The sequence below is a fragment of the Taudactylus pleione genome, unplaced genomic scaffold (genome assembly GCF_031769625.1).
Source record: "Taudactylus pleione unplaced genomic scaffold, aTauple2 ptg000062l, whole genome shotgun sequence".
Classification (NCBI taxonomy): Eukaryota; Metazoa; Chordata; class Amphibia; order Anura; family Myobatrachidae; genus Taudactylus; species Taudactylus pleione.
The window spans coordinates 3,767,303-4,055,660 of NW_028284464.1; the positions used below are offsets into that span (position 1 = coordinate 3,767,303).

The window sequence follows — 288,358 nt, forward strand, 5'->3', positions numbered from 1 at the left end:
GCTGAGCTCTCCGGTGCATTCTTTCTTTTTAAGAATGTTCCAAACAGTTGATTTGGCCACACCTAATGTTTTTGCTATCTCTCTGATGGGTTTGTTTTGATTTTTCAGCCTAATGATGGCTTGCTTCACTGATAGTGACAGCTCTTTGGATCTCATATTGAGAGTCGACAGCAACTGATTCCAAATGCAAGTGTCACACCTAGAATCAACTCCAGACCTTTTACCTGCTTAATTGATAATGAAATAATGAGGGAATAGCCCACACCTGTCCATGAAATAGCTTTTGAGTTGATAGTCCCATTACTTTTGGCCCCTTAAAAAGTGGGATGCACATATTGAAACCGTTGTAATTCCTACACCGTTCACCTGATTTGGATGTAATTACCCTCAAATTAAATCTGAAAGTCTGCAGTTAAAGCACATCTTGTTTGTTTCATTTCAAAACCATTGTGGTGGTAAATAGAGGCCAAAATATGAAAATTCTGTCAGTGTCCCAATATTTATGGACCTGACTGTATATCCTCCTCTCAGGACAACTAGGCTGAACTGCTTCCTTGGGCAGAATTTTGTCACAACAATCAGTACCATTCTTCTTCTAGTTGCACGCCATTTTATACCACCTATGGCCTCCACCCTTAAGTTCCTGAATATCAGCCTCTTCCTGCCTCATAGGTTCCTGCTGCTGACCGCACCTTGGAGCACTTTTCTAAGATTTGGAAAGAGATCTGCTCCTCCCTGTTGAATGCTTCTGAGCAGTACAAGAAGTTCGCTGATACGAAGAGGAGAGCGGTCCCCAGTCTCAAGCAAGGAGATCAAGTATGGATCTCTACACAAAACTGCAGTTACGAGTTCCATCCATGAAATTTGCACCCAGATACATTGGGACATTCATAATTAAGCAGGTTATCAACCCAGTTTCATTCAAACTCAAGCTACCTCCATTCCTGAGGATACCAAATTCCTACTATATTCTTTATTGAAACCACTCATACTCAACTGGTTTCATTCAGCACTTCTAAAGGCACCCAAAGTCCACACTCATCGTGGTGTCGAATATGAAGTGGTAAAGATTCTGGATTCTAGAATCCATTATGGACATCTTCAATACCTGATCGACTGAAAGGGCTATGGCCCAGAAAAACATTCTTGGACTTTTGCTTCTGATGTCTGTGCTCCTCAGTTGATACAAGCATTCCATGCCAAGTTTCCACTTAAGCCTAAGAGGTGTCATGAGGCCACCCATGAAGGGGGTGGTGCTGTCACACTCCAGCCCTTAAAAACCACTTTCTTACCTCTCTGGTGCCTATCTAGGCTAGCGCTGAGGTTCCACTAATGCTGTGCATCACTCCCAGATAGCACAGAGGTTTGCTCATGCTACACATCGCTCCCGGCTGGTACTGAGGCTTGTCTGTGCTGCTCCTGCTCCGTATGCTCAGTTTCCTGTCACTGAGCATGGAAATGGCTCTCCACAGTTCCTTGCTAACAGTGTGTCTTCCCAGCACGATGGCACACAAGCTTGGGTGCAGCCATGTTGGACTCTGTCTTCCTCCTCTCAGAGTGCTGCTCCCAGAACAAACAAACATGTTTGTTTTTTGTTTATGTTACATTTTCACACACTTATTTTTCATTTTTTTCTAATACTTTCAACACCAAGCAGTCACTTTCACTCACCTAACACTACAACACTTCACTGCTATTTTTTTTTTATTTTGTGTGGTGCTCTCTGGTGGTTTGGCTGGGGTGATTTGGGGGTGCCCCACACCCCAGACATGAACCCCCATAGTGTTAGGGACCTGATGAGGTTACCATGACGATGGTGGGTAAGCTCATTACTTTGGCCAAATTTATGCCAAAAACCTTGCATATTATGCATAATTATTAATGGTAGTATGGTGCATCTGGTTTCTCTTTTTTCTATGTTGTAATAAGTCTCAGCTAGGTAACACATCCCATTAGAAAGAGCTAGGGTGTGCAGTCCAGGCCCCCTTTTCCCAAAATATTCAGTAGATTAGCATAAGCAGAGTAGAATGGAAGAGCCGACACAAGCTGATCCTGTCTCTCTCTTGTACCGGTTCTAGATTGCACATTTGTCCATCGCCTTGTCATGAGAAGATAGAAGATCCATTTTCTCCTTAACTGTCCCATAGTGCTGATTATAGAAGCTTGTTGAATATATACCAGTATGTAGTTCTATACTTTGACTATTTTTAGATGTCGCTGTTCTCAGATATTTCAGATGTTCTTCAGAAATAAAGGGGCTGAAGCAGAATTGGATGTTTATGCATAACAAAAAAATTTTTTAAAAAGATACATGAAAAAGTAATGTATAGACTCCAAAATGCTGAGTGAATATGCTAAAAAGGTGTCAAGTTCTATATCAGTAGCCTATGTGCCATGTTTATGTCAGGCATATGTCAAATATGTTTAAACTCAATTGAAAAAATATTAACATTAATATTTGCTAGTGGAATATGCATTTGCTACTAGGTTTCTTTAAAATGAAAATACACCTATAGCAAAAGCAGGTATAATATTCCTTTATTCTCAAATACTCGCTAACTAGCTAAATACTCGCTAACGAACTCACTTGCAACTGTCAACAATACCATTTTGTATTTGCACCAGCCCTCAGGACCCACAATCGCTACACCTACTGATAGGCATACCTATGTCGAAAATAAGCGAATATGCCCTTATGGTATGTGGACTATATCTGTCCCTTCTCTCCCCTTGTAAGATTTGTAGACGTTCATTTTTTTTTTGTTATTGGCATGTGATGTACAAATTTGCTTACAGCTAGTTCAGCACCAGCCTCTAAGAATTAATTTTATAGTTAAACAAATACATTAACTTATAAATATATTTACATTGCAAAATCATTCCAGTTTTAAGAACCATTTTAGGTAATTAATGACTTCAGTTTATTAGACACAGCAGACCCTTCAACATACCCCCTTCAGGATACAATATACTTTGTCCTCAAGCATCTCACTTAAAGTACTACTGCAGTCACCTGCATGCTGAAGTCATTAATTTGTGTTGAATAAAACATAATTTGCATCAGATAATTAATTTAGCACAAGTTACTTCAATAGTTAATTAAGTGGGAAGCTCAGGAGGAAAGGATCATGTTCTGGATGCAAACTCTTTTTGTTCTATGTAACTACATCTAATTAAATAACTTTCTATGGTTTCCCAGAAAAAAACATTTCTACCAACAGCATCCAAATGCTCAACTCAAAGAGCTGGGACGCAGGCTGTGGTTAGTCAATTACTACGGTATCTGTGTTTTAGAATGTAATTCTTACTTTTGATATTTAATTGCTTAAAATTAAGACACTAATGCTGCCTTACCTAGTCACTCAAAACTCATGTAATGCTTTCTTATATTGTAAACCAAAGATTCATTAAAATATGCCATTTTTAGAACTACTAGATTACATTAAGATTATTCATTTACCATTACTAGAGATGAGCGCCTGACCATTTTTGTTGGATTTGGCTCCGATTCGTTATTTGCCAAACCGCCGTGACTGGTTTGAGCCTTTATTTGTTCCTAGAGCTAGTAATAACCTCAATAACATTAATGTCCAGTCATTTCCAGTCAATTTGGACCACCTCACAGCTCATAATATTGTTTTCACCAATATTGGCCAAAGGCTGCAGTGAGCTGGCTGGTGACTAAGCGACAGAGCAGCGGCACAAACACAGCAGTTTATAGCACATCTATGAAACATTACCACACAACAGAAAAGAAAAGTGGTGCAAGATAGATTGTCCTTGGGTCCTCCCGCCCACCCTTATGTTGAATATTAAAAAGGACATGCACAGTTTAACAAATCAAGCACTTCAGCGATAGGGACTGCCACTTTGTGGCTGAAGTGCTTAGTCTGTTTTGGCCCCCACAAAATAAGCTACCAATGGGCTTAAGGCAGCTAAGCTGTTAGCTCTACTGTGGCAAAATTTCATCATTATTGCCATCCTCACCCTCATCAGTATGTACATCATACTCACACAATATTTCCCCACTGGAATCCACAGTTACAGATACCTTTGTGTTTTGTTTACATAATTACCAGTAAAGGTCTTCCTAGTGGACTTTCCAGTTAATTTTGATGAATATCATCTTTTCCACATTTTGAGGAAGTAGCCTCCTATGCTGATCGCTGATAAGGTTCCTGAATGTGCTGAAAACTCTCTCTCTTTTCTACACATTGGAGGGTGGGCAGCTTAGGTAATGCAAAGCCAGTCTGTACAAGAGCCTCCAAATTGCCTTTTTGTCTTTCCAGTAATCCAAGGGACTCTATGACATGTGTATGGTGTCATTAAATTAATCCTACATCATTCTTTGGATGGTGACCCTATCAGATAGAGTTGCAGTAGCAGTGTTATTAATTTTCTGCAATTATTTTAGACTCAACCAGGTGTCACAAATTGAGTCCTCTGTATCACCACTGGGTCTTTTGGGAAAGCTGATTTTTTTTCTGGCAGCTGCCGGAGAAACTGAAGGAAGAGATGTTGTTGTACCATGTACCACTTGAACTGCCAACTTGCTCACAGGAGCTCTTTGCATCTCTTAAGATCCAGGTCAGTCGGAAAGAAAGACACAATGTATGACCTAAACCTAGGATCAAGCATGGTTGCCAAAGTGTAGTGATCCAATTTCAAGATATCGGCAACCCTTGGACTCTGGAGAAGCGAACAAAGGACTTGATCTACAAGTCCAACATATTTAGTTTAATCTCCTCTTCAATTTCTAGAGCTGATATTCTAAAATCCTAATTAGGGGAATCACCTGACTCAAGTTAGCTGGGTCTGAACTCACTTCATAGGTGTCTACTTTGAAGGGTTTGAACACCTTGCACAAGACAGAAAGCATTCTTCACTGTGCTGGACTAAGGAATACTCCCCGCCTCTCCCAATGTCATGGCTTGTTGTATAGCTGTGGATGGCTTTTGCTGTTCATCCATCTGCTGAAGCACATAAAGAGTGAAATTCCACCTTGTTGCCACCTCTTGCTTTAGTTGGTGGCAGGGCATATTCAACTGTTCTTGTAGCTGCTGCAATCCTACATACTGTGGCTGAATGGCGAAAATGCCCTGAAATGGTTTTGATGAACCCGGAAGGTCTACATCAGTCAGAGTAGCAAAACTGTTGGACAGTATGTTGTTGAATTCCAGACTTTAGCATCTGAATTACAATGGAAGGAAGAAGCACTTGTGGCAACATTTTGGCATGGAATCAAAGACTGTCATGGCCAGGGTTTATCGGCATGGTGGTCACCGGGTATTACCTGTGAGGTCATTGTGGCAAGGGGTCTCTGGCAGTGGGGCTGGTGTTTGGCGAGGGGCATTGGCTGTGCATGGTTCTGTGTGGGCACATTGCCACTGAGGTCTGGTGGTGTTTCCGTTCCAGTTGGCATGGGTGCAGCCATCTTGCCTCAGGTCATGTGATTCAAGCTGTCCAATCCTGGTGGGTGATGTGCTCTTTCCAGCCAGTCACAGCATGGCACCTGGTATTTAGGAAGGTCCAAAGCCTTCAGTCATTGCCAGTGCAACGTGTTTCTCAGCTGCGGCTGAGAGAGAGTACCTGTGCCTTACCTGTCTGCCTGGAAGTGCTGCTAGCTTGTTACCTTGCCTGCTCCAAACCTGCTGGACTCACCCTGCACTCTCCATTTACCCTTCCCCTGCCTGAGTACCTGAACCTGCTGTTTCCCTGCACCTTGCCTCACACTCTAACTCCCAGCTGGACTTCATTACCTCTGCCTGCACTACGTTACAGCTCACCAAACCTGCATATTGGACATTTCCTGCCTGTCACTATCTGGACATTCTTTGCTTCACCACAGTTATCAAATACACTTTAGTGCTAAACCTGGACTTTTTCTTTTGCCATTCCCATGTCTGCTAAATCACTTATTAAAAACTCCACCTTTTTATTTAAATCTGCTTCTGTGTCTGCTCCTGTCACCACCCCGGATCCACAATAAACCCAGACCTTCACAAAGACGAATTGGTGACTCGTGACCATCCCTCCAAGTTGGTAGTTCTCAGCTCTCTTTGTAATAGGAATTACGCCTCCAAGAGCATTCTTGTGAAAAAAATAAATTCAGAGTTGCTTCATCTCCACCTGTTTGAAGAACCTATGCAAATTGGAAGATCACGCCTTTCTCCAGAAGAACGATAGAGGCAATGTTGAGCCAATTTCTGTTTGTATTCTGGTGAAGCTGGGCATATGATTACTTTCTGTACAAAACAACCAGGAAATGGTCGTTCTTAATCTCTGAGAGGGAAAAGATTAGGAGTAATGACTCCCTCTCCAAAGCATAAATGATAAACCTTTACTGTGCTCCTAGACTCTGGGTCTGCTGAGAATTTCATTAAAAAAAGCTATGTTACCAAACACCATATACCCACTGACACTTTATCCCATCCAGTCTCTCTGTCAGCTGTGGAAGGCAGTTTGATCCCACATGGCTCCATTACCCTGTTTACCTCAGAGGAAATATCCTTCCCGATCATTCCAATGGCAACCCACTCCGTCGTACTCGGACATCCCTAGCTGTGGAAATATAACCTCCAGTTTGATTGGTCATTTATGCACATTCTATCCTGGGAAAGAACTGTTCTGATACCTGTTTGAAGTAAGTGGTTCCAATTCGGTCATCTGACTCTGCTATTGCCGAGAAACTACCATCTCAGTATCACTCATTTATTGATGTTTTCAGCAAACAAGGAGCAGATACTCTGCCTTCTCGCAGAGAATGGGATTGTCCCTATCGAAGCCGGATGATTGGCTGAGACCAGATTTTAAATCAATATCAGGCGACGCTATCTTGTGTTGCCCCTGATGACACCATCTTGTGTCATCAGTACGAAACCATTGAGTACGATGCTTTATTAGATTATTAGCATCGTGCGACTGCTTTGCTCCCGCATATTGTTAAAAGTCCTACCATAACCTATACGCACAGTTGCGCTGTACATCGAAGCACAGATAAGCATAAAACACATAAACGCACAACGCATACTAGCGACTTTACACAATAATCTCACTCTCACACATGCAATCTCTCATAAAAAGGTTCCCAAGCATTAAGCTTAATAGTAAGAGGTTTTATTCGTAATCAATTATGTTGTGAGATGAATGTATTGGATATCTAAGGTTTAGTACATGGTAGAAAATCATGTTTGGTACCATTAGGAATCACTGTTTATTTGCAGATCTCCGGTTCTATCAGCAAGGAGATTACATCATACGTCGGCAAGTTATGAATTGTATGAAATTAGTGGTTAGAATGTAAAATCTGTATGTAGTGTTCTCTACTAGTTTAAACCAGTTCTTCGGCAGGAAAGATACACAAAGAGCCATTGGAGGGCTGAACTATCATTGTACAAACTGACCTATGACTTGCATCGTACCAGAAGAACCAAGAACAAGAACCAATGGAATTATGCCATATCATTTCTATTGTATTGTCTACTCTTTGAATGATATATATGCTAGCGCTCTTGGTCCCATAGTCAGTCATCTTCTTCTTTCTTTGTATGATGGAGGCTTCACATTTGATGCTGGGAAATCTGGATCCAGAGCGCCAGCGTATGTATTGGCTGTACCTTTGTATTTGTCTTTAGCGCTAATTGTGTTACATCAAAGCGTGTAACTTTCTTTTTTTTATTGCAATAAGAACTTTTGTGCTTTGGAACCACAATATAAGTCTGGAAAGCAATTATTTCTGTTTAGCGATTTAGGGGTGTCAATATCCCATAGATTTAGTCCCTGGCAAATCACCTCCCAGAGGACGCACCTATCCATTAACTGAGCCTGAAACTAAGTATATGACAGAGTATATTCAGGAAAATGTGGAGAAAGGATTGATCCATCCATCATCCTCTCCTGCTGGTGCAGGATTCTTCTTTGTAAGATAAAAAGATGGCAGACTCCACCCCTGTCTTGATTACAGGGGGCTCAATGAGATCACAGTAAAGAATTTATATCCTTTGTCTCTGTCAGAATTAGTGTTTGGTTTTGTCTTGGATTCGTCAGTGACCAAGGTGTTGTACAGCTGGGTGAAGCTTGCAGCACAGAGAACAGCTGTAGACTATATATGTGGATTGTCCATGCTGGAAACAGGAACAAAAGATACTGGACCTCATTCAGAGTCGGTCGTAGCAGCCGCACGGTCGTACAGGCTATGGCCTCAAAATACGATTGTACGGCTGGTCGTTCGTAAACAAAGTGACGCCCATTCGTTAGCACTGTACCTCCTCTAGCTACCGACTGATCTGATCGAATGAACGAGACAGTCGTAGTCAGGCACTGTCAGTCGCTGTATGCTAATTACGTTGTGATGGTTGCACTCTTATGTTTGCAATTGCACACTGCGTGTTTTATCCAATCAAATCTGACCTTATTTTTCGGGTCACATGATTAAAGGATTGGCCAATAGTGGTTTTTTTTAGGAAACTGAGTAAATATTTTAGCCAATCATCTTTCTTTTACCCCATGTATATTTCATGTTTTCTGTAAAATCGGCCATTGCCATCGTGAGAGCTGCGGCCTTTACCCGTTGGGAATTGCTGATCCTTGTTAATATTATGGACAGGCGGCTTACAAACGTCCAGCCTCCAATTTCCAACCGCATAAAGCGTGCGGCCTATGCGGAGGTGAGGAGAGCCCTTCGCAGTGCGGGATTTAGGCGCAATATAGCGCAACTAGAGAGGCGGTGGTCAGATTTGCGCCGCCGGTCACCAGTCCTTTTGGGCAATTTGCGGGCGCAATTACGCAGACGTAAGTATGCGTTTGTATAAATGTTATAATTATTGGACGGTTAAAAATGTCTGTTCCTTTTCCAATTCAATTATTAAATGTAAACAAACCCTCCTGTATGTTGTCCCTATTGTCCTGAATGTGTAAAGTGTACTTGTATTGTGTAGGCGAAAGTGCAAACTAAAATTTGATTATTTTAATCTCTTTAAATTTTAGAAACACAGCGGAGACAGAGAAGGGCCCGCAGATTTGAACGCAATGCAAGTCACAACCTGCAGCCCTCCCCCTCACCTTCCCCATCTGCTCAACCCAGCCATCCCTCCCCACCACCATACTCCCCCAGTAACCCTCCCTCCCTCTTCAAAAACTCCCCTAGTATTCCTCCCTCCCCTGCCCACTCATCCCAAATTACCACTCCCGTGCCCGAGTCCTCATCCCAAATATCCCCTCCTTTTGATGTTTTCCACTCCATTTCCCCTCCCACCATTCCACCAACTCCAAATTGCTCCCCATCTCCATCTCCAGCACGTCGTTGCCACGCTCTGATGGTATGTGTTTTTTAATATTTTTTTTTTTCTTTTAAATTTATTATTGTGCAGTGTTGTTGTTATCCATGTTTTTTTTTAAATATTTTGGCTGTGTGTTTGTTTTCATTTTTACAGTATGGGTGTCATAATCATTGCGCAGTAATCCTGTTATTCAATATTTTGTGCTTATGTTATGTGCCTGGGCCCTTTTTTGGGGGGCTGCCCAAAAATGTATGCCTTTTGGGGTTTACAAAATGCTTTTTATTTGGTGTAAAAATTGATTACATTTGTATTTGTATTTTAGATTTAAAAAAAAAATGTCACAGAACTTGGTAAGGGGATAGGAACCAGACTAACCTTGTTAATGCTGTGTACACTGTGTTTAAAATGTACTAAGATGTAACTTCATTAGGAAAAGTGATGTTAGCCATAGCAAACAAACACATTGTAGTTTTGAATTATCAAGAACATTCTAGAAGTGAATACGTGCAGTGTGTTTTAAGGATATGGTCATCATGACTTAAGAATACTCCTCCCAGTTGTTTATAAATCATCCTAGGTTTTTTTTGGTTATGCCACATAGTTAGGGTTTGAAAGTGTTTTTACACCATAAAAGTTTCTACACAATAATAATGTTGTGTGGAGGAAACTTTAGAACACACCCTAACATCATTGTGTCTACCCACTGTTTGGGACATTGAATAATGTTTAATGTTAAAATGTAGGTCATTTTTTATATGTTTTTAACCTACAAATACATTTTTCTGTCCACAAATCTAATCAACATACTTGTGGGCATTCGTGAGGAGCTCACTAGAACAAGTGGCCATCTGTTGGAGGCCTACTGCTGTCTACAGCGGATTGTGGGGATTTTTTCTCTTTGTACATTTATAATTTTTGTTATTTCCAGTAAAGTTTTTGTTTGAAAAACATTTGTCCTCTTTTTTCTTTCAAATTAAATGGTGTAATTCTGCATTTCAAATACTTTGTGAACAAAGCTGGGTGCCTTTCCATAGTGTAACTAATACAAAAATGTTTATGTAAACCTTAAGAACATTTGCATTAATGTTTTTTGTTTTTGTTTGGGGTTGCCCTACATTATCCACCTCAAAATGGCTTTCAAAATACATTTACACCAAACCTTTTTTTTTGTTAAAACATTTATTAAATAACAAACATGTTGCCAACATGCTTTTAATTGTAAAAACCATTTCATCACAGAATCACACAAAAAAAAATGGCCTCAGGGTTTTCAAAAATAAAATATCTGGCTTAGTCAGACATAAACAACAAAAGCAAAAATCAAACATAATATTTCTTTTTTAACAGACAATTTTTAACCAAAAAAAGAAAATGAACTAAACATGTGGTGGTATATCCGGAAACATTATGTTAGTTGTCCAAATACAGTACAGGGTATTGCCAATGGGTTCCATTAGTTTTTCAGTTTTGGAAAGTGTTGTGATTTTGGAGCAAAAAAACAAAACAAAAAAAAATTAGGTTCACCTTAAAATACATTTGCTCTAACTGTAAAATTAAAAAAGTTTTAAAAAAATTATTACTTAAAAAATCGGGAAACAACAAAATCGTGTCTGGCCCCCTCCCGACAGCATCACAACACCTTCCTCCAGGGGGTCATCCTCTGGCAAGGTATCCTCTGGCTGCATGGGTACTCGACTCCTTATTGCAATGTTATGTACAATCCCACACAGGACCACAATGTGAGAAACCATATCAGGCAAGTACATGAGTGCACCACCAGAGAGACGGAGACACCAGAACCGGCCCTTCAAAAGGCCGATACAGTGCTCCACCACCTGCCTGGTGGTAGTAAATGCGGCATTATATTGAGTTTGTGGCCCTGGTGTGGGATTCAAATAAGGAGTCACCTGATGGAAATGGGACACCAAAAGATGCATAAATTGTCAATGAAAACATGTTTACCCTATTACTATAGCTACATACTGGATTTCTACTTACCAAGAAGCCATGCATCACCAGCTTGCAGTGTGCTTAATTTTGGCCAAATCCCTGAATGCTGGATCACGTATGCATCATGGCTGCAGCCTGGAAATTTGGCATTCAGGGAGAGGATCTGGAGGGAGGCATCACATAACACTATTACATTTAGGGAATGGAAATGTTTACGGTTCCTATAGATTTGTTCCCTGAATGCAGGGGGCTGAAGTGCTATGTGAGTGCCATCCACTACCCCTATGATGTGTGGAAAGCCTGCAATCTCAAAAAACTTCTGCTTTACCACATCAAGGGCTTCCGTATCCAAAGGCATACTAATAAAATGTGCTACATGATTGAAGAATGCATCTAGCACACGCCTCAGGATCCGTGAAAATGAGGGCTGGGAGAGGCCACCCACCAGCCCCACAGTGGTTTGGAAGGACCCTGAGGTGCAGAAATGTAACACGGCCAACAACTGTGTTTGTGTATGGGTTTTTATTTTATGGAAGAAAAAGAAAATAAAATTTTATTAATAAAAACACAACTATTACTACTATTATTGTGAAAACAATCCTTAACTTTGAAATTGGGCAATATTAAAAATTTAAAGCATAATTATTGTTTTATCAATAAAAACCACAAATGCATTATTAAATGTAAACAAAACAGCATAAAACACTTCATTATTAAAGACAACAAACTTTGAGGTTTGTAAAAATAGACACTTACCTGAATCAAGTACAAACTGGACTGTTAAACACCTAAAACAATATAATAGAACATGACAATAATTGTTTAAATAATGTCCTTTTTTTGTTTTAAAATACCAAAAAAAAAAAAACGTTGTTATTTGGATCCTCAAAAAACACGGCCACCCAAACACACAAAGCAACCGGGTTTTGGAAATGTATGGGCAAACAAAAATTCAAAAATAACCCACCACCCAAAAAAAAAACCCACCACCCAAAAACATAAAAAAAAAAAAACACCAAAAAAAACCCCACCACCCAAATACAAAAAAAAATCCCACCACCCAAAAACAACCACACAAACAACACACACAAGCACCACTCAAACAACACACACAAGCACCACTCCAAAAACACACACAAGCACCACTCCAAAAACACACACAAGCACCACTCAAACAACTCCAAACACTATAAATACTAGCAATCCCTTCCTGCACCACAAATCACTCCAACTACAACCCACAAGTAAGGGAACATTTGGCTTTGCCTTAAATAAGGCCAATAAAAAACACAATGATTGAATAATGCAGGCAAGGTGTGCATTGTACGCATGCAAATAGGGTTGCACGGGTAACCAATCCAGGGATGCGCCCACATCTAGCCCAACCCACGCAGTGATTATGGAATGCAGGCAAGGTGTGCATTGTACATGGCAAATAGGGATGCACAGGTAACCAATCCAGGGATGCGCTCACATCTAGCCCAACCCACGCAGTGATTACGGAATGCAGGCAAGGTGTGCATTGTACGTAGGCAAATAGGGATGCATGGGTAACCAATCCAGGGATGCGCTCACATCTAGCCCAACCCACACAGTGATTACAGAATGCAGGCAAGGTGTGCATTGTACGTAGGCAAAAAGGGATGCACTGGTAACCAATCCAGGGATGCGCTCACATCTATAAAATAGTCTTCACAAGCACTATTCTTCATGCTCTCTCACAAGTTTGGAAAATGGCAAGCGAGGAGCATGGTGGGCAGAGGCCAAATGAGGCAGGTAAGTGTTAAACACATTTTGATAAAAACACAAGAACAGTTGATATTTTCCAAAAATGCATTTTTTATTTAATCTAAATGTAAAATTATTGTAGGTGCTGGGAATCCAATACCACCACTAGAGGAGGAGGAGGCGGGGCCAAGCAGGCCAAGGCCAAGAAATCCTCCGTTTTCAAGGATAGAGCTTGAGACATTGGTGACCATGACAATGGATAACCTTGTCTATGCCCCAAGAAATATGGGGGCTGGAGCCAAAGACAGGATTTGGGAGGAGATATCCAGGGCTGTTAATGCTGTGGGGACAACCCACAGAACCGTGAAAGTCGTGAAAAAACGGTAAGAAAATGATAGTGAGTGTACTGAAGTCAAAAGCGAGATCTTAATTAAATAAACTAAACCTTAAAAAAATGCAAAATCACATTGTCAGATGGACTGATTTCAAGTACCAGTTGAAGAGGAAGCTACGGAGTAGGGTGGACCATGCTGCGGGGACAGGTGGTGGTCCCATCCCTGAGGAGCTGACCTTGACGAGGTTGGAGACGTTGGCTCAGGGATGTGTGATGGAAGAGGAGATAGTCGGCGTGTCCACTATGGACACTGACATGGCCGACTTCAACGCTCCACATGTGCAAGAATGTAAATATTGTTTGGAAGCAAAAAAGTATAAAGCTCAAACGTGTATGCGTTTTTTTATTTGAAAAAAATACTGTTTTTTTTATTTTATTTCCAGACTCAGAGGAGATAGTGCCTGCTCCTGAGGTCAGATTTGGGTCCAGCACAGATGGAGACTCTGCAGGGGCGGATCCAAGCACTCCATCTGGGGACCCTGTGGAGTCTACTCCAGGGCAACCATCGGACCGAGCAGTGCCTCTCCTCACCAGGTTGGTCTCCCAAACTCAGGAGAACAGATGTGTTCACTCTGGTGAGGGTGGCGGTGGCCCTTGAGACCATTGCTGGGGCAATAGATCGTTGGGCCTATACCCAGGAGCAGGCAAACCCACCTGCCATGATGGAGCAAGACTCCCTTCCTCCCAGGACTACCACCTCTGGCAGCCCAACAGCCACCCCCGCAAGTATGGAGAGCCCTATGCCTAGGCCTGAGGAAATCCCATCTACCTCTGGCCAGGCCAGCCGGTGTGTTACACGCCAGTCGGCTGTCTGTAGCTTACCTCTTCCTCCGAGCCGGCCCAAACGACACAAGTAGCCCTTGATATCTCCTCCCACACCTCTTGTCCAGTCCCCATATTTCTTGTCACCAATGTCTCAAGCACTTTTTTTTTTTTTTTTTATTAATTTATTTTTAGAATTGTGTTTTTTATTTTATATTTTTATTTATATGCAAATGTTGCCCTAACAATTGTAAGTAAAATTGTGATTAAAGGCGAATTTCCTAAAAATAAAAACATTTTCTTACAAAATGTCTAAATTTAACTATATCAGTGTATACATGGTTTAAAAAGTATGGTATCTGAAAAGGCTGCTACGCAAAACACAATGCTAGATGTTTTAAAAAATGTCAGAACAAAATAAGTTTAAAAAGCACAAATTAACATTTGTGTTACGAATTCCCTAATGCACACGCAAGTGAAATCATTTACAAGGTAATTAGCAGTGTTATTAGTTACAATGCACGAATCTTAGCTGCTTGGTTTGTGTGGTTCCAATTAGAAACATCACAAGTAACATCAGATTAACGATTGTACTGTTGTGGCTTACGGACGCTTCTTGCCTACCTTAGCCTGGACAATCATCCTGTTCGTAGAGTGACTTTGTCATGCATCCGCAATTCATGGTCGTACGAAGCAGATATTTTATGCACTCCCCTAAAATGCCTGGAAACGCTGAAGAACGCCTCCGTTTGCAGACCACCAACCCCATATACACCCACAAACGGACTTTCCTGTCAATCAACTTTCGCAATCCACTTCCGTTTCGGAAGCCCTACGACCAACAGTATTTTGCATCGGTACAGCTCGTACGCACATGCGCACAGCTAGCCATGCGCAGGTGCAGAAAGCAAAACATCGGATGCGTACGACCGTGCGACCGTTACTACCGACTCTGAATGAGGTCCACTGTACTCTTGCAAAGTGGCTTATAAATCCTCACAGGTATTGCAGATGACAGGGAATGCAGAGTAACTTGTAGTTTTCACAGGAATTGCAGAGTAGCTTGTAATTTATACAGGGATTGCAGGTGACAGTAAATGCAGAGTAACTTGTAGTTTTACACTGGTATTGCAGATGACAGTAAATGCAGAGTAACTTGTAGTTTTACACTGGTATTGCAGATGACCAGACAGACAGCAATGGAGGTTTTCCAGCAGCAGGTGAGAACAATGGAAGCACCTGAAGCTTATCAGGCACACAGGCTTTTGCAGGGAACAGCTCAGCTTGCTAAACAGAGGCACAGTAGCAGGAGCATACTGTGGAGCCAGAGTACTGAGATGCATAATCTAAGTAGACTACAGGAATCACAGAAGTTGAACTGGCACTGATGGATGGTCCTGGAAGTGATTTATAGAACAGCTTGGATGAGGATTGGCTGAAACAGTCATGTGCAGCCAAACTGATCCCGGACTGGCTGACTTGCAATCACATGAAAAAACACAAGATGGCGGCACCCATGTCCCGAGGATGCTGGCTAAAATGTTGAGAATTTATGGAAAACCTGACCTGCAGGAACAGGTGAGCAGGACCGGCTCCAGGCATGTTCCACCTGAGCGGCCACACGAGGGCGCCACCAACAGAGGGAGCACCGATTTTCTCCTGGCATTTTGCCTGGCTGGCCTGGCCCTCGTTGTCACTGTCATGCCGGGCTCACAGCTAGCGTGGATGGACAGATGGACAGCCACTGGACCAGACGACGAGTGACCGGATGACGAGTCACGAGTGGGGCTCACTCAGCACCATAAGCAACCCTGAAGCTGAGCAGCACTGGGCGGTCGTGGAGGCCTGGATGAGGCGACAAGGGTGGCCATGAGGAGGAGATATGGTAAGTGAATGCATCACCAAGGCTGGCTGCTGGCACTGGCAGGGCAAACTGTGTGTGTGACTATGTACCGGCGTGCCGCACCCCACCACATACAGCCTGCCTGTCAGTGCCAGCAGCCAGCCCATGAGTTAAAAATGGTGCCAGAGTCTTAATGGATGCTGCGCGCATGCACGCGGCATCCATTCAGTGACGTTATTTGGAGGCATGCCATGCGGACACGCCCCCCTCCCCAAATTACGGCACATAAGGGGTGTGGCCTATGGTAATTAGGCCACGCCCCCATTTTCGGCCCCGTGCGATGTAAGGGCATCCTTTAAGGTAACGGCACAGGGTGCTCCAACCCCTGGAGCCGGCCCTGCAGGTGAGTGATGAATCGCTAGAAAGCGGCAGCATTTTGTGTCTCTTATCACAGAACTCTTTGACAGGGTGAAAGGGTCAACCATATTCACAAAATTAGACTTGACGGGTGCTTACAACTGAATTCACATTCGCCAGGGCGACAAATGAAAACCAGCGTTAAATATGAGAGATGGGCACTATGAATATCTTGTCATGCCCTTTGGACTAAGCAATGCCCCTGCCGTATTTCAGCACTTCGTGAATGATATATTCCACGACCTCCTGTACCACTCTGTTGTTGTTTATTTAAATGATATCCTTAAATTTTCAAATGATCTTGTATCTCACCATGACTAAGTCAAAGAGGTTCTCCGAAGACTTCATGTTAATCATTTTTTTTTTTTTAAGTTCCAGACATTCCCTTTCTAGGGTACATCATTTCAGGTGCTGGTCTCAAGATGGATCCTGAGAAAGTTCAAGCTGTACTCTCTTGGAAAGAACCCTTTTCCCTTAAAGCAGTTCAGAGATTCTTGGGCTTTAACAACTACTACTGCAACTTCATTAAAGACTTTTCAACCCTGGCAGCTCCTCTCTCTGCCTTAACCTGAAAAGGTGCCAACCTAACGCAGTGGTCTCCAGAGGTAAAATCAGCATTCCAGCTGCTTAAACAGTCATTTATTTTAGCTTCTGTACTCTGTCAACCAGATGTCACTCAGCCCTTCATGTTCGAGGTGGATACATCCTCAGAAGGGGTGGGAGCAGTTCTTTCCCAAAGACTCAAGGATAAATTACATCCCTGTGAATTATTTTCTAAAATTCCTGCCTGCCGAGAGGAACTACCCCATTGGTGAAATATAACTTTTGGCCATTAAGTTAGCCTTTGTCAATCTCACTACAACCCTGGACACATATATCAATGGACTTCATCACTGATCTCCCAGCCTCCAAAGGCTTTACCACCATTTGGGTTGTAGTCGATCAGTTCTCAAAAAATGGCACACTTCGTACCCCTGACTGTTCTGCCGTCTGCACCACGTCCCCTCTCAATTGTTAATTTCCAAGATCTTTCGCCACCATGGATTACCCACAGAAATTGTGTGAGACAGGGTGTCAGTTTGTCGCTCGATTTTGGAGAACCCTCTGTTCCATATTACAGATCCAGTTAAAGTTTTCCACAGCTTACCACCCGCAATCCAATGGAGAGTCAACCAGGATTTAGAGACTTTCCTCCACTTGAAAATCTCGTCCTCCCAGGATGACTGAACTGATTTCCTGCCATGGGACGAATTCTCCCACAACAACTCCTATCATACTTCCTCCAGGACCACTCCTTTTTACACTGTTTATGGGCGTCATCCCTGAATTCCTGAGTTTCAGTCTTTCCCAGTCTTTGATGTACCTGCTGCCAAAGCATCTCTCCAATATTTTGCAAGCATCTGGAAGGAAGTTCATGCCACGGTCAAAAAGCCTTCAGCATGTTACAAGACCTTTGCTGACAGAAAGAGGAGGCTATTACCTACCTCAAGGTGGGTGATCGTGTGTGGTTATCCAAATGCAACATCAGACTCTGGTTACACACAATGAAGTCTCCTCCAGTTAAGACTCAGTGAGGAGTAGAATTCAAAATGGAAAACATCGTCGACTCCCAATGCCGTTATGGGAAACTCCAGTATCTGGTACATTGGAAGGGATACGGTCCTGAGAAGAGATCCTGGGAAAATTCAGAAGATGTTAATGCTCATCGTCTCATTTCCAGCTTTCACATTAAGTACTCACAAAAACCTAAGAGATGTCCTGAGGCCACTTCTAAAGTGGGAAGTACTGTCACAAATAGGTGATTGCCATTACAATGTCTAGCCCAGCCACAACTAGGTGAAGCTAAGCTGTGCTCCTGCTGCTTTACCTTTTTATTCTGACAGTGTAGTTTTGCTGTTAACTGCTGTATAGACTCCTGTATCGGTCTATCTCCTGTGCAAACCATACCATTATTATTATTATTGTTTATTTATATGGCACCACAAGTGTTCCACAGCATCTTACAAAGTACATAAACAAATAGGTTGATTTACAGTGACTTACAGTATAGTACGATACAGAACATGGATAATATACATAGCTACATTTGCGACCATAACACCCAGATAAGCAACATGGCAAAGCAACCAAGTGTTAGGTGCCCTGGTAGAGAGCAAGAAGTAGATGAAGGTAGAGTAAGGAGAAGCATAAGAGGGTAGAGGGCCCTGCTCATAGGAGCTTACATTCTAAAGGGGAGGGACAGACAAACAGGGGTAACACAGATGGCGTAGGCAGGGAAGAAGGAGTATGTAGCAGCAAGTTAAGATGAGAGCTGGAAGGCTTTGATGAAATAGTGGGTCTCGAGAGCCCGTTTGAAGGATTGAAGAGAGGTGGAGGGTCTGATGGGAAGCAGGAGAGAGTTCCAAAGGTGGGGAGCAGCACGGGCAAACTCTTGGAGGTGGGACTGGGAGGAAGTAATCAATTGGCATGAGAGGCGGCGTGCATTTGTTGAATGAAGAGGGTGGACAGGAGAGTGAAGGGAGATGAGATCAGAGATGTAAATGGGAGAGGAATGGCTGAGGGCTTTGTAAGTGAGTGTGATAACCTTAAATTGGGTTCTAAAAAGGAAGGGGAGCCAGTGGAGAGCTTGTAGGAGAGGGGAGGCAGATGCAGAGCACCAAGCATCAGCATTGAGGACAGACCGGAGAGGGGAGAGAAGGGAGCTCGGGATATGAGGAAGTTACAGTAATCCATTCTGGAGATGACCAATGAGTGCATGAGGGTTTTAGTGGCATCCTGGGTGAGAAAGGGTCTAATCTTGGAAATATTTTTAAGATGAAAATGACAGGACTGTGAGAGATTCTGGATATGTGGTTTGAAGGAGAGGAAGGAGTCCAGGATAACTCCAAGACAGCGCACTTTGGGGCAAGAGGAGATAGTCATGCCATCAATTGATAAAGAAATGGTGGGAAGTGTGGTTATGTAGGGGGGTGGGAAGATGATTAGCTCAATCTTAGACATATTAAGTTAAAGAAATCGCTGGGACATCCAGGAAGATATGGCAGAGAGACATATTAGGTTTAAGAAATCGCTGGAACATCCAGGAAGAGATGGCAGAGAGACAGTTGGAGACACGAGTGAGGAGAGAGGGAGAAAAGGTAGAACTGAGTATCATCAGCATAGAGATGATATTGGAGGTCAAAAGAGCTGATGAGTTCACCTAGTGAGGATGTATAGAGTGAGAAAAGGAGAGGTCCAAGAACAGAACCTTGGGGAACACCTACTGCAAGAGGCTGTGGGGGAGAAGAGGAGTCATGAGAGGAGATAGAGAAGGATCGGTCAGAGAGGTAGGAGGATAGCCAGGAGAGGGCAGTGTCATGTAGACCAAGGGAGTAAAGGATTTGCAGAAGGAAAGGGTGGTCCACAGTGTTGAAAGCAGCAAAAAGGTCAAGGAGAATGAGTAGAGAGTAGTGGCCCTTGGATTTAACAGAAAGGAGGTCATTGCTGACTTTTGTGAGGGCAGTTTCAGTGGAGTGAAGAGAACGGAAGCCAGACTGAAAAGGGTCAAGGAGGGAGTGGGAAGAAAGAAAGGTGGTAAGCCGGTTGTAAACAACACGCTCAAGGAGCTTGGAGGCAAAAGGGAGGAGAGAGATGGGACGGTAGTTGGAGAGAGTGTTAGAATCAAGAGTAGGTTTTTTTAGTATGGGGGAGACAAGGGCATGTTTGAATGCAGACGGGACAGTGCCTGTTGATAGGGAGAGATTAAGGAGGTGGGCAAGATGGGATCAGGCAGAAGGAGAGAGGTAGTGGAGGAGACGTGAAGGGATAGGGTAAAAGGGGGAGGTGGAAGGGGGGAGGACTGGATGAGGGACATTACTTCCTCTCCAGATACAGGGGAGAAGAAAGTTAGAGTTGGTAAAATGGAAGGAGAGGGGTGATCTGGGAAAGGAGGAAGTGGATAGCAGAGGGACTGGTGGGATATGATGTCCTGACATATGGAGTCAATTTTAGATGTAAAGTAGGTAGCAAAGTCAAGGGCAGAGAGTGAGGAGGGGAGGCGAGGAGGGGGTGGGTGGAGGAGGGAGTTGAAGGTGGTGGAGATGTTGGGGATTTGAGGACTGAGAAGAGATGAGGTTCTTGAAATATGACCTGAGACCTGAGTGGAGGTCCTAGCCTGTGTGGCAGGACCCAGGCTGGGCAAAGGAGTCGGGAGATCCTGCCAGGCTGCTATCCATGGAGCCCAAGTGTACTTACCGTGGTGTGGGACTGGTGTGCTAGTTTGAGCAAGGTGACTGGTCTGCATGTCCTGTTCTTGCCTAGCAGAGGAAGATCAGGCCAAGTGGCCGGGAACCGCAAGTCAGGGACAGAGAAGCCATTTCCCGGAGAATCGTAGAGCCACACAGCAGCCTCGCAAAAGTGTGGTGTCCCCAGCCCAGGCGGGTAAGCCGGACAGAGTAGCTGTCCACCTTTCTAACACTAATGGGGCCTCTGTTATAGGGACGTGTGTCTGGGTTCCCCAAGGTTTAGCTAATACTACTGGCATTTCTGTATATATTTGTAGAATAGTGTGTAGTTGCTGATTTTACATGTAGAAGTAGTGTATGTGTAAAATAAAAGTATCGTTATACCTTTGCTATTGTGTTGTTTCCTGTGTTATCTAAAGGGACTCATAAAGGACCCGGGGTACTGTGCGAGAGAGAGCTATAACCTTTCTGCCTTTCTCAAGGCGGTATATTGCGAAAGGGTGAAAATAACGCACGCATAAACCCGGGATCCTCACCCAGGATACCATAGGCTGCACAGCTAGTTCCCGTCCATTTCTGCTTCCTGGACCCTTTCCAGACTGCTAATTGGTACCATCCATTCCGGTGTTCAGTCCATTCCATTCTTGCTGTCCATCTGAGTGCTTCCAGTTCCTGTATTACAGTGACAACCCAGTACAAGCCTGGTTAATACACTGCCAAGTTCTGCCACTCCAATATTACGGATCTCAGACATCTATAAGGAGTATTCCATTCATCATCTGCAGTATAACCCAGTATTGAGCATTGAAAATCTACTGACATTATCTCCTCTGTCTGTTTATTCCATTCTGTTACCAACACCGTGTCCTTGGTGGTCTAGTGGTCAGGAGTTGGCACTCTCACCACCACGACCCGAGTTCCTTCCCGGTCAGGGAAGCACATCGAGCACTACCTATTCTCAGGGGCACAGAGAGGGGGGGCAGCGGGTACAGATTACCCAGGCCCGGGCTTCCTAAGGGGCCCGGCGGGGGCCCGGGTCCGGCGCCCCCCCTTACAGCAGCCCAGCACACAGCTTGTGCTGAGCTGCAGTTGGAGACTGCTCGTGGCTGCTGAGCAGCAGCCACAGCAGTCTCCTATGCCTGTGCGGGGGAGCGATCTCACTGATCGCGCCCCCTCTGGCTTTGCGCTGGGCTGAGGGGGCTCAGAGCACCCCCCCTCCCCAGTACGCAACGTTGCTTCGCGGCGCTGCAAATCTTTTTTTTTCTGTCACCAAGGGGGCGTGGCCACGCCTCATGCAATTAGGCCATGCCCCCTATTACCGGGGCCCACCACGGCTCTTGGCAGGCCTGCCTATTCTCATGTCATGTGGCCACCTTAGGCCAGCCTTCTTCACATATGTACATTTCTCCAGACACCTATACTGACTTATCCCAGACCCCAGTTCCACAGACAAAAACAAGTGTGACACAAATATCCCCCTCATCCTCTTGCATCCTCAATTTCTATGTCATCAGCTATACTTCTGCTGCTCATCCCCACATTTGCAGAGGAAGAGGAAATGGTGGAAGGCGTCATCTCTGCGAATACAATAGTATTAGAAAGGTAAGGCCCACACATAGCACTCATGGACACACTTAGGGCCGGATTCAATTAGCCTCGATAAATCGATAAAATTGGTGCGAGACTTTCTCCTATTCCGGCCATTTTTCGCCAAATCCTATTGCAAAACAGACGAAAACGCATATGTGCGATGATTATTATGGAGAAACCAGCAAAAATTTCTCCACATTTTGGGAAATCAGTCTGTACCCCAAATAAAGCCTAACTGACATAGGAAATCAATATAGAAGTATATTAATATATTTTGGGTTCTTAAATTGTGTCAATTGGCGGTTATATGCGTATTTGCATAAGTGTTGAAAAATTATAAAAAGCAATATTTTTGGGAGAAACTAACTGCTGGACGTAAATTGGGGGTGCATTAAAATGGGTTCAAGTCAGTGTCGGAATTTGTGAGTGGTGGGCCCAGGTGCAAAAATTTGCTTTGGGCCTCCCTCCTCTGCCCTACTCAAAGTTCAAAGTGCATTGTGTGACAGAGAGAGGTAGAGGGTGAAAGGGAGAGGCAAGATGTAGACAAAGAAAGGCAAGAAAGTGACAATTAGAGGGTGCAGGGAGAAGCAGTGGGTGACAGGGAGAGATAACAGGCAGTAGGTTGACAAGGAGAATGAAAAGGCTGTGGGTGATAGGGAGAGGTGACAGGCAGTAGTGACAGGGAAAAGCAGTGGGTGAGAGGGAGAGGGTGACAGGCAGTGGGTGACAAGGAGCGGGTGATAGGAAGAGGTGACAGGAAGTGGGTGACAGGGAGATGCAGTAGGTGCCTGACACATTATAGCACACTGTAGTACCCCCACATTATGTCACACTGTAGTGCCCCACACATTATGCCACCTGTAGTGCCCACACAATGCTACACTGTAGTGCCCACACATTATGCCACCTGTAGTCCCTACACATTATGCCACCTGTAGTGCCCACACATAATGCCATCTCTAGTGCTCACACATTATGCTACACTGTAGTCCCCACACATTATGCCACCTGTAATCCCCCACATTATGCCACTGCTAGTGCCCACACATTATGCTAAATTAGTGCCCACACATTATGCTACCTGTAGTCCCCCCACATTATGCCACCTCTAGTGCCCACACATTATGCTACACTGTAGTCCCCACACATTATGCCACCTGTAGTGCCAACATTATGCCACCTGTAGTGCCCACACATTTTGCTACACTAGTCCCCACACATTATGCAACCTATAGTGTCCACACAGTGTACTCACCACCAGCATGCATACAGACAGCCTGCAGAGCAGCAATCACAGCCTCACAATGAGTCACACCATGAGGCTGCGCTGCTGTTGGGTCAAAGGAGCATGTGATGGGCTTCTCCAATCAGAGCTCAGTACATGCTCCTCTGACCCCACTGCAGAGACTACTGGGATTTATTACCCAGTAGTACACTGCAGTGCTAAGCCTGACTGCACTGTGCTCCCATCCCCTGCGTGTAGCTGTTGACCGGGTCAGTCACAGCCTTGATGACAGCCCGGCAAGCAGCTGCACTGCACCTGCCATACAGGCAGTGTGGACCCCTATATTGCGGCGGGCCCCGGTGCAGTGCACCGGCTGCACCGCCGATAGTTCCGCCCCTGGTTCAAGTATATTTTTCTATAAACTGCACTTTTAAATAATGTTAGAAATACACCTGCTGCAGCCACCTGAATGTTTAAAATGGAATCGTTATGTAATGCCGGTGGCTATTTAGCCGCCGGATCAAATACAGACAGCGGCAGCCCGGTGGCTCGAAATCCCGACAAGTAAAGGTAAGTAACCTAACCTTACCCTCTCACCCCCTAACCCTCCTTTAGGGGTGCCTAACCCTAACCTCCCCCCAGGGGTGCCTAAACCTAAGCTCCCCGCACCCTAAACCTAACCCTCCTGGGGGGGTGCCTATCCCTAACCTCCCCTCTAGTGCCTAACCCAAACCCCCTTCCCCTAGCCTAACCCTAACCTTCCCCGGGGGGCCTAACCCTCAGTCCCCCCAGGGGTCCCTAAACCTAAGCCACCCCTTCCCCGGGCTAAGTGTTATACTTACCCGTCAGCAGACGATCGGGATGGCGGGGGTCGGCACGTCGGGATTAAGATAGGCATCGGCATTTAGATGCCTATCTTAAGTTCCTTGTCAGGCAGGAGGAGTCGGGATGTAGACCAGTGGCATCATGTCTGCCAGTCTATTAACTACATCCCGTTTAAAACACCTGTCCCATCCATACAGCCCCCCAAAATACCAGGTCCACTACTTTTATTTTTTTGACCCAAAATTTTATGTCATTTTTGACCAAATTAGGCTAATTTAATAAAAACTTTTTGGCTAATTTATCATTAGGGTGGTGTCCAAAAGGTTATGAAACAAATCCCCATATTTTAGCCAAAAATATGGATTTTGCATATTTTTCACCTGCTCTGAGATATTAAAAACTTAATGCTAGTTTCTGTCTATGCAATTATCGCACATGCAATAATTGAATTGTGTGAATTCGAAATGATCGTGACAGCGATAATATACTACGAAAACGGGGCTCATCATGTCTAATTGAATCAGACCATTAGACCCTCCTCAGGAATTTGTGACCATTCTGTTTCTGAATGCACAGTTAGTTCTACTGCCTTAGTGGTTTTCCTTTTTTACACCACTTCTAGACTCTGCATGAAAAGGTCTTGCATCATCATGAGAGGCAAAAGAAGATGCCTCACTGACAGTTGCTGAACCACCACTCAGAAATAAAGGCCAAGGCCTGAGCCTTTCCTTGCCGCTGTGTGTGGTGTATGGCAAGTTGCCAATTTTATGTTGTTCTGCAGCAAACTTTCCCTTTGTTATAGGTGTTTTTTTTCTTTATCACTGTATATTATTTGTATTTTATTTTAAATGCCCTGACTTAGACACTCTATGCCCTTGAGCATCAGCTTTAGTAGATGACGTTGAAGGACTAGTATTATCATCATGAGTGGTGGTAGCAGCTGGAGCACTAGTATTTGTTTGCTATTCTCTAAAATGATCGTTATTCATTTTTCAATACACAGATCACTTTGGTGAGTCAGACCGCTTTACGCATATGCTCTGGGGTAAAATAGTGTACTGGGATGCAGCACACAGTACAAATACAGCCATTTTATTTTTAAAAACTGGCAGCTTGGCTCACACTGCGTAGAGTCAGACTGCTATTACGCACACACTCTGGGGTATTTCAGTGTACTGGGGTGCAGTGCACAGTACAAATACAACAATTTTTATTTCTTAAAGCTGGCAGCTTGGCTCACACTGCGTAGAGTCAGACCACTTTTACGTACACGCTCTGGGGTAATACAGTGCACTGGGGTGTACTGCACAGTACAAATACAATTTTATTTTATTTGTTTTCAATTCTCAGCTTGGATCACACTGCATAGAATAAGACCACTTTTATGCACATGCTCTGGGGTAATATAGCCCCTTAGACATGGACACAGCCCCAGCAGCACAGCCCCTTAGAGATGGACACAGCCCCAGCAGCACTGCCCCTTAGAGATGGACACAGCCCAAGCAGCACAGCCCCTTAGAGATGGACACAGCCCCAGCAGCACAGCCCCTTAGAGATGGACACAGCCCCAGCAGCACAGCCCCTTAGAGATGGACACAGCCCCAGCAGCACAGCCCCTTAGAGATGGACACAGCCCCAGCAGCACAGCCCCTTAGAGATGGACACAGCCCCAGCAGCACAGCCCCTTAGAGATGGACACAGCCCCAGCAACACAGCCCCTTAGAGATGGACACAGCCCCAGCAGCACAGCCCCTTAGAGATGGACACAGTCCCAGCAGCACAGCCCCTTAGAGATGGGCACAGTCCAAGCAGCACAGCCCCTTAGAGATGGACACAGCCCCAGCAGCACAGCCCCTTAGAGATGGAAACAGCCCCAGCAGCACAGCCCCTTAGAGATGGACGCAGCCCCAGCAGCACAGTACCATAGAGATGGACACAGCCCCAGCAGCACAGTACCATAGAGATGGGCACTGCCCCAGTAGCACAGCCCCTTAAAGTGGACACACAGCAGCACAGCCCATTAAAGATGGACACAGCCCATTAGAGATGGACACAGCCCATTAGAGATGGACACACAGCAGCACAGCCCGTTAAAGATGTACACAGCAACTTAGAGATGGAAACAGCCCATTAGAGATGGACATAGTCCCACTTGGACACCGCAGAGCAGAGCGCAGCATGCATAAGCGTGAGTCCTGGCCGCTGCTCCTTATATGGAATACAAACCCCATGAAACTCCGACACTGGGAAGATATGTTTGGCCTCGATCTGACATCCGAGCCTGGCAGGAATCCCCAAGCCAGGACTCGGATGCTGCTCGGATTAGGAAGTCTGGAGCGGTCCGGATTCATGGTAATCTGGATCGCTCATCTCTAACCATTACTTATCTTGTTTTACATACATGTGAATAAAAAGAAGTGGGATACAACTAAACAGGTGTAATATGTAAAATTACCTTCAAAACATAGGACCCAGGTATAGTATTTTGGTGCTTGATCATCCCCTAAATTCTGTGTTCCTGTATTCACTGATAAGATCGATTTCAATCTTATGGGTACGGAGGAATCATTAGCAACAATAAACATTTTCCAGAACTAGTTACTGTATAAGGACTATAAAATACGGTAAAAATAGTTACAGGTACTGAATACTAAAATTTCCAAAGATAGATGGCACTCCTGAACTGATTTAAATTTAAACTTTACTAATATTGCATTGCAATGATGGCAACACAATTCTTCTTCTGTTGCATGTTTCAGTATAACAATGTATACTTTCATCCAGGAGGCTTCACAATGTGAGTAGTAACAAGAAGAGTACAAACTATAAAAAGTATACACACAGGGCCTGATTCTGCAAGGATCCTAATTGCAAAGCTGCACGCAGGTAGCTTGCAACTGCGATCCTTGCAGATATGGTAATGTAGCAGGAGGCATCACGGCTCCTGTGCATTACTTATCCGAGCTGCATTGCCCAACGCAGCATCGGATAATCTGCGTACCATCGGCCGGCTGAAGAAAATGCCTGGCTACTGGCTTATCACTCTTGCCTGTCTGAATAGCAGCCCGAATCGAGGCTCTATGGTTTGCCATTCTGTCTGTGAATCTTCTGGCCCTGAGGCCTACCTAATAAAGCCCACATGGGCAAATTAAGATATATATATATATCAAGTGCGCAATATAACCTGTACTTAATTTTAATCTTTTGACCGGAGTGTGGGTGTGGGAACGTAGGTCCAACAATCATTGAGGTACAAGTAATGCAGCTGCCACAAGAGTAGCTTCCTGGTCTCTTCAACATTATCTCGGATACATCGCTCTCCTTGCCGGAGTAGACGGGGGGGTCTCATTAACATCTGCTTCAGATTGGGTCCTCTCCTATATGCCATCATTTTTTCATAATATTTGTACCGACATTGTCGGATTCAGTTGCAAAAATATGTTTCGCTTTCCTCAGACACCTTAGTAGGGTTAACTGATGGTAACCTGATAGACATGTCACTGTTTTCTTTCTTTCACAGATCATGTTATATTATTGCAATTCATTGGTTTATGACTACTTTTGTATGATGTCTTGAGAAAGGTTCATACTGGAACTGAAACGTCGACCAGATTTAAATTCATCTATGCAAGTGTGATGCTTAATCATGAATAAAGTTGACTGATAACTTCAATTGGCAAGTGCCTCCTTCCTCCAGTGGGAGATATATTTTATACACACACACAGCAAAACAGCAACACTCCAGTATATAACAGGACTCATAGGCAGGATAAGTGATCGACGTTTCAATGCTTTATTGAATCGTTTTCAAGATAAGGTTTCTTGAAAACGGTGCAATAAAGCATCGAAACGTCGATCACTTATCCTGCCTATGAGTCCTGTTTTATACTGGAATGCCGCCGTTTTGCTGTGCATATTGGGGATGCTTGCTGTCTTCCCACGGGCACCCGGGACGATTTGATATACTACTGGGAGTGCCATCCACAAGGATTGTGTGTATATATATATATATATATATATATATATAAAGACAGATATTTTGGATGATGGCATGTACTTATATAGGTTACAAATTACAGATTGGTCATATTAAATTGTATGAGATCTGATTGTATTAGATCTGATTGTATGTTATTGTGATTCATAATATTACACCATTCCTTGGGCTTGTTCTGTATTCCAATAGGATAACTTTGGTGACCCTGCAGAAACCACCACACCGTGCGGTTATGGAATATCATTAATAAAGTTCTTATTTTAAATATACTTTAAGTATATTTATAATGTTACATAACTGTATATTGATATTTAGTCTTATTTTAATCAGCATTTAATTTGTAGCATATTATAGGTAAATACTGCATCCCTGTTGTAAACATAAATGTAATATTATTGGTATAATGTTATAGATTCTGTTTATGTATAGTTAAACAATGCAATGTGCTTAACCTGAAACTGAAATTTCCCCCTCTCCAATGATACTGTGAGACAAAGGAATTCCAGAATGGGATAGTTTTGGCGTGACCCTCAGGCTAATGAAGATCCGACTGCTCACACACAAAGAAGAAAGAACTGACCTATCCGACATCGAGTATATACAGATCCCTGCCTGTATCCAATGATCTTATTCCCTAAGGACTATTTGAAAGTGAACTTATAAACTGTACTGCAGTGACTGTTGGAAGTCAGTGCATTCAGAATTGAAGCCTTGTATTGGTGCCAATCGCGCTTGCGCATTGTAAGGGTTGATACGCTATTTATTTCTGTTTGCAAATAAATCCTTTGGACTTTGGAACTGCAAGTGAGCTTTAGTAGACTTCAAAATTATTTAGCTTTGATATATATATATATATATATATATATATATACACACACACACAATTACCAGAATAATCCGGCACTCCCCTGTAGTAAACGCAGCTCACTGCGTGCCCGTGCTATATAGAAATAGAGATCTTGTGAGGTGTATGTAAAAGAATACACTATGCACATCACTGCAGACAGTATATATAAAGTGTATTAGTAAATGAGCATGTCAATGGCTCAGCAGCAACGTTTCTGGACCACGCAGGAGAACAGGACCCTGCACGGTCCAGAAACATTGCTGCTGAGCCAGGGGCGGAACTAGCGGCAGTGCAGCCGGTGCCTTGCACTGGGACCCGCTGTGGTGCAGGGGCACATGGCCGCCTGCATCCAACAGCGCCGCTGCCCGCCGACCTGGTCCCCATTACCTAAATGTTTGGAGCTGGAGCGGGCCTGCTTCGGCCGCTCCGGCTCCAACATGAGAGATACCCACCGCGGCCCCGCCCCTTGATCCAGCAGCCCGGCCCCTTGTTATGACACGGCGCGCGTGACGTCATGACATCACGTGCGCCGTGTTATAATAAGGGGCCGGGCTGCTGGAGTAAGAAGATGGAGAGGAGCCGCGGATCAAGAGGAGCAGAAGAGGAAGACATAAGGTAAGTGGCGGTGGTATGGAGGGGGTGAGGGTGAAAGAGGCCGACACACGCTGGCACTGGGGGGAGGACAGGCTGACACACGCTGGCTCTGGGGGAGGGATGAAGAGGCTGACACACGCTGGTGCTGGGGGGGGATGAAGAGGCTGACACACGCTGGCGCTGGGGGGGACAGGCTCACGCTGGGGGGGATGAAGAGGCTGACACATGCTGGGGGGGGACAGGCTGACACACGCTGGCGGTGGGGGGGGGATGAAGAGGCTGACACACGCTGGCGCAGGGGGAAAGAGGCTGACATGGTGGGGCTGGGGGGGAAAGAGGCTGACAAGCTGGGGTTGGAAGGAACACACGCTGGGGGGAAAGAGGCTGACACACACACTGGGGCTGGGGGGAAAGAGGCTGACACGGCGTTGGAAGGAACACACGCTGGGGGGAAGAACGAGGCAGAGACATGCTGGGGATGGAGGGAGAATGAGGCTGACACACTCGGGCTGGACAGACTGAATTTACTGACTGGGGGGGCAGTGAGGGGTGGTGAGAAAACAAGGCTAGGCAGCAGGACAGACACTGTATTTAATTACTGGGGAGGGGTGAGGGGTGGTGAAAAAATGTTGGGGTGCCAGGAATGGGTGGGGTGGGGTTGGGATGGGGGGCCCAAAGCATATTCTTGCACCTGGGCCCACCACTCTCTAGTTCCGCCACTGTGCTGAGCCATTGACAGGCTCATTTACTAATACACTTTGTATATACTGCAGTGCCGTGCATGGTGTATTCTTTTACATACACCTCACAGGATCTATCTCTCTCTCTCTAAGAAAAGCATTTGAGGAGTTAACTGGTTATTTCTGGTTATGTCTTCCTTTAATCCCTGTCACCTTTTCTATAATTAACATATTAGCTAAGTAATAAACAATAAGTGCAGTGACGTTTGTTACTGAGTAACGTAATTTGTATACTGTATGTGTGAGAGAACGTGGTCCTGTGTAGCTTCAGCTGCTGCTATAACATGATCTCCCGCGTTCGCAGCTACATGACGTAGGAAAGAAGATGTGTATAGCAGCGTGTGTATGTTACATTGCTGCTATTTGTGTTACATAAACCGGCCGCAGCCAATCAGGTTACGGGGGTGTGTGGCGGAGGAAGGAAGAGCTGCTCTCTGGGCATTAATGCTGGGGAGTTCCCTATCACGCCTTTATGTATCATCTGGTCGCAACTTTCACGTGTACTGGACTACAGGAGGCATCGTAGATGGCGTGGAGCAAGATGTCCGCAGCAACCAGGCTGGCCCTGAGCATCAGGAGCCATACAGTGCTAGCCATTCGGGAGAGATCCACTACAGCAGCCACTAAGGTGAAGGGAGCTGCTGAGAGCAAGGCGCAGGATGAGCCAGTACAGCAGTGGCTGCCGGGCTCAGAGGTACATCACGTAGGAAGAAGTGACAATCTGGGGCTGAAGTCTTGTCCTTCTGTTACTATGAATTTTGACAACACACAGGAAGCCTATAAGAGCAAACCCACGTGGGAGTTGCTGAGGAGTCTGTTAGTTTTCCAGCTTTGCTCTGTGGATGCCCTAGTTGACCGGAATGAGCAGGTAAGATGCTAAGTGATTAAACAAGGCTTCTACTCTTGCTTAGGGGTGGCTGTTATCCACCATCAATGGTCTGATGGCGATGGTGAGTGGTTTCAAAATCGCAGCGATGCTACCAACGGTAAAACATCAGTATATACCCTGATGATGAGCGCTGGCCCCACTGTGCACAGATACCATCTGCACATGTGCATAGCCAAACAATCAATAATCAATTACTGATGGTCATCCTTGTTGACTTATCAGCTGGATGGGGCATGGCAAAGTGGGCGGGGTGGTGTGCCTGATGATGCGATTGTGTCATCGTGGCACCGTTCCATTACACAATGTGGTGATAACTGGCATTGTAAAGTGGTGCTGTTACCATGATGAAGCAATTCAGCATGAATTGGGTTATCTGCTGCCCATACTGCTCACTTTACTGAAGAAGTGGGACCAGCTGCTGGCAGGTGGAGGCTGATTCTTGCAGACTTGACCACTCTTCTGTGCATCCGGGAGTGCCAACTACTTTTCAGGAGCTTCCCGGATGTTCTGCCAGAGTAGACAAGTATGCTCTTGCTTTGTAGCCAAAGTAAAAATGTGTTGTAAAAGATATTTCTTTGCCTTCTTAGAATAGAAACTGCCTAAACCTAACCTGCACCCTAAACCTAACCCTCCCTGGGGGATACCTAACCCCAACTTCTCCCCCCCCTTCCTCTAGCCTAACCCTCCGGGGGGGTGTCTAACCCTAAGTTACCCCGGGGTGCCCTAAACCTAACCACCTAACCCCTACCGCGGGCGCCCCGTAATCACCTCATTTGGGCCCGCATCATCCTGGATTTCAGGCGTCGGGATTATGACAGGCGTCGGTATCTCGACGCATGTCATAAATCTCTAGCCGGCATTCTGCCATCGGGATTGTGACCGGCGGCCGCACATAACTACATACCACTATGCCACCCTCAGTTTCTGATCAATTCTTTACTATATAGAATACATAAATAGGAATAATGGGATGTAGTCAGGATGCCAGCGGTCGAAATGCCGACCGCCGAAGTCACGACATTGACAGCCAGGCATGGGACTAAAGATAGGCGTCTAAATACCAACGCCTATCAGGCCCACTCCGAAATCCCAAAGCCGGGCATACCTAATGTTGGTAAGCCGGGCGTCGGGAGCTCTTAGCCATAGGGGGGTGTGGGGGTTAGGTTTAATGATGCCCGACCTGCTAAAATAGATAATACATGTAATGTTAAATCATTTAAGTTTCTAAGCTTAATTACCACAGTAAGTCTCCCATATGTTTTGTAAAGTAAACTAGAGCACACGTGATAGAAAGTTTGCACAGTAAATAAAACTGAATCTGTGCTTTCTTTTGTGTGACAGATGCTGTAAAAATGTGAAAGAATGCTGTTCTGGTAGTGAAAATAATGTTGAAATTGTGCTAAAACAGTGATGGTACACTGTTATCTGGTAACTTCCTTTAGTCACTGGCTACATCTGACACTTAGGGGGAATTTATCAAATATTAGACAGAGATAAAGGGGGACGTGTGAGAAGAGTTGATAAGTGCCAAATGCGCTATAACCAGCACTATTTTATACTTTAGTTGAAGTTTTGATATGAATGAAAGTCAATAACATACAGAAAAATGACTCTTTCCTACGTTATCTGCAAACATCTAATGATTTCGCCATCACCACATTATTGAAAATAATTCACTTGTTATAAAAACCGCTGAATACACGTCTGTGGCTTATCATTTTTTCACATATTGGCAGGATTAGCCGGCAGTATTTGTGCTAGCCTGCGGCATCCCCAGGGGTCTGAGGCTGCGCACAAGATCTCACTATGTTTGCGAGATCTTTCATCCGCAGCAGGACCAGCCAGTAGGTAAGACAGCGTGTCAGCACTAGCACTCTGCCCACCCCGGCTGTGAGATGTTCATACATCTTGACATTATTGCTTCCTGCTTTACCTCGATACGAGGCGACGCAGCAAGAGCTATAGTGGCACGAGAATTGCTGCTATAGTACATCTGCCACAAAGTATCAACTTCTACTGTAACGGCCATTTTCTAGCACAGCCTGTTGAATTACAGTTTAAAGCTGATTGGTTTTTCCCACCAAGTTCATATTTTTTCCCGCCAAATTTTGGGTCTCAAACGTATTCTTTCATGGAAAAACGTTTCATAGACAATTTTATAAAGGGAAATAGTTTAAAAAAATAAATAAATCCATGGGATTCCCACACTGCACTTTTTAGCCATCAATGGTGCTTCCATTGCAGTGCTGGTTACCCCAAAATCATAAAAAACTGACATGGAGTCTCTCAGATTTCAGGATAACCATTTGTTATAATGCCATTGGTATGTCCTTTGTGGAGAACTATTGTTTAATTGTTTGGCAGAGGTCATCGTGACCTCTCCCAGTTAACAGTGCTTATCAGTGCCCTATTAACTACAGGGCAGCCACGGAGGTCACTAATGGGCCCCCACACACAGCTACATTATACCCCCCAAAATGACCCGTTCCAGGTCATTTTGGGAGGTAGTCCAGGAACAGACAAAATGCTCTGTTCCCGGACTTCCATTCTAATTTATGATTGCTGTCATCTGTGGTGATAAAGCTTTTCTTATCAATTAACTAGTTCAACGCAGGTCACGGCAATCATAAATTAAAAGGAAGTCCAGGAACAGAGCATTTTGTCACTCCTGGAATGGGTCATGTTGAGAGGTATGGCTACATCACCAACATTGGGGGCACTGTGACTTATGTGAATTGGGATTTGTGTGTGGCACAATTTTAATTGGGCACACTACAGTGTTTTTGTATTTTTATTTTATTTTGTGGTGCTTGGAGTATTTGTACGTTTATACATTTTAGAGGCTGGGCCATAATGATGTGAATCCCGTATTAAGAGCAATATTGTGTTGTGCTGTGAGGGGTGGTCCACATTTGTCTTGGGACAAGCTCTCCCAGAGTAAAGGTCCAAAGAGTAGGGAAGTCTGTAATACGCCTGATATATTGCAGTCTCAGTTTTCGCGGTTTGTGGGCTACCCATGGTAAGGTTTCTTAAACTGCCATACATTAGACAATGTTGCCCATTTATCCTGATATCACTGCATGTGTAACCAAAAACAAGCATAATACCTAATAACCATTCCATGAGGCAAATTATATTAACAATATAGATTTATGATTTCCCTACCAAATCTATTGGAAAGTGAGTAGCTTTCCAGTTTGATCATAACTGTATAGAAGATGACTGTGGTCTGACTGCACTACTAGGCACTATTGTGGGCAGGATGTGATTTGGCCAGGTTGGGTATGGGATCCCGGCGGTCAGAATACCAACAGCGGCATCCCGACAGTCAGAATTCCGACACTAGAAGGTAAGCTCCCTAACACTAACCCTTACCCCTACTATTAACACTCCCTCCCCGATGCCTAAACCTAAACTCCCCCCCCTCAGTGCCTAAACCTAACCTCCCCTAATCCCCGATACTTACCGTCGGGATACTGGAGTCAGGATCTCGATGCTGTTTTTAGACCGTCTGTATCCCGCACACTGGGATTCTGACTCCATCCCTATTTGGCCCCTCGGTACAAACACTGGATAACACATGAAACAAAAAACAAAAAAATTTAATCCCCCAGCACTCAGAATGAAATCAGCAATAAGATTTGAAAAACTACATGGTGGTAGAAATTTCAGAGATCTCAATTGTATATATTTGCAAAGATATGGCTAAGCCTCCAGGCCTCGTCACGGCATCTCTGATACCGGAGGTCCCTATCACTTGGTCAGAGTCCGGGGTGCAGAACCCCCAAAAAGCCGGCGAAGGCCAGCAACCCCAGTGAAGCACACCAGTGAGAGACTAAAGTGTTAGTATGGGTTAATAAGAATAAACAGTGTTCTCCCCAGGCTGTTTTCTGCGGGCGCATCGCTCGGCAGAAGCAGCCTGCCGCCCGGTACTTTTCCCCGGCGACCCCCGCTGTCCCCTGCTGTGGAACGCTGGCCTCTGAAGTGACCGGAGGCTAAAGAAGCCTCCGATCACTTCAGAGGCCAGCGTTCCAAGTGATGCACTGCGCGGGTGACGTCATGACGTCACCCGCGACGTGAGGAGCCTGCCCTGCGCGCTTGCTGGATTTAGTTAGATCCAGTCAGTGTGAGGCAGCAGCGAGTGGGAGAGCGGGCGAGCGGCCAGCAAGTAATGGTAAGTGCTGGGGCCGGGGCCAGGACCAGCCTGGGGGCACTGCATAAAGGGGCCAGCCTGGGGGCACTGCATAACAGAAATGTTCTTGATAAAAGTCTATTCTGACTGAAACGTCGAACAGGAATTGACACAGGTGTCAGTGTATTTTCTTTGCAAGACCCGTGAGTGCCGCCATTTATCTTTATTTGTGTGTGTGTGTGTGTGTGTATATATGTATTATATAATAATACACACACACACACTATAAGAGAAAGGAAAATATAGATAAAAATAAAATAATAATTTGAAAGTGTGAAAGTGCTAAATACAGTGTTATAGTGTGTCACCCCAGAGCAGCCCAGCCACACCAACCCCAAGGGGCACTGCACCCCAAACTCACCCCCAAAACTATATCGAATTTGGGTCATATAATTGCCCAATATAAGGCCACATGATACTGGCACATACAAATATGTGGTAAAGTGAAGGAGAGAGAACACCTAGCGCATATAACACCCTAGTTAATCAGATAATAGATAAATGAGTGGTGCTTGTTAATTATTCAATCAGTCAATATACATATGTATTGCAGCCCCACAAAGGGTGTCTTCTGCAATATAATCAAATAGATATCATAAAAATAATTAAGGATATTCCCAAAGAAATAAATACATACAAGATAAATATATAAAATTAGATTTATTAAATTTAAGATATTGAAAGTTAATGTAGACTGAAATTTTAAACAGTACTAATAGAATGAATAATAAAATATAAATACTGTCTATTGTCACAAATTGAGGCACCTTGTGTGCCTATATATATGATAATCACTGTATAAAAACGGGCAGCATGTCATATGTAATGGTGGTTACACAATTATGGGAACTAATACCGGTATACAACAAATAACATAGGACTTTACAAACAACATGTATAGTGTGTTTGCCTTAAGCAATACGCTAAATGGCGTTTTACTTTCTCTGCAATGTAGAGCTAGTCCTGGTTACACTCAGCACAGTATGACTGTACTTCTTAAAGTCAATACTGCGTTCTAGTATCTAGGAGGGATAATGATGTCACCCCAGACCAGTGCGGGCTGTGGCCGCCTCTTGTTCCCTTATCGCGGGGTATATGATTACCTTCCTCTTCTTGATGATCGGAAACGGTTTCTCAGAGTCCTCTGAAGTAGGTTCATCTGCCGGCAGACTTTCCGAGCACTGTGCGGCTCGTGCGGCTCCTGTCAGGATCAGTGAATCTGCGATCTACGCGTTTCGCCTTCAGGCTTCCTCAGGATAGCAGATGATCTCCTGCCCAACTGGGACTCTATTTATAGGCAGTGGTGGCCATTTTAGGTGTGGTATATCTGCCCATTCTTCTAGTATACTCCTTATTCGTGACCTGACAGCCATTTTGATGATGGGAAACTTTGCCAGGATTATATTTTTAGCTGTACATAGTCCATATTGATTATAAGACGTACTCACATAGACACAAAAACATACAACGTTAAATAACAATATTACATAATCGTCCCAATTAGGGTAATATTCTTGGAAAATTATAAATAATTAAATAATAAATAAAAAGTAATAATAAGTGATGATAAAAACTGGATTGGAAATAGCACCACACTAATAAGTATGTGTATAAAAAATTTCATATTTAATTAAAATCGAATGTAAACTTCCCTAGAAAAACCTAAATTTATTTATATTCAAAGGATGCCCTTTATCTATACCTCATAATCATAGGTATATTAGGGGTAAAAAGGTGCATTAGGGGTACATAAACATGGGCAAGTACACTATTTTAGTAAAAATTATCGGAGACAGTTCTTAGAGAAATGGCGCAATCTCTATATCTATATTTAGACCCTTAGGGTTCCCATTCTATATATTATTTTAGTCTCTTCCTTGCTCAACAGATCGTCGATATTTCCTCCTCTCCATGGTGGTTTTATCTTCTTAAGGCCAATAAACTGTAAATCTTTAGTATTGCTATTGTGTTTTTCTGTGAAATGAATTGGAATACTGTGATTTTCTTTCTTATTCCGTATATTACAGAGATGTTCTTGTATGCGGACATGTAATTTCCTCTTTGTTTTTCCTACATACTGTAGCCCGCAAGGGCATGTAAGCATGTAAATCACCCCTATCGTTTGACAATTAATGCGGTCTCTGATGGTAAATTCTTTATTGTTACTGAACGAAGTAACCTGTTTAACGATTTGTGTGCAATTCCCCTTAGTTTTTCTGCAAGCTGTACATATCCCACATCTGTAGAAGCCAGTGGTTTTTGATGTTTTTTCACTTTGTTCTTCCTTTAGATGGCTACTCACTAGTGTGGTTCTGATAGTGGGGGCTCTTCTGTATACCATCCTCGGGTGTTCCGGTAGGAATGCTCTAAGGTCTTCGTCCGCTGAAGAATATGCCAGTGTTTCTTAATACTATTTTCCAATATCGTGCTCTGCGCTGAGTAATTGGAAATAAATAGAAGTTTTTCTGGTTTGTCTTCAGATATCTCTTTGTACTTCAAGAGATCTTCTCTATTTATATTATAAATCTTCTGTTCTTCTTTCTTTAGGAGTTATGGATTGTACATTTTATCTCTAAAATTGGTAGGCATTTCTTGTGATTGTGTTCCGAAATATTTTACCTTCGAACAATTGCGTCGTAATCTTCTCAATTGCCCCCCTGGGATATTAGATAACCATTTTTTGTGGTGGTTACTAGTGGCTTCCAAATAGCTATTGCAATCTGTAGCTTTGATAAAGGTCTTAGTGTGAATAAGTCCTTCTTCAATGTATATGGTAAGATCCAGATAATTCACCGTATGAGCACTAATTGTGCTGGTAAACTCCAGATTGGCTTTATTGTCATTAAGGGTTTGTATAAAGTGTTCCAGTTTTTCTCTTGGTCCTTTCCATATAATGATAACGTCGTCTATGTATCTTGCCCACAATTTCAATTCTGCTCCGTAATACTCATTGTTCCATATATTCTCTTCCTCCCACTGAGACAGGAACAAGTTGGCATATGATGGCGCAAATTTGGTCCTCATTGCTGTTCCTCTACGTTGGACATAAAACGTGTCACCGTACCAGAAGAAGTTGTGATGCAATACAAAGTCGATAGCTTCTATAATAAAATTGATTTGTAGTTGTTGTAAACCCGAATCCTTCTCTAACCTCTTCTTTACATTGGTGCAGCCCATCTTGTGTTCAATAGACGTATATAGGGCCTTGATGTCACATGTGGCTAGGATCAAATCTTCTTCCCAGGTGATGTCCTTTAATATGTTGAGAACATGCGTTGTATCTCTGATATATCCGGGTTGGCATCTCACCACTGGTTGTAGAAATCTGTCTACATATCCGGACAAATTGGAAGTAAGTGACCCCACTCCTGCTATTATTGGTCTCCCAGGTGGTTTTTTAGTGTGTTTGTGCACTTTCGGCAGGTGGTATACTGGGATGATGGGATCTTCATTTTTAATATATTGAAATTCTTGTGAAGTCAAGATCCCTGCGTCAAGACCTTTCTTCAATAATATGCCTAGTTCTTTTTTATATTCTGTAGTCGGATTTTTCTTCAATGGCTCATAGGTAAATTTATCCTGAAGTTGGTGTAAGGCCTCTTCGTTGTATGACTCCCGGTCCATAAGTACAATCCCCCCACCCTTGTCAGCTGGTTTAATAACCAGATTCTTATCTTCTTTTAGTGCGTCCATCGCTTCCTTTTCTTTTTTAGTGATGATATTTCTTTTTTTCTTGCTGATTTGTTTCGGTCATCTTTTCTATATCCTTTTCCTCCAGTTTTTGAAATGTTCTTATGAACGGTCCCTTTAAATGCTGGGGGTAGAAGGTAGATTTAGGTCGTAGTTTGGTATGTTGGAATTCATTCATTTTTTCCTCCTCTGTACTTTCCCCGTTCTTATTTTTTGGAGGTTTCTGAATGAAGAATTTTTTAAGGGTTAACTTGCGTACAAACGTATGAATTGAGAGCCAGCTTACCTTGGAGTCACCCCTAAGTCCTCCTAATGCCACTACAAGAACCAGCATGCCCTCCAAACGCTGGTCCCATCTATGCCTCTCAGTACAGAAATACATGTTGGTAGCTGCTCAATCACTTCAGTAATATCAAGAAACAACATACAGTAAGTAATCCCCCAGCAGACATTCAGTGTGCTGGGGGATTACTTACTGTATGTTGTTTCTTGTATAGAATAACCCCTCCCTTACATGCACCTGAGTGATATTACTGAAGTGATTGAGCAGCTACCAACATGTATTACTGGATAACACACAATGGGCCTGATTTAATAACAAGTGATATGCTTTTTATCCCTCATTACTAATCTTAAACGGTGCTGCAACCAGCTAACTATCATTTTTCAAACACATGGGTAGATGTATGATAGCGGCACTTTACCGAGGCAAAGCAGGAAGCACTACCGATGAAATGTAAGAATATCTCATTGGCCGGAGAGGGGGAGCCTTAACTCCCCCCTCCGGCGCTACCCGCTAGAGAACACAACGCGTCAGCCTAGTGCTGATGCCCTGTGTCTCTGTCCCGGCCCGCTCCACTGAGCATGCGCGGGATCTCGCAAGTATTGCGAGATCCCCACGTGCAACCTGAAGCCAGCAGCCACCGCAGCAGGGACAGCGCTGTCCATGCTGTGGGGATAGGCTAGCGCCAGCCTGTAGCTGTGGAAACGCCGACCTTCCACCATCTATGTTCTGCGATCCGTCGCCGGATCGCAGACATTTTCCATGTTAAATGTCGGCAATTTGACGGACGCGATTATTTTTTTATCGCGATCGTCAAATCGGGAAAATCCAACATGTTGGATTTCTGCGAACCCGTGATGCCGGGTTGCAGCATCGCGGGATCGCGGCAATCCATCGCTGATGGATGGGCCCCATAAGGCTGGCATGTCAAACTCAAAACACCAACCGGGCCGAATATTCAGGGTCTAAAGGGGCCTATCCATTAGCAGATCTTTTCAAAAGATGAAAGACAAAAGATTTATCTTTTGAAAATTCCTTGGGCTGCTGTGACAGATATCTGTAATGTACATGACAGATTTTTTTCAAACGAACGATATTGCATGACATCATTCAGGGAGTGGATTTTTTTTATGTTTCTATTCATTTGCATTAAAAAATCGTTCATCGTTCATCATTTACCGCGACAGATATTTCTAGTATCTGTCAATGTAAAACGATAATTGACCAACATGTTGGAGAGACAAAAGACCAAATTTGTCGGCCCACATGAGTGCGCATTTTGATCATTCAGAGCCTATCCATTAGCTGATAAATTGAACGAGAAATCGTTCATCGTTCAAATTTATCTGCTAATGGATAGGCCCCTTTAGTGTGTGTGGGCCCCAAGAAAAAAAAAGTCTTATATGCAGATCACCCTGCACCATCACACCAATACACCACCTCTGCCCCATCACACCAGTACCCCCCCTCACAGATCCCACTGCATCATCTCACCAATACACCCCCTCACAGATCCCACTGCACCATCACATCAGAACGCCCCACCCCCACACACAGATCCCACTGCATCATCACACTAGTATACCACCTCACAGATACCACTGCATCATCACACCAGTACCCCCCCACACAGATCCCACTGCATCATCACACCAGTACTCCCCCCTCACATATCCCACTGCATCATCACATCAGTACCCCCCCCACACAGATCCCACTGCATCATCACACCAGTACTCCCCCCTCACAGATCCCACTGCATTATCACACCAGTAGCCCCCCTCAGATCCCACTGCATCATCACACTAGTACTCCCCCCTCACAGATCCCACTGCATTATCACACCAGTAGCCCCCCTCAGATCCCACTGCATCATCACACTAGTACTCCCCCCTCACAGATCCCACTGTATCATCACACCAGTACTCCCAACCCCCCCCCTCTCAGATCCCACTGCCTCCCCTCACACTGCACCATCACACCAGTACACCCCCTCACAGATCCCACTGCTTCTCACACTGCACCATCACACCAGTACAAATCCCACTGCCTCCCCTTCACCTGCACCATGACACCACCACCCCCCACAAATCACACTGTCTCCCGTTACACTGCACCATCACACCCCCTCACAGATCCCACTGCAACATCACACCAGTATTCCCCCCCTCACAGATTCCACTGCACCATCACACCAGTACCCCCCCTTCACAGATCCTACTGCATCATCACACCAGTACTTCCCCCCCCCCCCCACAGATCCCACTGCACCATCACACCAGTACTCCCCCCTCACAGATCCCACTGCACTATCATACCAGTACTCCCCCCTCACAGATCCCACTGCACCATCACACCAGTACTCCCCCCTCACAGATCCCACTGCACCATCACACCAGTACTCCCCCCTCACAGATCCCACTGCACTATCATACCAGTACTCCCCCCTCACAGATCCCACTGCACCATCACACCAGTACTCCCCCCTCACAGATCCCACTGCACCATCACACCAGTACTCCCCCCTCACAGATCCCACTGCATCATCACACCAGTACTCCCCCCTCACAGATCCCACTGCACCATCACACCAGTACTCCCCCCCCCCTCACAGATCCCACTGCATCATCACACCTGTACTCCCCCCTCACAGATCCCACTGCCTCCCCTCACACTGCACCCTCACAGATCCCACTGTGACTGCCTGCCTGCACACTTACCTGTTTTCCTTTGGTTCGGTCACGTCCCCTCTCCTGCCGGTGTCATCCTCTCCTCCTCACAGTGGTGCACAGCACGACGTCTGCACAGGGTGGAAGCGGGCTGCGGACGGGACAGTCAGTGGTGACTGACTGCTCTGCAAAGGCTTGTGGGAGGAGCTGCTGCAGGTGGGCATGCACAGCAGCTCCCCTGTTGGCCATGTTTTTGGGAATGCAGTAACACTGGCCGATCGGAGCTGAGCTCCGATCGCAGCAGGGGATGAATGAAGGGCGGCCCTGCTGACCCCTACTGGACCCATATTGTCGGGCCGCATAAAAGTTTAATTTGGGCTGGATGTTTGACATACCTGCTCTAAGGTTTGAGATCTCTCCCCTTCAATGAAGGGAATTCCAGTCTGCACAACTGATGCAATTTGTAACTCTAAAATGGCAAATCTTGTGCATTTACATAACAAGTTTTGCTTCACACCCCATAGAGGTGCACAGGAAAACTTGCGATGTTGGAGCTACTGTAACTGGCTGATATGTGCGCAGCTTGGCATCACTTTAATGCTTGGCGTCACATTGTCAGTAATTAAATGCTTAATTATTACACATGTTTTTTATCTTGACTGTTTGGCAGAGCTAAGCAACAAAATAATTGGCTACACACTTTTAGGTTGCAAAATTGAAAATCATCTGTCTGTGTTGCACTATGGCTGAGCATCCGGATCACTTCTAGTTAAGACAGTTGGAAGCTGATGGCACCCATAGTCCTTTTTAAATAGTAAATCAGGGATCACACATTGTCATATCTGGCCTATTGCCCTGATATTGACTGCAACATCAGTGTGTTGTAGGCACTATTTTTTAAAACTCTCTGCTGTTGTAAGTGCCAAGAAAAGTGATCTGTTACAGTACAGTGAAACTCATTCTTACGTACTTCAGCATTGCTATCTGGAGATGCTACCTCTTGCTCTGTATATATTTTTACCATCACTGTCCTAACAGAGGTAGATAATTGAAGCATTACAGCACTGGCGTCGCAAGGCGGGTGCGGGCCGCACCGGGTGACACCATCCAAGGGGTGACACCAAAACAGCAGAGCTGCTCTGCAATTTTGGTGTCACCCCCTCAGATGGTGTCACCGAGCAGCCAGCCACACTGCAGTGAGAGGCAGGGGCTGTTGGCTGTCCAGCAGTTGCTGCTGCGCTGACCCGGGATTACTCAACGGAGCAGCACAGCAGCTATTGGGCAGCCTAGCCTCTCCCCTGCCCATTGAATGGTGAGGACGGGGGAGGCGTGATATGCGGCTACGCCCCTCATTGGAAATTTTGATGCAATGGTAACTAACCATCGCATTAAAAGAATTTGTTGGGAAAAAGTATTAATATGATTTGTGCATGCGTGAAAACCCCTGCAGCATGGCCGGTTATGGGATGATCTGTAAATATGCAGGAATACAAGTGCAAGATGTCCTCTCCAGATGGGACAGAAAACGTAAGGTGTATACCTAAGTAGCAATTCTGTTTGTCCACCAATACATCAAGTTATGGGGGGAGTAGATATGTGCGATAGGATGATCGCTCACTACCCTCATGCAATAAAAAATTTTTTATTTTACCATAGGATTGCGTTCAAATATGGCGAGAAATCAAATATGAGTTTACTAGAATTCAAAGCGGAAAATGCAGCAACATTAATTCAAATGAGCAAAAACACCCAAAAAAAGGGGAAGACCTTCTAACTAATGTGGAAACACCACCAAAAAAAGCAAAAAGTTGGAAAAAGGTTGTACTGTACCTGAAATAATATTGGATGGAGCTGGACATTATCCCCCCAAAAATGGATCTGAAACATCCTTCACGATGCCATGGTAAAAACTGTGCCATATGCACTCGCTACATTTGTGGAAATTGCAAAGATTTAGGGGGCCATTCAGACCCGGATCAACGCAGAGCACTAACGCAGCCGTCAGGGGCCTGGGTCTGCAAATTCCGCGATCGCTAGGCCAGGCATAAGGACGCCCCCTATGTCTTAGAGAGCGACGGCAGAGTGAATGCATGCCGGTGTAAAGACGCCCACTTTTCTTTCTTAGCACACGTCATCTCCAGGAAGTGTATGATTAGTCAGTAACATCGAGAGCCATCAGAGCAGCACGCAGCCCTTGAGGTAGACCCTACCTCGCCGCAAGCACTGCGATCACTGCAGGCTGAAATCCAACCAGGTGACGTGTACAATGACGCTTCCATGCTAATTATGTATGCCCATTAAACGCCATTTTGGCGCCCAGACACGCCTGCATTCGCAGCACCACTCCCCCATTCACAAGCACCTTCCCCTGTTACCACCACAAACTGCACTATCTGTCACTCAAAGTAGCATCTATTCTGTGTACTACGAGCGCATGATTCCCGATCGCAGTGAGTGGCTCGCACATGCACATATTGCCGCATGCGCAGACGGGCGACAACCGTCCATAGCGTGCGATCGCGGCTTAGCGAGCGGGTCTGAATCAGGTCCTCAGTGTGTCCAAAATGTATGGAGTAATTTAATACTTAACCACCACCAAAGATCAATGTACACATATGTGGCCAGTTCATTTTTCCAGCTTTTTGCCGCTTATATAAAAGTTTTTCTCTTAACTTGAAATGTATTATCTTTTTAATAAAATATGTAAAAAAATTTGTGTTCTATCTTTTAAAATTAAAAATTTGTCACTGAAGAGGTTAAAATTTTAAAAAAGGAAATGGGTGGTTTCCCCCCCCCCCCCCCCCCCCAAAAGCATAACCAGCATCGGGCACTTTGAGCCTGCCCTGGTTAAAAAAACATGGGGGGAAAAAATGCTTAGGGCTCCCCCGTATTTAATGAATCCGCACTAGGCTCTTTGAATCAGCGCTGGTTAATAAAAATATGGGGGACAAAATGCATAGATTTCCCCCGTATTTAATGAAAGCATCTGGCTCTTGTAGCTAGTTCTACTTCTTTTTTTTTTTTCTTAATTCATAATATATTTACTAAAGTGCAGGTTTTTAGAAGGGGATTTGATGCCCACAGTAACCAATCAGGTTCTTCCTTTTTATCACCTTCTAGAAGATAATGCTAGAGTCTCGTTACTATGGGCAACAACTCCACTTCTAAAAATCCACGTTATTAAATATACCCCTGAAACAGGGGCGTATCTATAATAGGCGCAGGGTGTGCGGCCCATACTTTTTTATACTTACCTCTCCGAATCCCACAACGGCTGGAGTAGCGCTACACAAAAATGGCCACTGCTGCCATTTTCCCGGCATTTGCGCATGTGCAGTAGGGAAATCGCCGGGAAAATGCACCATTTTCATGATGTCCTGCGCGTGACTAGTGCCCGGAGTCTACTGCTGCTGTCAGTTTGCTGGCGGCCGCCGGGGAGAGGGGAGGGGAACTTGGGAGGACAATGCACATGGGCACTCTCCTGTCTTAATATGCCCCTGCCCTGAGAAACATGCACAGATCACACTGATCTATATATGCTTCTGCTAAACACACTGCTGGGATTTGTGAATTCATGTGCGATTTTGGGTCAGTACGAGTGAACTCGCACATGCCAGTACACAGTAAGTAACACCATCGAATGCCAATGGTCAGCCAAACACTCTTCTTAGTAAATTTGCGATTTGCTGCAGAAAAAGAACAGTAATAATGTTTGAAGCATTTTATAAACAATGGAAGAATGGGCATCTCCTTTGATGCAAACTGGATTGTGCAGATTATGACTACAGCTAGGATGACGAGTATGAATGTTGTGTTATGTTCACACTTTTGATGTTCTTCATTCCTGTAGAAAAAAATTACTGTTTTGTAGCACACTGACAGAAGATGAGTGTCCTAGAAAATGCATAATATTTATATCTTGGATAAGTCCTAATTGTAGATAGATCAAAATATATATAACTAAATGTTGCTCTAAATCTAATTTGAAGAATGAATGTATTAAAAAAATTAAAAATAAAAATAAAAAAATAATAACTTTCGTTTGGCCTATTTCTGTTTTCTCGTAGCTGCTCCAGTTTTCAAGAAAAGTTCTTGGACAGAGGCTTTTTGAAATGCTAATGAAGATGACCTTCTATGGCCAGTTTGTTGCTGGAGAAGACCAGGAGTCCATTAAACCATTGATAAGGCGTAATCATGCATTTGGAGTTGGGTCTGTCTTGGATTATAGTGTGGAAGAAGATCTTACCCATGAAGAGGCAGAAAAGAATGAGATTGAGTCAGTATGCTTATTATAATTAATATTTTAGTTTATTTTCAAGGCATCACGGTGAGCCACAACATCAGACAGTGGGGAAAATTTGACGTACAAGGTTGACAAAGCCCTTTGCTGATAAGAGAGCTTACATTTGGAAGATGGGATAGCTGAAATAAGTGAGTATGGTGTAGAGTGGAGATGGGTATAGTTGTATTAGTGTAGGTATTACAAGCTTTAATAAAGAGCAGTTTTCAGAGAGCATTTAAAGATTTGAAGTTTGTGGAAAAGGGTGGTCAGGCATACTGTAGTAGGGAATTGCATAAGTGGGTAGGGTAAAGAGGACTTGTAGACGGGAATGAGAGGGGTTCCAGGAGGCGAGGCACAGGTCAGAACTCCATCTAACATGATAGGAGGAATAGTGTTTGAGTTGAATGCAGGGGTTGTATTTTGGACTTTATAGGTAAGGGGGAATAATTTTAATTGCTTTCTGGAAGACACTGTGGTTTGCAGAGTGATAGGGCATATGTGGTGGCAAGAGGGAAGATTAAATTATTAATCTTTAAATAATATGGTGCCACAAGGGTTCTCTTGCACCGTACATAGTCATAGAAAATATTGGATTATAGGTACCAAGTAGTTACAAATTTCACTGCGCTCTAATATTTATGCTGGGACCAAGTGCAGATTAAAATATGTCAGGAAAATGGGGGGGGGGGTTGGGTAAGCTACAGTGAAAATGAGTTTTTAGGACCTCTTTAAAGGTTGGGAGGCTAGGTGAAAGTCTGAATCTGTGTGGGCATTATAAAGTATGGGAAGAGCACATAAGTCCTAAATGTTAGTATTGGGAAGATCTGTGAGAACGGAGGTGGAGTGAATATGTTCATTGGAAGAGTAAAGCGGTTGAGAGGGAGTGTGTGGAGATGTAGGCGAGGGTGGAGTGGTTGCAGGGGGTTGTAGGTGAAAGAGAAGAGTTTGATTACATACAGGGAGCCAGTGTAGTGACTGACAGAAGGGACAGCAGAGGTGGAGCTACGAGAAAAGAAAATAAGGGGAGGCAGCGGAATTGAGAAGATTTAAGAGGGCTCAGGCCAAAGAGCAGTATGTTACAGTAATCAAGACCATTTGATGGTTTTAGTGGCTTTCCAGGTGGATCCTGGAAATGTTGTGGAGAACACATCCGCAATATTGGGATAGGGATTTAGAATAATGTAGAGGGTGGAGGCATGTATGACACACAAAATGCAGAGATGGAGGAGGAGCAAGGGAAAGACAATGGTTTTAATTATATGGATGCAGCTGTGAGGATTTAATTAGATACATTCATTTAAAGCTGATTTTGGAGATTTTTGATACTAACATTGCTATTGTTACAGTTTAATTGTATTTAAGTACTGTTACATATTACATTGTATTGACATGCTTTTTAAATTTTTGTGATGTCTTTCAAGCATTGAACATCTATTACTTGAGTATTAACTCGTACTTTATTCAAACACATTTTTTATTAATTTGTGATGCACCTGTTTTTTCATATTCACAGCGCTGTTTTTTTACATTAGTTGTTTTTCCTTTTTACTTGCCACCATATAAACAGCTGCGTGAAGTGAAATATTGTTTAAGAGTTTTTTTTTTTTTTCCTTTGAGCACCTGGGCTACTATATATTTTGGTTTCTGTGAATTATAGAGATGTTAAATTTCAGTAAGTGCTGGGGCATTTAGCAGGAGATGGGTGATAGACACTTCGAAATATGAGAGAAGATAGTGGAGGAGGTGTTGGGTCTCATCAAAGTTCAGGTGGTATTGGAGGCAAAAGGAGTTGATGAGCTCTCCATGGGTAGAGGTATAGAGAGAAAAGGGGACCAAGGACGGATCCTTTGTGAATGACTTCAGGAATGGGCGAGGTTGGTTGACAGTGATTTTGGCAGATAAAAGGTGAACCAGAGAGTACAGTGTTACGGAGGCTGTTGGAATGGAGGATAGCAAGGAGGAAAGGTACTGTAGGTTGACTCTGCCAATCAACTGTGAAGGTGAGGAGGATTATAGTGTAGTGGACCTTGGATTTAACAGTGATGAGGTTGACCTTGGTGCTGGCAGTTTCCGAGGTAAGATCAGAAATTGTATTGAAGTGAGTCAAAAAGGGAATGGGATAAAGGGATTTAGGTGAGGCAGTTATAGGTGATCCGCTCAAGGAATTTAGAAGAATAAGGAGAGAGATGGGGCGGTAATTAGAGAGTGGCAGGGTCAAGGAGGGTTTCTTGAGCTGTATGAATGGAGAGGGGAAGTAACCAGAGGATAGGCATGGGTTAACAGGTTAGACCTGGTGGGAGCAGCTGTTAGGATGGAGAGAAGGTTTGGGGTCAAGAGGGCAAGTGTAGGAAGAAGGGAGGTCATGGACAGTAAGCCCTGTAAAGGAAGGAAGGAAGACCTGGTCTGTGGGCCAGGTAGAGGGAATTGAAATCGGGGAGAAGGCTTGGAGGAGATTTAGTATTGGAGATCGGATGCTGTCACTTGCATGGCTTCCTACATTGAGACACACAGATTCTCACATTAGCTGTATGGAATCTAGCATTGACATAAGGTAGTAAAGCTGGTTTCCGCAGCTTAACAAAAGGAAAGTCCATTTGCATCTGACTTGAAATCTTACTTGACTTGAAATTTTACATTCCATGCTTTCCTGACATAGCATATGGTTTAACAGAATACAGTATAGATTTTACAGATTACACGTCTAGATCCCAAAAGCTATATACCCATGACATATAACCATTTACCATTAAAGCCTTAGGCTGGTTTCACACTAAAAGATCAAATAAGATGGGCTAATGACCAAAGTGCGCAAACTTTGTGTTAAATGTCGTGATGACCCAACAACTGTGTGTTCCATTTGACCCTCTACTTGTGTGTGGGTACAGATTATTTTATTCAGGAAATGGGCTGAACCCTTTATAAAACATAAAAGCTCAGAGGAACCTTGAGTAGTGTCTGTCATGTCATGTTGTATGTATTGGTACTCAGTAAAAATCTGATTGCAAAAGTAAAAGCTCAGAGGAAGCAGCCACAATGCACACCTTGATTTTGATACCCACTGACCTTAAGACTGTCACTAATGACAAACATCATGTATTTACAAGCATTCAACACTTTTAATACCATGCAAGCTGGAATGGAACTTCCTTGTGCTCTGGAAGTGGCTGATGCGTTGTTTGGGACGCTGCCTGCTTAATTTACTCACTTATGAATAATAAATACCAGTTATTCATATAGTGCACACATTCTGCAGTGCTTTACAGAGTATATTTGGCCATTCATATCAGTTCTTGCCCTAGTGGAGCTTACAATCTAAATATAGATTTCCATTATTAAATGTATGGTAAAAGTGCTTTGTTGACAGATAAGGTATTTATTCAGGTGAACTCCCTTAATTGAACAAAATGTTCTGTGCTGTGTGGCTGCATTTACGACATGTCTCATTCTTGATGCATATACCGAAGTATGCGTATATTAGTGTAGCCAAACACAAGAAGTTCTTGTACTTTTATCCCCACTCCAAGCAAATTTATAAAATCACAACAAATCTCCTGGAGCACAATGTTGCACTGCACTAAGCAGAATAACATGAGATAACATTTGCCTTAAATTTCAATAAATACCTTCACAAATTTATTGATTCTTGGCAGCCAGCTATCTGTTCCAAACAGTGTTTTTTTTTTTTTTCAATTAAAAGGTACTTATACTTGCCTAAAGTTACAAGAGTAAAGCTAAGTACATACCTATGCAATATTTTGATCAACTTCCTTCCTGTTTGGAAGTCCCAATACTAGCTTACACACCTACTGTATACAATCATAGTTGTGACCTTCTATCCCTGCCTGCCCTAAATATTGAAAGAAAAGATTGTACCACCGTACACACACTCCTCCTGTTTTCAGGCTACACTCACGGCAGACTTAAACAGAATTTCCATAATGGGCTGGAAAACTGCGTTATTACAGATCTTAAACACGCATACAGGAAGTGTACTGGAAGCATTGAGCTGCCATATTATACAGGTCGAATCATTTCAACAACACTGATGTATTTCATGTAGTGATGGAGGAACGTTTACACAAGACTATGCAGTAAGCTCTTGAGGCTTAATTGTGCCCGTCCACATAGGTGGTGCATCACAAGAACGTGCAAAAGTGCGTACTGTCTGCAATTTTGGTTTGATGTGGCCCCGTAGAATCTGATGAATATAAAGCAGAGCACATAACATGCGATCCTTTGATTTGATCAATTGTCTTGTGACAAAACATGATCAAAGGTGCATACGCAGTCTTACATTATCAAAAGAAGGGTCGAAATCGAAAGAATGACCCGATGATTGTATAGGTGTGTACCCAGATGCTTCCTGCTTCTGGAAACGGAAGAATACAAAAATTGTAGCAAAAACAAAAGGTGCCCGTGAACATGCCATCCAAAAAAGCAATGGTTCCAAATAATGCAGGCCTATGCATTTTGAGTCGTGTGCTTTACAGTTGATATCAAAACCTTTTTAAAGCTTGTCCATATTTAAACAAATGTCTTCGATTAATTCTGTTGGGCCCAAATATACATCTGTTCAATGCAACCAGGCACATCTGAGTTTAGATTAACAGATGCAGCACCCTCTGGTTTACTGCAGAGTAATTGGTTGAACACAACTCAGTGATGTTGCCGCAGACTGCATTTTGAAATGAACATGTCCAGAGTCAGAAAGTGGTTACTGGAATGCAGTTTCCTGCTAAATGTATGTCTTGGGTCAGAATTACAAAAAGAAAACCATAACTTTCACTGCTAGTTGAAGGTCTGTCACATCAATAAACTTAACTGGTTTCAGTAAAAATGTAGTAAAATGCTCAAGTGCATAGAGGACAGTAAATATCCTGACATTTTTCTGTTTCTACTGCATATGTATAAATGTTCTACCTTTTTTAAAGATTTGGCTTATAAAAGCCTCTACTCATGCTACTTCTTTTTAATTTTTCCCGACATTTCTATGCAACCTAAATTTTTGATAAACTGCTGTCCATAACATTTCATAAAGCAGTATGTAAAAAGTGTAAGTGCAATCTTGACCAACATAACTTTTCTTCTACAATCCATTGAGTTATCCTCAAACGATGTATCCTGATTCAGCATACCTGGCAGCATTCCCACTTTGAAACTTGAAGCACTTTGGGTGGTGAACTTGATCCAACCTGTCATGGCCCTCTTTGTGGTTGGCCAGTGTCTAAATCTAGTTTGCAGAAAATTTGGGGGTCATCAGTCAATAAATTTGTAATTACTGGTGGCCTAGTACTCAGCCATCAATGGTGGTGGCTTCTTACCAATGTATTAAACGATCGATGGTACAGCCTTTGATGGCCATCACCACTGCATGCTAAAGGCAGCAAGTTCAGAATGATCCCTAAGACCTGCTTAAAGCGAAGGCCTACTCGCCCTGTTCTTAACAAGGGCTTATATTTCTAGTGAATGCACTTGGTCTATTATTTGCACAGTTAAAAAAATATAATATATAAAATCCACAACTTTTGGATTGATCGCTTTACTAAATGTACAAATTTACACTAGCCATAGCAGTTAATCGGCAATTAACTTTAATATATTGGTTGCTATGGTTTTATTGTGGACAGTCTTATCTGAGCGGTGTTCCTGAGTAACCTTATAAGACCTACTTCAGGTATTTGAAGATTGTTTCTTATCCATTTCAGATGCTAGGATAGGGTTAGTGTTCCATATTTTTGTCCATTTCAAATCCTTTATCAAGTAACACTTCAATTGTACACAGGGCATGATTCAGACCCACTCGCGAGCGCGCAGTGCTCGTAAACGGGTCGATTGTCCCCGACTGCGCATGCGCCGCCTCCGATGTGCGCGACCCGTACTGCGATGGCGGCACCTTCACAACGGGTCTCTCTACAAGACGGGGCGGCTGTCAGTAAAAATCTGATTGTAAAAGCTCAGAGGAAGCAGCCACAATGCACACCTTGATTTTGATACCCACTGACCTTAAGACTGTCACTAATGACAAAAATGATGTATTTACTAGCATTCAACACTTTTAATACCATGCAAGCTGGAATGGAACTTCCTTGTGCTCTGCAAGTGGCTGATGCATTGTTTTGGATGCTTCATTTACTCACTTATTAATAATAAATACCAGTTATTCATATAGTGCACACATTCTGCAGCGCTATACAGAGTATATTTGGCCATTCATATCAGTCCTTGCCCCAGTGGAGCTTACAATCTAATGTGGCAGTATCACCAGAGGTGGCACTGGTGAGCAGCAGATTCTATGTGGAGCAGGACAGATCCGCCCACACAGAGTAGAAAAGCATTGTGGGAAGATGTATAATGCCTGCCGCATGACCACAGTCCAGGTGGGGCTGCAGTGTGAGTGAAGCCGACCAGGTGGTTAGGATCATACCTGCAAGGAGGCAGGTATGACACTATCTGACACTATCCCTCTGACACTATCCTTGTGAGAGGCGGCAGCAAGCTGAGAAAGCTATACCAGGCCAGGAGGCCAGTGTCCAGTCCTGCATGTGGCAGGAAGGACCACAAATCTCAGAGACTGTGAGAGACTTTCATGCAGATTAGCTGCTTCTATAGAGAAGGCTCAAGAAGTGAGCTAGTGCCCTAAGAAAAGGGCTAGGTTGTTTATTATTTTATTTATGTTTCCTGATGTCCATGCTGAAGTAAAAGCACAATTTTTCATTTGTTTTACTGGACTGCAAAGTGTGGACTCTAATTCTGCATCTTATAACTGCACCACTAACACCAGTCTACCAAGCTAATAACCCCAAGTATTACACTAAATATAGATTTCCATTATTAAATCTATATTAAATATATGGTGAAAGTGCTTTGTTGACAGATAAGGTATTTATTCAGGTGAACTCCCTTAATTGAACAAAATGTTCTGTGCTGTGTGGCTGCATTTACGACATGTCTCATTCTTGATGCATATACCGAAGTATGCGTATATTAGTGTAGCCAAACAAGAAGTTCTTGTACTTTTATCCCCACTCAATGCAAATTTATAAAATCACAACAAATATCCTGGAGCACAATGTTGCACTGCACTAAGCAGAATAACATGTGATAACATTTGCCTTTAAATTTCAATAAATACCTTCACAAATTTATTGATTCTTGGCAGCCAGCTATCTGGCTATCAAACAGTGTTTTTTTTTTTGTTTGTTTTTTTTCAATTAAAAGGTACTTATACTTGCCTAAAGTTACAAGAGTAAAGCTAAGTACATACCTATGCAATATTTTGATCAACTTCCATCCTGTTTGGAAGTCCCAATACTAGCTTACACACCTACTGTATACAATCATAGTTGTGACCTTCTATCCCTGCCGGCCCTAAATATTGAAAGAAAAGATTGTACCACCGTACACACACTCCTCCTGTTTTCAGGCTACACTCACGACAGACTTAAACAGAATTTCCATAATGGGCTGGAAAACTGCGTTATTACAGATCTTAAACACGCATACAGGAAGTGTACTGGAAGCATTGAGCTGCCATATTATACAGGTCGAATCATTTCAACAACACTGATGTATTTCATGTAGTGATGGAGGAACGTTTACACAAGACTATGCAGCAAGCTCTTGAGGCTTAATTGTGCCCGTCCACATAGGTGGTGCATCACAAGAACGTGCAAAAGTGCGTACTGTCTGCAATTTTGGTTTGATGTGGCCCCGTAGAATCTGATGAATATAAAGCAGAGCACATAACATGCGATCCTTTGATTTGATCAATTGTCTTGTGACAAAACATGATCAAAGGTGCATACGCAGTCTTACATTATCAAAAGAAGGGTCGAAATCGAAAGAATGACCCGATGATTGTATAGGTGTGTACCCAGATGCTTCCTGCTTCTGGAAACGGAAGAATACAAAAATTGTAGCAAAAACAAAAGGTGCCCGTGAACATGCCATCCAAAAAAGCAATGGTTCCAAATAATGCAGGCCTATGCATTTTGAGTCGTGTGCTTTACAGTTGATATCAAAACCTTTTTAAAGCCTGTCCTTATTTAAACAAATGTCTTCGATTAATTCTGTTGTGCCCAAATATACATCTATTCAATGCAACCTGGCACATCTGAGTTTAGATTAGCAGATGCAGCACCCTCTGGTTTACTGCAGAGTAATTGGTTGAACACAACTACAGCCTTTGATGGCCATCACCACTGCATGCTAAAGGCAGCAAGTTCAGAATGATCCCTAAGACCTGCTTAAAGTGAAGGCCTACTCGCCCTGTTCTTAACAAGGGCTTATATTTCTAGTGAATGCACTTGGTCTATTATTTGCACAGTTAAAAAAAATATAATAAATAAAATCCACAACTTTTGGATTGATCTGTTAACTAAATGTACAAATCTACACTATAGCCATAGCAGCAAATCGGCAATTAACTTTAATATATTGGTTGCTATGGTTTTATTGTGGACAGTCTTATCTGAGTGGTGTTCCTGAGTAACCCTATAAAGCTGCATACACACACAACGATTTAGTTAATGAACGATTTTAGTAAACGATTTTCTCTCTTGAAAAAATGAACTAAAATCGTTTACTAAAGTTGTTCATTTACTATGTTCATTTAAATGTAATGAACGATTTTTTAGAACTACAAACAATTTTTGCATATTCCCTTACTGAAAATCGTTGAGTTGACAAGTCTGACTGAACTACAAACGTGAACGCGCATGAACGAAAATCGTTCATCATTTGACTCAGAAAGTGAACGATTTTTTCAAACGATTATCGTTAAACGATATCGTTTAACGATAATCGTTCAAAAAATCGTGTGTGTATGCACCTTAAGACCTACTTCAGGTATTTGTAGATTGTTTCTTATCCATTTCAGATGCTAGGATAGGGTTAGTGTTCCATTTTGTTTTCCATTTCAAATCCTTTATCAAGTAATACTTCAATTGTACACAGGGCCTGATTCAGACCCGCTCGAGAGCGCACAGTGCTCGCAAGCGGGTCAATGGTCCCCGCATGCACTGCCTCTGGAGTGCGCATGTGCGAGACCCGTACTGCGATGGCAGCTCCTTCGCAACGGGTCTCGCTACAAGACAGTGTGGCTGTCAATGTTGATTGACAGCTCTCCCCGTTTTGTAGGGGGGGTGGCTGCACAAACGCAGGTGTTCCCTTAGGAACGTCTGTCGTTTGTGGGCGGCCCTACTGCCATCACTCGTGATATCAGTAGTGGACTTCCTGCTCTATTAGAGCAGGAAGTCCACTGGGGCTTGCGAGAGCTGAGACCCTACCACAAGGGTCTCCTCGCAAGCCCGATGGTCGCGATTGTCACCCACAGCTTAGCGAGCGGCCTGGAGGCTGAAAAAAAAAAAACCCACCCTGATTCAGAGCGAGCGCCTCTGATTCAGGCCCACAGTGTAATGCAGTTAAACAAAAACATCTTGTAAGAGTTAATTAAACAAGGATCTAATTAAGAAAGATGCACAGGTATTAATAGCTTATGTCTATCTAGATCAGGATATTGGTAGAATACATGTACATGAATGATTTGTTAAGCTGTAGACCTCCGCATATATTACAAATTTCTCATTTATTTACAGCTGCATGACAAAAGTAGTATCTAAAGAATGCAATTTCTGTCCTAATGCTAGGGAACACTGACATATATGCAAATAATCTCATTCTAAATGTAAACTGTATAAAGACTATACTTGCTAACAGGAAACTTGCTTTCAGTAGTTTGACTAGTATTTTTGCAAGTGTAGTTTTGTTTGATTGGCATGATGGGAACACAGGGCCTGATTTACTACGGTTAGCTATTGCATTCACAGACGCAATTACGCACGCGGGTCTGCTGCGTAAATATGCTAATTAATGCAATCGCAAAGCCGTATCACATCCAGCATAGAGGCGCCCACTAACGCTATCTCACATCCGTAATACCTTGCATTCCTGCATATAGTTCGGGAACATCGGCCCCTCACACACAATTACAGCAGCTCTAACCTTACTCAGAAATTGCTAACCTCGTCGCAGGCAGTGAATACTCAAGCTTCGTATGACGTCGCAGTGGCTAATCTATGCACGCCCATGCGACTGTGTTAAAATGGTGAGCCTGCATTTCTCCAACCACTCTCCCGTCACCACTCCCAAACTCTGACCTCCCGTCACTCAGTGTGCGATGGATTTGAATCTGCGTAGGCGATCGCAATCCTAACTCACGCACACGCACTGTGGTGTATGCGCAATACACACCATCAGCCGATCTATGTACACTGTTGCGATCTGTTATGTATCAGGCCCGTAGTCCTTACCGAAACCAAACTTCTTTCCATGGATCCAAATTGTCTCCTATTTTAGCCATGTATGTGGCTTTGCAACCAGATTTGTTCTGTATACCCATCCTCAGTGGCTAGAACTATGAGGATATAGTTAGATACTATGAAGTCAGAAATGCTGGAGTCTGTTAGCCACTCCCTATTGTGGGGGACAAATATAAAAGATGCAATGGACTATAGAAAGAAATATATAGGTGAGTAAAAAGAAATGATGTATTGAGAAGCATCACTTGATTTGATGACTGTCATTTCCCAGGCGGTTGTGGCAGAAAGTGTTACGGCTTAAACCTGGGTTCAGTACACCCAATTTAAAAATTGCCTGGCTAGAGGTTGGTAGATTCTGGCTCTACCCAGCAGGGCTGGCCTTGACCAATTCAGTGCCTTAGGCAAGATTTTAGCTGGTGCACCCCTTGTGGATTACTGGTTCTTAAAAACAAAAAAATCTCCCGTGTTCAGTATGATATCTGTTGGAGATGCAGGCAGAGAGGCCCTTCATATCTGGTAGAAATCATTTTATTTACACCACAAAGGGCATTAGCCCAAGTGAAAGGAATCTAAGTGATTAGTATAAGATTGACTCCCCCACATTAATGACACCATGGAAATGTAGGAACTGCTGCGAGATGACAGTTATGGCACTGAAATACTAGTAGCTCCTCCTACAGAGCTCTAGATATGATGGAATGCTCTTTCTGGAGAGGAATAAGCCTGAGTTACACTACTAGAACAATACAGCTCCTACATATAATTGGTATGCAACCCATACATACCACTAACCTCTACACATTGGGCCTGATGCATTGTTTGAAAGAAATCAGGTTTATGTTCCTCCCAAACAGCATGCACAGAAAAAACGTGTATAATAGCTAATATTTATTTATTATCAATTATTTATATAGCGCACACATATTTCGCAGCGCTTTACAGATAATATTTGACCATTCACATCAGTCCCTGCCCCAGTGGAGCTTACAATCTATATTCCCTACCACATGTACACGCACTTACACACTACGGTTAATTTGTGTTGGGAGCCAATTAACCTACCAGTATATTTTTGGAGTGTGGGAGGAAACCGAAGCACAACCACGCAAGCACAGGGAGAATATACAAACTCCACACAGTTAGAGCCATGGTGGGAATTGAACCCACGACCTCAGTGCTGTGAGGCAGTAATGCTAACCACTACACCGTCTGTGCTGCCCGATATGCAGTTGTTCACTTCTTGCCATCCGCCTGCTCTTATGTGTATGTGTACACTTGGTTATTCATCAGTCTAGGAAATATGTACACTTGGAAACTGGTATTTTCGCTTACTCAGCTTTCTGCAAATCCAACACAGGCCTCATGCTTAGTATAACAATGAATTGCATTTAAAATCAATTGCACTCTCCATATTGGAGACTGATATGCAGAAAGTCAGGCTTGTAAATTTATATTTCCATGCAGCTGGTAACATGTATGATATGGAATTAATCCAGTGCAGGCTTATTTCTATTCTGTGCTTGTTTTCAAATATAGACAAATGTTGACTGCTGTGTCTACAAAGCCTATATAAGGCCTTTGGGTGTGGCGTTCCAGCCAGCATGGTCCTAAGTCTCTGTGACGAAGGTGCTTGAAACTTATTTAACTGCAAATCATTCTTCGTGTAGGACTTGCAGAAATTCAAGGGTCACATAGAATAAAATATTAAGCATATAGAAATAAAGTCCTTACACTGTGACGCATTGTACAATATTGATGTGTAATATGTCATCCAAGGATGTAACTTGCTCCTGTGTACATACTCATGCAGCAGGACATCCTAAAACTATGGCTGGGGTTAGCAGCCTCTGCCCTACACTTCCATGAAAGCTCCCTCTAGAGCTAGGTTGTCCTAGGCAAGTGTCTAGGTTGTCTATGTCCAGGGCCTTCCCTGCTAGCCAGTTACTGTTATGTCTTATCAGCTAGGCTGATGCTATGGCAGGCAAATCCAGAGACACTTTCATGTTGATAGAAATAAAGACTCTAAAGCAGAGTACAGACCCTCTTTGCAACGAGGGTAAAGGGATCCAGTGGACACAGATTCAACCTTTACGGGGAAGGCTGACCTACAGGCTTGTCAGACAGCTTTTCCCTAGGGAAGTGCTTCTTAAATTCAAAGCACACTGTGCAGGCATTATGTGTGCTTAAACTCAGAGTCAGAGGTGCACACTATGTCGATGTTTTCAGTGTGCACATGCGAATGATGGCTACCGTAGAACTAATTTCTGTGCAGAGAGTTGGCGTTTCTGGGTAGTAACGGGTGGCTAGCCAGATGCAGCATGTCATGGTCAGTAACTGCATCTTAAGACACGGTTGCATTGACCTCAGGAGCCATATAAAGGGCCCCATTTATAAACTAACTTAAATACCAGCAGAATTTTTAGTTTAATATTGCATTGATACAAATGATAATTCCACTGCTATTTATCAATACTTACCCCTCTGGCGAGGTCCAGCGAAGTCCTCATCTGTGATGTCCTCCGCTCGGCTGCTGGCAGTCTAACGCTGGCAGTGAGTGGCTCCTGCGTAATGCACATGTGCGACGGTTCGTCTGAGCATGTGCATATCGCAGGGACCCGGCACATCCTATCTGTTTGTTAAATACAGAAATTATGTCCGAGCGCTAAAGGGGTTATGCTACGTTTATAAATGGGGTGCTCAGACGGATAAATTGTATCTGCCATAGGTGCTGGTGCAATGTCCGATGGTGCTGATGGCTTGTCTTAGTACGCAAAGTGGTGGATTAGAGCCGCAGCCAGTGAGCAACTCTGTGCTAATGCCACAGCTGATGGGATTCATACTAAGACAGTCGCTCTGCAACAAAAGACGCAGTTATGGCTGCATTAGCGTGCACCTCTGAATCAGGCCCTTTAGTCATTTTGATTTAACCACTTTGCTCAAGCACGAATATACTTAAAACCTGGACTGTTGGGGTGACTTGAGGATGTAGTGTGAGAAGCACTGCCTTAGTGTGTATCGCAACACGCAGAAATGGACCATGGCAACTGGGTCTTGCGCAGTGTCCAATCTGCAAAGCAAGGGACGATTAAGCTGATTTTTTTTTTTGTTGAATATGTATAATATATATATAAAAAAAAAAACTAGCCCCCCCCCCCTTCCCCCAAAGCACAACCAGCCCCGGGCTCTTCACTACCGATCCTGGTTGTACAGCCATGGCCAAAAGTTTTGAGAATGACACAATAAAAGCCTTTAACACTTATGAAATGCTTGTAATTTTACTTCAGTAGCAGCAAACTTTGTGAAAACCAATACTGTCATTCTCAAAACTTTTGGCCATGGCTGTACATATACAGGGGACAAACGACATAGGGGTCCCCTGTAATTAGCACATCCAGCATCGGGCTATTTAGAACCAGTCCTGGTTGCCAAAATTCAGGGGACAAACTACGTAGGGGTCCCCTGTATTTAGTGCAATCAGGTAATGATCCCCGGCCTAGCCCAGGCCGGGGATCCCTGGGTAGCTGGAGCCCCCCCAATAAAGGGGTCCCCTCTCCGGGGCAGCCTAGGCTGATGGCCCGAGGCTATACCCGGCATCCCTGGCTGATGGGTGCCGGGGTGATTGTGTAGTGCAAACAGTGTAAATATTGTCTTTTGCAGGTAAACTACAGGGCCCAGCAAGCCTCCCCCGCCTGCTGGTACTTGGAGAACCATAAGTACCAGCGTGCAGGGCATTGAGGGTCCGTTGGTACCTGTAGTACACCTGTTAAAGAAATATTAAAATAAATACACTAGACCATTTAAAAAAATAAATAAATAAATTTTGGGTGCATCGTCACCTAGGGGCGGCAGCCTTTAAGCTATGTTTCGGGGCCACCGCCGCCCCAGGACTTCCGTCATCCCCTCCCAGCTGTCAGACTGCCATGCTGCTGCCTCGCGCTGGCATATATAAGCCAGCCAAGGGGGCGGGGTGATGACGGCCATCTTTGACTTCAATTGTGAGCCTATTCATTGGCTGAGAGGCGGGAGGCTCGCCTCTCTCAGCCAATGAGCGCTCAGCAGCGGGATTTCTAACGGTGATATCCCACTGCTTAGCTGTCATTTGGGTAGTATTGTCCTTATGGGACAGTACTTAGTTCGTATGTCCGGTATTTGCGTTTTTTTGTTTTGTCAAGACCGGGTATACCTACTTGGAACGAAGAGCATGCGATCTACGGATCGTGAGCACATCATTCTGTGTGTAGGGGCCTTAAGAAGCAGTTCATGGCTGGAATCATCAGCGCCAGTGAGCCCCTCGCTGCTGCCACTGTGCACTGCCCCACTGCTGCCACTGCCTGCACGCCTGTACCTCTGCACCACCGAAACACCACCTGTGTGCTGTCCACTCCACCACCAGCGCTAGTGTATCCCTTCTCCCCAGCAGGTGGCCCGGTTTGATGCTCCCGTCCCTGATGGTGAATAAATTCTAAAAAAGCAATGAAATTCCATAGACAAAAAACCCTTACGGTTTCACATGTTCCATTGAGGCTTCTTAGACATGATCTGAAATTTCACAAAACCTACTGAATTTTTACCACTCAAACTAAAAAAAAAAAGCAATGAAATTCCGATCATTAAGGCTGACGCCTTAATGGACGTGTTCCTTGCGCAATACAGATAAGGTGTGCCATCACACCCTGTGATTAACTGCAGATTCAGCACTCGCGTGATATTGCTGTCACTCACAAAGTGGTGGAGCTGCTAATTCATAGAATTGTGTGCTCATTGGAATACACACATGCAGTCTATGCATCTGAGGTCTAAGCAGAAGATAGAGCTGCGCAGATGGGATAAAAGTGGTGTGGATGGGGGATACGGAAAGGCATGGAGGGGTGGGGAGATTAAGCAGCACAGATGGGGGGGGAGCCAAAGTGATGCAGATGGGTGGAAAACAGTGGCATGGTTTGGGGGGACAGAGCAATGTGGATGGGGGGTACAGAGTGGCATGGACGCGGGAAGACAGAGCAGCGCAGATGGGTAAAAGGGTAAAGGACGATTGGTGCGGATCAGGGAATACAGACTAGCACAAATGGGAGACCACACAACAGTAGGGATTGGGGAAGACTGGTGCGGATGGGGGAGACAGAGTTGTGCAGATGGAGGAAGAAAAAGTGGCAAAGATGAGGGGAAGACAGAGCGGCGGGGGAAAGGCAGCGGTGGAAGGAAACAGACTGGCACGGATGCAGAAAGACAAGGTGGCGCGGACGGAGAAAGACAGATTGGTGCGCATGAGGGAATCCAGACTAACACAGTTCGGAATCCACACAGCAGTAGGGATTGGGGAAGATACAGCAGCATGAAGCCATATAGGGGAAGAAAGTGTGATAGTTTTAGCAATTAGGGAGCTGAATGTGTATTCTGAATGAGATGGATATACAGTATAGAGTGAGAAGGATGCTGGAACTGAGAGGGGTTGATGTGGTGACCGAATAGGAAGATTGTGGGCATTGAGTGGTATGTGTGTGACACATAACTGCTCAGATCTCTGTTGCATAGACTGCATGGGCCAAATGTAATAGGGTGAGCATTTAGAAAATGTGAGAGTTTAGAAGTAAAAGTCTCGCACTAATACATTGATCGAGTTGTATTTTCAATTCAGAATACACCTGGATGAGAGTTTAAATCTTGAGAGTTTTTTTGATTCTGAAAAACATGCAAGTTTGCATGTTCTGTGACTTTATTACATTGGTTGAGTTTAAAAATGTGAGTGAAATTCTGTCTGTTTTGTGAAATTTCAGATCATGTCTAAGAAGCCTTAATGGGACATGTGAAACCGTAAGGTTTTTGTTTATGGAATAATATCAAATTTGACACGTCAAAACTGTTAGTTAACATTTTCTGTACCTTTTTGATGCGTAATCTAACTTTGGCCTATCCCACATTTCAGAAGAACAGAAACCTAGATTCTGGGACCGTTCGCATCGGCCTCTAAAGGCACACATCCACTAGACGATCAAATTGAGCGATAAAACGATATCGTAATCGCTAAGAAAACTGTCTAAAACGACCAGCAATGCGTGCTCCCGCTGGTCGTTCAGACATACCGTATATACTCGAGTATAAGTCGACCCGAATATAAGCCGAGGTACCTACTTTTACCCCAAAAAACTGGGAAAACTTACTGACTCGAGTATAAGCCTAGTGTGGGAAATGGCAGCAGCTGGTAGTGCCCCCAGTAGTAATTCCCCCTGGTTAAGCCCCCAGTAGTAATCCCTCCTGGTAGTGCCCCCAGTGGTAATCCCCCCTTTCAGTGCCCCCAGTAGTAATCCCCCCCTGGTAGTACCCCCAGTAGTAATCCCCCCTTTTAGTGCCCCCTGTAGTAATCCCCCACTGGTAGTGCCCCCTGTAGTAATCCTCCCCTGGTAGTTCCCCCAGTGGTAATCCCCCCCTTTTAGTGCCCCCTGTAGTAATCCCCCCCCCTTGTAGTTCCCCCAGTGGTAATCCCCCCTTTTAGTGCCCCCTGTAGTAATCGCCCCCTGATAATGCCCCTTGGTAGTGCCCCCTGTAGTAATCGCCCCCTGTAGTCATCGCCCCCTGTAGTCCCCCCCCCCCCCCCAGTAGAGAGAGACGTGAAAAGAATAAAAAAAAAAAAACACTTACCTTAAACTCCCGCTCCTGGTCCCGCCGCTGTCCGCTCCTCCGGCCGCTTTGCATGGGAGAGACGTCGTCATGACGACGTGTCTCCCATCACCCACTGCGGGAGCCGGAAGATGGCTCCCGCAGTGGGAGCAGCAGCAGCCGCTGAGAGTCTGACAGACTCTCAGCGGCTGCTGATTACACCAAACACGCAGCTGCCGGCTCCGGCGGCTGTGTGTTTGGCAGTGTGCAGCGCTGACCGAACTCCGTCCGGTCAGCGCTACACTTGACTCGAGTATAAGCCATGGGGCTACTTTTTCAGCACATTTTTTGTACTGAAAAACTCGGCTTATACTCGAGTATATACGGTATATATCATCGGACAAATATGTTGTACAACCTGATGATGACGTCAGGTTCAGCATGTTTGCAGATGATTGATGTGCCTACACTGAATGACTGCTCGCTCAGTGTAGGCACAGCACAGACTGACAAACGACTACACAATTACAATGTCTTAATCGTGCAGACGTTTGCCTGTCTTCTAGTGGATGTGTGCTTTAAGTTGCAAGCTTTTGTTAAATCGTAAAATAATACAAATACCAGTGACTTATTTGTGTCTGTTATTGCTCAACATTAGACATATCAAAATAAAATCAGGGGAGTATTTTGTGGCTTGTTTTTCCTAAAATAAACAATCTACAAATTTTTCTTTGTTAGTTTTAAATGCTGTTTTCTGGTTCCAACGCCTTTTTGCGAGTGTCTTGTCAATATACTTTTAAACATAATTCACCCTATAGAAATGGATGGTATTCTTCATCTATAATCTACAGATATATCCTCAGCACATCTTTGCTGCAGTCGCACCAAACAGTCCCTCTCTGAGCACCAGGTGTGTGACTCTGCTAGGTCCGGGTGTCTTTTTTTTTTTTCTTTTCAGAAAATGCGTCTAGGACGCACAAGGATTGCGCTGATTAATTTGATACGTGAGAAACCATTGTGTGTGACTGAGTCCCTAAATCAGCGTACGAAGTGCTAGAATGCAGCTCACGCAGCTTTTTTCCATGCCAAGTTCCGTTTGCAGACTGTCGCACACAGATATACAAATGTTGCATATCAAATTAATTGGCACAGCCTGCTGGTGCGACTCAGGTGCATTTTGTGGAAAAAATAAAAAGTCACCCGACACTAGTAGAGTTGCACGGGACCTGTCGGCTCATTCACGCCAGGCATGTAGTGCTGCTAAGCATATTGAGGATAGATGTAGGAGGACACATCTGTATTTGCTTTTGGTAGTAACTTATTGATTCATAATAGTCGCTAGTCACTATTTAGCGCTGCAAGTCGCTTAAGAAAGAATTGCTTTCCAGTCCAATCGTGTGGTTCCAAAGCACAAAAAGTTATTTATGTAAAGAAAAAGTAATAAGATAAAAGATTTAACAATTAGAGTAAAAAGCAATAATAAAGTACAAGCCGATACATACGCATGCGCACTGGTCCCAGTATACAGTCATCAATCCAGACGTCTGTGGTCGCAAGAAGATACGTTTACACTGGGATCGGGACACAGCTTTATATACCTTACAAAGTTCAGAGTTAACAGAGGGACTAAGTAACAGGTTTCCATTGGTTCTTGCTACTGGATAATCTGGTCATTGGTTCGTTCAAAACGGTGTCATCAGGGGCATGGCTCAGTTCTCCAACGGTCTCTTTGTGTAGCTTCCCGCTGAACAACTGGTTAATACTGGCTACAACTAGGGATGTGCGCCGGACCATTTTTGCCGGATTTGGATTTGGTTCTAATTCGTCGTCTGGATTTGGATTTGCCAAACTGCGGTGACTGGCTTTGGATTTGGATTTTTTTACAAAAATTTACAAAAAAAGCTAAAATCACATAAATTGGTCTTTTTTTTTTATTCCTAGAGTATTATTAATCTCAATAACATTAATTTCCAGTCAATTTAGAACACCTCACAGTAGCAGCCCCCCCCCCCCAGTAGCAGCCCTCCCCCAGTAGTATGCCCCCCCAGTAGAATGGCCCCCAGTAGTATGTCCCCCAGTAGCTGTGCCCCCCAGTAGCACCCCCAGCCCTTACACACATAAACAAAATAAAAAACTTACCTGAATCCCCGCTCTCGCGCCGTCCACTCTGCATCCACGCACTGAGGAGGGAGCCGGAAGACGGAGCTCATGAGTGAGCTCCAGCTGGCTCCCTCCATGCAGCAGCCAATGAGAGTCTGTGTGACTCTCATTGGCTGCTGTACCAAACACTTAGCTGCCGCTGGCGGCTGTGTGTTTGTATCTGTGTAGAGCAGACCGCTATCACAGCGTTCTGCCCTACACAATAGGAGCCTTGATGTCGTCCGATATCAGGCGGCCGCATTTCGGCCCCGAACGGGGATCCGAGTCAGGCGGGGAACACCCGAACAGCGTTCGGGTGAACTCGGATCCCCTATGTTCGGAGCGGTTCGGATTCCACAGAATCCGAACCGCTCATCTATAGCTACAACACTACATGCATGTTATAACATTTCTATCCAATAACTCCCTATCATCCATAACTAGCAGACGCATGATGCGACTTCTTTGCTGATACGGATGTCTGCAATTAAACAGGGATTTACTATACCAAACATGACATGTCCACTATATTCTAAACCTTAGATCTCTTAAGTACATATTACATCATAATTATTATCTAAAAATACCTTTGATAACACTGGTTATTAACTATAATGTGTGGGAACCATCTTGCACATATGCGTCCGCATATTGAAATAGCAAAGATGTGTCGGTATCTATGTGACTATATACAAATGAGCGTCCATGTGTAAGTATGTGCATACGCATATGAGCGTCCATGTATATAAGTATATATACAGTTATATGTGTGTGTGTGTTATGTGCATCAGTGTATGTGTGTTGTGAATATGCAGTTTAGCGCATCTGATTGCGTGACGCAAAGTAGCGTCGTGGAAACACTTCGTCAGACCATAGACGATCAGATCGTCAGATAATAATTACACAACGATCATAACCAATTATTTGACTTTGACAAAGTGCTTTCCTTTTTTTACTTTAAGTTACTATATTTCACATGTTCTAATTCCTGTCTGACAGCTGAGAAACAGAACCATTTGTCAAGGTGACTACTGCTAAGTTCTACATACACACATAGGAGAGTGATCAGGAAGCAGAAAGGAAATGAAAATACAAATATCTTTTGCAGAAATAAGAAGCTATGCAAAACGTGATTAGGATGTGAAGCTAGTATGTGAATTCAAGTTAGATCCTTCACGTAACCTCTCTTCCTGTATCAAGAATGTTGATCTGATAAATAGAAAGGTGCGTTGTGCTTTTGAGCTTACAGCAGAACTTGGATACAGCGGCTAGTAGAATATGCCCAGCCTGAGTTTTCCTCCTGGCATTTATTTCCGTGCATGCTGAATGATTAATGCACAGATGATACAGCATCATGGCACAAATGGTCTCTTAAGTCCTTGTAGTCTACACTAAAAAATGTGGATGTTTGCATGATGAGCCAAAGTGACCCACAGCAAGATAACTACCTGCTGTTTCATTGAAGGGACTAAAAACCAGCTGTAAAAACGAATAAATGTTCTGCCGTCAGTTTTTCTTTGCTTTTTTTTTAAAGCACTAAGTTTCAAACTGAGGCATCAAGGAGATTACTGGGGGACATGATGCTTGACAGTATCGCATTAATATGTATAGGGGGTCATGTATTTATATCTTGCAGCTTTTTGCACTCCACTATAAACCATTTAGTAGCTGCTGGCATCTGTTTTTGTAGTTAAGCGTTACACCATAGTATAAAGCTTTTTCATTTTTTGCTTGGTACAGTATATGGTACTAGCATTCAGATGAGCAAAGGAGGTATATTTGTATTGGGTGTGCGTATTGTAATGATTGACGTCTGTCTTTACTCATTATTAGATTTATAGACGTAAAAGTGATATTAAGTGATTGAATATTTAGCAATTACAAATTGTATGTTAATTTAGCCATCCCTTCGGTTACTTTCTACAAATTTCAAGGTAAATGCTTATTGTTATAGATAAAGCAATGTCTGCGTGGGCTTGTTCTCTTTAAGGGGGAGACTAACAAAAAATCTGATTCCTTGCATTGTGAAAGCCACAAGCTCCAGCACTGGAAAACAGTTGTCTTTGGCTAGCTTGATGAATTGAAAGCCAGAGGTCTGTAAACACCTGTGCTGGCTGCCAAGAGTTTGTTGAACATTGTGTTACCTTAGTATATTAATAGGACCAGGAAAATTAGAAGTTAGAACTCTACAAATTGCAGCTATTCTCTTCCTAGCTACCCTGATATTTGAGGAGGCTAGAGAAGTGAACCTACCCCACAAAGTGCCTACTACAACATTTTTAAAGGTTTCATGGATAAAGGGGTCACAAAATCCCCTCAGTGGCCCATGCTCTAGCCAATTTTGTCTGTTAATATTTTGTGCTGACCTACTACTGGGTTCCTTCTGTTGCAGAGTTCAGTTACCAGATTACCAAATGCTAGCCAAATTGATTAAAGTGTAGGGGAGGGGTCAAACAAGATGAAATGTACTGTAGCGCTTCCTTGTTGTTGGTGGGGAAAAACAGACAAAACTACATTGGAAGCAACCGTGCCACCTTTCGAATGCCCCTGAGTATGACATCGGGTTACCCACCAGCAGTCCACTTAAATGAATAAACTCACTTTACCCCAGCCGGGTATGTCTACTCCATCTGCTCAGTGGGGAGTTATTCTAATTTCGTTACTAAGGAGGTGCGTAATGGTTCCTTCAATTGCTTTATTCTATATTTTATCTTGTGTTTGGCATATATTCATGCCCGTGGAATGAATGCAGAAGTCACATACAAGCAGTTCTGCAATCTATATGTCAAGAACACTGCACTTCTTCATTGCTTCAGTCTGCAATCTATATATCAAGATCACTGCACTACTTTGCATCAGTTTGTCTTCTGTGTTTGAATTTTTACACTTAAGGATCTGATTGTCTAAGCAGCAACCTACAGTTAGTATAAACATTCCACCTATGCCTAGTTTTCGGGAAATCTTTGTCGGTATTATTTCTCCTTCCTCCTCCCCAGTTAAACCATTCAGTCAGTTTGTTTTTCTCCTTTTTACTTCTTGATCTGGCCTTTATTAAAATTAACTTAATGGATTTCTGTAAATTTCTGCCATTGCCAGGCAGTTTTCATATTGATTTCTTGTAATTGTTAAAACATACTGATTGCTACCACCATCAATTTAGTCTAATGTAGTCCCTAACACGTGTTTTCTTGTGGAGATTAGACTCCTTTCAGTGCAACTAGTGGACAAAAGCCATATCATTTTAACAGTAAAAACATTTGGTTTTTAAATAGTGATAAGTGCACAACACCTTACATATGAACAACCTTGTTTTATTGTAGAAGTCAATCCAAGATAATTCCTTCCCAAATGTTTTTTTTGGCATATTGAACAATTAATAATTATATAGGGATGTAGTTAGGCACTAACGAAGGAGACTTAGGTTGAGGCACTAACTGGGAGGGTTAGGGTGCGTGGAGGGTTAGTGTTGGGCTACAAGAAGGGAGGGTTAGGGGAATAGGGGCGGAGGGTAAGTATACTTACCAATCCTCTGTCGGGATGCCGCTGTCGGTATTTTGACGGGAGGCACCCCGACTGCAAGTATTACATACTTATTTTATTATATATGTATATGTATGTGTATATACATAATATATATGTCACCTGTTTAGAGATCTGTCTGTTTGTTCGTGCTAACCACTGGACAGATTTTGATTGGGTTTTCGTTATTCTATACAGCATTGGTTGGGGAAGGTTTAGGTGTATGACCCATTCATCTATGACAAAAGGGAGCAGAGCAGTGACTATTTTAGTGAAGCAAAGTCAAAGAAAAAAATATCTTGCACCAAGCTGCTGGATAGGGTGCTGAAACGGCAAGCGATAGTGAGAGCCAAACACAAATAGCAATGTGCCCTGTTGCTTAGCAGCAGCCTAGAGAGGGAAGGGAGTTGGACTGAGCAGGGTCACATCTGAGGCAGACAGAGAGTGACACACAGCCCCCAACCAACCTATAAAGATGCCTTGATGCAGACCCAGTAGCCAGGAAGAAGCCAGAGGAGGCATAGCTATCAGGAATTTTAAAAAAAAAACAGCCATCGAAATACCAATGAATGATTTCCATTTGATGGTGGCAAACATCGGACCACCACCATCAAATGGTAAAACACTACCATCAGAAACAAAAACATTGATGTTTAGTAATGATCGGATTCTGATGTCCTTCCCTATGCTGAACCTGCAGGCGGACTCCAGCCACCACTCCTCCAACGTAAAGTGCTCCCTCTCCAGCGTGATGTTCACGCTCAGCCACATGCCTTCAGTAAACAGGAGGTACCACCCATAGAAGTCAGCGCTTTTCTCAGACAGGGGCACCATGGTGAGGAAGCTTAACAGGAAGCCCAGAAAATACAGGGTACATTGTGCAAACAGGGCATTGCTCATCGCCATGTTTGGCATCCGGGTAGGGTTGCGAATGGAGGCTGCAGAAATATGCACATGATACTCTGCAGTACAAATCTATCATCCATTATCCTTCTTCCCTTCCCAACACACCCAAATGGACTGGACACAGCCAGCTTCAGGGCAGCAGCAGTGGGGTTGGGGTGACACTGGTGAGATGCAGGGGGTTGTGGTGAGATGCAAGGGTTGTGATGACATGGCAAAGGTTGTTATGAGATGCAGGGCAGCAGGGGGCTTTGACTAGATGAAATTGCTCCTGTGCGAAGCTTGGGCGGTTTGCTACTGTAATGTATATTGAGAACGAGATCTAACAGAGCAATTAGTGTTTTAGTGTAATAAGCCATATTAACAAATAAAGGGCATTTGAAGGACCTACACGTGGGGAGTTTGACTGGGGTGGTACACCTGTCAAACCGTAACACAGGTGTCCTAAGGCGAGCTCAGGTAGGACAGTAACCTCCCGTGTTGCTGAAGGGTTTTCTGAAATGTACTGGTCTCCAGGGGAAAAGTCAGGTGATATCTATTTACCATATATATGCAAGATTCCTATTTCTGTGTGATGCTTCTCCTTTCATTCCATTGGCATGAAAATATGCCAAAGGACAGAGAGCTTGATTCAGCTTGGATCACAATTGCAAACCTCCATGCAGCCGAGCACTTTTTTTTCCTGTGAGCATGCGCTTATGCAGCATGGCGCATGCGTGCATTTGCATTGCATAAGCACTCGCAAGCCAGGGAACACGCAGAAATGATTGACGGCTGGCAAGCGTATGGGGGTGGTGGTATTAAAAACGCAGGAGTTTCTTATGGTATCCGTAATTTAGCCAGTGCGATCACCTCCACAGCACATGAGCTCTCTGCGCGTGCAGAGACTCGCAGAATAAGAGACGGGTCAGACTACCTGCAAGTGGTCAATGGTGGCCGATGTGTACACTGGTCTATGTGTTCGCTTGCAGAAGAGAAGGCAGCAGTGGGTATCTCTATGCACGGATAAGGTTGTGGTTGCGTCTCCGTATATTAGCAGCTGCGTTCTGTCAGGATTCGCAGATGCAGTTGCGATCCAAGCTGAATCAGGCCCAGAGGACATAAAAAGGCAAAGTATCTTTCTTTGAAATAGCTTCTCAGGCATGGAAATTGTTGCATATGTTTATATGTTTATATTTTGTTTTGCAATAATAACATTGTTAATGATTTGGGTATTGCTTCATGTTTTTTATTATTTGTGGTGTATTGGTTGACTGCAAAGAGCTTTCACTCTCATCCATTCGTAGTTGGAACAAGTGATCCCTATATCTCTATCATTTAATCTTCACACTTGCTGAATTGACTGCTTCTTTTAGATCTTGCTTGGTTGGGTTTATCTAGTCTGTGTTCCCTTCCAATTTGATGAAACCGAAATCCTTATCTATACTTTCTGCTACTGTTTTTATGTCTGTACTCTGCAGCATTGAGCACAGCAGACAGTTAAACAAGATGAAAGAGACAGGTGTTAGACAGCACTGTTGGTCTGGGAATAGCATGTGCTGTTTCCAGGGAGAACTGACTCAAAATACAGTAACTGAGTAGTGTCCTCAATGGAGTTTGCTGCTTTTAACAGCGAACCGGTGACAAACAGTATGTCTGCCAGAAAACTAATTTATATTTGTCACCTAAAGATGCAACACCTAAATTTCCACGGGAGCTTTGTTTAATAACTATTCTGAAAAGTGAAATCTCATTGTCTTTTTGTTGTTCTTCTATTTTATATTTTAAGACTCTTGTTCAATTTTTTTTTTAGTGCGCCCTAGTGGATGCAGATGTAGTGTTCTTTCAATTAGAAGGATGTTTGGCTGTCCAACTAGCTCCAGAGAAACCGCTAAATGTTGTAGCATCTGCTTTGTGAGAATATTTAAAGAATGAACTGACGATCCAAAAACACAATGACAGATGCAGGAAAGTGTTCACATAGATGTGCTTCCTTGTTTATCTCTGTTATGAATTTATTTTAACATGTCTTGATAATGAGATTCCAAAGAATCAGAATAAACAGAAAATACTAGATGTTTACACCAAACCCTTTCTAGATCACATGGTACAAGAGACCTGTTTATCCAAATGTTGATGCTAATTTGTATTAACTTGCTGTTTATATATTTATTTAGAATGTGCCTTAGCCACTGGTGATAACACTACAAACTGTTACAGGGGTGTGTGTTGCAGTAATTTATGTTCCAATGACCTGCTTCGAAAGCAAATAAGATTGTCGCCGATTACAGCCACCCATGTTATTCTCTGTACTCTCTTTTGCCTTCTGGTAAGCATTTTAGATGTCTTGGGTGTCGCACTAGCAGGATGCGGAATAGTTTCTTCCCTGCTGCAATTATTAGTTTACATTTTTAATTGTTTTATTGTCATTTTTTGACCGAGTATTTTGCATTACATTTTCACTGACGCATTGTATGTGGATGTGACAATAAATTGATTTGATTTGTATGTCCTGTCATCAGCTGGCAGGAGTGTTATCATCTTTTGTTCTCTGCCTGCTATGTGTGCACTGCTCATAGCCACTAAGCTGCCTCCCCAAATGGTTGCAAGCACTGTTACTATTGCACATTTTATGGGTAGATGTACTAAGCCTTGCAGAGAGGTAAAGTACCAACCAATCCGCTCCTAACTGTCATTCTTCAAGCACAGCCTGTAAAGTGATAGTTAAGAACTGATTGGTTGGTACTTTCCCTCTCTCCACTTTATCTATCACCAAGTAAATCTACCCCAATGTGATAATTTCTCACATGCAGTGTCACTGACATTTTCTAAACATCATTGTGTAACCAGTTTAAGGGGAATATGTCCTGAAACCCCATACAATAGTACGGAAAGTATGCACTATTGGACTAAGGAGGAGATTTAATAAAGCTTGGAGAGTGATGATAAAATTGTGAGCTATAAAGTACCAACCAATCAGATCCTAACTCTCACTTTACATGCTATGTTTGAAAAATGAAAGTTAGGACCTGATTGGTTAGTACATTATCTCTCTCCAAGCTTTATTAAATATCCCCTTAAACACCAAGGACTCATAAACACAGGTATTGATGAGCCGCTTAGGTATGAGGGCTTCCCTTGTTCCTACTTCCTGGTAGCACCTTTTATAGCATCCATCCTATATGACCACCGCTGAACCCCATTGTATAAACACGCCACACACCATAGCTGGCGGAAGAAGATCCAAATTTATTTATCACTTCCATAAAGTTAGTGGCCCAGGAAAAGCAATTTCAAACATACTATTCAATTTGGTAATTAGGGTGGATACTCCTACCCACCCAATACGCGCCCACCCAATTCAACCGAACTGGGTTCTCCAATCCTACTGATCGTAAAGCCAAGACCTCAGTCACTCCTCCCTCACTAGCAGGGTGATGGTCTGAGTTTGGGCCTAGTGTCCCCGCGATGGTCAGCTTGGGAGGAGCCTTCATGATCCATCATTTAACAAAGGGGGATGTGACACTACTAGCAGCACTGCTACCCACTCCAGCACAGGTGTCATACACCGACATAGGTGTGTTCTGCCAGTCATGAGACAATACATTCTAGGAAGTGTGCCCAATCACTACACGGCCCTGGAGGACATATCATCCTCCCATCACGTCATTGTACCTGGATTATATGAAGTTTAAAATTGCATTTCCCAGGGCGCTCAACTGCCTAAAAGAAACATATTAGGTGTTAGGAGGGAGGGTGAGAAAAGATTCCTTAGAAAGAGAGAGCCCATTCCTGCACGTTGCTTTTCGTTGTTTCTGATTCGTTGCCTCCCACTTCTCCTCCTGTACCTCCTCTCTTGTGATTAACTTTAACCCTGTACGGTCTGGATCATGCCCCAGCCACCTTTGCTTCTGCCGTAAAACACATCTTCCCTGCATCAAACTAGCCCCAATTTATATCCCCAATACCCCATCGTTTATCTTCATCGCATCCAGATTGTAGGCGCTGCTTCCTTAAACACAAAGCAAGATAAATGCTAGTTAAAGCATAAAAATGTGTCCACTCTTTAACAGAGCATTTGATGCATACCAAGTTTCAGTGCTGTATTGTGTACAAAGAGAGATGGAGAAAAGGATCCCCATCTACATCCAGATAATCATTCTTCCTGCAAATCGTATGTGGAATTGTGGTTATCAAGATGTTTGGTGAAATGTAGCAAGTAAGTTGTGGGAGTTGGGGATTATTATTATTTTGGACCTGCTTATGGTGTATACACACGGTCAGATTTTTCTTCAGATCTGAACGATAACGATTTAAAAAATCATTCAATCGTTCATATCTGAAGGAAAATCTGACATATCTGACATGCCTCAACGATGAACGATGCACGTTTCCGATGGTCAGATAACGATATCTGACATCTTATGTGTTTGCAGTCAGACTTGGACAATTCCATTCATTTTAATGCAGTCAAAAATCGTTCAAATCGTTCAAATCTTTTGGTAAAATCGTTCAATCGTTCATCTGACAAATCTGACCATGTGTATGCACCATTACAGTAGCTCAATATACATACACCATTACACCACTTACAATACTTCTCTGTAGGAGGTGCGAGAACAGGCAAACAGGTCTAGCTTATTGGTGTTTCAGCAGCTCCGCAAGGGGCTCTTCTCTCATCTTCTTGGAACACACCAAGAAATGTGACTGCCTGGATGATTGCCATTTTGAACAGCTTCTGGAGATTGTTTGGCTAAACCTTTTTAAATCAATCAACATCAACATGAGGACTACAACATTTGCAGAGAGTAGAGGCTGCTGGTCGCAATCAGGTAATTTAATTATTAGATCTTCCATCAGATTATTCTATTGTAATATATAATATGAATTCCCTACATCAGTGATTCCCAACCTCAGTCCTGGTTTTAGTGATATCCATGATTGTGCACAGATGGTTAAATCAAAATAACTGAGGTACTAATTAAGTCACTTGTGCTCAAGTATGGCTATCCCTAAAACCTGGACTGTTAGTGTGCCTTGAGGACCGTAGCTGGGAACCCCTGCCCTACATGAATTAAAATGAAAAGCCAATGGGCTGACCCATGAGTACCATACAAGCACCTCGCCATGTGGAGTGCATTATTACAGGTTATGTATGGGAACATCCATTGGTTACTATTATTATTATTATGCCACATTAGGTTCATTGCACTGTTACTGTATGTAATATTACATTTAGATACACATTTTGTACTTGTTTATTGGTTGCTATTGTCAAGTGAAAATTTTCACTTATATGAAACAAAACTAGAAAATAACTGAATATTTATTTTATTTTTTTTAAAACCTCCATTACCTCCTAATAGGAAGTACATTCCCCTGTCTGGTGTCTAGTATTGAAAGGTAACATTATTCTAAGAATTGTTTACAGAATTGTTTATAGCTTTTAATTTTATTTTATTTTCATTTAGATATCTGGCACCTGGAGAAAATGTTGTTTCCTTCCATTTCCCTTTCTTGGGAAGATGACAATTTGTGAGATTGTTCACAAAAGTCGCCAAGTCGCCTGGAGGGATCTGTAGAGCAGAGTGATGCCAAAGGATATGCGGAGAGCTTCGTGATGGGTTTTTAAAACAATCCACTTTTCTAACTGCCTTTAATGCACTGGATGGCACACACTTGCAGTAACAGAGGCCGGCTGCATGTGAATCAGATTTAATGTGTGCACAAAATCTGTCTTGCTTGGACGTTTTTAGTTCTAAAGCCGAGTCATACTAGGCGACCCGGGTACACACTAGACGACCTGTTAACCCGAGCAACGGAAGATGCGACCAACGACCTATCGGGTGGTCCGAATACACCACAAGATTTGGTGAACAATATGTCCTAGTCCCCCCCCCGCCCCGCCACATTCAAATGCATTGGGGCGTCGGTCACATCCTCAGATTGAGCAGCATGTTCAGCAGATTTGAGGATCTGATGGAGGCCACCGCAGGTGCCTACACACCGAATAATTTGAGCGATTTGTTCTTCTGATCTGCCAGAATCGGGCAAATCGTTCAAAATATTATCTAGTGTGTACCCACCTTAAGTTTGTCAATATTGATGTTTGGCCTATGTCCATTCTACAGTTTGTAAAACCTCACTGATTGATTGATTGTTAAATAATGGAAGGAAAATCCAACTTTCCAAAGGCTCTAGTGGAAGGAAGAGAGCCGTGGCCAACATTTATTTCTGTGCAAAATCAACTATAATTTAAGCCATACCCTAAAAGAGGAATGGATTTACTTAAGATGTTGGGCAGAGTCTCTGACCCATATACATAAACACGGTGCAAAGGCTGCAGCAGTGGAAGTGAAGGGAGAAAAATGAAGTGGCGTGTACATATTTTGTAATAAAGCTTTAATAGTATGTGTTTGGTATGGATGTAAGTACAGTATGGTGCAGGTGAGGGAATTGGATGCAAGTCTTTGTTTATTGTATTATGTCATTGGTACATTGCCTATATCTGGTCAATGGCCTGCGAGGTGCTCAGTGTAATGTTATCCTGCTTGCATATTAGGCAGCATTGGTTACCTGCATCAAAGACTGAACATTTCAGCCTACACTGTTTTCTTGCAATCCGCCAGTGGTATAGTCAGAAATTGTTACATGTTGAAGAACTTTATATATGTTTTTAGGATGGGAACGTCCTATGCAGTCAACACCATTTTTTCACAAGGCAGGATTCATGTGCTCATTTTATTAGATATTGAAATAATCTGGGAACCAAAACTATATATTATTCCTTCAAATATTTCTATAGTAATCTTTAAGAGCATGTTACTTTTAAGCAACACTCCTTCATATCCGAAAGGCTACACCCGTAACCTACAGATTACAAATGTTCAACAGTTTATACTTCACATTTGGCAAATGTCAGAATAACACTGTGAATGTGCTGCACATCTATTAAATACAATTTGTATAGTTGTTAATACATAATTGTATTCCATTATAAAGCAAAATAGCCATACACTTTATTTAAAACACTTAGGGGGTTTATTTAGTAAACAACTGCTTTTTAAAGCTGCTGGTTATCTGCACTTGTGCCTGCAGAATTTAAAACAAAAGCACAATTAAGTGCAGTACCAGATGTGTTTTGCTCTTAATAGTATTGCTGTTTTTACTTCTGTGGGCAAAAAACAGCTGTAATTGGCGATTTCAAAAGCCACAGTTTACTTAATAAACCCCCTAGGCTTAGATGGAGCTGGAGAGACTTTGTCTGTGGATATCATCTGGCAGGGACAATTCCACATACATACCTGAGAAACAAACTTCTAGTTTCTTTATTAAATTCTTTATTACATTCCTTAATTCCAATTTGTGGGTGGTTTGTGTGTTAAACTATCATATGTTCTGCAGTACATTTTGTTAAATGGTTAATGCAACAGACCAATGTTTGAACACTAAGGTTCTCCCATTGCAACGGAGTTTAATTCAATAAATTAAACTCCCATATGCAAGTCCTATACAACTGTTGATCTTCTGTGTCCTATATATTGTAGTATGTTCGGACACAGCAGTTAAACATATTTAGGAGAACAAGATGTTTAGTTGATAATTACTTTTTTGTCTCCATTATTATTGGCTGTTGAGGAATATGTTTCATGTATTTAAAGGACATTTTGATATGCAGTCTTTGTTTTGATACTTGTTGCAAAAAGTTATAACTGCTCTCCTGCACTGATGACTGAAGTTCTGCAACATGACACTTATTTAATCCTCTGGCAATATGCTAAAATTGTTTCCGTAACATTCATGTGAATATATCAGATCCACGCCTCTCTCACACCCCTGTGTCCTATTGGCTGGGATAAAGGAGGCTTCTATTGCTTAACCTCTTTGAGACTCGTGACTGTATGTACGTCAGTGAAATGTTTGAGTCAGCTGATACTAATAATCTGATACTGTGTGTGACTTTCCTTGTTCTGCTCGCACACTGAACATTTATAATTCAGCATAGAGCTGCTCTGATGATTATGCAAACATTGTGTTTGTATGTACTGCAAACACATATTCTTATTAGATTATTCTACAGGTTGCCTTGCTCAAATGAAATGCTGAAGAATATTTATTTTGGAAACAACCATGGTTTCTAAGTATTTTCTGGCAAGTAGGACAATAGCTTTACTATGTCCAAAAGATGTTTGCTCACACTCTATACATGAAAAAGCATAGATGTGTTCTTTGCTCTGTGAAGTATAATGCAACATCTGGAAACTGCCCATCTTTAGCTACAGATCATCTCACTATACTGCTGTATTAATGCTTCTGTTGGTACAATTTGAAAATAAAAAATTGGTGAAAGTTTCCATGAAAATCTGGCATATTTGATGTCATGGGTGAGCATACTGCAGTTAGAAAAGTCCTAATCTGCATCTATAGATGAACAGAAGCAGGTGTGCCGACAAACTAGTCCAATTCACACTCTATGCAAAGATAGTTGACACAATGTTGCACAATAATTACTCAAGAGGAGACAATCGGTAACAATCAATAAGAATGACGAAGTTCCATTCTCACCGCTATGATCAATAATCTTTTCTGGCTAGAGAGGAGTTTTGACTGTTATAACCACACCAGCTTCTATTCATCTACGTATGTGGATTATTGGATCAAGCCTGCTTTACTTCAATGATGCATAATCTGCGGTTTCACCATGATTTGTGTCGGTGCTAAATGGCAATAACCTAATTCAGGAGATATCACAGATCTCTCCTGCAAAAAGCTTATTAGCACCGCAGACCACAGTCCCCATTATTCTCGGTGTGGACTGTGGTCTGACCCTGTTAGCAGCTTTATGCCTATAGAGGCAGTCATGCAGGAGAGATATCTTGCAATGTATCATGATTATTTATATAGAAAACCCTATGGCTTTGGGGCATAAAGAATATTTGTGGGATACCTGGTGTTTTAGGGGGGAGTATCCTCAAATATTAACCATCCCCAGGATTTAACAAGCAGGCACCACAGCAGATATCTCCGCTCTCCTGCTGTGGTCCGTCCATATCTGACCCCAAAGCAGTGCATTAGATTTCCATGGAGGCTGCTATGTTGTCGGATTTACCGTGCAGCCTGGCCCCTGTAGCTAACGCCATCTGAAGATGGCGTTTGCCTATAGTGGCCAAATGCAGTATACCTATACATGTTGTAAAATCATATTTACAGAAACTTGCACCCTGCATTTTTTTTTTCAAATTGAATTGACGGGTGCATGGATACAGTGGTATACTGGTAAGACATCTATGTAATGATGGGTCGTTTTCAGGTATTGCTTTATGTGGCTATGTTTGTAATTCTGAGGTTATTTGAAATACCCCAGGAGTCTGCAATGTGGAGTTTTAGAACTTCTGTATTTTCCATGGTGGTTGTTTTTCGTAGTTGTTGCTGGAGGGAAGTCATCCTCCTATGAAGCAGTTGTGTGTTTTTGCTAGTGAGGAGATAATGTGTATTTTGCACCTGGTTCTATTTAATTTGTGATCAAACTGTATACACTAGCTACTGTAAATAATGACATGCAGTCTTCATGACAAGTTGGCCTTATTATGGTCTGTTCTACAAAATGTTTATTAAGCTTAGCTATACAGATGTGTCCTCCTACATCTAGCCTTAATACGCCATGCAGTGCGATATGCCTGGTGTGAGTAAGGTCCTGTGCAACTCTGCTAGTGTCGAAAGTGCGTCTACTGTAAGTCGCAATGTGATGAAGCACCAGGAGACTGTTCTGATTAATTTGATAAGTGACACTTGTATTTCTGTAACTCAGAATGTAAACAGAGCTGTGGCCGCTGCATTGTAGCACTTCGCATGCTGATTAAGAGATTAAGGGGTCAATGTACTAAGCCTTGGAGAGAGATAAAGTACCAACCAATCTGTAATTTTTCAAACACAACCTGTAAAGTGACGGGAGCTGATTGGTTGGTACTTTATCTCCATTCACTTTATTTCTCTGTATCGCATACAGATATAGAAGTATCAAATATCAAGTTAATCAACAATATGGAAAACAAATGAGAATACCAGCGCTCCCTTTAGGAGGTATAGAGAATATAGCTACTGAAATTAATATGTAGCAATAAACACTTTAAATAGTCACATAAATGTCAATTCCCAAGGACAGTGAAAACTGGTTTCTTTAAAATTCCTTGTTAAACAGTGTAAACTGGTTTCTTATATCCTTCAGCTAGAACTTTTCCTAGTTATCGGAATTACTTCTTTAGAAAACATCTTCAGCATAAAACAGCACCTCAAAAATATCACAATATGGATTCCACCATGTGAAGTAAACATTTATTTCTCACAAGGTATAAAATAGTCCAAAATCATTTCAGGAAATAAAATCAAGATGGCAGCGTACCAGAATTGACCTTTACAGAAAGGCGCAGTGTAAGAGCAAAAGGGGTTACAATGCTACCCCCACAGCAAATCACCTTCCGTGCAGATGGACAGGTCCCTCTCTGTAGTGGTGGAGACTGGCAGTTCCCTCAATACCAACGCGTTTCGGCTACAGCCTTTATCAAGGTATGTACATATGTCCTAAGGTGCATAGTTTATATAGAGGTGCTTACAAATGATGAGCCCGCTCTTTTCACTAATTGTCTAGGCGGATAGGTATAATCGGGGCTGTGCATTACATTCCCTTGGAACGCATGCCCGCTACTTCCACCGGAGGTAATGTCACAATCGACCTCCCTATTCGCCCGCTACTCTGCGGGCTTTGTGACCACTTCCGCTCTAACCGCCGGAAGTCTCACTCCGATCCACGTGGTGCGTTCCACCTGACGTTACTAGGAAGTGACGTATGGTTAGGTGGACACATGTAGATGCGTTCCACCCATCCAAATATACAAATAGCGCCACCCCTACCATTTTCTATTGGTGATGTCACTGCATTCCACTAATTAGAATATATAGATATATATGCATAAATCTGCTCCATTCATTATGGTATTTAACCAGTAATTTACCAACTAAAAAATAGAAGAAAGGATAAATAGGTACCATAATTTGAGTTATACCTCAGAACCAGTATAAGGGGGTATATCCATAAATAATAACATACATAGTCACTCTATTGTACAAATAACTTATAAAGTGCATATAGTGCCGATACATAACATACAATCAATATAATAAATACTAATAATATCCCATAGGGTGATAATCATAAAAAATAGATAAATATATAAAAAGGTTTTAAAATAGGATACAATGTGCAAATAAGCTTTAGATAAATAGAGGCGTACGAAGATACATAAAATAACAGTGATTTAGTATATATATCCCATCCATACCCTAATCAAAGATAAACTAGTCACCCTGCGGGATCGCTAGTGGCGATCAAGTCGTCCTGACTAGGATACTATAAGGGGTTATTTTAATGACTCCATTAAAGAAACCATTTCAATTCAAACTCTTTATTTAGACCATCTGGTATTAGGGTTTTCATATCATATATCAACTTCATTTCAGTTTTAGCTAATGAAGTTTCTACACCCTTTGATCTCCAGTGATTCTCCACTTTTTTAATACCTATCATTGATCTAATCCCACTAGTTGAACAATGTTTTTCTTTGAAATGTTGTGGTAAGGAATGATTTTCAAAACCTTTTTTGATGTTTCGCAAATGCTCTATCCATCTTTCTCTCAATTTTCTTGTGGTCCTGCCTATATATTGAAGACCGCAGTTACATTCTATTATGTATACACAATTCGTGGTATTACATGTGATAAATTCATTAATTTTAAAAACCTTCTTGGTCGTTCTCGAACTATATTCTTCCACTTTGGATAGTTGGGTTGTATGGGTCCTACAAATATTACATATTCCACACCTGTGGAACCCTTTCGTTCTTATTCTACCACTTTTTTTTATCTGGTATTGCGCTTTTAACCAAGCAATTTTTAAAATTTGGTGCTCTTCTGTATGTAAATCTTGGGTTTTCAGGAATAACCTCTTTTAAAATACCGTCTTGTTTTAAAATGTACCAATTCCGTCTAAAAATGTGTTCCACACTTTTATGATAAGTATTAAAAGTCGTGATAAATGCCATCGGTACTGGGTTGCTATTTGTCTTGTATTCTAAAAGGGTATCTTGTGGTATATCTTTGAAGCCCTCTATGGTGGCCTCAATATGTGCTGTATCATATCCCTTCTCTATAAATTTATTTTTTAATTCTTGAGCTTGTATCTCAAACACTGATGTTTCTGTGCAATTTCTGCATAGACGTTGTATCTGACCTTTAGAAATATTTCTCAACCAATTAGGATGATGATGGCTTCTATTATTAATGTAGGAATTGCTATCAGTCGGTTTAGTGTAGTTCCTGGTTGCAATCCTGTCCTGAATTTTATAAATAGTGAGGTCTAAAAAATCAATCTCCTGTCTATGTATAAAAAAAAGTAAGAGAAATATTAAAAGTATTATTATTAAGTTTTTCACAGAAATCTTTTAAAATATCCTCTGGTCCAGTCCATATAAAAAAAATATCGTCAATAAAACTTATCCATATAGATAAAAATTGTTTAAAAGGATTATCATTCCATACATATAGGTCCCACCATCCCATAAAAAGGTTCGCATATGATGGGGCAAATTTGCTCCCCATCGCAGTCCCTTTGTTTTGAATGTAGTACTGACCTTGAAACCAAAAGAAGTTATTATGCAGAAGAAAATGGATGGAGTCTTTCAAAAAAGCTAATTTCATACTATCATATGTATCTTCATATTTGTTGAAAGTGTGTTCGATCGCATCTATACCTAATTTGTGTTCAATAATGGTATATAGAGAGCACACATCAGCGGTGACTAGAAAATATTCATCCTTCATCTCTATATTCCTCAGTTTCTTGATGACATCTATACTGTCTGTAATGTTCGACTTTAGTTTTATGACTTCTGGTTGTAAAAAATGATCTACAAAGTGTGATAAATTGAAAGACACTGAGTCAGTACTAGCAATAATGGGACGACCAGGCGGGTTAATTGAGTCTTTATGAATTTTAGGTAACTCATAAATCACAGGCAAGTTGGTTTGATCTCTAATTATATATTTTCTTTAATTTTCTGTGATGGTCCCATTATTCTCATATTTTTGTATTAAGGTGGAGAGACTTTTTTTGATTTTTCTCATTTGGATTACTTTTTAATAAATTATATGTGGATCTGTCGCCCAGTTGACGTAAAATTTCTTTATTATACTTTTCGGTGTCCATGACTACTATACTTCCACCCTTATCTGCAGGTTTTATAGTGATGTCTCTATTTTTTTCTAGTCTAATAAGTGCTTCTTTCTCTTTTTTCGAGATATTATAGTGTGGTTTATAATTTTTCAAATCTATTTGATCCATTTCATTACAGACTATTTTAGTGAAGCTATCAAGGAAACAACCTCTATTAAATGTGGGGTTGAAGGTAGACTTTGGTTTGAAGGGATTTATTTCTTTTTCTAAAAACTCTTTCTTTTGACTAATAAGGTATTTTTTCAAAGACAGTTTGCGTACAAATTTCTGTATGTCAATATAAGCTTCAAATTTATTGAGTTTATTTACCGGAGCAAATTTCAATCCTTTACTCAAAACGTTTCTTTCTTCTTCGTCAAGCTGATGACTACTTAAATTTAAAATTTTGGTAGTCTCCTCTTTGGATTTATATTCATTGGTTGATCTCTTTTTCTTCCTATTTTTAAGTTTACTTACACCCTTCCTTCTTTTACCTCTATGTGTTCTTTTCTTTTTGGTAGGGCCAATGTTTATCTTTTCCTTTACCTCTTCCCACTCATTTCTAAAAAATCCTCATTCCTTAGTACTTCATATGTGTTTGAGCCACTGAAATGATCATCTCTCACTTGTCTTTCTCTATTATAAGGTTTTTAAAATTAATGAATTTATCACATGTAATACCACGAATTGTGTATACATAATAGAATGTAACTGCGGTCTTCAATATATAGGCAGGACCACAAGAAAATTGAGAGAAAGATGGATAGAGCATTTGCGAAACATCAAAAAAGGTTTTGAAAATCATTCCTTACCGCAACATTTCAAAGAAAAACATTCTTGTTCAACTAGTGGTATTAGATCAATGATAGGTATTAAAAAAGTGGAGAATCACTGGAGATCAAAGGGTGTAGAAACTTCATTAGCTAAAACTGAAATGAAGTTGATATATGACATGAAAACCCTAATACCAGATGGTCTAAATAACGACTTTGAATTGAAATGGTTTCTTTAATGGAGTCATTAAAATAACTCCCTATAGTATCCTAGTCAGGACGACTTGATCGCCACTAGCGATCCCGCAGGGTGACTAGTTTATCTTTGATTAGGGTATGGATGGGATATACAGTCAGGTGCATAAATATTGGGACATTGACTGAATTTTAATATTTTGGCCTCTATTCACCACCACAATGGCTTTGAAATGAAACAAACAAGATGTGCTTTAACTGCAGACTTTCAAATTTAATTTGAGGGTAATTACATCCAAATCAGGTGAACGGTGTAGGAATTACAATGGTTTCTATATGTGCCTCCCACTTTTTAAGGGGCCAAAAGTAATGGGACAAACTAAACAATCCTAAATCTAACTTTCACTTTTTAATACTTTGTTGCAAATCCTTTGCAGGCAATTACAGCCTGAAGTCTGGAACGCATAGACATCACCAGACGCTGGGTTTCATCCCTGGTGATGCTCTGCCAGGCCTCTACTGCAAATGTCTTCAGTTCCTGCTTGTTCTTGGGGCATTTTCCCTTCAGTTTTGTCTTCATCAAGTGAAATGCATGCTCAATCGGATTCAGGTCAGGGGATTGACTTGGCCATTGCATAACATTCCACTTTTTAGCCTTAAAAAACTCTTTGGTTGCTTTTGCAGTATGCTTCGGGTCATTGTCCATCTGCACTGTGAAGCGCCGTCCAATGAGTTCTGAAGCATTTGACTGAATATGAGCATATAATATTGCCCGAAACACTTCAGAATTCATTCTGCTGCTTTTGTCAGCAGTCACATCATCAATAAATACAAGGGAACCAGTTCCATTGGCAACCATACATGCCCACGCCATGACACTACCACCACCATGCTTCACTGATGAGGTGGTATGTTTTGGATCATGAGCAGTTCCTTTCCTTCTCCATACTCTTCTCTTCCCATCACTCTGGTACAAGTTGATCTTTGTCTCATCTGTCCATAGGATGTTGTTCCAGAACTGTAATGGCTTTTTAGATGTTGTTTGGCAAACTCTAATCTGGTCTTCCTGTTTTTGTGGCTCACCAATGGTTTACATCTTGTGGTGAACCCTCTATATTCACTCTTGTGAAGTCTTCTCTTGATTGTTGACTTTGACACATATACACCTACCTCCTGGAGAGTGTTCTTGATTTGGCCAACTGTTGTGAAGGGGTTTTACTTCACCAGGGAAATAATTCTTCTGTCATCCACCACAGTTGTTTTCCGTGATCTTCCGGGTCTTTTGGTGTTGCTGAGCTCTCTAGTGCGTTCTTTCTTTTAAGAATGTTCCAAACAGTTGATTTGGCCACACCTAATGTTTTTGCTATCTCTCTGATGGATTTGTTTTGATCTTTCAGCCTAATGATGGCTTGCTTCACTGATAGTGACAGCTCTTTGGATCTCATATTGAGAGTCGACAGCAACTGATTCCAAATGCAAATGTCACACCTAGAATCAACTCCAGACCTTTTACCTGCTTAATTGATAATGAAATAACGAGGGAATAGCCCACACCTGTCCATGAAATAGCTTTTGAGTTGATAGTCCTATTACTTTTGGCCCCTTAAAAAGTGGGAGGCACATATAGAAACCGTTGTAATTCCTACACCGTTCACCTGATTTTGATGTAATTACCCTCAAATTAAATCTGAAAGTCTGCAGTTAAAGCACATCTTGTTTGTTTAATTTCAAAGCCATTGTGGTGGTGAATAGACGCCAAAATATGAAAATTCTGTCAATGTCCCAATATTTATGCACCTGACTGTATATTCTAAATGACTGTTATTTTATGTATCTTCGTACGCCTCTATTTATCTAAAGCTTATTTGCACATTGTATCCTATTTTAAAACCTTTTTATATATTTATCTATTTTTTATGATTATTACCCTATGGGATATTGTTAGTATTTATTATATTGATTGTATGTTATGTATCGGCACTATATGCACTTTATATGTTATTTGTACAATAGAGTGACTATGTATGTTATTATTTATGGATATACCCCCTTATACTGGTTCTGAGGTATAACTCAAATTATGGTACCTATTTTATCCTTTCTTCTGTTTTTTAGTTGGTAAATTACTGGTTAAATACCATAATGAATGGAGCAGATTTATGCATATATATCAATATATTCCAATACGTGGAACGCAGTGACATCACCAATAGAAAATGATAGGGGTGGCGCTATTTGTATATTTGGATGGGTGGAACGCATCTACATGTGTCCACCTAACCATACGTCACTTCCTAGTAACGTCAGGTGGAACGCACCACGTGGATCGGAGTGAGACTTCCGGCAGCTAGAGCGGAAGTGGTCACAAAGCCCGCAGAGTAGCGGGCGAATAGGGAGGTCGATTGTGACATTACCTTCGGCGGAAGTAGCGGGCATGCGTTCCAAGGGAATGTAAGGCACAGCCCCGATTATACCTATCCGCCTAGACAATTAGTGAAAAGAGCGGGCTCATCATTTGTAAGCACCTCTATATAAACTATGCACCTTAGGACATATGCACATACCTTGATAAAGGCTGTAGCCAAAACGCGTTGGTATTGAGGGAATTGCCAGTCTTCACCACTACAGGTGAGGGACCTGTCCATCTGCAGGGAAGGTGATTTGCTGTAGGGGTAGCATTGTAACCCCTTTTGCTCTTACACTGCGCCTTTCTGTAAAGGTCAATTCTGGTACGCTGCCATCTTGATTTTATTTCCTGAAATGATTTTGGACTATTTTATACCTTGTGAGAAATAAATGTTTCTTTTCTTCACATGGTGGAATCCATATTGTGATATTTTTGAGGTGCTGTTTTATGCTGAAGATGTTTTCTAAAGAAGTAATTCCGATAACTAGGAAAAGTTCTAGCTGAAGGATTTAAGAAACCAGTTTACACTGTTTAAAAAGGAATTTTAAAGAAACCAGTTTTCACTGTCCTTGGGAATTGACATTTATGTGACTATTTAAAGTGTTTATTGCTACGTATTAATTTCAGTAGCTATATTCTCTATACCTCCTAAAGGGAGCGCTGGTATTCTCATTTGTTTTCCATATGGTTGTGTACTGGGTGACGTGTGTAGGTCACCAGATTTATACCAGCTGCATCTTTTAGTATTTGGATCGCAGGAAGTTATTATTTTACCTTTTATCAAATTAATCAGCTCTGTCTCCTGGTGCGTCCTAGTCGCATCGCATTGCGACATAGACGCATTTTCGTAAAAATAAAGACGCCCAGGCCTAGCAGAGTCTGACGGGACCAGGCACTCCAAGAGGGACTGTTTGACGTGACTGTAGCAAAGATGAGTGAGGACACATCTATACATATTATATATAAGAAGGGAAGAAAACTTGCAGATTGCTTCAGTAAATTGAGGTATGTACTTACAGTAAATAAAATATATTTTATGCAGCAAGACTTCATTTGTTTTTAGCACGACTGTTCGTAATGGGCACCAATTAAATTGTTGCTCCCATTTGCGGGAGTGCCGTAGCTGCCTACATTTAATTTTATTTTAGCATGACTGAGATAGTGAAACCTTTTGATTTCTGATTGTTCATTGTACAAAAACTTTGTTTAATGCCCACAATTATTAAAAATATTGTATAACATTACCTTCAGGCTGTGTGTAAAAGGTGTATATAAAACATAAATGCATTCTGTGTTTAGACTTGGGTCGTATTCCCAAGATAACTCATTATGGTATGCAAATATTCCGAAATACAGAATATTCTGGGGAAGCCGACTGCCTAAATACCGGCAGCCGGCTTCCCGACTGTCATATCCCGGCAAGGGTGAAATGCCGGGCGTCTAGATGTAGACGCCCGCATTTCCCCAACGCCGGGAGACCGGCGCCCGGCATCCCTATCGTAGCGATGCCGGGCGCCGCGAGCGGACAGCCGCGGGGGGGGGAGGGTTAGGTTTAGGCCTCCCGGGGGGGACTTAGGGTTAGGCACCCCCCCGGGAGGGTTAGGCTAGGGGGAGGGAGGGTTAGGCACCCCTGGGGGGGACTTAGGGTTAGGCACCCCCCGGGGGACTTAGGTTTAGGCAGCGGGGAAAGGGGTGGTTAGGGTTAGGCACTTAGAGGGGGGATTAGGGTTAGGCACTTGGGGGAGAAGTTAGGGTTAGGCACCCCTAAGGAGGGTTAGGGTTAGGTTAGTAGATACTCAACTATCCACGATTGGGATTTCCAGCGCTGTCGGGCTTCCGCTGCTCGGAACTCTGCTGATGTCGGCCTGCTGCTGACGGGAATCGAACCCATTCCATATTCTGATATCCAAAATACCCCTGGTACCAAGCATTTTGGATATGAGAGACTCAACCTGTACTACAGTACTAGGGGTACATTTACTAAAGTGAGAGTTTTTAGAAGTGAGTTTTAGAAGAGATTCTACTAAACATTTAACTAGCACCTTCTAGAAGATAATAGCTAGAATCTGATTGGTTGCTATGGGCTACATCTCTTCTATAACTCTCTTCTAAAAACTCTCACTGTGGTAAATTTACCCCCTATAGTCTAATGGTGCATACACACGGTCAGATTTGTTGTCCGATATGAACCATAATTATTTTAAAAATTGTTTGTATCTGAAAGAAAATCTGACGTGGGCCTGCAACGATGAACGATGCGCGTTCCTGCATGTCAGATAAAGATATCTGACATCGTCTGTGTTTGCAGTCAGATTTTGACGGTTTGATTCATTTTAATACTGACTGAAATCATTCAATCGTTGGTAAAATCATTCAATCGTTCTTCTGACAGATCTGACCGTGTGTATGCACCATTAGCCAGACACACCCCATTATCATGCTGCTCATCATGAGTGCTAAACAACATAGGCCCTCATTCAGAGCCGTACGCTCTGAGCAGAGCGCACGCTCTGAATGAGGACTGGCCTCCATGAGAATGGAGCGTCCTCCTGGACGCTCGTATAGCTGTGGGTCACCACCCACAGGCTATACGAGCGTGCAGTTTGATGGCCGCGATAGTCGTGACCATCGCGACCATCGAAACTGCGAGCTGGAGCCTGCTGCTGAGGTTTTCAACCGCAAGCTCCGGAGTGATTTTGGCTCTATCAGAGCCAAAATCACTCCCACTGACATCACTAGTGATGTCAGTGGGCCGGCTTCTGACGGGAGGCGTTCCCGTGGGAACGCCCCCCGTCAGGGAGGCACGCCCCCGGCACGCCTACCAAAGGGGGCGTGCTGTCAATCAACATCGACAGCACGCCCCCTTTGATCAGACACAACGAGCGAAGGACTTTCCTTCGCTCGTCGCGTCTGGCGCATGCGCACGACGGAGCTCCCTCCGTCGTGCGCATGCTCAGTCCAGAACATCGACCCACTTGCGAGCGGACAGCCGCTCGCGAGTGGGTCTGAATCAGGCCCATAGTGTCTAGTTGTCCCACATAAGTAGCTGTGGTGCAATGTTATTATTAGGGGCAATTTCAATTAGCTGCAAACTAAATTTAGTTTTTTACCTTAGGTGAAGGACATAACTTATTGCTCTTCAATTAGAAATATATATTAAGTTAATGCAAGTTCCAATGGGAGTTAACATGGCTTTTAGTTTGCGCCTCTTTGTAGGTGAAAATGCTATTTTACTGTAAAAATGAGATGACATAGGGCCTGATTCAGAGATGGACGCTAATGTGATTGCAGCTGTGATTTCATACGCAACGCAGCAGAGAAAATATGCTAATGTCTGCAAAGATCACTCGAGCATAAAGACACCCACTGTTCCCTTCTTACCTGCGACGGCACATACCTGCATAAATATAGGTAACATTGGCGGCCATCTTGCCCTTGCGGAAGGTCTGACCTGCCACAGCCTTGGGAGCTCTTCAGACACTCAGAGCTGTGTATGCACTCCCAGTGGCGAATTTATGCACGCCCATTCAAACGGACAGACACACCTGCGTTTTTTAGACCCCCCCCCAAACGCTGATAACCTGTCACTCCCTCTGCAATGGATTCCTCTGTGTGTCCGTAATCACAAAGCAATAACTGCGCACGTGCAGTGCGGCTTTTACGCATGTGCGGTGTCAAACAATCGCTCAGTCTGTGTGCGTAATCGCCATTGTGTCCAGAGGGTGACCCCTGGGACACCCTCTCAATGAAATAATAATAATACATTTTAGAGTATTTAAATAGTAAATATGGCCAATAAAGACATGCCATTTTCTTTATGCTATCTAAAAAGCATACAAACAGGTTTAATGATGCATATATGATGTGTTGTATTGATGGAAATGGAGTATATGGACTTGCAGATGGGCCTTACAAGTATTTATTTAAAACTTTTTACAAACCTGTATATAAACACTAAAATCCCCAGAATACTGTAGACACTCCTAATTGTTGAAATACTATTGCTGGCTATTATTTTCCCATCATTTATAAAAATTGCAAAAATGAACCATTTGACAGCATTTATCTACCTCCAGCAATTTGCTTGTGGCCACTACTATCTTTCTACATGGTCTTGCTGTCTTCTTTTCCATTTTGGGGAGGTTTAGGATGTTTTCCCCACTCTTTTGTGCATTTCACATAAGTTGCACACCCCAAAATTAAAGTGAAAAATTTATGCCATTCCTGCTCCTTGTTGCTTGTAATTGAAATGTATATATATGTATATGTGTGTAACTTTATGCCGCGCTCATAGCTGCTGCTCTCACAATCGCCCTGAAATGCTTTTTAAAAGTAGGCAAATATGGCTTGGATATCCCACATAACCTACTCTAAATCTGTCCACTTATTTTAAATTACAAGTGAGTGGACAAGAGAGTGTTTAAGAAACATACCCACTAGTGTTAAGGTCCCACTGTTTTTTACTAGTATTTAAGATGGTCATGGAACAGATTAGGGATGGACATGGGAAGCCCGGCATGAATGGTTGCCGGGCTTCCAACGTGAAATCCAGCGATGAGATGGCAACTAGCCATCGTGTCCTAACCATTCGATGATATAACTATGGTTAGACTTTACGTAGAAGCAGTCATAAGGCCGAAAAGGGAGCGGAGCCTCTGAGAACAGGGCAGAGCCCCGTGGCACCCCCATTCACGTCACTGTGGGGGCGTGTCCAGCACTCCCTGAGAATAGATGAAATGCGCACGGCATCTATTCTCCCTCTGCTTACCTCCACAGCCAGCCATCCCCCCACAGTACTTCCATTGAATCGGAAACATCGATGGTTGCTAACCATCGGCTTTCGATGTCCATCCCTAAAACAGATTGTTTTAAAATGCAGCAATAGCCACTAGCATTTTTATTGCTGTGTTTTTTTTCCAAAGTTTCTTATTTTTTTAAATGTTTTGTAGTAATGGTGTGACCTTCCAGATGAAACGTGCTAGTTTCTTACTCATGTCAAATGCGTCTGACATGTGGTTTCACTTGTACATGAACTTGCATTTATAAACACAAATCAAGTTCTTGTGTGTAGGAATATGCTTAAAGTGGAAGATCTCTCATTTGATGCTAAATGTTGAAGACTTCATATTAAATTGCAAATTGAAGAGAGCATTTAATTTCTCAGCAAATGTCAGCTACTGACAAGAGGACTGCATGTTAAAATCAATGTAAATGTTTATTTCTCCGTAATATTGAAGAGGGTTTTAAGAGGTAATATAGTAATTGCAAGTAGCACAGGCTCAGATAGAAGCTCTGTTTAATAGCAATGTTGCAGAAACATTTCATGGGCATTTCAAGAGACACATTGATTTTGCTATACTCATGAGATTTTTCTGAGTTAAGACCTTGTTTCAAATAAATGTAGCTTAACTAATCAAGGTGGTTTATGCTATCCGTATTCTCCCCTCACACTGTGCTAGTAGAACAGTAGGGAATATTTAGAAGATTTTAAGAAATGGAGGGCAGCTATTAACAGTAATATTTATTATGTGTAATAGAACTGCCTATAAAAGTCCTAACATGATCAACAGTAAAACAAAATAAAACTGCAGGTGTCTGTGTGTATATACAGATATTGTTGGGATGACGAATATGTACATACTGTATTAATATCAGGCAGGTATAGGGATTGCTTTGTTTCTGAGCCAAATGAATCCTTTAATTATTCTTGTACAGTTTAGATAATGGAAACAAATTACTGCTGCCCAGCAACTACAAAAAATTAAAGTTTTGTTGTCCTCCATAACCAGATTTCATCAATTATATAAATTATATCTGTGTCTACACTGATTACAATAATCTTTTTAATTTTTTTTGTTTTAGGAATTAATCAACAGGCAAAATGAATTATTTTATGTGCTAAGTTGTTAGATATGTTTATATTTATTTCTGACTTTTTTTTTTCTTTTATCCTACTCTAGATCCTGCACTGCTGCGGCTGAAAAAGAAAATGCTGGTAAAGTGTATTTTATTTGTTCTATTACAATTATGCTAGGAATATTGAGTCAGGCCAGGGTTTTGCTGCAAAGGGTCATAATAACAGTCTGCTGATCACACATTGACTTTGACTACTAAGTTGGGAATTCACATGCTAAACTCACATTAAGCAAGTACTGTACTGCATGATATTTTAAAGTAATAGCAACTGTGACCAGTTCCAACTGCCCCTGTGCACATCCACCATCAGCATAAAATGTAAACAGACCAGCTTGTAACTCGCTTAAGCTGGGTACACACCTAAAAAAATATACCTGCAGATCAACTGATCTGGTTATTCATATACACTGAACAACCATTACTGCCATCTGGCCGGGAGTCCTGCTGCCCGGGGGTCCCGTCACGCCCACTTCCCTGCGGCCTCTGCAGCAACTGTATAGGCAGTTGGCTGACTGCCCCCACACACACAGCATATTTGACGTAGACTGTGCAGCACAGCCAATGCAATATGTCTGTGAAGGTCGATATTCACAGACATATCACTAGTACACATTGGCCGATGCATACACGATATATTGGGTGATCAAGTGATCGGCCAATATATCTGCCAGTGTGTACCCAGCATAAGGAGGAAGAAAATAAATACAGTTCCCAAAAAAGTAAAACTTTATGCATGGTACATGAATGTATTTTACTGCTACATTATAATGGGAAGAATTTTAAAGAGAAGTGAAGGCATTGTCCAGACATGTTGAAGTAAGGATAATGTTTTTATCAGGCTTGCCGACTTTCTGGCTGCCCCTTCCGGGAGGGAGCAGCCACATCGGCATTACAGGGGGTGTGGCCATCGTGAGGAGGCGGGGCAGGCCAGACGATGTGTGTTTGTGAGCGGGGGCGGGGCCACACGATCGCATAATTTTGGCCCCGCCCCCGCTACACAATGCCGATATTACAGGCATTGTGAAGCAGGGGGCAGAGCCAAAATGGCGTGAATCGGGTCACACCCCCCCCTCCTCCCCCGCTGCGGGGGTTTCTAAGGTAAGTGCGGGGGGGAGGATAAGAAGGGTGGGCGGCAGCCGGGAGGATTGCCTGCCTTCCCGGGAGGTCGGAAGCAGCACCCGATTTTCGGGAGGCTCCCGACCAAATCGGAAGGGTAGGCAAGTATGGTTTTTATTGAGGATAAAAAAAAAGTATAAGCTTCTTGAAGAGCAGCAACACACATTACTGTCAGTGTCCATTTCTAGTTTTGTGTCTATTCTCCTCTTGCTCTTTTTTGTAACTGTAAAGAGAGCAGATACAGTACTCGCTATAATCCTATACTGTACATGAACATTATTCCAAAAGCACTCGCTTGTCAAAATACATTTCATATGTCCAAACTTGGTTCCTAGTTTTTTATTCTTGATAGTTTTAAAAGGATGTGGTATAAAAGGTTGATAGGGACGAATGGTCGACACACATGGTTGACACAAAATATTGTTAACTTCTTTTTTTTTTTTATAATCCTAATCCTCCCGCAAGTGATTAAACCTAACCGTATCCTTACATTAACAGTCCCCTCTGGAAACCTAAACTTAACCCTCCCATTAACCTTATAAATTGTGCCAAAACCAAAATTATTTGTCAGCCATTTCAACCTGTCGACCTTTTGCAGTCAACCTTTTGTCCCTGTCAACCTATTGCTTGCCGAGAATTTGATGTCGACATATTCATTGTCAATCTTTTTACTGTTCACCTGTCATCCGGATACCGTTTTTTAAAGCATCAGTTCTCATCTTGTCAGTCTCACAGTAAACCAACACAACAACCTCACATTCCACTATGTATCTAAAGGTGCGTATCCACTTCCCGACTATGAAACGAGTGCACGATTACGACATTGTATCCGTGCAGTCGGTTCACAGTATGTGATGTGCCTACACTGAACGATCAGTCATTCAGTGTAGGGACATCCATCATCCCGATACATGCTGAACCTGACGTTATCGTCAGGTTGACCAGCATGTTCGTGCGATGATAGATGTCCAAAATTACCAGCGTGCACGCGCATCGCTGGTCATTTTTTTACTTTAAACCGTACGATTTGCGGACAATTAATAAGCGATTGAACGATAACGATGTCCTTATAATTCAATCGGCCTGTTTAATCGCGTAGTGGATACGCACCATGAGCTGGGGTCATCTGACCTTTATATGCTTGGTTGTACAGATGTGTCCTCATACACCTAGCCTCAATACGCCATACGTCACGAAGCGCCTAGCGCAAGTGAGCCGCCAGGTCCCACGCGACTCTGTTTGCGCCAAGCATCTTTTTTGCCCTTTAAAATGCGTCTTAGTTGCAAGACAAACCACTTCACGAGACTGCACTAATTCATTTGATATGCAAAACCTGTATTTCTGAGTCTGTATACAAAGCACATTGGAACTTTGTGTAAATATAAGCTGCGGCCTCTGCATCGTAACACTTCGTATACAGATTCAGATTCCATCCCACACAGATATACAAGTGTTGAATATCAAATTAATCAGTGCAGTCTCATGAAACTATTTCATCCGATTGCGACTAAGATACATTTTCCAGCAAAAGACACTTAGCGCGACTGCAGCAATAGTGTATGAGGACACATCTGTAGCATTGAACTTCTTACTATTTGCAAGTTTTATAAACCCTACGGGGTAAATGTTATAGGCTGCGGCTTTGAGATGTCTGCGAGTCCCGTGCGAGACTGCCCAATGTCTTAAAGTAGCAGTCTTTTAGTAGGCAAAACTAGGTTGATTTTGCCTACTAAAAGACTGATACGTTAAACATCGGGCAGTCTCGCACGGGACTTGTTGATGTCTCAAAGCCAAAACCTATTACATTTACCTCCAATTCTTTGTGTCAGCTGTTACGGCCACCAGTATTAAAGAATCAAATCACCTTTTGGTTAGCAAAAGCTTCTGAAATGTATTCTACCTCTCTAGATAATAACAAAATAGATTCTTATTCCCTTCTTGCTAAAAGATTTGGATTCAGTTATTGTCCAAAATCCTGCCTGATACTCTTGACTGCATTCCAATTTCTTTGGTGAGACTTGCATGTCTAGAGAATTGCCATTGTAGCTGTGTTATCTAGACACTGCTAGAATGACTTGGCTGCTTCTCTGTATCTATAGACAGGCAGAAGATCCATCTCCTTCCAGTTTCAGGTAGTCTGTAATAATCTGTTGAGACACACCTTTTGGTTTCTGTCATCCCAAACCAGTTGAGGATTATGCTGACTTTAGTATTCCTGTTCAGATTGATGATCCCATTTTCTTCTATCTGAATTCCCAGGTAGTATATCACATCTCAGGTCCTTTCAAAATGTTCACATTTTCATTCTTAAACTTTAAGTACCAATATGAATAAGCTTAACTTCATGTCAACCTTTGCTCTAAAAAAGCCTTATCCGTTTTAAAGTACCGTGCTCTAGCTGTCTGCATGAGTTTGTCATGCGAATTCTGTAGCTTACAATGGTGCTCTTCTCCTTTTCTAACGTCTCTTCCGGTTCTGACAAGTACAAGACCGCACCTGTGTTCCTGTAAGGGAAGACGGTTTTGATATCATGATGAATCCCTTTAATACGTGTAGCTGCATATATATTAGGGTTCTGAATAAAGTTTTACTGCACAAAATGTGGCACCATGAACCTCAACATTGTTATGCAGATATCCATTTGTGACTAATCTTGGTTTTATTTTTTTAACTTTACTTTCAGAGTCACATTTGGGGGTAAATTTACTAGGAGTGGCTTTGCTTCTCAGAATGTTTAAACTAGGGATGAGCGGTTAGAATTCTGCGTAATCCGAACCGCTCTGAACATCTGGGGTTCCGAGTCCACCTGAACCGCCGCTCGGGTGTTCCCGTCTGACTCGGATCCCACTGCGAAGCCGAATGTCGTCCTCCTGACGTCGAATTTTCGCGAGAGTTCAACTCTACATAAGGCGCCGAGACCGGGACTCAGCGCCATTTCTTTCCCACTCTCCGCACTGTGCTATACTCTGCTGATTGGCTATGTCTCACAAGTGGCTGTGAAGGCAAAGTGACTGTGTATAAGGGGCACACTGCTGCGCTATATTCTGATGATTAAAATGTCGAGACTCACAAGTGGCTGTGTGTACAAAAAAAAAAAATGTAAAATGTAAAAAAAACTTTCAAGGAAGTTAAAAGTTTAAAAAGAATAAATTATTTTTTGTTGCTGTACCCCACTGTGTATACAAGCACCGTGACTCCTAGGGTCGTAGCCCACTGTGTATACAAGCACCGTGACTCCTAGGGCAGTAGCCATCTGTGTGTATAAGCATTGTGAATAACTGGGCAGTAGCCCTCTGTGTGTGTAAGCACCGTGAATATTTGGGCCTTAACCCACTGTGTATACAAGCACTGTGACTCCTAGGGCAGTAGCCATCTGTGTGTATAAGCACCGTGACTCCTTGGGCCATAGCCCTCTGTGTATATAAGCATAGGTTAGAGGATAGAGCACATGGATCAAAAGAGAGCTGAGGGGATAATGCTGTTTGGTTGGGAAGGTGGAGTGAGAGTCCTGGATTGCAGAACAGACAGCTGTTGGTGTGCCAGTAGAGATTACAACGGGAGGCAGGAACAGACCTGCAGGCCAAGTTCAGCAGAAGAAGGATTTGGATCAACTGATAGCGCTATAACCTGTGCAGCCAATAGTCTCATCAAGGTTAGTGCGTGATTGCATGAATGTATACAATTTTCATTTATTTAATCTGTCATTAGCTTGTACACTGTAAATAATATTTCTACTGCAGGGTCCATAGGGTATCCACAGGGATACCTTGGGGTGTAGGTGATGGCTCTGCCGTCGGGCACCACATAGTTAAACTTTTGGTCCCAGGATGCATCCGGGCCTCCTCTCCTATACCCCGCCCCCAGGCCAAGGCATCCTCAGTTTCGTGGGTGCCCGGTCGGAGATCGGGTCACCGCACAGAGGGGCTGCTCTGACAGCCCCTGAAGAACTTCAAGAGTGGCTACACGGACAGTCCAGTGGACGTCCGTGATACCATTCCCTCCGACACCCCGCCGGCGCCGACCACCGGTACGGATCCAGTGAACTCGGTGGGCACCTGGGGGATCCAGATAGGTGGCCTGGGACTATGGCCGGACTTCACGGGGGACATTGAGGTAAGCAGCGGGCGTCTGCAGTAGGTGCCCGCTGACAGACACAGTCCTTATTTTTATCCCAGGGTTGGGGGCTCCCTGGGGATGGCTGCTTGTGGGGCCAGGTACTAACCTGCGCTGCCACTGAACCTCTTGGATAGGGGGCTGGAGCAGCGCGGAATCGCGCTCCAGCATCCTAGAGGTTAAATGCATGCCAGGGGAGCTCGCTTCCCTGTTCAGCACAGGTGGCGCCTCCCCCGCTGCACACAAACCGTTTTATTCATTGAATTCAGCGGTCTGTCCCAGCATTACTCTCCCGGGCCCGCCTGCTCAGAGTTCTCCGGCGGCCATCTTTTTTGTGCAATACGCTGGTCTCTGCACGCGGTGCGGTGCCTGTGTCCCCCTGCATACCTCTCCTCCAGTCAAGTTGGTGTATGCGGCGCTTTTTCCTAGTAGACAGATCATTTGGTTGATAATAGCGCTATTGTGCAGGCTGTTTTTTGCTGTGTATGTGACTTATGCTAGCGCTGTGTGTCTGATTTCTACTGTCAGACATTTTACTAATCTTCCTGCCTTTAACCCTCTCAGTACCAGTACTCTCAGGGTGGGAATCAGCAGGACTTACTGTGCGGTGGGTCACACTGTTTATGACTATTCCCCACAATTTAGGCCCCCCTCCCCCAATCGCATGCACTAAATGTAATGTGGATATGGGTGAGAGTAATGTGTTTCAGGAGGTCTTAGGTACATCTTGCTATGCCCTTTCCTGTACTCCAACTATGCCAGTGATATCATCCCCAGGGGCTCAGGACCCGTGGGCTTCCCTGGCGTTCCCGCCAATGGGGTTCTAGCAGCAGGCTGTCATTCCGTCTCCCGTTATGGGGGTCCCGGGACTCAAGATGGTGAAATGTCCCTCTCGGCAGACTCTTCCCCCTGCGGAACCTGTCTGGGTGAATTCGCTGTCCACTACGGTGCAGAACCTGACTGACATGTTACATGATCCTCCGCCTAGGCCTGCTAAGAGACTGTCTTTGTCACATCTCATCACACAGTATAATGATGCTGTTGACATATCTTCTGATGAAGGTGAACTCCTGGACGTATCTGAGTCTGAGTCCACTCCCAAGGAAGTGGAAGCTAAGTCTGCAATATTTATTCCAGGTCTAATTCAGGGCCATGCTAAATCATGGACCATTGCCTGCCTGCAGCTACACCTTCGTATGCTTACTTTAAGCAAGTTAAAGGTAAGGTCGCTATTTTTCTCCTATCTGGCCAGTTGGTGGATCATTTAGAGGAAACGTGGCAGTCTCATGGGAAAAGATTTCAATCTCAAACGGCTGGCTTATGCATACCCTTTTGCAGATAATTATTTGACTAAATGGGAGGCTCCCCCCCCCAGGTGGATTCTCATGTGACTCATTTAGTGAAGAGTGCAACTCTGCCTACGCCGTCCATGTCATCTCTGACTGATGCCACGGACCGTAGGGTGGAGGTGTGTCTCAAGTCCATTTACTCCATTGCTGGAGGGGCCTCCAGACTGGCCATGGCCGTCTGCTGGGTGGCCCGGGCCATGGAGAGTTGGGCGGATGCTCTGGAGGCGTCTTTTCCTCCAGAGGCTTCCAATGAGCAAATCGTGCTGGTGAGCAACCTCCGAGATTCAGCTGTACATTAACGAGGCAGCTATGGATATTTGCCTACTTATATCAAGGATTTCCGCAGCAGCAGTTTCTTCTCGTCGCTCCTTGTGGTTACGGTCTGGGAGAGCGGATGCTGAATCCAAGAAGGGATTAGAATGCTTACCTTATAATGGTCAGGTTCTGTTTGGCCCTGATTTGGACGGCAGCCATATCTGCTTGTATTCCGTCTGCTCCAGCCCCATCTGGGCCAGGGGCCTCGTCCTTTTGGCCTTATCGTCCCCAGGGTAAGCCTAGGTCAGTCCTTTCCGAGGCCCTCCGGGACCAAAAAGGTGGCTTAACCCAGGAAACAGGCTTGGAGCACCAGGCGTCCAGCCACCAAGCCGGACGACAAACCCTCAGCCTGACGAAATGGGCCTCCCCTTGGGGGACCCCAGGGTGGGAGGCCGACTTCTACAATATGCCCAGTGCTGGAGTTTGACCACAGCAGATACTTGAGTAAGGGAAGTGGTCTCTCAGGGGTACGCCCTCTCCTTCCGTAGCAGGCCTCCCCATCAATTCTTCACTAAGGGCTTCCCCTCAAGACACGCTCTATGCTCTAGCCAGGGGTCATAGTGCGGTCCTGTTCCCTCAAAGGGGGACGGGTATTATTCCAACCTCTTTCTGGTGCAGAAACCAAACTGTTCCTACCGTCCTTTTCTCAACCTAAAGTCCCTAAACAAGTTTCTCAGGGTACCCTGGTTCAGGATGGAAACCGTACATTCCATTATTTTGGCTATGGAACCTGGGGATTTTATGGTGTTGCTGGATATTCTCTCTACGGCACCGCGGGTGTTTACCGAGCTAATGTCGGTCATGGCGGCCCATCTGCGCTTACAGGGGGTTCGCCTACTATGCTACAGACGGAGCATCTCGACTGTTGCCTGTCTCCGGGGTTGAGGCGCAGTGACGGGTCCACACATGCTTCAGAGATGGTGGACCGTAGAATCGAACCTCCCGATCAACTTACTGGAACTTCGGGCGGTGTTCTGAGCCCTACAACACGTCAGACTCTTCACGGGAATCCCGTGCAAGTTCAGTCAGACAACGCCACCACGGTGGCTTACATAAATCGTCAAGGAGGAACTCTAGGTTGGGTGGCAGGCAATCTCCCAGCCATATCGGAGGTGTTCATTCCAGGAGTACTCAACTGGGAAGCGGACTTCCTCAGCCATTTCGATGAGCATCCAGGGGAATGGTCTCTTCACCAGGACGTGTTTCAGCTCCTAGTGCACAAGTTGGGTCTTCCCGAAATAGACCTGATGGCCTCCAAACACTACTGCAAGCTGCGGGTGTATGGGTCCAGAACAAGGACGCGAATGCTCTCCTGGTAGTCGCTCTGGCAGTTCGGTGGACCTTCCAGTCTGCGTATCTGTTTCCTCCGTTCTCCCTTCTTCCTCAAGTACTTCGCAAGTTCAAGCAAGAAGGGGGCAAGATCCTGCTGGTGGCTCCAGCTTGGCCCAGACATCACTGGTACTCAGATCTTTAGAGTCTCTCCATCGACACTCCTCAACAAACGGACCTGTTGTCTCAGGGTCCTTGCCTTTACCTGGCTCTGGGTCGTTTGTCTTTGATGACGTGGCTCTTGAGACATCCCTCCTAAGGGCAAAGGGGTTCTCCAGCTATGTGGTGCATACCATGCTCGGAAGTCAGTTTCTGACAGGATTTACCACAGGGTGTGGCATACTTTCACTGGTGTCGCCCGAGGGGGTACGATCCCCAGGTATATTGGATATCCATCGCTTTCCTACAGGCGGGCCTGGACAAGGGTTTCTGCCTCGTCTCTTTGAAGGTGAATGTGTCCGCACTGTCCATGTGGTTCCAGCGCAGGATTGCTCCGCTTACTGATGTCCGAACTTTTTATGCAAGGTGCTCTTCACATTCAGCCTCCCTTTGTCCCTACAGTGGCTCCTTGGGATTTGGTTGTGGTCCTTTGGGCTCTCCAAGCACCTCCATTTGAACCCCTGGGCTCAGTGGCCTTCAAATGGCTTACAGTGAAGATTTTTTCTTCTGTCAGTGGCTTCTGCTAGAAGGGTGTCGGATTTGGGGGCTCTTTCATGTTGCCCTCCTTTACTGATTTTTCACAGGAACAGGGCGGTACTTAGGACTCTCCCTGGTTTCCTTCCTATAGTGATCTCTAGTTTCCACATTAACAGGGAAATTATAGTACTGGCCTTTAACTCACCAGACCTTTCAGCAGGTGAGGCCTCATTGGATGTGGTACGTGCCCTTCGTATCTACATGGACCGTACTAGTTCCCTTCGGAAGTCGGACTCTTTGTTCGTTCCCATTGGTTTCCATAAGAAGGGTTGGCCGGCCAACAAACAGTGCACTCATGAGGGCCTTCAGAGCCGCTCTCTGTTTCTGCTCATTCTATTCGGTCCGTGGATCCCTCTTGGGCAGCTTGCCGTGGCGCCTCGGTTGTTCAGCTTTGTAAGGCGGCCACGTGGTCTTCTGTCCATCCCTTTGTAAGGTATTATGCATTTGATACCTTTGCCTCTCAGGATGCTTTCTTCAGGCGGCGGATTCTCCTTTCTGCACAGGAGCGTCCCCACCCTTGAAGGTACTTCTTTGGGATATCCCCAAGGTATTCCTGTGGATACCCTACGTAAAATAAGAGATATGGTAAGAATGTACCTTTGTTATCTCTATTTCTACGAAGTCCATGGGGTTCCACAGTGCGCCCACCCTGTCGCCCTGTGCTTTAGATGGGTTTGGTTCTGGTCACTGGTTTCCCGTCTCCTTCTCCGTGAGAGTGTGTGTTCCAGACTTTTTTCTCTCTGTTCTTTCCTCCTCAGGCCTATGGCTTGGTACGAAACTGAGGATGGCTTGGCCTGGGGCTGGGGTATAGGAGAGGAGGCCCCGGTGCATCCTGGGACCGAAAGTTTAACTATGTGGTGCCCGACGGCAGAGCCATCACCTATACCCCAAGGTAACCCTGTGGAACCCTATGGACTTCGTAGAAATACAGATAACAAAGGTACGTTCTTACCATATCTCTTATTATAACTGACATCTCCAACTCTACCCACCCCTCCATCCACTTTTTCAGGCTACGTCCCTTCATAACCCCTCAGACCATGCCCCCCTCCTGTCCTGTTTACCTGTTGTTGTTATTTCATGAGTGATGCACTTCATTAGTCTCTGCATACCTTCACCTTTCTGTTCTTATACATGTTCAGACATCGTACGTCGGCATCGTCTGTGGAATAGCTACTTTACGTAAAATCGGTTGGTAGTCATAAGTTGGCCTCTCTTTATGTATACCATATATACTTAAACAGCTTAAAATACTCTATTACCATCAGAGTGTTAAAGGATGTAAATTAATGAAGGAGATTCAACCCCTTTGAAGTAGCCATATGCAAGCAGTGAGAAATACATCTTTAGGTCTCCCTTTGTTACAACCAAATTTTCCTAGATAACTGTCATTTTAAGAGTATATTTATTTTCTTGCTGACTGTCAAACACAGAAATCCCCACCTAGGGACATAAGTTCCATTTCTGTCTGTCTGACTCTAATCACAAGTCCCTTTGCTCATTATGCAAACAGTCTCCCCAGGAGTTATGCATATTTCACAAGCAATTGTGGTTTCCCTATTTGTTTCATACAGTATGTATTAAAAATAATGTACACCTAAAATGTAACGTGCTAACTTGTGGCTTTTTTACTGATTTTTTTGCAGTTCACATTCTGCTTTAAAAGCAATTTTGCAAAAACATTTAAGAGTAAATTTTGATCAATATCAATAATTGGCAATATGGCTCAAGTATAACATATCAAATATTTTCTTATATACATTAAGATATATAATATTTTTTTTCACAGTTCATCTACTACATTGATCTTTGTTTTATTTTAGGTTGCTAACTTGTAATGAACTTTTAGTGATGATCACTTCCTAATCCTGCTTATTTTGTTCAAAATAATTTCTTCTTTTCACTTTCAAGAAGCTGGTCCATTTAATTATTAGCAGCACTGATCACTGACCATTATGCAGGGCCGAAAAAAGAAATGATGGGGCCTGGTACACCTATTTTATTTAGCCCCATCCCCTGGTCCCTGGCATGTACAGGCCAGTAGTTTAAGAGCCTTCATTACCTACAGTATATGTGGTTTCTCTGCAATGGGGAACCTCCTATAGTAATTGTTCCTCCCTGGGTAGATGGTGACTTCAGTCGGTATTTACGTTACAGATCAAATGGTCCAGAAGATGCCTGTTTGAGTAGCAATGTTCTCTTTAGCCCTCCGTGGCTTTCCAGCACACATGTTGCCTCTTTCCAGCACACACGTTGCCTCTTTCCAGCACACACGTTGCCTCTTTCCAGCACACGTACCTTCTTCTGGCAGCCCGCCGCGGCTCCTTTCTAGTCTCTTCTGTTTCAGCTGTGCGTCGCTTTGTAACATCATGACATCACGCTTACAGTGCCCAAATAAAGAAAACATTTTTATTGCACCTGCCACTGCCCTTTTTGTAGAGAACATCACTTACTGCAAGATGAAGGCCATGCACTAGACAATACATCTAATCTTCAGCAGCTATAAGTTTACAAACTCGTACCATTACAGTTGGACCATCTGTGACGACAATATAATTTTCAAGCATCACATTAGACTCCTTTTTAAACGTATTTCAAGACATCTGGATAACATGTCTTTTATCAGCAGTAGAGGTCCATTCATTAAATGCAGCTGAACATTTTAAAATTACTTATTTCCTAAAGGGTCATTCCATGTCAAGGGGACAAATTTTGAAGATTGTCCCCACCTGACTATCTCCAGTTTTGATAACATGTTACATGAACTAAAAACAAATACAGGGTAACCTTTGTATATATCAGAAGCAAAGTGAACACAATTAAATGATTAATTAACAGCTATAATGCAGCTCCCAATTAAAGTTCTGGGAACACTTATATGACTATAATAAACTTCGTAAAATACAGAATAAGGGAGCACATATAAAATAAGTATTGGTTAATATAACAAGAAAAATATAACTATAAAAAATCACTAAAAGATAATAAGACAATTAAAAATAGAAACAATGTCTATAGACAATAAATGCCACTGATTGGTCTCAAATTTCCGGCATAGAATTGACAGAATTGTGCACGTTTACTCACTGCACGAGGTGAGTCTCGCTCCATATTACATTAGGCCGTGGATGTGTTTCTTCCAGGACCGCTGCTACATTGTATTCAGGCGGGGACAATCTGTCAGCATCCGAGGAGTGTAATACACAGAGACCGTTCTCCCACCGCAGCCTGTTTGTGACATATATTGCTGGGCATCAACATTGGTGGTGAGATTAAGGGCCTCATTCAGAGGCGGTCGGAGGATGCAAGCGGTCGCTCAGAAACTGGGTTGCCACTTGCATCCTGACCGCCCGCCTCTGTTGCGGTTGTTAGGCCGTGGGTTAACACCCACAGCTCTAATGACCGCTCGGGTGATGGTTGCGATGGTCAGAGACCATCGCAACCATCGGGGCTTACGACGAGACCCTAGGGTAGGGTCTCACTTTTCGTAAGCCCCTGAGAGCTTCTGGCTCTGTCAGAGCTGGAAGCTCTCCACTGACATCACTAGTGATGTCAGTGGGGCCTCCCCCAAACGGCAGGCGTTTCCATAGGAACGCCTCCGTTTGGGCTGCCACCCCCCCGGCCCGCCTTCCAAACGGGGCGAGCTGTCAATCAACATCGACAGCTCGCCCCCTTTGGAAAGAGACCCGCTACGACCAGTGCTGTCGGTCGTAGCGGGTCTCACGCATGTGCACGAGGGAGCTGGCTCCCTCGTGCGCATGCGCACTGGCAAAACATCGAGGCGGCCGTGCGATCGTAGACCGTATGGCCGCCTCTGAATAAGGTAGTAAGTCCTTGGAGAGTGAGCACGTGAACTATCTGGCACTTTTGCCATAATATAAAATTAATTGGAATGCCTCACTATCTAAGTGTCAATTCTATGCTGGAAATTTGAGACCAATCAGTGGCATTTATTGTCTATAGACATTGTTTCTATTTTTCATTGTTTTATTATCTTTTAGTGATTTTTTTTTCATGTTATGTTACATGAAGCTTGGCATATATGTCAGACTAACTTTGGTAATATTTAGATCACAATATGCAATAGTAGCAAAATTATAGCCCTCAAAGTGGGGATGGGTGCAACTATCAAAATTTGAGATGGTCAGGAGGGGACCACTGGTCCACTTGACATGGAATTATCCTGGATGACTTTTGATTTGATTTTTAGGGCATAGAGCCTGATTCACTATGGATCGCTATTGCGATCGCAGCTGTGATTACGCACGCAGGTCTGCTGCGAAAATGTGCTAATGACGGCAATCACACAGCCAGACGAGAGATGCCCACTACCGCTATCTCCCAGCCGTAATACCTTGCAGTGCTGCGTATACAACGGGAACATCGTGTAACATTGTCCCCTCACGCACAATTACAACAGGTTTGACCTTACTCAGAAATTGCTAACCTCATCGCACGCAGTGAGTCCTCAAGCTGCGTATGTCGTCGCAGTGGCTAATTTATGCACACCCATGCACACTCCGACCGCTCCCCTGCAACCACCTCCAAATACTGATATCCTCTCCCACCATCTGCGGTGGCTTTGTATCTGCGTGAGTGATCTCACAGTGGAATGAATTCAGCGTGCACTGCTGAACTCAGATTCCCGATGTTCGAGATTCTGTGCAGGCACCAGACCCATTCAGCACATGTGCAGAATGGGTCTGCGAGCCCGCATGTAAACTGGCAGCAGACTGTCAGTGATTGATAGTCTCCTGCCATTTGGGGGCAGGTGGGGTGGCGATGCCCTCCGTTTCTCTGCCGTTGCAGAGGACAGAAGAAGCCAGGATCTCTTGTCAGCTGACGGAATCTTCCTCTAAACTGTGGCGGCCGGCTGCGGGGCCCCAAGTGTCACCGCAGCCAGCCGATGGTACGCAGATTATGCGATCCTGTGTTGGACAACGCAGCTCGGATGAGTAATGCACAGGAGGCGTGATGCCTCCTGCTGCATTACCATTTCTGCAAATAGAAAGTATGGTGGTTGCTCACATCAGCTTAATGATATTGCCCAGGTGCTTGTAAAGGGCGGGGTTTACACTGAACCACAGAAAAAAGAAGATTCCCTCCAGCACACTGCAGCAATATTAGCAAAAATACTTGAATCCTACATGATGATAGAAATTCAGAGGTATTGGTTGCATACATTTGCAAATATATGATTAAGCGCCGGGCCAGCATCAAGGCTCCTCTATACCGGCATCCCTAACATTAAGGGGTTCACGTCTGAGGTGCAGGGCAGCCCAAAAGAATCCAGTCAAGGACCACTCGCAGGGCATCACACGAAAAATGGAAGAAAGGTGATAGTGAAGTGTAAAAGTATAGATTTGTCAAGATATCCAATAGGTGTTAATATAATAAGAAATAATTAAATGACATAAATAATAAACAAATAGGTGATGAAAAAATATCTATGTGAATTAAGTGGTGATGCCCTGAAAAAGGCCCAGCCAGAACAACTCCAGGGACCCCACGCCCAAACGCTCACCCCAAAATAATTATTGCTACAAAATAGTAGCACCCACTCTGGGTCATATAATTACAATTAATGTACTGCATAATAACAGCACATGTATATTCTTATTTTTATTTGGTCGGTATATTTATTTATACAAGTATTTGATACACTCTGACATTGGTTGTTATGTGTTCTGTTTTAATTGTATCCAATTAAATAATGTTTTAATTAATAGAGAATCTATTTCCAGTTGATTTTATATTCCCACCTGTAGCAGCGCTCCACATTAGACTAGGTATTCCATTTCTGGTGCAGGAGACTTGACTACTTTTCCGATTTTCAGCAGCCTCCCGGCCATTTCGTGAGAGTAGGCAAGAGTGACCCACAGTCTTTTAATAAGAATAATAGCGCTGTCCCTGCACACTTTTTTGGGTAATTTTTATAAGAAATACCCTGCAAGTGTGACAATGCGTTGCCGGGGGAATTTGGTTTAGCGAGCGAAGCATGCGTGGTCACATTTTGCAAAAATATCCTAAAAAGTATGCAGAGAGGATTCGCAGGGACGGAGCTTTTTCGCAAGCTCTGTCCCTACATGCGATTTTTGATACATCCGTGGGATGTTTTCTAATATTGTAATGCAAATTTGGGCGATATCACAACCCATCCACAAATTATTGTGATAATCTCATAACCCATTTTAGATTCGTATTGTGATAAATAGAGCCCTGTTTGTGATAGCGGTGCAGTATACTAGCAGCAATAGGGGCTCTGGCACGATGGATCAGTGGCAATCTCAGGTTCTCTCTGGATTGGAAGGTATCCATCTCCCACAGTGATGTGATGGCGCCGCGCATGTGCAGAACTGACGGTGGTGATCTTGGTAAGGGAATGAAGCCTCCCTAAAGGAACCAACATGGATCATACACATTAGCGCTCTCCAGCTTCAACAAGTCACTGTGAGTGGCTGTTTCAGTTACCGTGAGAATCCTGTTAATACACAGGATTTGTTGCTGAAATCGTGGCATATTTGGTCTGGATATCGGATTCTCTAACAGAACACTTTGTGGGCAATTTATTTGCAGGCATTATATCATCAGAACACTCTTAATGATGGCACATAGTGACCGCAATGCTTTAAATATGTGCTTTATCCCATGCATGCATTCATCACTAGAAGTTAAAATAAAAACAAGCTAAAATTTGAGATTATCTACATATTCAGTCTAAAGCTGCATACATACAACGATTTAGTAAATGAACGATTTTAGTAAACTATTTTCCTTCATTTTACTAAATGTAATGAACGATTTTTTTTGAACTACAAACGATTTTTGCATATTCCCTTATTGAAAATCGTTGAGTTGGTCAGTTTGACTGAACTACAAACGTGAACGCGCATGAACGATGATCGTTCATCGTTTTAACTCAGAAAGTGAACGATTTTTTGAACGATAAACGATATCGTCATTGATAATTGTTCAAAAAATCGTGTGTGTATGCACCTTGACACTTGCCTACAGTACTTATTAAAGTGTCATCACAATGTAGCACCCCATTAGACACCAAAAGGTGCATTTTTAGGTTTGGTTTTGGGATCCTTTACTATTGTAGACATTTCTCCTGTTTGGTGGTCCAGTGTTGAGTAGGTGTTGATAAATGTTTTACAGTATCCTGTTTTGTTACTTGAGATCAGTGAGTCGAAAATTCCTGAAGTCAGATTTCTTGTTTTTCAAGTTTGCAAATTCAAATAATGTTATTGCACTGTCAGGTATGCATTAACCATAACATGGTAATGTTTACCCATTGTAATTAAGGCTTATTGTTTACGGTGTTCATACTGAAAAAAAGGGAAAAAAAGCCTGGTTTATTCACAGGTGAAAGGGCTTTTAGAGTAGTCATTTCTACGATCTGAAACTTATGCCACCAAGAAGCATTCTTGCCCAATACAGTATATATTATTTGTGATAATAGTCTGTGGTCGCACCCCCTGACTTCAATAGAAATTTGTGATCTGATATAATATAGGGGTAGTACGGTAAAGAACTAACTTCTTGTGCAATTCATTCTTTCCTTTCTCTGTACCAGTATATATTACTCCATGCCAGCATACCAGTGCCTACTGCCTACATCCCCAATTCAATTCTTTTTGTAAGCAAGTGATATTGTGAAGAAATAAACTGTATATATTTTCATTGATAGAATACCAAACACATTGTAGTGTACTTTTACAAAGACGGAAGTGAACAATACGAGGGCCTGCTGATTTTCACACACATTTTAGGCTGACAATGTTTTCTTAATGCAAATTCAGATGTTCTCCAAAACATGTGAATCAAGAAACGGAGAGAAGGGACATGGGGAACGATTCAGATGTGGACGTGTCTTTATGCTAATGCTGCAACTGCTTCTGTTCATATTGAGATTCGCTTGCAGCAGCGCTAATCTGTCTCAGTGCATCTTTAGACGCAACATCGGTGCACCATTGGTCGCACCATCAAAGCTTGCACCAACTCTATGGCAGGTGCAATATTTGATCATGCTACTGCACCTTTAGACACAGCTGCTGTCAGCGACATGCAGGGCCACCATCAGAAATTGTGTGGCCCGAGACTGACAAATTAGGCAGCCCCCCCCCCAAGTTACCCCCCAGCTTTTTTCCCCTTTCTCTGTTATGTACCCACTTTCTCTCACTGTGCCCCTAGCTGTGTATATATAAGTAATACAGCCGGCTCTATCCAGCTCTCTTCCCTCTCCCTCTCCAGCTCTAGCCAGGCAGTCCCCACTCCCCGCATCCACGTGACATGCTGACTGCTTCTGAAAGTCTCATGACTTACCTCCTTGAAGGAAGCTGCTTCTTCTCCTGTTCTGGCTTGCTGGCGCGGCTCCTCTCTTCCAGTGGTACAGCGTGACGTCACACGTGCTGACTCAAAAAAAAAAACTTTAGCGAACAAGTAAGTGGATGGGTGGGAGGAGCGATGGGCTTCCTTGTCCCCTGTAAATCAATCACTATTATTTCACTTAAGGGGGTAGTAGGAGCGAGCCAGCCCCCTCCTTTCTGCCGAGTGTTCAGGCTCAGGACTACAGTCCCGGCAGTCGCCCCAAACCCCTCCCCCCCTTTCCCCCTACCGGCGGCCCTGGTGAAACGCCTGCATCTGCCTTACCAACACCCAGTTACCTCACAGGAACAATCACTGAAATACATGGCTCTTGCATCCAAATTTGTTCTGCATTTCCCAACAGTAACCATAGGGACACCCAGGACCGGATTAAGCCTTAGGGGGGCCCGGAGCACTTAAGACAGGGGGGCACTCCCCCTCTTGTCATCACGGCTGCCTTGGATGTGGCTGCTGTGGGTTCCTCCTCCCCCCATACTTCCATTAAGCAGTAGCAGCTGCACAGGTCCTACCTGAACTTTTGCTGCTGCTTAATGGAGGTTTGGGGTAGGAGGCACCACCCAACAAGGGCTCAGGAACTGGAGGTAGTGTGGGTCGCACTGTCACAGTGTGCAGGCTGGCTCCGTCCTCTGACTCTTTCCTCTCTCCTCACTCACTGCGCTGGGGCCTCCTACTCTCCCAACTAGTCCTGCCAGTGCTGCAAATGGTGGGACAATGTCCCACTCTGCAATTGACCCGGGGCCCCACGCTGCTGCTGTTGCTGCCGGGAGCGATGTTGCAGAGCAGGCTCAGAGTAGCTCCGGCCAGGGGGCCCCCTTTAGAGGGGGCCCTGGGGGTACCTGACCCCTGTGCCGCTGCCCTCCCCACACACACCCACACACCCTTTTTATGCATCTTATTCTTTTTTTAGTGTTTCCAAAATGGGATATTATGGCATGAAATCTGCTGGTAAGGTATTCTGGAGAGATGCGGGATGTGGAGCTACTTTGCAAATACTTTTTTAAAATTACTCTATTAGCTCACAACAGGTCTCTCCAACTTGTATTCCATAGACCACATCCAGCTCACAAATATCCGTATAATTCCTCAATCTCAATTCTTTTTAAATAAATATCCAGTTAAACAATTATATAAAAATCTGAATAAGTCAAATGTAGACTACGTTCTTTGACGTAGTCTATCTTGCTGTCCAATGTGGTACCAACTTTTTTTGCAACATCCAGTATTACTAGATAATGTTTTATTTATTAATAACAAGTGTTTTGAAAAAATAAAAAAATGCTATCCTCCGAGACCTAGCATTTTAATAACCGAATTGAAGAAATCCTCAAAGAAAATAATGCTTAGCTGTGTGTATCTTGCCTCTTTGGGCCTCCTTTTCTCCTAAATCAGCATTTAGATAGTTATTTCGGATTGGCAGACTTGCGTGTTCTTCAAACTTGACTTTAGTGCTAAATCCTAAATATGACATACAACTCCCACATAAGTTCCAAGGTTCCTCTTCTGCTGAATACTTGTAAAACTATAACAACTTAAGAAATAGACAATAAAATTGGCAACATTAGTTTAATGGTACTTCTGCCCTCTCCATCCAAGCCATAACATTTTATTTACTGTTTGCTGCTTGCATACAGAGATACACCATCAGTAGCAGCAATGTTCTGAGAAACCCTATGGTCCCTCAATGTCCATCTTAAGTAAACCGTCGGAGCCTTAATTCGCTGTCGCAGGCACAGATGCCCGGAAACACTAGCAACACATTTGCATTTGCGTCCATATCCTCACTGCAACAATCCTCTTTAAGCCATCGAGATGCATGCACTGTGTGATGACATGCATGCACATTTTAAAAAACATTGGCCAATTGCGCAATCATCGGCATTGTGTTTTCAGGTAAAGTCATTATTTTTTAGAGTTGTGTTTTTTGTTTTTTTAAGAAAACAAAAAAACTACAATACCTTTTGATACATAAATGTGTACACCTTTAAAGTTTAAACTAATACTTTTGCTTTTATTGTTTGAATAAGTGTCCATCAGCGGTACACACCTTGAGTTTGCAAATGTTATTCCACTCTTCCCTATAATAATTTTTAGGTCCACTAAATTATGAAGGGATTGCCTTTTCATGGCCCCCTTTAGGTCACTTTGCAGGTTTTCAGTGAAATTAAGGTCTGAGCTCTGACTGGGTCATTACAAGACTGTGATCTTCATTTTCTGAAGCCATTCCCTCAATGACTTGGATGTGCTTTTTGGCTCAATAGATTGAAAGGTGAAATGGTCTTCAGCTTTCAGACAGAGACCAAGTGAGTGAGATAGATATATAAATATATACTATTTAGAGTAAACAAATTCCCAGGATTTTCCCAGGCTGCTCTGTAATGAAATATTATATTTTCAGAGCTAGTGGGAACATTTGGTACACACTGTACTAATATCTGTTTACTGCAAGCCTCTGGGGGAACCACATGCACTACTTTAATTTAATCACTGGATACAATCAGTGGAAAACATAATCTGCTTCTATTTTATAACCATCAACCATTAAAGAGTGTAAGTGCACAAAACTATAACCATTGACTGTCTTTTAATAAGCATATGCTGTAACATTGAGTCATAGACATGTTTAACATTGCTGCCTTTAAATCCATTTATTATATGTTCTATATTTTTGTCACTGTAGGAAAATTAGATAGTTATTGACCAGACTATGCTTCTCAAAATCGTAGGCATTTACTGGAAAGGCCTGAATCTCATCTTGACCCCTTAGGAGTTTCAGAATAAACATTGTTTTTCTGATGGACCACAGTAATAAATCTTTTAAGCAATGATTAGTGATTTTTTTGCATTCTCTAATATGCTTTTTTTGCTCAGGAAACAGGAATAATATAATAGAAAAATTAGACCGGCACCTCTGCGTGTGCCAAGGATATTGTCAGTTTATTATGTGATTGGCCATTATGCAAAGTTTGAAGGTATTGTTGCACAAAATCAGGTTTGATAACTGCAATTCCTTGGAAACATCAAGCTCAGATTAATAAATCACACATTTCTAACCTGTCTCAACTGTGCGACAAGGGATACAGGAAATAACACAGGAGGAAATGCGTTCCTCTTCATCACGTTTATGGGCATTATAATAAATTAGCCTATGTCAACCCTTTGGCATTTCTTTTATGTGGCCAAAACCAATAACATTGTACATCTTGGCTATCTATAGGTTGTGTGTTTACATTAATTTAAGTTATTTGTCTTCTCTTGGCTAGATATTGGCTGTTCCTCTATCTATGAATGTTTTAATTGAAGTAAAGTACTGTGCAAAAGTTTTAGGCAGGTGTGGAAAAAATGTTGCAAAGTAAGAATGCTTTCAAAAATAGAAGTGTTTATTTGTATCAATTAACAAAATGCAAAGTGTATAGAACACCGCTACTTTCAGAGACAGAGCCCCATTACTTGACAACGATCTGATACATATAGGTAAGAGCCCTCTTATTCATGTAGCACTCACCCTCATTTATATAACCCTTCTCCAGCGTACTGGGTTTATTCATCTAATATTGGGATATCATCCTTCTTGGTTTGCAATATAGGAAAACTCCCAAGAGGACATCAAATATCTCACTCTCAAATTATCCGGATCACATTTATTGTCAATATATTTTATGTATGATAGTATTGACATCATTTCAGCATTTTATTGTTGTTTACTCCTGCTTTTATTTGTGTTCTTTTAAATTTACTAACATTCAAGTCTGATTTATATTTATCATTAAAAATTACTGTTATTTTAAATATAGTATTATATTTTTATTGAGTTATAAGTACTGATTTTTTGCGCTGTGTACTACATTCATATTTATTTCAGTTTCTGTGAACTTTACTAGGAGTTTTGACACAACGCCTCACAGCTGCATGATCAGTATTTTTACTTATTACTAGCACCTATATAAAGGGATTTCTTTGTTTCTGTGGATATAGGCTTGCTCGAATCCTCCTGTCTCTTCATGTAATTCCAGACAGACTCAATGATGTTGAGATCAGGGCTCTGTGGGCGTAGTGGTGCCCCTTATGCAATGCCGCCAGGAGTAGTGTCCCCAGTTGTAATGCTTCCCATAGTAACCCCAGTAGTAATGCTCCCTGTAGTAGTGCCCCCAATAGTAGTGCTCCCTGTAGTAGTGCCCCCAATAGTAATGCTCCCTGTAGTAGTGCCCCCAATAGTAATGCTCCCTGTAGTAGTGGCCCCAATAGTAAGGGAGTTTCCCTGTGGTGACTGGTTCCGGCCCTCTTTAACCCCTGCTGCTATCCAGCCCTTTGGCTCGGAACTGGCGGAACCTGGGACCCAGGTACACCCATCTACTGTTCAAAGTAGTCTGGCCAGAAGTGGGCTTCATGGAAGAATTGCAACCAAAAGCCATACCTTCAACAAGGCCAAGCGACTCAACTATGCATGAAAACATATGAAATGGGGCGCAAAACAATGGCAGCAGGTGTTCTGGACTGATGAGTCAAAATTTGAAATATTTGGCTGTAACAGAAGGCAGCTATTTTGCCCCCTCCATGTCTCTCCCATTGCCCCCTCCATGTCTCTCCCATTGCCCCCTCCATGTCTCTCCCATTGCCCCCTCCATGTCTCTCCATTTGCCACCTCCATGTCTCTGCATCATTTTGTAATGGAAACTCCTAGCAATAACCTGCAAGTTGTTAGAAACATCTAGAGGGCGTATTGTGTCTCAGAGAGAACGGTTGGTGAGAGATTTGGGCAAATCCAATGTTGCTGGGATCTCGCAGGAATCTCGAAAACTCAATCAAACACACGCTCTATTTTATTTACCCCTAGGTATAAATCTGCTAAAAAGCCATTCCAAAATGAGAATATTCTTTATTTATATGCATTTCTCCGAAATGTTACAAAGGAATTTTCTATAATGCTTTAGGTTTAATATCTCTTTAAACCTTTTTATGTGTATAATCCATGTATGGTATTTTCTTTTTATATATTTTCCAGGTGCTGTTCAGCGAGAGAAAAAATACCAAGTACAGCCCGGATTCGGTGATCGACGTGGTGGTGTCATTAGTGCCCGAACTTATTTTTATGCTGATGAAGCCAAGTGTGACCATCACATGGAGACCTTTCTTAAATGTATTGAAGCTTCAGGTACGTGTAGTCCACATTCATAAATGCTTTGTGTGCAGCTTTTTTAAAATATTTAAATTTAGGGGGAAAAAAATAACTCCCAGCTGCCAGTAACTTAACAAAATTTTCCACCAAAATATCAAATGGCAAATACTGTATAATGAAAAAAGTGATATTGCATTAAGTGCTCAAGTCAGACTGGTTCCCTTCGTCTTCTTAAACCTATTCTTCATCAAACCATGTAAAAGCATAACAGCAGATAATGCAAACCATATAGTAGAAAATCTCAAACACCCCAGTGATCAGAGATTTGTGAAGGATCCAATATCCAGTAATGTTGCCCCCTTCTAAAAACTTTTTTAAACACTATCCAACAATTAATATTGTCCCTTTAATATAATAACTAACGTTGCTCTCAATAAAATTAAACCATAATTTCCCCACTAATATATTAATAAAATATAATTTCCTCCAAAAGAGAATGATTAATATTATTTGCCTCATTCATAAATAATGATTGCCTTCAGTATATTGAGATTCCAGACCTTCTGATTGGCCAAATAGATGTGGTGGTTTTGTGTCAGTTTTGGGCAAAAACCCAGGGAAAAAAAAAAAACCCCATCACAAGTCTGCTGTAAAGCCGATGTGACATCGGACATCGGTGGCGGTTTACAAAACTGCTGCTTAGTAAATACAATGGTTTGATGCTTCAATTTCGCGGCAATGTACAGAGGTTTCAAAATTCCAGCATAGCCGCCATTTGGTAAATGTATCCACCTAGGGCTCATTCATTTAAAGCAGTTTCTGATTGTTACACACAACTTCATTGATATGATTAAGTTGTAGGGAGGAATGGGTCGTAGAAACCAATATAAAACATACAGCCCACGCTGACAGGGGTGCTTGTGTTAACTCCTGATGGTTATGTACATAGGGCCATTCAGAGTTGTAAGCTTATGCTGCCGCATCTTTGTACACAGCTGTGATGCAAAAGAATGCAAATGTGGCAGCTGCAGGGAGTTGTATTGAGACGCCCACCTGCGGCTTTGCAAATCCAAGTTCTGTGTAAAATGTTGCAGCATCTGCATACAAAGACGCAGCATGGGTTACAGATAATTAGATTGTTGCAGTCCTGAGTGAGTCTGTGGTCCTGCAGAACGGACGTGGGAATTGAGTCGCCGGATCCATATTCCTTGCGTGCAGGCTCACAAGACATGCCCCTGAAATGGACGCGACGTGCCTGCGTTCTTTGCCGCCACTCCTAGTTAACTCTCCCAAACTCTCCCTGACTATCAATATAACACTGCGAATAAATACTCGCTGTAAGTGACTACGTTAATGTACCATGACACATGCATTATGCCACTCAGACACATGCACAGATGGCCGATAATCGCTCAACTGTGAAGTCATCGGCACTATCTACAACTCTGAATCAAGCCCATAATACGGTCCCAAGACAGTAATGGTCTAGTTCAAGTGTGTTGACCTACTTTCATATATATTGAATACTGTGCTAGGTTTTGAGCTGTATTTTGGTTTTGAACAAAATTGTTTTATAAAAAACAATAGGTCTGCTTTCTATTGACCTACCTTGTATCATGGGTCCCCTGCCTAGCCTATATATAGGGAGCATGCAAATATCTGCAAAGCAGCAGCACGTAGAACCAAATGTAAACGGAAATGAATATTGAATAGAATGGGTTTTATGGGTAGCAAGCTTTACATTTGGGTTTTCACAGGGTGTAATGAACTAATTGTTATACATTGTTAATGAAAGTAAATGCCCAGGACCGGTGCCACCATTATGCAGCTTTAGGCAGTTGCCTAAGGGCGCCTGCACCTGGAGGGCGGCGCTGATTCTGCTGAAAATAAAATTATTATATGATGCTAGTGGTGGCCGCGAGTCTCAGCAGCCGCCTTTATGCCCTCTGTGTCCCTGCATTCCATTGCTGGCAGGCGGCCATTGGATAAACTACGGGGTGGTCCAGATTTGCACAGGACCACCCCTTAGCAGTGCATCCGAGGATGGTGTGCTACTCCCCTTCCCAGCAGCCCTTGATGCTGGGAAGGGGAGGAGCACACCACCTTGGATGGATGCACTGTTTGCCAGCACACTACTCCTACATGTAATGGGCCAGAGTCACTGGACAGGTCAGCAGGAGGGAGCAGTCACTGACTGGGAGCATCACTGAGTGAGGGGGATCTAGGCTTGGTATGTGTCTCCTGTAGGTCAGATTGCATCGAGAGTTAGTTGAGTGGTGGAGGCAGTAAGTTCCCAATGCACTCTGGGTCTCACAGACGGGCTGTGCAGTGATGAGTTACCCAGGGTGAGATGAGCTGACACTCCCCAGTAACTGGTGACAGATAGGTGACTGCGAATTACACTGTTCACTTCAGCCCACCACACCTGATCCCTCAGCCTGCCCACTACCATCCATCCCCAGCACACTGTGAGCCAGTGATAAGCTCTGCCCTAGCTTATCACAAGCTGAGCTCACTGTCTGCCAGGAGCATTTCCGCCCCCAACCTCCACACCTCTGAGCACATGTACCTGCATCCTATATCCTGCTACACCCTATATGGTGCCTTACAGAGCTGACCAGCCAGCCTACATCTATCACCACCATACTGGGGTGAGTGAGCACTTCCACTCTCCCTAACTCCTACATAGCACCCTCCATGTGCCCCACCCCGATAAGTCATGTTTCATGGGCCCCCTACCCAGCCTGTATGTATTTATGTATGTATGTGTATTTTTTTAGAATATCTTAGTTACCACTTTTCAAACTACATGTGTAAGGGTAAGGATAGAATTATAACAGTCGGAATGCACCTTTTATTTTAAACATAGTTTATGTAATTCTTGAATAATGTGTAAAACTTCGGTCATGATCTCTCTCTTTTTAATAAAAGTATGAAAAGTGGTAAATAAGATTTTCAAAACTATATGGAAAATTATATCCTTAGCAGGTTACAGTTGATATAGAATTTTATTTAATTTACTACGTTCTTCTGGACCTTCTTCATCTATAATCATTTTTAATCATTTATCAGAATACAAATTTAGGGTAAATTAACAAATGTGTTTTAAAGAACAGTGGTCTATAGTGAACTATGTAGATGGAACTCCTCTTGTTTCCTTGGTTGGGGGCAATAGGACATGTAAATGAAAAGCTGTGGGGGGGAAAAGATGGTAGGCAGATGTGCATGTGAGGGAAATGTTGGTGGGCATATGTGCATGTGAGGGAAATGTTGGTGGGCAGATGTGCATGTGAGGGAAATGTTGGTGGGCAGATGTGCATGTGAGGGAAATGTTGGTGGGCAGATGTGCATGTGAGGGAAATATTGGAGGGCAGATGTGCATGTGAGGGAAATGTTGGTGGGCAGATGTGCATGTGAGGGAAATGTTGGTGGGCAGTTGTGCATGTGAGGGAAATGTTGGTGGGCAGATGTGCAGGTGAGGGAAATGTTGGTGGGCACAGTGATAATTGAGAAAGTAGCTGGCGGGCAACACGGAACATGTGAGGAAAATAGCTGAAGCTTGCCTAAGGTGCCAAAAACTTTGCACCAACCCTGTAAACGCCACTAAGCCACAGTGTGTTCCTAAATGTGTTTAACCACCGCAAGAAGAAAGCAATGCTTCCCTTTCTTAGGGGTAAATTTACTAAGGTGAGAGCAACCAATTAGATTCTACTTAACATTTAACTAGCACCTTCTGGAAGGTAATAGCTAGAATCTGATTGGTTGCTATGCGCAATATCTCCACTTCTAAAACCTCTCACTTTAGTAACTTTACCCCTTAGGGCAGGGGAGGGCAATAAGCATCCCTCCAGCTGTTCTTGAACTACAAATCCCAGCATGCCTTGCAACAGTTTTAGCATGGCCAAATAACAAAACTGTTGCAGGCCATGCTGCGATGTATAGTTCTACAACATCTGGGGGGCCGCTTATTGCCCACCCCTACCTTAGGGGCAGACGCAGTTAGCTGGGGGTTGTCTTTTGGCCTCTTAACCCGGCTAAAGTGCCCGGAGCTATTCAGTAAGAGACACACGAGCAGCCGTGAAACTGCAGTTAACGCTTATTTTTGCTTGTACCCCATGGTGGGTGCAAGTATACTCTGGTAACCATGAGCATGCCGGTGCTAGTAGTTCTGGAAGCGACACACAGTCAAACACTTTAGGCATGACAGGGCTTGATTTCACCTGTGAAAAGATACCTTCATCACACCTACTGCACCAGGAGGTGAGCCCTAGTACTTCAACACAGACTGTTTGTTTTCTCCTGGAGCATTTAATCATGCTTTACTCTAACACACATATTTACCCCTATGTGCTGACTGTTTGTAGTGTAAAGTATACTCCTTTTACGTCCAAATCTGCATCAGGCACTGTATATATGTAATGATATCTGAGTTTTGCTTTGCACTATTCCAGGCTTCCAACCTGCATCACATGTAGGCAGGGGAACCTGCAAATAAGCACACTGTCTCCTGACCATTTCTCAGTCCTAGTTAGGGCATTTGCATGTAACAAGGGGTGTTTTCCTTAGTTCTATTATGATTGGAAGGAGCATAGAAAAACCTAGACCCTGGGAATATGTAAAAAGCAATTGATTTAAAAATTACATATTTTAATATAGTTTTTTGATGCTGAAAATGTTGCTGTTTTGAGTAAATCTTGGCATATTATAAAGGGTCCTAAGAAAAAATCCTTTTTTACTACAGGGAAGTCTGTCTTTTGCAAACCTATTGTTCTTTCCCATGTAATTTATTCAAATATGATGTTCCTCTGTGGCTGAACGGTCAGGCTTCCTTGATCTTGAATTCCAGTTGGTATTTATTTGTTCTGTGATGGTTTTCCAGCTAGCTAAATAACATTCTAGCAAGAAGTTATCCAAACTTTATGTTGCTATTTATACTGCAAGCAATTAATACTTACATTTCTTTGTTAGTTATTTTTCTTATTTCCTACCATTGATACATCACAATTACAAAAGTATGTGGACACCTGACCATCAAAACCATACGTGTCTGTTGAGCATGGGTGTGGATTGAAAGATCTACAGTAAAAAGGTAGACAATGTCTTTGTCGACACACTAAAGGTCGACATGTAAGAATGTTGACATGGTCAAAAGGTCGACATGAAAAAAGGTAGACAAAAAAATGTTTTTGATTTTTTCTAACCCTAATCTTCACCCTAACCCTTCTGGTGCCTAACCCTAACCGTCGGGGTAGGTGCCTGACCATAGACCGGATCACGTTGAACTTCTCATTCCAAAACCCCCCTTTGCTGCTGTAACAGTCTTCACTCTTCTGGTAAGACTTTCCACTAGATTTTGGACTCTCCACAAGAGCATTAGTAGGGTCAGGCAGTAAGTCCTGGCTCAAAGTCTGTGTTCCAACCCATCCGAAAATGTTGGGATGGGATTGAGGTTAGTGGTCTTTGGAGGTCAGTCAAGTTTTTGCTCACCAAATTTACCAAACCATTTTCAGGTGGACCTCGCCTTGTTCACAGGTGCCTGCTGAAGTAGGAAAAGGTCTGCTCCCAAACTTTTGGAGCAAACTCGCATGTTTTTAGACTCAAAAAACTCTCACGATGTAAACTCTCAATTAGATGTTTTCCCATTTTGAAGAGATTTTGAGAGTTTACTGCTAAACTCATACCAAGGGTCAATTGTAATCGGGTGAATTTTGGAAATACACAGTCCTCTAGTATCTCATTCACATGGTACAGTATAGCCTTAAGATTCCCTTTACTGGAGTTAAGGGGTCCAGCCCAATCCATAAGTCAGTCCCAAACCCAGCCCAATCCATAAGTCAGTCTTCTGGCACCTGCCAGATCAAGATTTACAAGTCAGATGGTGATGGGTGATTCATCACTCCAGAGAAGGTGTTTCCAGAATCCAATGGCAGTGTGCTTTACACCACTCCTGCAAATATTTGGCATTGTGTATGGTGATCTAAGGTTTACGTGCAGTTGCACAGCCATTGAAAACCAATCCATGAAGCTTCAGACCAACCAATCTTGTTCTGACATTACTACCAGAGACTATTTAGAACTTGTAAGTACATGCTGCTGCAGAGGTCAGACCAAGGAACAATCTCCAGTTTTATCCAAAGTTTTTGACTTGACTCTCAACGGCAGGCCAAAGTTTTGAAATCATGTTACAATGGATTTCTGGCAGGAGAGACCAATTGTCAATTTGCTGGGAAAACCCTAATGTGTGTGGAACTAATGTGTCAAAGTTTAACAAAGGAGTGTCTAGATTGCATTATGTGCAAAATGCTCCTCCATTGGCACCTTTGTGGTTGTGGGAGTAGCCATCCTCCTCGAGGCAGTGGGTGCACTCTGACTTTGCAGGGCCTTTATTGGACTGTAGGGTTTTTTTTGCAGTTGACTCCAACTCCAAATGGCCACAACACGGTACACTACTCTACTGGGCAATCACCCGCTGTGTTGTTCCTACAGAGGAACTTAAGGTGGCAGTGGTACTTGGGTCCTAATTCAGCGATGGACGTATTGCACAGCTGCATGGAAGTGAATATCCAACTAATATTCTAATGCACCAGGAGACGTCTGTAGGAAAAAGACTCCTCCTGTCAACATCTGAAGCAGCATCCAATGTCGTCATGATGGCCACAGTAATTGCCCATTTGAGTAAGCCGAACTCAGAATGGACAACATACCTGCTTAGCCGGGGTTTGGATGCAGACCTTTGCCCCGGCACTCCCCGAAAAAGGGGACGAAAACACAGACTAAATACTCCCCCACTCCTTCCCCAAACCACCGCTGCATGCCATTCACACTGCGGCTTGGGGGCTCAGTGTACGAGGGCGTAGGACCTGTTATGTGCATGCGCAGACCCCCATCCATCGGAGATGTACCCATACCATCAGATTTGCATAGATCTCTGAATAAGGCACTTATTGTGCAGATGTTGGATGATATATTTGTGCCTTATCTGTTTTAAATATCTAAATTTTTTAGAAGAATTGAGGAGGTGTCGTTTGTTGTGATTTTTCATCCTAAAAGCTGTAATTGTATGTGAGAGAAATTCCGTATTTCAGTATAGACTTTACATTTAATACAACATAATAAACTGACAACCAATGTTTCATTTTATTTCTGCAGGTGGGAGTTCTAAAGATGGTTTTTCTGCAATAAAACTTACTGCATTAGGAAGACCACAGTTTCTGGTAAGATTTAACTTTAGACTATAGTAGTATTTTATCACCATTATTTTTTATGATTTACCTTTTTGTAAATTTAATTGGGTTTGTTAGACCAGTGGAAAATCATTTAAAAAACATAAATTATGTTCTTGCACAGGATTAAAGCCAGCCGTAGTCTGCATGACTAGTGCAGATGACCTGGCAGACTTTCAAAGAAAGGATCGTCAGCCCGATAATCTGAGCTCCTCCTTACATGCAAGATATATGGACGCGATAACAGGGCCTGTTTCAGAATTGGATGGAATTAAAGAGCTGCACACAAGCAGCTTTGCAATTTCAGTCCATTTAAATGCAAATGCAGCAGGAGGTGTCAGACGGACACTGTGGTGGATCTTCTGCTCCCATATCCAATGGGAGCTAAAGAACGCTGCACTGACCTGCTGGATATACATTTGGTACCTGGACAGACGCCACTGGTCACGATAATTAAGCACTCATGGTCGGCCATTGCTCTGTACATGGTGGGTGGTAATGCCTTCCATGAGTTATTCCCGGTACACATGTGACGCATAGACCAGGGAACATTGAATGCCCGCACAACTTCGGAAATGTAATGTCCCATCTGTTGGGTACCCACTAGTCATGCCCCATTTGAACTCCGATAATTCACATTGCCTTGCCATGGGCTGCCTACCCAGTGTTCAAACTGACTCACGAGATATCAGATTACAACTGATGCATATCTGGGCATTTCCAAGAAGTCACAGTACAGTGACCTACCATTACCTTTACATACTGCTATCCCATTTTTTTGGCACTTTAGTGTATATTAATGTGCGGTAATTATTCAACCTGCAAGATAGGCCCTCAGACAATAAGTGATTGAAAGTATTTATTTTTTGAAGGGGCTTATCTTTGAATGACTGCTGGCAATAGAAAGTGACCATTCCAGATATATAAGCATTTTCCCCTTAGGGGATAACACAATATTTTATTATCTTCTGGTATATCTATAATGTTTCCAACAGAAATAGCAGGGATTCTATATATGTATCCGCCTTTTGCTGGCAAGGGTATTTTCTTTGGATATCCCAGTTTATTTAAATATGGCGATACTGCTATTTAGCTTTTTGTTCTCTGCAATTGTGGCACATTGCCCGGCTCACATCTGCTCCCTCATGCTGTATAGGACACAGCACAGGACCACCTTCTCTCCACTATCAGGAACTGCCCAACTGCAGCCGCCTGCCAGGTTGCCATGGCAACCGCAGCTCTCTTGGTAGCTGCTGCTGCAAACTTTTGTCACTGATACCCTGCTGTTAGTGTATCGCATACGGTCACAGAGGATTAACTAGGGTGGTGCGGCCGATGCTTTCGCACAGAGCGCACATGTTCTGTGGGCAGAACCTGCCATCTCCAATCGTGCATGCGCCACTGCTGCCACTGACCGCCCACTGGCTTCCGTAATGTATTATAGTAGCAGTTCGCCTGGCTCCTTCTCTGCCGTACACACTGCTGCTAATATACATTACAGTAGACCGCACTGCAGCTGCCTGTACAACAACAAATGTAAGCAGCATAGATGCTCATGGGAGAAGGGGGTAAGGAAGTGGAATGATGAGGAGGAGGAATGAGTGGAGGGGCTCTACCATGGTATATGTGTAAAAGGGGCTCTATAATGGCGTAACGTGTGTAAGCGGCTCTACTGTGGTGTAACGTGTGTAAGGGGCTCTACCATGGCATAATGGGCCTGATTCAGACCCGGTAGCTAAGCTGCGCTCATTCACTCCAAAAAGGGTCGAGGTATGCAAATCCTGCGATCACACTGTCTGGCTTAAGGATGCCCTCTATGTCTTAGAGGGCGATGGCAGTGAGCGTACGCAGGAGTATTATGGTGCATACACACGATCAGATTTTTCCTTCAGATATGAACGATAACGATTTAAAAATCGTTCAGTCGTTCATATCTGAAGGAAAATCGTTCATATCTGACATGCCTGAACGATGGACGATCAACGATGCGCGTTCCCGTTTGTCAGATAACGATATCTGACATCTGATGGGTTTGCAGTCAGACTTGGACGATTCCATTCATTTTAATGCAGTCAAAAATCGTTCAATCGTTCAAATCGTTCAAAACTTTGGTAAAATCGTTGAAATCGTTCAGTCGTTCAGTCGTTCATCTGACAAGTCTGACAAATCTGACCGTGTGTATGCTCCATAAAGCCGCCCACCTTTCTCTCTTAGCACACATCATCTCCAGGAAGTGTGTGATTAATCGGGAACATCGAGACCCATCAGAGCTGCACGCAGCACTTGAGGTAGCCCCTACCCCACCGCATGCACTGCGATCAGTTCAGGCTAAAATACAACCAAGTGACGTGTTCAATGATGCTACTTTGCTAATTATGCACACCCACTAAACTCCGTTTTAACGCTTAGACACGCCTGTGTTCACACATCCACTCCCCCGTTCACAAGCACCTTCCCCTGTCACCACCCACAAACGGCGCAATCTGTCACTCAAAGTAACATCCAGTCTATGTACTACAAGCGCACGATTCCCGGCCGCAGTGAATGGATCACGCAAGTGTACTTTGGTGCATGCGTAGATGTGCGATAATCGCCCATATCGAGCGTTCGCAGCTTAGCAACCAGGTCTGAATCAGGCCATATGTGTATAATGTGCTCTACCATGACATAACATGTATAAGAGGCTCTACTGTCTGGTGTATTTTGAATAACGGACACTACTGTGTGGTGTAATGTGACGAACGAACAATACTGTGCAGTGTATTGTTAATTGGGGTTGACACTCTGGGGTTGACATCTGGGACGCAGGGCACCCCAAAAGTCAGCTCAGCCAAAGACCTCCCCAAGGCATCACACGAAAAAAAGGGTGACAGTGAAGTGTTAAAGTATCAGGTGTGTAAAGTAATTAACAAGTGTTATAATAATGATAAGGGTAGAATATGTGTGAAAAACACTTCACTGTCACCCTTTTTTTCGTGTGATGCCCTGAGGAGGTCTTTGGCTGAGCTGACTTTTGGGGTGTCCTGCGTCCCAGATGTCAACCCCAGAGTGTTAGGGACCTGCTCAATGAGGTGACCTTGACGGTGGTGGGCAGGCCCGTATCAGTGGCCATTGATATGCAAACTACCTCTAAAATTCTATATTATAAATTTAAATGTATATAGTAATGATCACATAGTGCATCTGCAGCTCTGTTTTTTCTATATGTCACTTTGAAATCTCAGCATGATGGCACCTTTCATTACTATTAGGGTGTGCAGTCTAGAGCCCCTCTTGGTCTCCACAGCTGCCAGGGTCCTCCCCTCCATCTGGTCAGTGGGGAGTGGGCTGCTGGGAGTCCCGGGGGCTGTGGGGAGGCTACGCAGGCTGGTGGGAGAAGCAAGGGCTGCTGGAAGATGTAGTTCTTCCATTACAGGGAGGGGGGGCACACACAGGGTTAGTTGCACACACAGGGGATCACTCACACACACCCTCACTCATACACACTGACAATGACATACACCACCTGCTGCAGGAGACCGGGTACCGACGCAGGATGCAGAAGACAGCACTTCAGAAGGTGAGTAATTAATGACTAATTAAACTAATTGGAAACTTCCAATTACTTAATTAGTCCTGAGGAGGGGTGCCCCGGTCCGAGAGCAAGTCCCACTGATTTTTCCTAAAAGTAATCATTTTAGGAAAAATCAGTTGTGCTCTGGAGGTGCCAAAAAAAACCACCTGCCGCTCAAAATAGCAAAAACCCTGCACCTAATTGAGTAGAAAAAATCCTGCACCTACAGGAAATACCTCGCACTTAATTGGATATGCCCCCAAAACTGGTGTTTTTAAATGAAAGCCATTTTATTCTCTTTTCCTGGCTAGAAATCTGGGGTTTGTGTACATATGGTATACGTTCAGAATGTCTGCATGTTCTGAATGTCGACAGACAATTTTGTTACGATGTTAGGGTTAGGCATACTCGCCTCTGTACCACAAACCTGCATGGTCGACACTCCAAATGTTGACATTAAGTCAATATTGCGAATGTCGACCTCCCGTCCATGTCAACATTCTGAATGTTGACATTTTGGGGTATATATACTAAAGAGAGGGTTTTTAGAAATTGTTGTTGCCCATATCAACCAATCAGATTCTAACTATTATCTTCTAGAAGGTGCTACATAAATGTTAAGTTGATTCTGATTAGTTGCTATGGGCAACAACTCCACTTCTGAAAACCCACACTTTAGTAAATATAGCCCTTTGTACCACACTTCTACATATTGGTCTGAGTTTAGTCTAAGTTTTTGTCCATCACAGCTATAATAACTGTTTGTGGTATATAGCCATGTATTCTGCAGATTCCTCTAGCAAGATAAATCAATCTCAATTTGAAACAAAACAACAAAAATGCCGGCATTAAACTCCTGCAAGAAGCTTTCTACCAGCTCTGGGGGTTATATACAAACAGGTGCAAACCTGCAGTAAGCCATAGAAACCTGGTTAATAATTTCCTTTTGATCTGTCTAGTGGAAGATAGATTTAATGAAAGTAAATGTGTGATCCTGCATTATGAAGGTTTGCACATGGCCTATTTTATCTTGTTAACTGGAAGCAACCATATGTGGAGCTCTGCTGTACCTGCAGAAAGCAAAGAAAATGTCATGATAATAGGAACCTCCTGCAGCTTTAGTCTAGTGCAACATTGTGCTTTATTGACCAGTATATTGAACGTTTAATGTAAGTGACTAGTGCTGATGTCTTTCGTACATAAATCAATGCCATTTTATACTTTGCTAATTTAATAGACACACAGAAAACCACAACATTTATCCCAAATTCTCTGTTAACACGTAATTATTTTATACTTCCTAATGCGAATGCTGCTACACGTTACTTTATGAACCAGCTTAAGGAGAGATTATTTGAAGCTTGGAGAGAGAGAAAGTACCGACCAATAAGCTCCTAATTGTCATTTCTCAAATGCAGCCTGTAAAATGACAGTTAGCACCTGATTGGTTGGTACTTAGGGCATACACGTGCAGATAAAATGCCTGTCAGATCGACAGACATTTTATCTGGCAGCCTGCCAGCCGCAGATGTTCGCGACATACACTGTGAGATTTCTCACAGTGTATCAGCCCGACATCCGCGCTCCGCCCCCGGGGGAGGAGACATTTCCCTGTTCCTTCCATGGGAAGGAACACAGGAAATGTCTGTCTGTCGGCCGCGGCTGGGCATACACAGCCCGATGCGACCAACAGTTTACCTGTTAAATATCGCATCGGACGGGCATGCTGGACAATCCGGCATGTCCGACCGAGCAATATTTAACCCTCGGTCACCTGCAAACAAGCTGCAAATATCGGGCGGATCGCCCCGATAATTGTAGTGTGTATGGCCAGCTTTAGTCTCTCTCCAATTTATCTCTCTCCAAGCTTTGATAAATCTCCCCCTTAATCACAAGGGGCCTGAGGTGGGCACAGTTGCATTCGCAACTTTGATTTTGGACTCAGCGGTCTTGGCACAGAGATGCCCACCTCTGGCCTGCGTACAAAAGATAAAACATTGTGGTCATAGGTTGCACATTGATCGCACATCGGACATCTTAGCAACCCTATGCTGTCTCAGAATGTCCGTCTCGCCTGACCCATCAATACATTAGCGTGACCGCTTATGCTGTTTATGAATTCACAGAGGCTCATTTGGGTACGCCCAGAACCTGGTCCTGGCCCACCCGTTACCTCCCCTAAATGCTGACTTTTGTTTTGTTTCTATATGGATAATGAGCTTTCTTAAGCAAACCCTATTGACATGAATGAGCCATTGAAATGAATGGGTAAAGCTCTGTACTGCTTATATTCTAGACACATTTGCGAATGCATCCAGCACATTGATGAGCGCTTTCACTTGAGATTTTAGTGCAAACACAATAACAGTGAATTAAGGGGCCTTATGCTCCCGAAGTGACTGATGCCATGGACCATGAGTATTTAATCAAGCCTACATTAGGCCAAGTAAATGTATAGTGGATTAGTCTGTTATCTAAACCAGTAGTTCTAATCCTCAAGTTTTCCCAGCAGGTCATGTTTTAAGGATTCCTGTCTTTGGATGCAGGTACTGACCCATCAATACATTAGCTCACATGATTAACCACATGGCTGGCGACGTCACATGGGATGTGATGGAAGGCAGGTGGGCTTTCCCTGCTGCCGTCACATCCCATGCAACGTCACCAGGCAAATGGTTCTGCTGCTCTCCAGCGTCCTGCATGAGGACATTTATTTCCTCTTCCTGAAGGGGTCGGGCTGTGGTGTCGGCCTCTGGTCATCGATCTCTGCACATATAGAGGGGCTGATGCGTGATCACCAGCCCATCTGCTTCTTCCTGCTCAGAGGGGACTGATCGGTTCCCTCTGAGTGAATGCTAAAGGCTCCACTGCGTTCTGCAGTAAGATGAGGTGGTGGGGAAACCTATGCAGCAGGGGAGGGGAAGTAATAGGGATCGGGTGGGAGAGGTGGGTTGTGCTGCACCACAAAATACTTTTTTTTTTGCTGGGGGTGGGAATTATATTAAAAATAAACAATTATACTTTATATACAGTCACACATGGGGAGGGGAGCGCTAAAAGAGTGGGGTCCCATTGACACTGAGAGTGGGGGCTTTGCCACTGTCTATCATCACTCCTCATTCCACTAGGGCAGTGGTTCTCAAAGTCGGTCCTCAGGACCCCACAAAGTTCACATTTTGCAGGCCACCCAGCAGGTGCACAGATGTATTCATTACTCACTGACACATTTTAAAAGATCCACAGGTGGAGCGAATGTCTCACTTGTGATTCTGTGAGGAGACCTGGAAAACATGCACTGTTTGGGGTCCTGAGGACCGAGTTTGATAACCTGTGCACTAGGGGGATGATAATGCTGATGATCTTTTGACACTGAAGGAGGGCTATGTCTTATGCAGGGTTGGGAGATTTTACAATGAGGGCCTATATGGGGGTATACCTAGGTATATTTTTTAAAAATAAAATATTTAAATATATTTTTAAAAAACATTCCAAAAATGTTGAAATAAAATAAAATTACAATTTCTAGTTTTTGAAAAAAAAAAAAGAGTGGAGTGGTTAAAAAAATTCACAAAACATGACCTGTTGGCAGTAGTTGAAAACTGCAGTTGAGAACCACTGACCTAAACGAATTGCTGAGTAAGATAACATTGCCATCTTTTATATTTTGAACTTCACTTTTTAATATGAAAACAACTATGTTAGCACATACCAGTCTCACATTTGCTTCCACAAACAGTCTGCAGTGTTCAGCCACAGTCTGAATTAATGAACAAGACATACCCTGTAGCAATCAAAGTAATTTACCATATCCATTAAAGTATAATTTGTCCTAAGTTATCTCTAATTTGGCAATGTTGCAGTCATTCTTCGTGTTTATATCCATTACTATATCATTTTAAAACATATTAAAACCATTAATTCACATTGTGCATCGTGTTTCCATAAAAACTGTGAAGGAGCAGGAGAAAATTGAAATGAATGTAATGGTATTTATCTGCCTTTGATATAATGTCTTCCTTATTCTCCTCAGTTGCAGTTTTCTGAAGTGCTTATAAAATGGCGGAGGTTCTTCCATCAGCTGGCAGCGGAGCAGGGTAAGGCTGGGCTAGCTGCCGTCGAAATTGAACTGGAAGTGGAGAAGTTACAAGTAAGGAAATGTCTTATTACCAACAGGGCTGCCACCAGAAATTGTGGGGCCCGGTACTGATAAAATAGGCAGGGCCCCCCTTGGGGGAGAGCATAGGGCAGGGAAGGTTGAACCTTATTTGGGGGTGGGGGGGCAGGGTAGGAAAGGCTGGAGTAGGGGAGAGGCACAGGGCAGGGGAGGCTGTCTGGACTTGGGGGGGGGGGGGGGGGCAGACGCGCAGAGAAAGGCTAGCTGCATTATGTACTTACCTGTGTACTTCAGCTGGTCTGGAGAGAGTGGGGGCCCGGGTTGCAGGACCGCAGCAGTGCAGTGCAGCCAGCTAGAAAGCGTCGGTGGCACTTCAAATATGGCACTGGCCGAGAGCCAATCACAGCTTGCGGACCGGCAGCCAATCAGGAGCGACTGCTGCTGATTGGGTGTCGGTCCGTGAGCAGCCAATCAAGAGCAGCCGCTGCTGGTTGGCTGCTCGCGGGACAACCAATCAGGAGCGGCTGCTGGTGATTGGCTGCTTGCAGAACGACAACCAATCAGGAGCGGCCGCTCCTGATTGGATGCCGTTCCGCAAGGTCTAATTGGCTTGCGGCTGGCAACTTATTTGGAATGCTGCCTGCGCCGAGTCTTCTTCCTGGCTGCCATTATAATAATGACCAATCCATTAATGCTGACATCCGGGCCCTCTCTCTCTCTCTGGGCCCGGGACTACAGGCCCGGCAGTCCCCCCCTGATGGCGGCTCTAATTACCAAAATGGTGTATATTCCCTCTCATGAAAATAACCCAGCACAAGTGGGAGAATGTGAATAGAAATGCATTGTGCATTATGTATTTAATTTTCTTTACTATTGTCTCAAAACCTTTTTTCTGTAGCAATGTTTATACAAATGTGTCCTTATATATCTAGCATCAATACGCCATGCAGCACGACTTGCCTGGCGTAAGACGTAAGTGAGCCGCCAGGTTCTGTAATACACTGCTAGCATCTTCTTTTCTTGTTTTCTTTTTTTCTTTAACGATTATGCGCCTAAGTCACAATGCGATGCAACTACATACCAGCAGACTGTGTTAATTAATTTGACATGCGACACTTGTATATCTGTATGCACCAGAATGTGAAATTTAAAAAAAAGCTGCAACCTCTACATTGTAGCACTTTGTATACAGATTCAGAGACTCAGTCGCACACAGATATACAAGTATTGCATATCAAATTATTCAGCACAGTCTGATGGTGTCTCCTAGTTGCATCGCATTGTGATTTAGACACTTTTCGGAAAAAAAAGACTCCCAGTGCTAGCAGAGTCACACGGGATCTGGTGCGCCGAGGGGGTTTTAGCGCGACTGCAGCAATAATGTGTAAGGACACATCTGTAAATGACAAATCTTCACTCAGTTTAGCCAGGCTTTTTTGTATTCCTGACAGATAAATGCCACCATTTTAGAATCCTTTACACGGTACCCTGCTAGACAGTCTGTGGCAGTGGTTCCCAAACTCTGTCCTCAATGCAGTCCAGGTTTTCAGGATATCCATACCTAAGCACATGTGCCTTACTTAGCACCTCAGTCAGTTTGATTATACCATCTATGCAAAAGAATGAATTTCCATGGACTGCCTTGAGGGCTGGTGCCTAGAGGACTGAATTTGGGAACGACTGGTTTATGGCCTATATTTACGAAGCAGCAGGCTTTTGTAAGTTGCCCTTCTTGGCGGGTTGGAGCTGAAAATGTAAAGCATCACTAACATTCAGTGTAAAGCTCAGCAGACTTTACACTGAATGTTAGTGCCGCTTTAAATTTTCAGCTACAAACTGCTGACAAGCAGCAGCTTACAAAAGCCGTTGCATCGTAAATATAGCCCTATGTATCCAAACATACTTTAATGTCTCAGAAGACTTTGGATCACTGCAGTACCCATTATGTTCAAAGAATTTGGTTGTAAATAACTTTTTTTTTTTTTTCATTTGCCTACACGATAAAGCTTACCATTTGAGGACATTGTAATGGCATTTAACATGCATAAGAATATTTATTTTATTGTTTTGGGTGGGTTAATATAACTTAATACTGGAAAACAGCAACATTCCAAGGGTAAATCTTTAAACCGTGGGGCTATGTCCGGAAATGAGGGCACCTAAACATGCTATATATTTTGTCTGTTTAAATTGTGAATTTGGAGGTGAATTGTTTGATTTGGCCTTCTTAAGTAATCCTATAGTAAAGAGATCGAATCAGGTTTCAGACTTGTGTCAGTGCAACAGGCTTATGGGAAACCAATGGAAATAAATATTTAATAAAGTAGAAAAAAGACAGTTGATTTTAAGTGTGATTGACTCTTTCCAGGAATAGTCAATTGCGTTGATTAGTTGATTTCACTAGAAGTCACCCATAGTTTTTATTCCATAGACAAAAAACCTTACGGTTTCACATGTCCCTATAAGGCTTCTTAGACATGATCTGAAATTTTCACAAAACCTACTGAATTTCTGGCACTCAGCCTTAATGATCAGAATTTAATTGCTTTTTTAGTTTGATGCCTTAATGGACGTGTTCCTTGCGCAACACAGATATGGTATGCCATCACACCCTGTGATTAACTGCAGATTCAGCACTCTCACAGAGTGATATCACAAATTGGTGAAGCTGCTAATTCACAGAATTGTGTGCTCATTGGAATACACACTATACGACTGAGGTCTGAGCAGAAAATAAAGCTGCACAGATGGGCTAAGAGTGGGGTGGATGGGGGAAGAAACAGAGCGGTGTGGATGGGGGAGACAGAAAGGAGCGGCCATGGGGGGAATTAAGCAACACAGATGGAGGGGAGCCAAAGTGATGCAGATGGGTGGAAAACAGTGGTGCGGATGCAGGGGAGACATAGTGGCATGGTTTGGGAGAACAGAGCAATGTTGATGGGGGGTACAGAGTGGCATGGACACGGAAAGACAGAGCAGCGCAGGTGTGTAAAAACAGATTGGTAAATTGAGGGAATACAGACTAGTACAATGGGAGAACACACATCAGTAGAGATTGGGGAAGGCAGATTGGTGCGGTTTGGGGGGAAGACAGAGTGATGAGGGGAAGGTAGTGGTGCGGATGGAAGGAAACATAGTGGCACGGATGCAGAAGGACAGGGCGGCGCGGATGTGGAAAGACAGATTGGTGCGGATGAGGGAATAAAGAACTAGCACAGTTAAGAGACTACACAGCTGTAGAGATTGGGGAAGATAGAGCAGCATGGAGGCGCAGATAGTGTACATGCATAGACAGAGTATGATAGTTTTAGAAATTAGGAAGGATGTTGTAACACAGTGGGATTGTTGTTGTGACCGAATGGGAAGATTGTGGGCACTGAGTGGGATGTGTGTATCATATAACTGCACATACCTCATTTGCATGTGTGTATTCCAATGAGCACACAATTCTGTGAATTTGCAGCTCCACCATTTTGTGAGTGACCGCAATCTCACTCTGCTAACACCCACTACCCCCTCGGGTCCAGGCCGCAGCTAACGTCCGCCTCCTTCCCCCGGGTCCCACCGTCGCTACCGCCCGCAAAGAACAGCCATCTTGGTGCATCCATTTGAGTCACAGTGAGTACACCCCCCCCCTCCCCCCTGAGGCACCAACTGAGGCTGCGCAGCAAGTTGAAGCTCCCTATCTCTACAATGGGGCATTTGTGAGATCATAGTTTAAAAACTGTAACTGTCTCAGTTACCTGAACCCCAAAAGGCCCTACCCTGGAACAAGAGCTACCTAATAAAATAAACCCCAAGTCTAAATTCATCCTGTACCCTTACTTATGCCTTCCCGACAATCCTCCATAGAGTACAGCAGAAAAGTGGTCCTAACTGAGAGTTTCAGAAAAAACTGACAGTTGGACTTTAGATTACTCCCAAATAATTTTACATTTTTATGCCCTGAAATTTGGCATGCAGCACAGAGTGACAGTTCTACCTGCCCATGCCAAATTTCAGCTCTGTACCTCCAATAGCTTTTAAGGTGTAGTCCCTTAAACACCATGCCGCCCCTTGGGAATTCTCTATGGGAGAATTCAGGTTTTTTCGATTCAGCCTTAATATAAGGGCACGACTGTGACCTTTATAATAATTTACACTCCACTTAACTAAAAGAAAGACACTGGCAATTGTATAAGTTTGGAAAAAAGGAGGTCACACCCGAATTTATTGATCAAATTGAAATTATTGATTAATCAGGGTAATAGTGGTGAAAAGTAGTGCACCTCGGCCACAGCCCCAGGAATAAATAACAGCTGGGGGCGGAATTTCCACCCCCTGTGCAGAAACGGCTTGGGTAGAACCACCTCCCCCTAATTGGCCCAGTACTGGTCCCTCCTTGAGATGGAGACCTGGTCCCCTCCCTTTAAGGTAGTGACCGACTCGTCACTCCCATAGGGGAAATGCTAGTCAAGCCCTGTTGTGCAAAAAGTGAGCTGCCGCCGAGCACAGCCTTCCGCCTGCTGTTCATACCTTGTTGGAAGAGAACATTAAAATACATTCCAATGAAATTCAGAAAAATAAAATAAAAAAATTAATACAAACCAACATTGTCAGGTGGGTGGAAGGGATCACAAATTAGAAAGAGAAAGATGGATCCTTGTCCAGAATATATGTAACAAACTTAAACCCGCAGGAACTACTAACTGGCCAGCTAAGTCCACAGACAACGAAGTACACCAATCACAAACTAAGACAAATTAACCAGTTACAACCAGCTTTGCTTCAATAAAAATAAACAGGTGCTTATATCCTATCCAGTTTATGCAAGCTCTTGAGTGTATTTATTTTAGTTCTAGAACAGGCCTGGCCAACCTGTGGCTCCCCAGCTGTTGTGAAACTAAAAGTCCCAGCATGCCTTGCCACAGTTTAGCATTCTCTAATAGCAAAACTGTGGCAGATTATGCTGGGACTTGTAGTTTTGCAACAGCTGAAGAGGCACAGGTTGGCCAGGCCTGTTCTAGGATATTTAAATTGGTGAATAATGTACTTATAAGGTTTTTGTTTTTAATTCTATGGTAAGATGTGAGACCACAATTCCTATATACTTTGAATTCTGCTTGCAGTAGAAGGTGAGAAAAGCCTGGAGTGGGCAGAAACTAGCACAGTTGCGATGCAAAGCACATTTTATAGTTTACTTGAAAATGAAGCTATAGGTTTATACAATGTATAGTTTTAAAATATATTGCACTATTGTAATATTATTTATTATTTTTATTATTTTATTTATATGCCACCACAAGAGGTCTGCAGCGCCTTAAGGGAGAGGGGCAACGTTAAATAATTCTGTTTATCCAATCTCTCCAATGTAATGTCTCTCTGTCCATTTGCTCCTGAGTAAAAATAAAACTATATATCCAAATAAAGTTGGTCTTCCCTTACAGGACAGTCTGGCGGAGCTGGGAATTGCTACAAAAGATGAAAGTCATAACTGGTTCACGGGTGAAAGTCTTGGACTATCAGGGTATGCTTCACTAATAAAAGTCTACGTTTTGAGGATGTAAAAATTTCAGTATGCCATATATACTCATTTCATTTTATCCTCTGGTCATAAAGGGGAAAATGTACACCATTCGTTCAGCACCTTCATTTTATGACCTTCTCATGCTCAGTGTATTTTTCCTGCTCTCCAGGGACACTTCTAATCCTGATTCAGTCTATCTTCCAAAATATTTTGTCTTTTAACTCCTGCATTGTCTGCAGATGGGAGTACCATACTGCAATACAGTGAACATTGTTTCGCCAACGTTTCTTAAGGCCTCCTCAACTCTGTGTGTTCTGTGTATTTGCTACAGGGAGCACAGGTAGACTAACCAGTGATTCAACAACTATAGTATTTTCACCAGTGCTCCTGCGAACAGAGCCTCAGAAAATTCATTGTTGCTGGAGTTGAGTTGAGAACCACTGGTGTAGACTTATGCCTCTTTTAAATGGCAGGAATGCATCCAAAAATGTGACATTATCATAAGGTTGAGAGAGGCAACCATTGTACAGCCAATATCCCATGTTGCTGAGTCAGCAAATATCTGATGTCATGCAGCATAATGGGTACTATTAAGTGTATCAATGGTTTGTGATTGGGGGCCTATTTATAAAAATGATTCTGCCCTTTAAACACATGCAAAAGTCTGTTCAAGGCCGAGCTACGTAAGTTCCCTGTTTATTAAAGCAGGAGATATCTCTTATTATATCCCTTAGTTTTCTATGGGGATGACATTACTAAGGCTATTTCACAGCTTTCAAAATGCTTAACTAATGGAGACACGCTCTGAAAAGTTACCGCTACCTGGTGACTGAATTATCCTCTTATCCTGCTTTGCCTGATGGGGAATCCCTGCAGGAGAGGGAGATTTTGATCCCTCCCTGGTGGGTTGGACCTGTTCCCTATGCACATAGCAACTATTTTGCTTTGCACTTGTGCAGAGTCCGAACCTGGAAGTGATAGTGTTACTGATCACTTTTTGATCATCATTATTTTTTTCGAAGAACCTGCATCCCGGCGAATAGGCCTTGGTGAAAAGACCCACAAACATATTATAAATTTCCTCGATATGTGGAGATAACAAATGTTAATTTTCTGAACCGCACTGCAGACTTTGTTAGGCCAATTTTACCCACACATCTGCATTTTGTGCTGCTCATGTACGATATATAACTTGGTTATTATTCAGGCAACGGTACTAGAAACTTGCAAGCATTGAAAGGTCTGGCGATTTAAATCCTATAATACGAAACACAACTGATAGTATTTAATGCTCGAAATGGTGTGTGTATGTATACAAGAGAAGCTTAATAGAACAATCTCTGTGGGACTGGTGTAGGGGGTAAATTAAGTCTTGGAGTGTAGGTATAGTAAAAACAAAAAAAAAAAGAACAGCCAGAGATTATCTCAAATTAATCTAAAACAATGAGTACAAGTAACAAACTGAAGTCCAGAGACGTTCAGGTCACAGTAAAAGATCAATAGGAAGGAAGAGATCAAGAAAGTCCAATGCGCAAACTGAAGGTTTAAAGCAGGCTGACTTCATAGCAAAATCAATTCATCAGTCCAGGTTCATAGCAGAAATTGAAAAGTGATTTGAGAAATAAAGCAGAGGACAAGGTCTGGAGCAGCAAAGATAATTATCAGGTTTCATAGTGTAAATACAGACTGTATCCTATTGATAACCATACAATACCGAGCGCATACTAGGGCAGTAGATTCCTAAATTCTGTCCTTAAGGCACGCTAGCAGGCAAAGTCTATGGATATCAATGTTTGAGCACAGATGACTTAATACCTCACTCATTTCAATTTAACCATGGATTACCTTAAAACCTGGACTGTTAGTCCAAGTGTTGGTGCTACTATTCTAGCGAAATATATACAATACAGAAAGCATCATAGTGACCAATAAAATATACAGAGCATTGTAATATAGAATACACACTGCTTCCTAGTGACCGCAATACATCACAGAGCATCCTATAGATCACCATATAATACAGATATCCTTGAAGTGACCGCCATACAATACAAAGATTGTCCAAGTGACCACCATACAATAGAGAACATGTACTGTATGTGTGTATTCCTTGGGTTATGTATTCACTTCAGAGTGACTTGCAGCCCACAATCCTAAAATTAAAGCAGTTTTTCCATCATGTATGCTTTGTGGTATTCCTGGTTAGCTATTTGTGGAGAAACAAAGATGATTCGTTTTCTGTATTTACCATATAACATGCCCAGGCCAGTGGTGTTCCGAGGGCAGCAGAGAAATACCTGTACATAAAATGTACCCTTTCCCTGCCAGCTTTTTTGTTTTGCTACTCAGTCTTTGCTTACCAGATATAATTTTCCAGTATACTTGAGGAAGAGTGATGCAAAGCTGCAGGTTCCTGGGCATGTATGTTGCATCAGTAATTCAGGGCGTATGCTTAGGGTAGCATTTGCTGAAGAACCAAATATAAGCCCAGCTGGGCACCTCTATAGTGCCTGACAAATTCCCGGCACAGCACACAGTAAAATGTTATGCAATATGTGCAAAAAATTAAATATACCAAAATGTTTTGGCAATTTAAGCTATCTAAGGTAGTGATTGTGGGAGATTTATCGTTCTATACACGTAAGTGATTGGCAATATGTTTAACATTGCATAGAGCCACTGAAGGCTTAAAAAGGCTCATTCTAAAAAAGTGAGGGTTTGCATTGGATAGACAATTGGGTTTACAAACTTTACACTGTCACATACTGTATCCTTGGTTAGGAGGCCATTGAAATAAATTCACCGAATAGTGCTTTTTTTAATTGGTACCATCTAGCACAGTATAAACTTCATTCTATATAGAGATGCTTTTCAGTCTTATTTTCCTGTATCGGTATGACTGGAGTTTTACATCACTACTTTAATCATGTTCCATTGATGTGCAGCCTTATACTAATCAAACAAGGACAAGTCAGTACCTCCTATAAGAACAGCACACTCACTGTAATACTCTGCCAGGCCCTTTATAAAAATTGGTGATGGTGTAAAAAAGTGGATGTCATAGCAACCATTTTCTAAGCTTAAATAGAAAAATTACAGAAACTAGTTGCTAAGGACAACACCACCTTTTCCTTTATAATCCATCTGGGGGATGCCATTACTCTGGGTTATGCATAGTGAGGTGTGGAGTCGAACACTAGCTTAATTGAAACTGGCTCCCACCCCCTACATAACCCCTCCTCTTCCACCCAAAGCCCAGTCTTGTTTTTAATGCCTTTGGAGAAGGCACTGGTTAGATAGGTCCTAGCTTTTAAGTTAGGTTTATTTTATTTATTTTAATGTTTTATGATTGGATGCTCAGTTGCTGGCAAAACAGGTAACAAGCACCAACAGAGTGGGAGTTAGTTAGTATGGAGGGATTTGTGTGAATCCTGTTCCCACTCTAAAGGACAACTCCTGAGAGAGACACCAAACTACAAGGTCCCTGGGTCTCTCTCCAGGCCAGACACACATCTGAGGGGGCCACAGGCAAAAAAGAAAATAAGACTTTACATAAGTAAAAGACCTGGATTGCCTATATATGCCTCCCGGCACACTGTTTTCAGATTGGAGATTGGCGGGGGTTGATAAAAGTACTCCCTGTTTGAAGAGCCGGCATTTCTCACACCTTCCAGAAATTCAGCAGCACCTCGCAGCTTCAGCTTCCTGGGGAAGTTACAGAAGCAGCAACATGCTCTAGCTTTTGAGGAGAGAGGGATTTGGGCCGGTTCCAGTGCGCAGCATGCTGCACGTGGTGGCGAACCGCGTGTGACATCATCAGTGTGGGCCGCAGGAGCTCCGGAGACGCCGGAGTCTGTTAATTACAATCACCTGTTCTAAATGAACAGGACAATGCAGCCTGCCATGCCTCCCTCTGTGTACAAATAGCAGCTGAGTAACACAGCTGCAAAGCTAGCAGGCCACAGTATCTAGATCAGTGATTCCCAACCTAGGTCCTCAAGGCACACTAACAGTCCTGGTTTTAGTTATATTCATGATTGTGCACAGATGGTTAAATCAATATAGCTGCGGTACTAATTAAGTCACTTGTGCTCAAGTATGGCTATCCCTAAAACCTGGACTGTTAGGGTGCCTTGAGGACCGTGGTTGGGAACCCCTGGTCTAGGTGGAGCAGCATGCAGGGAGGTGGCTGAGTACAAAAGCGGTCTACTGAGACTATGGGCCAAATGTAATAGGGTGAGAGTTTAGAAAATGTGAGAGTTTAGCAGTAAACTCTCACATTGGTTGAGTTTTATCTTCACAATGGGAAAACATCTGAATGAGATTTTAAATCCTGAGAGTTTTTTAAGTCTAAAAAAACATGCAAGTTCGTTCTGTTACTTTGTTTTTGGACTCTATTACATTGGCAAAGTTTAAAAAGTGTCAGAAACTCTCACTTTTCTAAACTCTCACCCTATTACATTTGGCCCTATATCTGTATTAATCTAGTATTTCTGGCTTATATAAAGTAGGAATTTTTTGTTACTGCACTAAAGAATTATAGGCAGTAACTTAGTGTATATATACACACTGGAAGCCGTCTGACTAAATACCGATGCCGCAAGCCTGAACGCTGAAGATCCCGACTGGGGCTTGTAAGTATCCTAACCCTCCCCACCCCCCCACCCAAACACTAACCCTCCCCCTGGTGGTGCCTAACCTCCCCCCGGGGGTGATTAAACTTAACCCCCAACACTCCGCACCCTAAATCTCCTGAGGTGGTGCCTACCCTTTACCACCCCCCGGTGGTGCCTATCCCTAACCTCCCCTCACCGCACCTTAAACCTAACCCTCCTGGGGTGGTGCCTAACCCAAAGTCCACCCGGGGTTGCCTAAAACTAAACCCGCCACCCACTGCTGCTAAACACTCACAGTGCCCGGCTATTCTTCATTCGGGAAGCCGTCTGTCTAGATTTCTAGATTCCGGCGTCTGGATCTAGACGGGCGTCGGGATTTTGACGCCTATCCTTATGGTGGGTACACACATAAGCGATATATCTGCAGATCGAGTGATCTGCAGATATATCTGCAGATGATGATCGTTCACACACACTGAACAACCCATCATCTGCATGCTGCAGCTGGTCCCGGGGGGGCGGGTCAGGGGTGTGTCCCGCCCCCTCCCCGCAGCTGCAGCTGTGTGTGTACGGGAGGTCTGCAGACCCACTGGTACACACTGGCAGACGTGCAGCAGATATAGTGGCCGATCTGTCAGTGTGTGCCCAGCATTAGTCCCGAGTCGGGAATTAGTCAGACGGCTTCCCGACCAGTGAATTGAGTCTTATTAACCTATGCTACACTTTTTGGGGGGTCCAAGAAACCAGGATCAGTCACTGTTTACACCTGTATAAGACGTGATAAAAAGTTACCAAAAGGTACGGACCCAGGGTTCACTATGTATGGGTTGTTCACAGGGAGATTCATTACCGGGGTGTTCGGCTGAACAGTCGTTGATGCCTGATTGGGACAGATCTATGGCTAATGCCATAGATGAATTACGTCACTCTCAGGCAAATTATATGTTGCCATGTGCTCAGACTACTCCTTTATCTGATCCCTCAGTGGAGTGCAGATGGGCCCATAATATGGAATGCAGATAGCAATGTCCCTGAATAGAATGACAGGGTCTAATGCCACTAAGAGGCGAGCAGACCATTCCTCGATGGACTTTCCTGGGGAAGAGGTGGCAGCTACCTCTTTCCAGGAAAAAGGGGAATTGGTTTCGGATTGGGAGGACTCCTCAAACTGGGATGAAGACTCCCATTCTTATTCAGGTGTGTCCATGCTGATAAATACGGTCAGAGAGACTCTGCATATACAAGAAACAACTGTCCCGAAGACTAGTTCAGTTTCTTTCTTTAAACGCAAGAAGAAACGGGTATCTGTTTTCCCATAATTTTCACATTTTGAGGAAAAATTAAAGAAAGCCTGGTTAAAGCCTGATTCAAAATTTCATATCCTGAAAAAGTTTAAGTATGTTTATCCAAGCTTTGGGTGTTTCCACCCAGGGTGGATGCTCTTATTGCTAGATTAGTTAGGAATACGATTATTCCAACTGCACAATCTGTAACTCCTAAAGATCCCATGGATAGGAAAAGTGAGACTGTATTAAAAGCTTTATTCACTTTGTCAGGAGTATCACTGCGTCCAGCATTGGCCAGTGCCTGGGTGATGAAGGCTATAGGTCCCTGGATGTATCAAACGATTACTGGTTTTCAGTCGGGATATGTGAAGCTAGTTCCTTAGCTGATCAGATTTTGGAAGCTCTAACCTATATAGGTGTCTCTTCAGGTGCAGTCTCATATTTTTGCATTGGCCATTTCCGCCAGGCGTTCCCTGTGGCTTAAATCTTGGAAGGCAGATGTAGAATCTAAGCATGCTTTAGAGGCATTGCCCTCTTGAAGGAGGTGTTTTGCTTGGTCCAGAATTAACCAAGATTATTTCTCAGATTACAGGTTGGAAGAGTTATAACTCCTAGGATTTGGGCTTTTCAGTATCAGGGCAGAGGAAACTTTCAGGCCTTCCGGGGTGCACCTAGGGCTTCCTGAAGAGTAGCCTTTAGGGGACGTAATTCACAGGCACCAGTCAACTTGCTAATAAACCAGCAGGTCAATCCGCATGACTGTCACAGGTCTGGTAGACGGTCATTTACTCAGTTCCTGGGAAGATTGGATTAATTCCAATCTGGATTATTAAGTAAGTAGATAGTCACCAGGGATTACATGCTCAGTGTTCTCCCCAGAAATTTTTTCCAGCCGGGTGGCATCCAAAAGTAGCTGGGTGGGGGCCTTCGCAATTATGTGCGCGCCGGCAAAAGGGGTATCTCCCAGACCAATCCAGCCCGACATGTCTCGGGCTGCTCCCCCACTGGCTCTCAGTCAAAAGTGTCCATTATGCAGTGCCCCCTGTATTTGTGTCCTTTATACAGTGCCCCCTGTAGTTTTCCCCTTTATGCATTGCTCCCTGTAGCTTAGCTTTGCCCTTATGCAGTGCCCCCTGGCTGAAGTAGTGCCCCCATGCTTAAATAGTGCCCCCAGGTTGGCCCCTTACGCAGTGTCCCCAGGTTTAAAGTGTCCCTTATGCAGTTCCCCCAGGCTGGCTCCTTTATGCAGTGCCCCCAGGCTGGCTCCTTTATGCAGTGCCCCCAGGCTGGCCCCTTTATACAGTGCCCCCAGGCTGGCCCCTTTAGGCAGTGCCCTCAGACTTAAATAGTGCCCCCAGACTGGTCCTGGCCCCGGCCCCAGCACTTACCTTTACTTGCTGGCCACTCTCCCGCTCACCGCTGCCTCCCGCTGACTGGATCTAACTAGATCCAGCAGGCGCGCGGGGCAGGCTCCTCATGTCGCGGGTGACGTCATGACGTCACCCGCGCAGTGCATCACTGGGAACGCTGGTCTCTGAAGTGATCGAAGGCTTCTTTAGCCTATGGTCACTTCAGAGGCCCGCGTTCCACAGCGGGGGGTCACCGGGGAAACGTGCCGGGCGGCAGGCTGTTCCTGCCGAGCAATGCGCCCGCAGAATACAACCTGGGGAGAACACTGATGCTGGATTTGGAATATCCGGTTCCAAGCAGTTTCTTTTCCACCCCTCTCCCTGTAGATGGTTGCAGAAAGGCGGCTTTTATGCAAGCAATTTCTGTGCGCTCCGATTCTACAGTAATCATTCCAGTCCCGATACTACAACAAGGCCTGGGGTTTTGCTCCAACCTTTTCTTGGTAGGCAAAGCAGACTGGTCATTTCGCCCCATTCTCAACCACAGGAGATTGAATGCTTATCTTCACTTGGAAAAATTCAAGATGGAGCCCACAAGGGCAGTCATTTGTTCCATGGAGGAAGAAGAATTACTAGCCTCCATAGATATCAAGGATGCCTACCTCCATTTTCCTATGTAGAGGGGGTATCCGCATCTTCTGCGGTTTGCAGTAGGCCATCAGCATTTTCAGTTTCAGGCTCCAAATTTCGGTTTGGCCACCACTCCCAGACTTTTTACAAAGGTTATGGCACACATGATCTCCCTACTTAGGAGTGGGGGGATAAACGTGTTTCGCCTATCTGGACTATTTGTTGCTAAAGGCACCTTCACGGGTCCTACTGCAACAACATCTTCAGATTAATTTAGACATGCTCCAGAGATTCGGCTGGATTATCAATTTTAATTCCATCTCAGAGGGCGGGATTTTTGGGCCTTCTCTTCAACACTCAGTGTCAGAGTGTATTTTTCCTGCAGGCAAATATTAAGGATCTGCAATCCAGAATTAGGACCATTTTACAGATATCTCATATCTCTGTTCTCAGGGCTATGCAGATACTGTGAAAAATGGTAGCTTCATTCTAAGCAGTTCCTTTTGCCAGATTTCATGCCCGACCGCTACAAAACCAATTGCTTCATCGATGGGTAAAACCAGACCCTCAATTAAATAGACAGATGTTCAGATTATCTCTGCAGACCTGTCAGTCTCTCCGGTGGTGGCTACAGGATGCAAATCTGAACAAGGGTTGTCAATTGTCAGTAAACTGGACCATTGTCGCCACAGATGCCAGCCTAACATGCTGGGGCTGGTGGTTCTAGACAGACACTTACAGGATCTTTGGTCTGTTCAGGAAACCTCTTCCCATCAATATACTAGATTTAAGGGCGATTCGATATGCATTGATTCAGGCTCAATGCTATCTAAAGAATTTACCAGTGTGAATTTAATCAGCCAATGCCACAGCAGTTGCGTACATAAACAAGCAAGATGGCACACGCAGCTGGCTGGCAATGAGGGAGGTTTCTCACATCCTTCATTGGGCAGAAAATTGGGTTCCTTCTATTTCAGCAGTTTACATTCCAGAGGTGGACAATTCGGTGGCGGACTTCTTAAGTCGCCACAGTGTGCATCCAGGGGAATGGGACTTACACCAGGAGGTGCTTGCAGAAATAGTGGCCAGATGGGGATCTCCAGACATAGATCTAATGGCTTCTCTTCTAAATGGGAAACTTCCAAGGTACGGATCTCGGTCACGGGATCCTCAGGTATCTCTGGTGTATACCATGACAGCACCTTGGGTGTTCCAGCTGGGATACATCTTTCCTCCCCTGGTAATGTTACCAAAGGTAGTCCAGCGGATTCGATCAGTGGCACGGCCAGTCATTCTGGTGTGCTCCTCATTGGTATGCAGTTCTTCAGAACATGGTGGCAGATGTTACGTTTTGCCTGCCACTGCCTCCAGATCTGTTACTTCAGGGTACATGCCATCACCCAGATTTGCCTCAATTGGCTTTGACAGCATGGTTCTTGAATCCAATATTTTGAGAGCCAAAGTGTTTTCAGAGTCTGTGGTGAAAACCATGATAAAGGCTCGTAAACCAGTTATTTCTCAGATACATATCATCTGACTTGGAAGATATATATTTCTTGGTGTGAACAGAACAAGTTCAAACCAGAAATTTTAAGAGTGTCTCGCCTCTTATCTTTATTTACAAGAGGTGTTGGTTAAGGGTTTGAGATTGCCTTCTTTTAAAGGACAAATTTCGGCTCGATCGATTCTGTTTCAGACGAAATTGGCCACCGTTCCAGAGGTTCAGATCTTCTTGCAGGGGTGTTCTTCACATACAGCCTCCTTATGTCCCACCGGACTTGAATTTAGTTCTGGAGGAACTTCAAAAGGATCCATTTGAGCCTGAGGCTACACACTAAACCTTCCTTTCTGCCAAAGGTGGTATCTGCTTTCCACATTAACCAGGATATTGTCCTTCCGGCCTGTCACCAGAATCCAATAGCTACTGAAGGTTCTTCATTAGCATTGTTGGGTGTGGTACGTGCGTTACGCATTTATTGTACTGCATCTTTGAGGCGTACAGATTCCCTGTTGGTATTGATTGATGCACCAAAAAGAGGTTGGCCTGCCTCAAAAGGGTCTATCGCTAGATGGGTCACTTCTGCCATTCGGCAGGCATATTTATCCTCGAATGTGACAGTCTCAGCCTCATTCGACTCGTGCGGTCGGAGCCTCTTGGGCAGTACGGCATGGTGCCTCAGTTGAGCAGCTCTGCAAAGCAGCTAACTTTTCATCCGTACACACTTTTACAAAGTTATACCGCTACCATACATTTGGAGCAAAGGATGCCAGTGTTGGGTGGAAGTTTTTGAGAGCGGTCATTTCCAATGCCCCCCCCCCTCCTTAATTGGCTTGCTTTGGTATATTACCCCAGAGGCATCCCCTAGATGGATGAAGGAAATACAATTTTTACTTACTGTAAAATCTCTTCCTTGGAGTCATCTGGGGGATGCAGCAATCCCTCCCTTGTTTTTGTTTCATATTAAGATACCTGTTGGTTTCTGGTTTCTAAGTCCCTTCCCTTGTGTCTCCTCTAGCTTTGTTAAACATAGACTGAGCTTTGGGTGGAAGGGGAGGGGTTATATAGGGGCTAGAGCCAGTTTCAATTAAGCTAGGGTGAACTCCACACCTCACTATGCATAACCCAGAGCAATGGCATCCCCCAGATGGACTCCAAGGAAGAGATTTTACGGTAATTAAAAATCATATTTTTTCTGCTCAGTTAGCTATGGAACTTGAGTATATCCCCTATATGCTGTTGTGATTTGACTGGCTATAAAAAAAAAAAATCTGGGAACAGCCTGGACAAGCAGGAGATGTAGGCTGCATACAGTAGTGCTCAATGCCTAGTCAAATACACCTATATAAATGACATAATACAATAGTCTGGATGTTGTCATGGATGGTGAAGACCACATAAATGATTAGGAAGACTCCAACCAGGCAGTAAGCCACTCTCTCATTTAGCTTAAGAGCCCAAATAAATGCCATCCTTCCTGCTGGATGTGAAATGTAGCCATATAGTTGGATAAATCAATGTTTTTAATACAAACTTCTGAAATGCAGATCATCCATGCAATTTAACGAGTACTAGATTATCAGTATCAAAAATCCTGACTTTTCAAAATAAGAACCGCAAGACAACAATTCTGTTTACAAATATTGAGTAGCAATTTGGCATTCACCACATGGCAAAAAGTTTATGGACAAAAGTTCAAATTACTGTGTTTGACCATTACCATTACAGCCAGGTGCCTAAAATCAAGCATATAACCACTCTATCTCCATAGTTAAACATTAGCAGTAGAATGGGTAATACTGAAGAGCGCTGTGACTTTTAATGTTCAAATTTCTGTCCTGCTTTCAGATGACCCTGTCATCTGTATGTGCGAAGCAGCAGGCTACAAAAGAGTACAGATTGGGACAGCAGAGTGCTGAAGCATGTAAAAAGTTGTTCTTGTTTGCAACACTCACTATCAAGTTACAAAATAGATCTGGAAGCAACATCTGCACAAGAACGGTTTCCTCCCACATTCATGGATTGGGATTCCATGTTGGTTGGAGTGATGTAAAGTACTATGCAGTTGGACTCTGAAGCAGTAGAACCAAACTACCCCATATGGCACGCTGCCATTGGACTCAGTGGCATGTGAAAATAGCTCTTCAAATGCTCCCATCTGGCAGTCTGACAAACAAATCTGGGTTTGGTGGATGTCCAGAAACTGCTTCTTGCCCTAAAATTTGGGAGGAGGAATAATGGTCATCTGGTTGTATTTCATTTTAGCCTGGATCCCATAGTTCCAGCAAAGGGAAATCTTAATGCTACAGCATTCTAGAGAATTGTGTGCTTCCAACTCTGAGACTTCAGTTTGTCATGCTGATACCAGAAAGGACTCTGGGCCTGATTCAGTAGCGATCGCTAATGCGATTTTCACACGGAACGCAGCTGCGAAAATATACTAATGCCTGCCAAAGTACCGCCGGCATAAAGACGCCCACTGCTGCCTTCTCGTATCCATCCAACTTCGATCTTCTGCTTAAACATATGTACCATCTATGCCCATTGGCCAGTCACGCAGCATTTACACCAGGTCTGACCTGCCGCAGAAACTGCACGTCTCATCGCACGAAGAGAGCTCTCATGCTGCGTATGTAATCGCTGGACTACTTTATGCACAGCCATGACACAGCGTTCAAACGGATAGGCACGCCTGCGTTTCTCCGACCACTCCTCCGTCACCACCCCCAAATGCTGACCGCCTGTCACTCACTTTGCGAATACGGACGCACATAGGAATCCATTGCAATGTGATCACTGCACATGCGCAGTGCAACTTGTATGCATATGCAGTGCGGCTTCTACGCATGCACAATGACAATCGGTCAGCTGCGTGCGTAATCGCTATTGTGTACGATGGTGAATCAGGCTCTCTAACCAATGTGCCCATGCACAAAGCAATATCCATAAAAAAAATAGTTTGCCAGGTTTGTTGTGCAAGAACTTGGCTTGCATGCATGACGTTCTGACCTCTACCCCATTGAACGCTGACTGTTAGCCAGGCCTTATCACCCAGCATCTGTGCTCGTCCTCACTAATGCTTTTGTGGCTAAATAGATGTGGATCCCTACTGCCATGTTCAAACACAGAGTGGAGGCTGTTATAGATTGTAAAGGGTGGGGGCAACTTCATATTAATGCCCATGGTTTTGGAATTAGATGTTCAACAATCATATTGGTGAGATTTTCATAAACTCCCCATTGTCTGATATGTGCTCCCTCCTACCAGCATGAGTAAAACATCTTAACACTTTAACCATAATGAAATAAAGACAGAGAGACTTACTTAAGGGGAAATAAAGGTCAGCTTTATTGAATAATAAACTATTTAACTATTTAACCTACTATTTAGGTAAGTAAAGGTAGAAGAAGGAAAGAATAGACATAGTATGGTGGCGCAGAAAGAATGGCCCCACGAAGCAATATCACTATCTGCACACTCATTCAGATCTTCCAAATGTGTGGTGAACAGCCAGCCCATTACCATCCTCAAGGTATCCACCTCCCACCCCAGTGACACTACATAAGACCCACCTGGTTAGGTGGTTGCCGCTGACCCCAGTAGGGTATAATCAGCCTAAGCCAAGTATTGGAAGGGAGAGCACCTCAAGCTGCAAAAGACAGATAGCGACTGCAACTGTTTTTCCCGCCAAAATCGGTTCCTCAAAAACTGCACCGCCACCATACCCTACTCTACCAACCCCTGAATACCCCTAACTAAGTCCTCAATAAAAAGAAAAGAACCCTGAAGCATTCAAATGGACACCATCCGACCTGAACAGATGGACATCCCAGAACCTGATTAAAGGATGTGGACTGACTAATCCCCCAAGGCTCCAAACAGTCCATCCGACCACCACATTGATCCTCCTCCTCGCCACATCCAGAGCCCCAGGGGAAACAGAATTCCTCCAAACCTGCCGAGGAATTATCACGGCCATACAAACCTACAAAAGGGCCACATGGCCACAATCGCTTCCATATCAGCCGAAATGGACAACCTCAGATCCAAAGATGTACGGGATGATAAATCATTGCCCCCCAAATGAATAACAAGAACCAAGGAAAACCCAAAAATTCTAATGGACCTATGTAAAAATTCCAATAACGAAGCCCAAAGCATGCCCAGTACTCCTAACCCTATGCAACACAGGGAACAAATCCAAACGCTGCGCAGAATTGGTCCGGCCGGCCCAAAACACAAAGGAATGCCCCACAATCCAGATAGGACAAACATCAACCTGAGCACCTGTAAAATAAAATAAACAAATCATGAGACAAAGTTAGCAAAGAAGGAAAAAGTGAGAGGAGAGGGGGGTGGGGATGAGATCCTAACTTGACTTGAGGCAAAACACAAGCACTCCACCAGCCGGCATGCACCCGAAATTAACCACTTGCCTGGCACGGTCGTATCAGATACGACCACACCAGGCTGGGCTTTCCCTGACAGGGTCGTATCTGATACAACCAGTCAGAAATGGCTACTAGGCGGCTATGGGAAGCTAATCTTCCCACTGCCGCCTATATCAGAGGGATCTTCTGGTCCCTCTACACCCGCGGCTTCCCTTCTGTGTTTCCTGATCACTGCTGGCCACAGTGATCGGGCACAATCGGCACCCCCCTCCCGGCACCACTTCATGTAGCCCTGGCTGCTGCTGTGACCCGATCACTGTGGCCAGCAGTGATAGGGCAGCCCGGCCGGCCCCACCCCCTTCAATGAGAAGCGGCGGCTCTGGTAGCCGCCGCTGATGCTATGTATCGGAGCCGCCAGTGGGACACCCTCCCGCTCCGGCTCCTGGAAGACACAGTGATCAGTGTGATCACTGTGTAGAAGCAGCGGCTCTCGTAGCCGCCGCTGCTGCTATGTATCGGAGCCGCCAGTGGGACACCCTCCCACTGCGGCTCCTGGAAGACACACTGATCAGTGTGATCACTGTGTAGAAGCAGCAGCAGCGCGGCTCTGGTAGCCGCCGCCGCTGCTGCTGCTAAATAGCCGGGCCGCCAGCGGGACACCCTCCCGCTGCGGCTCCAGCAAAACAGTGATCACATAGTGATCACTGGCTGAGAAGCAGCAGCGGTGGCTCTGGTAGCCGCCGCTGTGCTATATGTCTGGGCCGCCAGCGGGACACCCTCCCGCTGCGGCTCTGGCGGTCACTGGCCATGTTCTAGATATCCGGCCACTCCCTCCGGCATCAGCCGCCCCTCCTCTTCATCCCCCATAACGCCCATTTTTATAAGGGGCCAGGCAATTTATATATATATAAAAATGTATTATGTGTTATGTGTGTATGTATGTGTATATATATATATATATGTGTGTATATATATATATATATATATATATAATGTAGATATATATATAGATAAATATACATATATACAGTCTGGTCCTTTCAGATTTAGTTTGAGGGTAATTACATCCAAATCGGGTGAACAGTGTAGGAATTACAACAGTTTCAATATGTGCCTCCCACTTTTTAAGGGGCCAAAAGTAATGGGACTATCAACTCAAAAGCTATTTCATGGACAGGTGTGGGCTATTCCCTCATTATTTCATTATCAATTAAGCAGGTAAAAGGTCTGGAGTTGATTCTAGGTGTGACATTTGCATTTGGAATCAGTTGCTGTCGACTCTCAATATGAGATCCAAAGAGCTGTCACTATCAGTGAAGCAAACCATCATTAGGCTGAAAAATCAAAACAAACCCATCAGAGAGATAGCAAAAACATTAGGTGTGGCCAAATCAACTGTTTGGGTCATTCTTAAAAAGAAAGAACGCATCGGAGAGCTCAGCAACACCAAAAGACCCGGAAGACCACGGAAAACAACTGTGGTGGATGACAAAAGAATAATTTCCCTGGTGAAGAAAAACCCCTTCACAACAGTTGGCCAAATCAAGAACACTCTCCAGGAGGTAGATGTATATGTGTCAAAGTCAACAATCAAGAGAAGACTTCACAAGTGTGAATATAGAGGGTTCACCACAAGATGCAAACCATTGGTGAGCCACAAAAACAGGAAGACCAGATTAGAGTTTGCCAAACAACATCTAAAAAAGCCATTACAGTTCTGGAACAACATCCTATGGACAGAGGAGACAAAGATCAACTTGTACCAGAGTGATGGGAAGAGAAGAGAAGGAAAGGAACTGCTCATGATCCAAAACATACCACCTCATCAGTGAAGCATGGTGGTGGTAGTGTCATGGTGTGGGCATGTATGGCTGCCAATGGAACTGGTTCCCTTGTATTTATTGATGATGTGACTGCTGACAAAAGCAGCAGAATGAATTCTGAAGTGTTTCGGGCAATATTATAAGCTCATATTCAGTCAAATGCTTCAGAACTCATTGGACGGCGCTTCACAGTGCAGATGGACAATGACCCGAAGCATACTGCAAAAGCAACCAAAGAGTTTTTTAAGGCTAAAAAGTGGAATGTTATGCAATGGCCAAGTCAATCCCCTGACCTGAATCCGATTGAGCATGCATTTCACTTGATGAAGAGAAAACTGAAGGGAAAATGCCCCAAGAACAAGCAGGAACTGAAGACATTTGCAGTAGAGGCCTGGCAGAGCATCACCAGGGATGAAACCCAGCGTCTGGTGATGTCTATGCGTTCCAGACTTCAGGCTGTAATTGCCTGCAAAGGATTTGCAACAAAGTATTAAACAGTGAAAGTTAGATGTAGGATTGTTTAGCTTGTCCCATTACTTTTGACCCCTTAAAAAGTGGGAGGCACATATAGAAACCGTTGTAATTCCTACACCGTTCACCTGATATGGATGTAATTACCCTCAAATTAAATCTGAAAGTCTGCAGTTAAATCACATCTTGTTTGTTTCATTTCAAAGCCATTGTGGTGGTGAATAGTGGGCAAAATCTGAAAATTCGGTCAATGCCCCAATATTTATGGACCTGACTGTATATATACACACACACACATTATATATATATATATATATATATATATATATATATATATAATGTGTGTGTGTATATATACAGTCGGGTCCATAAATATTGGGACATTGACAGAATTTTCAGATTTTGGCCTCTATTCACCACCACAATGGTTTTGAAATGAAACAAACAAGATGTGCTTTAACTACAGACTTTCAGATTTAATTTGAGGGTAATTACATCCAAATCGGGTGAACGGTGTATGAATTACAACGGTTTCAATATTGGAGCGTTTTTTGGAAAAATAATTTGTCAGTTGAGTGGTTAAAAACTAGTGGTTAAACAAAATTCCTCAAGCCCCCCGATGGCGAGTAGCTAGTCCTCAAGTTAGGATCAACAAAAAATTCTACTGAAGTTTGATAAATGATTTATATGCCGCAGACTTCCAGTGGCCCAAGGCTTTTATCTGATCGACGGAAAAACCCGCCAACGTAGCCACTCCGATTCTAAATGAATGGGTACCAAAATCACCCGGGGTAGTGCTGCCACGCTCCGCTTTAACACCCAAGCAAATTGGAAACTGGTCACTGGGGAACCATTGGTATGCTGTAACCGCGTCCAATTCGTAGAAGGACAATGATCTCGATAAAGTCTGGCCCACACCACTGGACAAACCTCAGCGTTCGTGCATGCCCACATGGAAACCCAGCGATCCGTTCCCAACTGATTCGTATTAGATCGCCGAATGCGACACAACATGGCCGAATCTTCCACAAAAACATCCGCAAACAAAAGAGGTGGCATACCTTGCTTTGAAGGTGCCACCAAATCTGATACCCGAAACACCCCATGAAAGGCAATGACAAAAGCCAAACTAAATAACCGAGCCTCCACCTCGGAATCACAAACGGTTATCAACACTTGCAATAACTATGCCAGCAGACTCAAATCAATAGGGTGACATGTGTCCGAGGGAACGGGGGCTATCCTGGCCCAACCCTTCAAAGCCTTTTTGACTAAAGTTTTTGAAAGATCCTCCAGACCCTTGACCCGAAAAAAATGGGACAAACCCACTAAAACCTTAGTCGCACGGCTCTGGACCTGCCTGACTCCTATAAACTCCACACAAAAGCGAGAATAAGCTTCCGATTGGTCTTACCTCGGTTTTCTATGCAAACTGTGAATCGCCGCCATTCCAACCAGGAAGACTGATATCTTCGCAAGGTACCCTGAGCCAGGGGCCGATGAGCTAGCCCCTCCATGCCTGCTCAATAACCTGCCAGACATAAGATGGGCATGACTCACCGACTTGCGCAGCCAAAGGGGCCAATGTACGGAAATGCACCCAATCGAACCACAACAATGCATCTGCGATCTCATTTTGCACCCCCGGGACTTGCTGTGCCCGAAACAATATATTAAATTGTAGGCAGCGCAACACAAATTGGGCAAGCAAACGTAAAGCCGGCAAAGAAGCGGCCCACTGCCAATTCACCGCGTAAACAACGCCGAGGTTATCGCACCAAAAAATAACACTGCGGTTACTCAAAAGGGACCCCCAGAGTCCTAGGGAAGCCATGATAGGGAAGAGCTCTAGAAGGAGAAGATCCCTCGTCAAGCCCCTGGTCACCCACTCATCAGGCCAAGGGGCTGTGCACCATCTGCCGTTCAAGTAAGCCCCAAAACCCGAGGAGCCTGCTGCATCCATAAACAACTGGATCACGCAATTGGACTCCTGACGACATCGAAATGCGTACCCCATTGAATGTAGATACAAATTCCACCCAAACTCTGAGGTCCCTCATAAGCTCTGCCGAAAGCTGGATAAAATGATGCGGTTTTCGCACCCGTGACGTAGCCCGCTCCAATTTACGACTAAACACCCTCCCCATAGGTATGACCCGACGTGCAAAATTCAAAAGTCCCAGTAGAGACTGCGCTTGGCGTAAAGTAACTTTACTAGACTCCAAAGCCCACGCCAGCGCCTTGTGGAGCTGGTTAACCTTTTCTTGTGGTAAACGGCACACCCCTTTTAAGGTATCGATCTCTATCCTCAAAAAGGACATAACCGTAAAAGGACCTTCGGTCTTATCACAGGCAATGGGCACGCCGTACCCCGCGAACAACGAAAGGACCTCTGTTAAAAGCTGAGCCAGAGGGACCCACCAAAAGTAAATCATCCAAATAGTGAGCCACTCCCAGCTCCCCCGTCCGTCTCGTGATACACCAGTGCAAGAACGTGCTAAATTTTTTCGAAATAAGCGCATGAAATTGCACATCCCATGGGAAGGCATCTATCCACATAAAATCCAAAAACCCATGAACTGAAAACAATCTGGATGCAAAGGCAACAGTCGAAAGGCAGATTCCACATCGATCTTGGCCATGAGCGCCCCACCTCAAAGGACCGAACCATATGTAAAGCTTCCTCAAATGACTGATACGTCACTCGACACAGGTCGTCCGGGATTGCATTGTTAACCGAAAAACCCTCAGGCCAAGACAAATACTGGATAAGTCGAAATTTCCCTAAAATCTTCTTCGGAACCACCCCTACCGGAGACCACACCAAATCCGGCAGCAGTGGCTCCGAAAAGGGACCAATCATTCTCCCCAAACTGACCTCCTTCATGACCTTCTCCTGCAAAGTCGCCGGAAAGTCAACCGCAGACCGTAAATTCCGCGGCGACCCTGTGTGAACCTCGCCAATGATTGGGATACGAAAGCCATGAAAAAAACCATCCCGCAACATAGCCGCTTCAGAACGCCTGGGGTAGATGTCAAGCCAACGCAACATGGCGGCTATGTCCACCGGCGTGGAAGCCCTACTTAGTAATAGAGTCCCCAGGCTGGCTAGCCGACGAGGGGACCCCACCCTGGGCAGTTGCTGTCCGACTGCAGTCCTTTCCCGTGTGAGCTCCCCCGCAGCGTAAACATTGGCGTCGAAAATGACATTTCGACCCAAAGGGACAATGACCATTATTGAACGCAAAGCAACGCCCCTTTGTCGTAGCACCCGCAGTGGACGGTCTCGCTTTCCCAGCTGGCTGTCCTTTTTCCACCACCATCACCTCTCCTCCAACCCACTGAGGCTGCGTCACATCCAACCACACCTCTACATCTTTAGAGCCAAATTTTATGACCGACCGCCCATGTTCTCTGCAATGGAACTCCTCATCATAAGTTTGCCTCACCTGACCCTTAGCCGATCTATACAGGCTATAGGTCAGGTGTAAGTATCGGACCAAATTCATGTCCTCTCGTTCATAAGTAACATACCATAAAGACACAAAACCCACTAAACCAATTAGTGTAAGACTTATAGGAGTCTTCACATTTCTTCTTCCGTGCGGCCGCCAAGCTTTTGCGGGCCTTAGAGGTCAAAGCAAAAACATCGACGTAATGACCCACATGGATGCGCTCCCTTATCCCTCGGATGAAGACCCCGGAGGACGGCCGTGTTGGCACAATGCACCGCCTCATCTGGGTCCTCCAAATCAGAGGAGCTAAGGCTACTAGACCGACACCTCCGTCGCCGTTTAGATGTCACCTTGTCATCCTCTGACGGCTCCGAAGAGGATTCGGTGGATGAAGAAGATGATGATCCCCGATGTCCTTTCCTGGACCTACGTCTGCGTCTCCGGGATCCCCGCTGAGAATTGCGCCGAGATACCACTGACGACAACTCCAACAAATTTGAATTAGCATTACCCGCCCCAGCGAAGTTAGCCTCCCAATCTGCATCTGATGAAGATCTGGAATCACAGAACAACTTGCCCAACACCATCTCCAGCCTCCTCGGTCACCACCCCATCCCTGGTGGGAATGCCAGTCTCCGGAACCGCAGCCGCAGCATCTGGAATAGAAACGGACAAGGGAGCAGCCGTACCAGGCACAGCACATACCAAACTGTCCCCTGAGGGAGCAGACGCAATAGCAGAGCGACTATTCGCAGCAGCAGGGGCCCCCCGGAAGTAGTCACTGAAGCACCCCCCGTGGGAACTAGAGACCCCTGAAATCCTAAAGCCGGCACTAAAATATGCAGGAATTGCAACGCCAGGGGTGCCAGCTAACTCCACAATTGCTGCAAATCCAAAGCCAAAACAGATGCCCCTATGACTGCCGCAACCTGTGACTCCCCCGAGCAGCGGTGCCACAGCAGAAGCCATGACGGACATAAAAACCGACCGAAAAGATTTATTCAAGCCACAAAACTGCACCTGGTCCAACCGATTTCCAAACCAGAACACACTAAAATGGATTCTGAATCACTCCACAAAATGGCCCTGAAACCCTTCCCACAACATCATTCAATAGGCTGACCCCCTCTTAACTCCTTCCACTATTATCTCACTAAAAACCTTAACCCATGATTGTCCAGAGGCAGACTACAGACTCGGTGGTTTAATTCCTACTTGCATATATAATGCATTCCGTCTCTCGGAGTCCACATGCTTTTAGCCATGTAGTGTATTTAAATACAGGTTGAGTCTCCCATATCCAAAATGCTCAGGACCAGGGGTATTTTGGATAACGGAATATTCCGTTTTTGGAATAATTGCCTATCATAATGAATTATCTTGGGAATAGGACCCAAATATACACACAGAATGTATTTATGTGTTATATACACCTTGTACACACAGCCTGCAGGTAATTTTATACAAAATATTCAATAATTTTGTGGCTCAAACAAAGTTTGTGTACAGAAATGAAATTAATTTGTTTCATATACACCTTATACACACAGCCTGAAGGTCATTTTATACAATATTTTTAATAATTTATGCCTTAGACAAAGTTTGTGTACATTGAACCATCAAAAATCAAAGGTTTAATTATCTTAGTCATGCCAAAAAAAATCCGTATTTCGGAATATTCCGTATTTCGGAATATTTGGATATGGGAGACTCAACCTGTACATACTCTATAAAATCTAAACAAGGAAAGAATGCAAATAATGCAGTGTTGCTTACTTCAACTGGTACCCTCAGTGACTGAGGGGTCTATTTACTAAGCAGTGTTAGGACACATAGTGAAAAGTGATAAGAAAGTGATAAGGTGCCAGCCAATCAGCTCCCAACTGTCATTTTTCAAACACAGCCTGTGAGATGGCAGTTGGGAGCTGATTGGCTGGCACCTTATCACTTTCTTCTAACTTTTCACTCTGCTCCTAACACTGCTTAATAAATAGACCCCCTAAGGCACTTGCATTTCATAAAGAATAAGCTTATCTGATTGCTGCAGCTAAGGGGGTACTTTGATTGATCATGCAGGACCCGTTCTGCACATGCTCAGAATGAGTCCTACGCATGCTCAGTCCCCCAACTATCAGAGATGCACGCAAACCATTGGGTTTACGTACATCTATGAATCAGGCCCTGAGTCATAAGATATCCTTATGTTGACATGGGCTGCAAAATATAGTAATTTCAATAATGCAAAGTTTAAGAACAGTTTAATATTAGGAATCCTTCTACGGTGTTGTTGCATGCTGACCGAACAGATTATCCAACATGAATGTTATACCATGCCCGGGCTGAAGGAAGGAGAAGTTGGAAGAAAACCTACTGTACACATTTTGTTCTACAACGTAGGTATAAACGCCATAGATGCTTTCCCACATAGCAGATATTGGTCTACAAGTATGGGAAAGGAGCAATGATCCCTCTACCATATAAGCTTCTTAATTATGTATATACTGTAAGTGCACTATACACTGAGGCACAGTTTGACATTTTATACTGCACTATTTATACTCTCCTTGTCTGTTTTATACCTATAAGGTGGATCATTTTGTTCTGGTTGTATCTTGCAAAAAGCAGTATACTCTTATAAATGACCCCTTCTTTTAAAAGGAAAATTGTCTTGGTGATATATCAGTATTGTGTACTGCTCTATGACTTTGAAGATAATGAGGTGTTTTCATGCAACTTAAATTATTTAGGGGTATATTTATAAAGCCAAATTTTCATAACATTTTGCAGAAACCGCATCATTTTATGTATTCCCACTATGTACTAACAGCCTAATGGGGACTATGGTCTGATCCCTATGTATCAAACTCTGAAAAGCCAAGCTTTTTGGAGTTTGGCCCCATTTGTTTACACCATCCTCAGAGAGCGACTGCACACCCAAGAGTGTTATACAGTATATCTGATGTGTGCATGTCTTGGTGTGCGTTCAACAACCCAAGGCGTGTGTATATCAGAGCCCCTGTTGCCCCTATTTATTTAATATTTTACACATTTCTGCTTCTGTAACTTCAAGGATGATATGTAGAAAGTTACTTAGAAAAGTTTTCTGTTTTTAAAACTTGGACAACCAGAAAAATATTAAAAAAAAAAAAAGATTATTGTGGGTTTTCTGAGTATTCTAGCTCCAATAAACCTACTAAACTAATCTGTAATATTAGCTGCTGTTCACAAGTTGCTCTGAATAGCACACAAAGCCTTTCTATCACATGCTTTGTGTTACATTATGTCATCTTTTAAGAAATTAGGTGCTTGAGAAAACACTGATAGAATATTGTGTGAATAAAGTACTCAAGCTTTTTTTCCGTTTGTGTGCTCCAAGCATAATAGACCTCCTGGCTGAATGAAAGGACGTAACTTGTACAGTCTGGAAAATCTTTATCAAGACCTCTGAGCTCAACAAATCAATGTACTGTAGTCATATTATTGAACTGTGTTTGACAAAGATCAGAGCACCTTTATATCTCTGCGCTGTGTGTCTTCCAGTTGGTAAGAATAGAACAGTCAGTCAGTATATGGTATATTTACAGCATATATAATAATAAGAACTAGTGGACAGGTCACTGCCTTCGACAAGATCCGCACATACGAGGGCTGATTGAAAAGTAATGAGACTACCTCTGTTTTTCTGTCCCATAGGTAGACGTGGCAACACTATGCTGGCTATTGTGAAGCTCATACATCGATGTGTATGAACCTACGGTTAGACTGCTGTAGTTTTCCTTGTTTGGGTACAGCGAGTGGAAGATCTTCGTACGTTTTGTTATGGCGGATGAGGAAGACTCACTGTGAGTTTACGTCCGAGATGTGTGATTGAAGTTTGTGTTAAACTTGAAAAAAGCAGAAATTAAACTAATGAAATGTTACGTCAGGCATATGGTGGAGAAACAATTAGCCGTGCTGCAGTATTTCGGTGGTGGAAGCACTTGAAAGAGCGTAATACGCGAATGACTGACGAAGCGCGTTCTGGGAGACCATCCACCGCGGTTACAGATGTCAACATCTGGCATCTCAATCGAACGGGTTCAGCATATTGTGACAAAGGAACTGAAAATGCATTGCGTGTGTGCCAGGTGGGTACCCAGCAGAAATTCACAGAAGTGCAGATGTGATGACGAGTTGAATAGTGCAAAAACACTGTTCGAATGTTGGAGAGGATACTTGATTTCCTGACATCGATTGCGACGTGTGACGAATCGTGGATTGCCAAAAGGAAGCATAAATTTACGCAGCTTTGGCAATGTTGACGTCTGCAACCGTGGTGGTTGGTCTCCCAGAACGCGCTTCGTCAGTCATTCGCGTAGTACCTTTTTTGAAGTTCTTTCACCACCGAAATACTGCCGCACGGCTAATTGTTTCTCCACTGCATGCTTGCCGCAACATTTCATGAGTTTCATTTCTGCTGTTTCCAAGTTTAACACAAAATTCAATCACACATCTCTGACGTAATCTCAGACAGGTCTTCCTCATCCGCTATAACGAAACGTACGAAGATTTTCCACTCGCTGTGACTAAACAAAGAAGACTATGGCAGTCCAACCACAGGTTCAGACACATCAATGCATGAGCTTCACAATAACCAGCATAGCGTTGTCACGTCAACCTATGGGACAGAAAAACAGAGACAGTCTCATTACTATTCCATCTGCCTTTGTATCTTCTGAAATACCATGTTAACGAGGGCAACATACATACATACCTTCCAAATAAATCCTGATTCCAAGAACCAGGACATTTGCCCGATTCCAATGCATTTGGGAAAGGTTTCCCTACAATGCTCTTTGGAATTAAAGTTGTATTTTTGGAAAGTGATAAGCATAATGATTCCTGCAGTTGTAGCTTTGATATTGGTATTCAAAATAGTTTGATTACGTTTATAGTATGAGTTTTGAAATGTAGCACTACATGATATGAAAAGAGTATGCACAGAGCTTGCAACTCGTTTGTCTATTTTATGGGGTATATACAATTACCCGCGGGACTTCTCCCGCGAGTAATTGGGGCTCGAAAGTCCTGCGGCGCGGGGTTAAGCTATTCAATAATGTGCCCTTGCTCGCGGGAACACACTGTTTCCGTGAGAAGTGCGGCAACAGTGTGTTTTTCTGATGCGCGCGAGGCCGACAAGGGCGGCTTCGTGCAGCTGTTACCTCGCACCTACATGAGGTGCGAGGTAAAGCACGACAGCGGGGGACTCGCGCGCGGGGTCTCGTGGACACCTGCGCGTGGAGTCCCCATTAATTGACTCACCACCAGCGCAACAATTAGTTGCGGGGTAAACCCTGCGGCTAATTGTATATACCCCTATGTATAAGCTATTGGTCATTCAGGGCTAGCCGACCAATATACAAAGCAGCAATTTTGCAGTCATAAAGTGCAAGGCGACGCCAAAAGCACTGGCCGAAGCATATTGGTTTTCTGTCAGTATTGCTATGAGCCCCCCATTCCCTACACCTCCTATTAAATAATGAGCATATAAAACAAACATACATTGATGGCAGTACATCAGTGGTTCCAATACTGGGTGCTGCGGGAAACCTGCATAGATGCCACGGATTGGTGGTCCAGGAACAAATCAAATTTTTGACTGTACACGTGATAGGCAAAACCAGAGCTGGTGGCTTAAACAGAAGTGCTACCCTGCCCGCCACCACATAACTCAACCTAAGCATGACACATAAGCACAATTTACTTCTATAATTTTTCTGAATTTCTCAATGAAAATGTTTTGCCTAGGGGTGCTGTAAAAAAATAAAGCTGATACTGTAGGGCGCTGTGATTCAAGGAAGTTTGAGAACCATCACAGTGCAGCAACAGAACTGTGTAAAAGTGCCACGCGCTCTTGAGCTTGTAATACATAAGGCATAACTCATTTATTAAGCAATGGGCCACTCATTTAAAATATACAGTATACTGTGCTATATGATTATGTGGTCTGGAGTCTTTACTGGACCATTCATCCACAGGGCGAAATTCAAGTTCAAAGGGGGTTTCAAAATGCTTGATTTTGGAGCAAAGAAAAAAAAAAATTAAAAATATTAATGTAAAGTGTTGCTTTTTCTCCTAGTACTTGTCTACAAACCTACCTCCCAAGTGTCTCACTTTTTTGACGGCACAGTCCCTGATATATGGGCTCATTCATTGTCCTGTGGGCTGGAATTTATGGGAGGCATGTCCTATTCACCATTGCTCTGCATAGCAAAGCATTGCTGAACTTGTGCCTTATGAACGTGAATGGTTGGCTAGGGACCAATAAGGGACAGCCTAGTTCTTTTCAGCACCAGGCATATCCCCACCATGATTTGGACATGCTCCCATTGTTGTGTGACAACACTGCATGTCTAAGGACACTGAGCAGGCATATTGTGTGAGATGTAAGAACAAGTGTGAGAATAATAGTATGCTACTCACTATATACTATGGTGACGTTAGCAGTGTCCACCACATATTGAGTGTGTCTCTGGTACTTTGTGTACTGCAGTAATTATGGAATATACATTTACCATATTTACAGGATTTTTTGCTGCATACATTATGTGGTCGATGCAGCTTTCTGGACTACAGATAAAATGCTACTATTTATGGTATTTGGGCACTTGAATAAAATACTGTAAACTTCAATAATACCCCAAACCAATTAAATAAATGCAAATGCACTACATTAATATAATCACATTCTATCTCAAATGTAGACTTAAGCTAGCTACAATGTCAGATTTTTTTGATCTGGACGAGAAACGGGGCAATTTTTCAGCAAATTACCTGCCCCAATATCTGTGCTACAGGGATGTAGTCAAGAAGCCAGCGGTCGAAATGCAGACCGCCGGCTTCCCGATAGTGAAATCCCGGCATGGGACTAATTATAGGCGTCTAAATACCGACGCCCATCAGCCCCACGCCAAAATCCTGACGCCCCGCAATACCGAACGTAGGTAAGCCGGACGTCTGGAGGTGATAGCTACGGGAGGGGGAGGGTTAGGTTTAGGGGGGTCTTGGGTGAGGCATCCCCCGGGAGGGTTAAGGTCAGGCTAGGGGAAGGAGGGGTTAGCGTCAGGCACCCCCGGGGGGGAGGTTAGGTTTAGGCGCCCCTGGGGGGAGGTTAGGGTTAGGCACTAGGAGGGGAGGTTATGGTTAGGCACCCCTAAGAGAGGGTTAGGGGTCTTACTTACCTCTGTCGGGAACTTCATGTGCCGGCCTTCCAGCACTGGTATTTCATCTGCCGGGCTTAGGTCCGGCAGTAATTCATATGATTCCGCGCTACACATTATGCAATTTTTCCATAGAAGCTAGCGATTTGTCACCACACCACACTGATTTTGCATATGTCCATCCACAAGAATGATGACATAGTGACAGGAGATCATAGGAAACATGGGCAGATTATTGGGAATACACACATAATGCTAGATAGCGGGAATTGGAGGCCGAGATTTTCGTTCTTGACCGACAGATCAGATAATGGAAGTAATGCGTTTGTGGATGTTTTCTTGCCGTTTTATCTGTGAAATACTGAAACGATGGTTCATGCACACTATACAATAAATCAGACTGATCACCCGATTACTCACAAATTGGCCCAATAATTGTATAGTGTGTAGGTAGTTATACTAATGTCAAATCACAGTCCATATTGGTCATTATATAAAATGTACAAATAAGTGACATAACTGAAAAATAAAAAATCCTGCAATAACTATGCTTGGTCGTAGACTACAGACTCAGACGGGACTGGGCCCCAGACTCACAGACAGAACCTCCCATCCTTTCCCTTCTGCCGTTAGATTCTTTTGGCTGCTCAGAGTTTCCTTGTTATGAATTATTAAAATTTCAGCAAGAATAAGTTCGGCATACTTTTTGAAGCATGTTGCTGTACTATGTAAGCTGACTGAGATGTCTTTTCATTTATAGTACTGTGGATTTGCTGGACTGGAACAGTTTGATTGACAGCAGAACCAAGCTCTCCAAACTTCTCCTTGTGCCAAATCTGCAGGTATCTTATTATTCAAATCTTTTATGTCTAAAGTGCCATCCTATTCAGCAATGTTGTAAAGGGGAAAGATTTAAATATTGCTTAAAATACAGCAGCAATGCTTGAAATAAACAGAGTGAGAGTGTTGCTCACTAAAGCTAATATCCTAATAAGGGGAGCAGGGATGGACACAGCAAGAAATGTGCATGTTTTAAGCAATGGAGATAACTTATTAACACAGAGCTGTACAATTGTCATATGCTTCAGCATGCTGAATGGATCATCACAAGTGATTTCTAACTGGGTACAGAAAGGAGGTGGTTTTAGGAACATAGCAGAGGATATTCACGATTGGGGAGTGAATAAAGAGAAAAGAGGTTTGGATTTTGTGTGCAGAATTATAGACTGGAAGAGAAAATGATGTAAGAAATGGGATTTACACTGGGGGGAGTCTTTGGTACTTTAGTAGAAGGACACCGAAGATAAGAGAGATGATTTAGGCAGACACATCATTTTGAGGGCTTTGCAGATTAAAGCTGTACTTTTGAACTGTAACCTGGCAAAAACAATGACTGGTGGTGAGATTACTTTTTGTTTAGCAGCTGCATTCAGAATGGATTGAAGAATACTTTCAAACAAATGTGCTGGACTCTTAGATCTCCTTTCCTAAATCCAAGGCCTTTACATTGGGTTTATTCTAACGACTATAATGCTGTGTCTTTCATAATCCACATAAGAGGTTCCTGCCCACTCACCTTGCAGATTCAAATTAGAATGCAACTACGTGACAGTTTGCCTGCTATGCTTCCCCTGCTAAATCATGCACAGCTGTTATTTCATGTTTATTAAAAGACCCGATCTTCACCAACTCTGAGCTGGTGTAAAAATAGTCTTCTTGTAAAATGGAAAATGTGCAGACTTCACTCAATCCCCATACTCTTGTCAATAATCCTGCTTCTCAAAATGTACAGAACTAGATGCACAAAATCGCCTTCCCTGTACGTGGCAAGTAACACCTCCTATCCGGCCAACACTCTCCTCGTCTGGTGCAAAGTCCTGCTTCTCCGCAAGCTACCGCCTAGTTCAATAAACCTATGCTCTTTTACACGGATTGTAGTGTGCAGCTCCTCCAAAGATGAATTTTGTGCTTTGCCTTTTGTGCAATAGATATAGGCATACAGCGCACACGTGTACAGGAGTATATCTTCAGCTGTATGTTCTAGATAATGACCATGGGAGGTGGGAAAGTTTAATGTGTGTGTGTGTATATATATATAATATTATTCTTTGACAGTGTACTATATACAGTGACACAAGCACTTCTCAGCTCATCGTACTCCCTGCTGCAAGATCTTCAGGTTCTATTTAATTTCCTGTATTGTCCTATGCTCATCTTAGCCTCATTATATATTGCTGTGCTCTGTTAATCTCCCCACCAAAGACAGTATATTATTCTATACCACCATCATTTCCTGAATGTGTTTTTTTCACACTCATCTCCCCGTGTGCTCCTGCTACCCTGCGGCTTTAGAGTTGTATCCTTTTTTTTGGGCATATTTCTAATAAAATGTTTTACAGCAAGATATGAGGGGAAAAATCTTATGGGATTTTCCACCTGCACGACGCGTGAAATTCCTGGCTTTTGCTTATTATCAGCATGCTAAACAATCAAACAACTTTTGAGAAAAGCTCTGCGATATGTAATGAAACTGTGCCACCATCTGGCCTTTCGCAGACCTGCGGGCGGTTTAATCACAGAGCACTTTAGACGACCAGAAGACAGGAGAACGTTTGTGTTCTATTTGTCATGACCCTTATACTTGTAATTCATCTTCATGATATCTTGACCTTGCTGATGATGAGTCAATCATGATTAGTGACCCTGACCTTATATTACTGTATGGGTTTTACATCTCTGCCGGAGCAGGCTGATTTAATATCTGTTCTTTCCAGCCAGTTGCAGCAGAATTTCTTCTTTTATAGCATGTCTGTGGAATTTAATAGCATATTGCTTCTATTATTCTTCTCTTAATAGAAGTATAAATTGATAGCATTTTAATGTTCCATTTGACACTTTTAATGCACATCGTGTACTCATTATTTCACAGAAATCGTTCCTCTTGCATTTTTTTTTGTTTTTATTTATTTTATTTCTATATTTATTTATTTTATTGTATCACTTCCAAAAGTACTAACCTTTGCCTATCAACAAGAAATTAACTATAAATAAAGTGGTGTCCTTTTTTCATATGCAGTACGGCAGAGGAATTCAGTTGTAAGGGAGAATAAACTCATTTTTGTGTTGATCGTACCGAGTCAGTAGGGATGTATTTGCATAAATTAGGCAGAATTTTATTCACACCTGAATAAATTTGCAGTGGATGAATAAATCGAACTGACAAACCATTTCACCACTGACATACTTATGTTTAGAGGGTTCTGCAGGCAATAAAGAAATGTTTTCGAATTAAAAAGGAAAAAAAAAATCAGGATTTTTATCACCGTGAGTACTTATGTAAAGGTGTTTGTTTATATTTACCACCTTTAACCTTCGATGAGGCTAATTGTTTGCACGTTTTCAGAGTGGCCAGTTAGAACCCCATCTGTCAAGATTCACAGAGGAAGAAGACCTGCAGATGAAGAGGATGTTGCAGAGAATGGATGTTCTTGCAAAGGTCAGGAACATTATTCCTATCTGGTTTACCTGACAAGCTGTATATTTCTTGCAGTACATGTCCAGTTACAATATATAACCCATCACAGAGAGGTAAATGGCAATGATAAAACACGGTTCTAAAGAATTAAACATTAATGCAAGTAAGTACATGAAATAAGTCTCTATTCAGAGCAGGTAGGGGACTGTCAGGTCTTGATACGATAATAATGATAATGGGGTAAGTGCTTGACTAGTGTTGCTGTTTGATTGTTGTTCAAATGTATTACTAGGTTTGATCATGACACTTGCACAGATAAGTGCATATGATTGCTGAAATGGCTTACCCTACTGCCCGCATAAAGCTAATGAAGGACACCTTCTGTCTGTTATTCTTTTGTTTTACAGAAGACCATGTTTTGGCAAATGCATAAATGCTGAGCACAATGGTCTGCTTCTTGTCTAGTCCTGTGCTTTGTGTTGGTCGGGTCACAGCCTTTAATGGGCACAAAGGTTTCTCTTTTGTGAGGCAAATGGAAAATACAAAGGAAACATACTACTATATTGTGGGGGCACTCTTTTAGAAAGTGGTTGTGTAAAAAATCTAAAACTTGACTATTAACATTAATTAAGAATAAGACCAAACATTTGGAAACAACATATGCCCACAATAATCATATGTAGTAATCACATATTCATGACCTACCCTTATTTTATTTTTTGCTTAATATGTGATTGTGACTTTTCTGTCAGGCTGTGGCAATTGCTGCTTACTATTATCACAGTGGGTCCTCCCCTTCTCCGGCACTTTGTCCATGGGAGCCGTTGGAGCGCATGCCCGGCTGCCATTGCACGAGCGCATTGTAGACAGGACAGGCCTTCCATAATAATAATTCTGATTATGTATTTATTTATTTTAACATTAATGTACTAAAAACATACTCCAACACTTTACATTTGGGAGCAAAGGCGATAATTAAACAAGGGTGTGAATAGGACACACAACAGCTTATGCCAGAGGTTCCCAAACTTTTTTGAATCACGGCGCCCTAGAGTATCAGCATTGATTTCACGGCACCCCTAAGCCAATATTTGTTATTGAGAAATTTAGAAAAAAATGTAGTGAAGTAGTAAAGTGAAGTAAATTGTGGTTACCTGTCATCCTTAGGTTCAGTTATGTGGTGGTGGACAGGTTTGTGCTTCTGTTTGTCCACATATTTACATTACATGGTCCAGCAACAAATCAAATTATTTATGGTCAATCATCCTGAGGCACCCCTGCATGTGTCCCAAGGCACCCCAGGGTGCCGTGGCGCACAGTTTGAGAATCACTGGCTTATGCTGATTAAAATGATATGCGGCATGCCTATATTCTGTGTGCTACTATGGCTGTATCCGCATGCATAATGCTACGTTAGTGTCACAGCCGCTATCATTTTAATAAGCTGCTCGTGCGTCCTATTCACATCGCTTTGCGCATAAGGTGCATTTTAAGGGAAAAGACGCTCAACGCTGCAGAGTCACGCGGCACTCACACGTTATGTGTGATGCGACTTGTAGCGCACGGAGGATAGATGTATGTGGACAAATCTGTAAGTACACAGTTCACAATAGAGAATTTATAACTAAACTGTCATAATGCTATTTCAACAGTCTGTTTATCAGAACATAAGCAACTTGTAAACAATAATCCCCTAACCATATTGTTTTGAAAATACACCAAAGTTTGTTAAAGCTGGTACATTTGACTCTATATAAATCTGTCCTGTGGTTTTCCTCTCTTTGCATTCACAAACCATTAGATGTGAAGAAACCTGGCTGGTCAAGAGCTGGCACAGAATGACTCTCAGAGCCTCATTAATATTTAGATCCAGCATTCCTAAGATGAGCTGTAAACATGGCTCTGATGGTGCAGTAAATCAATGCCACTATATTTCACACATCTAAAAGGGTAGAAACAGCCCTTAGAAATGTCAGCTAGATCAGGAAGTCTTTGAAATCCCTTAATAAGCACTAATTTAAATAAATGTATGAATGCTGAAATGTAATCTTTCATAATGAAATGCAAACAAACGCATTCTTTTTGAACTTTAATGAAATAAAAAATATATATCACCCAGTTGTTTGCAGCATAGGTTATTAAGGAGTCGTTTCTAGCATCTTAAAACAAATTGATTAGGATGACATAGTTTATTGGATGCTACACAAAAAAGAAAGATATTAATTGTCTAATTACAACAGAATTGCTGCTTCAACTTCAGCCCTTACCAACAATAAGATTGAGGTGACATTGGAGAAGACATTTTTATTACTGAAATAGGAGGCGGGGGGATTGGCTATTATTTGTTGATTCAACTCTTTTACCTGCTATGGTGCCATGCTATACAGAAAATGAAAGCATATAGGACCTCATTCAGAGCCGGTCGCACAGAGCGTGCGGTCGGTCTGAATGAGGGGAGGACGTCTTGAATTTTCAAGACGTCCTCCTTTGCGGTGGTAAGGCTGTGGGTTAACCACCCACAGCCTTACGACCGCCTAAGGTGATGGTCGCGATGGTCAAGACCATCGCGACCATCTGTCTGAGCCGGAAGCTCTCCACTGACATCACTAGTGATGTCAGTGGGGCCTAGTGATGGGTCACTAGTGATGTCAGTGGGGCCGCCCCCAAACGGTAGGCGTTCCCATGGGAACGCCCCCGTTTGGGTTGCCACCCCCCCGGCCTGCCTTCCAAACGGGGCGAGCTGTCAATCAACATCGACAGCTCGCCCCCTTTGGATCGAGACCCGCTACGACCGGCGCTGTCGGTCGTAGCGGGTCTCACGCATGCGCACGACGGCGCAGTCGTGCGCATGCTCTGTGGGGGGCCATCGACCTGGTCCAAGCGCATCGGCGCTAACGACCGGGTCTGAATGACCCCCATAGTGTCTGTGTATAATGTATGTATTTAATTTATTTTCTAATACACTCTTATACCTAACACTACTGCTGATAAACTCTTAAGTGCATTTTATACTTTTCGCTAAATACCTCATCTTATTTTTCTCATTTCCTTTTGTGTCTGTATATTAGCTAAGCTAAGTTGTTTTTTTTATTGAACTTTGATATGAAAACATGAGCAGAATTTAAATCAATCCATAGAGCAGCTCTGTGTTGTGCCCAAGAGCATTGATAATAAGTAACTTTTTTTATAAAGGGGATGTTGTAATCTATAGCCCAGCTATTGTGTATGATGTCCTGATTATGTGATGTGAGTATAATGTGCAACCGTACAGGACATAGGGATGTCTGTCTGTTTACATGTCTGAATCCATCATGGTCTATATACCAGCCAGCGCCATAACAGGGCAGCAGTGCGCTCTGTGCCAACTCCGCCCCTTGAACCCGTGATGTCACCGGTTCTGGAAAGCAAAGCAGTGCACGGAGTGTCTCAAGGACGTTCCAAGCTGCTCTACAGGATGCACTGATTGCCCCTCCGAAGCGGTTTTGCAGTAGCGCCACTGGCTTCAAGGTGCTCTTCCAGGCACCCTGCAAACCACATGCAATGTGAGATGGCACAGGTTGCACACCCCTAGTTTCGGCCCTGATACCAGATACAAGGGTTGCTTATTTTCATTGTCAAGACCCACATCTATAGAATGGTAAGGGGCTCTTTGACGTGTTTTGAAAGATTTGTCTCTTCGTCTTTATCCCAATGTCTTTTCTGTTATTTCAATGACAGTCAGTGCCTTTATTGTACATTTGTTTCTGTTCTATCTAGAAAGCCTTAGAAACAGGTGTTCGTTTGATGGTCGATGCAGAACAGACCTATTTCCAACCTGCAATCAGCCGTCTGACATTGGAAATGCAGCGTAAATTTAACAAGGGCAATCCCATTATCTTCAACACATACCAGTGCTACTTAAAGGTGAGAGGATGTGCAGCAATGATGAATACTACTCAGCTCAAGGCAATGTACAATGAACAATGCACCTTGTATTTTACAAGCTGGCATACACACAGATTATTTTGATGCAAAATACAGAATATATTTAAATGTCTGATTAAAATACGGTGTTTACATTATTCCTGCCACTAGATCCGTTTTTGTTTTGCTTATGTGCTGTCAGGTGAATCGCCTGTTGTATAATAGACGGTAAGCCTCTTTTCCCACACCTGCAATGAAAGATGGAAACATCTCTGTAATGCCGGGCATACACTGCCAGGTAAAATGCCTATCAGACCGACATACGTTTTATCTGGCAGCCTAACACTCAGCAGATATCGTGGAAATACACTGTGAGATATCTGTGTATTGGCCCCGATATCTGCACTCCGCCCCTGGGGAGAGACAAGGGTAATGTTTGTCTGTCGGCCGCGGCTGGGCCCGACATTTAACATACAAAATATTGCATTGGACAGGCATGCTGGACGATCCGGCATGACCGACCGATATTTAACCCTCGGTTGTCTGCACACAGTACAATTATCGGAGGGATCAGCTGATATTGGACGGATCGGCCCGATAATCATATATAGTGTATGCCCGGCATTAGTGTTTTTATCTTTTTTATATCCGTGGTGTTGAATTACTTTTCATACACTAATAAATAATAGATGTGATAAGAAAGAAAACAAAAATCTTCAAAAGAGTCCAAATACCAGATGTCAAAGCATGGTCACACAACTTCTATCAATGTATATGCTGTAGTGGTAGATGTCTGCATTCCTGATGGCTGCATGCTGTGCTATATCTATATAATGAAACGAAGAGCTAATGAAAATGATGTCGGTGGATATCGGACCTATGGTGCCAATATACGGACTCTGCTCCTATACTGCCAAACATAGCAGTCTCTGCGTGGACCTGGCTGGGAGATTCAGCGGGTTGGAGGGTTGGGAGAGACAGGAAAATATCGGGAGATGAGGGAAAAGTGGAGATCCGCAAAGAGAAGCGAAAAAGAGACACCAGGGAGGGAAGGGAAGAGTAAAAGGAAAGGAAAAAATACACAAAAACATTATTGAGCTATTACTTAGTGGGCCTCCAATAAAAACAGATCCTTTTGTAGCCTGAAAAGCTGAGACCATATAGTCTAGTATATATTAGCTGAAAGATGTCTGTTTCATGTGTCAGGTGCCAATTATAAAAAATACCATATACAGATGTGCCCACATACATCTATCCTCCATGCGCTACAAGTCGCGCCACACAACGCGGGAGCTCAGTGTGACTCAGTAGCGCCGAGCGTATTTTCGTGCGCCTTTTTACCTTCAAATGCGTCTTATTCGCACAACAATGTGAATAGGTAGCACAAGCATCTTCTGATTATGATTAAAATGATATGCTATGTTCTGTGAGCGAGTGCGGGTTATTTGCATGATTGTACGAATAAGACGAAGTTGGAGGTAAAAAGACGCACAAAAAAAACGCTTGGCGCTTCTGAGTCACACTACAGCATGGCGCGACTAGAAAGGCTGTTTAACGTGCCAGGAGGCTAGATGTATGTGCACCCATCTGTATCTAGAAGACTATAGAATATTCAGCCATAATTGGTGCAAGGACTGCACAAGTGAGCCAATATGCTGGCAGATATCGGTGCTAGCTTTACTGACTCTGCTACCTGTGATTTCTCTTCCATCCCACAATGGCTACCTCTTCTCCTATCTGATCCTGAGTCTGTGTACAAAATCAGTTAGTTTGGATAATAGGATCGTAGCATTCGGTACCTCCCCAGCTCCGAACAACGATTAAAGGAAACTAGGTAGGGAACAGGCTGTATTAGACAATAATTGGCTAACAGTGCTACAAGTCTGGGAGGGAGGCTCCGCCTGCTCATGCAGTGCTTCCAATCAAACATTCCCTGGTTGGCAGCACTGAAGTGAGTAGTAAGCAGTTGTGCGGCTGCTAGTCACTTCTGACAAGCCATACAATGAGACGTTTTGGCTTGTGCAGTTTATTACAGGTTGAGTCGCCCATATCCAAAATGCTTGGGACCAGGGGTATTTTGGATATCGGAATATTCCTTATTTTGGAATAATTGCATATTATATTAAAATGTCTAAGGTATAGGGCCCAAATCTAAACACAGAATGCATTTATGATTTATATACACCTTATACACACAGCCTGCAGGTAATTTTATACAATATTTTCAATAATTTTGTGGCTCAAACAAAGTTTGTGTACATACATGAAATTTATTTATGTGTCATATACACCTTATACACACAGCTTATAGGTCATTTTATACTTTATTTTTAATAATTTTGTGCCTTAAACAAAGTTTGTGTACATTGAACCATCAAAAATCAAAGTTTTCACTATCTCAGTCATGCTAAAAATCTTCCGTATTTCGGAATATTTGGATATGGGATACTCAACCTGTATATGCCCTTGCTGTAACAAATGTGTCATTTTTAATTTGCATGTGTAGTGTTTGTGTTAATGTAATAGCTTAAAAATATATATAATCCAATTTCCGTAAAAGCTTTTAAAGTTTTGCAGTGCTTTCTCTGTTCTTTGACATTTCCAACTTCCAATAAGTATATTCATTCAAGTGCTGAACGAAACTATACAAAATTCACTTAAGTCTTGCAACATACAACAAAATGTAATTGTATGTGACTTGAAGACACTGTGTGATATCACTATGCAATGAATATGCCTGACAGCTATATATTCTCAATACTATACAGAATGGTGCTAATTGAGGCCCAGCAGTATCTGCTGGAGACATAATAGCATTTTCTGCTGGCTGTAAGACACTTACAATCTGTTGTATATTTATTATAATCTAATAGAATATCTTTCTAGAGTATCTTTTTTATTTTATATGCATACTAGGCTTCTTTGTGTATACAATCTAATTTCATTTATTGTTGCTTTAATGCAAATTAAGAGACACAAAACTGCCTTCTGTGCTTATAATATGACAAATGATTGTGCTCTCCTCTCTACATAGGAAGCGTATGACAATGTGACTGCTGATGTAGAGTTATCTCGACGAGAGGGTTGGCATTTTGGTGCTAAGCTAGTAAGAGGGGCATACATGCAACAGGAAAGAAGTCGTGCAGCAGAGGTGGGCTACGAGGACCCAATCAATCCTACATATGAGAAAACCAATGAGATGTACCATAGGTATGCATAGAGAAACATCATTTTTTATGTAGACATTTTATTTACCTTGCTACCACTTTCACACACTACTTTTTTCAAATCGTTCTTGAAAAGGAAATGTCTATCACTAATTGGCCATTGTAACGATAATGGTTAGTTTTGAATACTAGCTGATTGCCGTAAAGTGGACCTGTCACGTATAACAGCTGTGCTCCTTATATCAACTTCTGAACATATTCTCTCCAGTAGAATACAATTTAAAATGGCATAGATCACATAGCCATAGATATCTGCAGAGCTGAGACTTTTCTAATTTACTTTTCCACAGAAAGAAAAATATATATATTTGTAGGATCAAGAACACATCACCTTATAGAATAGGAAAGCAAATTTAATAGTGATCTTTTATTAAGGAGAGTTCGGCTGGCTTCTGATCTCATTTGTTATCGGTCTTTATCTGCATGTCCCCAGTTTTGAAGCCTTCAAAGCTGTAGAAAATGAAAGTGAAGTTATCTCCGCATCACAGGAGTGTATTTCTGGAGTGTATTGCTGAAGTTGTGGTAGGCAGTAGGCTGCCCGTTTTGTATTATTGTAAGTTTATAGAGCTGCATGTGACTGGGATAGTGTCATTGTGTGAAGAGTAGGATAAAACAGGCAGCACCCGTAGTAGGGCTCAGGGGAGCCCTGTGCAGACACACCCTACCCCAGCGCTCTTCAAGTCATGATGTAACACAACAAAGTCATGCCCTGCACTTTGCTATGCAGCAGTGTGCACCCTGTAAACGGGTGCCATTGGGGCAGCAACAATGCTTTTGGCCTTACTCCCCGGGCTATGGCACTAGCTGTACAACCATCGCTTTCGACCCTTAAATGTTACACATTAGTAGAAATGAGTGGTATAAGGCACCTTTCAAATTTAAGCATCTAGGTTGTGATGTTAAACCATACAGGACTGTAACTAGGGGTGGGAAGAGCCTAGCTGGTGGCACCTGGAATGACACCCTGCAGCCTAGAGAGTTGATGGAGAGTTTCTAAGGATGTTCCGGGTGATCATCTCCTTCCTGATCTCAGATGTGCCCTCTCCATTACATTATGACATCACATGTTTGGGGAGCAAGGCTGGCACATTGTAGAATATCGCCCCAATTACTACAGCCCACAAACCATACCTTTTGTATTAAACAAATGCTCATACATACAATCCAACATGTTCTATTTATTCAAATTGACCAATACAAAACAAGTAAATCTAATGCTTCAGGCAGTGGTTCCCACACTTTCTTGAATCATTGCGTCCTAGAATATCAGCCTTTTTTTTTTTCTTTTACGGCACCCCTAGGCTTATCAAGAAATTCTGCAAGAATTATTAAATGAATTTGGTTGTCTTATCTGTCATCCATAGGTTTAGTTACGTGGCCTTAGGTACAGTTGTGTGGTGGTGAACAGGGTTGAGCTTTTGTTTTTGCACATATATAATGATTGGCAGCCACCAGCTCTGGTTTTCCCTATCACATGGACCAGAACTAATTTGATCCTATCCTGGACCACCAACCGTGGCACCCCTGCAAGTGCTCCACGGCACCCACTTTGTTATTAATTTCTAATTAACGTCCTTAGCATTACCCTACTGATTGTACTATTGTGTATATTGTTAAAGTAAATAATTGGCTGTCAGGTTTGTGTGGTTCCAAATTATGGAAGATTTATTGGACATAAAAGTGATTTAAAAGTACCACCAATAATATGCACATGTGCGGCTAGTACCAACATACGGCTTCTAATGAGGAAGGCTCTGTTTTCCAGGGACAGTGCAGGTCAGTTTATAGACCACAAACAAAAGAGGAATGACCTCACAAACACTGTACAGTTTAGATACACTGATTATTACACAGTAGATTACAGGTAAAGACATTGTAATAACACAATGTTGTATTTGCCATGCTTCAACTGCCTTCCTGACTCACCGTAACCTCTTGCTTGTCATATCCATGTGTGCTTATGTCCTCAGAGTGCCAGGTACAAACAGTTACAAACAGATTCTTATTGGAAGATACACATTTACAAATAAACAGTAACTACATACATACTTGAATAAAACAAATGTACAGAGTTATTTGATCACTTCCGAACATATGCAATACAATATATCGCAGATTCAATTGAGTTAATTTCATTTCTATTTTGACTTTAACAATACATAGTGCTATTTACATTCAGTGTGTGTCACAGCAAGACTTAGAGACCTCAGTCCTTTTCCCCAGCAAACCTCAAGTTGTTGTATATTTGTTGGAGAGCCAAGGTTGGGTTGGGAGAGCCAAGGTAAACTGCAAAATCAGTTGTAGATATCAATGGAACTTTTCAGAGTAGCTAGAATATTGTTTGCTATGGGGAGGCTTGTTTTCTGCCTCTGTGTTATGTGACTGCTTTTGTGCCATGGTCTTTGTAAAGCGAGATGAGGTGCAAATCATTGCTCTAAATCAGTGCTTACTAACTACATTCATTGAACACCCCCAGGAGTTTATATTGTGAGCATTTCATTAATAATGCACAGGTCATATTTAGTTGGCTGGACACTAATTATCCAACCTGTTCCCACAGATGGGTTCACCAAAATAGATTAGAGTTGGGGAAACACTGATCTAGTTGATAGGCAGTTATGAGCATTCTTTATGCATTTCCAAAATAAAAAGTTACAAGGGACGTTTCCAATTTTACACTGAGATGTAAGGCTTTTACAGCACACCCTGTATAAAACAACAATGATCTGCACTCCTAATTGTTAGGATGCAAGTAGATGTTCAGCATAGATAATAACCAGTCTCACAGTATATCACTGAATTGGATATTACTCCAAATGTGTATTTGAGAATCCACCAACGTATCAGTCAATCTCTCACAAATGGAATCATGGCTTATTCATCCCTCATATGTTCACCCAAATTCTTGTCATATATTCTTGCAAGTGAAGTCTCTTTATCCTTCACAGGGCCCAATGCAACAGCATGCTACTGTATGTCCCCCCCACTCACTAGTACAGTAGTGTCTGGAGAGGTGTAGCCAGCATGTGGGGCAAGATGAAGTAAAAACATAAAGGCAGTTCTGCATGGTGAGAACAAGTACCCATATCACCACAATTTATCAAACAAATATCACCTGTGCAGCTCAGTCATATTTACCTGTAATACAGACCACAGTGGTATCTTACCGCTTTGCTGGCCAGTCTCTGAACCTGCTGTCCAGGTTTGGGCTTTCTTTTTTGACTAATTGTGAAAACCCAAAAATAAAAAACTTGTAATAGGTATTATGACTGTACAAGTACCGTCATAATACTAGTGCAATTCATATGGGAAAAAAATTGACTGACGTTTGCCAGTGAATCTTCCCACCATCAGGGTCATCGCCAGAAATAGTTGGGTTATAGGGCACAAATGATTAAACTCAGTAGATTGCGCTTACATGCTATCCTTGGGTTTGTCCATGTCACTTCTGGTAGTCAGCCAGTATGACTCCACCCTGTACCTTTATACTCCTCTTCTGATGAAGAGGAAATAAGTGGCAGAAGGGGTCGTCAGGGGATGGTGCAAATAGGGAGAAGGCGTCCACATGCAAAGCAGGCCTAAGTCATAGAATTGCGCAATTTCCTTGGGTGCATATGTGTTAGCCCACTATATTGGACATAAGCAGAGCAAAATCCCACAAGATACTCTACACCAACTGGTGTTGAACTCCCTCTGCATCAGGGCCAACATGTTCAATAAAGTAATTGTATTTTCTTTAAAAACATGAATCAGGTTGTCTAACAATAAAATAAAGTGCAAGGGCATATTTATTTTATACTTATTTATTTGGCTCATAATAAAATTGTCCTCAGCAGTACATAATCTTTTATGTACAGATGTGTCCACATACATATTACTTCCTTGCACGTTAAACAGCCCTTCTAGTCGCGCCATGCCGTGGCGTGATTCTGTAGCGCCAAGCATCTTTTTTGTGACTTTTTACCTTCAAATGCGTCTTATTCACGAAGCGATGCGAATAGGGCGCACAAGCAGCTATTGCTGATTTAAGATATGTAGTATGTCTATATTGTGTGTGCAACTGTGAGTGTATCTGCATGCAAAATGCTACGCTAGGGTCATCTGCTATAACACTGTAACGTAGCATTTCGCATACAGAAGCTGCTTATGCTTCCTATTAGCATCACTTTGCAAATAAGATGCATTTGAAGGTAAAAAGTCACATGAAAAGACGCCCGGCACTAACGAGTCTCACGGCACTCATGTATTATGTTTAACGCAACTTGTAGCACATGGAGATAAGATGCATGTGGACACATCTGTAACACAACTCTCCATATGTTTGGAATGCAACCTGATCATGTACAAACATTTAGCATGCAACACACAAATTTTAAAATAAATAAAAATTAAAGTTTCTTCTTCGGTTCCATAGGGTCCACAGGACCAGAGGAATTTCCTTGAGGTATGTGGTTGGGGTGATCCAGGCACCAAACCATTACAAGATTTAGCTCCCAGGATGCACTGGGTCCTCCTCCATATATACCCCGCTACAGGCACTTAGCTGTTTACAAGGTGCACTGATCCTGTGCACCAAACAGACAGGGGACTGCTCCGGCAGTCCCAAGCTTTTGTTTTTTTAGTATTTTTTTAAATGAGTAAGCAGCGCTAGCCTGTGCTGCTGCAACATCTACCCCCAGCGGCGCCACAACACCAGTGAGGGAACTGGAGAATTCGGCTGGCGTCAGCGGAGTTTCAATAGATGCTGGGACCGGGACTGCAGCCGTAAGACACAGGGATGCAGGTAATGGGGTTCCCCGCTTGCAGGAAACCACGTGGCAGTCCGTACTTCCGGCAGTGGAGACCTGTCGGAGGTCGCTGTAGTGGGGAACCAGGGACAACTGCTTCTCCCACTAGACCACCAGGGCATATAATTCTGACACTGGACCACAGTAGCGGCGGTCATGTAAAAAGCCAGTGCGCCCAGTGGATTGATGCAGCCTAGGGGAGGTAGGCCCTCCCCCAGCCCAGACGCTGATCCAGAGACAGAGGTTACTCACGTCTGGGTTGCTTCTCCTTGCATCCCTGGTATATGAGACTCCCAGAGACCACTTTCAGGTGCTCTACTGCAGCTGTGAATCTCAGGAGGTTTGGTCAATCTCCCTGTATACTTCTCCTTTGGTGGCCAGGTTATACAGAGCTCAATATCCTACTAAGCTTTCGTGCTTTTCGTAGCTGACGAAGAGCCTATTGCGCACACACACACACACTATATATATATATATATATATATATATATATATATAAATAATGTGTGTGTGTATATATATATATATATATATATATATATATATATAAAACCCTCAATGCGCTATCTGTAATAACAATTGTCATCCACAATTAGAACTACAATTTGTAAAAGCTGCTCCTCTTGTACGATCCTTGCCAGAAAATAGATCTGAAATTGAGATACAAACAACAGGAGAAGAAGGCGCTGATTGTGTAGTATTTAAGACCCAATTTTGGATAAAAGTAAGTAATGTGCGTACATTCAATAGAAAGTGATCATGCTTATCTCAATATGACTCTGCTTGAAGATGTAATGGATCAGGACAAGACCTTCATTGGATTCACCGACTTCAGAATAAAGCTCAGCACCAAAACCAAAGAGAACCATAGGGTAGCATATCGCAACTTTATATCAAGAATAAAAGTTAAAACTAGTACATAAAAATAGCTTGACAAAGTGCATATCAATCAAGTACAATTCACCCAGCCCGAGATCTGGACAGTCCAACCAGAGTGGTACCAGTATCTGGGAACTTTCTGCAATTGTGATGTTTCCTCGGTGAGTGTAACTGGCAGGAACCTCCAACGTGTTTCGTTTGAGCCAAACTTTCTGCATTGTATGTGACTTATGTAAGTTCTGCTGTGTATTATACTGCCTTTTTATTACTGCCTTTTTTATTACTGAATACCTGTTAGTTATACTGTAACTATCACTGCTATTTCTCCTCATAACCCTCTGCTTACAGGTGTGTGGGTTGATTTGGGGGTGAACACTGTCATTGTATTGCATTGCATAACATTTCCTTTATGTCTAAAGATAAGGAGAAGCAGGCTAATGCCCCTGTGCTGGTTCATGTATAGCCTGTCAGATGGACTTGTCCCCTTAGGAGTTCATACAGGATGGATTGTGTGGTCGCTGTTATAAGGAGCCACCACATCATTCCAGCCTACCAACTCCTGGGCAGGAACCACCCTGGGCTTCCTTTTCTGAGGTTATGGTGCAGGTTGTGAACCATTTATCTACACCCATGCTGATCCCTACTATGGGGTACCCTCAGCAGCTACAACCTACTATGTTTATGCATGCGTCCAGGATGGATATTTATGCCCACTCAAGCCAGAGTATGGCTCCGTCTCCTACTGCATTTCTGCAATTGCTGCAAGCAGGCAGGACGGTAGTACCTAAAAACAGAAAGCGGTCGGCTTCTTATCAGTCTATCCAGACTGTAGATTCTGATGTATCTTCAGATGAATTTGAAGAGGTACAGGGCTCCTCTCAGGAGTCTCTCTCTGGAGAGGAGGACTATCTGGCAGCAGTGGATGTTCCCTCCTTGATTAGGGCGGTCAAAACTATTTTAAACATAGATAGTGAAGAGCCAACACCTAGGAAGGCTCCAGTGTTCAAGCGCCAGAAGGTCATTAAGGCTCAGTTGCCCAAATCTGAGCAACACTCTGAACTTATGGGGGAATCATGGAGTTCTCCTGATAGACAATTCCATGTTATAAAGAAGGTTATAGCTTTATATCCCCTCCCACTTGGCGAATGTGCTAAATGGGAAGTTCCGCCTACTGTGGATGCTCATGTGGCACATCTGGTTAAGAGCGCCCCATTACCCATACCATCTGCATCCTCCCTTAAGGATCCTACAGATAGAAGACTTGAGGCCTGTCTCATGGTGTTTTTTTCTCAGGAGATGTTACCCGTCCGGCCATGGCTACTGCCTGGAAGTCCAAGGCCATTGAAGAATGGACAGGGGCACCAGAAAATACTCTTCCAGAGGCTTCCAGGAAGCCGCTGACATTTATCTCCTATATTAAGGAGGCAGGCTCCTAATTGGGGGAGGTGGCATTAGACGCCGGCATTCTAGCTTCTAAGGCATCAGATACCTCAGTTGTTGCTCGCAGAGTCCTATGGATAAGGGCCTGGAATGCAGATGCAGGTTCCAAGAAGTTTCTAAAATACCTGCCGTTTACTGGAGGCATACTGTGGAGGCACAGAAGGCCTAATTCAGAGCAAGACGCTATTTGCGGACGGTCGTTCCAAAAAAGGGCCGGCTATTTAAATTGAGCACTCGCTCTTTGCGGTTTGTTGACGCCTCTTTGTCTGAGCGAGCGAACGAAAAATGCGCTCCCTATTTTGTAAAGACGCCCCTTTGACGTTTGCCTCACACGTCATCTCCGGTATTTATTAGATTAATCGAGTACATCGAAAGGCATCTGAACTGCTCGCAGTGCTTGTGGTAGGTTTTTCTTACCGCTATCACTGCGAGCAGTTCAGGCTAAAAGACAACCTAGTGACGTGGTCGATGACGCTCCTTTACTAATTATGCACTTCCATTAAACGCCCTTTTGACCGTTTGGCACGCCTGCATTCGGATCTCCACTCCCCCGTTTTCAAGCACCTTCCCCTGTTACCACCCACAAACTGTACATTCTGTCAATCACATTAGCAGCCCCTCACTGTTTTGCGAGCGCACGATTTCCGACCGCAATGACTGGTTTGCGCATGCGCATTACGACCCATACGCATGCGCAGTTGTGCGAACATCGCTCAGAGCGAACGAGCAGCCGCTTACGAGCGGCTCTGAATCAGGCCCAGAATTGGATAAGATTGTGGCTACTCTGGCAGCTTCTAAAGTTGCCAGTCTGCCTTCGATGACTACCCCTAGGCCTAGGCAGTCGTCATTTCGAGCCTTTCGCCCGCAAGGAAAAGCGGAAGGAGAGTCTTTCTTTAGACAATCCACTTCTCGTAGGAGATCGCAAACTAAGAGATCTTGGGCAATCAGACGTCCGGCTTCCAAGTCAGACGACAAACCCTCGGTATGATGGGGCAGGCCTCTTGGGGAATCCCATAGTGGAAGGCCAACTGCTTCAGTTTTTGGATACCTGGCATCAGACAACAACAGACTCCTGGGTCCGAGAAGTGGTCTCTCAAGGGTACGCCCTGATTTTCTGGAAGGGTCCCTCACAAAGGTTTTTTTGCTCAGCTCCTCCTTTGGAGTCTACCAAGGCCTTAGCCCTCCAGCAGGCCATTTGTTCCCTGCTGGCTTCAGGGGTGATAATCCCAGTTCCATTAGATCAGCAAAGGAAGAGTTATTATTCCAATCTATTTTTGATCCAGAAGTCCAATGGGTCCCACCGGACTATTCTGACTCTGAAAGGCCTCAACAGATTTATCTGGGTACCTAAGTTCCGTATGGAAACTCTTCGGTCAATTGTTCTGGCAATGGAACCTGGGGATTTTACGGTGTCCTTGGACATTCAGGATGCGTATCTGCATGTGCCAATTACGCCTTCCCACCAAAGGTTTCTGTGGTTTGCTGTTCTGCAGCAACATTTCTAATTTCAGGCGCTGCCTTTTTTGGTTTGTCAACGGCCCCGCGGGTCTTTACCAAAATAATGGCAGTAATGACGGCCTAACTTAGGCGTCAGGGAGTCAGAATACTGCCATACTTGGACAACCTCCTGATACTGGCACAGTCTCCAGATGTATTACAACATCATCTCAGATGGTCGATTGCCTGCCTACACAGGCAAGGCTGGATCATATATTGGAAAAAGTAGTCTTTCTCCAGTACAACAGATAGTGCATTTAGGTGCACTCCTGGATTCTCTGGCACAGATGATATATCTGCCAGGAGATAAGATTTTGGCCCTTCAATTACGGATTTGCAGATTTCTCCACAATCAGAGGGTGTCTATCCACTCAGCGATGCAGGTTCCGGGGTCCATGGTGTCCACCTTCGACATGGTGGAATGTGCTCCGTTCCACTCCAGACCACTGCAACAGCTGATCCTCTCCCGGTGGAGTGGGGAGTATCAGTTAATAAATTAACAGACTATCAGTCTTTCTCCAGAGGTTCGGCTTGCTCTCTCATGGTGGCTGCAGACGTTTCGTCTGAACAGGGGTCGCCCCTTCTGGATTCCAGATTGGGTGCTTCTCGCTACTGATGCCAGCCTCCGCGGATGGGGCGCAGTTACGGGTCATCACATTTTTCAGGGAAGATGGAAGACCAAGGAGGGTCACCTATCCATAAACATTCTGTAACTTTGTGCAGTATTCAGGCCACTTGTTCAGGCACAGGGTATACTGAAGGGCAGGCCTGTCCAGAAACAGTCCGACAACATGACCGCACTAGCCTACCTCAACCATCAGGGAGGCACTCGAAGTCTGGCAGCCATGGCGGAAGTGAAAAACATTCTAGTATGGGCAGAATGTCATCTTCCAGCAATCTCGGCAGTTTTCAAACCAGGAGTCCTCAACTGGGAATCAGACTTCCTAAGTCATTAGGATATACACACCGGGGAATGGACTCTTCATCCAGATGCCTTTCAGATCCTAGTGGACAAATGGGGATTACCAGAGGTAGACCTCATGGCCTCAGGCCACGACCACAAGGTCCTCAGGTACGGGTCCAGAACCAGGGATCCCTCAGCTGCTTTTGTGGACGTTCTAGCAGTGAAGTGGGACTTCAAGCTAGCGTATCTCTTTCCTCCGATCTCCCTCCTCTCAAGGGTCATCGGGTTATTCAAGCAGGAGGGCGGCACAGTAATACTGATAGTCCCTTCTTGGCCAAGACACCATTAGTTCACCGACCTTCAGAGTCTCTCCATAGACACTCCATGGCCTCTTCCTCTAAGGCCGGACATGTTAACACAGGGTCCCTGCCTACATCCGGACCTTCCCCGTCTGTCTTTGACGACGTGGCTCTTGAATCTTCCATCTTAAGAGCCAAGAGTTTTACTGCCTCTGTAAATCAGACGATGCTTAGGGCACGAAAGTCTTCCTCTGACCGCATCTATTACAGAATTTGGCACTCGTATTTTCAATGGTGTAGCCAAAGAAAATATGATCCTGAGGTTTTTAGGATCTCGCGAGTGCTTGCTTTTCTACAGGCTGGGTAAGACCTGGGTCTCCACCTGGCCACCTTGAGCGTTCAGGTGTCTGCACTCTGTTTGGTTTCAGCAAAGGATCGCCCCCCTGCCTGATGTTAGGACATAATTTCTGGGTGTTCTAAGGGTTCAGCCTCCCTTTATCCCTCCAAGAGCTCCGTGGCATTTGCCTCTGGTTCTCAGGGCTCTACAGTCTCCCCCATTTGAACCCCTTAAATCAGTAGACCTCAAGTGGTTGACCGTGAAGACAGTAGCCAGGGGGATACATATATATATATATTATATATATATATATATATATATATATATATATATAATGAGGACCCAGTGCATCCTGGGAGCTAAAGCTTGTCACTGTTTGGTGCCTGGATCACTCCAACCACATACCCCGAGGTAATTCCTGTGGACCCTATGGACCCCTTGAAGAAAAAGAGTTAACAAAGGTATGTTATACCATAACTCTTATTTTATCCAATTATCCTAATTTTTTGAGTGTATAAATGGATGTTAGTAAAAACACTACAATTCATATTCTCCTGGGAAAGTTATTATATAAAATTTCTGTTGGAACAGCTTGCTAGGAAATTTTGAGTTTGAAATCAATTATACTTGAGATGCAAATCTTCTTACAATTATACTTACGATTGATAGTTCCGATCAACTTGTAGATTCATGTGTACTCACCTTGTGCTTCTCATTCCTCAAAAGCATTTGCTGAAAAGGTTGTGAAACTATACACACTCTACAGATATCTGGCTACGCTGCTGCCATATGTAAACATAACATAATGGGCCAGACTAAACGGCACATAAACATACAGAAGGGGAAACTCCTGCATCAGCACTGTACACTAGGGGGTTTATTGTTTAAATTGAGGTGCAGGGTACGAATAGTTGTACCGAACAATGGGGAGAGGAAGTATGAAGTGTATAGTATGTTTGACCGCCCGTACACATAGCATGATGTGCAGATATATCTGCCATTGGCTGTGCTGCACAGTCGACTCGAAATGTCTGGGAAAGACCTTGTTCACAGACATATCGTCTGTACACACTGGCCAACGTGCACACGATATATCGGCCTTTCAGTTGAACAGCTGATATGTCAGCCAGTGTGTACCCAGCATTAGATTCATTACAGCAACCTGAGTCAGGATGAGGTGAAAGAGTGAAGAAAGCACGGTCACAGCACATTCCATAGGGCTAGCATATGGATGCCCCTCTTGTTTGGTGTCTCGTTTGCATCATTTTGTGCGGTTCATCAAAACCACGCCCATTCTTGCTGGGCACACCCATCCCAAGCAGGCTGTAACTAGATATAGCCAGCGGCATTAGAAGAAACTGCGTTGAATCTACACATTGCACAATGATCACCCTTCAAGCAGGCACCACATCTGCAGCGTCCCCTTTATTTTTACGTAGATCTGTATAGGCTTGATGGATGATTCAAACTTTTAAAGAGACCTGTGGTTGACCTGAGCTAGCGCCTGGATCACAAGCTCCACCTGTTCCATCCATGCTACATTCCAGCCTGTGTGCATAAACTGCCCACAATATAACCCAAATAATAGTTGACAAGATAAAGCAAGTAGTTCCCTGGAATAAAACACCTTTACATTCAATGGAGGCAGAAACCCTTATGGAACTTGGTATATGAAGGATCACACTCTACAATGGAAAAGTCCCATTAGTAGGAATTAAAAAAAAAAAAAAAAAGCGAGGACAGCAAAGCTACAGTTCTGTTGTGCCAAGTGTAAAGTACTAATAGAACCAAGATGGTATAATATATGTCCATTCAATTGCAATTAACCATTAGGTGAGAAAAACCCTTATAACTCTAAATGAAATAACCACACAGCCAACAGCTGCTTAGATTAAAAAGGTTTTATTTATTATGACTGAATAATAACTCTAAAAGGTGTCAAAGAAGGCATCACAAAATCAGCTCCAGTCACAATTAATATACACAAGGTGAGGGACGTCTAAAACTCTCCTCCTGTGGACGCAACTGCGCTGTGAAGGACTTAACTCCCCTTGCTCTTACACAGACTGAGCGCCTCTGCAAAGAAGCACCCAGTACCCCCCTCATAAGTAGGACACCCTGCCTTACTTTGAAGGGGTAAGTGTCCCACAGCGACCTCTTGTCATGTGGCAGTTGATCTGCAACACCTTGCCACCAAAGCTAGGTTCACCGAACTGCAGCCTGCCACCGTAAAAGGAAGCAATCCAAGCTACTCTAAAACTTAAGAAAAAATCCTCAGAGCCAAATTGACAAATTAACCCCATAAGGCCTATACAATTGCAGTCCAAGTTGATCATGGAGTGCCAAACCACTGAGCCTCCAAAACTCTTGAAAAAATGGGACACAGCTATATTAATTATTTTCCTGGCTTTGTCAAGAGCCGCATGATCCCTAGATCCTCACCATACTAAACGTGGCAGTATCTCCGCCATACCACCCCCACAGCTCGGCCATCTAGCATTCAGAATAGCAATATCCACCTTGATTTTCAGGATCAAGTCAATAACATCCAAACAGAAAAGGATGGCAGTTACTAAGTGTACCCCCTAACCAAAAGCCAAACCACACCTACCAAGATCTTATAGGCTAAAACCCACCAATACAACACCTTAGGAATAATACATCTACATTACCTAGCAACAGCGCTCATACCATTCAGCCATTTACAAATATTAGTCTCAAGTTTAAACAGCCCTTGTCTAACTTTTAATAGTGGTGCGGTTGCATGGTTGTCCATTAATTTGGTAAAATTTTGTGCTTGCTACAATAAATTATACTATTTATGCAACATTATTCACTGAAGGTTTTAAGTATCCTCGGTAATGTACCCGGTTTAAAAAAGGGTGGTAGCCTCGGGCTTGAATGCCTGGGGCTATTCATTAGAATCCCTTTTTCTCACCCGGTAACTCTTAACGGGCGTTAACACACAGAGACCCTGATTCAGAGCCGGACGCTGTGACAGAACGCTTGCTCTGAATCAGGGACGGGCTTTTTTTTTTTTATTAGAACGGCCTCCTGGCCGCTCGCATAGCTGTGGGTGACCACCCACAGCTATAGCGAGCGACCATCAGGCTTGCAACGTGACCCTTGTGGTAGGGTCTCGTTGCCGCAAGCCCCAGAGAGATTTTGGCTCTAACAGAGCCGAAATCTCTCCCACTGACATCACTCGTGATGTCGGTGTGGCCGCCCCCAAACGGAGGCGTTCACATGGGAACGCCTGCGTTTGGGCAGCCACTCCCCTGGCCCGCCCACCAAAGGGGATGTACTGTCACTCAACATCGACAGCACGCCCCCTTTGGTACGAGACCCGGAGCGACGGATTGCCCGTCGCTCTCCGGGTCTAGCGCATGCGCACGACGGAGCCGGCTTGCGACTGGGTTACAATCAAGCCCAGAATCCGTGATAAATTCACAGACCTATGTGTTAACATGGTCATGCCATCCGAAAACAGTCTATTTATCTGGGAAAAAAATCCCCATTAACTGCTACCTTCGGTGCTAATTGAATGGTCCCGGGGATAATTACCCCACGATAAACTACCATGGCTAATTGAGTTCCCCCCATAATGTTGATTATTGTAAACGGGATCAAATTTTCCCTTATACATCACTTAGTCTGAGATTGCATGTATTTGGTAAGCTACTACTAATTGACATAAGGTCCCATTACTACCTGGTACTAAAACTAGCTACACACTGTCAGATTTTTTTTGTTCGGGACGAGAAATGGGGTGATTTTTCAGCAAATTGCCAGCCCCACTATCTGTGCTACACATTATGCAATCTTTTATTATATGCTACCGTTTATCCACCACACCACACTCATTTTGCTTATGTACTCCCGCAAGGAGGAATACATAGTGACAGAAAAACATAGGAAATATCAGTTGATTATCGAAAATGCACATACACTGCTCGATATCGGGTAATTGAGGCAGAGATTTTCGGTCTTGGCCGATCTATCAGATAATCGAAAGAATGCGTTTGTGGACATTTTTTAACCATTTTATCAGCAAAATGCTAAAACGATCGTTCATACACACTATACAGTAAATCAGGCCGATCAGCCGATTATTGGCAAATCGCCCCAATATATGTGCAGTGTGTAGCTACTGTAGCTCTACTCCTATTTAAATACTTAACTTTGCTTAGAATACATCCTTATACTTGAATCCTTCCACTCATTCATTGAAACAGGGTCTAGGCTTTAGAAGTAGTTGTCCTAAGTTTTTTGGTGTGATCAAAGCTCTTGCTGTTAGTTTCATCAGCAGTTTGATATATAGCGAATAGGTTCACAAATCAAACATTTATTTTTTTTTTTACATTTTATTAAAGCAAAATCCTATATTATGTTGTTTTTTCCCGTTAATAGTAAATTCAGTAGCTTTTAAGTTTTGAATCTCATTTTTAAACTCCCTGGAGGGAAAACCAGAATGTCTGCCAGAAACAGGCTCTCATCACATGATATGCATCATACCATGAAGCCCAAGGTTATTAGTGAGAATAATAGGAAACACAGTTAGAGGATTACCACCATTACAAGTAGATTACCACCATTGATGTGTATGTGCAGTAATCAAACAGGCCCCGGTGTTAGGTGGAAGTGATTCTTGCTACTTTCCCAGTTACTTTGCAGCAAAGGACAAGTGGCAGAATTGTCTTTTGTGTGGCTGCCTTGTTCACAATCGAAGTATTCATATGGTCTAAATACTGGGGCATTCAAAGTACTATAAAAATCACACCACTAAATTATTTTTTTCTAAATCACTGTAGAAATACAAAATTCCGCACTCTCCACTCCATGCAACTCCTGATGAAGTGATCAGGACATTTTTCATTTTTTTTCAGGCTTTAGAATGAGTGGCTGATTGACAATACCTGTTCTTTTACCAGTGAAGCTGGTGTTCTTAATTGTCCAATCACACTGCAGAGAAGGGCTAAGCACAACTAAATGTGCCCCTGATGGTTGCCTGTGATAACCAAGAGAACCATGAACTGAGGAATCTCTTATTACCAAGGCAGTTACAACTGATTAAAATGTATGGCCATTTAAGGGATTTTCAGTATACTGTGCTTATGACATTCTGCAAATATGCTTCATTTTCATAAATTATTTGTATGCATTTCCAGATTTAAGAGTTTACTTATTTAGACAGCGGTATGTTTTGTTGAGTGAAAGCCCCTGTAAAGAAATTCCTCACCTCTAGGAACCCTTTCTCAAACTTATGATAAAAAGTCAAACCTGGTTGGAACTGCGATTTTCCAGTATAATGTAATGACAAACAAGGAGGGGGACACATTGGATTTCCTACACCGATTTCAAAACAATGCAATTGTTGGGTTATGGTTGTATGACCTCTGACCGAAGGGTTCAAAAGTCTGGAAATGCAGGGGCCAATGTATTGAACAGTACAGTTCACTCTCCTCTCTCCTGCCTTGGTGCAGAGGGATACTGGAGGACTTTACCAGGATAGAGGAGAGTGGATCCTGTTTTGAAGCTGAGGTTTTTCTGGGATAGAGAACATCACTTCAGTGATTACAGGCCTTGTATCTCATTTGGTAGAAGTCCATCTTCACCATTTTTTGGTGTAATACTTGTTGGCTGTTTTGGAACATAAGGCTTTGAACTGTTTTACTCAAATCTATATATTAAAAGGGATATTTTTAAGACTTTTTTTTTGTCCTTTTTATATGTTTTTTATTACTTGGAATAAAAGAATAACCAAAGGATTTGTAATAACTAATGGATTGTTATTTTCTAATCCTGCAGTCTTCTATGAACATGTTACTTTTGAGGGCAATATTACAATTGTTAACCCTCTATATATTTGCCCTGAAGGATGTTTGAGAGTCTGTTGGGAGGACTTTTGCATTTTTCCCATTGGGAATTTACTTTTATGATTGAAATGTATACCACTATGTGAACTGGTTGCACTAGATTGTATTTATTTTTTCTTTACATAGTTTATTCTCCACGCAATAACCATCAATTAGTAGGAAAGCATTGCTTCTCTGAAAGATAAGTGGCATTTTGTGTATTTAGTTACAATAGACTAGGCACCCAGGTGGTTTAGCATTATTTATTTTCCTAAAGGAGAAGATTATGCCGTCAACCAATAGAAAAATGAGCAGTGATGAGGTGTTCCTGGATGGGGAGAGGGAATATATGGAGTCCAGTTTTGGACATATTAACATATTGAGTTTCAGAAAGAACTGGGACATCCAGGATAAAATAGCTGAAATATTGTTAGATATCAGAGAGGACTCTGGGAGAGTGGTCAGGGGATTAGAGGTGGATTATGGTGTTGTTAGGGTAGAGATAGCCAGAGATTCTGATGTGTTTTCCAAGCAAACAGGTTTAAGATGAGATTAAAAGGGCCTAAAACAGACCCTTGAGGGTCACCAGAAGATCGAGGGAAGGAGGAGTCAGAAAAGTAGTAAGTCAAGAGAAGAGAAAAACTGGGACAGATCTAGGGCGTGGTTGCACTTGGTGAGAGTAACTTTGGGAATGGAGGAGGAGACGAGAGAGTAAAGGAAAGATGATGGAAGAGGGAGTTGGTGAAGTTGGTGATGTCACATTGGTGGCAGAAGACTATTTGAAGACAGTGACCAGTTTAAGGGGAGGGGGACTAAGGGCCTGATTCAGACCTGCTCGCAAGCGCATAGCGCTCACAAGCAGGTCGATGGTGGCCCAGTGCGCATGTGCGGCGTGCGCACTGCGTGTGTTCGAGCCCCGGAGCGAGCGCAAAAAGCACTCGCTCCGGCGCTCGCATCCAAAAGGGGCGGCTGTCGATGTTGATCGTTTGTGGGCTGCCCTACTAACATCACTCGTGATGTCAGTAGGTGGACTTCCTGCTCTATTAGAGCAGGAAGTCCACTGGGGCTTGCAGCAACGAGACCCCTACCGCAAGGGTCTCATCACAAGCCCAATGGTCGCGATGGTCAAGACCATCGCGAACATCACCTGGCCGCTCGCATAAGCTGTGGGTAGTAACCCACAGCTATGCGAGAGGCCGCAGCTAAACAACAAGCGCCCGCCCTGATTCAGAGCGAGCGCTCGCTTTTTGCGAGCGCCTCTGTATTAGGCCCTAAGTCCATTTGCAAAGCCAAGAGAGGTAGAGGAATTTGTAGGCAGCAGCATCAGTGGTATTGTCTATTGGAATTTTGAAGTCACACAGGATGAGGGAATGTTTTCTAGAAGGTGTGGCCACGGAGATCATAGATGATCAACGCTTAAAGTTGAACAGGGTGCATGAGGCACTGGACCTCAAGGGAGATGTTGGGAGAGGGATGGTTCAGTGGCTAGGGCCCAGTAGGTGCATTGATTGAAGTGAAGGACTCCCATGCCACCACCTTGCCAGTTCACTGTCATGAGGTGTGGGGGAAAGAGAGGTCAACAGGAGAAGTGGTGCTGGATGGGGAGAGCCATCTTTTGATGACTGCAAGGGGGTTGAGAGCGTCGGAGAGTTGGAGTGGTTGTGGATGTGGGGCAGTTTTTACATACAGACCCATTTTTCTCTAGAGAATTTTTCTCCAATTTTCCTTTTGGGAGTAAAACACTGCCTTTTCGCGTAGAAGCTATCCAATTACAAGCGAGTGAGAATTTTTCGGGGGTTTGGGCTGGCTTTTTTGGCAACGTGGTAAAAAGTAGAAAATTTAGTTACACGAATGTTGACTATCAACAGATCTTTGGTTTCTGTATATAATAAAAATAAAAAATACATGTTGAGAATTTCTAAGGTTTTTATGACCTTTAGGAGATATTTTTTTTTCTCCATCTCTGCTGCTCTCCTCTCTGCTGTATCTGATCTCCGATGTGCTTTTTCTGGTCTCTTCTTCTGCTGTAGCAGGCAATCCAAATTGATCCAAACGCTGCTCCAAAAGTCTTTCCAAGCTGCACCCTGGTCAAAATGGTGCCACGACTACATCCCAGTAATTCTTAAATAGTATGAGGTAATGGCAGGAAAGTGATAAGTTCCCACCCCCATTCGCACAATTGGTCTGTATTCGGGAGATTTTTTCAGAAACTTGCTTGAAATTGGATACTGCGAAAACATCAAAACTGAAAGTAGTTTTCTCGCGATGTGCAGCCATGCATGTTTATATGAAATATATGTATTACTCTACTTTTTTTTTCTAAAATTAGATGTACAGTTTAACACCTTCACCATAAAATACTAATTGGCACATTATAAAGCTTTATCCTTCTGTATTTGCCATTTGTACTAATTATTATACACTTGGCAAGTACTTATAGTTATCTTATCATGAGCAGTGGCGTGCTTTACATTCTGTTTGAAAGTTTAGGACATATGCTTTATAGCAAATACAGACTTGATAGAATGGCTCATTACAATTTAGTAATAACATTTCTGGATTAGTTTCAGCAGAGCTATCTGTATGCCTCAGATAGTCAGACAGAGAAACACTGCAGACACTGCCGCATCCTTTCAGCATTTGTTTTCCCTGTGCTGTCTAAAATGTGGATTTAGGCAGTATTACAGAGTTCCCAGGATAATCTAAATGCATCTCCAGGAGCAAGGACCGTGTACTGTATCTTAAATAAAACTGCTACCTCCTGCTTGGTTTCATTGTGTGTACTGTCACCATTTTTTTTAATATTAAATCAATAGTCTTTCTGACTTTGTCATAGTTCTCTGAAATAAAGTAAATCCTTTTGGAATTGCTCAAATAGCTTTGGAATTGGTACGGTGGGATTAAGGTGAACAAGTTGGGTGGGAGTGTTTGCTCAATGAGTGCAGGCAGGAAGTTGGGAAGTCTATCAAGTACTTCTGGCAATCAGATCATCATTTTATACAAATATAGAGTTCTAAATTAGCTCAGTTTCAAACTGGTTGTTTAGGCTTAAAATGGATATTCTGTGATTGCACCTGAAGCATGAGGCACAGTGTGCCATGTCTCAGTTGTCACCAGTTTCTAGTGCATTAATTGGCTGAATTCTAATGAATATAAGGATAGTACTTGGTTATGAAGTGCACCAGATACCAGAAAAAATTGTCTTGGTTTCGTACAAGTGCACTGGAAGGTTCTCCAGGCAGGGACGGGCCGTAATTATTTTTATTGTTTATATGGAGCCACAAGGGTTCCACAGCACTTTACATAGTAAGGGGACGGGGCTTTGCGTAAAAGGAGCATATCATTGTGAAAACTGGGCGGAGAAACCAGGGCAGAGCCTCGCAACACACCCGTTTACGTCACTATGGGTTCATGCCCAACACTCTCCAAGCTGCAGCCCCCAGGCTCTCCCTACACTAGAGAATAAAAGCCATGCGCACGTCATCTGTTTGTGCTCCCCCTGACTTCCCGGCCGGCGGGTGTAACAGCAGGACAGTCCCAGAGAATGCAGGACAGTTGGGAGCTATGTTACAGTACACAACATTGTAGAACATATGATACAAGCTTATATAACCATTGCTGCACGTGAGGGAAGAGAGCCCTGCTTGTGAGAACTTACAGTAGTGGGGAGGGGTGGACAGACAGGGGTGACACCAAGGGGAGAGTCAGTGAGCGCGGACCATGGAGTGGTGAGTTAGGATGAGAGTTGGAAAGCTTTAAGAAAGCGGTGAGTTTTGAGAGCAGATTTAAAGCTTTGGACCAAGGTGGAGAGTTGGAGTTGGAGAGAGTACCAGATGTAGGGAACCGCACGGACAACAGGCAGGAGTGGGTGGAATTTATCAGTTGGGAGGTGAGGCAGCAGATGTTCATGGTGCTAGTTCTAAGAAGACTAAATTAATGCAAGCTAGAGTTTCTATTAGATAAGGTACCAACTTTATTAAGGTCACATGACACTATTGAGAATTGTTACTTTACACAAGCATCGATCGTTGTTTAACGATTCCGATCATGTAACGCTTTGCATTAATGAATTTGTGCAACACTTTGTTATTGAGGCCTAATAAAATGCAGATTAAAAATGTGGAATTTTTTTTTTTTTTTTTAATATCTTGGTTATACATTTATTAATCTGTTTATAAAGTTAAAGCAAGTTGACTTGTGAAAAATAGAATATTCTGCTTTGTAATGTTTTAACAGTAAAACTATAGATAACCGCATAGGTCACAGTTTAAATCAGAGTTTAACTGTAAGTAGTTGACTGGCATGAAAGGTGCATTAAAGGGTATGTTCTATTCGTGATGTAACAGACTTCATTTTGATATTTCTTTTATTCTTCTCTCTCCAAAAGAAGACACCACAGTTGCACTAAGTACTTTTTGCTTCTAGAAAATGATTTTCCCACCTCCGATTGGTATATTATTCCCTGATTGATTGATTAATGTATATGTCATTTTGTTCATTGTATAATTCTCTAGCCAATCATCAAGGCTATTGTGAGTTATGATTACACCCTTTTGTCCGGCAGATGTCTTGATTATGTCTTGGAAGAGATCAGAAACAATCGCAAAGCAAATGTAATGGTAGCCTCTCACAATGAAGATACTGTGAAATTCACCATGAAAAGGTAAGCTGTATACAGCAGGTTCTATTTCCATAACTGATTAGATGTGTTGAAAAAATAAACGTGGTTGGAGCAGCAATTGGCATAATAATAATATTATTATTATTATTATTCATAAAGTGCCTCCCTATTGAGCAGAGCTGTAGATTGAGGGGATCATAATACAAATTATGTACAATGAAATAAAACCAAATGTAAAGATGGTCCTACCCAAAAGATCTTACAATTTTAAAGAGGGGTCTGTAACAATTGATAAATAAAGTGGTAAATAATAAATGCAGCTTGATGTGAACTTGTGGGAGAAGTTTGATCAGCCACAAATGGAAAAGCAGCCATTGGCGACTGGTATTTCCGTGCAGCTACTGATCGTGTGGTTTGGTTGGAATAAGGAGAAGACAGTAGGAGATGCACTAAACTATACCTCAGAAAGGAATCAAAATGCAGGATTAGCACTAGAAGTACACTGCCCCCTCCCAAAATATACAGTCCAATTCGACAATGGAATATTGGAATAAAATCCAGAACAATCGTCCCCTATAGTGTGGGCGCACAGCGTAAAGGCCCTCTTGTCTATGCCTTGCATAAACTCTACTGTAGGTAATGAGGGTGTCAGAAGTCACTTTGTAGTTCAACCCCTTCACTGCGGAGGACGAGTAAGGCTTGTCATCTGTATATGTATATTATATATATATATATATATATATACACCTTAAATCTGCAAATGTTCCACTCATCATTTGCAACCAAGTACCCAAAGCAAAATTACCTTTTCTCCACTGGCACTAGTCACCAGAGGCGAGGCGAAGAAATCAGTGGTGCCATTCTGGTGCAGTCATGTCTGTGCCCATGCACACCAACGTCTCTTTAAAGTAAAAAAAAAAAGGCATTGCCAGAGAAGGGGTAGGGAATTTAACACCCTCTATCTCCCCAACCCTGGCACATAGAGAGATGGGGACACCCTTGCTTGAAAGAGGAAAATTCCCTCTCTCAAAACTGTAGAGCTTCAGTGTCATCACCTGACAAAACCCCCTGCACTAAAGAAATCATGGAGTCCAGGTATGGGGGATGGTCTCCCCCAAACTGGCATCCATAAAATCAGGGGCACCTATTTTAGAAAGAGTCCCCTTTTTAAAATGATGGGTCCTCTTAGAACTTATTGTCTGGTGATCATAGATGGTCACCAATGTTACCCTGCACTATGGAAAACATAATTTATGTTTTTTATATATTGGGAGAGGGCACTGTGCCCTCTCACCTCAATAATGAAACCACAATTTTGTTGGAACCTATATTTGAAAGAGGGGAGTCCACTCTTTCAAGTTATGTGGCCCACTAATAGCTACTGTCTGGTGTGATGATCAGACAGCACCTGTGATGATCAGGCAATATTGCCCTGCACTACGGAATATAGGCATTTACTGTATATGGTTGGGAAGGCCGTACACTACGTGCTTTATCGCGCCAATAATTACACCTGTAAATGTGGGGTTGGTTACATATTAAAGAGGGGAGTCCGCTCTTTCAAATTATGTGGGCCCATTAGCAGCCATTGTCTGGTGATCACCAGACAATAATGCCCAGCATATGGAAAAAAAATAGTTTTCCATAGTTGGGGGAAGGCCATCTGGTTAAATCTGACGTGTTAAGCTGGCCACACATCTAAAGATTATCTGTCCAACCAGCCAACTAGTTGATCAGTTGGAATGAAAATCTGGTAAGGTATGAAAGCAAATGACAATCAGCAATTTGCACCCAAACGCTGGAAAATGGACAAAAACTGTTGTGTGAACAAATTGTTTAGATCAAACATTTAACAAACTTGTCTGACGACCATTTTCATCTGTTTTCTGGCATTTAGAAGCAAATTGCTGATGATCAGTTACTCCCATACGTTACCAGATTTTCATTCCAACCAATCAACAAGTTGGCTGGTTGGATGTAAGTTGGTCTAGTGTGTGGCCAGCTTTAGAATGAGATAAAAGGCTAATTTTATATTTTTGAAAATACAACATCATCTGAAAAAAACAGAGATAATTTGTGAGAGTAACAAATTTGGTGATATTGATGCTGGAATGGATGAGCGCTAACGTCAGGTAATGGCCTCAGCACGAGGGTAGCGAAGGAGTTAATAATCTCTAAAATTGCCAGAGATGTTAGCTGGTGACTTTTACATTAATGTATCTTAATCTTATCCAGGTATATTCAACACCAGTCCTTAAGTACCCCCAACATATCATGTTCCCTAGACTTATTCATTCGTGCACAGGTGAGTTAAATCTATTGTGCTGGGTCAGTAATTATCCCACCGGTTTCCACGGACAGAAATCCTGAAAACATGACCTGGGGTACTTCAGCATTGGAGTGAAACTGATCTAGTCCTTTGTACAGTATTGTGTTTGTTTTTGTTATATTCTGCTATATTTGGCAAAAAAACAAGTTATAATTAAAACATTTCATATATTGATGATACAATAATAAAAACTTATTGACTATGTATTAATCTAAAATTAGTCCCTCAAGGTGCCTGAGGATATTTTAAAGGGTTTTATATTCCCCCTTAATGCTACCCACATAACTTTGTAGATAAACTGGACAATACATGTAAAAGGTCCTGATGCACTGACAAAAAACACTTAAAATCTCATTATTCATACCATGCTGGACAAATAGTATAATCACTATTCTTCTTAATGTCAGCTCAGATTAAGCAGGTACAACTCTGCTACTCTAGAATTATTACTCTGTGCTTATTCTATCCCCTGACTCCTGTGTACAGGGAATTAATTATCCTCCAGTGAATGACTAATCCGATTGATTTACCCAGTCTTGTGTACTCGGTGTAATAAACATCTTATGCAGCATTTTGTTTAGTCCAGTACATTTTTTGCTGATTTTAAGTTTAAATTAAAAGTTATATTTTATAATACAGATGTAAAAATACATCATTATTACCATTATTATTATTACAGTTATTGAAAACTAAAGGTGCGTACACACTAGACAACATTATGCACGATTTGGCCGATTCCAACGCATCGGAACGACACATCGTGCATATCGTATAGTGTACACTAACGATGCCGATGCGCATACCCACGGGTCGTCCGTCGTATCCTCAGGTCTTACCTACAGCATGTAAGATCTGGCATTCTAGTACACGATTCGCGGCTATTTGTTCAGTACTTACACACTAACGATATGTCGTTACGATCCGTGCCATGCTGACGTCACTTGACACAGATGCATGCAAGGATCAGTGAGATCCGTGCATGCATCTGTGTTAAAAAAAAAAAATATTCAAAAGTGTTAAAAAAAATGCCCTGGAGAGGTGGGGACGCCCCCCTTTCCCCAATAAAAGGGTCTGGTCCCCCTCTCTATCACCCCAAGCCTGGGCAGTTAGCCTGGGGCTTTCCTCAGCACCCCTGGCCGGTGGATGCCGGGTAGTGTAAAATGTGGTGTAAAACTAGATGAAGTTACATTGTCTTTTGTAGGTGATCTACAGGTCCCAGCAAGCCTCCCCAACATGCTGGTACTTGGAGAACCACAAGTACCAGCATGCGGGGCTGGCACTTGTGTTAATATAAAGACAACACTTGCACACCGTGAAAGTAAAGTTTTATTAACACATACTGTACATGCACACTCACATTCACAATCGCACATACTCGCCTAGTATCCCTGGAGCCAATAATGTCCACTTGTCCATGTAGAAATCCATGGATACCTGTAAAATAAAAATTCCATACTCCCCTATTCTTAGCATGGATTACATCCTCTTCAATCCATGTAGGCATCAAGCGATCGCAATGCCGCCGCAGCACTACATAAGGACATCCACTTTACACGCACATCTGTAATGGATAGCAAGACTGTGAAAACATCTGTACAATCGAGTACCATCGGATCCATATGCACAGTAAACCACCCACAAACGACACTTCCTGTCAATCACTCTGCGATGGGTCTGCGTGGTCACTGCAATCACAGTCCACATCACAGTGGCCGGTTCGCACACGTGCAATGCATGCGCAGTACGCAACAATCGGCAGATTGCATGCATAATAGCAACTGCGATCCAAGCTGAATCAGGCCCATAGTCCAACCCATTATATATCACGCACGATCAGAAGATTTGCAAATCATTAGATCGTGCACGATATATATCTTTGGTCAGATTGTACATTGCACCGTATCGTATCCTGGATTGTCGGGGAGGGTTCAAGGGAAATCACTAAATTTGCGTTGTTTGCAATGTATAGGCACCTTAAGATAATCTCATTAAATATCTTGATTAAAGATCTTTTCAATATGGGATAGTTTGTGCAGCCCTGGACAGTGTTGAATGTATAAGCTTTAATAATACTTTGCTCATTTTGTCCTAGCTATCCATGTTTGATTCTGTTAAAAATGAAGCAAACTGAAAAGTCTGATTCTTCTGAAACCATTATCTGCATGTACTACCCACTGGGCCAGTGCAAGAATGTTTGGCGTCCTACTTTCAAACTATAAATTTGTGCCCTTCTACCCAGCTTTTAGAAAAGGACCGGGCACACTGCAAAAAAAGGGGAGTGGTCTCACAAGTGGGGGGCCTGACCAGACAATAGTACCTCCAATTCAAATTACACCACAAAGTAGCGCAATCTTATTCACATTACGACACAGTAGTGCCCCTTACAAGTTACATCACAGTAGTGCCCCTTATTCACATTACGTTACACAGTAGTGCCCCTGATACAAATAATGCCCACAGTAGTAGCGACCCTTACACATAATGCCCACAGTAGTAGCGACCCTTACACATAATGCCACACAGACACACAGCACTGTACTTACCTGGAGCCCCGCTCCTGCGCCCGCTACTGTCCGACAGCTCCTCGTGCTCGACACTTTGGGAGAGACATCATTTTGTCCCTGACTACCCTTATCAGAATGAACAAGAAAGTAAATGGAACATACTACCATAAATATATAGTGAAATTAAAATAGAACTTAAAAGTACCAAATTTAAATCATCAGAAAATTCATGTTCCAAAATGGATGCAAAATTCTATGTATGTATGTGTATGTACGGCTATACCAGTGTGCTGTACTTCAGAATATTAAGGTCTTTTGTGCTATAACAAGTTATAAAGTTTGATTTTTATTTTTTTATGTTTTCTTCAGAATGAATGAACTGGGCATTTATCCAGATGAGAAAAAAGTATATTTTGGCCAATTGCTAGGCATGTGTGACCAGATTAGCTTTCCTCTTGGTGAGTATTGTGACGGTAACTGTCCATCTATTATAGATACTTTTTCTATATGCCTAGTTTTAGTATAACATGCTGAACATACACTGTTTACTAACCAGTTTAGTAAAGGAATGCACTCCCATAGTACCATGAATAAAAATTAAGGTCCAGATTTATCAACAAGTGATGGATATTCTCGCTACTAATCTTAAATGGTGCTCCAACCAATCAACTCCTGTCATTTTTCAAACATATGACAGTTAGGAGCTGATTGGTTGGAACACCTTTTAAGATTAGTAACAAGTGATAACAAGAATATTTGTTAATAAATCTGGACCTAAAGGACTCTCTCATCTTTTCTTTTCTTTATTTTTACAATGTATATTTCTTGGTATTTTATTTATTTTTTTCCCAAGAACAATCTGTTACAAAATCAGCATACATTCGGTAGCATACTAGGTATAGAAATATATCTACACCATAACAGCAGAAATAAACAAATAAAAAGTGAATAAAATAAAAATCTAGCACAAGAAAGGAAAAACAGTACATATAAAGGAGGGAATAGGACTGGGAAAAAAGGAGGGGAGAGAAGGGGGGGGAGCGTTGGTGACTCATAATTAGAAATGTGATACGTTTCCTAAAAGGAACAACCTTTAGCAGAAAACAGTTAGATTAGAGATGACAGGGAAAAAAATATCAGGGCTCAATCAGCGGATCTTAAATATGTTCTAGAAGTCTTGAATTCCAACCATGGGTGTGTTATGGAAAAGTGTCTCACCAGATAAGGCTGGAAAACTTGATTTGTAGGGTTGCCTGCCAGGAGGGTAGGATTTCTTGGCTAGATGAGTTGCCTGCCGGGAGGGCAGGATTTCTTGGCTAGATGAGTTGCCTGCCGGGAGGGCAGGATTACTTGGCTAGATGAGTTGCCTGCCGGGAGGGCAGGATTTCTTGGCTAGATGAGTTGCCTGCCGGGAGGGCAGGATTTCTTGGCTAGATGAGTTGCCTGCCGGGAGGGCAGGATTTCTTGGCTAGATGAGTTGCCTGCCGGGAGGGCAGGATTTCTTGGCTAGATGAGTTGCCTGCCGGGAGGGCAGGATTTCTTGGCTAGATGAGTTGCCTGCCGGGAGGGCAGGATTTCTTGGCTAGATGAGTTGCCTGCCGGGAGGGCAGGATTTCTTGGCTAGATGAGTTGCCTGCCGGGAGGGCAGGATTTCTTGGCTAGATGAGTTGCCTGCCAGGAGGGCAGGATAACACAGGCTGAAAATAGTTCAGGTGTAAATGTACAGTTTGATTACACACAGTAGGACTGAGAAAGCTATAGCTGCTGATTATACAGAGGAAGTACGGACCCAAAGGCTTAGGCCTGCATACACTGAGCACAGCATGTGGATGGTGAATAGTTCAGGTGTAAATGTAAGTTTGATTACACACAGTAGGGCTGAGAAAGCTGTAGCTGCTGATTATACAGAGGAAGCACGGACCCAAAGGCTTGGGTCTGCATACACTGAGCACAGCATGTGGATGGTGAAAACAGATAGCAAGCTAACAGCAATCAGAGCAGAGTGGAACAACAGTCTTGAATAATTGAGCTACCTGCTGAAGCCTGGAAGGCAGCGTGGAGGGAGACGGAGAGTGGTAAATAGAAGCAGCGGCTGAAGTGTAGACAATCACGGAGGATAGCTGGAACAACCAGACCGAGCTGTAGGAGGAAACTTTATAACCGGCGAGGGGGAAGGAATTTGGAAGCTACAAATAGGAGCAGCCAATCAGCAGCATATGGAGTATGAGTCACTCTCTGCAGCATCCCCGGTGCTTGGTAATCAGCGGAACCGGATTCTGAGTCAGTGTAGGTCCCGAGCCGGTGGGAAACAAGTTGCTGCCACGGCTTGTGACAGTACCCCCCCATGACGCGGGGTTGAAGAACGCCCAGAGCCTGGTTTAAAGGGAACTTCCTGAAAAAACATCCTCTTCAACCTGGGAGCATGTAAGGCATCTTCTGGAATCCAGGAACTTTCTTCCGGACCACAGCCCTTCCAATGGACCAGAAACTGCAACCGACCTCTAGATACTCTAGAATCCAGCACTTTCTCAACCACAAACTCCTGTTGACCGTGGACCACCACCAGAGCAGGCCTGAAAGAACTCCAGTTCCCAAATCTATCTGACTTATGGACTGGCTTTAATAAAGAGGCATGAAAAGTGTTGTTAATCTTTAACGAATTTGGTAGTTGGAGTTTGAAAGCAACTGGGTTAACTTGAGAAATGATCTGGAAAGGACCAATAAACCGAGGACCCAATTTGTGAGAGGGTTGCCGGCGTTTGATATCTCTAGTGGACAGCCACACTAAGTCCCCCCTTTTGAACGTGCAAGGCCTCCGATGTCTACCTGCCAATTTCTTAGAATGGAGAGATGCCTTGAGGAGATTATGATGCACCTTGGCCCAAATACCACGGAGTCTGGAAACAGTCCCTGCATCAGAGGATCTGGAGAATGATAAATCAAATGAATTGGCCCGAGGATGTTGGCCCGTCAGACAATAGAAGGGTGAAACTGAAGATGCAGAGTGACAGGAATTGTTAAAAGCAAATTCAGCCATGGGAAGATGAGACACCCAATCATTTTGGAAATTTGAGACGTAACACCATAAATATTGCTCCAGGGTTTGATTAACACGTTCTGTCTGCCCATTAGACTGTGGGTGATATCCTGAAGACAAGCTGAGACTGATACCCAGTGCAGTGCAGAGACATCTCCAAAACCGTGCAACAAATTGCTTCCCACGGTCGGAAACAATGTCACAGGGAAGACCATGCAAACAAATAATATGTTCCAAGAAGAGGACAAAGTTCTTTGGCAGATGGCAATTTGGGCAGAGGAATAAAGTGCGTCATTTTGCTAAAGCGGTCCACGATAGTTCAAATAACTGAACAGCCAGCAGAGCGAGGAAGGTCCACAATGAAGTCCATCGCAATGTGTGTCCAGGGTCTTTTTGGTGTGGAAAGAGGAAGCAGTAATCCTGATGGTGAGGTACGAGGAGTCTTGTTACGTGCACAAACTTCACATGCCAAAACAAACTCCCGAACGTCCAAAGCCAAAGATGGCCACCAAACCGCACAAGACATTAATTCAATGGTCTTATTGATGCCTGGATGTCCGAAAGCCCGTCTCACATGGAAGTCTTGTAGGACAGCTTTTCTCAAATTTACAGGAACAAACAGGCGATTGGACGGTCTACCAGGAGGCCAATCCTCTTGAAATACAGACAGATCCTCAGCCAAATTGCGAGATAAAGCCACCTGGATACAAAATCTGGGAATGATGGATTCTTTGATTACAGTATCCTGTTGGACAGGAGTGAAACTCCTGGACAATGCATCAGCCTTGTTGTTAGTAGATCCGGGTCGAAAAGAAATGAGAAAATTAAATCTGGTAAAAAATAGTGCCCACTGTGCTTGCCTGGAGTTAAGCCTCTTGGCCGATTCAATGTATGCCAAATTTTTGTGGTCGGTGAGGACAGAGATCCGGTGTTTGGCTCCTTCAAAGCAATGTCTCCAATCCTCAAAAGCTAACTGTATGGCAAGCAGCTCCCTGTTCCCAACATCATAATTACACTCGGCTGTAGAAAATTTACTTGAAAAAAATGCACATGGATGGAGTTTGTCATCCAACGGATTATTCTGAGAGAGAATAGCTCCTGCCCCAATCTCAGAGGCGTCCACCTCAACCACAAAAGGCAGATCTGGATCCGGATGTTTGAGAACAGGGGCGCTGGTGAAAGCAAGTTTGAGATGTTCAAAGGCCCGAACTGCCTGACTAGGCCAGTTAGAAGCATCCGCACCTTTCTTGGTTAACTCTACTATGGGGGCAACAATGGAGGAAAACGAGCCAATAAATCTCCGATAGTAATTGGAAAAACCAAGGAAACGTTGAATGCCTTTCAATGTAGTAGGCTGAACCCAGTCCAATACTGCTTTAACCTTTCCAGGATCCATGGAGAAGCCTTGAGGAGAAATAATATATCCAAGAAAAGATACTTGCGCCACATGAAACTCACACTTCTCCAACTTGGCAAATAACGAATTCACTCTCAATTTAGATAGGACTTGACTGACATGCTGGACATGCTGGTGCATGGAGTGAGAGTAAATGAGGATGTCATCGAGATAAACAACCACAAAAATGCCAAGAAACTCCCGGAGTACATCGTGGATAAAGTCTTGAAAGACTGCTGGAGCATTAGCCAATCCAAACGGCATAACTCAATTTTCATAGTGCCCCGTATGTGTATTGAACGCCGTTTTCCATTCATCTCCGGTCTTGATCCGGATCAAATTTATAAGCTCCACAGAGATCAATCTTGGAAAAATGGAAGCTTGCCGGAGCTGATCAAAAAGTACCGAGATCAAGGGCAAAGTGTACGAATTTTGGATGGTGATTTCGTTCAATGCCCTAAAGTCAATGCAAGGACGTAATGACCCATCCTTCTTCTGGATGAAGAAGAAACCAGCCCCAACTGGAGATTTAGATGGACGGATGAATCCTTTAGCCAAGGCATCCGCAATATACTCCTCCATGGCCTTATTCTCAGGTATAGAAAAAGAATAGAGACGACCTTTGGGTAACTTGGCTCCTGGTAACCGCTGTATTGCGCAATCATACGGACAATGAGGTGGTAGAGAATTGGCCATTGATTTAGAAAAAACATCTGCAAAAATATGGTATTGAGCAGGAAGTCCTGGAAGAGACTCAGAGACAGCAGAGATAGCCGTTCGAATGGGTGTAGATAAACAGCAATTTTGACACGCTGGACTCCATTTGACAATATCCCCCATAATCCAATCAATGACGGGATTATGGGTCATTAACCATGGAAACCCCAAAATGACGGGAGCTAAAGGACACTGGAGTAGCAAAAAAGAAATCATCTCCGAATGCAAAATTCCAACTGAGAGACGAAGAGGTGGTGCCTTGAATTTGATAAGACCATTAGCCACCAAACCACCATCTAACCCACGAATAGGAACCTCTTGAGGTAAAGGAACTGCAGCTAAACGTAAGGAATGAAAAAATAAGTCCATGAAGTTCCCAGCAGCACCGCTGTCCACAAATGCCGTTACGGAATGGACGGATTGCGACAGTTGTACCACCGCAGGAACTAGCAATGAATTTTTTGAGGAAACAGATGCCAGGCCTAAATGTAACTCCTCCTTTACATTCAGACCCGATCTTTTACTGGCCTATGAGGGCAAGATTTCAGCGGATGACCTCTAGCTCCACAATATAGGCAGAGGTCTTGAGATCGTCGTCTTTGTCTCTCCCTGGGTGATAGCCGGATAGCTCCCAGTTGCATGGGTTCCTCAGAGTCCTCCGCCAGCAGCCAGGAAGGTGACTGAGGCGACTGTACAGAAAGACTGTGTTCTCGTTTGCGTTCTCTGAGGCGACGGTCAATACGGATGGCTGAAGAGATTAAGTCGTCAAGGGACTCAGGTGATGGATGTTGGACCAAAATGTCCTTGATGGCATCCGAAAGACCCAAGCGGAATTGGCTACGCAATGCCGGGTCGTTCCATCCTGAATCCACTGCCCATCTCCAAAACTCTGAGGAATAATCCTCTGCGGGATTCTTTCCCTGCCGAAGAGCCCGCAGCTTGGATTCGGCCAAAGAACTACGGTCAGGATCTGCATATAATAATCCAAGAGCATTAAAAAAGGCATCTACTGATAAAAGCGCAGAATGTGTTGAAGCAAGACCAAATGCCCAAGTCTGTGGATCTCCTTGTAAGAGCGAGATCACTAATCCTACCCGCTAAGTCTCAGATCCAGAAGATAAAGGTCGGAGACGAAAATAGAGTTTACAACTCACGGAAGTTCAGGAACTGAGTACGGTCTCCAGAAAACCTATCGGGGAGATTCATTTTAGGTTCCTTGGGAACGGCTCCAGGAGTGGATGCCCGAACATCCCCAAATCTTATAGAGAGCTCCTGAACTTTTTGGGTAAGCACTTGGATCTGTGCGGCAAGGATTTGTGCAGGGTTTTGAGCCTGCTCCATAATCAAGGACGCACAGACTTAAATACAAAGTTGGCCGGTTATAATGTTATGGAAAAGTGTCTCACCAGATAAGGCAGGAAAACTTGGTTTGTAGGGTTGCCTGCCAGGAGGGCAGGATTTCTTGGCTAGATGCATTGCCTGCCAGGAGGGCATGATTTCTTGGCTAGATGCGTTACCTGCCAGGAGGGCAGGATTTCTTGGCTAGATGCGTTGCCTGCCAGGAGGGTAGGATTTCTTGGCTAGATGAGTTGCCTGCCAGGAGGGCAGGATTTCTTGGCTAGATGAGTTGCCTGCCAGGAGGGCAGGATTTCTTGGCTAGATGAGTTGCCTGCCGGGAGGGCAGGATTTCTTGGCTAGATGAGTTGCCTGCCGGGAGGGCAGGATTTCTTGGCTAGATGAGTTGCCTGCCAGGAGGGCAGGATAGCACAGGCTGAAAATAGTTCAGGTGTAAATGTACAGTTTGATTACACACAGTAGGGCTGAGAAAGCTGTAGCTGCTGATTATACAGAGGAAGCACGGACCCAAAGGCTTGGGCCTGTATACACTGAGCACAGCATGTGGATGGTGAAAACAGATAGCAAGCTAACAGCAATCACAGCAGAGTGGAACAACAGTCTTGAATAATTGAGCTACCTGCTGAAGCCTGGAAGGCAGCGTGGAGGGAGACGGAGAGTGGTAAATAGAATCAGCGGCTGAAGTGTAGACAATCACGGAGGATAGCTGGAACAACAAGACTGAGCTGTAGGAGGAAACTTTATAACCGGCGAGGGGGAAGGAATCTGGAAGCTACAAATAGGAGGAGCAGCCAATCAGCAGCATATGGAGTATGAGTCACTCTCTGCAGCATCCCCGGTGCTTGGTAATCAGCGGAACCGGATTCTGAGTCAGTGTAGGTCCCGAGCCGGTAAGAAACAAGCCGCTGCCACGGCTTGTGACAGGGTGCCAGGTAGAGATAAACTCCTGATACTTCTCCGGACCCATTCGGAGGTATTCCATGGACATATATAAATCTATACGGCAAACCACTCCTTGAGCGTGGGAAGGAAAGTGGATCACCAGCACACCAGGATCACAGCTTTTGCTGCGCTATTAAAAAATTTTAATTGGGACTTTTTATAGTTTGAAATAGGACCAGGGAATAAATTAAGAAGCCAAAAAGAGGAGTTAGAGGGAGTACCCTCGCCCACAATAGACTTAGTAATAGAAATCACCTGGTCCCAAAAGGGTTGCAATCCCACCAAATATGCAGTGGGGAGCCTGTCTCCATGTCCCACCGCCAACATTTATCAGATAGCCCATGGTACATTTTTGCTAGCGTAAGAGGGCATCTATGCCACTGGGACAAAACCTTGAATTGTGTCTCAAGCACAGAGTAACTAACAGAACTAGCAAACGTGTTTTGAAAAATTTTGTTCCAAACGCAATCCTCTAAATCAAGTTGTAGATCTCGCTCCCAATCCTTAGCGTATATGAGTACATGTGCTCAATTAAAAGTGCATAATCCCTTGATAGAAAATGCGCCTGGCGCAAAGGGGCCAGGTACAAATCCTCAAAGGGAGTCAAAGATCTAGATCCCGCCGTGCGAACATCATTCCTTTGTAGAAAGTGGCAAGATCCCATTTAGCCTGCAGAACAGAGAAGGAGAGCACACCTCCCCCTCGATCAGCTGGCCAACTCGCTGCACTCCCTGACGCTTCCAAATAGCAAACGCGGTGCCAGCAACACCCGGGGGAAAGTCAGAGTTACTGAAAAGAGGGGTCAAGGGGGAGAAAATAGAGGACATGCACGTTAGTTTGCGTAGTCTATTCCAACGGGCTAAGGTGGGGCCAATAGTGGGATGGGAGACAACCAGAACCCTGATCTCCAGGGGTACTGAGCAATGTGAATGGGAAGGGAATGATTCTCAAGGTGAACCCACTGTTTGGCATCAGTAGTCCGAGACCACTCCATTATCCTACCTAACACAATAGCGATGTCATAGTAGACTGAGAAATGGGGTATCTGAAGGCCTCCCATGTGTCTACGTCTAAAGAGAACTGCGTATTGAAACCTAGGTTTTTTGTTTCCCCATACAAAGTCTTTGACGACATTATGTAACTCCCGAAACCATGACTTGGGATATGAATAGGCAGGGTTTGGAGGAAAAACAAAACCCTGGGGAGAACATTCGTTTTTAAGTACACTGATTCTACCAAACCACGAGAGCTGCTTGGTACACCAGTCCCTAAGATCAGAACAGAGTGTATGGAGCAAATGTCTAAAATTGACGTCAAATAGACGAGAAGAGTCTTTGTGTAGGGTAACTCTGAGGTACGCGAGGCTAGTGGCATGCCAGGTGAAGGGGAAGGCATGCTTGAGCCCTTCAAAAGAGTGGGGGGGGTGCCGACACATTCGCTGCCCCATGGATTCAGAAAAATTGAATTTGAAATTAGAAAGGGAACCAATTTGCTGAAACTTGGCCATCAGGTTAGGGATCAAGACAACTGGATTAGACAAGAACGCCAATAAATCGTCTGCAAACAGTGCTAATTTATAGTCCGTATCACCACCTTAAAGCCTTTGATATTAGGATTAGGTCTAAAGATACACGCGAGGGCCTCTATACATAATATAAAAATAATGGGGGAAAGGGGACATCCATGTCTAGTGCCATTGTTTATCTGAACCGGGTCCGAAACGGTCCCGTTAATCTTAATCCGGGCAGTAGAGAAGCGATAAAGTGCTAATATCCGTTGGAGAATCACAGGACCAAGACCCAGGTGTCTCAAAAGCCCTTCCATGAATACCCAGCTGATTCTATCGAAAGCCTTCTTTGCATCTGTTGAAAGCATCACCACAGGAATAGGGCCACCAGAAGCTAGATGAACTAGATGAATAAGATCTATAGCTTTAGTGGTATTGTCCCGCGCCTCCCTCCGGGTACAAAACCTACTTGGTCCGAGTGTATTAAGTTAGAGAGCAACATCCCACTACTTACTATGCTAATGGCCCTTTTAAAAGGAATGAAGTAGCCATTCTGCTTCATCGTTCAGTGCAGTTTCAACTAACATCGAAGTTAGCAGATAAAGATGGCCATTACCTTATTGTAATTGGGAAATTGGAGGATAAAGTGATGACACTAGTCTCGATCTATGACCACAACTCACGTCAAGCGTCTTTCTTACGCAAATTTCTAGAAATGCTTCAAAAGGTTAGACCGGGACACCTAGTACTAATGGGGGACCTTAATCTGGTGTTAGATGATAAGCTTGACAGAACACCACTGGCTCAGGGTTACTCTGGGAGGGGAAGTCCTACTGGTGCCCTGCGGCGCTTACTCGCTGAGTTTGATTTATACGACGCATGGAGGACAAATTCACCTCAAGTTAAAGATTACACATACAGTCAGGTCCATAAATATTGGGACATTGACAGAATTTTCAGATTTTGGCCTCTATTCACCACCACAATGGTTTTGAAATGAAACAAACAAGATGTGTTTTAACTGCATACTTTCAGATTTAATTTGAGGGTAATTATATCCAAATCGGGTGAACGGTGTAGGAATTACAATGGTTTCAATATGTGCCTCCCACTTTTTAAGGGGCCAAAAGTAATGGAACTATCAACTCAAAAGCTATTTCATGGACAGGTGTGGGCTATTCCCTTGTTATTTCATTATCAATTAAGCAGGTAAAAGGTCTGGAGTTGATTCTAGGTGTGACATTTGCATTTGGAATCAGTTGATGTCGACTCTCAATATGAGATCCAAAGAGCTGTCACTATCAGTGAAGCAAGCCATCATTAGGCTGAAAAATCAAAACAAACCCATCAGAGAGATAGCAAAAACATTAGGTGTGGCCAAATCAACTGTTTGGAACATTCTTAAAAAGAAAGAACGCATCGGAGAGCTCAGCAACACCAAAAGACCCGGAAGACCACGGAAAACTTCTGTAGTGGATGACGGAAGAATTATTTCCCTGGTGAAGAAAAACCCCTTCACAACAGTTGGCCAAATCAAGAACACTCTCCAGGAGGTAGATGTATATGTGTCAAAGTCAACAATCAAGAGAAGACTTCACAAGAGTGATTATAGAGGGTTCAACACAAGATGCAAACCATTGGTGAGCCACAAAAACAGGAAGACCAGATTAGAGTTTGCCAAACAAAATCTAAAAAAGCCATTACAGTTCTGGAACAACATCCTATGGACAGATGAGACAAAGATCAACTTGTACCATAGTGATGGGAAGAGAAGCGTACGGAGAAGGAAAGGAACTGCTCATGATCCAAAACATACCACCTCATCAGTGAAGCATGGTGGTGGTAGTGTCATGGCGTGGGCATGTATGGCTGCCAATGGAACTGGTTCCCTTGTATTTATTGATGATGTGACTGCTGACAAAAGCAGCAGAATTAATTCTGAAGTGTTTCGGGCAATATTATATGCTCATATTCAGTCAAATGCTTCAGAACTCATTGGACGGCGCTTCACAGTGCAGATGGACAATGACCCGAAGCATACTGCAAAAGCAACCAAAGAGATTTTTAAGGCTAAAAAGTGGAATGTTATGCAATGGCCAAGTCAATCCCCTGACCTGAATCCGATTGAGCATGCATTTCACTTGATGAAGACAAAACTGAAGGGAAAATGCCCCAAGAACAAGCAGGAACTGAAGACATTTGCAGTAGAGGCCTGGCAGAGCATCACCAGAGATGAAACCCAGCGTCTGGTGATGTCTATGCATTCCAGACTTCAGGCTGTAATTGCCTGCAAAGGATTTGCAGAAAAGTATTAAGTGAAAGTTAGATTTAGGATTGTTTAGTTTGTCCCATTACTTTAGGCCCCTTAAAAAATGGGAGGCACATACAGAAACTGTTGTAATTCCTACACCGTTCACCTGATTTGGATGTAAGTACCCTCAAATTAAATCTGAAAGTCTGCAGTTAAATCACATCTTGTTTGTTTCATTTCAAAGCCATTGTGGTGGTGAATAGAGGCCAAAATATGAAAATTCTGTCAATTTCCCAATATTTATGGACCTGACTGTATTTCTCACACTTACATAATTCTTACTCTCGTATCGACTACATACTAACGGGTAAGTGGACATTGCAGCACACCCTTAGATCTACCATTGTCCCAGTAGTATGGTCTGACCATGCCGCGGTGACATGGATGTGGAATCTCTCTCGATCTACATTGCCCCCTAGACAGTGGAGATTCCCTAGCTACTTATTATCTTCCCCAGAGGTGGTTAGTGCACTATCTGAAGCTATGTCAACCTATCTAGAGACTAAGGACCTCATTCAGAGTCGGTCGAAGCGGCCGCACGGTCGTACGCCACCGATGTTCGCTATACTGCGCATGCGTAAAGTTCGCAATGCACGTGCGCAAACTACGATCAGAAATTTCTCTCTCCTTGAACACAGCCAGGTCGGTAGTTTGAGTGACAGATGGAGGCGTTTGTGGGTGGTGACAGGGGAAGGTGCTTGAAAACGGGGGAGTGGAGATCCGAACGCAGGCGTGCCTCATTATGCGAACGGCGTTTTATGGGAGTGCATACGGATTATGGGAGTGCATAATTAACAAAGTAGCGTCATGGCACATGTGACATGGGAGGTTTTTACACTGACATGATCATAGAGCTTAAGAGAGGGTATTGTCAACCTTAAGCTCTACAACCAGTGCCGATGGTTCCCGATGGTCTCGATTAATCCTTATATGCCCGGAGATGACATGCAAAGCGTACGAGAAGGGGGCGTATTTTTTAGTCTTCCGACCGCTTCCTCCCCTTGGTCGGCCAACTACCGATCCGAACTTAGGGACGCAACTTGCGAGGGAATCATTTGAATATCTGGCCCCTTTTTCCGTATGACCGTGCGGCCGCTTCGACCGACTCTGAATGAGGTCCTAATTCTCCCCTTGATACCTCATACCCTACATTTTGGTGTGCCCTGAAAGCTGTTTTAAGAGGGGTAGTCATCCAGACAGGAGCTAGACTTCGAAGGCAATATCTTAACAAACAGACAGCTTTAGAGGAAAGGCTCCATCAAGTGGAGTCACTGAATAGAACTCAACCCTCGTGCGTGCTCAAAAGAGAACTAGTCTCTATCTGAAATCAACTACATAAGATGTTTCTATCCCGTATGCAATCGGCCTATACTAAAATGCAACAACAGTTCTATACCTTGGGAAACAGATCTGGCAAGTTTTTAGCTAGTAGACTTTGGACTAGACACGCTAGAAATAGAATTAAATCTCTACGATCTTCTGACGGACGTACCCTTCTAAATCCCTCAGATATAGCTAGAGAATTTTCTAGGTACTATGCGAAGTTGTACAACTTAAAAGATGACTCCTCAATCCCTCAAGCAAGCGCCACTCTTATTTCTTCTTTCCTGAGGGACTTGGAGCTCCCTGCATTGAGTGAAGAGGATCTAGAATCCCTTAACTCGTCATGGTCTACTGAGGAGATCTTGGGGGTGATTGGTTCCCTGCCTTCGGAAAAGGCTCCTGGTCCGGATGGATTCACAAACTCTTTCTACAAGAAATTCGCAACAGAGCTTTCCCCTATACTTAGAGATCTTTTTTTGTATACTACTAAAATGGGCTCCCTCCCTAAGGAAATGCTCCAAGCCCAAATAATCACTATCCATAAGCAGGGGAAGGATCCTTCTCTATGCCAGAGTTATAGAGCCATTGCATTGCTCAATACTGACGTGAAAATTTATTCTAAATTAATCTCTAATAGAGACTCCCCCTTTATCCCAAAATTAATCCATCCGGACCAGGCAGGATTCGTTCATGGAAGACAAACATCCGACAATACCCGTAGAGTATACGACTTTGCCGAATTCATGCTCAGGGAAAAACGCGAGGCTGTACTTCTTTCCCTAGATGCTGAAAAGGCGTTTGATCGTCTAAATTGGGATTTTCTTAAAGCTGTCTTAGTAAAATTTGGGTTCCAGGGTGAAATAGCGACCTCTATCTCGGCACTCTATAGCTGCCCATCGGCATCTGTCTTGAGCAATGGATTTCCATCTCCAATTTTTGAAATAACAAATGGTACTAGACAAGGCTGTTCCCTCTCCCTGTGTATGTACATTCTTGCTGTCGAGCCATTTGCCGTTACAATTAGAGGTTCTAGTGCATTCCCGGGAATTAAGGTGGGTTCTTCAATACATAAACTGAGTTTGTTTGCAGACGACGTAATCCTATTCTTTACCGACCCATGCTCTTCACTACCAGCCTTACACAACATCATAGATCATTATAGCGCTTCGTCATTCTATAAACTTAACACTACTAAAACAGAGGCCCTGCCTTTTCATATCCCACCCGAAACATTGACAAGATTTAAAACAAATTTCAAATACATATGGAAGGAGATCTCCATATCATATCTAGGGATTCACATATCTAACACTACGTCTAACTTAGCAGAATTAAATTTTAAGCCCCTTTTGACCCATATAGATGACCTATTGAAACGTTGGTTACGTTTTGAAATATCTTGGTTGGGTAGACTAGCCGCGTTCAAAATGTCGATTTTACCAAAGCTTATGTATTTGTTCCGAGCAATCCCCTATCTAGTCCAAAAAAATTATATTCGACAGATCCACTCCTTAATTTTGAAATATATTTGGAGGGGAAAAACCCCTAGGATCGCCTATTCTCAATTAACTAGACAGCGCAAGTTGGGTGGGCTCGAAGTCCCCGATCTGTTCGCTTACCATTATGCTTGTCTGGTGGCTGAGATAGGCGACTGGTCCCTTCCCCATGGGACCAAACCATGGGTAGATTTGGAGAGGGAACTATGCCCATATCCCCTATGGGAGTTTCTGTGGACCCCCAAACAACTACGTACTGTGGCGAAAGATACTCCTCGAGCTGTTGTAGACTTATTAATGGCTTGGGATCTAACTGCAATCTCTACTAGGGGACTCTCTCTACCTTCTAGTAACCTCTCCTTAGGAACCCTCTCACATTTAATACCTGATTTAAACATTTCTCGATGGCAATCCTGCGGCATCTCTTCTATCTCTGATCTGATTAATAATAGATCCATTAGAACTTTTGCCTCCCTTCAGCTACAATACAATCTACCACACAGGGAATTATTTATGTATACCCATATATATCATTGGTTATTGAGTATGTTTAAAATCCCGGAGGTTCAATACGGTTTTGGTACTCCATATACCAAGATAGAGAGGAAACGGGTAAATCTCCCTCGCAACTCCAATGGGAAGCTGACTTACAAACCACATTTACACCTCCTCAATGGGAATCCATATACTTAACAGCCCACCGCTTCTCCAGATGCCATAACCACCTTGAAATGCAATATAAATTGTTACAGAGACTCTACTTCACGCCAGTTAAACCACATAAAATTTGGTATTCTCAATCGAAGTTTTGCTGGAAAAACTGTATGGAAGTAGGCGATTTATTCCATATCTTCTGGAGCTGTACTCGCATACGCCCTCTATGGAACGAGGTGTTCACATTAGCCTATAAAGTCCTACAAGTACGCATCCAGGAGTCCCCTGCTCTGGCACTTCTATATATTTACCCTTCGGGTCTATCTAAGGCGGATTGCTACGTTCTAGGACATATATTTATTGCCACAAGAGCAGCTATTGCTCAACATTGGAAATGTTCATCTCCCCCCCCCCCTCTCTAAAATAATCCGTAAGATTCATTTTGCCTTTTTAATGGAAGCTGTAGGATTACCGGGCTCCTCCTCGACCTCGTCCCCTTTAGTGAAGTGGTCTAGTTGGTCAAATTTTACTGCAGCTGGGGAAGGTGCATTACTTCTCCTCGATACCCCTTAGTTTCCTATTTTATTGAAAGGCTTGTTGTTGTCTCATCTCCCACTGAGGTTTTATTACAATGTAATCATTGGATACGAGAACAATCTGTTGTTCACACTATTTGCTTTTTTTATATTGTTTGTACGATTGGAAATGTTGTAACTTTTCCTGATTCCCTTCCCTCCCCCCCTCCTTTTCTCCTTTCTGTACCCCTTCCCCTCCGTGTTTCACGGACAAATTTCTAATAAAAAACTATTGATGATAAAAAAAAGGTTAGAGAGCAACGTCTTAAATTGTTTGCAAAACTTATTACTAATAGAATTAACGTCTGTAATTGAGATAGGGCGATTACTAGCGCACTGGGCCGGGTCTTTCTCTCTCATCTTTTTACTTACATTTAAAATGTTCTCCAGCCCCGTTTGCAGAGTAGTAGACTTTTTTTTATTAACTAATAACCACAATCCCGCACTAATCAGTCTCTGAATACTCTATTGATCACTAGTTCTAACTGTCTTGTCTACAATATATGGTTTACTGAAAGTCCCTAACTATCTATGAAAGATCATGTTGTCTTTCATGTTTCAGTTCTTTAAGAAATCTTAGGATAAATGGCATATTCATTCAACTTGCAGAAATATTTAAATATAAATTTATATCAGTGGTTCTAAAACTTTCTTAGTTCAAGGCACCCTTGGGGTCTCCATAATATTTTTTAAGGCACCCCTAAGCCAAATTAATTATCCAGCAGTCCCAATTCTTAAGTGGTTGGGTCAAAATAACATAATAAGTATTTAAAAAAGAAAGAAAAAAAGCGAGAAAAACTGTGCTATTTTTAACCATTGCCCTCTCCACCTCTCTCCTATTGCCTCCTCTCTGTTCCATTGCATCCTCCTTTTAACTCCCTTTGCTTCCTCTGTCTCTCCCCTTGCCCCCTCCATGTGTCTCCAGTCTTTTTTTGCAGCCCCCTCCATTCTTTCCAGTCTCCATTTGCAGCCCCCTTCATGTGTTTCCAGTCTCCCTTTGCAGCCTCCTTCATGTGTCTCCCTTTGCAGCCCCCTCCATGTGTCTCCCTTTGCAGTCCCCTCTGTGTCCCTTTTGCAGCACCCATGTCTCTCATTGCACCCTCTTCCCCCCTATAGTTCCCTATAGAACACTATGTGGCACTCAGCACTATATGCCCTCCCCCCCCCTCCCCAGCTCCGTTCACCAACCCGACCCTCACTCCCCGCTATAGTTCCCTATACGGGCGCTATCCTATAGATCACTAAGTGGCATTCAGGACTATGTGCCCCCTCGGTTACACTCACCAACCCAACCCTCTTCACTATAGCTCCGTTTGCGGCCCCATCATTAGGCCAGCGACCACAGCACCCCAAGAAGCCACAGAGCGCAGAATGGGAACCACTGACTTTTATATATAAATACTTTTATACGTAATAACTTTTGGTACTAAAAACATAAACCAAATAAAATAGACTTGCACACATAGGGTACAGGGTGTGCCCAGTCACACTCCTGTGTCTGATTATTTTTTTTTTTTAGAAGACAGTGTTAGTGTGTGAGTCAAAATACATAGCAGAGCACCCATGCCCTACTTCCTCTTGTGTCCTCATATGGTTGTAGTTAAGCGAAGTAACAGATTTGGGGGATTGATAAGGGATAAGATATAGGGGAGATTGGGAAGACAATGAGTTGGTGTGGTGCTAGACACAGCCCTCAGTGCGGAGTATCTTATTTCTCCTGGGTGCACACCCATGGAATGTGCTACACACGTCAATTCACAATGATATTATTACATAGTTATTATGTCAATTCTATATAGAAAACTATTTCAGTCAAAACATTTTTAGAATAGGCTCCAATTAACATATATGATGATTTTCAACTGCCATCTATTATGTGGAAGTATATTGTACTCAATATTTCTGTTTTAATGACAGGTCAAGCTGGCTATCCTGTTTATAAGTATGTTCCCTATGGACCTGTCAATGAGGTTCTGCCGTACCTGTCCAGGAGAGCGCAGGAGAACCGTGGCATCATGAAAGGTGCTCTCCGAGAGCGGGAGCTCCTATGGAGGGAGTTCAAAACACGACTGTTCACTGGAAACCTATTCTACACTCCCAGATTCTAAAGACCTCTCAACCTTTAGTACAAAGGGGCACATAGACATGGATTATGTTGTACAATGCTGTTTTCTGTCGTTTTGATCTAGAACAACAACATAATTTGTATGCTTTTAAATGGAACACCAATGCAGTTGTGTTTTTAAACCAAACATTTTTGTTCTTTATGTATAGCTACAATCCCTATTTTGCAGGAAAAAAAAATAAGAACGTAAATTATTTCAATATTTAATGTAATAACCAAAGTTGACCGTTGAAGCAATCTTCAGCTTGTTATAGAGAACCATGTGCTTAAAAGTGCTGCTCAGAAGTGTAGATATGACTTGTACTACTCTTAATTGTTATATATCTAACAAACACTGGAAATAATTTAATATGTCTGGAAATGATTTTGTTATTTTGCTGACCATATTGGTGGGGATTCAAGAAATCTATTAATACTCCATGTGTTTAAAATTGCGTAAGTGGATTGTAGCTCTGGAGGGGAGGGGGATATAATATTTTATATTGTAGCCTGCCTCTTATTGTAGGTCATGTTTTCCAAGTTATCTTGTTTGAAATTGGCTCATGACTAATTAATACACCCTACTTGCATTGTTTTCATATTTTTTAAATAGTACACTCTGTTTATTTATAAGGATTTGGTGGCAGCCGTTTAGCGCTTACCCAATAGAATTGCAGAAAGTGCTGACCCACAGCCATTGGTCTGAGTTGGATTTCTGGCACTGTCTGGAAGCTGAGCGCCAGTATCTGGATGCTTTGAGCCAGAACACATTTGTGTACATTGGAGCAGTCCCTTAAGTAGGCCTGTATGTGATACTGTAGATACCTGTAACTTGTAGATTTCAACAATTTACACTTCTCTTCATACAAGTATAGTCTAAAGTGGAACATCTCATGAGGCTGTATTGGAAATTGTAGAAGTAGATTGTTTGTTTTACTGAGCTTTAACATTTGTCCTTTTGGCAGGAATTTTTAAATATTTTGTTTTTTATCTATACTTCGCCACCACATGTTCTGTTACAAAGCTTAGCATTGTTGAAATGAACTGTTGAAGAGGGATGCAGTTGAAAAACCGGCGTGCGGGAGGCCGGCACCAGTATCCTGACTTTAAAGGGGGAGGGTTAGGCTTTAGGGGGAGGTTTAGGGTTAGGCACTAAGGGGGGAGGGTTAGGTTTTAGGCACTAGGGGGAGGTTAGGTTTAGGGTGCAGGGAAGGGAGGGAAAGGGTTAGAATACTTACCGACAGGTGCCGGTATCCTAACCTAGTCGGAAATGCCGGCGTCTGTATTATGACCGCCGGGAACCTGAGCGCCGTCATCCTGTACCCAACCCTTTGAAGATGCAGGATGTAACATGAGATACTGTGTGTGTATGTGTTTATATATTATACATATACACAATGTTGTTTCATTTTTTGTTTTTCTCTATTTGATCCTAGTGACTTGCTTTAATTAATCAATCAGCTACATGAAAATATTTATTGATGCAGCCTTGATTTCATTCTCATGGATGTTATCGGCAGCCTGCCTGCCGATAACATCCATGAAGGAAATTCTTAACTAGATTTCAGTGCTTCTAAATATCTGTACATAAAGTTTGTAGAGCCTGACAGACGTTCAAAGTGTGTGCAGTGATTATCATACTTGTTTGGCTCTACACCCTGTTAACAATTAGTTAAGAAAAGTTTTATGGATCAAATGAAAAATAAAAAATGCCAGACTTAAGACAGCGATTACTTGTTAACCTTCTTAGGGCCGAATTCAATTAGCCGCGAAAAGCCAAGCCACGTGTTTTCACCGCCTTTAGGCGATACTTTTTCAAAAGACGCGGAAAGTCAAACGGGTGAAATCGTCGAAAAGCAAAACTGGCGAAAAGTCCCTCAAATTTTGGGGAAATCAGTCAAGCTGCACTAACATTAGAAATCTATATATAAGTGTTCTAATAGCCCTAATAAATTGTGCTGTGTTCTTAAATTGTCAGAATTGGCTGTTTTTATGCTTTTATGCATAAGTGCTGAAAAATGATAGAAATTAATTTTTTGGGGGGGGGAATAAGTACCGAGGTCAAATTTGGGGTACATGAAAATGGGTACTGGCATATTTTGAAGTCTCTAAAGTGAAGATTTAAAAAAAATCTGACAAATACACCTGCTGCAGCCTTGTGCAATCCCAAAAACACCTGTCCCACCCATATAACCCCTCAAAGTACCAGGCTCCCCCACTGTTTACCCATTTTCCTACACATGTCATTTTTGGGGTCTTCTCCAAAAAAATTTTAGTTTTTGTTTTGTTTTTTGACCAATCCTCACATTTGCACCCCAAAATAGAGATTTTGCACTTCCAATTTTCCTGCCTATACATAGAGAGAACTTTTTTTCTCCTGTTTTTTTTTTTTCCCGCTTAGGCGAAAACTCCTGCAATTAAATACGGAGATAATTTGAAAACTGGAGAAAAGTTTTCGCTGATTTGGACTTTATGCCTAACAGCACTTTTCGCAGCTAATTGAATACGGCCCTTAATGTGCAATTCAATTTGGAGGCTTTGCTATTCTAATTAAGGGAAATATTGTTTAGGCTTGACTCCATTTGCCAAAGAAATGTAAATGCAAAATTTGCACTAAACCCTAGCAACCAATCAGATACATGTCTTCTTTGTCTACTTTCAGTAGATTGGGAGAAAAGAGGTAATTGCTGATTTGTCGTTGTAGCTCAGACTTGGTCTTTCATACAAAATATGCACTGCCGTTATAGCCAAAGGGAAAGTAAATGTATTAATACTAAGAAAAGTGCAATTGAAACCCTGTTTGTGGCAGAGAAATATAAAGTTATTTTTATAATTTTCATTATCTAAGCGAACGGTCAATTCTTAAATATACCAGTAGTCATAATGTAAAAACTGGTAATCTAAATATAGTCTTTTCTTCCTTAGGTCAAAATGCAAATTTGAGTTCATAAAACTGAATAAAGTATTTATTTTGTATTGAACTGCTGGAGATGGAATATATTAGTATTATTTATTTGTATGGAACTATATTTCACTGGAAAGGAAATAAAATTAAGACCATTGTTAACACACACAACCATATAACAATGCGTGCTGGTATATCATTAAGTAAGAAAAAAACAATGGAAACAAATACAATGTATTCAAATGCTCAGCAAACAGTAACTAATACCTAATGAAGGCAAATATATGATATGCTACCCTGAGGCACCATACACCATTTGCATACATTGTATTTGTTTCCATTGTTTTTATATATTCATATTACTTTTAAGCGATTTAATAATATTAAAACTCTACATTATATATCTCTCAAGCGTTGCGTTATTCTTTTTCTTATATCATTTAAGAGACTTCCTCTGTTTTGCAGCTGCATGGGGCAGCACCTTATGTCAGCGCCCTTTTCTATATTTATTTATAGTTTCTTTTGCCTGGTATATCATTGAGCATGATTTGCAATGATAAACTTAGCGTATCAATTAATAAATGTCCCTGACGAATTCTCCATGTATAAAATAGGTTATTTTTATTCAAAGATACCATTGAATATTCTGTTTCAGTATAGCCTTTGTTGAAATTAAGTTGCTGGAGCAGGAGTTCCCGTTACCTACGACTTTATTCAACTGGTGCACATGGGTCCCAAATTGAAGTAGCCGTAAGGGCCACATAGGGACAATTACATATGACTGAGGACTACTTCAAATTTCATCCCATCCACCCAACCGTATATGTATTTTCAGATATTCAGTTACTATGTGTTATATCCTCCACATCGCCCTCATATAATTGTGTTTATATATATATATACACACACAGATGTACCCATATACATCTATTCTCCGTGCACCACACAACTAACTCGGGAGCTCATTGTGACTCTGTAGTGCTGAGCATCTTGGGATCATTTTACCTTCAAATGCGTCTTATTAGCACAGCGATGTGAATAGGTAGCATAAGCAGCTTCTGCTGATTAAAATGATATGCAGCATGCCTATGTTCTCTCTGTGTCTGTTAGTGTATCTGCAATACGGCCGCTGACACTGTAACGTACCATTTTGCATGCAGAGACACCCGCACTCGCTCAGAGAACATAGGCATGCTGCATATCATTTCAATGAGCAGAAGCTGCTTGTGCTACCTATTCATTTCGTTGTCTGAATAAGACGCATTTGAGAGTAAAAAGACGCACGCAAAGATGCTCGGCGCTACTGAGTGCACGGTATGGGCCGACTAGAAGGGCTGTTTAATGGGCCAGGAGGCTAGATGTATGTGGACCCATCTGTATATATACACTAGCTGAAGTACCCGGCGTTGCCTGGTTTAAATCTTCAAGTTATTAAGTTTTATTATATTATGTCATTCAAATCCATCCAGTGAAGGGCCCAGAACAGGCTCCCTGAGTCAAAGTTCTACCCAACGCACTCCGCCGTAAGGTCTGACCGTGACCCCAACCACTCCATTTGGCGTCCCAGGCCAATTACCACCCCTCTGTGAAGGCTTAGTCCAAGTCCATCTAGTGGAAGGCACAGAACAGGCTCCTTGGGTCAAAGTTCTGCCCGGTGCACTCCGCCGTGAGGTCTGACCAGGACCCCAACCACTCCATTAGGCATCCCAGGCCAATTACCACCCCTCTGTGAAGGCTTCATCCAAATCCATCTAGTGGAAGGCCCAGAACAGGCTCCCTGGGTCAAAGTTCTGCCCAGTGTCCATGGGTCAAAGTTCTGTCCAGCGTACATCAAAGGTAGGTCCGACCGGAACCTCAACCCCCTAGTATGTCTTCTTGGATCCAATGTTACCACTTAAATTTTCATCCAAATCCATTCAGTGGAAGGCTCAGAACAGGCTTCCCAGGTCAAAGTTCTGCCCAGCGTACACCAAAGGGACGTTCGACTGGGACCCTAACCCCCTAAAACCTGTCCAGGATCCAACTGGACCACCACGCGTTGGTTTTATCCCAATCGGTGAAGGGGTATCCGAATGCATAGCCGAACAGATAAATAAACAGACCAATGAATTATACATAGATATATATGTCTAGTGATTTTTTCCAGCTTTCTATACATTTCCCCTTTCATATTTTAGCGCCAATTTCACCCACCCTACATTTAACTAATTTTGTTTTGGTCTTTTGTGTGCGCTGAAGAGTAAAAGGTCCCATAAAAAAAAAAATAACCGGCCACCCATCTCTATACGCCACACTTCCACTAGGATTCACAAATTACCTCCCGCAGGCAATATGTTTGAGACCTCTGCAATAGCAGAAAGCCATTTATTTTATAGGAAGGTTTCATGTAATTTCATGTTTTGTCTTCTGAAGATTTCACTAGTATTTCAGAATTACGTGTACACTATTCGGCTGAGACTTCATAAATTGCTTTGAAATATACTGCTCCTAAAATGAGGCATCTTCCAACATCAATGGCAGCCACTTATAGCTGCCTTCTTTTCTTTCTATATGCTGTGATGTCTGATAATGCCTAAGTTATAGTAAATCCATTTGCAAATCAAAGATCAAAAAGCACCTTTCAAATTATGTTACTACTGATTAAATCTATACATTTCTTATGATTCATTTTTGTTCTGTCAACTAACCACTAAGACAGCCAGGAAAAATGAGAACAGACTTTCTACATATAATTTTATTATATGTTACACAAATGTCCAAAAGTTTCCATTGTAAGGTGTTTGACTAGGATCAGATCACCTTTGTGTTATCAGTCTTCATTTTCTGCCTATCCACTCAAAATAGAACAATATCTGCAGCCAATAAGATCAATAAAAAGCTCACAGAAGCACATAGTATATCAGGAGATGACTGTGCTGATGTGTGAAGCGGTGATGTGTTACGGACTTGCATTTGTGTTAGTGGGGGACAGGGTCTTGATGTGGATGGAGAATGCAAGCAGGACACCACATATTGAGCTGGTTAGTAGAAGTATCTAGGTCTACCAGCAACACAGAGCACTATAACTTGTCTTTGATCACTCAAAAACATGTAGGAAGAGACTAGAGTAGACAAGAGTAGAGTACTACACACACTTGTAGCTGCCTTGGACTCTTCCTCTATACTATATGAGCAATCAGTTTAAAGCAAAATGGTCCCCAATGGTACAGATGTGTCTCGTCTATTCTTGCTGCAATCACACCAAACAGACCCCCTTGGCTTGCCAGGTTTCTTGAGACTTTGCTAGTGCCGGGCATCTTTTCCTCCTGAAAATGCATCTTGGTCGCAATGTGATGTGACTAGAACACACCAGGAGACTGTGCTGATTAATTTGAAATCTGACACTTGTATATCTGTGTGCTGCCGCTTGCCCAAGGTCCATTCTGCTGCATATACAGACCCATTTGCACACAGATTTACAAGTGTCGCATGTCAAATTATTCAGTGCAGTCTCCTGGTGTGTTCCAGTTGCATCACATTGCAAATAAGATGCATTTTCGACTGAAAAAGACTCCCGGACCCTAGCAGAGTTGCACAGGACCTGGTGGCTCACTCCCGCCAGGTGTCTCACGCCAAATGTCGTATTGAGGCTAGATGTATGAGGAAACATCTGTAATGTTAAATATGGTCATCGATACAGAGGAGCTTCCCATTGTTTGCAGGAGCAGGGGGCCAGCACAAGCAGTCACATGCACTGTACATTTGCACAGTCAGTGCTGGCTGCAAGGCTCCCTGCATAGGTGGCCATGTTTTCACTGATGCGACTGAGCCAGGATATGGATAGTTACATGGATGCGTTATTACACAGGTCATATGCACTGTACAAGCAGTAATACAAACTGGGCCATATGATGCATATGTGTACAGTAACATTATTTGTAAACTGCATATGCACTAGCAGCAAAAATATTGGTACTTTTGTAATTGAGATTTATTTATTTTCTTGATTTAGCGATCAGTCCCATATCTCTAGAAGAGGTATATCTGCCAGAGGGTAGATTTATATATAAAAACAAATGTAGTTAGTTTAGTGTCTCTATTAGTGTTGTGGGGATTGTAATGATGCAATGAGGTTATGCTTCTAATTATCACTAATTTTTAAGGATGTAAAGAATCACTTATTACATAATTTAGCATTTTGGATGTTCTATCGTAAAGTGGTAGAACTAATTGTTGCCCTTAACATTTTACATATTCACCTTTTTATTTGCATATGTGTAATAAGCATGTGAATGTGTGCGTGTGTGTGTATGTATATATATATATATATATATTATATATAAAATGAGCAAGCTGTAGCTTAGGGTGTTGCTGAGGGTTGTTCTGCACCGGACATGATAGCGGTAAATACACAGATGAATGGTAGCACCAATGCCCCCTACTATAGCAGTGGTGATACAGTGTTCTTGCATTGTCATATTATGGGCTCTGCAGCTGGTGAGTCTCCAGGGTCTGTCCGTTCTCATGGATAGCCAGAGAGCAAAGACGTCGGAGACACCGTGCATGCGCAGTAGAGCAGATCAGAGGTCAGGCCTGTCTGACAGGTCCTATTGACCTCCGAGTCAGCTTACCTAGCAGGGTAATGAATAGGAGGTAGCGCAGGAGCTCCCTCCTACCAACAATTTGCATATTGCAAGTAAGTATGTGTACATACCTATGCTGTATTATTGTTTTACACTTTTTTTTTTAAATTGGAGATTCTCAATGTTTTTTTCTTACCAAGTACCCTTCATCTTTCATACACACCAACTATTGGAAGCAAAACTTAGAGGGAGATCTATTACTGCTAATTTTGTTCCCAACAGTACCATAAATAATTCATTAGTACTCCAAACTGCTATAAATGTATTTATTTTAATTTCAGGCAATTTGGGGCATTTTATTCTGCTGAGCAAAATCTAAACTTGTACAAATTATTTGAACAGGCAAGGAAAAACCTGTTAAAATGCTGCAGTGTTAACAGTATATGCTGGATACTTTTCAAAGCAACTGGAGATCCGTACTCCCCTAATTAAAACATTTGTGACAAAGCAATGTGGTTTATTGTGCAACTATTTCGGCCCTGGTTCATTCTTGCACTTCTACAAATCCTAGCAAAATGCTGTAAGAGCTTTGCTAGTACAATAGTATTTAGTCTTTTTGGAACTCAAGAAAAATAATTAAAAATATATATATTTATTTGTATGTTTTTCCATTCATTTCAATTGGCATTGCATATCTTGCTGATCCCATTCATATGCCTGGAAAAGAATGGTAAACCTGACTCTTCTCACTTGCATCCAGGCCATCTAGACTGACACCAGTAAGATTCCAGGGAAATTTGGAAATCTCCCAAAATAAAGAGGTTCTTCTGCTGTACTTGCAAATTAGCATGTAAATCACTAAAAATTAGAAGTTTTGATCAAAATCAGTCTTTGTTCTCCTCATAAAATTTGGCTTGGACTATGTGTCACTTACAGAGACAGTCTGGCAGCGAATAAGAGTGCAGCTCATGTATTTGGATTTACTGCTGGACCTTGCTGACCAAATACTGGGTCTCATTGGTGTATGGACTAGGTTCCTCCCACAGCCACAAGTGAGACCATGTACTTTAATGATCTTAGATGCTAGATAATGTTTCTGTTCCAGCATCCCAGATCCCCATCCCTGTCAGAGCAACATACTTGCAAGCTCCAGGAGAGCCATAGTTTATGCACCAGTGTTATTATACAGTTTATAGTTATTTACTAATACAATAAACTGTTATTTAGAGTCACAACGAACAGGCTGAACTTCTAGAATACTTGTGCAAGATATAGCTGGGAGATATTGTTGATTAAAAATAACAGCAGACTGTACAACACAGGGAAATAAATCCAAGGGTCATTGTGCCATAAGATGAAGGTAAAGGACAAGTGCAAATAGATTTCCAGTGTCATGTAAACCAATATTAAAGGTTTAACAGTAGAAAACAGTTCTCTATTATCTTCAGTAAGATTCTGACTTTCATTGCTGTACTGGTTCAGAGGCCAAAGATGACTTTTGTCATGAGCTGATGTAGTTTTAACAATGGACAATATCTCAGCAAGGTCATGACTCCAGTTCCTTTTATAGAAACCTATTTATTATAGGATATGAGCTAGAAATAATTCCTATACTACAAAGGCCAACATACTGTGCAGTGAAGGGCTTGTTAACGAGCAGGACGCAGACGTTATAAGATGGAGGCGTCACTGCTGACCTATTACTTTTAATAGAAGTACTTAATATAAAGCAGGGCTGTAATTTACATATTTTCAACCTGTAACACTGACATCATATTTTAGGATGGATATATACTTCTAGTGCATGAACTTACAATTCCCAACAATGTAGAAATGCATCAAAATGTATTTAAGTTGCTTATTTTATTGATGTTGTGTCTGTATGTCATGTTATTGCAATGTGTGTTGTCAAAGCTGAATAATTGAGTGAGACAAGTTCAGTTTAAAATTTAATCGCAGCGACGCCATCTTGCGAATGGCCACAAGACACCATTTTGTGTGGTCAGCATTAATTCAAGTTATAACCCATTAACTAAGAACAGATAGCAATGTTTTTGTTAACACCAAGGGCGACGGGAAAAACCAGCTTTCTAAGTAGATAAGGAGAGACAATGGGTATTTTTACATACAAATTGGGAATCCCGGGATGCAGATAAAGTATAGTTGTGGCAATTGTAATATAATATCTACACAATTGGATTTGCCTGAATTCTAGACAAGATGGCTCTAAATCCCATAGTTTGAGGTGATAATACATTTGCACTTCACACAAGTGTCTGTGAGAACAAAAGAGGTTTTGTTTTCCTTTGAACACAGCAGGTGGGGGCCTGCTGACAGAGGGCATGTGGAATTACAACCCTCAGCCATCCACACTGCTGGATGTTCACTTCGTGTATGAGAGATTATGCACTTAAATCTCACCCATTAATAACTAGCGTCCTTATATCAAACCCCGAATACCCACACACTACATATTCGCACATAAGGTTCCATAAGCATCAAAATGTATGATTCAAGTTGGTTAAGTTAGTTTAAATGCTAAGAAATAGAGGTTTTTGATATCTAAGGTATTATATATGATAAGCAAGGTATGTTTAATCTCGTTCTGATGCCTACGCTTTTTACAGAATCCCGGTGTTATCGGTGGAGAGATCGCATCATGCAAACTCAAGTTATGGATCGCAGAACTTATAAGCAACAAAATGTTTTAGTTGATGGAATGTTACAGGAGGCGTTACCAGAAAGACCCCGGCTGTTAGAGGCAGGAAAAGTCTATTTGAAACAACCTGTTAAATGTGTTGTTACATATGCTCCTCCTCTGGGAACCAATGAGATCAGCAGGAAGTTCTCCCTTTGTCCTGTTTCAGTCTGGGGGGGGAATAAATACATGTGTCCAAACACTGGTTTGGCAGTTCATGCTGAATTTTGGGTGAGCTGATGATATCTAGTCAGAAGTCTATCTCTGGATCCAGAGGCGCAGCGTATGTATAACCGTACTTGGTCTGTTTTATTTCCTTTTACGCCTAAATTATGTATGTATAGATTGCGTGTAACTGACTGTACTTTTACCTGGATAATACTTGTGCGTTGGAACCACAAGATTCCACTCCTGTCTTTATTTGCGGTCATACTGCATACGCAGTTAGCGTTGTCTTAGAGGTTTTTAGGCAGGGTTTTGTCTTAGAGGTTCTAGGCAGGTGAATCTTAGAGGTTTATAGGAAGGAATATATTAAAAGGTTTATTTACAAATTTAACAGTGGGGGCTCGCATCGGTTTATCACACTATCTGATACACGATACCAATCGGTCAGTCCTCTCTCAGCAAAAGAGTGGAGGCGCCTTTTGAGAGACGCATTAGTCTCTCATTACCACAGTGTTGCTGAGAGCGTACTGCCGGTTATTGTGTAGAGGAAGCGCTGATCAGAATCCAGGGACAAGAAAGGAAAAAGTTTCTTTTTCCTTTGTTGATAGAACCTTACGTTTAGAGGGTCGCCGCAGTATTGCGTACGCGGCTAAAACGCATTTTTGCGTACGCAGTTAAAAAGTCATTATACGGTTGTGTGGTAGTCGCATAATTGTGTATGCGGCCGTTTGCACAATAGCGTATACGCACTTCCGGTTCTGCTGCCACATGTTTGAACAAAGCCATTGAGGTTTACATTTTTTTTCTATCTACCAATATCTGGGTTAAACGTTTATTTTCTGCACAGAGAAAAAAGTGTGTAACAGTGTGTGTATTGTTGATAGGGGTAATTTATTCCCTAAAGTTAAGGGTACCGTATGATCCTTAAGGGCTAGGTGCAAGGGTTAGCCTAGTCGCTCAGTAAGCAGCTTTACCGTTCAGTACACAGAGCAGGTGTATGGTTTGTTATTTTTGTTATGGACCGGCTCTCAGTGTGACTGCAATGTTCAATAATATTTGAGCATTATAGTTGAGCCGCACTAGGTGTGATTGTGAGCTGAGAGAGAACAGGTGAGTGAAAGCATCTAGAAATAACTTTCATAGGTGAGCTGGCGCATCTAAAAATAACGTCTGTAGGTGAGCTGGCGCATCTAGAAATTTCGTCCGTAGGTAAGTGAAAGTATTTTGATTGTCTTTCACCGGTTTAAATTTTTATTGAAAAGCATAGGAGTTGTCTCAGAATGGGAGCCACGCAAACAATAGAAATGTTAAGCAATGATGTGCTGCTAATGGAGACTCCAATTGGATCAGCCCGTCGTATTATGCATACTAAGTACGGTACTTATGCAATAAGGTATTGTGATATATGGTTTAATATGACGAGAAAGAGTGTTAGACCGTTTCCCAGACTTGGTAGTTTTGATAAAAATGTGTTAGATAATGTCCAGGATCACATCAGTATGGTGAGATCCCGAGAGAAAAAGATTAAGTATTTTGAATGTTTAAAAATATGGCAGCATGAAGGGGATGCTTGGCTTAAAAATGTGCAAACGACGCAAACTAGCGTTGCGAACGCATTGCCAGAAAATACATCCACGACGCCGAGATGCAATACGGGCGAGCCGCAAATTGCCGCACACGTGCGGCAAAGTAGCGTCGTGGGGATTATTGCCAGCAGTTCACGCTCACCTCCCCCACCTTATGTGGATGGAGGTGCAAGTACGGTTACCAAAAATACCAATAAAAATGTAACAAGCAACTTGTACCCTCTCTTAAGCAACCATAAAGAAAGTGTTTATGATATGGATGATGAGCCTATTGTAATGTCTGCCATTTCCCATGCTGTGCAAATGATAGATGCTGCATCACCACAATCACGGGTGGTGCCGCCATCTCCATCGGTAACAGCAAGGGAAGTGTTAACACACCCATAGAGGAAGTTGTTAATACCGTACGTAGCAGCAGCAGATTAAACCCCCAGCCAGGTAATCAGGTCAGAGGTAGCAACGCTGCCGGTCTGCATCCCATTCGGACAATAACTGTTCCGAATGGAAATGCAGATGCAAATGGTGTAGTGCCCACGTGGGAAGTAATAATGCATTGTCCATGGACAAGAGCAGAACTGAATTCCATCATAAATGATTTCACCAATCCCAAAAAGGAACTAGCCAAATGTCAAAGATTTTTGAGAAATTTGGGTAGTTCTCATGAGCCCACTAATAAAGATTGGCGTGTAGTGTTAAGGGCCTGCCTGCCACACAATACCGACGTGACAAAATTTATCACGGACTGTGTATTGGATGGCGACGTTCCCTTAACAGACCAAGTAAACCAAGGTAACATTTCCCGCATTGACTCAATTGGGTGTATATTTTCCAGTAGTAGTTAACTGGAACAAAATCTTCACAATTAAGCAAAAGGAGAGTGAAACTGCAGAAGATTATTGCGACCGGGCTCTGCAGGCTATCACCCAGTACACTGGGATAGAAGATATTAAAGATAGCACTCACCACATGGGAATGATAGTCACGGTACTCATGGACGGTCTGAAAGACGATTTAAAGATTCGGGTTCAGACCTCACAACCTGGCTGGAGGGGACTTACAATAGATAACCTGATAGAGTCTGCCATAGAACATGATAAAAACATCTCCAAAAAGAGAGAGACCCAGAGTGAAAAACTAATGGCTGTCAGTATACAAGCTCTGGAAGGAATGACAATAACATCACAGCCAACCGACACACCTGCACCTGAACAATTACACGTCCTCACCAATCCCACACCACAGCAAACACATCCTTACCCCACATATCATACACAACCACAGGTCCATACTCATATCCCCCGCAATATCCTTACCCTCCATATCCTTACCCATACCCACCACCTTTCCCTCTTGCTCAAATCCCACAATAATCTTTTCATCCACCCCGTTCAAAATTATGTTTTAACTGTCACCAAGTGGGACACGTAAGTAAGTACTGCAAAGCAAAGAACACCATACAGGAACACGAGTTTCCCATGAGTTCATAGGTAACCCCAGTATCTTCTCCCAGGCCTTATATGACTGTTTATATTTTTTTTCAACCTATCAATGGATCTGTTCTAATGTAAAATGTGGATGATTTATTGTTGTATTTTGGGTCATGTTTAAATGATATTAAACTGTTGTGCTTTATCTCCCACTCATAGGACACAAGGTTGCTAAGGATAAACGGCAGCCATGCCAGGCTGAGGTCGACTACTCGGAAAACTATCCAACCCAGCGGCACAGGCATTATTTAGAGCAGTAGCTATTAATAGCAAGATTTAATTGCAAGAACCTGTATGCAGATACTATATCCGTAGAATTACTAAAAGTGATAGGGGGACTTATTTTACATGTGACTTTTTCAAGAACATGCGTAAGATGATGGGTAACAACACTAAGATTATCCCAGACTGTATTTTCCTTTATTTGCCCCCCCCTTTGAGATACTATCCAAACAGGCAGCCTCATGTGAAAAATTGATGATGAGGTTACTGTGCAGGGTCTCACGAAGATGAATGAGAATAACCGAAATTGGAAGTGTTATTAACTAACATGTCTAATGCAACCTGTCATGATGTCAAATCTGGAGGAATTTGTTATGATCCAAAAAATTTTTTGTAGCTCAGGTTGTTTGACTGATCGGTGGAAAGGTCCGTATCTGACTATATAGCATCCTCAAAGGGTGGCCAGGTAAGATACGTGGATCCATTCCGCTCACTATAGGGAGGTTAACCAACCGGTGGAGATACAAGGCAGAGACAAGGCCGATAACGTGGACCTGTCGATTGCGAGCTTGTGCCGGAAGGATTAAAAAGGTGACGGTGAGATATCTGAGCTACAGAAATGTGTAGATCAGTGCTTCAAGCAATGGAGTGGTCTGCTGTGGTCATCCTAGTTCTTTTTTTTCCAGAGTTTTATTTTTTTTTTTTGTCATGATGATCTGTTTGGGGATGCTCGGTGTCTGTGATGGGGGACCAATAAAGGAGATGTGAGCTGATGGCGGAGCTAATGGAGTGGAGTCAGGAGGAGGAGTGCCGGTCCAATTTCAGTACAGTAAATTGTTGTGAAAATGTGAATAACAATAATAAGGAAGAACTGTAATTCAATCCTGAGTTATGACGTAGTGTATAACAATGTAGCCTGAGTTTGAGTGGTCGTGCATGGATATAACGTTTATGTTGTTTTAAGTCATCTTAGGTAATGCAGTCCCAACCCCTTCCAAGGCTCTCCTTATAGGATAGGTGCATCCCCACATCTTTCCCATGATCCATTAAGGATCCGCTGTGTGCGTATAAGGGCAGTTTTATGTCCCTCCCGGAGACGCATTATCTGAATGGTTCAAATGACCATACTGTGTCATACCATAATAACATTGAACGGTATATTCTCATGCATGGCTAAACAGATTCAAATTAGGTTGTGATAGTATGTTATTTGCTATCAAAGGGTGGACTGTCAAAGCTGAATAATTGAGTGAGACAAGTTCAGTTTAAAATTTAATCGCAGCGACGCCATCTTGCGAATGGCCACAAGACACCATTTTGTGTGGTCAGCATTAAGTCAAGTTATAACCCATTAACTAAGAACAGATAGCAATGTTTTTGTTAACACCAAGGGCGACGGGAAAAAACAGCTTTCTAAGTAGATAAGGAGAGACCATGGGTATTTTTACATACAAATTGGGAATCCCGGGATGCAGATAAAGTATAGTTGTGGCAATTGTAATATAATATCTACACAATTGGATTTGCCTGAATTCTAGACAAGATGGCTCTAAATGCCATAGTTTGAGGTGATAATACATTTGCACTTCACACAAGTGTCTGTGAGAACAAAAGAGGTTTTGTTTTCCTTTGAACACAGCAGGTGGGGGCCTGCTGACAGAGGGCATGTGGAATTACAACCCTCAGCCATCCACACTGCTGGATGTTCACTTCGTGTATGAGAGATTATGCACTTAAATCTCACCCATTAATAACTAGCGTCCTTATATCAAACCCCGAATACCCACACACTACATATTCGCACATAAGGTTCCATAAGCATCAAAATGTATGATTCAAGTTGGTTAAGTTAGTTTAAATGCTAAGAAATAGAGGTTTTTGATATCTAAGGTATTATATATGATAAGCAAGGTATGTTTAATCTCGTTCTGATGCCTACGCTTTTTACAGAATCCCGGTGTTATCGGTGGAGAGATCGCATCATGCAAACTCAAGTTATGGATCGCAGAACTTATAAGCAACAAAATGTTTTAGTTGATGGAATGTTACAGGAGGCGTTACCAGAAAGACCCCGGCTGTTAGAGGCAGGAAAAGTCTATTTGAAACAACCTGTTAAATGTGTCGTTACATATGCTCCTCCTCTGGGAACCAATGAGATCAGCAGGAAGTTCTCCCTTTGTCCTGTTTCAGTCTGGGGGGGGAATAAATACATGTGTCCAAACACTGGTTTGGCAGTTCATGCTGAATTTTGGGTGAGCTGATGATATCTAGTCAGAAGTCTATCTCTGGATCCAGAGGCGCAGCGTATGTATAACCGTACTTGGTCTGTATTATTTCCTTTTACGCCTAAATTATGTATGTATAGATTGCGTGTAACTGACTGTACTTTTACCTGGATAATACTTGTGCGTTGGAACCACAAGATTCCACTCCTGTCTTTATTTGCGGTCATACTGCATACGCAGTTAGCGTTGTCTTAGAGGTTTTTAGGCAGGGTTTTGTCTTAGAGGTTCTAGGCAGGTGAATCTTAGAGGTTTATAGGAAGGAATATATTAAAAGGTTTATTTACAAATTTAACAGTGTACTTTCAAACTAGAAAAAGAAAATAATAATTTAAAATTGTGTATTAACAAAGAAACAAAAACATCTGCCCCACGTACACACCCGTACATGTACTTCCAAATACTGAAACCAGTTAGTTGAGTAGTACAAAAATATTACATTTAGACTGAATTTTAAATAAATCAGCTATATTTGGGAAAGTTAGTAATGCTTGAGGTAGTACACTCACCGTATATGAGCGGTTATCCATATGTATGAAACCAGCTTGGACAACCGTAATGTTTAAGGTTTTATTTAATAATTAAAAAGGTACTGTTACTACTAATATTTTTTTTTTATTTAAAATGATACATTTATATAAATGATCATTTACAAACACTCATTTTAAAGTGAACCTAGACTACAACCGCAAACTGCACATTTGAAACCTGTGGATTGAGTGTACTGTAAGTGTTTTCATGGCCATTGAACCAGTGAAGTTAGATTGAACTTCATACCGGTTCCCTATTTTCTAGTGACCAGATTAAATGTAGTGCTGAATGTCAAGGCTACATCTAGATTATGTGGTCAGGAAAGAAGTGTGATCAGGATCACATTATAAACAACACTATTTAAATACTTAATGATAACAGAATGTGTATGGGCAATATCTCCAATAGAACAATGGAGGTGCAGCTTCATTAATCTATAATGATGTACGTTTACAATATTATAGTATGGGTTTCTAACTAATGTAATCCTGTTGATTGCATGAAGGCCAGACTTAATGGGGCACTACAATGGTTGGTCATATCTACATATTTTGGGGTGTGGGGGTAATATTATAATATAATACATTTGCCCATTACAGTTTTTTTTTTAATGGCTTTGAACATAGATCTTCTGCTATGTTCAAAGCTTTATTGTATTGTTTAGTGCTTTTATCATCATATAGCCCGGATTCATTCAGTGTGTATATTTATACTAGTCATTTACATATATGTTCATGAGAAATCTTTCCATCACACTAGATGACTATAAACAAAAGTCCATTAAAACAAGTAACACCAATATCTACTGTACACTCATTTGACAGGCACATGGGAAACAATAACATAATAGTCATGACATTGCAGCATATCCTTGCAAACCTCCAGTTCATGGGTTCAAATTGCTGGCAATATCCTGCCTTCACGGTAAATTAAAAGCAAGCCCAAAACAATAACAATGTACATACAGATCTGAGCACACACATTTGAATGGTTAAGCAATAAGTAACTCAATCTAAGATTAATAACACTTATTAAGCATTTGGTAGCTATTATTGCACGTCCGAGCCGCCAAGAACAGAAGCTATTGTTGAATAAAACATAGCACAGAAAGAGTCCCTTGCAAGCTATCTTATCAAAGATCCATAGAAGCTCCAACTGTAATTATGTATAAACTCTGAAACCTGGTTGAGTAAGAAGTGGTATAAAATTAATAATAATAGATTTCAATAATAGGACAGAGTAGCCTTTTCCAGCCTTATCAGCAGAATTATGGAAAATGGCCTTGTGGCTACTAGCCTTATGGTTATAAATACATTCACAAAAATATCTGCAATTTAATGTATATCAGTTTTGTTATATTATATAATCCCCTTAATGTCTGTCTAGTAGTTGTACACTAGAGCTGAGGGGATACTCTGCCCCCTTGCAGCTCTCCGTGGCTGCTAGGGACCCAGTGAATGACAAATCCAAAATACTAGTAGTCTATATATTACAGAAAAGCTACATTTGTAAATCCCTTCTATGGGGATTTCTTATCACTTTTCACTCTGTCTCCTAACACAGCTTAGTAAATAGACCCCTATAAACTGTTGCATCAATCTATGCAGAGACTATGATTTCTGTGTAATGTGACTCACTAAAACGCAACATCTCTGCATAATGTTATTGGTGCAATTCTCTGGAATTTTGCACATTTCTAATATTATCTAAAGTTTTATTGGAATATATCCTAAAGGACAGTGGTGGGCTGGGCCAGGGGGCAGGGTGCCATGTGCCCCTCGGGCCGCAGCGTCATGCGGGCCGCGGGCCGGTGCACTCTGTGCCACTGTGACACAGACTGCACCGCGTGTGTAGCGCTGACCGGACGGAGTTCGGTCAGCGCTACACTGACAAACACAGAGCCACCGGCTCCAGCAGCTGTGTGTTTGTTCTAAGCAGCAGCCAATGAGAGTCTGTCAGACTCTCATTAGCTGCTGCTGCTGCGCCCACTGCGGGAGCCGCTCCATCTTCCGGCTCCCGCAGTGGGCAATGGGAGAGACGTCATGATGTCATATGACGTCTCTCCCATAATGCAGAGCGGCCCGGCCCGGGAGGACAGACGGAGGAGCAGATAGCGGCGGCGGGAGCTGGGATTCAGGTAAGTGGTTTTTTTTATTTTGTTTTTTATATTATGTGTGTCTACTGGGCGGGGGGGGGGGTCTGGCACTACAAAGGGGGGGACTACTACTACTGGGGGCATTACAAGGGGGGTGGGGGACTACTACCACTGGGGGCACTACAAGGGGGAGGGGACTACTACTACTGGGGACTACTCCTACTGGGGGCACTATAAGGGGACTACTACTACTACTGGGGGCACTACAAGGGGGGTGGGGGACTACTACTACTGGTGACACTACAAGGGGGGGGACTACTACTACTGGGGGCACTACAAGGTGGAGGGGACTACTACTGGGGACTACTACTACTACTACTACTGGGGGCACTACAAGGGGGGTGGGGGACTACTACTACTGGTGACACTACAAGGGGGGGGACTACTACTACTGGGGGCACTACAAGGTGGAGGGGACTACTACTGGGGACTACTAAATGAGTAGGGGTCCCCCCGTATTAGCCACAGCCAGCACTGGTCTCTTTCTAGCGGGGGTATAATGCCACAGCCGTGAGACCAGCTTCATGGGGTCCCCTGGCCAAAGTATTTCACCCCACGCTATTTAGCCCAGACCGGAGAACCCTGGGAAGGTGGGGACCCCTCAATAAAGCCCAGGATTATCCCCAGCAACCTGGAGTGGTGAGTGCCAGGTTAATTGTGCGAAAAATAGAATAAATAATATTGTCCTTTACAGGAGAACTGTCCTGCAAGCTGGTACTTGGAGAACCACAAGTAGCAGCATGGGGGTCATTAAGGGCCTGCTGGTACCTCTAGTTCACCTGCAAAAGACATATTCTTTTTTTAAATTTTATTTTTATCAAAAAAACTACAGGAGACACTCGTGCTCACACTACATTTTTACCTAGTGCCGTGCTGTCCCCTTTTCCAGTTTAAGCCATATCAGGACCTGTAAAAATAAAAAACATACTCATATACCCCTTGGTTCTGGTCCTGTTCATTCCATGTATGCATCCTTGGTCTTAAAATTAAAAAAAACTGAAAAATACGGACCCACGGACTTAGGGCCTGATGCAGAGCCGGACGCTCTGACGAGCGCTCGCTCTGAATCAGGGCCCTCCTACCACCCACAGCTTATGCGAGCAGCCAAAAAGATGGTCGCGATGGTCAAGAACATCGCGACCATCGAGCTTGCGACGAGACCCTGCGGTAGGGTCTCGCTGCCGCAAGCCCAGGAGTGCTTTTGGCTCTATCAGAGCCAAAAGCACTCCCACTGACATCACTAGTGATGTCAGTGGGGCCGGACCCAGACGGTAGGCGTTCCCATGGGAACGCCTCCGTCTGGGCAGCCACGCCCCTGGCACACCCACCAAAGGGGGCATGCTGTCAATCACCATCGACAGCACGCCCCCTTTGGTGCATGATCCATAGTGACGGCTTGGCCGTCGCTATTCGGGTCTCGCGCTTGTGCACAACGGAGCTCCCTCCGTCGTGCGCATGTGCACTAGGGCACCATCGACCCGCTTGCGAGCACTCAGCACTCACAAGCGGGTCAGAATCAGGCCCTTAGTATCGTCCTCTAAGGAACTGCATTGGATGAACATTCAAATGGGTGAGTTTCTTTAAAACTATGCAACTCGCACAATGAAATACGCATTCCGGTTAGTCAGAAACCTGCATGCTTCCTAGTGTGAATTCTTGTGTGAAGTCGCATGCAAGTTACGTTTGATCCTGAGTTGTAGGACAAACTCGCACCTTCCAAATGTGCGAGAAGATGCGAGTTTGATCCCGCAAAAAAACTTGCACCCTATTAGTATGTATAGGAAAAAGGACACGTCCACAACTAGAAATATAGTTAAAAAGTACCAATTGGGATAAAGTTGGGTGTAGAGAGGACATGGCCATTCTTCACCTTTGTAACAACATCTTACTAGTACAGCCTCTTTAATAACTCCTCCCTATACCAGTCTCTATTCCCCCCTCCCTACTGGATTTGTAACAGAAAATGGTCATTGGTAATGTCCATCAATCTCACACCTACTAACTGCCCTGTAAAGAGTGTTATAGCCACATGCCGACGAACAACATGTTCTCTTTTGGAACTGTTTACAAATCTTTGGATCAGTTTTGTTCCGCTTGACCTTAATGGATTTTGGTGACAACTCAAACTATTCAATAATGTGGTGTAGTCAGCTTGCATCCTGTACAATTAGTGCCCAACCTGGCATGTGAGTGAAAAGAAAATGTACCATCTTGGAAAGCAAAAGTCTGATTATGTTGTAGATACATTTCTCAGTTGTATCCAAAGTGTTTACAGCACCATAGCAATCTAAAGCTTCCTCAAATCCTTGTTCAGTTATACTCAACATAATGTTTAAGTACTGTAAATACATCTATGTCATGTAATTGAGCAGAAACTTCTATTTATAAATGTATCATTGCTGGCACAACATTGCTGCTCCTGGAAACAGGATAATTGCTGGTAGAAATGTTCTTTGAAAAAAATCTAGAAAATATTTTAGAGATACAGTAAGTCAAGAAGCCACAGCACTCACATTAACGTAACTACTAAAAAAGCATACATAGGCCAACTGTGGTGTGCAGTTCCTGCCAGTTACCAAGCCCAGATGTTTTACTAATAGAGTTGCAGAGACACGTCAGTAAACGCCAACTAGAGGTGATACAGAGACATAACTCCCAGAGACAATGGAGGCGCCTGCCTCCGGGCGCCAAGCCCTGAAGGGGCTCCACCATCTATAGTATGTAAAGCAGCACCTGTGTGGTTCACAAAGGAAACGAGTATGACCGCTATCTTCCACTGCAGCGGTGTACCTGCTGATCCTACAGCGTTGATCTGCTCTGTCCCGGGAGCCCCGCTAACACCTGCAATAGGGGTCAAGAAGGCTTCCCACCTGATACCCCCAGCCTTCACTGCAGCAAGTGATGGTGCACTTTCCACTGCTGCTAAAGAGTGAGCTGGGACCCGAGACACCTGTCTGATCTCCTATCCCAGGGACCACCAATACCCACCGGTAACCTCTGATTCTGCATCACAACAAATGGCAGCTCACCAGCATATGCTGCCGCAGAGTCGGCTGAAACTCAATGAGTCTGTCTGACTCTGACCCACCAGCCATTGTTATGCAGCATACCTGGAGCAAAATTCACATATCAGGCATAATTGTATATGAGTGTCTGTGCCTAATTTGGCACTGCCAAGGCTAACCTTGTAAAAGCCACAGTGAAACACACGTCGTTACCTGCTGTGTGTCTAATTCCTCATGTACAAACTGTGAATACTACAGTACATATGGGTTGGGTATGAAATCCTGGCGGTCGGGATGCCTCTGGTCAGAATACAGACAGCGGCATCCCGACAGTCAGAATCCCGACACCATAAGAAAAAAAGGTAAGTCTAACCCCTAACCCTCCCTCCCCAGTGCCTAAACCTAACCTCCCCTCCCCATACCCTAAACCTAACCCTCTCTCCCCAGGGCCTAAACCTAACCTCCCCAGAGTGTCTAAACCTAACCTCCCCTCCCCGCACCCTAAACCTAACCCTCTCTCCCCGGTGCCTAAACCTAACCTCCCCCTCCCCGCATCCTAAACCTAACCCTCCCCCTAGTGCCTAACCCTCCCTTTAGTGCCTAACCCTGCACCCTACCCTCCCACGTTACTTACCTTCGGGATGCCGGTGGTTGGGATTCTGGTGCCGGGATGCTTTTTGGAGCAGTTGTCCCCTCCTGGAGCAATAATGACTTGCTCCGGTGTCACGTTTCCCCCGCTGAGAGTTGGATACTTAAGTATCCCTCTCAGCGAGTTTAAAACTTCATCATCGGAGGCCATATGGCTTTCGATGAGGAATAGGCCCCATAGTCTTAATCCTAATTTTACAATGGCCCTAGAGTTAACATCCTAATCGTAAACCTACCTAAGACAAACATAACTCTCTTATCCTTTCCTCAGATTGAAACAACTATAAATTGATTATTACCATTCTCTAGAGAAAGCTTGATATAGTATTTTTGGTATAAAGATAAAGCCCATTGTAGTGTACAAGAGCTCTTGTCTAATTTGTGTTATGCTGGGGAAAACGGTTGCCAATAAATAGAATAAGAATTTATGGATACACATAAAGACAAGGGACATAGGAAACCTTATGTTGTTTAGATGAGCTGATAAATGCTAATAGTTGGCATATTCCCTTTTATGTAGTAGCATTAACCTATTAACACATATATCACAATGTGCAATCAATAATAATATTTCATTGTTTTCTTATTCATCATGTAAATCATGTTTCCATGCCATAATTACCAATTTTCACAGATAAAATAAGCTTGCAATACACTCTGTAATGCCAAAAGTCACAGACAGTATATACTATTGATTACACTGGTCTGTGTCATTTATGAGGTTAAGGTTTTTCTTAGGTGATCTTTTATAATTAGTTCATGGATTAAAAATATAACTAATTTTGCTCAATCAGGTCAGTTTTTTTACTCTCTCAATTTTAAAAAAGTTCATCTTTTATAAGTAAATGATACAATAGTTTGGAAATTATAATGTTTATTGTTTCAAAGCAGACTTACATTCAAATCAATTGTACAGTGTGTATATATATATGTGTGTGTGTATATATATATATATATATATATATAATGAAATGTTACACAACCAGTTATTCTCTAAGAATGGACCTTTTCAAAAACTTGTGTGTATTTTACATTTGGAACATCTCTTGAGGCACCAGCAATAGTCACACCCTGGCAATGCTCTCCTTGCTCCTTGAGATTAGCAAATTGCTATGGCAATAACCTAGTAACTCTGTACAGGGAGAGGGGGGGGTTAAGGTGTACTGGTATCACGGTGCTCAAGGTAGTCTGGATTGAACTCTGAGTGAATTTTTTATAAAATTAATAAAAAGTTGAAGATTCACCCAAACAGGTTTTGCTACATCTGTGGTCTGGTCACCATGTCAGATCGGCAGTCAAAAATCACTCCTTTTGTGAGGACAATCCGACAATGTATCACACCTTGTTGTCGAGGAACTCCTAGGGAGCTTCCATTCTCAGCTCGCATTTAGACTACTTTCCTGAAAACTATGGTGATCTCAGCGAGAAGAAAGGTGAGCGCTTTTATCAAAACAGAGTGATGGAAGAGAGGTACCAGGGCCACTGAGATGTGAATATGTTTGCGGACAATTGCTGGTGTCTCAAGAGATATATTCCAAGTGCAAAACACATACGAAAGTCTTTGAAAAGGTCCTTTCTTCCAGATTAAAAGTATTTATGTACCATTTCATACATATACTGTCCATACTGTCCATTTGATGGGAATGTAAGTCTGCTTTGAAACAATAAACATTACAATTTCCAAAATGTTATATCAATTATTTACGAAATATGAACTTTTTTATACTTGAGAAAGCAAAAACACCTGACCTGATTGAGCTAAATGAGTTATATATTTTGAATTAACCACTATATAAAAAAGATCACCTATGAAAACCTTGACCTCAGGAAAACAAATTAAAACAAAGACCAGTGTTATACAGTGCATCCGGAAAGTATTCACAGTGCTTCACTTTTTCCACATTTTGTTATGTTACAGCCTTATTCCAAAATGGAATAAATTCATTTTTTGTCCTCAAAATTCTACACACAATACCCCATAATGACAATGTGTAAAAGTTTTTTTGAGATTTTTGCAAATTTAATAAAAAAAAAAAAAAACTAAGAATCAAATGTACATAAGTATTCACAGCCTTTGCCATGAATCTCAAAATTGAGCTCAGGTGCATCCTGTTTCCACTGATCATCCTTGAGTTGTTCCTACAGCTTAATTGGAGTCTACCTGTGTTAAATTCAGTTGCTTGTACATGATTTTGAATGGTATACACCTGTCTATATAAGGTCCCACACTTGACAGTGCATGTCAGAGCACAAACCAAGCATGAAGTCCAAAGAATTATCTGTAGACCTCCGAGACAGGATTGTCTCGAGGCACAAATCTGGGGAAGGGAACAGAAATATATCTGCTACTTTGAAGGTCTCAATGAGCACAGCGGCCTCTATCATCCGTAAATGGAAGAAGTTCGGAACCTCCAGGACTCTTCCTAGAGTTGCCCGGCCGTCTAAACTAAGCGATCGTGGGAGACGGGCCCTAGTTAGGGAGCTGACCAATAACCCAATGGTCACTCTGTCAGAGCTACAGCATTCCTCTGTGGAGAGAGGAGAACCTTCCAGAAGGACAACCATCTCTGCAGCAATCCACCAATCAGGCCTGTATGGTAGAGTGGCAAGACGGAATTTTCATAGATAAAAAGCCCACCTGGAGTTTGCCAAAATGCACCTGAAGGACTCTCAGACCATGAGAAACAAAATTCTCTGGTCTGATGAAACAGAGATTGAACTCTTTGGCGTGAATGCCAGGCGTTATGTTTCGAGGAACCAGGCACCACTCATCAACAGACCAATACCATCCATACAGTGAAGCATGGTGGTGGCAGCATCATGCTGTGGTGGCGTTTTTCAGTGGCAGGAACTGGGAGACTAGTAAGGATAGAGTGAAAGATGAATGCAGCAATGTACAGAGACATCCTGGATGAAAGCCTGCTCCAGAGTGCTCTTGACCTCAGACTGGGGCGACAGTTCATCTTTCAGCTGGACAACGACCCAAAGCACACAGCCAAGATATCAAAGGAGTGGCTTCAGGACAACTCTGTGAATGTCCTCGAGTGGCCCAGCCAGAGCCCAGACTTGAATCCAATTGAACATCTCTGGAGAGATCTGAAAATGGCTGTGCACCGACGCTTCCCATCCAACCTGATGGAGCTTGAGAGGTACTGCAAAGAGGAATGGGCGAAACTGCCCAAAGATAGGTGTGCCAAGCTTGTGGCATCATATTCAAAAAGACTTGAGGCTGTAATTGCTGCCAAAGGTGCATCAACAAAGTATTGAGCAAAGGCTGTGAATACTTATGTACATGTGATTTCTTCGTTTTGTTTTTTTAATTAAATTTGCAAAAATCTCGAAAAAACTTTTTACACGTTGTCATTATGGGTTATTGTGTGTAGAATTTTGAGGACAAAAGTGAATTTATTCCATTTTGGAATAAGGCTGTAACATAACAAAATGTGGAAAAAGTGAAGCGCTGTGAATACTTTCCGGATGCACTGTGCATACAGTAGTACATGCTAACTGAAAACTGAATGTCCTGTTCTAAGCACTGACTGCTCACTGCCAAGCTGAGTGGCATCTCAACAAAATCTATTATTGGAATGATGTTAGTCAGTGGCATGATCAGGCTAGTCAATGCTAGAAAACCTCTACGTGCCTGGAATTTGTAACTGAATGGAGGGTGAATCATGTCTCTTTAAAACATGTTAATGGATGCTACCACATTTAAATATTAGTGCATTATCCAAATCAGTATTCATTGTACTGACTGCATTGAAACTACGTACAGTAAGTTGATTTAAGTTTCTTTGTACTGTTATAGAATATTGCATTGATGTGATTGACTAGCAACTTTGCTACTTGATCAAATGAGTTAAACATGCTTGGGATAGACATAAGGCTATCCTTAAAAAGAACTAAAGATCAAATAAGGTTTGAGGTTATCATAAGGTTAAAAAAGGGGCAGGCTAGATGAGGCAAGTGGTTCTTATCTGCCGTCAAGTTCTGTGTTTCTAAATATTAAAACATTCAGTATTTTGTTTTGAAAGAATATTGAACAACAGTAAGTAAGATAATTACCAAAATACTTGTATAATGTATCTTTATATGAAGCATTATTAGCATATTTTAAAAGATCTAACATACAGAAGTAGGTCAGCATATTGCATATATGCCTGGCTATATTCCCAAGTAGTGAATTAAATGTAGGTGCTAGAGGTTTGAAAACTATTTGATCATAGAACTAAACCTAGTGCCATACATAAACAAAAATGTGCTACATTTGTGTGCACAATCAATACAACTATAATAAGATAAGTGCCTCCATCAACTAGGACTAGCAGCACTGTATAAAAAAAAATGCTCCAGCATTTCCTCCTATATCATTTGGCTGATGACCTCTAGGAAAAAAGTCCCAGTAGTATGATGTACCGGAAGTTAAGTTTTGCCATAACGACTATGAATGAATAAAAACTATGAAAAAGACAAACAAACATAGGGCCTTATTCAGAGTTGTATGCTATGCCAATGTTTCCGCAGTTGAGCGATTATCGTCTGTCTGAGTCGCAGTGCACATGTACCAAGGTACATTACCATAGTCGCTCACAGCGAGTATTTATTCGCATTGTGATTGACAGTCAGAGCATTTGGGGGTGGCAACAGGGGGTGTTGGCTAAAAACGCAGGAGTATTGTGACCTTTTCGAAGCAATTGCAAAGTTAAAAATGATCCATGTACAGAGGAAGTCTTGTAGAGTAAAAATCATAAATACTCAGATCATTTAAACAAAGTATGTCAATGATGGAGACCGGCCCATCCCTGTGAAGGCCCGGCCAAGTAGCTTTGCCTCTCGGCACTCTGCTCTGCAGAATTCTTAAGCTGTGGGCTTGCCCATGAGGTTTTCTGTGCGCATCACGACAGTGATGTCGTAGCTAAATTAAAGCCCCAGTCCATCCCTAGCTGGAGATATTAATTTACCTAGGCCTAACTATTATTTATTATTATTATTATCATTTATTTATATGGTGACATAAGTGTTCCGCAGCGCCTTACAAAGTACATGAACAAATAAGTAACCAGTGACTTACAATACAAAGCAGGACATGGACATATGGACATGTATAATAAACATTGCTATATTAGTGACCTTTACACCCACATAAGCAGCCAAGTGTTGGTTGCCCTAGTGGGGAGTAAGAGATAAATTAAATTACAGTAGGGAGAAGCACAAGAGGGTAGAGGGCCCTGCTCAAAAGAGCTTACATTCTTTAAGGGAGGGGCAGACGAACAGGAGTGACACAGAACGGGGTAGGCGGGGAGGAAGGAAAATGAAGCAGCAAGTTAGAGCTGGAAGGCTTTAATGAAGGAGTGGGTCTTAAGAGCTCGTTTGAAAGATCGTAGAGAGGTGCAGAGTCTGATGGGGAGAGGGAGGGAGTTCCAAAGGTGGGGAGCAGCGCGGGCAAAATCTTGGAGGCGGGAGTGGGAGGAAGTAATCAATTGGCATGAAAGGCGGCGTGTATAAGTGAACGAAGAGGGCGGACAGAAGAGTGAAGGGAGAGGAAATCAGAGATGTAAGTGGGAGAGGAATGGGTGAGGGCTTTGCAAGTGAGTGTGCGAACCTTGAATTGGGTTCTAAAAGGGAAGGCTTGTAAGAGAGGGGAGGCAGTTGTAGAGCATTTATAGAGGAAGATGAGCCAAGAAACAGAGTTTTAATCACAGACTGGAGAGGAGAGATGGGATTTGGGGAGGTCAGATAGGAGGAGGTTACAGTAGTCCAATCTGGAGATGACCAGTGAATGTATGAGGGTTTTAGTGGCATCCTGGGTAAGAAAGGGTCTGATCTTGGAAATATTCTTGAGATGGAAATGACAGGACAGCAAGAAGTTCTAAATATGTGGTTTGAAGGAGAGGGAAGAGTCCAGGATGACTCCAAGACAACGCACTATGGGACTAGATGAGATAGTTATGCCATCTATTGAAAAAGAAATAGTGGGACATAATGTTATGTGGGAGGGTGGGAAGACGATCAGCTCAGTCTTAGACATATTAAGTTTGAGAAATCGCTGGGACATCCAGGAAGAGATAGCAGAGAGACAGTTAGAGATACGAATCAGTAGAGAGGGGGAAAGATCAGGTGAGGAAAGGTAGATCTGAGTATCATCAGCATAGAGATGATAATGGAGATCAAAAGAGCAGATGAATTTACCTAGAGAGGATGTATAGAGAGAGAATAGGCGAGGTCCAAGAACAGCACCTTGGGAACACCTACTGTAAGAGGCTGTGGTGGGGAGGAGTTGTCATGAGAGGAAACAGAGAAGGAGTGGTCAGAGATGTAAGAGGACAGCCAGGAGAGAGCAGTGTCATGTAGACCAAGGGAGTGAAGGATTTGCAGCAGCAGAGGGTGGTCCACAGTGTCAAAAGCAGCAGAGAGGTCAAGGAGAATGAGCAGGGACTAGTGGCCCTTGGATTTGGCAGCAAGGAGGTCATTGCTGACTTTTGTGAGGGCAGTGTCAGTGGAGTGGAGTGAATGGAAGCCAGGCTGAAAAGGGTCAAGGAGAGAGTGGGAGGAAAGAAATGTGGTGAGGCGGTTGTAAACAATATTTTCAGGGAGTTTGGAGGCAAAAGGGAGGAGAGAGATTGGTCGGTAGTTAGAGAGAATGTTAGGATCAAGGTTAGGTTTTTAAGAATGGGGGAGACAATGGCATGCTTGAATGCAGAAGGAACAGTACCAGAAGAGAGGGAGAGATAAAGGAGATGGACAAGATGGGAGCAGGCAGAAGAAGTGAGGTAGCGGAGGAGGCAGGAGGGGATAGGGTCGAGGGGAGAGGTGGAAGGGGGGGAGGACTGGATAAGGGCCTTAACCTCCTCTCCAGTCACAGGGGATAAGGATGTCAGAGTCAGTAAAATGAATGGGGAGGGGAGATTCAGGAAAGGAGGAGGTGGAGAGCTGGGGGAATGGTTGGATATGATGTCCTGACGTATGGATTCAATTTTAGATGTAAAATAGGTAGCAAAGTCAGTGGCAGAGAGCAAGGAGGGGAAACGAGGAGGGGGTGGGCAGAGGAGGGAGTTGAAGGTGGAAAAGAGACGCTGGGGATTAGAGGACTGGGAGGAGATGAGATTCTTGAAATATGACTGTTTAGAGAGGGAATGGGCAGAACTGTAGGATGACAGCATGAATTTAAATGGAGAAAATCTGCCTGAGAGCGTGATCTTCTCTACTGTCCGGCGGTTCATGAACATTTTTGCAGGTATCAGGTGCATTTGGAATGCCAGGGTTGAGGTGTGGATTTGCGAGGGTGAGTAGTGATCGCCGGAGCAACAGAGTCAAGAGCAGAAGTAAGGGAGGCATTGTATAGGGAAGCAGCTTGTTCAGCACACGAGAAAGAGAGGATAGGGGAGAGAAGTGAGTCAAGTAGGGAAGAAAAGAAAGCAGTGTAAATAGCTTTAATGTTACGTTTAGTGATGTGGCTCTGGGACGTAGAGGAGGGGAAGGAGAGAGGGATAGGTTAAAAGAGAGAAGGTGATGATCAGAGAGGGGGAATGAGGAATTGGAGTAGGCAGAAATATCACAACGGTGAATGAATTCTAGATTGAGCAAATGCCCACTTGCATGGGAGGGTGAGGAGGTCCATTGGGAGAGGCCAAATGAGGAAGTGAGGGTGAGTAGTTTGGAGGCAGCGGATTCTGTGGGGATATCAATTGGAATATTGCAGTCACCTAGGATAATAGAGGGAAGGTCTGAGGAGAGAAAGTGAGTCAGCCAGGAAGCAAAGTTGTCAAAGAACCTGGGAGGGCCAGGGGGACGGTAGATGACAGCTACTCTGAGGTGTACTGGTTGGAAGAGGCGTATAGCATGAACTTCAAATGTGGAGAATGTAAGGGATTGTTCTGAGGGTATAAGTTTGTATGAGTAACCAGGGGATATAAGGACCCCAACACCACCCCCGTGGCGACACCCAGGCCTGGGCGTGTGGGAGGCCCCCATAGGAGAGAGCTGCAGGAGAAGTGATGTCAGAGGGTAAAATCCAGGTTTCAGTAATGGCAAGGAGATTCAGGGAGTTGGCAATGAAAAGGTCATGGGTGGGGGCCAGTTTGTTACAGACTGATCTGGCATCCCAGAGGGCACAGGATAGATTGACAGAATTGATAGGAGAAATGTGAATGATATTGTTAGGGTTGCTATAGCGTGGAGAGGAGATCACTTTGGGAGACCGAGGTGAATGGAGTGTAGGGATCATTCGGGCTCCTGTGCTAGGGGGGGAACTTGTAGGAGGTGGGCAGGGAGGGAAATTAAGGAGATGTGGATGGAGGTGGGGTAAAGTGACAGGGAGAGAAGTGAGGGAGGAGAGATTAGCAGTGGGGTAGTAGGATCCTTGGGGGGTATAAGATAAAGAAAATGGAGTAATGGAGGAAGGCAGAGAGAGAAGGGGAGATAGGAGGAGATGGAGGAGACCAGGGGAAAAGGATAGAGGTGGAATCAGAGGGTAGAACAAAAGATTAGTTAGAAACTGAGTGGAGGGAGGAGTTGAAGACAACATGGTCATGGTAAGGATGAGGTACAGTGTCAGCACAACAAAAATATATTATAGAGGTTAGAGAAAGTGGAGATTTGATGGGAGCAGAAATTGAATATTAGACAGTGGTAGTAGCTAAATGATGTAAGGCTAGGCAAAAGAGCAAAGGTAAAAATACATTATTAGAGAGGTAAGCTGACATTAACAGTGTTCATTAAGATTATCTGTTAAGCACAGAGGCAGCATAAATAGTAGAAAGTGATGCACAAAGTTTTTGTAGCAACCAAGCAGAGGCCCTGATTCAGAGCCGGATGCTCTGACAGAGCGCTCGCTCTGAATCAGGGCCAGGCTATTTTTTTTTTAGAGCAGCCTCCTGGCCGCTTGCATAGCTGTGGGTGACCACCGACAGCTATAGCGAGCGGCCAGGAAGATAGTTGCGATGGTCAAGACCATCGCGACCATCAGGCTTGCGACGAGACCCTTGTGGTAGGGTCTCGTTGCCGCAACCCCCAGAGAGATTTCGGCTCAAACAGATATAATGGTGACAGATATATAATATAGAGAGCATACTAATAACAAATGAAATACATAGAGCATTCTGGAGGCTGAAATATAATAGAGAACATCTTAGTAACTTAGTATTCTAATGTAGAATAAACACTGCATTCAAGTGACAACCATACATTACAGAGTGCATTTTAGTTACTGGAAAACAATATAGAGAACCAGTGCTGTATCTCGACGGCAGTGCGCTCTGTGCAGTACTGCCGCTCCTCTCGCTCCCCCCCGCCCCCTCCTCCCCCTGAGCACTTACCTTTCCATCCAGGGGGTGGAGGGAGGGCAGGATCCTCCGCCGACGTTCTCTGTGCGCCGCGCACCACTGCTGGAGGTCTCTTCCTGCAGACCTCCGGAGCTGGGAAGTTCGTGACTGGTGTGCCTGGAGGATCCCATCCTGTGCGGCGGCACCTGCTGCACCACCCTCCCTACTGCCCTGCATAGAACATTCTAATGTAAAATACACACTGAATACTAGTAACAATCAAACAATACATAGAGCATGCTAGTGACTGCCATACAATAAGAAAGCATTCTGTTGAGCACAATTCAGTAAGGACAGCATCCCAGGAAAAACCATACAATAAAGAGAGCATACCAGTGACCATCATCCAATATAGAGAGCATCTCAATGACCATCATACAGTACAGGGAGCTTCCCAGTCATGAATATGTATTATAAAGGGAATACAGATGTGTCTTCGAAACAATTGTTCAAATTAGTTAAATTTGTTTTATTTGACCAATTTGTCTGAGCATCCATTTTTGTCTGTTTTCCAGTGTTTGTGAACAAATGGTCAATTGTCATTTGCTCTCATACATTACCAGATTTTCATTCCAACCAGCCAGATTGGATAGATATCTTGTAGATAATTGTAGAGTGTATGCTCAGCATTAGTATTAGTATATTTTATCGCAAAGGAATTGGTATAAATTGGCAGGTTATGCATATCCATGCATGGCATATAGTAGGACCTCTGTCTTTTGCATATTAAGTACTTTATTTGAATTTTGCACCTTACTTCACTAATAGTGTACTATAACACTAATTATGTACTCCATACTTAGGATTAGTATTCTTTTGCTGCAAAATTATGGTATAAAAAAGCAGAATAAGACACATGTTTTTAAGAAACAGTACAATGGCGCAATATCTGTGATGCTCCTATCGATTCCTACCTATCGATTCCTACCTACCTATACACTCTAAAATAATTGTCGCTATTTAGCGTTATGAGTCGCACAAGAAATAATTGCTTTCAGACTTTGATTGTGGTTCCAAAGCACAAAAGGTTATTATTCAACATAAAAACAGATAGTTACACGCTGTGATCTAAATACAATTAGCGCAAATAAATCATACAGACCCAAGGTACAGTCGTTACATACACACGCGCTCTGGACCCAGATCCCGGCATCAAAGTAGAAACCTCCGTCAACAGCAAAGCAAGAAGACTAGCATCTAGTTTCAGAGAACCCACATATATACCCTTACAGAGATAGGCAATACAATAGAACAGTTTGGCAAGATTCCATTGGTTCTTCTTCCTGGTTCTTCTGTTACAGTATAGTTCATAGGTCAGTTCGTATGGACACAATCCAGCCTCCAACAACCCTTTGTGTCCTTTTTCCCGCTGCATAATAAATTTAAGCTGGCTACATTACAGAGTACATTTTAATGTTTAACTCTCTGTGGTCCATAGTTTGCAGACACATGTTACCGGTGATACCGGAAATCTGCAAAGACACAGTGGATCAGAGCAACACCAAACACGGTCTGCTTACCATGTACTAAACCTTAGATATCAAATAAAATTTATTTCACAACATTACTAATACTGAATAAACCTTGAATTTTACACTTTAATGTTAGGGAACCTTTTTATGTAAGTGTGCAGTGTGTTAGTATTGGGGTATTGGGAAAAGACGCTAGTTAGCGTTGTACGACTACGTGTTTGTGGAGTACACCATGGTATGTGTTTTGTTGGGTTGATCATTTTATATGTTTTAGTGACTGTCTGTATTTATATGATGAGGACTTTTAACATCTTTCTATTGCATGGGAATCGCACAACGCTAAATAATAGAATCGCCATATGTACTTATAATGGGCGAGATTCACTAAAATGGCGCTGGGTGGCCAGTCGCAAAATGGCGTCTCATTGCCATTCGCAAAATGGCGTCATGCAGATTTATTTTTAAACCGATTCTGTCTCAGTCAATTATCTGGCTTCGACACTCCAAATGGGGCTATTTGGAGCAATTTGAGGATAGGTGTATGAGGACACATTTGTAAGAGCTTTGAAGCCCATGTTATACAGCGAGAAACCGCATGGAAGCAAAAGCTACCAGGATGCCTGTCATTGAATGCTACAGGGGCAAATGCAGGCTTTCTAGAAGGGAATTTTCAAATGCTGGATTTTAATGTACTCGTAAATCAAAAGTCAAATAATTACATTATGGTGCACAACGAATTTACATAAACATACATTTACCCCAAAGCCGTAAGTTGTGGTGTGCAGGAGGTGACTTCATGCAGTGGCACTGTCACTGCCCTACAGCCCCTGCATCAGGCTAGCAGAGTTCCTGGAACGGCATTCTGCAGCATACGGACAGCTCTCACATTTTTCCTGTAAGCACGTAATGTAATTTGTTCATGGGGGAGGAGCAGCCAAGGGCCTCACCCTGGCTGTATCTATTCCAGTGCTGCTAGCAGATCCAAATCCTTCTGCTGTGTTAGGTCTGCAGGTTCACTCCTGCCATAATCTCTCTACCAGACAATGTCATCTGTAACCAATGGTGGCACGATTTTCCACATTCCCTCATTCTCCTTTTATCCCCCAGCTTTTTTTGCCCCATCTATTCTCTTATTCATCCTTTAGTTCCTGCTCCTGTATTTTCCCTTCTCCTACTCTATATTCTCATACTTTTCCCATTATCCCAATTTTTTATTCTATTTCTCTTCTCCCAGTTACTTTTCTGTTTCTTTCTGTAATCCCTACACTGTCCCTCTTCTCTCCTCAGTTTGATTTTTGTGCCCCCCCCCCCCCCCCCGTATTTAATTGACCTATGTGGTCCTTTTAACAATTTGGAGGTTGTCGCATTTTCCTTCATGGATAATGCCCCATTACCATCTCTCTGTTGAAGGACTTCCATATTTACAGTACTGTTAACAATTAACAGTTCATGTACATTAATTCAGTTAAAATAAAATCTGTGAAAGTACCTTGTAAAATAAATACATAAAGAAGTAGTAGTTACATGCTGGAGAAGAGAGGTTTCCACTCTTAGGGGTCTATTCATCATCGCTTAATTTCTCCAAAAGTAGGTGAAAATTAAAATGTTCACTTTTGTAGAAATTAAGTATCAGGGACATTCATTATAAAGGTAATGCAGAAGATACTGTACAACGGATATCTTCTGCTTACCTTTCAGTCCCGAGCTGGCCTGCTTTCTTCATAATATGGTATGAACACTATAATTCTACAAGCTTTGAAAATACTACATTTTCAGAGCTTGACAGTGGGAACCTCTGCCATTTTTAGATGGTGCGAATTCCCTATGGGAAGGAGGTCCAAAGTTGCAAAGAGGGCTCCGTTCACCCGTTTGGCTCCTTCCGGCGGATGCTGGATTCTTTGTGCGCATGCATGAACCCAAGTTCACGCATGAGCACTAGCACTGCTGAGTCAGACTTGGCAGCGCTATTTTTCACTGCTACAAAAGTAGCGGGGACAGCTGATCTTCGGATCAGCTGTCTCCACACTGGAGCAATGTTGCAATGTTGAATTGCTCTGGTGTTATAGTGTCCACCGCTGCTGCTCAAGCAGCAGCGGATAACTGGCTCCCGATAATGAATAAGAATCTTAATAGTGCAACAAAAGCCAATAATAATTCCAGAACAGGATTGTATCATATATTAATGGAAAAATAATAAATAGACACACAAGGGCAGATACATAGTGATTAGGGATGTAGTCAATAGGTTGACATTTACATTGTCAACACCACCGTGTTGACAGTTATAATGCCAACAGGCAACATGTCGACATTCTCAGAATAACCATGTTGACATTTCGTGTCAACATGATAAATGTCCACATTATGATTGTTGACAGTTATTACTACCCCAGTTTGTGTACTGTATTTAGCTTAAAACTCCTCTGTGCTTGCCCAGAAAACTGAAGCATTTATATGCTCATATGCAGTTACGTTACATTGTCTCCAGTGCCCAAGACAAAGTATCCTATACACCTCCCAGTTCTCATAACACTACCTGCATTTCATCTGCCGCTGTGTATCATCACCTTCCATGCTGCATATAGATCTGCTCCAACCACTTTATTCAGCCAGCGAGTACACCGTTACCTGCTTTCCATCTGCCAGTGTGTATTGTCACATGTCAGCACAGCAGCTTCCACGCTGCATACAGTACCAATTCGCTACTCCTCAGTACAGAGCTGGCAAGTGCAGCCGCAGTCTTCATTCCATCATATCACTGGGACAGTGCATGCAAGTTACCTATACTGTATTATTCTGTGCTTGGTGGTTGTTCAGGTTATTGGTTTATACTATTGTGCTGACCTTGTATTGACTTCCATGCACTGTGTACTATTGTCTTGGCCTGGTTCAGAGAAGGGTGCTGGTTTCAGGGTTAGGTTTCAGTGTGCAGTATACGGTGTGTACACTGAGGTGTCCTGTAAGCTGTATTATTTCCTCACTGTGTTCCAGTTCCAGGTCTTGGGTCAGAGCAGTACCAGAGTTGCAGCTTCCTCAAGCAGTACTCTGACTACATTAGACTCCGATTCCTGGCTTGAGTACTGAGTTCCAATCTACCAGTACTATATTGTTCTGATTTTCAGAGGTCACCTTTGTCCCTGGAATGTATCCCTGGTCTTGCTGGCCTTCACAGATCACTAGGCGAGGGGCCGCCCGGTGGATCTGGTCTGTTCACTCCAGTTCCAGTTCAGTATCCGTGCATATCACAAGTCTGTGGCTCCGACACTGTCACTAGTACCTGTACTCCTGTTCATACCCATGAGCCAAAGTTTATTAAGCATCCTCGTTTCCTATGCACATCCGTCATACCTAAGGGTCCAGAGCCACATCTACAGAATACCAATACTTTGACCAGGGGCGTTTCAAGAGGAGGGGGCCGTGTGCAGTCACCGTCACAAACCCCCTCCTCTCAGACCGGCGGCCGGCAGCACTGCCAGCGCTGCACTGATAGACTCTGGGCACTAGAGTGTGCCCAGGGTCTATAGCGCATGTGCAGGTCACCAGGAAAATGGCCACATTGGCCAATTTCCCTGTACTGCACATGCCCAAACAATGCCGTGCTGGCCATTTTCCAGCCGTTTTTGCAGCGCTGACACCTGCGCCGACGTGGGACTCTGGAGAGGTAAGTATAATATGGGTGTAAGGTGTGCGGTGCGGGTCCCCCTGGATCTAGGGGCCCGTGTCCACCACACACCCTGCACCCATTATAAATACGCACCTGACCGTGACATAGCCCATGTAAATGCCCACACGCTGCCTTTCTAATGCTACAAAGCCCCCTGTTTTCTGTGCTGCCCTTTCAGTAATTGCAGGCATCGCTAGACTGGGGCGCAGCTACTTATAAACCTAAGAAAGCTGTTTAAATTGTGGGTGGTCATGGGCAGGTACAAATACCAACTGAAGATGATGGTCGTCAGTGCTAGCATTACTGATGCTGGTTCCTTCCTCATTGCTCAGCATAATACTGTATATGCCTGTGTTGTGTGTATTTTAGCAATTTCTTCTTTTTCGTACAGGAGACTGATCATTGTTTTTATTGTTTTAAATATGTTAGTGAAGTTTTATTGAAGCTTAATAGTGAATCTGTATTTTGCAAGCAAAACAGAACTTTAAAAACATAGGCAAAAGTCTATGTGACACAGGGCCGGATTAAGGTCTGTGGGGGCCCCTGGGCATCAAACTTGTGGGGGCCCCTATATACCACCGTCCCCTGTAGTAATGCCCCTTATGCAGTGCCCCCAGTAGTTGTCCCCCTATGCAGTGCCCCTTATATAGTGCCCCAGACCCAGTAGTGGTCCCCCCTATACAGTGCCCATTATATAATGCCCCAGTAGTGGTTCCCCTATACAGTGCCCCCATTAGTGCACCTTATATAGTGCCCCCAGACCCAGTAGTGTCCCTCCCTATACAGTGCCCATTATATAATGCCCCAGTAGTGGTTCCCCTATACAGTGCTCCAAGTAGTGCCCCCAGACCCAATAGTGGTCCCCCCTATGCACTGCCCCTTATATAACTCCCCAGTAGTGGTCCCCCTATACAGTGCTCTCAGTAGTGCCCCTTATATAGTGCCCCCAGACCCAGTAGTGGTCCCCCCCATGCAGTGCCCCTTATATAGTGCCCCCCAGTAGTCCCACTTATGCATTGTCCCCAGAAGTAGTCCCCCCCTATACACTGCCCCAGTAGTAGCCCACCCCTATTCAGTGCCACCATTAGTTGTTCTATGCATTGCCCCCAGTGCCCCCATGAAGCGGCCCCCCCTATGCAGTGCCCCTTACACACACAAAAAATAAAAAATAAAAACACAACTAACCTGAAACCCCGCTCCTGACGCAACCACCGCTGTCCGCTCCGGCTCCTCTTATCCTGTAGTATGGGAGAGACGTCAGCATCATGACGTCACTCCCATCATCACCCGGGGGGGGAGCCGGAAGACGGAGTTCATAAGTGAGCTCCAGCTGGCTTCCTCCGGTGAAGCAGCAGCCAAAGAGAATCTGTGTGACTCTCATCGGCTGCTGTAACATACACACAGCTGCCGCCGGCGGCTCTGTGTATGTCACTGTGTAGTCCTTACTCTCTTTCTGCAGTGCTGTCCTCTTCCTCCGCCTCTTCTCCAGTGATGGCTTCCATGGACCTTGCACTTGCTCCCTGCTCACACTACCTACACTACACCTAAACTTGAACCTGCTTCCTGCACACATTACCTACACTAGCTCTACACCCGCTCCCCACACACACTACCTATACTACTACACCTAACCCTACTCCTGCTCCCGCACACATTCACTACACTACACTACCACCACTAACCCTGCACCTGCACACTGCTGATAAGTGTCAGCAACTTACGTTTTCACAGTCCAGCTGACCAATACTGTGCGGGGCATGATGTGACGGTGTGTTACTTGCGCTGGTACATTCATTATTATGCAGGCTGATTGTTTTTGTTTTTTTATTCCCCTCCCACTGAATTTTCCAGCAAAAAAAACTTGCAATCAATTTTTTTTTATTGGATACCACGGATATCGGGACCGCGCATACCAGTGATACGCTAAAATTAGTTGCGAGGTCCACATATTCTTTTGTGGTCAAAACGACTTTGAATTAAAATTATTCCATTTTATATCAGTAGCATGTTTGTCTAAATGATAGAATGCTGAATGTCATACAAATAACTGCATGCTGAAAATATATTGTGTATAGATATTTATATTTCAACTTCCCTTAAATTCAAGGGTTTCCTGTTATGTTTCTTAGTGACAAGCTGAAAGTAGAACTGTTTATTTTCCAATAACATGAAATACAAGTCAAGTGGTAAAAACAATGATGGCTGTCTTTTGACAGCAGAAAAACAATATCCACATTTTTTAGCATTACCTGGTGCTCAGGTTCACATACAGGGTATATGTTTAAAGCTACTTAGAAAGTACCCTGAAAGAATGCCTTATGGTTCCCCTGCATTATTCATCAGGAAGCACATTGTGACAAATCCCTCACACCTAATGATGCAGTGACAGCTGTTGTTAAAACGTCAAATATAATATGAGGAGGAAATATTGCTTAGAGTCAGCACAAGTTCATACTGTTCCTTCCAGAAGCTGAAGTAAAGTGTAGAGTAATTCTTCCACCAGATATATGATGGATTAGTGCAGAAAATAAAATTACTGATATCTGACCTTAAGAAAGGAAATGCTAATTTTCTTTAAATACAATTTCAAGCTGAGACTCATTCTACAGTGGTCTGGGTGAATAACATTTTAGCACATTTGAGCATGTAAATGTAATAACTCCCACGTAGGAAGATTTCAGCATAAGATGACCAAAGCCAACAAAGGAAAACTGCAGAAGAACCACAAAATTAGTAAAAAATAAAATTTGTATTAATGAAAATACTTTCAACATTCTATTATAATAACAGACAGGGAATGTGAAATGAATACTGAAATAACTGCAGTAACAGAAAAAAAAAGGAGGTTTTGCCACAAACAGGGTAAAGTCAGAAGGATCTAAAATTCTAAACCATCCAGTAGGGCAAGGAAAGAGTCCAAAGGTCAGGAGGAACAGGTCCACAACAGAGAATCCAGCAGCAAAGGCCAAGAAGACTGTAATCGCACATAGCAAAGATCATCTGATAAACAGACACAATGCTAAAGTACAATGCTGAGCGACAGGAAAGCTGGTATGAATTCATCTCCAGGATTAAACAGATGCAGAACCTGCAAAAGCAATGTAAGCCACCTGCCAGTGACTCATTGTGCTCCTCATCAAGAGGGATGACATCTGGAAGTTCCTCATCAAATATGAAACTGCACAACAGTGCCACCATCTGGGAAAATAAATTTAATTTCAGTAAATTATGATTCTGATGATAACTTAAATAAATGGACATTTAAAAAAGCACAGAATATCTGTATCTATATTATTATTATTATTATTATTACTTGTTGGAATAATACATTACATGTATCAGTAGATACAAGAGGCTGTAAGATGCTAAATCACCAGTTTTTAACTCTGTCCTTGGAAATCCCCAAAAAGTGTGGGGGGGGGGGGTTTCTGAATCGCCTGTAATACGTCCATTGAGGTGTACCTGTCATCTACACAGTGGAAGCACCCACAAAATAAGTGATGACTAGTAATTAGTGAGTAAATCACTTTAAACGACCTTGATGAACTTGGTGCCTTTTTTCAACTAAGCTAGTATGTAACGTGGGAAAAAGACTATGCTGATGTGCAATACACGTAATCATTCACAAGTGCACCTCTCTGCCCGGCTATTGCTGGCCTGGCTTACATGCGCCTCCCGAGCTGTTGTGAAACTACAAGTCCCAGCAACTTCTACCACTAATCAGCTGGTAAAGCCTGCTAGGAATTGTAGCTTCACAACAGCTGGAGAGCCACAGGTTGGTGAGGCTAGTGCATACATGGATACATGACCACATTCCAGTTTTCGGATCTGTCCCCTTACAAACTCTCTGCACCTTTCCAGTATTGTGTGACCAGATATAAAATGGTTATAGAAGAAAGAGTAAAAATGTTACTACTATCACACTACACTGGGACTGTCTTGGATTCATGGCTTTATTTTGTGCACTAAAATGATTTTATTGCATTGGTAATTGTGCACTTACTGTAGAAACTGTTCTTTCCTATATCAAATGTGACTACAAAAGGCATTTATAGAAAGTGTAGATTAACTGCTGATTACTTTCTTTACCATACAGAGTACACAAGTTGCAGGCACTGCTTTTACCACAGGAGGGGGAAAGATACTAAAATAACTGCTAGTTGCAAAACTAAAACATGTTGAGCACAGCTGCTCTATACAGTGGCATTGGCTGCATTAGGCTACGTACTCGCATACTGTACATGTATGTACATAGCGTTTGCTATGCATTTGTTAACTTATGAAAAAATAAAAGTAACCGGTATGGAATATGCATTTGATATGTGTTTAGATGCATCTGCAAGTGGTGTCACTTTGTGTTACAAGAAGCTGTTATCTTGGGGAAACGCATATGTAATGAGATTCTGTACCTCATTGCATCTCATGGGAGCACCTCATGTGTTCATTTTCACCTGCTTTTGTAGAAATAAGTGATGATAAGACCCCTATGTAAGAAATTTTATTTTTTTGTTTGTCTTTGTGTTTGAAGTGTTGTTTCGTAATTGCCTATGCCCCGAGACGAGTATTGAAAAGTACAATTATTCCCCACAATCTATGCTTTTGTGACCTGGTCAGAGAAATTTTAAAATGTTCTTATTTTCCAGGTCATTTCTGATACTTCAGTGCTGTTGCAATGCAGGGGCAGCGCAGCAGTCCAACACCGCCAGAGGGGAGCCCAAAAACACTGATTGTACCTTGCAAGAAGCCTTGAAATATGATGAATATGGCTGGGAGGTCATCAGAGACTTCAAAATGGTGGGATTCCTAATGGTTTTACTAAGTTTCCCTGATTTCTTTGCCTTTGGGACAGCAGGGACATCAAGGCACACTACAACAGGTGACATCAAGTGAGGGCCACTGATGGACTCCAGGAAGGTGCTGATGCCTCCACTACACATCAAGTTGGCATTATAAAACAATTTGTAAGAGCTCTAGATAAGGATTCAGCAGCCTTCTAGTACCTTCAAGAGTTCTTCCCTAAGCTGTCTAAGGCAAAGGTTAAAGCTGGTGTTTTTGTGGGACCACAGATTAAGAAGATCCTGAAGTGCAAGGAATTCCCAAAGATGCTCACTCAGAAAGAGGAAGCTGTTTGGACCAGCTTTATCGCAGTGGTTCGGGGCTACCTGGGCAGTCCTAAGGACAAAAACGACGTGGAGTTGGTTGAGACTTTGGTGAACTTCGGCACAATAAGGTGCAGGATGTTCCTCAAAGTCCATATTCTTGATTCTCATCTTGAGCATTTCAAAGAGAATATGGGAGCATATATTCGGAGGATCAAGGTAAGTGCTTTCACCAGGATATACTGGAGTTTGAATGCCGCTACCAACGATAGTATAACAAGAACATGATGGGAGACTACATCTGGGGGCTGATTTGTGAAAGTGATGTACTGTATAATCATAAATGTCTAAAAGCTACTCACTTCTAATTCTTTTGTAGTCATTTTTGTACAACTTTATATGTTCATTTTTATACACGTTTATTTTTTATCTCACATTGTGTAAAAGAAAATACAAAATTGTCCTTTTCTCATTTGAAATAGGTATGTTTCAAAGTATAAAATGTCCTGGTCACAAAGGAAAGTTTGAGGAAATAAATACCATTTTCCGTACCTTTGAGACATAAGCAAGTGAAAAACAGCACTTACTACCCAAGGACAAAAAATGTGAGCGGGTGGTACTAAAGGGGGAAATGTAGTAAACCCCCTATAAATGCAGGTTTTTTTTGGAGGTTTTACTGCATACCCCAAATGTATTAAGCAGCTTTGACCAAATGGGTAACACCGTCTTCAGGGCTTCTTTTTGGAATGCTCCACCCCATTACCCTCCACAGCCCGTGTCCTTCTGCGCATGCGCAAAAGGATGCCAAATTTGACTTCTGGGTGTTAAACCTTTAAGTCCCTCTCTCTAGAGCCATCACAAAGGACAGCTCTTATCGGGAGAGCAGTCCTTGCGATATTCTAGATACATATCGCTGTAATCAACCACGGTATGTACCCGAAGACAGGAAGCATTTGCCATTTTAAGGCATGCAATGACCAAAAACACCTGTGTTGTCACCTTATTTAAAGCAGAGGTTCAGCTGAGTGTGTCCTCATACTACAGTACACGTACAGTGCTATTCTGATGCTCATAGGTGGGAACTTCTGACCGTGAGATTTCAGCAGTGTATTCCATAGTACTCAAAGTTGGTCCTTAGGACCTCAAACAGAACCAAGTGTCCTCACAGAATCACAAATGAATGAAGTAGCTCCACATGTGTATCCGTTAAAATCTGCTAGTGACTAATGAACACACTTGTGCATCTGCTAGGTGACCCAGAAAATGTGAAATGTTTGGGGTCCTGAGCAGTGGTGTCACTGTGGTGGTGACACCTTATGTGGCACATAGGGTTCCCTTCAACGTGCGTGTGAAAGAGGGCATAATCTTGTGCACGCAAGGTCACTGCCCCTAATATGTGCCGCATGTCACTCTAGCGTTCGCATCATGCTGGGGGCTTGTCTAATGGTACAGGAACTGCTTGCCAGTCCCTAGTCTCTCTGGGAACACGCATGTGTGAGGCATCCAGCACCGCTGCAGCACTGCTTGGTGACACCATCCGAGGGGGTGACACCAAAACAGCAGAGCAGCTCAGCTATTTTATTGTGATCCCCTAGGATGCTATCACCCTGCGCGGCCTGCATCCCTCCTAGTGACGCCCATGGTCCTAAGGACCGAGTTTGAGAACTGATGTTGTATTAGTACACTTGCTCAACAGAGGGAGAGCTTTATGTTCTAAGTAATAAACAGTAACTGATGGGGGCAGGAATTATCATGACAGGTATAGTGTTTTCCAATAACCCCCACACTGAGTGTCCAATTCCTGTTTCATGTTAGCGAGTGTAATATCTGCCCAAATCTCTTGACCAGAAGTTGCTCCAGTTGTACTAACAGTCCACATCCCACCCCACATACTAATTTGTCTGCTTATAATATGCTGGAGTATAACCACTGACTCATTTCATAAACCCCAGCCATTTGTGCTTAAAGAATATTAATGGGCCTTGGATTAGCTTCACCAGTTATTCCTTGTGTGGTGTTTTCTAGCAATAATGTAAATTAAATGTAACTACTACAACTGAGTAATGTGTTTTACCCCTGAAAGTCAATGTCCTGAGATGAGCCATAAAGCATTTGTTCCCATTCCATAACAATATTCAGGACAGCATACAAGCATCTTAAGCAGATCGTTAAATCAAAACTGACAACCATGAAAGAGCACACAGATATCTTTGATATTAAATGTAGGGCTTTTTTACAGCTTTTATCCGAACAAAGATAGAAAAGTTCAGCTTAAGACAACACAAATACATCAGCTGTGTCATTCATGCAATATTTTCACAGTTTTGGTTCCATTCGCAAGGCTGACCTTTTATCCCAATCTCCCAATCCCTTACAGACACATTTAGCATCTATAGACGTATCTGTCATCCTCTGACAAACACACAGGACAAGTTTCAAACACTGCACAAGAGTTACGCTGAATGGAATATTTATATTGATCATACTAATAAACAACCGGCCTACAATCAATATCCAGGTGATATCTTTTCAACTGCTGCACATGATGGACCAAACAGCACTAATGACATGGCACGTATACAATCAGTGGAATGCACTTAACCAATCATGTCTGGGTTTCTCAGCCAGCAGAATAACAATAAGGAGTGCATTCCCTTGTCCACTTTGCAGAACATTTGCTGGAATAAATGTACAATATTATAGAGGTAATCCTATAAAAGAATGTACAAATGTAATAGGGTCCGCGTTTGCAAATTTGGCATGTTTCTGGTAAATTTCAAGTCGATATATGTAATAGAATGAGAATAGAGGCACCAGAACTGCATCACTATCAATCTCGTCGCAACGAAACTCAACGTCCTAATTTTTACTATGGTAAACGTACAAATTGCTGGAATAGGTAATGAGTTGTAAACGTGCCAGAAAAATTGCCAAACAATAGACTGTCCTGATGTGATTACAAACCTGAGGCCTAGCAACAGACATATGTGGCCTATTACAACACATTCTAAACCTATATAAACCTATGCAAGCCTGCCCACATGCAATTTCCGTACTGTATGGTTGTAGGAATGATTTGTAGTAGGGATGAACAGATTCGGATTTTCGAAATCCGAACCCCCCGATCCGAGCCGGGAACTGAGTCCGGCTCAGGGTTTCCCGCCAGACTCGGTTCCCGGAACGAGGCAAAACGTCATCATCTCTCTGTTGGATTCTCCCAGGTTTTGGATTCTATAAAGGTCCCGTGATCGCTGCCATTTTTCATTCCGGCTGTGGAGCGTGCGTGCAGAGGGTGGGAGCTGGCAGCTGTTGGCTACTGTTGTGTGATAATAAACTTAGTACACTTATATACATTACTGGGCTGGCTGGCTACTGTGAAGAGGGAGGGAGCTGGGAGCTGTTGCTGTCGCTGACCATAGAGGCTGACTGGCTGCCTACTGTTGTCCATAGGCATATGCATAGGGAATGGCTGGCTACTGTTGTCCATATAGGGGCTGGCTGTTGACCTGTTCATAGGGGCTGGCTGGCTGTAGGGAATTGGTATGAAATACCGCCGGCCGCATGGTTCGATTCCCGTCAGCGGCAGCCCGACAGGAGCAGAGTGCGACACAGCGGAAGCCCGACAGCGCTGGAAATCCCGATCATGGATAGGTAAGTATTTACTAACCTAACCTAACCCCCCTAACCCTAACCCTCCTTAGGGGAGCCTAACCCTAACTTCCCCCCCAAGTGCCTAACCATAATCCAACCTCTAAGTGCCTAACCCTAACCACCCCCTTCCCCGCTGCCTAAACCTAAGTCCCCCGGGGGGGTGTCTAACCCTAATTCCCCCCGGGGGTGCCTGACCTTAACCCTCCCTCCCCCTAGCCTAACCCTAACCCTCCCGGGGGGGTGCCTAACCCTAAGTCCCCCCCGGGAGCCCTAAACCTAACCCTCCCCCCCACGGCTGTCCACTCGCGGTGCCCGGCATCCCTATGATCGGGATGCTGGGTGCCGGTCTCCCGGCGTCGGGGAAATGCGGGCGTCTACATCTTGACGCCCGGCATTTCACCCTTGCCGGTAAATGGCAGTCGGGAAGCCGGCTGCTGGTATTTAGGCAGTCGGCTTCCCGATTGCCTCCCGGCTGTAGTGCTGTGTTGTCCAGGGGGTGCTTGTCCTTCAGAGGTGCTCTCTTCACCTATCACCAGTGTTATAAAAAAATTCTGTGTGCATGTTAGCCACACCTATCATCGGCGTAGGCGCGCTGGGGTGTTGTGCTCCTGTCTGTCAAGGGGCTGCTGCCCAAAAATAAACATTTTTTTTACAGGGGCTGCCCTGTGTGGTGTAGGGGTACACTGCCATTCTTCTTTAAACAAATCATTTTTACAGGGGTGCCCTGTGTGGTGTAGGGGTATGCTGCCCTTTTTCTTTAAACAAATCATTTTTACAGGGGCTGTCCTGTGTGGCGTACGTTGCCCTTCATCCAAATAATGTTTACAGGGGCTGTCCTGTGTGGTGTACGCTGCCCTTCATCCAAATAATTTTTACAGGGGCTGTCCAATGTGGTATAAGCTGCCCTTCATCCAAATCATTTTTACAGGGGTTATTCACTCCATAAAAATATGTCACTCCATAAAAATAATGGAGGACAAAAATTTGGAGGATAAAATAGGGAAAGATCAAGAACCACTTCCTCCTAGTGCTGAAGCTGCTGCCTCTGGTCATGACATAGATGATGAAATGCCATCAATGTCATCTGCCAAGGTCGATGCCCAATGTCAGGGTAGAGGGCATGTGCAATCCAAAAAGACAAAGTTTTAGTAAAATGACCAAAAAAAATAATTTAAATAGTCTGAGGAGAAACATAAACTTGCCAGTATGCCATTTATGACACGGAGTGGCAAGGAACGGCTATGGTCCTGGCATATGTTCATGACTAGTGGTTCAGCTTCACATGACGATGGAAGCCCTCCTCCTCCTGCTAGAAAAATGAAAAGAATTAAGCTGGTAAAAGCACAGCAAAGATCTGTGCATTCTAAGAAGATATCACAAATCGCCAAGGAGAGTCCAAGTGTGGCGGTAGTTGCGATGCCTGACCTTCCCAACACTGGATGGGAAGAGGTGGCTCCTTCCACCATTTGGACGCCCTCTGCAAGTGCTGGAAGGAGCACCCACAGTCCAGTTGCTGATATTCAAATTGAAGATGTCACTGTTGAAGTACAACAGGATGAGGATATTGGTGTAGCTGGCACTGAGTAGGAAGTTGACGAGGAGGATTCTGATGGTGATGTAGTTTGTTTAAATCAGGCACCAAGGGAAAGACTTGTTGTCCGTGGGATGAAAAAGCCCATCGTCATGCCTGGGTAGAAGACCATCTTGCCATATGTAGGGTATGTAAAGGTGTAATAAGTAGGGGTAAGGATGTTAACCACCTAGGAACATCCTCCCTTATACGTCACCTGCAGCGCATTCATAAAAAGTTACTTTCAAGTTCAGATACTGTGGCTAAGACCATAAGCAGTTCAGGGACACCTAAATCCATTTGTCCTGTTGTATCCAAGCACCTGCAAACCACACCATCAACTCTCTCCTAGTCAATTTTCTCTTCAATCAGGATTGGAAGTAGTCCTGCAGGCCATATCACTGGCATGACTGACTCCTCTCCTATCCGGGAATTCCTCTGGAGGATCCTGCATTGCTATGCCTACTGTTGCCGCTGCTGCTGTTGCTGCTGGGAGTCATTCATCATCCCAGAGAGGAAGTTGGAACACCACTACTTCTTTTACTAAGCAACTGACCCTCCAACGGTCCTTAGCGAAGAGGATAAAGTACGACAGCAGTCATCCTGTTGCAAAGCGGATAAATGAGACCTTGACAGCTATGTTGGTGTTAGACGTGCATCTGGTATCCACCATTAGTGCAGTTGGATTTAGACAATTGATGGAGGTAGTGTATCCCCAGTACCAAATCCCAGGCAGGCGATACCGAGAATGTACAGAGATGTCAGAAAGTGTCCTCAGTGTCCTAAAAAATTCAGTTGTACCCAATGTCCACTTAACTACGGACATGTGGACAAGTTGAACAGGGCAGACTAAGGACTATACGACTGTGACAGCCCACTGGGTAGATGTACCGCCTTATGCATCAACAACAGCAGCGTCACCAGTAGCAGCATCTCAGAAACACCAGCTCATTCCAAGGCAGGCTACGCTGTGTATCATTGGTTTCAGTAAGCGGCACACTGCCGACAACCTAAGGGGAAATCATCGCCCAATGGCTTACCCAACTTAGACTCTCCTGGGGATTGTGATATCTGACAATGCCACACCAATATTGTGCGGGCATTACATCTGGGCAAATTTCACCACGTCCCATGCTTTGCTCACAAAATAAATTTGGTGGTGCAGAATTTTTTTGAAAAACGACAAGGCTGTGCAGGAGATGCTTTGGGTGACCAGAAAAGTTTCGGAACACATGCCATTCAGCGACTGCATGCCGAAGACTGGAGCGCCAGCAAACACTCTTGAACCTGCCCTGTCATCACCTGAAGCAAGAGGTTGTAACACAGTGGAACTCAACCATTTATATGCTTTAGAGGATGGAGGAGCCGCAAAAGGCCATTCAAGCCTATACATCCACCTATGACATAGGCAAAGGAGGGGGTATGCACCTGACTCAAGCGCAGTGGAGAATGATTTCCGTGTTGTGCAAGGTTCTCCAGCCCTTCGAACTTGCCACATGTGAAGTCAGTTCAGACACTGCCAGCTTGAGTCAGGTCATTCCCCTCATCAGGCTTTTGCAGAAGCAGCTGGAGAAAGTGAAGGAGGAGCTAAGATGGAGCGATTCCGCTCGGTATGTGGGACTTGTGGATTAAGCCCTTCATTAGCTTTCCCAGGATTCCAGGGTGGTCAATCTGTTGCAATCAGACCACTACATTTTGGCCACCATGCTCGATCGTAGGTTTAAAATGCTCGATCCTAGGTTTAAAGCCTACATGGTGTCTCTCATTCTGGCGGACACAAGCCTGCAGAGGTGCAAAGACCTGCTGGTGAAAACACTGTCAGCTGAAGCGGAACGTGACACGGCAACAGCTCTTTCTTAATTTTCCCCCTGCAACTGGGGCTCCGAGGAAACAACTTAGATATCCTAACCAACCCGATGGCAGTGATGCAGGGAAGGCAGGACCAAGTTTGGACATCTGGTCCTGACTGAAGGACCTGCCAACAATTTTTGACATGTCTACTGTCACTGCATATGATCACCATTGAAAGAATGGTGGAGGATTACATCTGTGACAGCATGTGCAAAAAGAAAAGGGAGATGTAATCCGCGCAAGTCTGAGTAGATAGGAATTATCTCTGTGGGCCCCTAGTATTTATCCCAAAATGATTGGATTCTTAATTATGGGTATTAGGGGTGCTATCATCGACAACATGTTCATAAATTATACAGAAAGAGGACAGAAAGGGTTGTCTTTGTTTGATGCACAGTGCATCAAACAAAGACAACCCTTTCTGTCCTCTTTCTGTATAATCTGTGACAGCATCCAAGTCGGCATGTCAGACAGTCCGTACCTGTACTGCCAGGAAAAAGAGGCAATTTGAAGGCCCCTGTACAAACTGGCTCCATGTTAAATAATTTGCCCCCCCTCCAGTGTGTACTCCGAAAGAGTTTTTAGTGCAGCCAGGAACCTTGTCAGCAAAAGGCGTAGGAGGTTGCTTCCACGAGAAGATGATGTTTATCAAAATGAATTATCAATTCTTCCAGGAACACCAGCCTCCAGAAAGTACAGAGGGACCTGTGGTGGTGGATCCCAGCAGGTACAAATGAATACTCTGTGAGGATGAGGATGTACACAACACTGAAGAGGGTGGGGAATCGGTGGATGAGAATGAGGACGACATCTTGCCTCTGTAGGGCCAGTTTGTGCAGGGACAGATTAATTGCCAACTTGTTTTGTGGGGGCCCAAACGAACCAATCATTTCAGCCACAGTTGTGTGGCAGACCCTGGCGCTGAAATGATTGGTTTGTTAAAGTGTGCATGTCCTGTTTATACAACATAAGGATGGGTGGGAGGACCCAAGGACAATTCCATCTTGCACCTCTTTCTGTTCTTTGCATTATGTACTCTTTGGGGCCTAGTTTTTCAAACTGCCATCCTGTCTGCCACTGCAGTGCCACTCCTAGATGGGCCACGTGTTTGTGCCACCCACTTGTGTCGCTTAGCATAGTCATCCAGATACCTCGGTGCAACCTTTTGGCCTAAAAACAATATTGTGAGGTGTGAGGTGTTCAGAATAGACTGGAAATGAGTGGAAATTAATGTTATTGAGGTTAATAATAGCGTAGGAACAAAAAATAAACAAATTCTGTGATTTTAGCTATTTTTATGCTTTTGTTCCCCAAAAAATACAGGTACAAAACCAAAACACAAAACCCGGAATGGTGGTTTTATCAAAACCAATCCAGATCCAAAACACGAAGAAAGATCCAGATCCAAAACCAAAACACAAAAAGAGGCCGGTGCACACCCCTAGATTGTAGTACTTAATGTCACCAAACTGAAATGATGTGGGCTCCTCACAGTAGTACCCCTTTTCCACCAAAATTCTGTGTCTGACCCAGTGTTAGAACAAGGATCCTATCCGGATCAGAATCGGAATTTTGCCGGCGCCGACTCGGGATATTCCCGAGTCGGCGTCGCTCACACTGGAGTCGGGTCTGCATAGACCCAGCTTTTCCGGCATGTAAGTGGTCGCTTGGAGATGACTTAATTTGAAGCTGGACCAATCGGGCGGCTAGCAACGCACTCCAGGTCATCGTGACCCGGAGTGTGCTGTTCGCACAGCAGGGTTTCACGGGCCACGCCCGTGTTAAACACTGCTATGTACCTGGGTTGGATTGCCGGGTCACTCGACCCGGCGATCCAACCCTCTCCCCTTTTACACCAGGGAGCTGCCCGGGTTAACCCTTCAATAACCCGGGTTTTAGCTCCGGTGTAAAAGGGGTATGAGTGAGGACCAGAATAAATGGCAGGTGTAGGAAGGGATGTTAGAAAGAGGCACATCCATCAATAGGTCAATTCTACCTACTCCTAAAAAAATGTTTTTTTTTTAGGTGTAATTTGATGTAATGTCTTGTCAACAATATTTAAACTTTATTGAGGTTATACCATTCTACCTATATGAGGTGCAGCCCTTACTTATTTTTCCCTTGTATGTGGTAAGTCATTTAAAAGGTCATTCTGATGCGGGTAAATTGGGTTATTGCTGTGGCTGAATTGCAGATTTGTGAGCAGATAGAAGAAATTTGCCTGGATTGGTCCAGCATAAAGTCCAACTGCAGCTGCCTGAACTTCTTAAGTGAGCCAGATACTTGAGACAAACTTGGATAGGTTTGTAGTTGGGAGGGCAAATCCTGCTGGGAGTCCTGTGTGGACAGAAAGGTATACTAATAAACTGGCTGCGCAACCCTTTGTATCCAATCAGAAAAAGTTTTACTGTATATAAAACATTTAATGCCACAAACCCATATACAAAAATAAATAAGATGAATACACATATGACAATAAAAACTTACAATAAATAAAACAATTGACCATGTACAGTATTACTAGCAAGTCTTGCTAGTTTAACATTGTCCTGTACTGAATTAATATAGTCTTATCAATTAGTGAAGAGTAAGTAATTTCCACATCTGTATATTTTGTCCTCACTGGGTATAGGTGCTGCTATGTAAATCTCTGGCAATTGTGGCTGGTGTCCTGATATCAGGCTCCAAATGTTCAGAATGTCTGCGGACCATAAGCCAGACAGGTATGGAGCTCCTGTCTCCGGTGTGCCCGGCGTCCAGCTCGTCTCCAATGTACTCAATACTGAGTGCTGTGTCCGGGATCGGGCAACCACGATGTTCAGGGTGCCCAAAGGTATGATTCAAATTCCGACTTTTGGGGCTAAGGACTGTCCGGGATGTCTGGTCAGTATAAAGTAACTCACGCTTCAGCATGTGTTGTAAGTTCTATTGTAGCAGTGCCGGCACACAACTCAATCCAGCTGCAAGAATCACAGGTATGTAGCAGTATAAAGTCCACCGTGAGGGATAATGGATAATGGATAAAATATCCTGATGTGGTTTAAGAAGGCTTTGTGAGGGAAATCCTTTTAAAGCTCACCGATTAATAGTCCACAGGTGTGGCGAATAACGAGCTGCTCTTTGTAATTCATCAGTCGAAAAAACAGATAAAAGAACTTAAATGGTAAACGAACATATCTTTAAATAAACGTATGAAAAGACCATATGTAAACAGAAATATTTAAGCATGTTTTAAAACAAACCCAAATACACAAAATAGATACATTCTAGCTAGCTGGCTTTACTGTGGCCTTTAAAGATTATCCCTTATATAGAGTGTTTCTGTGCAGGACCTTACTACCATTACATTACTATTACTACCATTACAGATATTACATGATTGCCATTGTGTGTATATTTTGTACAATTGAAGTGGGTGCACAGGGTGCAGCTACTATGGGCCCAAAGACCCCCACTTCGCCCTTCCCCAAGTCACCTGTAGTAGAGCAGAAAAGAGCAGACCTAAATGCCCTGTGGACTAGGGTGGCCAATGCTGGGCCATTTTTTCAATCCCGGGATTCCGGATTGAAAAACGCTTAATCCAAGGATTCCAGGGTTCCCGGAATTGAGTTGGTGGTGGCACTGGCAAACGGCAGCAGGACTCCATCCTGCTTCCATCCCTCAGTCCTCATCTCTCCCCCCTCCCTATGTAACTCAGTTCTTAGCTCTCTCCCCCTCTCTGTCCCTCAGTCCTTATCTCTCTCCCCCCATTGCCCCCCCCATCCTTATATCTCGTCCCCATCCCCCCCTCCCCCCCGAGTACCGGCCTCTGCTTGTCTGGTTCTATCTCCTAGGCTGGCTCCCACTGGCCCTCCCCAAATTTTCCTATGGGGGCCCATCTGCTCTTTGTTCTGTCCATGGAAATGATCTAAAGAAGTTTCAGGTTATTTTTCTGTGGCTACACTAAATGCATTAAAATCATGTTTTTAATTTTAAAAAGAGAACTTTTTTCTATTCTTGCCCAATTTTTGTCTAGCATAAGAAAACAAAGTACTGTATTTCACTTGAAGACATTCCTAAAGTTTAGTCACAGAGCTATAAAGTATACACAAACTTTACAGGATAAATGTAAGCAGAATGCATATTTTAAAAGTATTTGTATTCAATGATAAAAAAATCATCAAAGCAGATTAATCATTCATTCCCAAACTACATTACAAAGAAGTATAATGGTAGGTCTTCTTGTGTAATCTTCTTTTAGACCAGAGCTAAAACCCAGGTTATTGCAGGGTTAACCCGGGTTGCTCCTAGGTGTAAAAGGGGCCAGGGTTGGATTCCTGGGTCGGGTGACCCGGCAATCCAACCCAGGCAGGGCCGGATTATAGGGAGGGTGACAGGGGCGGTCATCCCGGGGCCCCCACACATAGGGGGCCCCCCACTCTGTCCCCGGCACCATCAGCAGGATTTTTTTTTCTTATCGTAACCGAGCTGCTGCCCGCGATTAAGCCCTGCCCCTGCATCTGACTCCACCCCCTTATTATGCTGCTGGCCTGCTGCCACTAAAGTAAGCAGCACTAATGTATATACTGTATACTGTACAGTCAGGTGCATAAATATTGGGACATTGACAGAATTTTCATATTTTGGCCTCTATTCACCACCACAATGGCTTTGAAATGAAACAAACAAGATGTGCTTTAACTGCAGACTTTCAGATTTCATTTGAGGGTAATTACATCCAAATCAGGTGAACGGTGTAGGAATTACAATGGTTTCTATATGTGCCTCCCCTCATTTCATGTATCAAGTCATGGAGAGGCAAAATGGAGAAGTTACCCAAAGCAACCAATCAGTTACTGCCATTTATCTAGCACAGTCTATGAAATCACAGTTAGACACTGACTGATTGCTTTGGTCAATTTTTACAGTTTATCTTTCTCCAAAGCTTGATACATCTCACCCTGTGTTTAATTTTTAATGTCCTGGAGCATTGTCCTATTTTTAAAGAAACATGGACTGATAAATTTAAATGTTAAATTTATCAATAATGGTCTTTATGGAACCCACAGGATTGTTCCTTCACACCTCAGGATGGGGATTACCAGGATGCACCTGACGTCTTTCCAATAGATCCCTTATGTTCCTATGTTCAGCCACTCAGTATGTGCATATCATGTGAATACCCAAAAAAATTAATTCTCCCATGGTGCAGTATTTTAGGAGTTTTATTTGTACACACTACACACAAAGATAAAAAAATTAATAAAATAATTTGAGTCTTACATTCAGTTGAAAAAAGTTTTGGATAGAAGGCTGGTACAACGCTTGTGCCCTCAACGCATTTCGTTTCTTATGCCTTTAACTAGGCTGGACATCAGGAGGATCATTTCTGAGGGTGCAGACACCCTTTTTATAGCAGGAAGACTAATTGTTTTTACCTGCTATGGCATTTCCGCCTGTCTGTAAAGCGCCACCATTTTAGACGCTAGTGCGCATGCGCAGTATTTCAGTGTATTGTGGTATTCGCTATTATGCACATCACAGTTAAATAAGACAAAAAAAAGGTGGATAGGGTCAAGCGGTTCTCTCAATTGTGTCTACCGCTAATCAGTAATGCACTTTGCATATCTGACGAACCTTAATTCATTACTTCTATTAAGAATGACACTTAGAGAATGGTGGGGGCCATTTTAATGTGGTACATTTACATAATGGAGGACGCCATTTTTCCTAGGGTCTATATATGTTAATAGTGAGCCTCAGGGCTTCTATCTCTCTGTTGGTACACAGTGGCAGCCATCTTTGGGTAGCCACTTACTAAAGTTACACGTACTGTATATACAACGGCCATCTTTGGATAGCCAATTCTTATGGTTATACATATAAATACAAATAGATACAGCGCCTCAGTGTGTCAATCAAACAGATGTACATAGATACATATAATATTTAGCATTTAAAGATATATATATTGATGTACACTTATATAGATAACATAATAAGTAATCATAAAGTGTATTGTTTCCTAATATCGTATAAATAGGTGTTGCTTTTACAATGTTCCTGAAATACTTTTTCAAAACTAGGCAAGTATGCCTCTGTTTAGTGCAGTATCACATATGGGATACTGTCATGTCACGGTTATCGCTGTGCATAGTGTACAGCATGTCCATGGCATCTGGTGACTGTATTTTTTTATTTTATCAAGACCCTGGATTACTACATGGGAAGGGGGCCGAGCACATCAAGGGCTCTATAAAATAATATTAACATTATTTTTGCCTTAATAAAGTGAAAAAGGGTGTTTTCACACCCTTGTCACATTATTTTAGTATCACCAAAATTTACTAAAGGGCAATTGGAGGAGAATTCGTAAAATTCTACTCCAAGCACTAATTATCAGATAATTTTAGTAAGCAGATCGCATTTCCCATAATTGTAATGGGAAATGCGATCAGCCAGAGATTTAGTAAACATACTGGACTCCTGCTCTGCTCTAACATGCAGAGCAGAGCCCGGAGCTGGCCCAAGTGATCAGCTGTGTGGTCTAAACGACCACACGCTGATCACTGCTAAAAAAATAAATAAATACCTAAGTCCAGGGCCCGTGATCGGTGCTCCAGTGATGTCGTCCAGTTCTCTTGTTAGCTGGTCTCCCATCCTGCACTGTGACCCTGGTCAGCTGCTGCATAGAACAGCTGACCGGGTCACAGTGCAGGATGGGAAAGCAGCTGGCTGGAGCCCCGGCAGGAGGACATCACTGGAGCACCGATCTACGGAGGTAAGTGAAATTAAGGGGTTGCAATCGTGCGCACGAGAGGGTGGGGGGGGTAGCGGCGGCCAGTCAGAAATATAACACTACAATCTGCATTCTAAATGCGGACTGTAGTAAATAGAGCCCCAAAGGAGTAGAGTAAGTATGAAATGTGAGTGTAAGTGTGTGTAAAAAGTGTTACAACAATCGGTGTGTGTGTCCTGTTGTTTTTTTCAATATTTCTTTACAGTGGAACTAAAGGTGACAGCTAGCAGTTTATGTCAGGGCATCCTGGCACTTGTGGTTCTCCAAATGCTTGCATGCTGGGACCTGTAGTTCCATTGTAAAGAACAATATTAAATCTGTATTTTACACAATTACCCCCGCACCCTCTGCCAGCAGGGGTGATCCTCGGAAGGGGGGACCCCACTTTATTTTTGGGATCCGCACTTTCCGAAGATTTCCAGTACTGGGCTGATCCATTTGGGGCTGGTTTTACATTATTGCAGGGGGGCACTGTGTATCTCCCTGCTATAGTGTAATCTCCCCAGCTGGTTTGATTCAATGCTGGTTACTGGAAAAATGGCAAGGCCTGTTTTTCACTGGATTCTCCAGTACCAGACTGGACTTAGAGGTCTGGGGATGGTTGTGCTTTGGAGGGGACCCCACACAATTTGTTTAAAAACAAACAAACATTTATTTACTCATTTTAACCATGTTTTGGTTTCGGATCTGTATTTTTTCTAAAAGTCCATAAAAACAGCTAAAATCACATACTTTGGGCCTGTTTTTGTTCCTACAGTATTATTAACCTCAATAACATTCATTTCTACTCGTTTCCAGTCAATTTTGACCACCTCACAGCTCACAATATTGTTTTCATCCAGTTTAGACCCATACGTTTTACCAAGCTAGCTGGCTGACTAAGCTAAGTGGCAGCAGTGGGCAGCACAAACACATGGCAATTCAACTTTCAACATGGCACATAAGGAAACATATGTTTTCATTAATCAAAAGGCCTGAGGGAGATGGAGTATGTATTTAGTTGAAGGCAGGGAAAAGAAGGGTTGAGTCATAGTAAATGTAATTTAAGTTTTGGATCCCAAAGCAAATTTAGGAGGGAGGGAGATGGGGAGTCATTTTCAAAGAATATTTGACTTATTCACATCAGTCCTTGCCCCAGTTGAGCTCTTGTGGTAGTCCAGCATTTTTTTTTTTAAATGAAAGGGGAATGCAGGAGATGCTGTCTATGGCAGCACACCAAACGGAAGCTCTGAACTTGAAGGTGGCAGAGGGATTTTTAAAGTCTGGTACTAAACATCTCTTATCATTGTGCTTCTGGGATTATTGGCTGTTTGGGAAGGAGAGAGAAAATCTCCAGATACCATCATAAAATAGCCTTTCCATTTGGTGTTTGAGTTGCATCTGATCAAACATGGCTGTTATGATCAAGGAAAACCAAGACCACCAGGTTGGTATCTACAAATCAAGGTTTAAAAAAGAGGATTTTGCAAATATACCTATTTCTGATTTTAGTTGAAATAAATTCAGTATGAAACTATATAAAAAAAGTAAGCATTAGAGCAGCGGCACAAAAGCACGGCAGTTTAAATAAATAAACTTTTGCAACACAGCAGTGGCAGACAGGATGGCAGAGTCATAAACTATAAAATTAAAAATGTCAGGCAGCAATGCCCTAAATAGCACATAATGCAAAGATGGAATTGTCCTTGGGCCCTTCCACTCACCCTTATGTTTTATATAGGACATGCATAGTTTAACAAACCAATCACTTCAGCAACAGGGACTGCCGATTGTGGCTAAAGTGATTGGTTTATTTGGGCCCCCACAAAACAAGCTACCAATGGGCAGCTGACATTGCTGGCAATGATCTCCCCATGCACAAACTGGCTTTACAGAGGCAAGATGTTGTCGCCATCATCATCTGATTCCTCACCCTCATCAGTGTGTACATCATCTTCACACAATATTAATTTGTCCCCACTGGAATCCACCATTACAGCCTCAAGTGCTTCTGTAATTTTTGGATGTAATTGGTGATAAAGGTCTTCCTCATGAAATTTGTAGTTCATTTTGATGAACATTATCTTTTCCACATTTTGAGGAAGTAGCCTTCTACGCTAATTGATGACAAGATTCCCACCTTTCTGAGTACATACTTGAGGGTGGGCAGCTCAAGTAAAGCAAAGGCAGTTTGTGCAAGTGCCTCCAAATTGCCTTTTTTTCCTGCCAGTAGTGAAATGGACTGTCTTACATGCCTATTTGGATGCTATCATTAAAATACTCCTCAACCATTCTTTGAATGGTGACCATATCAGATGGCGTCACGGTAGAGGTCTCATTAATTGTAGGAAATTCTTTTAGACCTGACCAGATGTCAAAAGTTGGTTGTAATTACTCATCTGCATCACCCATGGGTCTTTTTCTCAGGAAAGTTTGTTTTTTTCCTGGTAGCAGCACTTGCTGGAAAAACTGAAGGAGGAGCCATCACTGCATCATGTGCCTCTTGAGCTGACAATGTGCTTACCAACAGCTCTTTGCATCTCTTCAGATCTGTGTCCATTGGGAAGAAAGACACAAGGTATGACTTAAACCTAGGATCAAGCACGGTCGCCAAAATGTATTATTCCAATTGTAAGATCCTGACAACCCTTGGAACCTGGCGAAGCAAATAAAGAACTTGATCTACAAGTCTGACATACTTAGCGGAATCCCTTCCTCCTTCAGTTTCTCAAGCTGCTTTTCCAACAGTTTAATGAGGGGAATTACCTGACTCAAGATGGCAGTGTCTGAACTCACTTCACAGGTGACTACTTTAAATGGTATGTTCCACTGAGCTTGAGTAAGGTACAGTCCCCCTTCTCTTCCTATGTCATACTTCATTGTGTATCTTTGGATGGCTTTTTGCTGTTCCTCCATCTGCTCTAGCATATAACTACCTCTTGCTTCAGCTGATGACAAGGCAAATTCAACATTTCTTGCAAGTTCTGCAATCTTCTACATGCACCTGCTGAATGTCAAAAATGCCCAGAAATTTTCTCCTGCACGGCCCTGTCATTTAAAAAAAAAAAAATTACACCACCAAGTTAATAGTGTGAGAAAAACATGGGACATGTTGGAATTCACCAAGCTGTAATGCTCTCACAACATTGGTGGCATTGTCAGAAATCACAAATCACAAGGAGAGTCCAAGCGGGGTAAGACATTTTGCAATGACTTCCCTGAGGTTTTGTAAGAGGTTGTTAGCAGTATGCCTCTTAGTGAAACCAGTGATACACAGAGTAGCCTGCCTCTGAATAAGCTGCTTTTTTAGATGCTTCTGCTGTTGGTGCCGCTGAAGGCAATACACCCACCCAGTGGGCTATTACAGTCATGTACTCTTGCATTTGCCCTGTTCCACTTATCTGCATATCTGTGGTTAAGTGGACAGTGGGTACAACGACATTTTGGAGGACACTAATTAAGTTTTTTATATGTCCCTGTACAGGCTGGAAATTGCTTTTCTAGTGAACTGGAACCTAGATGGGATTTGGTAGCGGGGACAGAGGACCTCAATTAACTGTCTAAAACCCACTGCACTAATGGCAGATATCGGATCCACATCTCATACCAGCATAGCAGATATGGAGTCAGTGATCCACTGTGCAACTGGGGGACTGCTGTCATACTTGCTCCCCCTTGCAGAGGATTGTTTAACAGCCAATTGTTTTTAGAACTACTATTAATAGTCTTCCTGGTCCCCTTGTGGGATGAAGATCCACTTCCAGCCGCAGCAGGTGCAGTTCTCAAGGATTCTTCTAAGGAATCCAGGATAGGGGAGGATTGAGTTCACCTTATCAAATTGGATGCAGGACTACTTCTGATCATGACTGAGGATATTGTTGAAGAAAGTGTTGGTGGTGAAGATGCCAGTTGCTTGGGTCTAGCAGTGAGAAGGGAGCTAGCTGATGGTGGACTGCTTGTTGTTACTTTTTTAGCCAAAGTTTCTGAATTTTGCAAACACTTTTGTTTGATGCACTGTAGATTATGTAACAGGGAGGAGTTTGCTAGATGGTTAGGGTCCCTACCTCTACTTACTCTGGCATGACAATGGGTACAGATGGCTTGACAATTGTTGTCCTGATTTTGGTAGAAATTATTCCACACATAAGAAGTAGAATTTTTTGTTTTATGCCCAGGCATGACAATGGGATTTTCCTTATCATGGGCAAAAACTGTTTCCACCAGGGCCTGATTTACACAAACAACATCTTAATCAACAACCTCCTCATTATCAGCATCCTCATTATCAACATGCAACATCTACACAAATATCCAAATACACATTTATTAGCATCAGCTACACAAATATCCTCCTCATCCTGGTGCACTTCCACAGAAGCATCCTCAATTGCTATGTCAGCATGTTGACTTGTGCTGCTCATCCCCACATTTGCAGAGGATGCACAAGTGGTGGAAAGAGGCTCCTCTTTGAGTACAGTATTGGAAAGGTCAGGCTCACACATGGCACCTGCCAACACACTTAGGACCTCATTCAGAGTCGGTCGAAGCGGCCGCACGGTCGTACGCCACCGATGTTCGCTATGCTGCGCATGCGTAAAGTTCGCAATGCGCGTGCGCAAACTAGCTGCTATGATCAGAAATCTCTCTCTCCTTGAACACAGCCAGGTCAGTAGTTTGAGTGACAGATGGAGGCGTTTGTGGGTGGTAACAGGGGAAGGTGCTTGAAAATGGGGGAGTGGAGATCCAAACGCAGGCGTGCCTCATTATGCGAACGGCATTTTATGGGAGTGCATACGGATTATGGGAGTGCATAATTAACAAAGTAGCGTCATGGCACATGTGACATGGGAGGTTTTTACACTGACATGATCGTAGAGCTTAAGAGAGGGTATGGTCAACCTTAAGCTCTGCGACCAGTGCCGATGGTTCCCGATGGTCTTGATTAATCCTTATATGCCCGGAGATGACGTGCAATGCGTACGAGAAGGGGGCGTATTTTTTTGTCTTCCGACCGCTTCCTCCCCTTGGTCGGCCAACTACCGATCCGAACTTAGGGACGCAATTTGCGAGGGAATCATTTGCATATCCGGCCCCTTTTTCCGTACGACCGTGCGGCCGCTTCGACCGACTCTGAATGAGGTCCTTATACTCTCCTCAGGGATTTGTGACATTTCTGAGTGCACAGTTGGTTTCTGTGCCTTAATGATTTTCATTTTTTTTAAACATCTACAGGGAGAAGGGCTTACATCATCATAAGAGACAGAACCACTAGTCAGAAATAAAGGCCAAGGCCTTAGCCTTTCCTTGCCACTTTGTGTGGTGGAAAGTATATTGCCAATTTTATGTCTTTCTGCAACTAACTTTCCCTTTGATCTTTTTCTTTACCACTGTACAAGAATGGTTATTTGATTTTTAGATGCCCTGACTTAAGCCCTGTATGCCCTTGGGCATCAGCTTTAGTAGATGACATTGACGGACTAGTATTGTCATGATTGACAGTAGCACCCCAGCACTAGTTTGTGGGTCTTGCTCTCCTCTCAACTGATCGTTCACCATATCAACAAACATGAATGAAGTGGGGTACAGCACACATGTCAATTTGTACCAGTTTTAAATATTACACTGCAGTATCAATGACCTACAGTGTCACAATATTTTTTATAAATAATAAAAGAATAACACACTGTGCTACCACTTACAGTGACACAAGATTTTTTATGAGTAAAACACTGTGCTACCACTTACAGTGTCAAAAGATTTTTTCTGAGTAAAACACTGCGCTACCACTTACAGTGTCACAAGATTTTTTATGGATAAGAAAAGAATAACACACTGCGCTACAACTTACAGCGTCACAAGATTTTTTATGAATAAGAAAAGAATAATACACTGTGCTACCACTTACAGTGACACAATATTTTTTATGAATAAGAAAAGAATAATACACTGCGCTACCACTTACAGTGTCACAATATTTTTTATGAATAAGAAAAGAATAATACACTGTGCTACCACTTACAGTGTCACAAGATTTTTTATGAATAAGAAAAGAATAATACACTGTGCTACCACTTACAGTGTCAAAAGATTTTTTCTGAGTAAAACACTGCGCTACCACTTACAGTGTCACAAGATTTTTTATGGATAAGAAAAGAATAACACACTGCGCTACAACTTACAGCGTCACAAGATTTTTTATGAATAAGAAAAGAATAATACACTGTGCTACCACTTACAGTGACACAATATTTTTTATGAATAAGAAAAGAATAATACACTGCGCTACCACTTACAGTGTCACAATATTTTTTATGAATAAGAAAAGAATAATACACTGTGCTACCACTTACAGTGTCACAAGATTTTTTATGAATAAGAAAAGAATAATACACTGTGCTACCACTTACAGTGACACAATATTTTTTATGAATAAGAAAAGAATAATACACTGTGCTACCACTTACAGTGTCACAAGATTTTTTATGAATAAGAAAAGAATAAAACACTGCGCTACAACTTACAGTGTCACAAGATTTTTTATAAATAAGAAAAGAATAATACACTGTGCTACCACTTAAAGTGTCACAAGACTTTTTATGAGTAAAACACTGCGCTACAACTTACAGTGTCACAGGATTTTTTATAAATAAGAAAAGAATAATACACTGTGCTACCACTTACAGTGTCACAAGATTTTTTATGAATAAGAAAAGAATAATACACTGTGCTACCACTTACAGTGACACAATATTTTTTATGAATAAGAAAAGAATAATACACTGTGCTACCACTTACAGTGACACAATATTTTTTATGAATAAGAAAAGAATAATACACTGCGCTACAACTTACAGTGTCACAATATTTTTTATGAATAAGAAAAGAATAATACACTGTGCTACCACTTACAGTGTCACAAGATTTTTTATGAATAAGAAAAGAATAATACACTGTGCTACCACTTACAGTGACACAATATTTTTTATGAATAAGAAAAGAATAATACACTGTGCTACCACTTACAGTGACACAATATTTTTTATGAATAAGAAAAGAATAATACACTGCGCTACAACTTACAGTGTCACAATATTTTTTATGAATAAGAAAAGAATAATACACTGTGTTACCACTTACAGTGTCACAATATTTTTTATGAATAAGAAAAGAATAACACACTGCGCTACCCGTTTATGTACTGCAGCCCCAGCCCCTTCATGGAAAACAAAGCAGCAGCCCTTTGTGTACTGTAGCACCAGCCTCTTGATGGTACTGCAGCCCCAGCCCCTTGATGGACAGGACAGCAGCAGCCATTTATGTAATACAGCCCCAGCCCCTTGATGGTACTGCAGCCCCAGCACCTTGATTGACAGGACAACAGTGACAGCAGCCCCAACCGGACAACACTACACCTTTGAGAAGATGAGAATATGTGCACGGACAGAGCAGCTCAGAGCAGGTCTGTTCTGTACACTTTCCACAGCCGGAGTGAAAATGGAGCCGATCACCGGGACTGTTATAAAATCCAAAACCCGCGAGAAACCTACAGCGGGATGATGACGTTTTGCCTCGTTTTGGATTCTGAGTTACTTGGGAAAACCTGAGCCAGACTCAGATCCTACTCAGATCCCCTATGTTCGGGTAGGTCCGGTTCTCCGAGAACTCGCTCATCTCTAGTTTTAACACAAAAGCCTGTACAGATCATACTGATATGTGCAGTGCTTTTATTTCACTGTCAACTGCTTGTGAAATAATGCTTCTATTTGTCAGCAGAGTTTATTGTAAACGGGGCAAATCCACTGATCTCTCACACATCAGAAATCTGATTAGTACATTTGTGATTTCGAGCGTAAAATTTCCTGGCGATGTCCAGCAACTTTTTTTTACAAGCGAAACACGATTCTTAGTAAATGTAGCCCTCAGAGCAGAGTGACCCATGGTCACCTGAATATCACTTTCACTCACTAAAAGGGTTAAGGAAAACAATTTATATAAACAAAGCAAGGATGTAATTATTACTCTTCTGGGACTGTGCTCTACATATGTTCAGAATACGAGTGCTTTGCAAAAAGACATTTCCATGGTTTAAAGGAATGGACTTTGCGGTTAGAGATCTTGTGATTTTGGCTTCCTGGTCCCTTGACTCAGCCCTTCATGTGATCTGGAATACATTCTTACTATTTTACAGGGTATTCCAGAGTCTTAACCCTTGACGCAAATAAATGCTCCTAGGCTTTGTGGATTGTGACCATATGACTGCTAGTTAGTGGACTGGCTCCTATGTCATGAAAGTGGTGGGGGGTCCCCCTTTTGTTTAGATCATGCTATAAGCACAAAGTCTGGGCAGAATATGAGCACTTAAGACATTCTTAGCTTCAACATTATAACCTTACCATGTGGCAGTCATGAATCTTATAAGGATACATAAATACTTTTCATGCTTACTAGTGAACCCTAAGCAAGGTTCAGTCCTCCCTTTGAAAGGATACTAACATTGAAATTGAAAGCAGTTATTTGTTTACATGTGTTATATGTTCCCAGCTTCTGTAAATTGTGTTTCTTTAATGTGTAACTCATCAGCTGCTTTCTCCATGTAATCTCTCACTGGAACATTGTACTAGTCATGAAAATGCTGCTTGCCCAAACAATCCTTTTATTAAAATTCCAGAAGTGGAATATTTTGTGTAATGCAAAATCTGTTGTCATCTTACTACTAAAGGCACTATGAATTTGCATTAGTCATCACATTGTTATGATCCACGCCAGCGGATCATCTTGGTGGCAAGTCCCGGCCGTATTAGAGGACTGGGATGCTGTATCGTGCTTTGATTCCAGTTCGGCTGTTGCAGGCAGCTGGAACTCTGTCTGTGTCTTTGCAGCTCACAGCTGTATTTCTTTCTGTCAGTCTGTGTGCAGCTCACAGCTGCAAACCATTCAGTCATTAGGAAGGCTCTCTGCAATTACTGCTCTCATTGGTTCCTGCTTCTTTTAAGTTACAGCCAGCCCTGCACTTCCTGCCGGTGATATTGCCTAACTTCGGCAGAACGTGTGTCCTTGTGCTCAGAAGCCTGTGGTTTTAGCCGATCCTACCTTGTTCTGCAGTTCCTGCGATCTACTCGTTGTTACCTGTACTGTATACTGACCCAACCACACTATTGTGCCTTATTCTGCTGTTCCACAGTCCACTGTACAGGCCACATGACCGTCCACGGACCTGTCGCTCTAGCCTGCGGACAAAGCCGCATCCGCCTGCCTGTCAAACCTCAGCCGGTGGATTAGCCACACTTCAGACCCTTGTCTGCTACGTCAGCCAGTGGCTCTGCCACACTATTGTGCCTTGTTCTGTTGATCTACAGTCTGCAGAATAAGCCGCATCACCATTCATGGACCAGTTGCTTCAGTCTTCAGACCACCCTCCTGGCATAGCTGCATTATAGTTCTCAGTCCAGTCATCCTACAGCCTGCGGCCTGGTCACTCTAGACCATGAACCATCTGCTCCATAGCCTGTGGCTCAACTGCACCGGATTTCATTCTCAGACGTGTCATACAGTAGATGAAAACCCTGCAGTACCACATTCTTGGTAGTTCCTGCTCTGTAGCTTGTGACTATTCACCCGGTGTTTAGCCGCTTCATGCCTGGCGACCCAGTCGCACCATAGTCCCTAGTCACACCTGAAACCATCGCCACTTGCCGCTGCTAGTGTACCTTTTCCAGCATCCCTGTGCGAGTTACATTCTGCCGGCACCTTTACTCCAGTTAGTTCCTGCAGTGGTTGGACTGCCACTTCTCAGCCTTACTGTGTCTCCAGCCAGCAGTCCTGCAGTCTCTAGTTAGTTGTGTAAGCCTCTACTGCTGGAGGCGTAAAGCCAGGCGGCCACCTTAGTACCGGTGTGAATATCTATCACCAAGGGAACACTGGATGGCTGTTATTGGTGGAAGATCCTCTTCCTGGATCTAGAGGGCTTGCACAAATGTGTGGGATTCCGTAACACACATCCAGTATACAGGACGAGAGGAGCATGTTTACAAACATTCATGGGCGTATCTATAATGAGTGCAGGGTGAGCCGTGCTCATGGGCCCCTGGGGTACCCACACTGCACACCCTGCACCCACAAACAATAATTCCATGTCCAGCAGCGCCACAGAAATCAGTAGGAAAATGGTGCAGACACAATTTGCCCATGCACAGTAGAGCAATCACAGAGAAAATGGAGTGGATGTCATGTTCCCAGAGATTGGCACATGTATAGGGGACTCTGACACACTGCAAGAGTCAACTTGGGGAATGCTCCAGCAAAGAAGGGGTGAACGGAGATTGCATATGCACCCCTTCCTCTCAAATCCATGGGCAGATGAACACGGTGATCAGTGCTGTCAGTACTGTTATTTTAAGATAACTACCAGCATTTCATTATCTATTTTACCCTCACACTTACCTTCTGTTATAGGGTATATGCCATTAATGAAAATATAATCTAGAAAAAAGTTAGTTAAACAGCAGTGTGTTGAACTGAGCTGCTTCCTTTTATATACTTTTTATCTGACAGTGGGCAAACTAGGAGGTTTGGAGGGAGCTACTGTTACATTTTGGTAGCATTAATATAATGCTGTCCACACATGGTCCAATTCTTCTGCTTGAACCAAGCATGTAAGTAGCCATATAGAAATACAGGCAGCAGAACTCTAAAGGGGGGTGATCAGGGTGCATGCACATTACATACTGTAGATGTTGTTGAAAATTATGTGTGTGCAGGTGTTGATACTGCAGTATTATATAGGTACACACCAGAGGATGATTCAAACTATGAACAGCCCAATAACTTAATCAGAGGTGTTGGTTTATTGAAAGATAACAGGTACAGTCGTTCTCAGGCTCGGCGACAGGGGGGACCAAGGGGTACAACTGTACTGGGCCCTGAGGTCCTAGGGGGCTCTGGAGTGTACCGCTGCCTGCACTGCTGCTGCAGTGATCAGCAGGGTGCAGGCATGTACGGGGCCCCTGCTGATCACTGCAGCAGCAAGTCCAGTGGCAGGGGTTGGGGGGGGGAAGGGTGCCAACACTTACAACTGGCTGCTGCCAAGGCTCTTGGAGAAGCTCAGCACTGTGGGGGGGCGGAGCTGCCTGAGGTCTCCTTGATGTCTCAGAAAATGATCTGAGGAGTTTGATGCAGTGGCGTAACTATGGTATGTGGAGCCCAGAGCAAAATTAAAAATGGACCCCCCATATATATGCGTGCGGCGAAGGCACATGCGCCAAAAAATGGGTGTGGTCACTTAAAAATGCAGTGTGTCAACATAACACACACCCCTTTCTCGTCACTCTGAACATTCCTTTCCATTCCACATGCACCTTAATGCAGTGTCCTTATACAGTCCCCCCTATGCAGTGCCCCCAGTAGTGGTCCCCCTTATGCAGGCCGCCAGTATGCAATGTCCCCAGTAGTGGTCCCCCTTATGCAGGCTGCCAGTAGTGCCCCTTATACAGTACCCCCAGTATGCAATGTCCCCAGTAGTGGTCCATCTTATGCAGGCCCCCAGTAGTGCCTCTTACCCCCAGTAGTTATCCCCCTTATGCAGTTCCCCATGTAGTGGTCCCCCCTATGCAGGCCCCTAGTAGTGATCCCCCTTATGCAGTGCCCCATTAGTTCCCCTTATACAGTGCCCCCAGAAGTGGCCCCTCCTATGCAGGCCCCCAGTAGTGGTCCCTCTTATGCATGCCCGCAGTAGTTATCCCCCTTATGCAGTGCCCCCAGTAGTTATCTCCCTTATACAGTGCCCCCAGTAGTGGTCCCCCTTATGCAGGCCTCCAGTAGTGATCCCCCTATCCAGTGCCCCTTATACAGTGCCACCAATAGTGGTCCCCCCAGTGCAGTGTCCCTTGTGCCCTCAGTGGTAAGCCCCTTATATAGTGTCCCCAGTAGTAGACCCCCTATGAAGTGCACCAGTAGTGGTCCTCCCTATGTTGTATCATTTATATAGTGCCCCCGGTAGTAGCCCTCCCCTATGCAGTGCCCCCAGTAGTGGTCCCCCGATGCAGTATCCCCAGTAGAGGCCCCCGAGTGGTGCCCCCAGTAGATGTCCCCCCAGTAGAGCACCCAGTAGAGGTCCCCCCCTGTATCACCCCCAGAAGTAGTCCACCTCCCTGATGCAGTGGCCTCAGTAGTAGTCCCCCCCAGTAGTGTCCCCAGTAAAGGTTCACCCCAGTAGTGCCCTCGTAGAGGTCCCTCCCAGTAGGACAACCAGTAGAGGCCCCCCAGTAGTAGTCCACCTTCCTTCCCCCCCTCCGACAAATACACACAAGTAAATAAAAGAAAAAGAATACACTTACCTGAATCCATGGTCTGGCTCCGGCCACTGCTCACGCCGCCGTCCGCACGTCAGTCCTCCTGGGCTGGTGCTCTCTGTATTATGGGAGAGATGTCATGACATCTCTCCCATTATCCACTGCAGGAGCCCGGCTCTTGCAGTGGGTGCAGCAGCAGCAGCCAATGAGAGTCTGTCTGACTCTCATTGGCTACTGATTAACACATACATTGCCATCGGCATAGGGAAGCAGTGGGTGAATAGATGCCGTGTGCATGCATGTGGCATCTCTTCACTGTGCAGGGATGGCAGACTGAAGCAACTGGCCTGTTTCTGCCAGGGACCCTGGAATGGGGGGCTACTAAAAGAATGGGTATACCGGGGCCCATGATTTCTGTTGTCGGCCCTGGTCATACTCACTGTTATACACACTGGTAGCTGGAGTGTAGCTTGAATGAAACACGGTTCTATATAGCTCATCAGATGATGAGTGTGTGCTGCTAACGAGTGGAGGTGCCGGAATCCTGAAACAGCTTTAAACAGGCATACACTATGGGTGATTCCACAATCTGTAGCACTTGCTTTCATGGGAATTGCCAAGCATGATGCACTTTACTGACTTTTAATCCAGCTTTTGTCTTTTCTCCTTTAGTATATGCATATAGGCAGTTCTTCCAAAAGTTCTGAGATGTCTTACACTTGGTTTTCTCTTTGATCATGCTTCAATAGGTGTTATGTCTTTTAGGGCAACGCTAGTAGAACGGTTCTTCAGGTACTGTAAACTGCTGTGAACATGACTTCCACCCAAAACTGCTTTTCTAGGCCTGCATCCTTTAGCATACATCTTGCTCTCTCCACTAGTGTACAGTTTGTTCGATCACTGACACATTATTCATGATAGGCAATGGACAATTGATGCTCTATTTCATATTTTATCTAGAATTGTACCACCTCTCTATTGAAATATTCTTTACCATTATCAAATCTCAGGGTCTTGCGTCTTTAACTTGTTTGAGTCTTTAACTTCTACAAGTCTATTGAAATCTGCAATCCTTTTGCCATTTCAGATTTTTATCTGATGAAGTGCACGTGTGATCCTTGTGAAGTCCTCTATAAGCATCAGAAAGCATCTGTATCCACTCACAGACTTTACTTCCATTGGACCTCACACATCTGAATGTACTATGGCAAGTTGTTTTGTAGCTTTGTTTATTGATTTTGGAAATGGCTGATGACTTTGTTTTCCTGCAATACAGCTCTCACATACAGGGTTTTCTGCATTAATCACTAACATTCCTGTGACCATCCTGTTCTGTAGCCTCTGAACAATGTTATTTCCAAAGTGACCAAATCTTCTATGCCAGAGGTTCCAGTGACTGTGAGTCAGTTGTCATCATCACATAACAGTGCTGTGCAACAGGGACATATATGAGCTTTAATTGCCCCAACTTTAGTAGCTGTATGGACTTTATTGCCAATTCCTTTGATAATGAGTCACATTTGGTTAACTTGGTGAACTATTCCTCATTGCAGCTGAAATGCCTTGTAGCACCTGAATCAATATACCAATATATTAATTGCTTTTTGACCTATCTGAGACTATTATAACACTTGAATTAAATGTATCTGAATTTTTCCCTCTTTCAATTACAAGGCACACATTCTTAAAACTGTAATAGCTTTGCTTTGACTGTGTCTGTGTCACAACCTTGGCTAGTTTTTTACCTTTTGAGACTTACCTCTGCCAACTGCTACATGGATCTGTGTGTGCAATTCGCCTGGGAGATATGCTCTAAATCATACTGGCTGTAACACTTCTGTGTGTGCATTTGGACTGTGCTCTAATTTCCACAGTGATTTTTCACCTGGGCCCTCCTCTGTCTGTGAACACTGTTAGCCTTGCTTGAAATCGTAGGTGTAGTTCTGACTCTCAGTACTGCAGATATGATTGCTCCCTCTGTATGTTGTGCACTCCACCACTCAGAGTGCTACTACCAGACCACCTGACCATATCCACCAATTCCTGCCAGACCCAGGGTATATACATCCTCCTCTGATGGCATTCTGGGCCTGAACATCTCGTTACTTCCCGTGGTGTACAGATTGTGCTATATCTGTTTCTCTGTGTACTAGTGTACCCCAGGCTCCTGCTGGCAGCAACCCCTGGTGCATCTGGAAAAAGTTGCTGGTTCTCATCCTGCTAACAGCAATACCTGGCAAATCTAGAAATCCTGCTTACAGCAATACTTGGCAATCCAGAAATCCTGCTTACAGCAATACCTGGCATATCCAGAAATCCTGCTAACAGCAATACCTGGCATACCCAGAAATCCTGCTAACAGCAATACCTGGCAAATCCAGAAATCCTGCTCACAGCAATACCTGGCATACCCAGAAAACCTGCTGGTTCCCAGACCAGTTCATCTAGCAGTCCTTCTAATAGATATACCTGGCACATTTGGAAATCCTACTGGTTCACACCAGTGAACCAGCCATCCTCCAATTACATGGAGTCCAGTTTACCTGCTGGTCCTATCCAGTGATAATCCAGTCATCCTCCATTGCACCTGGAGTCCAGTTACCCTCCGGACCTAACCAGAGTTACAGTCATCCTCCATTATACCTGGAGTCCAGTTATCTACCCATTCTTCATACAGCTTCCCAGCCGCATCAAGTAGCTTCCATGCTGCCATCATTCTCCATATGGCTTCCCAGCCACATCAAGTAGCTCCTGCACGACCATCATTCTCCATACGGCTTCCCAGCCGCATCAAGTAGTTCCCATGCTACCATCATTCTCCTTACGGCTTCCCAGCCACACCAAGTCTACCAACTGGTACCCCGTCCAGCTCAGCAAGCCTTTCTACCAGTCCCAGTCTGAGTCACACCAAGTCTACCAACTGGAACCCGGTCCAGCTCAGCAAGCCTTCCTGCCAGTCCCAGTCCAGTTCTTCCAAGTTTCCTAATGGTCCCACTCCAACGTTTCAAGTTTCTAGTTCCTGTCATTTATCATCAAAGGCAGTTCTCACTGCTACACACTTCTTATGCAATAGAGCTATTAACGTCATCCATGATTCCAGTCAAGCTGGTTTCCCAGACACCAATTGTGACAGTCTGTTGTTAACTTTGCTGTGTTTGCCTCTAATGCCACAACCAGGAAGTTAAACTCAGGCATCAAGTTCTGCAGTGTTGCTGTAGCAATCTCTTCATCATTCACTTGCACTCCAACAGACATTAGTTGCTGAGAGACAGACATCATTTTCACTATGTAATCAATCATACTGCTGCATTCATTTAACTTGGTGTTAATTAATACACATCTTAAAATTATCCTCCTCATGAGACTTCCATCTTGATGTCTCTTTCTCGTGTATTATAGAGTACACATATTGCTCTATACTTATGCCTATGGTCCCCATGGCTCTTTCTATATCATCTGGGCTTGAATCTGCATCTGGTTCCACAGTGACCTTCCTCAAACTTTGACACTTCAATTGCATTTCAATAACAAACTTCAGGTTGTATAATTTTCTGCACCTTTTACCTTGATAAACCCCCTTATGGATGTAGTTCCTGTATTTATGCTTTTTACAGACATGACTGTGCAGCTTATGTATTGTAACCAGCTTCACTGCTGCTATACTGCAATGGAAACACTCTGTGTTGTCTTGACTATGAGTTTTTATGATGCTTCTTTGCACTATCTAGCTTCTGTACTGACACAATGTGTTGTCTCTTATAGCTTGTATGCAGGGGCGGCGAGAGGAGGGAGCGGGTACTAATTACCCGGACCCAAGCTTGCTGAAGGGGCCAGGTGGCAGCCTTGGTCTGGCACCTCCCCTTTTCCCTCTTACCACACATCAGCCCAGCACATGCTGCTTGCGGTTATTGAGCGATGCTGCAAGAATAATTTTTTACATTTTTAATCCTAAGAGGGCATGGTCACATCTCCCACGATGAGGCCATGCCCCCTTCCCTGGGCCGGAGCGGCTCTCTGCACCCCTACTTGTATGTCTGGGTCTGTGGGTGCCTAGGTACTTTACACCTGTGTGCCTGGGCACATAACTTGTTGGAAATGGTGTATGTACAAATGTTGATATTGCAGAGTTAAGTAGGCAGACATCAGTGGATGACTCAAACGACACTATGTAGACTAAAGTGATTGGACACTGACAGCAAATAAATCAACAAGATTTTATTGACGTCAGTACTTTGAAGGTCCACAACATGCAGTGATTACTGCAGAAACCCTTTTTGGCAAACTGTCAACAAGTTCCTGGACAACAGCAGGCGGTATGTTTTGCCATTCCACCTTAAGTAAAGTGACCAACTGTGACACTGAAGAAGGTAGTGTCGGTCTAGAATGCAATGCACTTGTCGCTACAATTTGCCCCAGAGGTTCCCAATGGAGTTAAAATCTGGACTCTGAGCTGGCCAGTCCATCCGGGTAACCAAATTTTCTGTATACCAGTCCAGCTTCACCCTGGAAACATGACAGGTGGCATTGTTGTCCTGATGAAAACATTTGTTGTTTCCGTAGAACTGCTACAATGTATGGAGCACAGAGTTATTGAGAACATCTCGATATTTCTCGTTTTATACCTTCACGAACATGTGTCTGCTGCAGAAGCACCATTTAGCTTGTGCGAGAGTGTCCATTCACTTTTGTCTACATACTGTATGAACAGCCCAGTTATTTAACCAGTGGAGTTGGTTTATTAAAGGATAACAGTTACAGCTGTACTCACTGTTATACAAAATGGTAGATGGAGCATAGCTTGAGCGAACAGGGTCCTTACAGCTCACCAGCTGGTGAGTGTATGTTGCTAATGAGTAGAGGTGCAGGGATGCTGGAACATCTGTAAACAGGAAAGTAGGAGTGCACTGCTTCTAAAAGAAGTGCCTGGTGGAAGTAGGCAGAGGAAGTCTGCCTAGCCAATTCAGTCAATGATTAGCATTGCTGACTCACAGCATTAAGGTTATG

General features: G+C 43.2%; 1 protein-coding gene across 1 annotated transcript; it reads left to right on the forward strand.

Moving 5' to 3' along the window:
- Positions 1 to 30,772: 30,772 nt before the first annotated feature.
- PRODH (proline dehydrogenase 1) lies at positions 30,773 to 215,965 on the forward strand. The gene is made up of 14 exons (XM_088465355.1): positions 30,773 to 31,281; positions 46,204 to 46,412; positions 92,471 to 92,505; positions 114,735 to 114,884; positions 121,998 to 122,062; positions 129,655 to 129,771; positions 135,165 to 135,244; positions 162,723 to 162,804; positions 165,366 to 165,458; positions 169,194 to 169,340; positions 172,375 to 172,550; positions 193,130 to 193,228; positions 198,389 to 198,477; positions 215,251 to 215,965. The coding sequence occupies exons 1-14, from the start codon at positions 30,940 to 30,942 to the stop codon at positions 215,439 to 215,441; spliced, it is 1,875 nt and encodes a 624-aa protein (XP_088321481.1). The 5' UTR covers positions 30,773 to 30,939; the 3' UTR covers positions 215,442 to 215,965.
- The last annotated feature ends 72,393 nt before the right edge of the window (positions 215,966 to 288,358 follow it).

Coding starts and splice junctions, on each gene's coding strand:
- PRODH (XM_088465355.1), top strand. CDS start 30,940: ATGGCGTGGAGCAAGATGTCCGCAGCAACCAGGCTGGCCCTGAGCATC. Junction 129,772..135,164: donor TGGAAGTGGAGAAGTTACAA/GTAAGGAAATGT, acceptor CTTCCCTTACAG/GACAGTCTGGCGGAGCTGGG. Junction 162,805..165,365: donor TCCTTGTGCCAAATCTGCAG/GTATCTTATTAT, acceptor GCACGTTTTCAG/AGTGGCCAGTTAGAACCCCA.